The sequence below is a fragment of the Mobula hypostoma genome, chromosome 10 (assembly GCF_963921235.1).
Source record: "Mobula hypostoma chromosome 10, sMobHyp1.1, whole genome shotgun sequence".
NCBI classification, from domain to species: domain Eukaryota; kingdom Metazoa; phylum Chordata; class Chondrichthyes; order Myliobatiformes; family Myliobatidae; genus Mobula; species Mobula hypostoma.
This window is the reverse complement of record NC_086106.1, coordinates 104,140,753-104,429,110: the sequence shown is the minus strand read 5'-3', so window position 1 is coordinate 104,429,110 and position 288,358 is coordinate 104,140,753. Positions and strand designations below refer to the sequence as shown.

Here is a 288,358-nt window from a genome sequence, read left to right as displayed (position 1 = left end):
AATTTGTAGATTATGTAAATATTGGTCATGTGGTTGACAATAAGAAAGAAGGCATTAAGCTGTAAGAAGATACTAACTGGCTGGTCAATCCAGCAGAAAAGTAATCAAAGGAATTTAATTGAGAGAAATGTGATGCAATGCATTTTGGTAGGTCTATCCAGGCAAAAGAATGAATGGAATGATATTGAGTGGTAGGGAGATTCCACAGAATATTTAAAGGTAGCAGGTCAGATAAATAGTAGTTTAAAAGACAAATGAAATATTTTCTATTATTAATCAGTGTTTAGAATATAAAAGCAGAGAGGTTATTGGCATGGGGATGGGAAATAGAGTGATAGGGCTGAGGATGGGGCTATTGATATACAGGTCAATTCATTGTGTCGTGAGACCATCAGGAAGAAAAGCCAGATGATAGACCAAAATTGTAGCTAATGGATGAGTTGAAGTAACACAGTGGGCAAAACTGAAAAGTGTGATGAATAAAGAACAGAAGGTGTTGTTTCTGAATCCGCGCAGTATACAGAATAAGGTAGATAATCTTGTACCGCAGTTCGAGAGTGTTAGGTATGACATGGGCTTCACTGAATCATGGCTGAAAGAAGGTTATAGTCGAGAGCTTGAGGTAAGCGGAGAGAGTGGGGAGGTTTTGTTGGTAAAAAATAATATCAAATCCTTAGAAAGTGGTAACATAGGATTGGAAGATGTAGAATCCTTGTGATCGAGTTAAGAAATTGCAATTGTAAAAAGACTGATCTGAATTATATACAAGTCCTGGATGTGGGATATAAATTACAATGGGAGATAGAGAAGTCATGTAATAAGGGCAATGTTATATAGAAACATAGAAACATAGAAAATAGGTGCAGGAGTAGGCCATTCGGCCCTTCGAGCCTGCACCGCCATTTATTATGATCATGGCTGATCATCCCAACTCAGAACCCCGCCCCAGCCTTCCCTCCATACCCCCTGACCCCTGTAGCCACAAGGGCCATATCTAACTCCCTCTTAAACATAGCCAATGAACTGGCCTCAACAGTTTCCTGTGGCAGAGAATTCCACAGATTCACCACTCTCTGTGTGAAGAAGTTTTTCCTAATCTCGGTCCTAAAAGGTTTCCCCTCTATCCTCAAACTGTGACCCCTCGTTCTAGACTTCCCCAACATCGGGAACAATCTTCCTGCATCTAGCCTGTCCAATCCCTTTAGGATCTTATACGTTTCAATCAGATCCCCCCTCAATCTTCTAAATTCCAACGAGTACAAGCCCAGTTCATCCAGTCTTTCTTCATATGAAAGTCCTGCCATCCCAGGAATCAATCTGGTGAACCTTCTTTGTACTCCCTCTATGGCAAAGATGTCTTTCCTCAGATTAGGGGACCAAAACTGCACACAATACTCCAGGTGTGGTCTCACCAAGGCCTTGTACAAATGCAGTAGTACCTCCCTGCTCCTGTACTCGAATCCTCTCGCTATAAATGCCAGCATACCATTCGCCTTTTTCACCGCCTGCTGTACCTGCATGCCCACTTTCAATGACTGGTGTATAATGACACCCAGGTCTCGTTGCACCTCCCCTTTTCCTAATCGGCCACCATTCAGATAATAATCTGTTTTCCTATTTTTGCCACCAAAGTGGATAACTTCACATTTATCCACATTAAATTGCATCTGCCATGAGTTTGCCCACTCACCCAACCTATCCAAGTCACCCTGCATCCTCTTAGCATCCTCCTCACTGCTAACACTGCCACCCAGCTTCGTGTCATCCGCAGACTTGGAGATGCTGCATTTAATTCCCTCATCCAAGTCATTAATATATATTGTAAACAACTGGGGTCCCAGCACTGAGCCTTGCGGTACCCCACTAGTCACCGCCTGCCATTCTGAAAAGGTCCCGTTTATTCCCACTCTTTGCTTCCTGTTATGATACTCATGGGCTTGCAATATGTCGACGGATTTGGAAAATCAGGTTGGTGCTGGATCCCAAGACAGGGATTTTATAGCATATATATGAGGTGGCTTTGTCAAGCAGCTTGTGCTTGAGCCTACTAGGTGAAAGGCAGTTCAGGATTGTGTGTTGTGTAATGAACCAGATTTGATGAAGGCGCTTAAGGTAAAGGAACCCTTAGGAGGAAGTGATCTAATATGATAGAATTCAGCCTGCAGTTTGAGAGGGAAATGATTAAGTCAAACGTAGTGGAGTAAAGGGAATTGTAGAGGTATGAGAGAGGAACTGGGTGAAGTTGATTGGAAGAGGACGCAAGTAGGCAGAACAGAAATGGCTGGAGCTTAGAGGGTAATTTGGAAGGCACAAGATAGATGTATCTCAAAGATGAAGAAGCATTCTAGTGGGAGGATTAGGCAACCATGAAGACAAAGACTGCATAAAAGCAAGAGAGATGGCATATAATATCATATAGCAAAAATTAGTGGGAATTTAGAGGATTATGAAGCTTTTACAAACCAACAGAAGGCAACTAAAAAATCATAAGGAGAAAGAAGATGAACTATGAAGGTAAGCTAGCCAAAAATATCAAAGGGGATACCAAATTTTTTTTCAGATATATAAAGAGTAAAAGTGAGGCAAGAGTGGATATTGGACGGCTGGACAATGATGCTGGAGAGGTAGTAATGGTAGACAAACTTAACAAGTATTTTGCATCAGTCTTCACTGTGGAAGACCTTAGCAGTATGCCAGAAATTTGAGAGTGTTGGGGTCAGAAGTGAGTATAGTTGCTATTACTAAGGAGAAGGTGCTTGGGAAGCTGAAAGGTCTGGTGGTAGATAAGTCACCTGGACCAGATGGACCATACGGACCATACCCCAGGGTTCTGAATGAGGTAGCTGAAAAGATTGTGGTGGCATTAGTAAGGATCTTTCAAGAATCACTAGAATCTGGAATGGTTCCTGAGAACTGGAAAATTGCATATGTCGCTCCACAATTTAAGAAGGGAGAGAGTCAGAAGAAAGGAAATAATAGGCCAGTTAGCCTGATTTTAATGGTTGGGAATATGTTGGAGTCCATTATTAAGGATGAGTTTTCTGGGTACCTGGTGCATGATAAAGTAGGTCAGGGTTCCCCAGTTAGTTTTCCACAAGGGCCAAATTATGTCAAGCATGGCAAGTCAAGGGCCAAAACGTCCAGGGTTTTTTCTTCATTGCCCCAGTAAGATGGGCAGATGTTGTTGCTGCTATTACTATTATTATTTTTATTATTATTTATTATTATTATTATTAGTAGTAGTGGTAGTAGTAATAATTTAGGCCTCAGATTCTCAAAGCCTGTGCTGTGGGTCACACAAGAAAAAAAAATGCACTCTTGAAACATTATTGTTGTTGTAATATTATTATACCACAATAAGATTGACAAATGGACAAAAATAAATTGATTCACTCACCAATCAGTGAGAGAAGTGACAGCAACGGGATGAGGCCATCCTTCTGATGTCGGGCCTGTATTCTGTTGTGGCAATTCTGAGGCACTGGCCAAGATGTGCATTGGAGAGTCTGTTTCTGTCCTGGTTCTTGATAGAGTTCATTGAAGAAAACGATGACTCACATATGTACGTGCAGGGGAACAGTGTGAGTAGGAGCATTGCAATAGCTCTCGTGTTTTTGAATTGAGCTTGGGGAACCACGTTGATCCAAAAGTCACTCACCCCAAAGTCCTTGTGTTCCCATTTCCAAGACCTCCATCCGAAGAGTTGCCTCATCTATGGAAGGTACCAGCCTTTTGCCCTCTGCAGTCCACTGGCTGTCAGCGGAAACGGGGAGCGGCTGTCTCAGGAAGAGGAGGATGTCACCTGAGAGTTTAGGGGAGTTTTCAAATCGTTCCCTGAAGTTTTCTGCCAGGCTCGTCACAAAATCCTTCATCACTGGATCCCCCCGCATTTCGTTCTTCTCGCAATGCTCCCGCAGATGTGGAAAGTGCAACCTTCTCCTGTGAATGTCTCTCTCCAAAAGGCTCAGCTTTGACGGGAAAGCTTCAATTGCCTCATACATGTCCGCAACAGTGTGGTTGTTGCCTTGTAATTGCAGATTAAGTTGATTTAGATGAGACATGATGTCACACAAAAAAAGAACATGTGCCATCACCTTGTTGTCACTTAAAAAAACTCTTAAATCCTTGAGTTTTCTGGCTCTGCATGCTGGATAAAAATAAAAATAAAAATAAGCTCATCGTGCAGGTCACACACCCTCTCCAACACACGCCCTTTGCTCAGCCAGCGAACATCATTATGCAGCAAAGGATCTTTGTGTTCTGCTGACATTTCTTCCAGCAATGCTCTCAAAAGGCGATAAGGCGATGTTGCAGACTAGAACTCTCACGAACGAAATTTACCAGTCTCGTCACAGTAACCATCGCCTCTTTCATTTCTCCACTTAGTTTAGCGCACAACACTGATTCGTGAATAATGCAATGAAATGCCAAGGGTGCTGGGTTAACAGCGGCAGACCTGCTTACCAAGCCCTTGTGTTGTCCCACCATCGACAGAGCCCCATCAGTGACAACGGACACAATTTTGCTCACATCCAAGCCATTCTTCTCAAAGAACTGTGGCAATTCATTAAAAATTATTTTCCCAGTTGTGCACCCAGGCAGAGGAAGCAAACAAAGTAGCTCTTCCCGAACGGTCTTCCCATCAAAAAATCTTGCGAACACAGATAGCTCTTCCATGTCGGTTCAGTCACAGGATGAGTTTATGGCTAGTGATACGGCTTCTGCTTTCTCCAGATCGGTAAGTAGATTGGAAAAACACTCCTCCACTAAAACTTCTACTCTTCTTGTTGCTGTGTTAGCCGACAATGGCACCGTCTTTAATAGCTCCACAACCGTTTTCTTGGTTTTCTCATCATGACTTAAAACTTCGCCAACCATATCAATTGCACAAGGTTTAATCAACTTGGCATCGCGTGCTCTATGGGGGTGTAGGTCAAGTGTACGGTGTGGGATGAGGTTAAAATAAATTAGAGCAGCGCGCGCTTTATTTACATGTTATGACAGGTGAGTTCACGTAAGTGCCAATGGGTCAGCGTGGTCCAGACATTTGGTTCTCACGGTCTGGACCTGGCCCACGGTCCACCTATTGGGGTTGTCTGAAGTAGGCCATAGTCAGCATGGTTTCCTTAAGGGAAAAAACTTGCCTGACAAATTTGAGAAAATTACAGGCAGGGTATATAAAGGAGAGTCAGTGAACGTTGTTTACTTGCGTTTTCAGAAGGCCACTGAAAAGGTGCCGCAAATGAGGCTACTTAACAAGATAAGAGCCCATGGTATTACAGGAAAGATATTAGCATGGAGAGAGGACTGGCTGATTGCCGGGAAGCAAAGAGTGGGAATAAAGGCAGCCTATTCTGGTTGACTGCCATAACTAGTGGTGTTCCGTAGGGGTCAATACTGAGGCTGTTTCTTTTAACTATATGTCAACGATTTGGGGATGATGGAATCAATGACTTTATTGCCAAGTTTGTAGATTATCCAAAGATAGATAGAGGAGTAGATAGTGTTGAGAAAGTAGGAATTCAGCAGAAGGACTTAGACAGATTAGGAAAATGGACAAAGAAGTGGCAGATGGAATATAATGTCAGAAAATGTACGGTCATGAACTTTGGTAGAAGGAATAAGCTATAGACTATTTTATGGGTGAATCTATGACCAGAGGGCACAGCCTCAGAATAGAGGGATATCCATTTAGAACAGAGATGAGGTGGAATTTCTTAAACCACACTGTGGTGAATCTGTGGAATTCATTGCCACAGTCAGCTGTGGAGGCCAAGTCATTGAGTATATTTAAAGTGGAGTTTAATAGGTTCTTGATTAGTCATGACATCAAAGATTATGGGAAGAAAACAGGAAAAAGTAGTTGAGAGGGATAATAAATCAGCCATTATAGAATGGTGGAGCAGACTCGATGGGCCAAGTAGCCCAATTCTGCTCCTATTGTCTTATGGTCTGATGTTCATGGTAGAACAATACATGACAGTAGTTAAACCATAGTTTGAGCTTGAGTACAATTTTGGTCATCACATTTCAGAAAGGGTGATTTCATTGAACATGATTCAGAGAAAATTAATGAGATCTTTGGCAGGATTGGAAAGTTATAGGAATATGTTAAAGAATTGGATAGGTGTAGTGTTCCCCATGATAGAGGAAACTGAGGGGCGGTAAATAGAACTATGATTTGTACTGAGTAAAGAGAAGGACCCACTTCTCTTAGTAGAGAGGTCTGAAACAGGGATTTTAGATCTAAATTATTTTTTAGAATGATTAATAGGATAATAAGGAAAGATACCTTTGATTGACAGATGTGCATTTGAAGGGCCTGATGTGACAATCTCAGACTTATTGGGCTGAATGGCTTTCTCCTCTGTCATAAATTTTCTTTGATTTTCTAAATTTCTACAGTATATTCTTAATTTTTTAAATTCAGTTCATTTTGTTGGTTATCATTTTTATATGTTAATCCATCTGTTCCCTCTGCAGATGAAGACTCATTTGCAGAGTGCATTCAGATAGACTCAATATGTACTGATAGAGAGTGGAGCATTCGTTCCCCCATGCCAAAGCTGTGACAGTCCTAACATCAGAGGGACTTCCCTAAGGGCCAGCTAGCAACATCTTTATTTCTCACTCCTCCAGTCTCGGGTTCTTCCTGACAAACACTGAGAACTCTGCTGTAATTTCTGGTGAGGTTGACCAATTCAGTTCTGCAGTTACTTTGACTCAGGGAAGGCTTCTGAAGCAATTTACTTCACATCTGCAAGCTAGGTCTTGAAACTTAAGGAAGAATGATTTTGATCTGCAGTTCCAACAAATAGAGTGATACATACTTAGAATTAATAAATGATTGAGCTGTGTCAGAACAGGCTTGCGTTCAAAATCAACCTGCTCTCGAAGCTATTCCAAGTAGGTGGATCTGTGGGTGGTACTTTTGCTACAATATAAATTTTTATGGGACCTTTTCCTCCAATAGCATACATCCAGCTTTTCCTGAAGGCTGCACCATAAACTCAGCTGTGATTCATCGGTGTCTGGTACCTTCCTCAAGCAGCTATTCTTTACTTATAACAACAGAGGTTATTTGAAAGCACCACAGATGAGATGTACCTTGCCTTTAATGCAAGTAGATGTACTTTTGATTAGAAAAAAAAGGATGCATTTGTGTTCCTTCTTGCACCTCATCTGGTAATACAGAGCTTTTGGTGTGGTTTTGCTGTTGTTACATATTAGAATATCAAATAATATATTACTGCTCATTCAGTGACTTTGGAGCTCACTGCACTACTATCATTTGCTTACTGAGCTATCAGCTTAATCCTTGTTCTTTTCACAATTTCATACCTTCAACAAGAAAAACAACAGCAGCATCAAATGCACACTGCAGTGTGAGGCTCCTCGTTCTCTTAGATTTTAGAGACTTACAATAGAGTAAGAGGCCCTTCATATTCAATGAGCCCAAGCTGCCCTAACACAGCCACGTGTCCAATTAACCTACTAACCAGCATGTTCTTGAAATGTGGGAAGAAACTGGAGCACCCAGAGGAAACCCAGGTTGTCATGGGGAAAATGTACGAACTCCTTTGAGGCATCAGTGTGGGTGCTGTACTAACATTACCAAGCCACCTCAATTATTGAAGGGTTCAAAGATTCCAAATACAGTTATTATCAAAGCATGTTTAGGGAATACAGCTCTGAGATTTGTCCTCCCTCCAGCAGCCATGAAACAAAGAAACAGCATGGAACCCTTTCAAAGAAATCATTAAACATCCAATGCGTGAAAAAGAACAAATAGCACAAATGGCAAAAAGCTAGCGAACAACACATAAAATATCAATCATTAAGCCTGGAGGCCAGGAATATTCACTTTAGTTCAGTACAGCTCCACGCCACTAATTGACTGAGGGCTGTAGAACCAGTCTTTGCCAAGGTGCCACAGTCCACACTGATCAAACCACTCAAAAACAGCAAAAAAAGAGTAACCAGAATCCAGAAGCAATTGCAACATGAAACTCACAATCCCCTGAAATGAGTCCACAACTATGAACCTTATCGACCAATCCTTGTAATGTGGAACACAAGACTCCTGCACTTTCCTCCAACAACAGCTAGTGAGAGGGAGAAGAAGGCCATTTACAGCTTTATCAGCTTTTATTTGAGCTATCGAAGAGAAAGCAGAAAAACCCCTCAAGAAATGAAGTGAGATATAGGATGAATTAAAAGCCACAAGTACAATTGACATTTCAAAATCCAGTAACTGGCAAAATTTTAAGTAGCCACAACTTCTTAAAACATTTTGTAGTTAATTAAAGGTCCATAGCCGTTGATTGGCTTCTGATTATGTAGGTGAAGTGTTTCAAACATGGGTTTGGTTTAACTTGGTCAAATTTATTTTAAATTGTTATTCAAATGAAAGGTTCTTAGAGAACACTAATTGGATTTGGACATCCATTTCCTTATTTACAAAGCAGGGAAGATTGGAAATGTTTTGCAGAACAGCACGTATCCAGGATAATTTCTGGCACTGTTTAGAGCTTAAGTTATGGTACCTGTTCATAATCATAAGTTTGTTTATAGTCATAAGATGACCATATAGAATGCAATGATTCTGTGCACGTTGGGACTCAAGTACAGCATGTTATTGTCATTCATAGGGCAATGTTTAATTGTCAAGGATGATGTGCTATGGATGTCTTAAATCAAGACTCCATCTCTGATTACTACAAGTAGTCTCTTTGATTTAATATAAAGAAGAGCACTGTGTTCTTCGAGTGTCTTAAGTAATGTTTCTCTCATAAGCATTATCAAAAGCCAATTTATTGGCAATTCGCCTCATTGATGTTTACGTGCATTGTGGACACATAGTGCCTCATAAATGTCCCTCCATAGCTAGCGCACACTTCAGAATTAATGTACTGTGGAATCAACGAAATAAGTATAATTGGCATTATGGGTGGTGAGGGAGGGGCAAGATTTGCTTAGGTGAATGATAATCAGAATCAGACTCAGAATCAGAATCAGGGTTTATTATCACCGGCACGTGACGTGAAATTTGTTAACTTGGCAGCAGCAGTTCAATGCAATACATAATCTAGCAGCGAGAAAAATAAATAAATAAATAAACATAATAATAATAAATAAACAAGTAAATCAATTACGAAAATTGAATAGGTTAAAAAATGTGCAAGAACAGAAATACTGTATATTAAAAAAAAGTGAGGTAGTGTCGTCCATTTAGGAATCGGATGGCAGAGGGGAAGAAGCTGTTCCTGAATCGCTGAGTGTGTGCCTTGAGGCTTCTATACCTCCTACCTGATGGTAACAGTGAGAAAAGGGCATGCCCTGGGTGCTGGAGGTCCTTAATAATGGATGCTGCCTTTCTGAGACACCGCTCCCTAAAGATATCCTGGGTACTTTGTTGGCGAGTGCCCAAGATGGAGCTGACTAGATTTAGAACCTTCTGCAGCTTCTTTTGGTCCTGTGCAGTAGCACCTCCATACCAGACAGTGATGCAGCCTTTCAGAATGCTCTCCACAGCACAACTATAGAAGTTTTTGACTGGATTTGTTGACATGCGAAATCTCTTCAAACTCCTAATAAAGTATAGCTGCTGTCTTACCTTCTTTATAACTACATCGATACGTTGGGACCAGGTTAGATCCTCAGAGATCTTGACACCCAGGAACCTGAAGCTGCTCACTCTCTCCACTTCTGATCTCTCTATGAGGATTGGTATGTGCTCCTTCGTCTTACCCTTCCTGAAGTCCACAATCAGCTCTTTCGTCTTACTGATATTACGTGCCAGGTTGTTGCTGTGGCACCATTCCACTAGATGGCATATTTCACTCCTGTACGCCCTCTTGTCACCACCTGAGTTTCTACTAACAACGGTTGTATCGTCAGCAAATTTATAGATGGTATTTGAGCTATACCTAGCCACACAGTCATGTGTATATAGACAGAGTAGAGCAGTGGGCTAAGCACACAACCCTGAGGTGCACCAGTGTTGATTGTCAGCGAGGAGGATATGTTATTACCAATCCACACAGACTGTGGTCTTCCTATTAGGAAGTCAAGGATCCAATTGCAGAGGGAGGCACAGAGGCCCAGGTTCTGCAACTTCTCAATCAGGTTGTGGGAATGATGGTATTATGGTATGAGTTCAAAGCTACAGCAGGGCAAATTAATAAATATGATATGCAAGACTAGTGTCAATGACAGTGGCTATGAAACTCCAAAATTCCTGACTATCAGAAAAAAATACCTCCCACTAACGTTCTTCAGAGAAGGATCCCTACTGTTATAATCTGGTTTCAACAATAGTCATCTTGTTTGCAATTCTCTGTGAACTTTGTTGTATTTGTTTAATCTGTGTCATTAAGAACTGTTTCCATTTTACGCAGCAGGAAGCTATTGGTCACCAGTTCATTTTTTAATATATTTAGCTATGATAATTATCTACGTATTTTTGTATTGTTGGTATTTTTCTGTTATCGATCTTAAACATTCGGATTTATTAATGGCAAGGATGACCCCATGTTACATTAACCACTGACCAGATGTTTTATTCGAATAAACATGTCGGACAATGTCCGTGGAAATGAACAGTCAACGTTTCGGGCTGGGACCATTCATCAGTACTGTAGAGGGAAGGGGCACAGGCCCTATAAAGAAGGTGGGGGAAGGGTGGGAAGGAGAAGGCTGGTAGGTTCCAGGTGAAAAACCAGTAAGGGGAAAGATAAAGGGGTGGGGGAGGGAAGCAGGGAAGTGATAGGCAGGAAAGGTGAAGAAAGAATAGGGGAAAGCACAATGGGTAGTAGAAGGAGGCGGAACCATGAAGGAGGTGATAGGCAGCTGGGGGAGGGGGCAGAGTGAAACTGGGATAGGGGAAGGGAGGGGGAGGGAATTACCGAAAGTTGGAGAGTTCAATGTTCATGCCAAGGGGCTGGAGACTACCTAGATGGTTTATGAGGTGTTGCTCCTCCAACCTGAGTTTGGCCTCATCATGGCAGTAGAGGAAGCCATGTATGGACATTTCCGAATGGGAATGTGAAGCAGAGTTGAAGTGGGTGGCAACCGGAGGATCCTGTCTGTTGTGGTGGATGGAGCGGAGGTGCTCGACCTGAGGCCAAACTCAGGTTGGAGGAGCAGCACCTCATATACGGTCTGGGTAGTCTCCAGCCCCTTCTACTACCCATTGTGTTTTCCCCTATTCCTTCTTCACCTTTCCTGCCTATCCCCTCCCTGCTTCCCTCCCCCACCCCTTTATCTTTCCCCTTACTGGTTTTTCACCTGGAACCTACCAGCCTTCTCCTTCCCACCCTCCCCCCACCTTCTTTATAGGGCCCCTGCCCCCTCCCTCTTCAGTCCTGACGAAGGGTCCTGGTCCAAAACATTGTCTGTTCGTTTCCATGGATGCTGCCCGACCTTCTGAGTTCCTCCAGCGTGTTGTGCGTGTTGCTTTGACCCCAACATCTGCAGAGTATTTTGTGTTTACATGTCAGACAATGGCACTTTCTGTCACTGTCATGAAGTCTTTCTGGTGATTGTTTATTACACTGACCTGTACAATGCCAAAGGGAATTGTCTCATTGGCAGCACCGTGTGCAATACAGACATTGCAACCCTTTCAGTTAAGCCTTCAGTAAAGACAGCAGCAAAGGATATGGATGCTGTATTCTGCTGTTGTAAAATTCCCGGTAATCCCATAACACAGATGGTTTTGTCCACCGTTTCACTTATTTTTTATTACTGTTCTTACTGCTCTGGCCATGGGAGCTTGTTTTCCTGCAGGAGATTGTAGCTGGTACTTGGTGGCTTAGTGAGATCTTTAAAAAGTAGTATCAGAAACCACCTTTTCAAATGCCTTGTTTCAAATGCATTTTATTTTCATCCATCCTTCACCTGATAACTCACTGAGAGGCACTTTTCAGGTGTCTAATAATCTAATTTTTTTTTGAGGTTACCTAAGACAAAGTGCACTACAATAAAATTTGCCCCCTAACTCGATGCTCTTGTATTTTATTAGCATCCAAGAAATACTTAAGTCTCTAATTGCACTGATAAGATTCAGCACAACTATTCCAACTACTTCACTTTTAAAAAGCTTGTACCTTTTATGGTGTAGCATATTGTGCAACCCTTCAAGATCGGTGTTGAACATATATTCTCAGTAAAAGTGAGATTTGAAATGTCAATCCAGCATTGTTCTGCATTGGTAAATTGCAATTCTTTTTCATAAGTCAAATGAAGCCCATGTGCATTTAGAAAAGAGTGAAATGTCCATATAAGTATAGATATACATTTGATTTTCTCTCCCAGCCACTAGATGATGCTCATTAACTAGTCACTTACTGGAGTCACTTACTAAAGGAATGAAGACATTTCTCTACAAATGAGAAAAGCCGCATTAGAATTTGCTTTGGCATTTGGCAAATAATACTCCAGGTGTTATACTATTGGGACCTTGAACCCTATATTTTCCAGTTCCAATACCACAATGTCCTTTCTTTTCTACATAAACCCACTATTAACTTTCTATCATTGGGAACTCCACTACACTACTTTTTAATATCTGCAGCCAATTTTCTGGCATGGTCTCATTGCTTGATGTCTACAAAAACACCTGTTTTAAAAACTGGATATCTTAGTAAGGTTATAATCAAATCAACTACTCTTTGGATCTCATAGCCCTGGATGCTTTTGCTTCTGGAACTTCTTGTGAAGTAAATGGCCATTAATGATGAGGTCAAGATTGTCTTCAAAATATAACGCAGCAGATGACCATTCAAAGTTGAATCTATCCCAGCAGGACACTCACACCACTCTCCCTTTCTCTCCCTGTAACCATTTCTCTCTAATATGCCCATCATCTCCCCCAAGCTCTTTTGCCATCAACCTGCCCTCGGGGTATTTTATTATAGACAATAACCTACTACCAGCTTGTATTTGGCATGTGGGAAGAAATAAGAAAACTTGAAGGGAAACCCATGCATTCACAGGGAAAGTGTATACACTTCACGCTGGCAGCACCAGAGATCAGAATTGAACCTTTGTCATCATCTGTGAGGCAGCAGCACTACCCACTGTGCTGCCCATGAGGTTGTCAGTGAGTTACTTTGGAGTTATTGTGTCCTATTGCACTGCTTCCGATGGGATTGGGGATACACTGCCAATTGCACTTAATATACAGAAGTGATTGCAATTCACAAATCATTTGCCATCTGGCTATTGAATAAGTTTCCCAGTAACAAGCATTTTCTGATGAATTGTGATCCTCTGAGCATGATTTCTAATCTGTTAGAATGCTGTGGGTCTTGTTTTCAACTTCAGGCAGAAGACGAGAGGTGGTTGAAAATAGTTTAGGTCTGTGGGCTCTTTCAGCAGGCATTCTTCACTTGAAAAATCGGCTCTGAGGGAAGTATAAGTCAACCAGAAATTCAGCGCTCAGTGACTAAAACCTCACACAGTATCAGCCCATGACAATTATATTGAAATCATTATGTGTATATTAATATCTATATAATGGAATCAATACAAAGATATGGAAAGATCTGAGCTACAAATTGTTGAAGTGGAGGGGGCATGTAGGTTTGCTGAGCTCTTGTAGATACTGTACCAGAATGGAGCTGTACATGTAACGAACTACAAAACCCTTGCATTCAGTTTTCTGCATGTCAGTTAATTTTACCTCCGGTACAAAGGTAGATATCATCTTGGCATTGGTCCAGTGAGGGTGATTGTACAGGGCAGGGAATACTTCATAATAAACTTGTAGGCTTAACAGAGCTGAAAGAGAAGTGCATGGAACTGTCAAGGAGAGTAGTGGTTACAAGTCTCTCACAGCTAGAGGGAGGAAATTGGCAGGTCTGTCAGCTTTGCCCCCTCGCATTCTTCTTTGTATTTGGTTATAAACAAATATGTGGACTGTTATAGATGTTGAGATATTTTGTACATGAATGGAACAGGAAGAAAATCTTAAATGTTAAGAGATGAAGAATTTTGCTGAGCCATACTGATAATTTAAAAATCAGTATTATAATCTGGATCGATTTATAATTTATTTGAAAATGGAATGATATTTTGGGAGAAATATTTTTCATTCCTGTTCTAGCTCAAGATGATGTGTGAAAGGTTCCAGCACTTACTGCTATGTCACAGCAACTTCAGAACTGAAATTTTGAAACTTAATTTTTCCTGATGCACAACATTCTGGTCTGTTGAACGGTATCCAGTCCATTTATTCTCTTTTTTTAGAATGTGGTTGTCACTTGCCCTTAGGAAGATGGTGAGGAGATAACTTCTTAAACAGCTGCAATCCTTCCAAGGAAAATAATCCCACAGTTCTGAGTAGAACATTCCAGAATGATGATCCAAGTGGTTTATGACTTTGAGGGGAACCAGACGGAGATGGAATTCTCATGCTGCTAGGTATTTTAAAGGCAGTAAGCTGTTTAATCAGTCTCAAAGCAGCCACCACTCATTTCTTGAGTACTGTATTAGACAAAAACACCCAGCAGTTTAGGTTAAATTGAAATGGGAAAGGTGGAACTTTGGTAACACATAGAAGATGAAGGTAAATTTCAAGATGTCCAAATGACTAAGAGGGGCAAGAAGAGGCTGGTGAGTCTGACATCAGCAGTGGGAAAGTTATTGGAAGGCATGCTGAGGGACCAGATGTATGAGTAGTTAGATAGACATTGACTGATTAAGGATAGTCAGCATGGCTTTCTGCGTAGTAGGCCATGTCTAACTAATTTTATAAAATTTTTTGAGGAAGCTACCAGGAATGTTGATGAAGGCAAGGCAGTGGATATTGTCGATATGGGTTACAACAATGGACCCAGCACCGATTCCTCTGGCACTCCACTAGTTACAGGCCTCCAGACAGAGAGGAAATCATCTACTACCACTCTCTGGCTTCTCCCACAAGGCCAATGTCTAATCCAATTTACTACCTCATCTTGAATGCCGAGTGACTGAAGCTTCCTGACCAACTTCTCGCTAATAGCTACAATATCATAATTCCAGGTGATGATTCATGTCCTAAGCTCATCTGCCTTTCCTATGGTACTTCTTGCATTGAAATATATGCAGTTCAGGACTCAGTCGCACCATGCTCAACATTTTGATTCCTAACTTTGTCTGAAGATTTAGCAAAATCTCTCTCCACATTCTCTCCACTATCTGTTCTGGCACTCTGGTTCCCATCCCAATGCAATGATCTGGAAAAATAATGGGGGAAACTGGATCAGTAAATATGCAGATGACCTCAAGATTGGGGGTGTAGTGAACAGTGTGGAAGGCTTTCATGGCTTGAAGCGGGATCTGGACCAGCTGGAAAAATGGCAGATAAAACTTAAGGCAGACAAATGTGAGGTGTTGCACTTTGGTAGGACCAGCAAGGGTAGGTGTAACACAGTGAACAGTAGGGCACTGAGGAGTGTGGTAGAACCAAAGGATCTGGGAATATAAGTTCATAATTTGTTGAAAGGGATGTCACAGGTAGATTGTGTCATAAAGAAAGCTTTTGGCATATTGGCTTTCATAAATCAATGTTTTGAGTGCAGAAGATGGGATGTTATGTTGAAGTTGTATAAGATATTGGTGAGGCCTAACTTAGAGTATTGTCCTGACGAAGGGTCTCGGCCCGAAACGTCGACTGTACCTCTTCCTATAGATGCTGCCTGGCCTGCTGCATTCACCAGCATTTTTGTGTGTGTTGTTAGAGTATTGTGTGCAGTTTTGGTCACACAATACCTGTAGGAAAGATGTAAATAAGGTTTGAAGAGTACATAGAACATTTACAAAAATGTAATACGCACAAAATACTGGAGGAATTCAGTAGACAGGCAGCATCTATGTAAAAGAGTAAGCAATCAATGTTTCAGGCCAAGACCCTTCATTAGGATTCATCAGGATGGTTTCCAGCATCTGTAGATTTTTTCTCGGTTGTGATTTACAAGTAGGTTGTTGGGTCTGGAGGACCTGAGTTATAAGGAAAGGTTGAATCGGTTAGGACTCGATTCCTTGGTATGTGAAAGATTGAGAGGAGATTTGATACAAAATTATTATGGGTTAAAGGCATCCATTAGTCTTCCGAGACCATGGATCTGCGCCTGGAAAGTCTTCACTCTCCAGGGTGCAGGCCTGGGCAAGGTTGTATGGAAGACCAGCAGTTGCCCATGCTGCAAGTCTCCCCTCTCCACGACACTGATGTTGTCCAAGGGAAGGGCAAGGGCTGATACAGCTTGGCACCAGTGTCGTCGCAGAGCAATGTGTAGTTAAGTGCCTTGCTCAAGGACACAACACGCTGCCTCGGCTGGGGCTCGAACTCATGACCTTCAGGTTGCTAGTCGAATGCCTTAATCACTTGGCCATGTGCCCACACGGGGTAAATACAGGCTTTTTCCACTGAGGTTGGGTGGAATTACAACCAGAGGTCAATGGTTAAAAAGGTGAGAAGTTTAAGGGGAGCATGAGGGGAAACTTCTTCCCTTTCACTCAGAGGGTGTGAGAGTGTGGAACGAGCTCGCAGCACAAGTAATGCATGCAAGCTCAATTTCAATGTTTCAGAGAAGTTTGGATAGGTACATGGATGGTAGGGGTATGGAGGTCTATGGTCATGGTCCAGATCGATAGTAGGCAGATTAAATGGTTCAGCATGGACAAGATGAGCCAAAGGGCTTGTTTCTGTGCTGTACTTTTCTCTGACTCTATGAGTCTAAGAATGTGAGGGTATAGATTGGTGCATAACATAAAAGGGAATCGACAAGTGAAAAGATAGCTAATGAAAAGTGGAGCAGATTAAAGGACAAAAATAGAGTCGGAGACCAGAGTTCAGATACCTCCTTCAAAGAATAGTTTCCAAGTTGCAAAAAAGGGAAGAAAGAAGTTTATGATAAAATAAAATTAGACAAAACCATGTGTAGAAATTGTTCTTTGATGGCATAGCTCACAAACCAGTCCACTTCAGATTAGTTCTATTAATTTCAGTGGAGCTGGATTACAGTAGTAAAGCTTAGACTGGATTTGCAACAGTATCATGCATTTTCTCTGGGGATGAATATCTAACCATGGAGCTTAAAGATGAGTAGGATTGAAAGCAGATGAGTCAAGTCTTTTTGCTATGATGCTTCCTAGGCTGCTGAAAGAAGTAAAGATGAAAGTTGTTTAGGTTTAAGTTTACAACAGGAATCCTGCAGATGCTGGAAATTCAAGCAACATACATCAAAGTTGCTGGTGAACGCAGCAGGCCAGGCAGCATCTATAGGAAGAGGCGCAGTCGGCGTTTCAGGCCGAGACCCTTCGTCAGGACTAACTGAAGGAAGAGTGAGTAAGGGATTTGAAAGCTGGAGGGGGAGGGGAGATGCAAAATGATAGGAGAAGACAGGAGGGGGAGGGATAGAGCCGAGAGCTGGACAGGTGATAGGCAAAAGGGGATACGAGAGGATCATGGGACAGGAGGCCTAGGGAGAAAGACGGGGGGGGGTGACCCAGAGGATGGGCAAGAGGTATATTCAGAGGGACAGAGGGAGAAAAAGGAGAGTGAGAGAAAGAATGTGTGCATAAAAAGGAGTAACAGCTGGGGTACGAGGGGGAGGTGGGGCCTAGCTGAAGTTAGAGAAGTCAATGTTCATGCCATCAGGTTGGAGGCTACCCAGACGGAATATAAGGTGTTGTTCCTCCAACCTGAGTGTGGCTTCATCTTTACAGTAGAGGAGGCCGTGGATAGACATGTCAGAATGGGAATGGGATGTGGAATTAAAATGTGTGGCCACTGGGAGATCCTGCTTTCTCTGGCGGACAGAGCGTAGATGTTCAGCAAAGCGGTCTCCCAGTCTGCGTCGGGTCTCACCAATATATAAAAGGCCACATCGGGAGCACCGGATGCAGTATATCACCCCAGTCGACTCACAGGTGAAGTGATGCCTCACCTGGAAGGACTGTTTGGGGCCCTGAATAGTGGTAAGGGAGGAAGTGTAAGGGCATGTGTAGCACTTGTTCCGCTTACGCGGATAAGTGCCAGGAGGGAGATCAGTGGGGAGGGATGGGGGGGACGAATGGACAAGGGAGTCGCGTAGGGAGCGATCCCTGCGGAATGCAGAGGGGGGGGGAGGGAAAGATGTGCTTAGTGGTGGGATCCCGTTGGAGGTGGCGGAAGTTACGGAGAATAATATGTTGGACCCGGAGGCTGGTGGGGTGGTAGGTGAGGACCAGGGGAACCCTATTCCTAGTGGGGTGGTAGGAGGATGGAGTGAGAGCAGATGTACGTGAAATGGAGGAGATGCGTTTAAGAGCAGAGATGATAGGTTTAAGTTGTTTAGTTGTGCTTTCTTTGGTGTAGGAAGGGCAACAGAGGGTAAGAAGATTGTAGACATTACAGTATTATTTTGAAAAAGAAGGAAAAAGACTCCTTCTAGTAAGATGACCCTTCCAGTAAAATAGTCCTTCCAGTATGATGGTGGCACTCTTGGTCGCAGGGTCCTCTCTGTGTCCAATCAAAGGTTGAATGTTTGTCTTAAATGATTTTTTTGTGGTTGCAGCTATTGGTAATACTGCGAGTTCAGTTCATTGATTCATTGATAAGACTGATAGTGGGGTGATCTGCATGGCCTTGGTTGTGCTGATCAGGCCCTTATGCCTGTTACTGTCAACCAGTGGAGCAGGCGTTGGAGGCCATGTGGGAGAGAACAGAGGTGGTTGTGCTGGGTTGGGGGAACTGGCCCCTTCCGTCATTTTAGCTCTCCATTGCTTGCTCCCTGGAAGACAAGCTGGATTGCCTTCATTTGGGCCTGCAGTCAATGAGAAACTGCTGCATGCTTGTTTTTACAGAAATATGACTCCAAAACAACATCCCATACACCATCAATCTATAGGCCATTATTATCTATTATTTTGTGACTGTATATGCTATTGTTACTATACAGTATACACCATACAGCTGCGTGTGACTATATGTGTTTTGCACCTTGGCCCAGGAGGAATGTGGTTTCTTTCAGCTATATAGAGGCGTATGGTCAAGTGGCAATTACACTTGAACTTGAACTAAACTACAGGCCAATTACTTTGAAAAACCTCGTCAGGAAAATAATTTGGGACAATGAAGCAGTGAGGTGCAACCCCTATAATGTACTTGGACAGGGCAGCTCATTTTTAATTTCATGATAACTCAATTTTTATTCTATGGAATCAATGCAAAATGTGTAGGTAAGAGGAGAGCACTGACTGAATGAAGTCAAGTTGGATTTTAATGGTAGACATGTACGAGGAAGGACAGGACAATATACCAGTTCCGAGGTGCCACAAGATAATAAATTTAATGAGATTTTGATGACTTCAGTGGTGAGGAAGAGGAACTGTTACTGTACTCCTATTTAACATTTCATGCCCCAGAAAAAAAAAAACAAAAAATGAAAATTGAATGCTGGAAATACTCGATGCAAGACAGCATCTGTAGTTAATGGTCTTAAATCAGGAGTTAGAGATGTAATAGCCTTTCAGAGGGGAAGGAAAAGCAAAAATGAGCATTATGTTATGGTGGAAGGGATCAACAAAGTGAATGTGCAGGAAAAATGGGGAGTGTTAGTGGACAACTAAAAACGCAAAAAGTGGTTCAGAGGTATAAATGGGAACAGCAATAGCATTATCAAAAATCAAAGCACAAGTAAGTCTTCCAGCCCCTCTTGCCTGCTCTACCTTTGGTTAAGAACATGGCTGATCAGTTACCTGAGTCCCACATCCCCTCACTAACTCCATCTCACTCGATTCCCTTTAGTTTCAATTTGCTTCATGAATAAACACAAAGATTGAGCCTTGGTAGTCAATACCAGATTCACTGTCTCAAATGTTCAATTAGATCATCTTACACTCATCTAAAATCTTGACAGCATAGGCCCAGTTTGCCAAATGTCTCCTCACTTGACAAGCCTGCATCTAAAGAAATAATTGGTTGAAACTCTGCTGTACTCTTTGGAGCACAAGTATACACTTGCGTGGGGAGACCAGAACAGTGCACTGTATTTCACGTGTATTCTCACAAGGACTACGTATAATTGGAGCAATATGTCATTATGCCAGTGCTCAAATCCCCTAGCAATAAAAGTCAGTGTTTGCTTGTCTTCCTGATTACTCGATGCACCAGCATGCTAATTTTCCGTGATTCATTCACAAGGGCTCTTTCTGAACACTGACAGGTTTCAATCTTTGAACATTCAAAAAATTCTGCACTTTTATCAAAATAAATGACTTCTCATTTTTCTGCATTACAAAAAGAAGGCGGAGCTTGTGAGGGTTAATGGCGCCTAAAGGCGATTCCTTCGCTTGCATCTCTGGAAACAGCTCTATTTCCATCTTTAGTATCTCTATTTTTCCCTTTCATGGTTCTTTTGAAGACCCTAACCTGGAGTTACACGCTGACTATGGTTCTTTGTGGGAATGGGACCCTTCTCTCGGGGTTTCAGAAATGGCAGTTGTTTGGCACGCCAAGGGCTCGGCCTAAGAGCTTCACTCCCCTTTGGAGGACTGAGTTTTTGTGGCTATGGAAACAGGGGGATCGGAGGTCGGTGTCCAAGCAGGACCGATGTGTCATGGGAGACGGGAAGTCTAAGTCTGTGTGCCCAGAGACCCGAGATCTTTGGGCACAGAGCTTGGAAAAAGCAATGCAACAGACTTTTAATATTGTAAACAAGTGAGTTGTTTGTCATGTCTCCCCTCTCACTGTGAAATGGAGACAGCTCTTTCTCCCTTATTTGGGGGCGGGGGAGAGAGAGAGAGAGGTTGAATGTCAGGTGAAACGTGAAGTCTTTGGGGTAACTACAAGTCTGTGTCTTTACTGTTGCTTTGCTCACGCTTGAGTGCTCGGTGGCGGGTGCCGATGCTTTCTTTTGCTGGTGGTGCGGGGGGGGGGTGGGGATCGTTGTTTGCTGCCACTTATGCGTGGGAGGGAGGGGAGCTGGGGGGGGACTTTGGGGTTCTAACATTTAACTGTCGTTCATTTTTTGGAGGCATTCCTCTGTTTTCATGGATGGTTGCAAAGAAAAAGCATTTCAGGATGTATATTGTGTACATTTCTCTGACATTAAACGTACCTTTGAAACCCCTGAAACATTCTGTCAGCCATGTCTTTGTCTGTTCACTCAGTCTGATCATAACTCTCTGAGCTCTCTCTATATCATTCTCACAGCTCACACTGCCCTTAGTTTTGTATCATCAACACAGTTGGATATATTACACCTGATCCTCATCCAAATTAAGTATATGAATTGGTGTCCCACTATTCATAGCTTTCTGTCTGTTTGCTAATACTCAATGCATTTTAGCATACTAGCCCTGTTACACTGAGGTGTAGAATTATTACTTTTTAAAATAATTTTCCTATGCTTGCTTGTAATTTTATATAATCACCTACATACATGTAATTGTTCAGTGAATTTTCCAGTAATTATGATATAATTGCTTCTGTTTCTTTCAAGATACAATTTTCAGCAGCAGAATCGTGCCACATGAATCTGACTTAGTTTTCAGTAGCAGGTGTCATGCCACATGAATCTGACTATTTGATATTCAATGAAATTTTGTTATCTCTAGTTTGAGTATGAGAAGACCATGGCCACTTTTTGGTCTGGTCAGATCCTAGTTCTCTTGATGCTTCTTCTTCTTGTTCTTCTTTGCATTTGTAACTATTAATAAAATGATAATAAGCAACAAGTTTTATGCCTCCTTCCTGACTTCCGAAGAACCTCTCAATGGCAAAAACATCAGGATCTAACAGCTGCAATGCCTCACACACTAAATTTGCTTGATTCTCTCTTATGTGGCATATTGTTGAAGGCTTTCTGAAACTCCAAATACACCATGTCAACTGGTTTTCACCACTCTGTCCTGCTAGCTACATCCTCAAAAAAGTATGTCAAGTATGTCTATCATTCTATAAATCTCTGTTCACTCGTACAAATCTTTTTTTAGAACTTTGTTACCATTTCATGAATAATATTCTGGCAAATTCCCAACTGCAGATGTCAGATGAACTGGTCTGGAAGTCTCCAATGAGTCTGACAGGCTGTGATCTCTCCAAATCATAGATAGGATGCTGCACTAATCATTGTATCACCTTGCTTACAAATGCGTTATTGCCTTGAAATGCTAACTCTCTCTTTCCCGCTGTTATTTTTTGTTCCCATTGTTTGTTATATTTTGCTTTCAAGTAAGGATTTAAATTGTCAGACAGCCTAAATAACTTAGTTTTCTTTTACTATTTTCAATGCTGCCTGTTCTTATTTCAGTATCCCTCTTTTAACTGCACATCAGTAACATCAGAGAATTGACTTGGCTTCTGAGTTCATCATTGACGTAAGGCTGAAATTTTTTCATGGTACTATTGGGCCACCTCAGTTTCAGAATCATCACTATTGGCCTTAATATTGACTGTAGTTATCAGTAATCTGATTACTGTACAAATATCACACTGTTTGTTTCCTTGTCTTACAATTTATTTCTTTACTGATTTCTCAGCCTCTCTATCAGAAACCAGCTGGTATTTTATTTTGGAAATCTGCAGTTCACCATCAATATCATTTAAATACTTGGTGTTACCAAACTATCCTATCATTAGCAGGTGATGGAATTACAGTGAACTTGTAGACCAGGGATTCCCAACCTTTTTTATGCCCTGGACATCTACCATTAACTGAGGAATCTGTGGACCTTAGGTTGTGAGTCCCTGTTGTAGATGGAGGTAGATGGATTTTAGTTCCTTCTGTTTGCAGGGATGAGGTGTGGCAGAAGTAATTGCCACCTTTGAGCCTTATCATGACCCTATGAAAGATCTGTTTCTAGTATGGTTGTGAGAAATATTGGTCTTTTGGGTGTTTGCTCTCTCATGCTCAGCTGGTGCATGGCTCCAAGGAGAGTAAATGAATAAAAGGAATAGATGACATCTATCTCAATGGTTAAAAATGGCATAGGTTTATAAAGTTTTAAATAGCCAGCTATGTGAATTAACTCTCTGCTGGTTGTTGAACTAAGAATCTTACGGACCAAGACATGGATATGCTTGATGTTTCAAGCACAAGACTCTGCGTAAACAGGTAACTGACAAACTAGGTACTTTCTCAAATCATTTTCCAAAAACTTTTAAAGATAAAAAAAAGATAGATTAGCTTTATTTGTCACATGCACATCAAACCATGGTGAAGTGTAAACACGAGGAATTCTGCAGATGCTGGAAGTTCAAGCAACACACATCAAAGTTGCTGGTGAACGCAGCAGGCCAGGCAGCATCTCTAGGAAGAGGTACATTTGACGTTTTGGGCCGAGACCCTTCGTCAGGACTAACTGAAAGAAGAGCTAGTAAGAGATTTGAAAGTGGGAGGGGGAGGGGGAGATCCAAAATGATAGGAGAAGACAGGAGGGGGAGGGATGGAGCCAAGAGCTGGACAGTTGATTGGCAAAAGGGATATGAGAGGATCATGGGACAGGAGGCCCAAGGAGAAAGAAAAGGGGGAGGGGGGAAACCCAGAGGATGGGCAAGGGGTATAGTGAGAGGGACAGAGGGAGAAAAAGGAGAGAGAGAAAAAGACTGTGCGTATATAAATAACGGATGGGGTACGAGGGGGAGGTGGGGCATTAGCAGAAGTTTGAGAAGTCAATGTTCATGCCACCAGGTTGGAGGCTACTCAGACAGAATATAAGGTGTTGTTCCTCCAACCTGAGTGTGGCTTCATCTTTACAGTAGAGGAGGCCGTGGATAGACATATCAGAATGGGAATGGGACTTGGAATTAAAATGTGTGGCCACTGGGAGGTCTTGCTTTCTCTGGTGGACAGAGCGTAGGTGTTCAGCAAAACGATCTCCCAGTCTGCGTCGGGTCTTGTCAATATATAGAAGGCCACATCAGGAGCACCGGACGCAGTATATCACCCCAGCCAACTCACAGGTGAAGTGTCGCCTCACCTGGAAGGACTGTCTGGGCCCTGATTGGTGGTGAGGGAGGAAGTGTAAGGGCATGTGTAGCACTTGTTCCGTTTACAAGGATAAGTGCCAGGAGGGAGATCGGTAGGGAGGGATGAGGGGGATGAATGGACAAGGGAGTCGCGTAGGGAGCGATCTCTGCGGAATGCAGAGAGAGGGGGAAGGGAAAGATGTGCTTCGTGGTGAGATCCCATTGGAAGTGGCAGAAGTTACGGAGAATAATATGTTGGACCCGGAGGCTGGTAGGGTGGTAGGTGAGGACAGGGGGAACCCTATTCCTAGTGGGGTGGTAGGAGGATGGAGTGAGAGCAGATGTGCGTGAAATGGGGGAGATGCGTTTGAGAGCAGAGTTGCTGGTGGAGGAAGGGAAGCCCCTTTCTTTAAAAAAGGAGGACATCTCCCTCGTCCTGGAATGAAAAGCCTCATCTTGAGAGCAGATGCGGCGGAGACGGAGGAATTGCGAGAAGGGAATGGCATTTCTGCAAGAGACGGGGTGAGAAGAGGAATAGTCCAGATAGCTGTGAGAGTCAGTAGGCTTATAGTAGACATCAGTAGATAAGCCCAGAGATAGAGACAGAAAGACCTAGAAAGGGGAGGGAGGTGTCAGAAATGGACCAGGTAACCTTGAGGGCAGGGTGAAGGTTGGAAGCAAAGTTAATAAAGTCAACGAGCTCAGCATGCGTGCAGGAATCAGCACCAATGCAGTCGTCAGTGTAGCGAAGGAAAAGTGATGGACAGATACCAGAATAGGTTTGGAACATGGATTGTTTCACAAAGTCAACAAAAAGGCAGGCGTAGCTAGGACCCATATGGGTGCCCATAGCTGCACCTTTAGTTTGGAGGAAGTGGGAGGAGCCAAAGGAGAAATTATTAAGAGTATGGACTAATTCTGCTAGGTTGAGCAGAGTGGTGGTAGAGGGGAACTGGTTAGGTCTGGAATCCAAAAAGAAATGGAGAGCTTTGAGACCTTCCTGATGGGGAATGGAAGTATATAGGGACTGGACGCCCATGGTGAAAATAAAGCGGTGGGGGCCAGGGAACTTAAAATCATCGAAAAGTTTAAGAGCCTGAGAAGTGTCAGGAACATAGGTAGGAAGGGATTGAACAAGGGGGGATAAAACCGTGTCGAGGTATGCAGAAATGAATTCAGTGGGGCAGGAGCAAGCTGAGACAATAAGTCTGCCAGAACAGGCAGGTTTGTGGATCTTGGGTAGGAGGTAAAAATGGGAAGTGCGGGGTGTGGGAACTATAAGGTTGGTAGCAGTGGATGGGAGATCCCCTGAGCTGATAAAGTCAGTGATGGTGTGGGAGACAATGGCCTGGTGCTCCTTAGTGGGGTCACGATCGAGGGGTAAATAAGAGGAGGTATCTGCGAGTTGTCGCTGTGCCTCGGCAAGGTAGAGGTCAGTATACCAGACTACAACACCACTCCCCTTATCGGCAGGTTTTATAGTAAGGTTAGCATTAGTGCGGAGGGAGTGGAGAGCAGAGTGTTCCAAAGGAGTGAGGTTGGAATGGGAACAAGATGCGGTGAAGTTGAGACAGTTGATGTCCCGTTGGCAGTTAGCAATAAAGAGATCCAGAGCAGGCAGAAGACCAGAGCGGGGTGTCCATGAAGAGGAGGAGGATTGAAGACCGGAGAAGGGGTCATCGGTGGGGGTGGAAGAGTCCTTGCCGAAGAAGTAGGCTCGGAGACGGAGACGGCGGAAGAAGAGTTCCGCATCGTGGCGAACACGGAACTCACTGAGGTGTGGGCGAAGGGGGATAAAGGAGAGGCCCTTACTGAGGACAGAGCGTTCTGCCTCAAACAGTTGAAGGTCGGAGGGGATGGTAAAGACCTGGCACGGATGAGAGCTGGGATCAGAGGGGAGAGGGGGGAGGCTGGGGCGTGTCAATGGAGAGGGGAGGGTTGGGGTGAGAGGAAGATGGAGCCTCTGAGGGCCCAGGAGCTGACCGTGGGATCTGAGGGAGACGGGGTTGCAGAGTGGTGGTGGGGGAAGGGGAGACAGGAGTCACAATAGCAGCACATAAAGACCCGGCCTGAAGTTCAAGGCTGGAGTCGCAGTTGGTGGTTGCGCAATCGCTTTGAAGGTGTCCACGGTCGTTCCTGGAGTCCGGTTTTCGAGTATGCCCTGGGGTGTTGGAGCCTGCGATATCAATGGCAGGGGCCACAATCTGAAGTTCATGCCTGCTAGCGTCGGGGCCAGCAGGCTCTGGGGTCTGCAGATGTAGGATCTTGCGATCTTTGCCTTACATGACAAAGTCAAAAAAACGGTGATTGTAGGCATGGATCCGATGGAGGATGAAATAACGGGTAGGACTATTGCGGACAGCGAAGAAAGTGTCCTGAAGGTGTGGAAGGGTCTGGGATAGGGACACCAAGTACCTCCTCATGGTGAAGTGTGTTGGTTTGCATCAACAACCAACATAGTACGAGATATGCTGGGGACAGTCCACAAGTGTTGCCACGCTCTGGCGCCAACTTGCTTACACTAGCCCACACACCTTTGGAATGTGGGAGGAAACTGGAGCACTTGGAAGAAACCCACATGGTCACGGGGAGAATGTACAAACTCCTTACAGATAGTGGTGGAATTCAGGGCCGGATTAAGCTAGTGTGGGGCCTGTAGCATATGTTATAAAGGGGCCCTAAATTTAAAAAACGCACATAAGTATTAAAACATAAATTATTTACTTGCACAGTAAAGTAATTCAATTTCTTCATTTGCTACACAGCCAGATAATATGACAAATGTCTGACACTTCAGCAATAGTATTACTTACATGTAGGTATCAATTTCAAATATCAAAAGTAACAAAACTACAATTTAAAAGTTACATTTTCTAGATTTAGCATGAGCAAATTTGTTGATGATACTGGAAATGTCTATTTCACACAGAAGTTCATGTTCAATGCTCATTAGGGTGAGATTGTTCTATCTGTTTTGACCTATGGTGCTCCTTAGTTCATTCTTAATCCTTTTCAGATTTGAAAATGAGCGTTCTCCACAGCAGTTGATAACCATGAGTGACAAATAGATGTGCAAGGCATTTTCTACATTTGGAAAACATGACTTCAAAGAATTGTCAGTTATCAAACGGTACAACTGTAACTCTACAAGGTCTTGTTTGGCGTCAATATGAGAAGCAAGATCAGTTTTCAACAGTAAACTGTAAACAGTAAACAGTAAACAGTAAACTGCACAAATTCTTCATTAAGACTTTCTTCCAGATCTTCCAGGTATGATTTAATAAGATTTGATGACCTCTCTACGATCTCTTCAGGTGTAAACGACTGTAACTGATGAAGGAATCCAAAAACACCATTCACCTTTAGATAAGCTTTCTGCCTTTTTGACAGGGAAGAAAGCAAGCTGTCAATAATAGCAAGAAATGTTCAGATTTTCAACTCCTGAGAAGGCGTTTGAGATTCAACAAGTGGATCAAGAGTACTGGAACCACTGAAATCATCATACGTGCGATTTTGCTTGTATTTTCCTTGAGTTTGTTGTTGACCATCTTCACGCTTAGTCAGATCCTTGGCTTTTTGCTCAATGTCTGAAAAAGTAGACTGCATAGCTTGAATATATCTATGCAAGGATTCATAGAGTGCACAAGCTGTGTTCAAGTCTGTGTAAAAGCTGTGTAAAAGTGCTTTTGTTGCATCTGCACGAGCTGATCACCTGGTAGCTGACATTCTTTTCACAATGGGCAAATGAGCACCACCATCAGATAATGCAGCGGAAGGGAGATCCCACCGATAAGTAGAAGCAGAAAAAAAATGTGTACAGGCTTTCTACAAATTGAAAGAAAATTAATGCTTCTTGACAACATTCAGCAGCACATTTTCCAACCAAATTTAGTGAATGTGCAAAACATGGAATGTAATCTGCAAACTCATTCAGCTCTTTAATTCGTACTTGTAAGCCACTATACTTGCCACTCATGTTGCTGGCATTGTCATAACTTTGACCACGGCAGTCTTCTATATCAATGTAATTTTCCTTTAAAAAGTCAAGTAAACTTTGAGCGAGCTGTTCAGTACTATGACCTTCCATATCCAAAAACTTCACAAATCTTTCAACTGGTCCAGACGGCAAAACATAGCGCACAGTCAAAGTCAGCTGGTCCACATTAGACATACCTGGAGTAGAATCCAATGAAACAGAATAATACTTGTATTTCTTCATTTCACCGATCATGTGATCCAGTATGCTGGCTCCAAACAGACTGATGAATCCCTCACGTGTTGTTTTAGATAGGTATGATTTATGTCCCCTTTCTTGGTTTGCATGAGCATTTATACCATGACACAGCAAGGAGCCAACACACGCCTGCACACACATACTGTATCATGCAGCATGCAGCTCCCCCGACATGAAAACAACAGCGTTGCCAGATCGTCGTCATTGTGGCATAGATGAAATTACAGAGCGTTGTGTTACCGGTAGGTACAAGGCAGTTTCCTTACTGGACAAAACAAGGTTACAGCAGGCAGAGACCCCTGGCAGAACAGGCCTAACCGTCTTGTGATTGAGGCTCGATATTTATTTGCTACACACAAAGGACAGTTCATAGTTACAAGTATAGACAATTTTTTGAAGTTTTCACATCTTTTGATTAAATTCATTCTACTGGCACCAGTATGCCTAGGCTGGCATTCATGGCCTTTAGGAATGCAAGTTAAAATCCATAATACATTATTTGGTATGTTACATGCTAACACAGAGGACAATTCATATTCAAAAAGCATAGATATGGTGTCTTCGCAACTACCTGTAAATTTAGCATTCTTGTCTCAGAGGTGCCGCGCCAAAGATGCATTGTTACAAATGAAACTGGGTTCACGGCTTTTAGGAAATGCATTGTTATGAGCTCAATCCACAGTACTTTGTCAAACTGATGGCTGAAGTAATTCATTTAAGTGTAAATGAATCGCCTACCCAAAACTCACTCTAACAGTCGTGAGAATATGGTGAGATCGGATGCCGATTTCACCGGACTGCAGCTTGCAAGCATTTAGTGCAGGTGGGGCCCTCGAAAATGCAGGGCCCGTAGCATATGCCACTTTTGCTACTAGGTAAATCTGGCCCTGGTGGAATTGAACCCCAATATTGCAGCTGGTGCTCTGAAAAAGGCAACGCTTATGGCTGTGCTATCATGTTGTCTTTTCGTGGAGAGTTGAGGAGTTTTATACAAATGCTTGTTGTATGGTGATGAGTCATAATGCTGAGTGATTATATATATTTTTGACATACTCTATTGAGAGAAACTATATTAAGCATTGTTTAGAAAGGAGTAAAATACTGATACTTAACATTTAATAATTTACTTAAATGATGTATATTAATATGGAAGGCAGTTATAAAAACATTATTCTTGTTGTCAGTTTTGAAATTACCTTGAGTACAAACATAGAAGAGTTAAATGCTCATTGAGCTATCTTGCAATTGATCACAACCAAACTGATATGTAAAAGAAATTAAGAGAATACTGTATATTTCAGTTGTATATTAGTGCTTGTATAAAGAAGATGAGCTCTGTTGTAGAAGTTGAGCTCAAGCTCACCATTAAATCCGTATTCATCTGTAAAGAGAATATTTTTGCTTTTTACTAATAAAATGTATTGTAAATCAGTTGCTATTTGATACAGTTGCTTCTCAAAGACCATCTTTGACAGGTCAGTTTGCATAATTTGTCCAGAACAGATAGCGAGACAACAACTATCAAATAATCAAAGAGTGTTCCTTAATGGTCTGGCAAGGACTCCTCTAAACTTGTTAGAAGGATATCAGAGGAGGAACTTGCCTTGGTTTCTAGCGCTAAACTACTGAAGTATAAGGATTTGGTTGAACTCCTCTCTGATTCGCTGTACTTGACTTAGTGTCGCTCGCATGGGATCACAGAGCACTGGGACTCTGCTGTTTCATAGCTTGGAGTGATGGCAGAAGGGAGAGGGTGGGGATTTTATCCAACAATTTTCTGACTGACATGCAACAAAGAAAGAAGTGGTCAGAGAGAAAGTACAGCAGCCATTTTCCAACATCTTCAATGCCTGTAATGTGACTGTAAAAGCTCACTTTTATTTATGCATCATGTTCTTCAGAGGTTATGGAGCTGTACTAGTCCTGGGACTCTATTTAACAGACCAACATAAGGAAAAACAACATTAAATGGCTTATGACTGAGATTAGATGGATAATGGTTAGTGAGTCCCCCAGAGTAACAGAGTGTAGGTAGGGTTTATGCAGGTTGGGGACTGGGACAAATGTGAGGTGACATCACTTGAAATTTCTATGATTTAGTTTTGGTTTGAAGTCCTGTTTTGAGCAGAATTGTAAATACAAATGTAATCCCTCTAATTTTTGTCATTTATTTTACATTATGCTCTGTGCTTCTCTGGATTGTTCTGCCATTTGAATGTCTCTGGAGCAGTGATCATTTAAGAGAATTGAAAGCATTCAAAGTAGCAGTACAGAAATTCACTATAAATGGAACTCCCTAAACATCTTCCTTATCAGAGCAGAATCGAAGCTGTTAGTTATACTCAATTGTGACATTTTTGCTCACAGTTTACATAAATACAGGATTAGACCTTGTTTAAGGTTCCATTAAGACATAATACGAATGTCTCCAAGCCTCAGTGCACCTTGATTTGTCAAGTTAAGATGCATTCTTGCATCTTTGACACTGCTAGACATTAAGAACTTAAAGTGCTCCAGTTCACCGCATCAGCGAGTTGCTCATGGGTGTTGAAATTGAAGGATTAGATCAGACTACATTAGATTCAACTTTATTGTCATTGTGCTGAGTACAGATACAAAGCCAATGAAATGCAGTTAGCATCTAACCAGAAATGCAAAGAATAGTGTTATTTACAAAATAACTGCGAATAAAAAGTAAGTGCTACAGCACACAAATATAGAAGTACTGAGACAGTACAACATGGGTGCAATACTGCTTAGCGCTGTGATGTGAGGTTCAGCAGGGTCACAGCCTCAGGAAAGAAGTTCTTCCTGTGTTTGTTGGTACGGGAGCGGAGGCTCCTGTAGCGCCTACCGGATGGGAGGAGAGTAAAAAGTCCATGGGTTAGGGACTGGAGTGCTTTGCGATCCGATATGGGACAATTGCCATACCACACTGAGATGCAGTTCGTGAGTATACTCTCAATGGTACAGCGGTAAAAGTCCGTCAGTATCCTGGGACAGGGGTGAGCTTTCTTGATGCTCCGCAGGAAATAAAGGCCCTGTTTATTAATAATAAAGATGGACTTGGTGTCGATCATGCTGCTGCCTGCGTCAGATGCATCGAAGGAGTTGGTGCATGAAGGTGGCGTGCAGCCTAGCAGCGAGAGATGGTCTTAGTTGCTTTTCTTGTGATCTCATGACCCTGTTGGACATTGTTAATGTGGAACGCTGCAAGTCCGATTTACTGAGATACTGGTGGGCGGCGGGGGAGATGGCCAGGTGGGCAAGGCCTCAAGCTGCGACATCGCCTGTCTACAGTTGTCCAGAGTCGGGGAGCTCCACTGGAGTGCTGGGGGCTGTGTGGTGTGGCATCCAAACTGGAGCCAGTGCTGCCTTTTAGTGTTCGCTGGGCAGAAGACAAGCAATATTGAGTTCAATTGCCGACTGCTGCAGCATTCATGGACTCAGGGTCTTGGACTATGCTTTATTTATGTGACTGTATTTTTCTGATATCTTACATGGGCTATATGTGCTTTATGCTGTGTGTGACTGTTGGTGCCCCTTTCACACCTTGGACCCAGGGTAATACTGTTTCATTTAGTTGTATTCATGGGTATTCTTGTATGATTGAATGACAATTAAACTGGAACTTGAAAGATTGCTTCATTAATACCATAGCTTCCAGGCTAGTACTTATATAAAAAATGCTAATAATGTGTTTGAGGAGAATGATACACTTTAGGGAACAAGTGTGTGAAGTAACATCTTATTTACTAAGATGCTGCACATTTACGATTGAACTTCCACTAGGTAATAAAGGGAAATTTTTAGTTACTTATTCTTAAGTTGAAAGCTGAAAATGTTGTTCGTATGAAAATACAAATAGATTGACTTGCGGTTGAAAATTACGAATGCTGACCTTGAAGACTCCTTAACATGCTGTGTAAAAGGACTTCCCCTTATCCTTGCTCTGTCAGTTAAAAGAGACTGTTATTCCACTGCCACCTCGAGATTCAACTCCTGTTGACACTCTTTCTGCTAGCATGCATCTACTATATTCTCTAACCTTAAGTGCATCCTAAACTCTGAGGTGAAATGTAAATCACTCACCAGATTTTATTAGATTACATTTTACCTTTTGATTTGGTGATCTGGTCAGTGATCAACCTTAGGATTTCAATGGGCCACCAATTAATCTGTAGCACAGATTTTGCTTTTAAGTCCCTCGTAAGCCCCATTTCCCCCTACCTTAGTATTGGTCTTTAACCTTAAGGGTCTCCACATTCCACTAATTCTGCCTTCTTGATCATGCTATGGCCATGCTTCCAATTGCTTCAGGCTTGAACTCTGTGGCCCTGTCTTCTTTCCCAGCTTTTAATCTGTTTCTCTTTGATACCCCACTCTTTCACCAGACCTGTCTCTTTGACTAACCTTTAGTTAATAGTCCTGAGCAACACATGCAAAATGCTGGAGGAACTTGGCAGATCAAGCAGCATCTGGCTGTCTAGGAAGCTCACGGCTGTTATCATCACAGCGGTGTACATTCTGCCACAGGCTGGTACTGACCTGGCTCTCGAGGAACTCTACGAGACCATCAGCACATTGTAGACTGCACACTTGGAGGCTGCCTTCATTGCTGCCAGTGACTTTAATTGAGCGTCGCTGAAAAAAGTATCTCTGAAGTTTTGCCAGGACATCTAGCTGAGCACTCGTGGAGATAACACACTTGACCTCTGCTACACTCTCTTCCGCAACGCTTACGAAGCTCTTCTTCACCCAGCTTTTGGAAAATCGGATCAGTCGTGTCAAGAAAACAACCTCTCCCTCAATGTCACAAAAACAAAGGAGCTGGTTGTGGATTCCAGGAGGAATGGAGACGGGCTAACCCTTATTGATATCAATGGATCTGGGGATGAGAGGGTAAACAGCTTCAAGTTCCTTGGCATCCACATCACCGAGGACCTCATGTGGTCTGTACACAGCAACTGTTTGGTGAAAAAGGCATAACAGCGCCTTTTTCACCTCGGATGGTTGAGGAAGTTTGATATGGGCTCCCAAGTGCTAAGAACTTTCTACAGGGGCACAGCTGAGAGCATCCTGACTGGCTGCATCACTGCCTGGTATGGGAACTCTACCTCCCTTAATCGCAGGATTCTGCAGAGGGTGGTGCGGACAGCCCAGTGCATCTGTAGTTGTCAACTGCAGGACATTTACAAAGATAGGTGTGAAAAAAGGGCCCGAAGGATCATTGGGGACCTGAGTCACCCCAACCACAATCTATTCCAGCTGCTATCATCCGGGAAATGGTACCGCAACATAAAAGCCGGGACCAACAGGCTCTGGGACAGCTTCTTCCACCAGGCCATAAGGATGATTAACTCACACTGATTTGAGTGTATTTCTATGTTACGTTGAGTGTTTATATAAATTATTATAAATTACTATGATTGCACATTGCACGTTTAGACAGAGAAGTAACTTAAAGACCTTTACTCCTCATGTATGTGAAGGAAGTAAGAAATAAAGTCAAGTCAATTCAATTCAATTCAATCTATGAAAGGGAATAAACAGACTAAGTTTTGGGCTAAGACCCTTCAACAGGACAGGAAAGGAAGGGCGAAGAACTCAGAATGAGAGGGAAGGAGGAGAAGTTGTACTAGTCGTGGTAGTGATCAATTGAGTTCTCCTCAGGAATTGTCTATTGGTGGGTCTTAATCTGGGATGTTAGGGCGGATTCCCTCAATGGAGGGCACCTCTGCATGACTTTGTTTAACGTGGGGAGGCTGATGCATGGGCAGACATCACATGGTCCTTGACAGATCAGAGTCAGGGTCCTGTGGCATGGAATGCAAGATGACTGGAAATCTTCCACTGATGCAGCCTTCCTCCACCTTCACTGCTACTGTCATCTTCTTCTTCTGTCAGCTCCACCACTGAGGATCTGGTTGGATCGCTCTTTGTCTGGAACGTCCCCCTTGACCTTACCTTTATGGTGACCCTACCAGGAGCTAAGCACCTGAGGGCTGAACTTCCGATGGCTGAACTCCCCTCTCAGGATCTTGGGGACTCACAAGCCTCTCTGCCATGACAAGACGATGATCCTCAGAGAAATAGTACTAGGTGGCAGGTGAAGGTGAAACGAGGTGACGTGGGGGGGGGAGGTTATTGTTTTATATTTCTTTGTATATCTCTGGCAGTGAAATGCTGTGAGACATTTTACTACTTTAAAGCACTATATAAAAACAGGTTGCAAATGTTGATGTCAACCTGCTTATCTTCCTGCAGACTGTGCTCACTCTCACAATCGTGAAAACTTCATTTGTGCCAGCTCATGTTTTCTTGTTGTTCCCTTTCCTGCTCAGTGATAGGCTCTTGAATTTACAAGGTAATTTGAAAGGCAGCAAGGTTATTGCCTGTTACAGGAAAACAATGAAGACATGCCAGGAAGAGGAGAGGCAAGGAACCAGCTTCCCGATTACACACACAATCACTCCTGTTTTGCACTTCATGTGCTACTGAGCTGATAATGACAAAAAAAATCATTTCCTCATATCAATCTGACTGCATGAGAACCGACGTACTCAAATGAGGAACTGTGTGAAATCTTAGCCATTATACAAAGAGATGGCGATATTTCTAGTATCCTAACATTCCCATCTGAATCATGAAGAGTTATTTATACCACTTGTACTACTTTGAAAGAGAATCCTGAATTCTCTTAGTTTCTGTAACTTCTTTCTTTTCCTCAAATTTAAGGGAAGCTACAGCATTTCCTGCATTGTAACAATAGCTAAACACCAAGAGGCACTGATGTAGTGAAAAGTGCTATTTTTGCAAGTCTGTCTTTTTTATTTTAGTTCGCTCTTCATTACATTTCTATAATATTATCTTTGGTGATATAATAAACATTAGTAACATATTTTTAAAAAAAGTGTCACAAAGAAAATGCTGGAGGAGCTGCGTTGGTCAGGTAGTATCTACAGAGGAAAACGATTGTGTGGCTTCCCACTCCTTAAGCACATTTGAGAAAAAATAATTTAGATGGAACGAAACAGTGTACCGTGCAAAGTTCAAAGCTAGGATTGAAACTTTACAGACAATTGAAGCCAATCAGCTATGACCAGTGTTTCAAAATAGATTATGGAAAGAACCTTACTTTTCAATGTTGTTTGTTGAGTAATGAAGTAAATCACCAACAAGGCACAAGTGCACTAACTTCCAACTTCAAATGCAATAAAGCTTGTTCTGTTAGTTATTTCACTGCTTCTTCTGGATGGATTGAGACATTGTTTACAGCCAGCATGTGGAAGTGAATGAAAGAACTACGTAATAAATTAAAAGAGAAAATCGAGAAATTGAGAATTATCTAAATCTCATCCTGTGGAGGACATACTTTATACTGTGATTGAGGGCGTGGAGCCTTGATTTGCTAGGATGTTTTTGAGCTGAATGCAACACAGATTTTACAGTTGTAAATATGGTCCCAAAATTATTGCAGTGGGGAAACACATCTCTGGCTGTGTTATGTGTCTTGTTTCATGGGCTAATCACTTGTCATAATTACAGTGCTCTGGTGTAACATGATTGAAACAAAGGGGGACATCATCCAGTTTTAAATGGATTAAGGCATTCCAGAAATGCCCCTGAATTGAGTGGTCTGTGGTCATAGTGATATATCAAAACATTACGAGGGCTTGAATTCATTACGGTGATCTGTGGCACTGCACAGGGGGATCGAACAGCTGCCCTGGCTCACCCCTGCTATCCCAGTCTGTTTCTATTCTTATGCCTTCTCTCTTTCTGATTTTTGACATCTCTTTCACATCCTTTCTCTTTCTCAATAGCCACTTGTGTACCAGCATTCAAGCATTCTTCCTAACCCCTTGGACACTTTCTGTTGGCCACTATTCCATTTGCTCTTTATCCTCTCTCTACAAATGTCCTTCTGTGAGCCGTTTGGCAAGTAGGTAAAGCAAGATCTCATTACAGGTAGAGCGCTGTCATCAGCAACTTTCGGAGACTCTATGCTGCATCAAGATGCTTTGTGTCTGCAGCCTTGATAGAAGCACAGTATTGCTTTAAAGTAGCCAGCATTTCTGTAACAGCTGTTGGTGTTGGATAATGTGTCCCTTTGCTTCAGGCATCTTGCACAGAGCACTGTAATATTACAGAAAAATTAAAGCAAGTGATCAGCCCATGATATGGCATAAAATACAACTGAAGATGAGTCTATCCAAAGTAGTACATTTAGAATCATACTATTGGCCTCAGGGATATTGATGATAATGTCCAAGTGTACTTTGTAACTACTTTTGCTGATACCCAATAGAATAGATAACCTAGTGAATGAACTAGTGCTATATCTACCTAAATAAATTGCTGCTTAATTCTGCCTGAATGGTGGGAGGAGCTAGGGAAGATGGTTTCAGAGGTTTTTGAAGACCTTGGCGACTTCTTCCACTTCGTCCATGAAACAGCTTATTCTTCATTTCTCATATCTCTCTTTCCTTTTCAAGGTGGCTGGGGTCCTGTTGGAGTCCGTGATCTACGGCTGCAGCTCAAGTTACCATTCTCCACGAGCGTTGGTTTCTTGGACTCATTGTGCAGCCTGGTGTTCTGATATCTCCAGGTGGGGCATGGAGGGTGTGTGCCTTTGGGGTGCAGCCCCACGGACGAGCTGGTACCTCGTCAATGTTGTGGACTGAAGCATTGCGGGAAACTGAAACATCGCGACAGCAACCTGTGTGCCGTCATCAGAAGAAGGTCCCTGTACTTGAGTAATTTCTCACCCGCCTCATTTTTGCTGGTGAGTGAGAGCCTGGCAGTCCTCTAGTTGGGGGACTTGAGAAGTGGCACAGAAGATTGTAACATCGAAACAGCGAGCTGCTGGTCTCCCGCTCTCGTTATTGCAGGAGCGACCTCTCCTTGTGAGCTGACATTCGCCCAGTAGCACTCACATCGACAGTGATGAAATGCTTTGAAAGGTTGGTCATGACTAGACTAAACTCCTGCCTCAGCAAGGACCTGGACTCATTGCAATTTGCCTATCGCCACAATAGGTCAATGGCAGACGCAACCTCAATGGCTCGCCACACGGCTTTAGACCACCTGGTCAACACAAACACATATGTCAGGATGCTGTTCTTCGACTATAGCTCAGCATTTAATACCATCATTCCCACAATCTTGATTGAGAATTTGTAGAACCTGGGCCTCTGTACCTCCCTCTTCAATTGGATCCTTGACTTCCTAACCGGAAGACCACAATCTGAGCTGATTGGTGATAACATATCCTCCTTCCTGACGATCAACACTGGCGCACCTCAGGGGTGTGTGCTTAGCCCACTGCTCTAGTCTCTGTATACACATGACTGCGTGGCTAGGCACAGCCCAAATAGTATGACGAAACAGATGATTGTAGACTTCAGGAAGGGTAAGACGAAGGAACACATACCAATCCTCATAGAGGGATCAGAAGTGGAGAGAGTGAGCAGTTTCAAGTTCCTGGGTGTCAAGGTCTCTGAGAATCCAACCTAGTCCCAATATATTGATGTAGTTATAAAGAAAACAAGACAGTGGCTGTACTTCATTAGGAGTTTGAAGAGATTTGGCATGTCAACAAATACACTCAAAAACTTCTACATATGTACTGTGGAGAGCATTCTGACAGGGTGCATCACTGTCTGGTATGGAGGGGCTACTGCACAGGACCAAAAGAAGCTGCAGAAGGTTGTAAATCTAGTCAGCTCCATCTTGGGTACTAGCCTACAAAGTACACAGGACATCTTCAGGGAGCGGTGTCTCAGAAAGACAACGTCCATTATTAAGAACCACCAGCACCCAGGGCATGCCCTTTTCTCACTGTTACCATCAGGTAGGAGGTACAGAAGCCTGAAGGCACACATTCAGCGATTCAGGAACAGCTTCTTCCCCTCTGTCGTCGGATTCCTAAATGAACATTGAATCCATGGATGCTACCTCACCTCTTTTAAATATACAGTGTTTCTGATTTTGCATGGTTTTTAATCTATTCAGTTTATGTATACTGTAATTGATTGATTGATTTATTATTATTATTATTATTATTTTTCTCTCTTCTAGATTATGTATTGGATTGAACTGCTGCTACTAAGTTAACAAATTTCACGTCACATGCCGGTGATAATAAACCTAATTCTGATTCTTTCGCTCACTGGTGAGAGAGAGCCTGTCTGAGGTACCGAAGTGTTGGGATGGACAGTCGTTTCTGATGGACTTTAGATCAAGTTCTCTCCGGGGGTTTGTGATTGCTTGCACAGTGTGGGGAGGGTGACAGTGCTTCTGCCGTTGCTTATGCGTGGGGGGGAGGAGGGGGGCTTTGGATTTCTGACGTTCCTGTCATTCATTCTTTGAGGTTTTTTCTCTTTCGTGGATGTTAGCAAAGAGTAAGACTTGCAGCTTGTATACTATATACATTCTCTGATATTAAATTGGACTATTGATCCATTGTACCCAGTCTTTAATTCAATATATATAATTCATTGCTTGGCACATTTGGTAATACTTAAAAACTGTGGTTGCCTAGGTTTAATGTGATAGCTCTGCATCAGGAGCCAGGAATTTCTTCAAGTATCTTTGTGAGGAGCTTGCTTTGAAGTCACTGTTTCATTGCTAACTCCAAATTTTGTGCCAAGTTTCAGTAGTTCCTAAAATCTATTTTCTCTACACCCATGGCTGTGTTGCTGGGCATAGCTCAAATGCCATCTATAAATTTGCTGATGACACAGCTATTGTTGGCCGATTTTCAGATGGTGATGAGAAGGTGTACGAGATTAAGATGTATCAGCTAGTTGAGTGGGATTGCAGCAACAATGTTAGTAAGTGCAAAAACTGATTGTGGACTTCAGAAAGGGTAAGATGAGGGAATACTCACCCGTCATCACAGAGGGATCAGAAGTGGAAAAGTGTGAGCAATTTCAAGTTCCTGGGTTCCTTACAATCTATCTTGGGCCCAACATATCGATGCAGTTACAAAGAAAGCACAACAGTACCTATACTTCATTAGGACTTTGTGGAGATTTGGTACTCCACCAAAGACACCTGCAAATTTCTACAGATGGACCGTGGGGAGCATTCTAACTGGTTGAATCACCATCTGGTATGGAGAAGCTATTGCACAGTACTGAAAAGACCTGCAGGAAGTAATGAACCGTGTCAGTTTCATCATGAGTACTAGTTGCTGTAGCATCCAGGACATCTTCAAGGAGTGATGCCTCAAAAAGGTGGCATCCATCATTAAGGACCCCCATCACCCCAGGACTTGCCCTCTTCTCTTTGCTACCATCAGGGAGGAGGTACAGGAGCCTGAAGGCACACCATCATTGATTCAGGAACAGCTTATTCCCCTCTGCCATCAGACTTCTGAATAGATATTGAACCCATGAACACTACCTCACTACTCTTTTACACTACTTATTTAATTTAACTAATTTATATATATAGTGGCGACCATTTGGTCCATAATGACAGACGAGGAAGCTCTTTGAGCTCAACAGCCGTTTTATTGCGATAAACACGAAACAGACCGGGCACCATGACCTGGAGAGTGAACCCCTCCCCAGTCTCATACAGACGGGGGAGGTGACCTTCACACACCCCAGTTACAGTTAGAGTGACCCACAAATACATAAACAAATAACTATATAACCCAGGCTAAAATGTAACAGTAAATGAACTGGAACTTCCCACCATAATCCCACAAAAGCATTTTAACACAAGAACAATATACAGTACTGGTCATTTGAAATGCAGGAGTGGGCTGTCGACCACACTCCTCCCCAGAGCGTTACACTGCCCCCACCTGAGGGGTCAGCCGACCCCAGCAACCCCAGAGTTCATAACAAAGTCCTGGAGTCCTGCTGGGCATTGACACTGCCACCTGTTTGTGTGAGGCAAGAGGGAGGGCACCCGGAGTGTCACTTCCTTCCTTCAGCCTTGCTGGGTTAGCGGTGGCCAAAGGCTGACACGGTGTGAGCCGATGCTGGTGCAGCATGACTGCCTTCTGTTGCTCCGGCAACTGCGCCCGATGTACCACATTGGACATGCAGTTGATCACCTCTCCCGGCCCCTTCCAGTGGCTCCCAAGCCTGGGAGATAGCCCCTTCTTTCGGGACAGGCAGTAGGCCCATAATGGGGCCCCCACCATGTACTGCTGCATTGGCACCCCAGACTGTCGGCCCGGCCCCTTCTGGGACACGCAAACGTTGCAGCAGTGCAGGAACAGCTCCACGTCCTGCCTGTACCCAGGCCAGTAGAAGCGTTCACACAGCCTTCCCACTGTCTTTGCAACTCCTAAGTGGCCAGCCCCCAGCAGCCCGTGCACCGACCGCAGCACCGTGGTGTGGATTCCCCGGGGGACCACCAGTTGCAAGAGATGTCTGCCACTGTTGGACAACTGCCATCGCCAGAACAGCAACCCGTCGGTCCCCACTGTGAGTATAGGGCTTTGGTCTCTGGGTCCAGGGTGGAGACCTCTGCCCACTCCGGCCGTCGTCCCACACTCAACCATTCCCTCACCCGGACCAACACGGGATCGCTCATTTGTTGGCTGTGCAGCTGCTGGTCCATGGTGGGGAGGTCGTCGCTGGCCGTCACCTGAAGGCAGTCACCATTGCCTGCCTGTGGCTCAGCTGTGTTGCGCTGGGCCACTGACGGGTGTGCTGCTCTGCTGCAGGCCGCCGTGAAACCGGTGGAGGTTGCTGCTCCTGGAGCTGCCCTGCTGGAAAGCCACAGTTTCAACACTGAGGTAGAGTGCTGCCCCCGACACATCCTCGCGGGCCCCCCAGTGGGACAGTAGGTCCAGGCCAAGGATGCAGGACTCTTGGATGTCGGCGAGCCACACCTCGTTTTTCCCCACTGCGATGCGCAACCTCCTCTTCCCTCGAATCGCCGCACAGTCACTGGTGAGCGCAGCCAGCTGGACCGGTGTCGTCGTCCACCTAGGCAGGGATGGCTGGTCCGCGTTGGGGAGAGCACTGGGACGGGTAATGGTGATGGCTGACCTCGTGTCCACCAACGCACGGCATCTGATGCCCTCCACCACGCAGCCTACGTATAAGCCTTGCTCTTCACCCAAACGGCCCACCCGGAGGGGTGACAATGGAAGGTTCTGCTGGAGGACTCGAGCGGCACTGCCCGCTTGGCATTTCCCGATGGCTGCGCTGGGCTGTGACATGGTGCTGAAGCGGGGCAGTCCCAGGACAAACGACCTGCCTCACCGCACCGGTAGCAGAGGTCGTTTTGTGACCGGTGGCGGGGCCGGTGTGGTGCTGTTCAGACCTGTCTCACGGGCTCCTCCTCACCCCTGGTTACACAAGCCCGGGCTCGCGGCGTGTTGGGTGATGCTGGAACGCCTTTGGGAGCTAAAATTGCTTCGGCCCTCTCCGCTTTGGCCAGCGCCTCATCCAGCGATGATGGCGATGTCAGGCGAACACGCTGTCGAATGTGCCCCAGTATCAGCAACTTTTCAAAGGCGTGGAGGGCAAGCTCTTCCTGGGCCGCAGGAGTGAACACGGGGTAGCCCACGCCGAGCACAATGGCGGAGATCAGCTGCCAATACCCCCAAGTTTTCTCCCATATGGCGCCATCTGCTGCACAGTTCCTCCCTCATTGCTTCTGCCAATGACCTCTGCTTGAATTGCCACCCCAGTGCCACTACGAGCACCCTGTAGTCACGCTGCTCCGCTGGCGTTAGGTCGAGGAGGGCCGGCGGGGCAGCTCTCTCCAGTGCCAGGGCAAGGTGCACCACTGTCTTGGTGGGGCTCCACCCGTTGTGCCGTGTGGCAAGTTTGACTCGTGTCAGGTAAGGCTCCAGGCGGTTGGTACCATTGCACCTGGGGAGCTTCAGGGTAGACCTTGAGGTGCAAATCGTCGAGGCCCTTTGATCTTCCTCTTGTTCTGGCAGCGTTTGCCATGGTGCCCGTCCTCCCATGGCTACGACATCTCAGGTTCTCTGGTGCGGGTCACTATGGAGGCAAGTGATGTGCTCCGTTCTGTCCCCTGGGTTAGGGAGACTGGGTACACTCGCTCTGTTGGGGCTCCCTGGGAAGGCACGATGCTCGGTTCCCAGGTCCTCCCTTCGGGTCTCGTCTTCATGAACCCTGCCCGTGCTCAGTCCCCCATCTTATTCCCCGGGTCTTAAGGCACTCTATCCGATGCCGTAGCTCTTTAGCCTCATCGTCGATCTTGCATCCCACTCCTGACACCAATGTGGTGATCATTTGGTCCATAATGACAGACGAGGAAGCTCGTTAAACTCAACAACCATTTTATTGTGATAAAAACAAGGCAGACCAGGCACCATGGCCCAGAGAGTGAACCCAACCAGTCTCATACAGATGGGGGAGGTGACCATCACACACTCCCGTTACAGTTAGGCTGACCTACAAATACACAAGCAAATAACTGTACAACCCAAGCTAAAATGTAACAATAAATGGACTGGAACTTCCCACCATGATCCCACAAAAGCATTTTAACAAAAGAACGATAAACAGTACTGGCCGTTGGAGATGCAGCGTGGGCTGTGAACCATGCTGCTCCCCAGAGGTGTCATTACATATATATAGTGTTTTTATCATTACGTATTGTAATGTACAGCTGCTGCAAAAACAACGAATTGCACAACATATGCTGGTGATGACATTGAACCTGATTGTGATTGTAGTTCTAATAATAATTGGAGTAACAGACACAAAATGCTAGAGGAACTCTGCAGGTCGACCGAGTCTCTTTTTGAATGATAACTGTTTCTGAATAATACCTGTTTGAAATGTATATTTTCAAAACCCAGAAAGCATTGGTAATGTTGTGCTTAGGGTTCACTTTTCCAGTTTAAAAACCTGAGTCTAGATCAAGAGACACAATGAACAATGGAAGTCTGGTTCTCTTGGCCCTGTGCATATTTGACATGAATTGTAATAGTCAAAGAACTAGCTAGCGTTTCCTTGATAAGTAAGTCATTAGCATTATCAAACTGCTGTGGACCAAGGTTAACATTTTTCAAGTGAGCTGTGACGGTAACTATCTTATGCTTCAATGCTTGTCATGTCTATTTATTATTTGCTAAGCAGTAAGTCAGTTTTGAAGAATGGTATTTAATTTCTTAAAGAATATCCATGTTAAATGTATTTAAAATGAATTCCTGTCCTAGGGAGTATTGACAATACAATGTAGCACAGGAAACAATACAAGCAAACTATAGTCCAAAGGATGTCACCCTTGGCTTTCTGGATTGCCTTGTTGTGCTGTCTTCTATTTCTGTTTCATGATGTGAAGGACCGGGAAATGTATAATGATGTCCTTGCAGATAGAACTGATGCCTGACTATAATGTAATCTAAGTGTACTGTAAATAACATTTTGCAGCTTTACGTGAGATTGCAGATGATTATATATCTCAGAAAATCCCTATAATATTGCTTACATCACAGACTTTATTTGCTAGATTCACTCATGTACTGTTCCTCATAAATTATGTTGAAAACTCTTCCATGTAGATAGCCCAAGTGAAACTAGAGATTTGGTTCTATACGCCTACTCTAAAAGTTGTGCAAAAGGAACCTGAGTAGTTAATTGCATTGCATCCATTTCTCTTGCGAAAAGAAGAAAGATTATTTTCTAGCATTGCGGGACCTGTTCATGCAGTGCATGAGGATGACTGCTGGTGAGATGGTGTTGGAGTGGGCATTGGGAAAATCCACAAGGAGCGCTGCTACAAGAAAGCAGCTTCCATCATCAAAGACCCCCACCATCCAGACCATGATCTCTTCTCGTTGCCACCATCGGGAAGGAAGTATAGCAGCCCTAGGTCCCACGCCACCAGGTTCAGGAACGGTTATTATCCTTCAACCATCAGGTTCCTGAAACAACGTGGATAACTTCACTCAACACTGAACTGATTCCACAACCTATGGACTCACTTTCAGGGATTCTGCAGTTCATATTCCCAGTATTATTTCATCATCATCATCAGGTGCCATGCCCAGTTTGAGCTTTGACTGCCATGACCCACACACTCCTGTTTCGGGTCAAGTGGATCAATTCATTGGTATTCATTTCCAGTTCTCTGGCTGCTGTCTCCATCATCATTTGTCTTTGCCTTCCTCTTGCTTTCTTCCCTTCAATCTTTCTCATAATTACTGGGCATTCAAACTCCTCTTTCCTAATCACATGTCCAATGAAGTTACGTTGCCTTTTCATGATCTCATACATTATTTCTCTTTTTGTGCTTGCTCTGTTCATGACATCCTCATTAGATATTCGCTTCGTCCATGATATTCTTTGCATCCTCCTCAAAAACCACATCTCTGCTGCTTCAATTCACTTCCTCATGTTGCTAGATATTGTCCAACATTCTGAGCCATATAACATAACTGGATAAATGTAACATTTCAGTACTCTGAGGCAGGTTGTCATGCCTAGTTTAGTATTGGTCAGTATACTCTTCATTCTCGTAAAGGCGTCTTTTGCCATCCCTATTCTTCTTTTGCTGTCCACGTCACACCTGCCATCTGATGGCACCCAGCTTCCTAAGTAGCAAAAGTTCTGTACTTGTTTTATGTCTTCCCCATTTATTCTCAGCCTGCAGACAGGATTCTCCTTCCTTTTGGATATCACCATACACTCTGTCTTTCTGCAATTGATAGATAGACCCATTTTTGCACTTTCTTCAACATCTATATCAAATAAATTTTGTAGTTCTTCCTCCGTACTTACAATTAACACAGTGTCATCCGCATATCTGAAATTATTGATGTTTTCACCGCCACCTTTTATTCCCAAGATGTCTCTTATTTTTTGTAATATTGTTTCACTGTACACATTAAACAAATCGGGGGAGAAAACACATCCTTGTCTAATGCCTCTCTTGATTTTCGTAAACTGACTTACTTCTCCATCTATTCTTACAGCGGCAGTCTGATCCCAGTACAGATTTCTGATTAGGCGGAGGTCTTTCGAATCTAGATCTAGAGTTTCCTGTAATATTTCAAATAACTTATTGTGCTTCATTTTATCAAGTGTAGTCGATAAAACAAACAAATCTTTTTGCACTTGAATAGCTCGTTCTGATAGTATCCTTAACATCAGTATTGCTTTTCTTGTACCTTTGTCTTTCACAAAACCACATTGTTCTTTACCTATTTCAGATTGTATCTTACTTTTAGCTCTTGTCATCAAAATTCTTAGAAGTATCTTGGTGATATGACTCATTAAATTTACGTTTCTATGTAATTCACATTCTATTGCTCCAGGTTTCTTAGGAAGAGAGATAAATACTGATTTTTTTCATCTCTTCTGGTATTATTCCAGTCTCATAGATGTCATTGATTAAATCAGTAAGCTTTTCAATTCCATAATCTTCAAGGGCGATAATTTGTTATATTACTAATTCATCAGGACCCGCTGTCTTTCCTTTCTTCATCTTATTTATTGCATTACGAACTTCAGATTTTAAAATACTTGGACCTTCAACGTTCTTCTTAATTTCTGGTTTTTTGCCTCGATCGTTTTCAAACAATTCCTGAATATACTCAGTCCATCTGTTCATAATCTCATCTTTTTCCATGATAATGGTATCGTCCTTTGCTTTCAAACATCCACCTGAAGAACAGAGGAGCTTTTTACCAGTGATATTCTTGATCTGTTGTTGTAACCTTTTTGGATCAGTAATAGTGATTCTTTCCAGTTGCTCACATTCCGGATTTAACTACTCTTCTTTGGCTTTTTGACATAAGCTTTTAACTATTTTATCTAAGGACTTATATTCTATAGGATTTGCTTTCTTCAGTCTTTGTTCTTCCATTAGATTTTTGATTTCATCTGTCATCCATTTATTCTTTGTGTTTTTTTCTTTTTTAGGAATCACTGACTTTGCTGATTCTACCAAGGCATCCTTTAGAGAGTTAAACTTCATTTCTACATGATTGCTATCAACTTCAACAGATTCTATTTCTAGACTAATCTATTCCTTACTTCAACTGTAATTTTTTGTCTTAAGTTTTCTTCTTTAATTGATTGCGAGTAATCAAGGGATTGTTCAGGTTTTTGAGAGTACTTTCGTTGCAGTTAAACGCCACGTACTCTGTCTTTTTAGGGTTTAGGTGAAATCCAACCTTATTGCACTCAATTTCCACTTTTGTCGGTAGCTGCCATCTGGTCAGAGAGCAGGGCTATGTCATCTGCAAAATCGAGATCTGTGAGCGTAACTGGTCTGACCCTTTTGGTTCCTCCTGGTTTTATGGTAAAACCAAGCTTGTCATGATCTTTGGTAGCTTGACGCAGAGCGTAATCAAGGACGATTATAAAGATGTAGGGTGCCAGAGTGTCTCCTTGCAGCACACCAGCTAGGAGCTCGAACACTGCTGTTTCTCCATCTGGTGATACAACTTTTGGCATGGTTTTGGTATAGCTGGACTCTATTGCTCTCAGTAGATGGTCTGGCACTCTGTAAGATTTCAGGATCTTCAACATTTTACCTCGGCGAATGGAGTCAAAAGCTTTGCGAAAATTGATGAAAGTAAGCACGGCTGGTAGGTTGTTCTTCTTGACTTCCTCGATGATCCTACGGAGAGCAAGTATTTGCATTACTGTTGTGCGCTTCTGCTGAAAACCATTCTGATTGAATCTTAGCTTAGAGTCAATGGCGGTGCAAATCCTGTTCAAGATCATCTGATTGTATAGCTTTGCTAAGATGCAGGTCAAGCTGATACTGTGGTAGTTATCTGTCTTCGTGACGGATCCAAACTTGGGGACTGGGATAATTAATGAGAATGACCACTGTTCTGGTTTGCCACCTTTCACCAGTGCCGTATTACTTATGTCCAGTAAGATGTCGTCCAGGTCACAGTTCTTCAGGACATCTGGTGGTATGCCATCTGGTCCAGCGCTCCTGCCCTGTTTGAGTGCATATTTAGTCTTCTTCAGTTCCTTAATGGTGAATGGGCCATCATCGATGTCGACTTGCGTTAGTATCGTGGGTATGTCCTCTTCTTCTTCCGTGATCATTGGAGGGCTTCCAAGCAGGTTCTTAAAGTGGTAAACAATGTCTGGACACAGTCTTCTGCTGTTTTACCATTTATTTGACCTAATGGGGACTTCTTCCGTCTGCTCATCTCGTTGACTAGGTGCCATGCTTCTCCATGCTGCATGTCTTCATTAGCAGCCTCAACCTCTCTAATCCTCTCAGCTAGTTCCTCTTCCTTCAGTCGGTCGTATGTGGCAAAGAGATTCTTCTTTGCTGTCTTGAACTTGTCTCTTAGCTCTTCTGTTTTGCTCCTTCTAAGTTCGGCATGGCAAGCATTGACCATACTTCTTGCTGCGATGATGTCAGGATGTTTCGAGATCTGGCTCTTCTTTATTCGTTTCGCAGTAGGCAAACTCTTTGTTGCACCTGTGTGTGCGTCTATGTGCCGTAAAGCCGTAACCGTAAAGAATGATACCATTAAGAAAGTCTTTGACTTCAAGTACCTTGGATCAAGAATGATGAGTTCGGAGAAGGATATAAAGATATGGAAGGCATTGGCGTGGAGGACTACGAATGACATGAAGGAAATCTGGAAGTCGAACCTGACCAGAGGGCTTAAAAAGAGGATCTTCATAGCAGTCATAGAGTCCATTCTCACGTACGGATGTGGACATTCTCCAAGATTATGCAAAAATCTCTAGAAGGTTGCTATACACGAATGTTCCGGATGGCTCTTGATGTGAGTTGGCAACAGCACATGACGAACGTCGAGCTCAATGATGATCTACCGATGCCCACCACTAAAATCGAGGTGAGAAGACTGCAGCTAGTGGGGCACTGTCTTCGCCACCCTGAGCTACCTGCCAGCCTAGTCATCATACCGGAGCCCAAGCATGGGAGGATGAACCCTGGGCGCCCTCTCAAGACTATGGTCAACACGCTCCTAGAAGACAGCGGTGCAGCTAATGTAAATGAACTGTACACACTGATGAGGGAGAGGGAGAAGTGGAGAGTCCGTCATCGTGTCCAACGCCGGCCCCGTAGGCCTGAGTCGACGTAGTAGTAGTAGTCAGGTTTTTGCTTCCGTAGTTTTTTAAGTTTTACTTTTACGTGACACATTACTGGGTTATGGTCACTATTACACTCTTCACCTAGATATGTTTTGCATTGAGTCACTGAGTTTCTAAATCTTTGGTTTATAGTAATAAAGTCAATTTGATTTCTGGTATTATATCCTGGACTTTTCCAGATCCACAAGCACCTTGGATGGGCTGGGATTTCAAATGACAATGGCTATAGTACAAGCAGATGAAAATTTGGGAAGAGAAATGGTGATTTCTTCAGTTCGCCCAACGGAAGGCAATAGTAAACCACCGTTGCTAGATACTAGGTTTCCTGGAATCTATTTGCTAAGAAAACCATGGTCAAACTCACAAAATGTATCGCACAACAACAGCATCAAGAGGATCTTCAGGATGTGATAACAGCACATTTGGAAAGCGGAGAAATGATTGGACAAAGTCAGCATGGATTTGTGAAAGGAAAATCATGTCTGACGAATCTCATAGAATTTTTTGAGGATGTAACTAGTAGAGTGGATAGGAGAGAACCAGTGGATGTGGTATATTTGGATTTTCAAAAGGCTTTTGACAAGGTCCCACACAGGAGATTAGTGTGCAAACTTAAAGCACACGGTATTGGGGGTAAGGTATTGGTGTGGGTGGAGAATTGGTTAGCAGACAGGAAGCAAAGAGTGGGAATAAACGGGACCTTTTCAGAATGGCAGGCAGTGACTAGTGGGGTACCGCAAGGCTCAGTGCTGGGACCCCAGTTGTTTACAATATATATTAATGACTTGGATGAGGGAATTAAATGCAGCATCTCCAAGTTTGCGGATGACACGAAGCTGGGCGGCAGTGTTAGCAGTGAGGAGGATGCTAAGAGGATGCAGGGTGACTTGGATAGGTTGGGTGAGTGGGCAAACTCATGGCAGATGCAATTTAATGTGGATAAATGTGAAGTTATCCACTTTGGTGGCAAAAATAGGAAAACAGATTATTATCTGAATGGTGGCCGATTAGGAAAAGGGGAGGTGCAACGAGACCTGGGTGTCATTATACACCAGTCATTGAAAGTGGGCATGCAGGTACAGCAAGCGGTGAAAAAGGCGAATGGTATGCTGGCATTTATAGCGAGAGGATTTGAGTACAGGAGCAGGGAGGTACTACTGCAGTTGTACAAGGCCTTGGTGAGACCACACCTGGAGTATTGTGTGCAGTTTTGGTCCCCTAATCTGAGGAAAGACATCTTTGCCATAGAGGGAGTACAAAGAAGGTTCACCAGATTGATTCCTGGGATGGCAGGACTTTCATATGAAGAAAGACTGATGAACTGGGCTTGTACTCATTGGAATTTAGAAGATTGAGGGGGGATCTGATTGAAACGTATAAGATCCTAAAGGGATTGGACAGGCTAGATGCAGGAAGATTGTTCCCGATGTTGGGGAAGTCCAGAACGGGGGGTCACAGTTTGAGGATAGAGGGGAAGCCTTTTAGGACCGAGATTAGGAAAAACTTCTTCACACAGAGAGTGGTGAATCTGTGGAATTCTCTGCCACAGCAAACTGTTGAGGCCAGTTCATTGGCTATGTTTAAGATGGAGTTAGATATGGCCCTTGTGGCTACAGGGGTCAGGGGGTATGGAGAGAAGGCTGGGGCGGGGTTCTGAGTTGGATGATCAGCCATGATCATAATAAATGGCGGTGTAGGCTCGAAGGGCCGAATTGCCTACTCCTGCACCTATTTTCTATGTTTCTATGTTTCTATAATTCTGAAGATGCTTTGCTCGGTAGGGTTGATCCTGGGCAGCAGGGGATCCCCAACCATCATCAAAATACTGCTCATAAAATTCAAGTAACACAAAAGAAAATTATTGCCACTTGGAATGTAAGAACCCTATATAAAGCAGGAAGTTTGGACAGTGTGATAAACGAAATGGAAAGACTAAAGATCAACATCATGGGAATAAGCGAAGTTTGTTGGACAAGTGCTGGAACATGTCAGAATAGAAATAAAATGCTAATTTATTCTTGTGGAACATCCCATACTAATGGAGTAAGAATTCTTATGGATGAAAACATGGCAAAAAGTGTTTTAGGACATTGAGCAATATCAGAAAGAGTGCTCCTTGTTAGATTCAGAGGAAAACCATTTGATTTAGCAATTATACAGGTATATGCACCAACAACAGATGGAACAAATGAAGATATACACTTCGTAGATAAATTCTATGAAGAGCTTGAACAAGCAAAGAATTGGTGCAAATCTCAAGATATTGTTATTGTTATGAGAGATCTAAATGCTAAAGTAGGACAAGGTGCAGATGGAAATACCATACAAAAAGTTGGACTAGGGGAAAGAAATGAAAGAGGCAAGAAATGGGTAGAATGGTGCAAGATGAATAATCAGTATTTATTTATTTATTATTATCTTTTTAGTATTTGCCCAGTTTGTCTTCTTTTGCACATTCTTGTTTGTGAATCGTCATTCATGTGTAGTTTTTCATTGATTCTACTGTATTTCTTTGTTCTACTGTGAATGCCTGTCAGAAAAATGAATCTCAGGGTAATATATGGTGACATAAGTATACACAGTTAGATAATAAATTTACTTTGAACTTCGATAACTCCAGGAGTTTCTAAAGAATATTGTGTTGCTTCTTTTCATAAATGACAGTGCCGCTGGAAAAGACACCATTCTGATAGGTTAACTGTTGAAATAAAACCAGAAAACGCTGGTGGCGTGCTGCAGGTCAAGTAGCATCCATGGGAAAAGAAGCTTCTTTGACCTGAAACAACATCAAATCTGTTTCCCTATCCAGTAATGCTCCCCGGCTTACTGAGTGCTTCAATCAATTCCTGTTTTTGTTCTGAATTTGTAATATCTTCAGTTTCTTGCTTTGAAACTGTTGACATACGTTGCCCAGCTCCAAGACTGGGTTATGAACTTTTATTGTTTCAGGTGCAGCTGTAAACATAGGGAATAGGAATCCTTAGTTACATTAGTACCTGTGTATGGTGATGTATTGATGCCAATGCAAATACAACATTCCAGGAATCACTGAGGACAGATAAGACTTTTTCTTTCTTCAAGCAAAATGGCAATAATAGTTAGGTTTGTGATTGATGAGGCATGCACCTCATGTATTTTGTTACGTTTTAGAACATGCCACAAGCAAGCTCTTTCTCCAGTCCACATTAAACTTTTTGCATCGTGCTTTGAGGTAACTTGTGGCAGAAAAAGAAGGAATACACTGTTCAAGACTTTCATATTGTGTTAGTCCATTACTGAGTATATTGGAGGGAATCAATCTCCCAGGAAGGGCACCAAAGAAACTTGGAGATCTGTAATGGGGTGCCGTTTCTGCTCTTGATAGATCTGCAAGTGATGCTTGAAAAGCAGGATTGCAAAGAATGGAAATGAATATTAATCTCTGACAACACCCACAAAATGCTAGAGGAGCTCAGCAGGACAGGTGGCAGGAAAAAAGTAAGCAGGTGACCTTTCGAGTCAAGACCCTTCATCAGGGCCGAGGCCCAGTTCTTTTGATGGTTAATGGACCAGAAATCTACTTCTTAAGAGGTCTCTTGAGGTTAAGGATGAGTAACTTCCACTCTCGTTGTGTGGGTTCTGATGAGATATTCCACAGGAGGAGCATGACCAGAAGGTACACCCCATTTGCCATTTATGCTGAGCTTTGACAGAGTCCCTTGTAGTGAAAGATGTGCATTGATTAGCAAGCAGCCAAAAATTCATATTTAAAGAGTAGCTATTCTTTTCATCGCTGTTAATTCTCCACCTTAGAAGACTAGCGACTGTGGTAATCTTTCCAATATTAGTAGAAGATCACTTTTAACTGTTTGTCAGAATTGGCAGAATTTAGGAATGGGTTTAAAAGTACAGAGAAAGGAGGATATGGAGAACAGAAAGGCAGGATAGATTACAAAAGAGATTAAATAGCAAAGTACATGATGTTTTAAATAGAAAATGGTGGTAATGCAGCAGGTAATGAAACAAAAGGTCATCAGGAGCACTAGTGAATGGGAGAAATTAAATCCTTATCTGAAATTACAGGAGGAATATATTGTCACAGACCTTTTCCTTTTGTTAGCTTTCGCTCTTTCTCTTAAAATATGGTTATTTTTCCCCCCATTTCTTTCGATAGTTAATTGACCAGTGATCTTCTTAAGAGGTCTTTTTTTAAACGCAAACACGAGGAATTCTGCAGATGCTGGAATTTCAAGCAACACGCATAGAAGTTGCTGGTGAATGCAGCAGGCCAGGCAGCATCTCTAGGAAGAGGTACAGTCGACGTTTCAGGCCGAGATCCTTCGTCAGGACTAACTGAAAGAAGAGCTAATAAGAGATTTGAGAGGGGGAGGGGGAGATCCAAAATAATAGGAGAAGACAGGAGGGGGAGGGATGGACCCAAGAGCTGGACAGGTGATTGGCAAAAGGGATATGGGAGGATCATGAGACAGGAGGCCTAGGGAGAAAGAAAAGGGCGGGGGAAGCCCAGAGGATGGGCAAGGGGTATAGTGAGAGGCACAGAGGAGAAAAAGGAGAGAGAGAAAATGAATGTGTGTATATAAATAAATAATGGATGGGGTACGAGAGGGAGGGGGAACTGGGGCATTAGCAGAAGTCAATGTTCATGCCATCAGGTTGGAGGCTACCCAGATGGAATATAAGATGTTGTTCCTCCAACCTGAGTGTGGCTTCATCTTTACAGTAGAGGAAGCCGTGGATAGGCATATCAGAATGGGAATTGGACGTGGATTTAAAATGTGTGGCCACTGGGAGATCCTGCTTTCTCTGGCGGACAGAGCGTAGGTGTTCAGCGAAATGATCTCCCAGTCTGCGTCGGGTCTCGCCGATGTATAGAAGGCCACATCGGGAGCACCGGACATAGTATATCACCCCAGCCGACTCACAGGTGAAGTGTCATCTCACCTGGAAGGACTGTCTGGGGCCCTGAATGGTGGTAAGGGAGGAACTGTAAGGGCATGTGTAGCACTTGTTCGGCTTACAAGGATAAGTGCCAGGAGGGAGATCGGTGGGGAGGGATGTGGGGGGACGAATAGACAAGGGAGTCGCGTAGGGAGCGATCCCTGCGGAAAGCAGAGCGGGGGGAGGGAAAGATGTGTTTAGTCGTGGGATCCCGTTGGAGATGGCAGAAGTTGCGGAGAATAATATGTTGGACCCGGAGGCTGGTGGGGTGGTAGGTGAGGACAAGGGGAAACCTATTCCTAGTGGGGTGGCGGGAGGATGGAGTGAGAGCAGATGTACGTGAAATGGGGGCGGGTGCTTTTGAGAACAGAGTTGATGGTGGAGGAAGGGAAGCCCCTTTCTTTAACCATAGGCAGACAATAAGATGCAAGGCTATTATGAGGTAGAATGTGAATTCTTATCATACCAGGGAATTATTCAATAGTCTTATAACAGTGGCATAGAAGCTGTCCTTGGGCTTCGTGGTATGTGTTTTCAGGCTTTTATACATGCTGGCTGATGAGAGGATGGAGAAGCAAATATCCATGGTAGGTAGGGTATTTGATAGTGTTGGCTGTTCTACTGAGGTTGTGAGAAACGTAGATAGTCCATGGAGGGGAGGCTGGTCTCCATGATGTGCTGAGCTGTGTCCATAGCTCTCTGCAGTTCCTTTTTTTCTCAGACCGAGAAGTTAACTTACTGAACCATTATACATCTGTATATGTACGATGGCCTAGTACATATACAGATGTATATGTACTAGGCCATCGTATATAGTATATGCTTTCTATGGTGCATCAGTAAAAAATGGTGATGATCAAAGGAGACAAGATAAATTTCTTTACCATCCTGAGGAAGTAGGGGTGGCAACTTTTGTGCTTTGTATGCTTTCGTGGCTGTGGTGTGATCATACCAGGACAAACCATTGGCGATATTCACTCCTAAGTATTTAAAGTGCTGAAGCTTCTTGGCCTTGGCATCACTGATGCAAACAGGAATGTGTTATCACAACCAGTTACTGCCGTGGGGTCTACGCATTTGCGTAGTCGGGCTGTGGAATAGGTTCGGCAATTGCGCTCATGAATATGTATGTTCCGGCTAATTAGTATCTCATTATGGTGGTATTTAATTACCTTCCTCTCATTTCAGTTTTGTTGAGTCTTTACCAAAAGCACAGCAACAGTTATGCCCCCTGCTCACCTTCGTCCTTGTCCTGGAACGAAGACTACTGTTTCAGTTGATGCTGTAATTAGTTATTGCTTCCAGCCTCAGTGTTAGCATTGACTTCAGTTTGATAGTTTTAGTTAATGGCCCTGTTGGCCTAGCTTTTATTGTTTCTCTTTTCCTTCAAATTCTGCAACAATTCTCATTAAAGTCAGTGAACTGTTAACCAGCTTTAGTGACTCTTTCTCTCTCCACACTTGGGCCATATCTGCACCACTTGATAGCAGCAGAGTGAGAACAGCTGACCTTGGTCCTGACTTTCATTGGCCAGATAGGAGAGGAGTTACAGGCGGTCGACTCTGTGTTGGGAGAAGTGACCCAGGCAATGTGACAGACAATCTCATTTCAACAAACCCAGTCTATGCTGGTGGAAGAGGTTTCGTATCTTGCAGCGACAGTTCAGTGGCTCACCACAGACAATCCAGAATCAGGTGGCAGCAACCTTGGCTCTCACAGCTACAGCCCAGGAGCTTACAAATGGCAGCCAGTGTCAGGTGACAGCCATTGCCGCTCTTGCAAACACAGCCTTTAGCCATGTCAGTCCCACACCCAGCATCTTCCAGATCCTCCTTTTCTACTGCCCCATCAACCTCTGTCACTAATGCTCCAACTCCCAAGTCCGTATGAGAATTGAGTATTACTCCATCAGGGAAACACTCCGGTTATCCCAATGGCTGCCGGACTTTCCAAGCCCAGCCTGGTTGTCTAGACGATGGTGTGTGTAGACTGCCGTACATAGTGAACATCTTCGACGGACCTGTACGCAGCCTGTTCAATGCTCTTCAGGAGCAAGATTCCCCTGCAGCCCAGTCATTTCAAAGATTTGTTGCCAAGTTACACTGAGCTTTTGACTTTTCCAGTATGGGGGTCAGGAGGCTGCCCACCAAATCCGCGCCAAGGAAGAGGGACAGTGAGCGTCTATGCAGTAAAGTTCTGCACGCTTGTGGTGGAGATGGGGTGGAATGAGAGATCCCTCATCCCTGCCTTCCCGTGTGGACGGAGCGGAGCGATCCGGCATGAAGTTGCTGCCGGTAAAGAGCAGAACAGCCTGGATGACCTGATAAATCTGGCCATTCGAGTTGATAACCGGGTAGCTGAGTGGCACAGGGAAAGAATATCTCAAGCTTCCTACTCTTCATATCACCATCTGTCATCGCCCAGTCCCCATTCCATGGAGGAGCCTCAAGATCAGCGTAAGATGGTGGGGCCAAATGGTCCGTCCCGTGCTCTAATGTCCTGTTTTCTGTGATACCATGTGACTGGGCTCTCTATCTCCTTCCGATATGACTCAATATCCAGCCCAGCATGGTGGTGTCATCTGCAAACCTGTATGTGGAGTCAGAGCAGAATCTGTCTGGATTGGGAGTAAAGTGGGTGGTTGAGGATGCGGCTTTGGGGAGCACTAGTGTTGAGGATTATTGTGGCAAAGGTATGATCTCCTGTCATGGCTGAAGTTTCATATAGTGTAGCTGTGAAGAGGGAAATTCTCCACTTAAATAAAGTGAATTTATCCTGAACAATACTCAAAGCTCTTTGACTTCTAGGAAACAAAATCATCCAACTTAAACCTAGATCCATGACCAGCAACTCTGATTTCCATTTTGTTCTGATTTCCATTTTGAAGCACTCCATAAGGAACAATTTAACAGTGTAAAATCTAATTGGAACTGTAGGTAAGATTGCACTGGTTGCTTTTTGTTTTTGACAAGGTGGGTGTAGAGAGAATGTTTCCCTGGATAACAAGTGTAACCCTTGGTTTGACTAGTGGCTTACTCTAGAAGAAGACAGCCCCCAGCCTGGCCAAACTTAAGAAATCTTGTTTGGGTGGATGCTGCATGAATTGTTCCCCTGTTACAAATCAGCACCACGAAATAACAAGCAGTACACAATATGCGAGTAAATGGTTGAGCTTTATAAGTCTTAATTTGACTATATGTTTAGTAAAGAAACAAAAAAGGAAAAGGGTCCATTCTCATGAAATAGTCTGATGCGCAACATTGGAGCTCACGGTTCAAATCCACTCTATCCAGCAGTCTACCAACTCTCTCCATTCATGTCTTGTCACTTCATCTTGCCCCGACAAAAGACCACAAAGTCCCTGCTCCCAGACCCACAAGAAAGAACGACATGCCTCTCATTGGATAGCGCACATTCCAAAGCCCCATTATCTCTAGTCATAACCCAAACATTGCTGCTACAGAGGAACCATTACCTTAGCAGTGAAACATCACAGAGAGGCCATTACATTAGCAGTGAAACCTTACAGCGTGTTACACAAGTCTGGAAGAAAGGGTCATAGATTTCAGATTTATGCTATCCACAGTTTATTCTATTTCCAAATAACCATGATATATCTAAATATTAGATACCTTTAAACCAACAATTCTGTTAAAAATACACCCATGATTATTCTGCTCAGCTGCCATAAGGTTACATAATTTCTATTTTCCAAATAATGCCCAAGTGAAAAAAAATCTGTGGATGGGGGAAGATCTGAATAAAAATGGAGAATTCTGGAAATGCTCAACAGGTCAGGCAGTATCTCTGGGGCAAGAAACAGAACTGAAACCCGGTTTTTAGAATTGCTGGAAGACCAATCATCTGAAATTGTTCTCCATAGATGTTGTCTGACTTGCTGACTATTTCCAGCAACTTTCATTTTTCTTATTATTATACAAACATCCAAACCCAAGAATATGTTGTCAGTTATGTGCGTTTTCTTCTAATGCCACACATGGCTTTGATCAGTGTTCCTGCACACATCATGGATAAGGCTAACATCTTTACATTATGTTATACCACTTTCCCAAAAGAATTATGAAAATGTTAAAAATAGTAAAAGGAAACAGATTAAAATTATTTGCACAAAAATTTATAAAACATAAATACATAAGAGAACTGCATTGTGGCGGTGAGGACACCCTCCCACAAAACATCTGTTGTGGAAAAAAAGTTGCGAGAGGAATTCACTGGGTTAAGTGTCAGAGCATCAGAGGCATTGGCAGCAGCAGAAGGCAGCAGAGCACCTCCAAACATAGTGAGTACTTTCTACTTGCGTGGGGGCTTTTCTTATTTTTTATCTAAAAGAGAGATAGGGTCAAGAGGAGCAGCCATTGTTGAAGCGGCCATCGTCGGAGTGGGAGGTAGAATCGGAGTGGGAATTTCGATCTTTGACTCAAGAGGCTTTGATGAGAAGAGGCTGAGGCCAAAGAAGCATGTAAGAAGGATAGGTTTTTCCTTTTGTTATTGCTGATTTGGTCTTGGTTGCCCACAGTGCAGGCAGGATGGCAGATATGGCAGTGGAATACTCTTCCTGTAGGATGTGAGAATTCATGGAACCTGATGGTCTTCCTGATGACTACACCTGCAGGAAGTGCAACCAACTCCATATCCTGTAAGACCACATTAAGGAGATGGAGTTGGATGAAGTAAGGATCATTGGGAGGCAGAGCAGTTGATAGATAAGACGTTTGAGCAGGTGGTTACACCCAAAGTGCAGAATTCTGGCAGTACAGTGGTGAGCATGAGAGAGGTAAAGGGAGAAAAAAGACATGCAGGGTCCTCTTAGCAACAGGTATAACCCTTTGGATACTGCTGAGGGGGATGACCTATCTGGGCAAGGTAGTGCAGCCAGACGAACAGCACTGTGGTTGGGCCTGAGCCTCTAAGAGTAGGGTGAAGTCAGGTGGAGCAATAGTCATAGGGGTCTCAATAGTTAGGGGGACAGATAGGAGATTCTGTGGCAGCAAAAGAGATGCCAGGATAATGTGTTGCCTCTCAGGTGCTAGGATCCAGAATGCCTATGAGCAGTTGCAGAATATTCTTGAAGGGGAGGGTGAGCAGCCAGAGCTCGTGCTACATATTGGTACCAATGACGTAGGCAAGAGAGGAGTAAAGGTCCTGCACAGTAAGTTTAAGGAGTTAAGAAAAAGGCTGAAGAACAGGACCTGTGAGAAGGTCATCTTTGGATTTCTCCTGGCGTAATGAGCTAGGGAAAGTCAGAACAGGAAGATAGCGCAGACTAATGAGTGGCTGAGAAGATTGTGCGGGGGCAGGTATTCAGTTTCTTGGATCATTGGAACCTTTTCTGGGGAAGGGGTGACGTGTATAAGTAGAATGGGTTGCACCAGAACTGGAGAGGAACCAATATCCTGGGAGAGAGGTTTGTTAATGCTATTGAGGAGGGTTTAAATTAGATTTGCAGTGGGTGGGAACCGAAGTGAAAAGGGAGAGGATGGGGTGGTTGGTGCACAAGTAGAAACAGCTTGTAGGGAGCTTGTGAAGAAGTATAGGCAGAAATAGAGCAAAGAAGCACTCAGCCAGATGGTTTGAGATGTGTCTATTTTAATGCAAGGAGTATCATGAACAAGGCGGATGAATTTAGAGTGTGGATCAATACATGGAACTATGATGCTGTGGCCATTACTGAGTCAGTGTGGGTGGAGGTCAGAAACAGGAAGGGGGCAATAATTCTACTGGGTATTTTTATAGACCTCCAAATAGTAACAGAAACATCAAGGAGCAGATAGGGAGGCAGGTTCTGGGACGGTACAGTAATAACAGGGTGGAGGTGATGGGTGATTTTAACTTCCCTAATATTGACTGGCACCCCCTTAGAGAAAGAGGTTTTGGAGTTGGTTAGGGGTGTTCAGAAATGTTTCCTGATGCAATATGTAGACACGCCAACTAGAGGAGAGGCTGTACTTGATCTGGTATTGGGAAATCATCCTGGTCAGGTGTCAGGTCTCTCAGTGGGAGAGCATTTTGGAGGTAGTGAAGACAACTCTATCTCCTTTACCAAAGGGCTGGAGAGGGATAGGTGCAGATGATTTGGGAATATATTTAATTGGGGTAGGGGGAAATATGATGCTATTAGGCAGGAACTTGGGAACATAAATTGGGAGCAGATGTTCTCAGGGAAATGCACAGCTGAAATGTAGCAAAAGTTCAGGGAACATTTGCATGATGTTCTGCATAGATATGTTCCATTTAGGCAGGGAAAGGATGATAGGGTAAAAGAACCTTGGTGTACAAAGAATGGAGAAAATCTAGTTGAGAAGAAAAGAAAAGCTTACGAAAGGTTCAAGAAACTAGGTACTGTTAGAGCACTAGAAAATTACAAAGTTGCCAGGAAGGAGTTTAAGAATAAAATTAGGAGAGCTAGAAAGTGCCATGAGAAGGCCTAGGTGAGCAAGATTAATGAAAACCCCAAGACAAGTATATGAAGAGCAAGACGATGAGCTGTGTGAGAATAGGCCCAATCAAATGTGATAGTGGAAACGTGTGCAGGAAGTCAGAGGAGGTAGCAGATGTGCTTAATGAATACTTTGCTTCTGTATTCACCAGGGGAAAGGACTTTGGCAATTGAGGGGATGACTTACAGTGGACTGAAATGCTTGAGCATATAGACATGAAGAAAGAGGATGTTTTTGAAAGCATTAAGTTAGATAAGTTGCTGGGACTGGACAAGATATACCCTAGGCTACTGTGGGAAGCGGGGGAAGAGATTGCTGTGCCTCCAGCAATGATCTTTGCATCATCAATAGGGATGGAAGAAGTACTGGAGGATTGGAGGGTTGTAAATGTTGTTCCCTTGTTCAAGGAAGGGTAGAGGTAACTCATGAAATTATAGACAAGTCAGTGTTACTTCAGTGGTGGGCAAGTTGTTGGAGAAAATCCTGACAGGCAGGATTTATGAGCATTTGGAGAGACATAATCTGATTAGGGATGGTCAGCATGGCTTTGTCAAGGGCAGGCCGTGCCTTATGAGCCTGATTGAATTCTTTGAGGAGTTAACAAAATGCATTGATGACGGTAGAGTAGTGGATGTGTTGTATATGGATTTTATTAAGGCATTTGATAAGGTTCCTCATGCAAGGTTCATTCAGAAAGGAAGGAGGCATGGGATCCAAGGAGACTTTACTTTGTGGATCCAGAATTGGCTTGCCCAAAAAGGCAAAGGGTGGTTGTAGATGATTCGTATTCTGCATGGAGGTCGGCGACCAGTGGTATTCTGCAGGGATCTGTTCTGGGACCCGTCCTCTTTGTGATTTTTATAAATGACCTGGATGAGGAAGTAGAAGAGTGGGTTAGAAAGTTTGCTGATGGCACAAAAGCTGGGGGTGTTGTCGATAGTCTGCAGGTTGCCTTTTCTGCTTGGAGTAATGGAGGATGAGAGGTGACTTGGTAGAGGTGTAAAAGATGATGAGAGGCATTGATCATGTGGGTAGCCAGAGGCTTTTCCCAGGGCTGAAATGGCTAGCATGAGAGGGCATAGTTTTAAGGTGCTTGGAGGTAGGTACAGGGGGGATGTCAGAGGTAAGTTAAAGGCAGAAAGTGATGGGTGTGTGGGATGCATAGCTGGCAATGGCGGTAGAGGTGAATATAATAGGGTCTTTTAAGAGATTCTTAGATAGGTATATGGAGCTTAGGAAAAGAGAGGGCTATGTGGTCGGGTAAATCTAGGATGTTCCTGAAGTAGGTTACATGGTTGGCACAACATTGTGGGCCAAAGGGCCTGTAATGTGCTGTAGATTTCTATGCTCTAAGAAGCATTTGTGCAGTGAAAGAGATGGTTAATGTTTCTGATGCAGAGTCTTCACCCAAAATGTTGATAATTCCTTTGCCTCCACAGATGCTGCTTGACCTGTTAAGTTCCTTCCAGCAGTTTATTTTCCAGCATCTCTAGTCTCTTGTGTTTCCAAACATCTGTTGTATATCTGCCATTCATTTCAGTGTGAGTGCCATTTTTGTCTTTCAAAAGAGAAACTTTTTGTTAAACTGGTTTCCTTTTTTATTTCTGCATATTTTTGGTTATGATTTTATATTAAATATGCCCTCCTTAACTCTCCATGTTTTCCCCATTCTTTAATCCCATCTGTAAACAGACAAATTTATCTTGAAGATCAATTAATGAAATCATCTGTAGAAAATCCATAAGATTGGTTTGTTCCCTTGCTTTGTCAACAAGGTTGAGAAGGGATCATGACAGGACAGAGAAATTGCTCCATAGCATGCTATATTCAACACTCTGATGCAAATGGATGCTTGCCATGTGAAGTTGAGAATCTGGAATTTGGAAGTTTTGAAGAATCCTAAGAAGGTCACTGAGAGCAGCAGGGATTGGAAATGAGATTTCAGCCTAGGGTATTGAGTGCAGAGATCAGAATGAGCTGAATGTATGGAGTTGCAAAAAACTGAGAAGGAAAATATTTGAATGATAAAGATGAAGTTCATGCAGGCCACCTTTGTGATGGGAGAAACCTCAACTGAAGGTTAAATAGGATGCTATGGTTTCTAATTATTTTGTTCGACCTGAGCCAGAGGGGAGGGGGATAGAGTTAGTTGCAAGAGTTGTGTGGCGACCAAAATTAAGTTGCTTTAGCAATTGAAGGTCAAAGACTGCTGCTGCTGGATATGTGAAACAAAAACAGAAATTCTTTCACACCAGGCAGCATATCTGGAAAGAGAAACGTAATAATTATCGCAAAGGGACTTCGATGTGAAATGGCAATCTTGTTTTTTTCTTTCCATAGATGCTGCCTGACAAGTTAAGTGTTTCCTGCATTTTCAGTTTCTGTCTCAGTTTGCTTAAGCCTACCTAAAGGCTATCTGCCAGGGCTGACAACATGAAGGTGATGGGACTATGGTTTGGAGGGACTGAGGGGGGCACGGTGGTCTTCATCTTCAGAACTTAGGATTTGGTACATTATGTTGCAGTTATACAAGATGTCTCTGAGGCTGCACCTGGAGTATTGTACACAGCTCTGGTTACCCTGTTATCATGAAAGATGTTATTAAGCAGGAAAGACTGAAATGAAAATTTATAAAAATGCTGCCAGGGAAAGGTTGGGCAGGTTAGGACTTTATTCCTTGGAGCAATGGAAACTCTATAAAATTAGGAGCGACATATGGTGCATGCACACAGAGATTTTCTCAGGAAAGGGTTTAAAAAACCCAGCAGAGCATAGGTTTAGTGCGAGGGGGGAATTATTTAAAATGAAATGAGCTGCTGGTAGATGTGATTGAGGAAATATGGTCCCCTGAAGAATTTTGTCTTAATTTATGTGCAAGTGATGGCATACAGACATTACGAACTACAAATCAGGTCCTTAAGTAAGGCTTACATGGATATTTTCCCTTTGACATGCTTCTGGAGCATGGTTGTGCAATTGCAAATTGGACTCTGGGACTTCACTCAAGTTCTTGCGTGAACCTCAGTGTGTCTTGGTAGCATGAAACTGAATGTGCTTACCTAATGTTTCAAAGAATATGCCTTGTTTCATCTGTCATACTTCAAAGACTATGCCTTGTTTTTATCATTGTTGTGTGTCCTGGTTACTACTTCATTTGATCGCCTGGTTTTTTGGACTGCTACTATAAGATCTGAACATGTCTAATGATGTCCCTTCCCAGGTCAGAGTACTATATTCGCATCAGGAAGAAGGCACCAGAGGCATTTCACCAACTACAGAGGAAAGAATTGAAACTCCCAGATACCATTAAAGAATTGACATCAGTGGAATCAAGTAAATGGTAGCCTGCCCCTCCGAGTTTTCCATTTTGATAAGTGTTTGTGCATTGTAACTGTGTAAAAGTACAAAGCTTGGAGATGTCTGACATTGTGAATAAAACTGCACAAGTTCGAGGTCTTTTTAAAGTTGTTTGTAAAATGTATTATCTTTTTGGTGTTGGCCATGAATTGTCCCTTTTAAGACTATTTTTTAGTCCTTGTATCATATTCCTGAATCACCAGACCTGACACCCAGCTTACTGGCTCAGTACATTTACTTGCTAAGTCACTTAGCAATATTTATTCTGAATTTAAAAGGCAGAAACACTGAACAAATAAATGCTATAAATATATGTAAACTTATATATGTTTTGTTAATGGCTCTAGTAGAGCCTAGGTTATACAGTATATGAAATACAAAGGTTCTCCAGTGCATACAATCTTACACAGATAATACAATGACAATCCTCTTTTTTACCTCCCGCAAGTAAATGACAATTCTTTGCCGATTCTTAAGAAAATAAATCTAAAATGAGGAGTATGGCACTTTAAAACAAGTGGTTCTTCGAGAAAGAAGTTGCCTTGACATGAATAGATATCAATCTTTAATACAAAGGATTAGCCTGTCCTGCAAGCATTTGTAAAGGATTCAGCAGCAAACCCTTTACACTGCATCACATTTCAGTTTAAAAGCAAAGATAAATCAAAGCTTAGAAAAGAACTTTGATTTATGTGTTTGAGAATTAATAATGTATACATCAAGCATTAGAATGGAGGTGATTCTACATGGATGGCTTACACTTCCCTTTTTGAACTGTCAGTAAAGTATGTAGAAAGTGAGCAGTTTTACGTGATGACTACAATCGTCCCCTGAAATCTGTTACACAAAACATTCCCATTTATTATTAGAACATTGGTTTTCTTTGAAAATATAATGTTAGTTCAAAAAAAGTCATTAGATTGCAAGAAATGAAACTAAATAACAGACTGGCATTTCTAACACATTCCATTTTAAAATGAGGTACAATTCAAGGGTGATTCAAATGGTGATTGAAATTCAAGGGTTTGAAATTCACCTTTGGTCAATACTAAAAGATTAACCTTTGTCATCCTACCACTCCTGAGAATTATGGAGGGGATTACAGCTGATATTATAGAAATAGCGACCAAACATTAATTTCTATTCTTTCAGTTCTAACAGCAGCCAAATGGAAACTCCCACAAACCAAGTGACTGTTTAAATGTTTTGCCATATTTAAACTGTCTTGTGAGCAAGATTTGCAAATATACTGAGGCTGACTTATGGTTTGAAAATCATAAGTTAAATGTGAAACCCTCCCTGCAAAATATCTCAGCTGACTCTTGGTAAGCTAAAATGCTCTCAAGTAATCTGATAACTACATTTATTAACTATCATCTTGGAGGTTAGAGGAGAATACTTCCACATCCAGCTTGATGCAACTTAGTAATAAGACAATCTTAAGTCAATTGGAAACAATGGGATAGATATTTTGTCTTTGGTTACCAACAGCAGCAAGAAAACAGGCTATCAACTGAATATCCCTCCAGATGTTCCCTTGGCAGACAACTTGTACCCATTTAAAGTCAGACACTGAAGATGAAGTTCTCTCCCAATAATATAACATTAGTGTATAACTCAGCAGGAATTTTCTAGTTTTGTCCCTGCCGTCTCTTTTTTCATACTTTACAAAACTTGTTTGTTACTTGTCAGCTAGAAGTGGGTGAATGACAAGAAAATGAACATGAAAGTAAGCATTTCACCCACAGCTGTCAAGAGCTGTCCACGAGAATTAGCAACACAGAGCAAAATTAGTGCTGGAGAAATAAACAAGAATAAAATGGTTGAATTCACTTTTAGGATTTTATAGGAATTAGAAATACAACTAATATTATTGAAATTTGCAGTTATCTTCCATTTTCTGTTGGTTTTGAAAACTCTAGTGCCCAGTGATATGCTTGAATATACAATGTGAATGAGGGCTAGGGAAGGGAATTGTCTCATGTACAGATGTGCAGAATTCATCATGAAAACAACTGGGAATATCATATGTATTTGCCTCACTCTAACCAAGACCCTTCATTCTCTATCTGTGTGAGCTTCAGGTCACTGAAAATAATTGACTTCAACATCATAAATCTCCATGCTTGCTAACTAGACTTGTAACATTACCTTCTTCACATTAAAGGTAAAAACACCATTCTATGAAAACTCTTTACGCATATCAAGCAAAGAAATTTACCTCAAAGGTGGTGGCATATATAGCAAGCAATTTTATGATCTGCAAACTTGTTAGTGGTGTTTTGCTGGTTAAAATAACAATAATTAAAATTGCACAGAAGACAAAAAATATCATTTATCATACCTCGAAGCTATATTGACCACTTAAATCTTACTAATTCCTCAAATGTTACCCCATTGTTAGTTACTTTATGCAAAATAAACAACTTTTCAGTTAGTTGTACATAATTACAAACTACTAGTAAGTACAATTGAATGAACGGAATAATAAATGGTCATGAGGATCTAAACTGAGCAGTCCTGGTGATATCATAACTCCAGATAATAACACTCCTATGATAACAAACATCATCATTATTGCACTTTCAAACTACTGCATGAAGCTTGCTCCCTGACATGTTTTACTGTCGTATTGATTTTTAAAACACTGCTTTTTTAGAATAAAAGGTTGGCAGCCAAATAGATCACACTTTGCCCCATCAAGCTCACTCTATTCCACATCCCCAATCTGATTACGTCACATCTATCATACAACTTCTTTTCATAGTAGTCTTTTGACTCCCATTTCTTGGAAGTTACAGTTCAACAGCATGCTGTGTGACGATAGTTTTCTGTTTTAACAGCAGCACCCAACAGCACCACCAATGATTAATCCATTTACTTTAAATGGATCAAAATCTCCATAAAGTAGAAAAGAGAGGGAGTTAAAGTGAATATGTCTGTTTTTGGGGAAGGTTGTGGTGTCTTTTAGAGCCAAATCAGGCAAAGTGAGTGGAAGTGTGGATCTATATCAGCTATTTAAATGAGTGAATAGGCAAAAAGAGGCTGAATGGTCTCCTTCTGTTCTTTTGTTCCATTTACCTTTCTACACAAAATATAGAGCAGTCTAAATTTATAACATCACTAAGCAATACTGAGTATATTTTATTTATGGTATTTGCAGTAGACCTATTGGAACCTGACTTATTTTAACTGGTCATGTGATATTTATGGGATTTCCAGCATCTTGGGAGCTCTGGTGAATTATAATATTGTTTTAGTATTTTCTCCAAACTTGAATGAAAAGTTTCCAATTCCAGGGCTCCTTTAAGAAACAGTATATTCACAGTAAGCATATCTTCCCTGATTTTAAGGCTATAACATCTTTTCTTTCCCTTTTAATTTAGAAAAAATGTCATCCATAGTTACTGGGAATCCCTAATATACTTGGAATGGTTTGGATAGTTACCTGTTATTTACTACAGTAAGTGTCAGTGTAAGGTTTAGAAAAAGGAATACCGCAACCATTGATTACCTGAGACCTCACTTGCTCAATATCAATATCAATATCTTAATATCAATATTAAAGACTCATAGATTTATTACAGCTATAAAAGTTCTGTTTAGACTGAGTACATAATTTAGTGAAAAGATCTAAAAATTGTAGCTGCCAGATTGATAAGTTTGGGATTAAAAATGCTTTAGAATATATGATCTATTTATTAATATTGAATATGCTTCTGTATTAAGAACTAATTTTACAGTTTTTTTTGATATTTTCATTGGATGTTATTGTAAAATTGACAATTAGAATTGTATTAATAATGTTAGGTGTAGTTAAATTAGTAAGATTGCTTTTAAATAAATACTTATACTGGTGGAACATAAGAAAGGAAAAAAATCAATCCATTAGACAAAACATGTCAAATTTAAAAATACTTTGGAAATGGTAAGTTAGATGATTTTAAATTAAGTTGCTGTCTGTTTCTTACTCCCACTAGCATCTGTACTAAGACTCAGGTTAGTTTTATTGCTATGTTAAGTATCACAACTATTTAAAGATGGAGAAATAAGTAATGATGTTTGAGGGGAAGAAAGGTAGAGTTCCATAATTTAATTGTTAATGTCCAATAATAACCCTGTCATAAGTGAGGGCACTATTCAAATTCTTTGACATTTCTTAGAAAATTCAAAATGTAAAATACTCCCTTGTATCATTGCTGATTGAATTAATTCCTTCTGTTCTAAAGTACTCAAGGTTTCATGTATCCCTGCACATGTTACTATTTCTTAAATATGTTGGTTGAATTTTGTAAAAAAATTGACAGTAAAAATATCATTGTTACACTGTGAAATTGACAAGAGCTTTAAGATTTTTGCGCATTAGCAGCCCAATACAGAAATTCTGACATTACTGTTAATAACTGAACATGTCTTCACTAACTGTCCTATTTTGTAATTCCTCTCCATTCGTTACCTGAAATCACTTAAAACGATGGGATTACAGACCGCCTTTGAACTAGTCCCACAATAAAATATCCTGAAAATCTTACTTAGCTGCCCTAGGTTCAAATGATTTTCTAACTGCAAGCCATTAATTACTACTTAATAAAGTATGTAGACCTAAAAAACCTGATATTGTAATTTACTTATATTTAGTACTGCAATATATACGTATGCCTAAATATTCATCCACAGTTAATAGTATAAAATGTGCTGCTCAGTGGCTGCAGCATTTCCATTAGGAGAGACTTTCAGCGGCAGAGACATATTTGAGACATGGTATCTGGTTAACCAGGGATGAATTTCTATGCAAAGGGATTTTAAAATTTAAAAATATATTAATAGATTAATTTATAATTATTCAGGTCCTATTTGTTTTCATACTTATCTAATATTTGGTAAAATGGTTAAAATAGTAACTATAAATTGATTCGTGGTTTCCTGCATGAAAATCAAAGGAGAGTTAATGAGCTTGTAGGGAGAGAAAATTTGCTTGGTTACAGGGAAATAAGGCAAGTAGGTGTGGGACTGATAGGAATGCTCCTCTGGGAGCAGGCATACACCCAATAGGCCAATAGCTTTCTTCTGCGTCACTAGAAATGTATAAAACAAATTGACGCTTAACCATCTTGAAAACTTTATAGTTGCTTCCCTAATGCCCGGAGCGAGCAGAAACGGAAGAAGGGAATGATCTCACTCCAGAGATCCCTTGATCTTTTGAGGAGAGCTAAATTCAAGGACAATTTTTTTGCCTCTGATGCACTTGGCACTCTTGTTCTCACTTTGAGAGCTCAGCGCTTTCTCCAAATACACAACGTAAGTACTTTGCTCAACGTGATTAAACACTATACGCCCACACCAAATGATGGCGGGAACAACTCAATTTATATTAACATGTTTGGGATTAGGGAATGAAGAACTGGAAATATTACACAGGTCATAATCAAGAGATGAGAGCAAATCTTATTGAGGATATGTTGCATTTTGCACAGGCGGTGGGGATGGTGAGGAGGGACAAGCGTTGAAAGGAAATGATACATGGTTAATAATCCAGTGCAAAGGAAGAAACTTTGCTCAATTTTCATGAAGAGCAAGTATAACTGACGGAAAATAAAGTTTGTTGGTTTGTTTGAATTCCATTAGTGATGTGCATTTGAATGTACCCATAATATCATTGTACACTGCACATACTCATATTTATGCCATTTTGTGTATGAATTTGCTGTTCTGGAAGCTTTTAGACATGAAACTACAGGTTAAATGACTGTAGATTTCACATTTTACAAACGGATGTGGAATAATCCAATTTTAATTACTTGCTGCAGCTATGCATTGATCTTTATTGTGAAATATGTCACATTTATCAAGATAGATCAAAATGGAAATTAATCATGCTTGGATTGATATAATTGCATTTCCCAGTCTCTTGCTGAGATTCTGCTGGGTTAATTTAACAGTCTGTAGCTGGCAATATGTTCTTTTTCATCTGTTTTAAATGACCTTTTTTCTTCCATATTTTCTCTTAAATGACCTTCTCTATATTTTTCCTTTATTGTAGTTTGGCTTTCTCTGTTACCTAGCTCTTTTTTTTATTATTATTGACAATACATTTATTGTGCACTATTTGTTGAGGCATAAATCAAACAGAAGAAACCAGGTCTCCCCATTGGAAGTGAGATATACTTCATTTGGAGGGCGAGTTCATTTTCAATTGGTTGAGGGATGTAGGTACTTAGATCTGAACTCACAACCAGTTTTTCAAGCACCTTTTGATCATTGCAACATTGTAGTCCACTGATTTCGCATACCTCTTCTAGTGTTCATTACTTCACTGACAGCTGCTAGTATTTTCATGTGATATAGTAGCCCAATTTGGTCAACTGTTAAGGATGTAAGTAACCATGAGATGGTACTGGATTAGGCCACATCCTGGCAGAGCTCCTGGGTTGCAAGAAGACATTAACATAGTTTGGGTAATAAATTCAGCCGGGAATTGGGAAGTATAGAATAACTCATTTGAAAAAGGAAGCTGAGTCGTCAACAAAAAATTTCCAGATGCTAACAGAAGGTGGGGTTCATAACATGCACCTGTAAAAACCTTTGCTGAGTAGAGACTAACTCATTTTTTAGCTTCTTGTCCTGATTTTCATGCAGGAAGAATCTATTTTTAAGTGATATTCCTGTGACTCATTGAAATCATTGAACATGCTTTCACTATTGCATGTGATTCACTGACTACATCTGCAATCATATGGTAGGGTTGGCTGTGGGCTATCTTGTCTGGGGCTTGTTCGAGTCACTTCATTGTAGTGATCGAATACTGTGATTTTAACATTAGTTGTTGTGATAGTTTTTAAATCCATTGCTTAATCTAGGTTTGTCCAACCAAACATGAATTCAGTTAACAGTTTTTCAGGACATTGTACTGTTGTACAGTCCTTGGGGGCTGCAGTTGCAATGTGGTTGGGGTCATAAATGCCAGTTTATTCAAACTGGTGGAGTGGTATAGCGAATGACAGAGTTGTAATCAGGTGGTGGGCTGTGACATTCCAATGTCTGGTCCATTGGTAACAGAACTGAATCTTCCAGTGCAAAATCCAGGCCTTCATCCTCTGTGTTACACATATCCGGCTGGAATGGGTTGACATGGTTATCTGCCTCAGACAATACAGACTCCTTACTTTTACTGACCGCTCTCTTTCTGTTTGAAGAAAAAAGAAAATGGAAGACAAGCAATTAGCTATGATTGAATATGTTGCAAATGTGTGAAACAAGATCGATTAAATGCTTTTACTGAGTCATGCCAGTAATGGTACCTGCTGGGCAATCTATAGTGCGGGAGCTACAAACCGGCTTACTGAGCTGAAAACATTGCACTCAAAAGCCTACGTCCAAAAGAGAGTCTCTCCCACATATAGGAGGCGCAATTCTTTTCATTGCTTGATCAATCGACCGCATGCGCGCTTGCCAATTTTCACAACCGATCCAATACAGTTCAGATCAAGCGTTGTGTTAGTAAAAAACTCTATAGTGGTATATAAGTTAACTATAGTATTTACTCTACCAGATATGATCTTCAAGTGAGCCTAGTAATTATTTTGAATCCATGGCTTTTTTTCAATATAGTGATTATAAGATTGTAACCAGGAAACTCTGCATAAACATGAAATAGTTGTTTAAAAAATCTAAACTTGACCATGAGATCTGCAACTAGATTCCTGGCATAGGCTGTGCAATATACTGTAACACCCTTATGTGGATCATATGGCAGGATCTAGAGTTGACCAGAGTTTTATTGCAGGATCCAAAGTTGATCCAAAGTTTCAGGTTCTTGATTGGACATGGCATCAAAGGTTATAGGAAGAATGCCGGGAACCAGGGTTGAGGAGGAGATAGAAAAAAAAGAATCAGCCATGCTTGAATGGCGGAGCAGACTCGATGGCCCAGATGGCCTAATTCTGTTCCTATGTCTTATGGTCTTATGGACCAAGCAACACCTGAGAATATTCTGTCTGATATCGTTCATCATAAAGTGTAGCTCAGGAACATCAAAACAAAGAGTAGAAACTTAAGACGTGAAGTGAAATAAAAGGAAATCAAAGAGTGACTTTGAAGAGACTTCAAAAGATGCCATGACAACAACCTTGCACTCAACCTCAGGACGACCAAGGAATTGATTGTGGAATTCAGTGAGGGGAAGTGGGAGAACACGCACCAGTCCCTACTGAGGGTTAAGCAGCTTTAATTGCCTAGGGCCTAACATGTTGTTCCAATCAGAAATACAGTACGTTAGAAGTTCTACTTTAGAAGCTTGATGAAATTTGGTATGACACTGAGAACTCTTGCAAATTTCTGTATATGTATGGTGAAGAGCATTCTGACTGGTTGTATCATAACCTGGTATCGAGGCTCCCATGCATAGGATTGCAAAAGACTGAAGAGGGTTGTAGACTTAGCCAGCTGAATCACAGAGATAACCCTCCCCTCTATCGAGGGGGACTTCACGAGACAGTGCCTCAAGAAGGTAGCACCCAACACCAAGTAACCTCTCCATTCAGAACATGACCTCTGTTTGTTACTCACATCGAGGAAAAGGTAAAGGAGTCAGCAGACCCACACTGAACAATTTAGAAACAGGTTCTTCCCCTCCATCATCAGATTTATGAATGGAACGAGATGCAATGAGTACCTCAGAGACAGAGAATTACATTGCGAGAACTTGCCCTTCGGCTGACAGAGTCAGTGGTAACTCAGAATCACCCATTTACACTAATTCTAACGTGGCTCCCATCTTATATTCTTCCCATCCTCTTATAAACTACCCACTCCCCCGATGCTACCACTCACTACACTCTAAGAGAAAATTATAGTGGCCAATTAATCGACCAACCTACACATCTTTGGGATGTGGAAGGATACCAGAGCATCAGAAAAAAGCCTATGCAGTCTTGGGGAGAATGTGCAAACTCCATACAGATTATACACAGTACAGAATTGAACTCAGAGCTCTAGCATTGTGAGACAGCTGCCCTCCTGCCTACACCACTGTGTCAACCTACTTGTATGAATATACAGACAGCAAATCTCAGAAACAAAGAGGAAGAAAGCCATCCTCTTCCCTAAGGAAAATCCTCATTAGTCTGCATAATGTGCTTAAATGCCCTGCCGGGACTTTCAATTGTCAACCTCTGGACAAGAGATTACGATAATCGAGTTGATCTGCAATAGAAGCAAACTGCACAGTGAAAATGTAGTGGTTAAAGGGTGCCAACTTGCTTTCTTGCTTAAACAGTAAAACAAATAGTTAACTTTGTTGTCCTCTCTGAACAGCAGCTGCTCACACAGCTTTTGGACAAGCCTAGTCATGTAGTCAGGTGGTTAATTGTCATGTAGATAACGACCAGAAGCAGCTTTAACGTGTCAGAATCCACAAACCTGGCCAATACCATTGACAGGGCTAAATGAGGGGCATTCTGTTATAAACCTTGAGAAATAACTAATGAACTGTCTGCATTCAAATTGCCATTGGAACCACTGGCATCCAGCATTTTGACAAAGCTCTATTAAAATACCCACACTGTGGAATAAGTTGAAATGAAGAGAAACAGTGACTATTTTCAAACAAATAGTCATTCATTGAAAAGATGACAATTTCTTTCTTTGGGAAATCGAACTTTATTGAAAGCTTTGTTGACTCTTGACAACTAGCTTTGACTGATTCTCTGTTTTTAATTTGCAGGTAGTAAAGTTGTCAGGAGATACAGGGACAAAACTTGGAAATATCTGTGCTTCTTGGAAAATGTCCAGATGACTGGAGTGTGAGATAAAAGGCATAGTATTAGCGGTAGTTGACCACACAATAAGAGGATTTTTGAGCCTTATAGATTCACTGCCAGTGGTCCCATTATACTTTATCCCAAGGGTAGCTGTCTGGCAAGATTTGCCTATCACTTAAATTATGCTCCTAACCAAAGTTTAACTGTTATTTTTGAAATGTAATCTTTTAATGATATGCTTGCAATCCACAGGATGATTATTGCAGCCAAGATCAACCTCTGAGATTAACTTCGTGTGCATTATGGTAAAGTTACTGAGGTAGAATGGGATTTATTTGTGAATTGGTACTAATTGAGGAAGGTGGCCTGTGAATGCTTGAAAAGGCTATTATGTTCTATCTTGAATCAGAAAGAATTGTAAGTCTGCAGTCAGTCAATCTAAAAATACTATCTCCTTCTCTCAGTTTCTCTGTTTCCACTGCATCTGCTCTCAGGATGAGGCTTTTCATTCCAGAATGAAGGAGATGTGCTCCTTCTTCAAAGAAAGTGGCCTCCCTTCCTCCACCATCAATGTTGCCCTCAACCGCATCTCTTCCATTTTGTGCACGTCTGCCCTCACTCCATCCTCCCGCCACCCCACCAGGGATAGAACATAGAATAGTACAGCACAGTACAGGCCCTTCAGCCCACAATGTTGTGCTGACCCTCAAACCCTGCCTCCCATATAACCCCCCCACCTTAAATTCCTCCATATACCTGTCTAGTATTCTCTTAAATTTCACTAGTGTATCTGCCTACACCACTGACTCTGGCAGTGCATTCTACACACCAACCGCTCTCTGACTAAAAAACCTTCCTCTAATATCCCCCTTGAATTTCCCACCCCTTACCTTAAAGCCATGTCCTCTTGTATTGAGCAGTGGTGCCCTGGGGAAGAGGCACTGGCTATCCACTCTATCTATTCCTTTTAATATCTTGTACACCTCTATCATGTCTCCTCTCATCCTCCTTATCTCCAAAGAGTAAAGCCCTAGCTCCCTTAATCTCTGATCATAATCCATACTCTCCAATCCAGGCAGCATCCTGGTAAATCTCCTTTGTATCCTTTCCAATGCTTCCACATCCTTCTTATAGTGAGGTGACCAGAACTGGACACAGTACTCCAAGTGTGGCCTAACCAGAGTTTTATAGAGCTGCATCATTACCCCGCGACTCTTAAACTCTATCCCTCAACTTATGGAAGCTGACATCCCATAAACTTTCTTAACTACCCTATCTACCTGTGAGGCAACTTTCAGGGATCTGTGGACATGTACCTACCCCCAGATCCCTCTGCTCCTCCACACTACCAAGTATCCTGCCATTTACTTTGTACTCTGCCTTGGAGTTTGTCCTTCCAAAGTGTACCACCTCACACTTCTCCGGGTTGAACTCCATCTGCCACTTCTCAGCCCATTTCTGCATCCTATCAATGTCTCTCTGCAATCTTCAACAATCCTCTACATTATCCACAACACCACCAACCTTGGTGTCATCTGCAAACTTGGCAATCCACCCTTCTACCCCCACATCAGGGTCGTTAATAAAAATCACGAAAAGTAGAGGTCCCAGAACCGATCCTTGTGGGACACCACTAGTCACAACCCTCCAATCCGAATGTACTCCCTTCGCCATGACCCTCTGCCTTCTGCAGGCAAGCCAATTCCGAATCCACCTGACAAACTTCCCTCGATCCCATGCCTTCTGACTTTCTGAATAAGCCTACTGTGTGGAACCTTGTCAAATGCCTTACTAAAATCCATGTAGATCACATCCACTGCACTACCATCATCTATATGCCTGGTCACCTCCTCAAAGAACTCTATCAGGCTTGTTAGACATTATCTGCCCTTCACAAAGCCACGCGGACTGTCCCTGATCAGACCATGATTCTCTAAATGCCCATAGATCCTATCTCTAAGAATCTTTTCCAACAGCTTTCCCACCACAGATGTAAGGCTCACTGGTCTATAATTACCTGGACTATTCCTACTACCTTTTTTGAACAAGGGGACAACATTCGCCTCCCTCCATTCCTCCAGTAACATTCCCGTGGACAACGAGGACATAAAGATCCTAGCCAGAGGCTCGGCAATCTCTTCCCTCGCCTCATGGAGCAGCCTGGGGAATATCCCATCAGGCCCCAGGGACTTAGCCGTCCTAATGTATTTTAACAACTCCAACACCTCCTCTCCTTTAATATCAACATGCTCCAGAACATCAACCTTACTCATATTGTCCTCTCCATCATCAAGTTCCCTCTCATTGGTGAATACCGAAGAGAAGTATTCATTGAGGACCTAGCTCACTTCCACAGCCTCCAGGCACATCTTCCCACCCTTATCTCTAATCGGTCCTACCTTCACTCCTGTCATCCTTTTGTTCTTCACATAATTGAAGAATGCCTTGGGGTTTTCCTTTACCCTACTCACCAAGGCCTTCTCTTGCTCTCCTCAGCCCCTTCTTAAGCTCCTTTCTTGCTACCCTAAATTCCTCAATATACCCATCTGATCCTTGCTTCCTAAACCTCATATATGCTGCCTTCTTCCTCCTGACTAGATTTTCCACTTCACTTGTCACCCATGGTTCCTTCACCCTACCATTCTTTATCTTCCTCACCAGGACAAATTTATCCCTAACATCCCGCAAGAGATCCCTAAACATCGACCACATGTCCATAGTACATTTCCCTGCAAAAACATCATCCCAATTCACACCTGCAAGTTCTAGCCTTATAGCCTCATAATTTGCCCTTCCCCAATTAAAAATTTCCCTGTCCTCTCTGATTCTCTCGTTTTCCATGATAATGCTAAAGGCCAGGAAGCGGTGAGCACTGTCCCCCAGATGCTCACCCACTGAGAGATCTGTGACCTGACCCGACTTGTTACCTAATACTAGATCTAGTATGGCATTCCCCCTCGTCGGCCTGTCAACATACTGTGATAGGAGTCCGTCCTGGACACACTTAACAAACTCTGCCCCATCTAAACCCTTGGAAGTAATCATCTGCCAATCAATATTAGGGAAGTTAAAATCACCCATGATAAGAAACCCTGTTATTTTTACACCTTTCCCAAATCTGCCTCCGAATCCGCTCCTCGGTATCTCTGCTGCTACCAGGGGGGCCTATGGAACACTCCCAATAGGATTCCTCTTGTCCTCACCCAGCCTCCAGGGGGGCCTATGGAACACTCCCAATAGGATTCCTCTTGTCCTCACCCAGCCTCTGTGTCCATACTTTCTCTCCTCACACTTTCTGCTTTCCACAGGGATCACTGCCTATGTGACTCCCTTGTTCATTCATCTCTTCCCATTGACCTCCCTCCTCGCACTTATCCTTCCAAGTGGAACAAGTGTTAGATCTGCCCCTACACTTCCTCCCTCACTACAAATCAGGGCCCCAAACAGTCCTTCCATGGCGAGGTGACTCTTCACCTGTGAGTCCGTTGGGGTCATCTATTGTATCTGGTGCTCCCATTGTGGCCTCTTGTAGATCAGGATACCTAACGTAGATTGGGAGACCGCTTCGCCGAGCATCTACGCTCCGTTCGCCAGAAAAATCAGGACCTCCCAGTGGCCAAACATTTTAATTCCACTTCCCTTTCCCATTCTGACATGTCCATCCACTGTCGTGATAAAGCCACACTCAGACTGGAGGAGCAGCATCTTACATTCCATCTGGGTTGCCTCCAACCTGGTGGTATGAACATTGATTTCTCAAACTTCTGGTAATGGCCCCATCTGCTTTTCCCACTCTCACCTTATCTCTTTGCCTGCCCATCGCCTCCCCCCTGGTGCTCCTCCTCCTTTTCCTTTCTTCCATGGCCTTCTGTCCTCTCCTATTAGATTCCCCCTTCTCTAGCCCAGTATCTCTTTCACTAATCAACTTCACAGCTCTTTACTTCATCTCTCTCCCCCTAACACTTTCACCTATCACCTTGTGTTTCTTCATCCCCACACCCTTCTAACTCGGACTCCTTATCTTTTTTTCTCCAGTCCCGCTGAAGGGTCTCGGTCCGAAATGTCAGCTGTACTCTTTTCCATAGATGCTGCATTGCCTGCTGAGTTCCTCCAGTATTTTGCATGTGTCGCCAGTCTGAATTGGTTCTGATGTTGAAGGACCCTAAAAATTGCTGAGATTCATTACCTGATCACAATGTATCTGAAGTATTTTATCATATTTTATTTCTGTCGTGAAAGTTAAATATTACTAAGTGACTATAATCTGAAAGCACAGACCAACACAAGGATTACCAGTTAATATGGGTGTTTGCATTCAGTGGGCAACGAACATTAAAATCTGGTAGCATTTCAGGATGTACTATTGAGGTCAAATGAGCTGCTTAAAAATTACAGTAGATTTCTAAAAAACATTGACTTAAAAAATCTCTGATTTGTATGTGAGATGATAGATATTTTTGACAAGGTACAATGGTCTGATTTCTTCTGGTAGGTGTCAGATATTGAAATTGGAACTGCTGGTATTTCTCAGTAACAAGGTCCATTTATGTGGAAGAGTCTGCTCCAGAAGCCTGCCCAAGTTAGACTGTTGCAAGAATTGCAAGCTTGCCAGTTATAATGGGAAGCATGTGGCTATGTCTAAGCAAGGGATTTATGTATGTGAACTCTTTTTATTTCAAAGCTAATAATTGAAAATTACAGATATTGTTTTAGTTGGCTATATTTAAAAAAAATAATTTTAATACATTATTAACTCTGGCAGCTTTGGCAGTCAAACCCCAGGTTTGGAATTTGCCTGTCAAAGATATTTAGAGGAGTTTTGTGGGCAAGTCTTGTTCTATTCATTTACAACACCATTAAGTATTTTTGAGGCCACGCCATTTCTCAGAATTTTGTTTCTCAAACCCAGAACATAAGTCCGGACTTGGCTGAGGTAAGTTCATCCCATTATGAAAGAATGCGCTTTCCTCTTTGCCCATGTTCTATTTTCAATATCAGTTATTCACCTTGCCTTGTGGTTATCAAATGAAACACTTTCTTTGAACCAGTAATCATGAAAGCTGTTGTCTCCTGCTACCAAGCTGGGCACCTGATTCCACACTGTTCTTATTCCACACTGTTCAGAGCTGTTTGAGAACATCTGTTGATATATTGCAATACATTTGTGGCTTATAATCTAGAATTTCAGTACCAATTCTCTCTTTAAAGGTCTGAAATGTATTACAGTGGCTGGCCTAAACCATCCCCTTTTCAGATATCCCCTCACCTTCATTTTTAAACTTCAATTGAGGGAGAGAATTCTAAACCGATTACACATAACTTCCTGGTTTTCCGAAGGAATGTCCAAAATGGAAGTTATAATTGATAAATGAGCAATCACAACACCTTTTCCGAAGCAACAGCTTTAGCAGTCTGTAGAGTAGAAGCTCTGAAGCTGCCAACTTTTCCAGAAAATTCTTTGTAATTAAGTCCAAAACACCGGACATACTCACGCTAACGTAATTAGTCCAAAAGAGCAGGGTCTCGTTTCTATGTGCTTCAGACGCTTCAGTTCATCAGAAGCCAGCACCATTCCACTATCAGATTCTCCTTCCTGTGGACCATGACACACCCAATGAGAAAGCAATATGAACACAATGCTTAGAAATGCTCACCTTTCTTATTTGCACCCCCTTCTTCCCATTGATTCATTGTAAAGTTACTTATTGAACTTATTCTGCTGAAAAATCATTTTTCAATCAACAATACTGCAAAAGGATGAGAAGAATGAATATGGAAACATATAAATGAACTATAACTAAGTTATTAGATCACCTGATCTGTAAAAGTATCATGGAAACACAAAATACTTTAATCAAACTTTTCTCTCTTTTATCATGTTGTATATATTAATCTGTTAAAATTAATTAATGAATTTTGAGCATATGAAGAGGGTTTAACAATAAGCACATTTTAATGATAATATGTTTAACTGGAACAACAAATTTGCGGCTGACACCAAGTTGGGGGTGTAGTGAACAGTGAGGAACGCTATCATGGCTTGCAGAGGGATGTGGATCAGCTGGAAAATGGGCTGAAAAATGTCAGATGGAACTTAATGCAGACAAGTGCGAGGTGTTGCACTTCAGTAGGACCAACCAGGGTAGGTCTAACACAGTGAGTGGTAGGGCGGTGAAGAACGTGGTAGAATGAAAGGATCTAAGAATACAGGTCCATAATTTGTTGAAAGTGGTGTTACAGGTAGATGGGTTGTAAAGAAAGCTTTTGGCATATTGGCCTTCATAAATCAAAGCACAGAGTACAGGACATGGGATGTTATGTTGAAGTTGTATAAGACATTGGTGGGGCATAATTTAGAGTATTGTGTGCAGTTTTGGTCTCCTACCTACAGGAAAGGTGTAAATAAAGTTGAAAGAGTACAGAGAATATTTACAGGGATGTTGCCGGGTCTGGAGGACCTGAGTTACAAGGAAAGATTGAATAGATTAGGACTTTATTCCTTAGAACATTGAAGATTGAAGGGGGATATGATAGAGGTATACAAAATTATGTGGGGTATTGATAGTGTCAATGCAAGCAGACTTTTTCTACTAAGCTTGGATGGGACTACAACCAGAAGTCATGGGTTAAAGATGAAAGGTGAAAAGTTGAAGGGGAACATGAGGGGAAATTTCTTAACTCAGAGGGTCGTGAGAGTGTGGAAGGAGCTGACAGGACACATGGTGCATGCGAGCTCGATTTCGCTGTTTAAGTGGATTTTGGATAGGTATATGGATGGTAGGGGTATGGAGGGCTATGGTCCCAGTGCAGATTGATGGGTGTAGGCAGTTTAAATGGTTTTGACATGGACTAGGTGGGCCAAAAGGCCTGTTTCTCTGCTGTACTTTTCTCTGACTCTTTGACTCTATTAGTCATTTCTAGATCTTAAATCTACTGTTCTTGCCACAAATAAACTACATTTTTACTCAGGATTCTGTGCAATATAAGGATTGAATCAACTTGTGGCTTTATTTTGAGAGTATGAACTTTGCTACAGACAGCACTGAAACAAGTCACAAGCTCTGCACTTTAACAGTGCCCAGTTGGGCAAGCATGAAATGATAGTCCGTGTTGGGCCCTGATCATATTACACCAAGTACAAAATAACAAGAATGCTGAATTTATCCATGAAAGAAACACCACCTTCACAGTTCATTGAACAGAATGTATATCAACCAAATGATGTTCATACTAACAAATGCATATTGCTTGGCTGACAGAGATGAAGTCAAGATCATTTCTTACTTTTTATCCTTTGCTACTCAATGTGGAAAGAATTTCCATTTGTGTTACAGTGGATTTGTCCTGCAAGTTGTATCTGCATTCCAAATGGCATATCCAAATTCATTTTGATTAATTGAACAGAAGGCGTAATCATTGTACATAATAGATTAGTATCTGCTCGTTTACTGGTGTGAAGTTCATTTAGATGCCATTTGCTTTGTGAGAATTGATGTTGATGGCTTCCTGAAAAATGCTAATGTTCTTATATTCTAATGTTTATTTTAGCTGGGAGGTTTAACAGCAGCGAAAACGAAATATTTTGTGCAGAGATGTAGTTGCATCTACATTTATAATTGATATTAATTACTGAGTAATTGGGATTAGTTGGGATGATCACAATTTTCTCTAATCTTGCTCAAAGATTATGCACTGACAGGAAGCTCAGGCAATATAGTAATAATACCCTTGACTATTCCCTGCATTGTAGGAACTTTAACTAATTAAAAATGTAATGCATTTGTAATGCATAGTCAATTTATGGAGGAAGAATATTAAATAAATGCGGCAGCAGTTTTAGTTCTGAACTGAAGTTCTACTAGAATTTTGAGGAACTTCCCCATGCTGACACTGTTTTAAATACTATTTTGAGGTGTCTACTTTCCGATTGTCCAGAATGTGTTTTATTTTCACTTTTGGACTCAGCCTGGAGATAATGGACGTGATTAAGGACTGGAAAATCTTTAGAAAACATGTCTGTGACCACCTAGTGTGCGTGGCAATCATACCTGTTGTTTTCCAGCACCTTTACCTCAGAGTACGAAAAAAATGCTCACTAAGAGGCTCATTGCATATTGGAAAAACAAGTACGTTTGTGGTGAAATTCTTTACTCGGTGTCCATGTTGTCTTTAAAAAAAGAGTTAATTATATTTGGGCAATAGGAACATGAAAAGAATAGAGTCATGGAGTCATACAGCCCTTTGGTCTAATACAACCACATTGACTGAGAAATATATCTACACTAAAATGTTTGTTTATTCTTGTTGAATCCATGTTGAGAAGTAGCTTTTCATAACAGGCAAGTGAACTACTTGTTCCCAATGGACATCAGTCAAAAAAAAATTCCATGGGACCACAATAATCTGTCTTTCATTTAATCTGACAACCATGGGTTTTGCTGTAACCCACAGGAATGCACTTTGAAGGCTTAAATTGAGATTCCTTAAGGTTTCTCCCATACAAACAAAGACCAGAAAAAATCCATAGTGGTCGCAATATCATTGGACTAATCTAAACATTTCCTTTTAAATTTCTTTTAGAATTTACACTATCTCACATATTGAATTTTGCTTATGTGACTTTATGGGAGAAAAAATGTGTATATATTGCGACATAGGTGTTCAATTAACTTAAATAAAATTAGTTAGCTCTCGCTTACAGTTGTTAACCTACTTTAAATTAAGCTAATAGACAACCATTAACATAGAGGCAAGCCATTTCACTGGAATACATTAATCATTAATTTCTCGCTGATGAGTCTCCCACTAAAGTCATATCCATTGTTGATTATAAATACAAGAGATTCACCAGATCCTGGAAATCCAGAACAATACACAAAATGCAGGAAGAACTCAGTAGGTCAGGCAGCATCGATGGAAATGAATAAGCAGTTGACGTTTTGGGTCAGAACTCTTCATCAGGACTGGAAAGGAAGAAGCAGAAGAAGAAGGTGGCGGGGGAAGGAAAGGAGTGCAAGCTAGAAGATAATAGGTGAAACTAGGTGGGTGGGGAGGGGGCGATGAAGTAAGAAGCTGTGAGGTGATAGGTGAAGAAGATAAAGGGCTGGAGATGAGTGGACCATGGGAGAAAAGAAAGAAGGAGGGGGACAAGGGGAGATGATGGGCAGGTGATGAGAAGAGGATAGGTGAGAGGGAGGTCAGGGTGGGGAATTGAAGAAGAGGGAAGGGGGAGGGGAGTTAAATGACTGGAAATTAGAGAAGTTGGGCTCGAACTAAAGCACTGATTACTTATTCACTTCCCTAGATGTTGCCTGATCTGCTGAGTTCCTCCAGCATTCTGTGTGTGTCCATAGTTGATTATATTGCACGCTGTACAGATTGGGTTGTTGATGGGGAAGAGGTCATGGTCAATTTCTGGAAGATTTTGACAGAGTTCTATGCTTGCTTGTGCTTTGTATTCCAAAGCTTGCATAATTTTACACGAGGTAGTGTAATACATTTCTAATGTTATTTGGGTTCATTAGTAACTTTGAAAAGGAGCAAAACTATATTTGTCAAAGGGAGAGATTGTGAGTTACAAGAAAATTATTTTCATCTAAATTGGGGTTAAAGAAATAATGAGGGCTGAATAACACCTGATGAAGATCTTTTGTGAGTGAGGCAAAATTATCCCTGATTACACAAAGAACATTTTCCCTCATTAAAAATTTAATTCATCTTAAATCTGGTGTGTAGTCATAAACATTTGTTCAGTTCTAAATCACAATTTGAATACTTGTCAGTTCTGCTCACTGCATTATAGCAAAAGGTATGATTGCACTGGAGAGGTTACAAAGGACAAATACAAGGACTGATAGGATTGGAAAATGTTAGCCAGAAAAAAAATCTGTGAATAAATTAGAAACAACATCTTGCACAGATGTTGGTAATTTGAAATAAATGCAAAGTACCGGAATCACTTAGCAGGTCAAGCAGTATCTGTGGAAAGAGCATGAGTTAATATTGGTTTAGGAAGTTTTGTTTGGAACATAGGAGGCTGAGTGATCTGGGCCAAGTTAAGGCATATAAATATTATGTGGGGCCTAAAGGGAGTTAAGTGGAAGAACCTATATACCTTAGCGGAAGAGTCAAAAATGAGGATGCAAATATTCAATTTAATAGGCAGAAGGATGGGAGGACAGAGAAGGTCGAAAATGTTTTTTGACCAGAAAGTGGTTTAGGTTTCAAACTTATTTACTGTTAGAAGCAGAAATCCCTCTTACATTTCCAAAGTTTTTGGATCTGTATTTAAAGAGATGTGACCTGCAGAGCCATGGACTAAGCGTAGAACAGGAGATTAGGATCTACAGAGCTTTGATGAGCTAAATAATTTCCCGTCATACATCTTCGATGATTCTATGACAGATCCATATTCAACACATACCTTGAGTATTATAGTAGTCTTGTTATCTACAGGAACATCATCGAATGTTTTCACACTCAGTGGCCTCTTCTTTGGATTATTGCAGCTGAGCCTGAGGAAGAGAAGCAGAAAATATCAATTCAGTTGATTCAGGTTCAGCTGTTTAGAACAGGATATGGCACAACAGCAAAAGAACACTGATTTTTTTTCCAGAATTCTTCATACAGGAAAAGAACTTTGTGATCATTTCTACAATTTTTTCTTGATTAATGACAAAGGATGCATTACCCAATGTTTCCTGTGCTACTGCAATTAACTTTTGGGTTTGCTATATCTTCTGTGAGGCTGGGGTCTGTAGTGGAGAGGCTTGAATCTGTTTGCATCGTAATATTCAAAGGGATGTAATCCTTTCCATCCTGCAATGAGGAAAAGAACAAGAGCATGTCAGTGATGAAGAATGTACTTCAAAACAGGACATTGATCAGCGTAAGCTGCAGTGCTTCATTAATCTTTATTGTTGATTTTTTAAAATGTGGTTATTTAAATATACGTCAACCAGCTGCACATTATTTAACTCCATGTATTGTTTGATTGCATTGGGAGTATGTTGATATTTCCTTTTGCGCAGGTCAATCAAAAAGCCAGGGGTGCAGTTGTAGAGAACATAAAAAAATAAGAGCACTAGCCTTACTCCCTCACATGACCATCCAACATCTGCTCATTACCCTGATCTGGTGGGTCAGGGGTTAACCAGGTGCTACATCTTGCTCAAAGGTGACCTGCAGTCCAGCCTTATACCTCCTAGGGTAGAGACATGCCTTCAGCTTGCCACCCACAATGGCAGTATACTTTTTCTTAAAGAAGGGGACCCCTCAAGCCTTACCCACCATAGGGGGGGGGCACGCAGGGGAAGCAGATATTCCAGTGATTCCAGTCAAAGTGAAGGATAATCCAAAGAGCTTTTACAGGTATATTAAGAGCAAAAGGATTGTAAGGGATAAAATTGGTCCTCTTGAAGATCAGTGTGGTCGGCTATGTGCGGAACCAAAGGAAATGGGGGAGATCTTAAATAGGTTTTTTGCATCTGTATTTACTAAGGAAACTGGCGTGAAGTCTATGGAATTGAGGGAATCAAGCAGTGAGATCATGGAAACTGTACAGATTGAAAAGGAGGAGGTGCTTGCTGTCTTGAGGAAAATTAAAGTGGATAAATCCCCAGGACCTGACAGAGTGTTCCCTCGGACCTTGAAGGAGACTAGTGTTGAAATTGCGGGGGCCCTGGCAGAAATATTTAAAATGTCGCTGTCTATGGGCGAGGTGCCGGAGGATTGGAGAGTGGCTCATGTTGTTCTGTTGTTTAAAAAAGGATCGAAAAGTAATCCAGGAAATTATAGGCCGGTGAGTTTAACGTCGGTAGTAGGTAAGTTATTGGAGGAAGTACTAAGAGACAGAATCTACAAGCATTTGGATAGACAGGGACTTATTAGGGAGAGTGAACATGGCTTTGTGTGTGGTAGGTCATGTTTGACCAATCTATTGGAGTTTTTTGAGGAGGTTACCAGGAAAGTGGATGAAGGGAAGGCAGTGGATATTGTCTACATGGATTTCAGTAAGACCTTTGACAAGGTCCCGCATGGGAGGTTAGTTAGGAAAATTCAGTCACTAGGTATACATGGAGAGGTGGTAAATTGGATTAGACATTGGCACAATGGAAGAAGCCAAAGAGTGGTGGTAGAGAATTGCTTTTCTGAGTGGAGGCCCGTGACTAGTGGTGTGCCACAGGGATCAGTGCTGGGTCCATTGTTATTTGTCATCTATATCAATGATCTGGATGATAATGTGGTAAATTTGATCAGCAAATTTGCTGATGATACAAAGATTGGAGGTGCAGTAGACAGTGAGGAAGGTTTTCAGAGTCTGCAGAGGGACTTGGACCAGCTGGAAAAATGGGCTGAAAAATGGCAGATGGAGTTTAATACAGACAAGTGTGAGGTATTGCACGTTGGAAGGACAAACCAAGGTAGAACATACAGGGTTAATGGTAAGGCACTGAGGAGTGCAGTAGAACAGAGTGATCTGGGAATACAGATACAAAATTCCCTAAAAGTGGCATCACAAGTAGATAGGATCGTAAAGAGAGCTTTTGGTACATTGGTCTTTATTAATCAAAGTATTGAGTATAAGAGCTGGAATGTTATGATGAGGTTGTATAAGGCATTGGTGAGGCCGAATCTGGAGTATTGTGTTCAGTTTAGGTCACCAAATTACAGGAAGGATATAAATAAGGTTGAAAGAGTGCAGAGAAGGTTTACAAGGATGTTGTCAGGACTTGAGAAACTCATTTACAGAGAAAGGTTGAATAGTTTAGGACTTTATTCCCTGGAGCGTAGAAGAATGAGGGGAGATTTGATAGAGGTATATAAAATTATGGTGGGTATAGATAGAGTGAATGCAAGCAGGCTTTTTCCACTGAGGCAAGGGGAGGAAAAAACCAGAGGACATGGGTTAAGGGTGAGTGGGGAAAAGGGAACATTGGGGGGGGCTTCTTCACACAGAGAGTGGTGGGAGTATGGAATGAGCTGCCAGATGAGGTGTAAATGCAGGTTCTTTTTTAACATTTAAGAATAAATTGGACAGATACATGGATGGGAGGTGTATGGAGGGATATGGTCCGTGTGCAGGTCAGTGGGACTAGGCAGAAAATTGTTCAGCACAGCCAAGAAGGGCCAAAAGGCCTGTTTCTGTGCTAGTTTCTGTGGTATGGTTTCTATGATTCATTGCCCTCTGAGAAGAAACACTTAAATGCATTTTACTTTTGATTGTGAGAACATTGGATGTTCCCACAAACAATGGACTCACTTTCAAGGACTCTTCATCTTCATGTTCTCGATATTTATTGCTTATTTATTTATTATTATTATTTCTTTCCTTTTATATTTGCACAGTTTGTTGTCTTTTGTGCTCTGGTTGAACACCCAGGTTGGGCAGTCTTTCATTGGTTCTGTTATGCTTATTATTCTATAGACTTATTGAGTATGCCCACAAGAAAATAAATCTCAGGTTTCTATATGGCGAAGTCTATATACTTTGATAATAAATTTACTTTGAACTTTGAAATAACTGGCCCCTTAATCTGTTTGTGTTTTACCACTAGTAAAAGCATCTTAAAATTTACCCTGTCAAACTCTCTTTAGATCTTCTAAACTCAAGGAAATGCAGACCTCTCTATCAAATCTATTGAAAAGACAATCCTCTCTCATTCCGGGAATGGGCTTGTTGAATATCCTTGGACTGCCGCCAATCCTACTCTGTACTTTGTTAGATTAGGGATCTAAAACTATGCAGGTGTGAGCTCACCAGCACCCTAGAACTGGTGAGGTCACACCTGCATAGTTTACCTAGAGTAAGATGTCCTTGTTTGTAAAATGTAAGCTCCAATCCCTTCACAATAAAAGCCAATATGTTCTTTGCTTTCTGACCAACCTCCAAAGTTTTTGTGATTCATGAATTAGAATACTACATTTCTCTGAATTCTTACACATCAGTCTATTTAGGTTACAATCTGTTTTTAAAAAATTTTTTCTTACTGAAGCGGACTTAAGCAACCTGCCAAAGTGGGCATTAGACTAATAAATCTATAGAGCAGCGGTCCCCAACCATCGGGCCGCGGACCGGTACCGGGCAGCAAAGTATGTGCTACCAGGCCGCGAGGAAACGATATGATTTGACGATATGAGTCAGTTGCACCTTTCCTCATTCCCTGCCACGCCCACTGTTGAGCTTGAACGCACGTGAGGTCATTACCCATGTGTCATCCATGTCAGCACGGGAAGATGATCAACTCCTCGAGCTTGCAAATGACGGTGGGCTGAAAAGTATGTTTGACTTAACATCTCTGCCGGTATTCTGGATCAAAGTCAAGGCTAAATATCCTGAGATAGCCATGAAAGCACTGAAAACGTTGCTTCCATTTCCAACATATCTCTGCAATGAATGCAATGAAAACTAAATTGCGGAATACACTGGACATAAGGAACTCCCTTCGAGTATCGCTGTCTCCCATCACCCCTCGATAGGACCATCTTGTTGCAGGGAAACAAGCCCAGGGCTCCCACTGATTCAGTGATATTGGTGTGTTGCAATGATTTTATATGTTCATACGGGGAATATATGTGCTGTGTGTTTAATATCCAAACGTTACTTAAAATGTTATGATGCTATTGACCTATAAGTGACTTATAATTGACATCACTATATTCATGCGAAGAAAATATGTGCTGTGCGTTTAATATTAAATTCGTTAGATAAACTCTTTTAGAAACGAAATTGAATGTATTAGCCACTTATCACCTATATTCTGGCCATGATTAACACCCCCCCCCGAACAGAATCGCCAACAACGATTTGTAGAAAAAAAATCGGCACGTGCATGCATGCGCACACAGGTGCCCGTGCAAGGCTTCATGGTCATGGTAGTCTTTCTCGGGGTAAACTCAACGTATTTGACAGCTACTCTTGTCTGTTGGCAACCCTACCCCCCCCCCCACCCCCGGGTCGGCCGGTCAGCAAGAATATTGTCAATATTAAACCAGTCCGCTTTGCAAAAAAGCTTGGGGACTCCTGCTATAGAGTGCTACCTTCTGCCTTCCTCGGTTTTTGAAGAAAGGGGTCATACTGACTGTTTTCCAGCCTTGGCACCTCTTGGAAATTAGTGAATTAAAAAAAATTCAAACCAATGGATCCATCATCTCTGAAGTCCTTGCCTATAAGCGCCAATGGGTGAAGACCATCAAGTCTGAATTATTTTTCTTCATTTTACTCTCTTAGTTTCTCTAATATTTTATCCAATGCAGTTGAGATTTTTACAAGTTAAATTTTATAAAACACCGTTATTTGAAATTAACCAATTGCTACCTTGGGGATCATCTGTGATGTCCTCCAGAGTGAAGACTGATACAAACGTTGATTTAACATATCTGCTGTTTCTTATCAACCTCATTTTCTGGAGGCCCCACACTTAACCTCAGCTGTCTTCTTCCTATCATGGGCACTCGTAATTTTTGTTTTGATATTACCTGCCACTTTTCTCTTACCATCAATTTTCTTACCCCTTATGAGATATGTAATCTTTCATTGCTGGATCCTAAAAACTTACCTACTCCTCTGGCCCATAACTGCCCTTGTTACATTATATTTCCTATTTTTAAAATTTTACAATATGGAGAGAAATGGACAGTTGATGTTTTAGGACCATACTGTTGACTATCCATTTCCCTCTATAGACGCTGCTGGGCCCACTGAGTTCTCCATTGTTTTGTGTGTTGCCTGAAAGCACACACTCAGCGATTCAGGAACAGCTTCTTCCCCTCTGCCATCGATTTCTAAATGAACTTTGAACCCATGAACACTTTCTCACTACTTTTTTTTATTGCTTCTTTTTGGACTTCTTATTTTAACTTAATTATTATGTGTGTGTGTGTGTGTGTGTGTGTGTGTGTGTGTGTGTGTGTGTGTGTGCATGTATGTACTGGAATTCCATTTTTCTCTATATTTATTTATAATGTATTTCATTGTATTACTGCTATAAAGTTAAGAATTTCACGACTTATGCTGGTGATATTAAACCTGATTCTGATTCCAGTTCTGATTCTTCATCTTTCAAGCTGACCCTGCCATTCAGTATGACTGTGGCTGATCTGCCCAGGCTTCAGCTCCTCTGCTCTTCCACTGCCACCTAATCATAACTCAATTCTCTGATCTTTCAAAAAATCATCTATTTCTTCCTTAAGTACTTCCAGTGATTTTAACCTCCACAACTGTCTGGGGTAGAGAATTGCAGAGCTTCGATGTCCTCTGTGAAAAGAAATTCTTAAGCTCTTCTGGGTTAAACACTGACCCCTGAAACTGTAACTATGTCCCCTCATTCAAAATTCTTCCAGTTGTGGAAAGATCTTGAAATCAGATTCAGAATTAGGTTTATTAACACTGGCATATGTCATGATGTTTGTTGCTTAGTGGGAGCAGTACAGTGCAGTACTTAAAAAGCACTATAAGAAATATATGCTATTAAAAAGGTAGTGCAATGAGAGCAAAAAATAATGAGGTAGTTTTCATGGGTTGGTTCATTGTCCAGAAATCTGTTGGTGGAGGGGAAGAAGCTGTTCCATAAGTGCTGTGTGTGTGCCTTCAGGCTCCTGTACCTCCTTCTCTGATGGTAGTAATGAAAAGAGAGCATGTCTTGGGTGATGGAGGGTCCTTAATGATGGATGCTGACCTTCTGAGGCATCACCTTTTGAAGATATTCCCCCCAGGCTAGTGCTAGCTGGCTAAGTTTACAACTTTCTGAGCTTTTTCCAATCCTGTGCAATGGCATCCCCCTGCTCATACCAAACAATGATGTAACCAGTTATAATGCTGTCAATGATACATCTGCCAGATCTACCTAATAGCTACCTGTTAAGCCTTTTTAAGATCTTGTATGTTTCAATAAGGCCACCCCTAGCTCTTCAAAATTCTAAAGAATGCAGAAGTAACTCTTTTTTAACCATTCACGATAGGATAACCTTCCATCCTGGGAATTAGTCTGGTCTCTTTGGGACTGTTTCCAATGCCAGTATCATCATCATCATCATTATGTACCATATTGTATGATGTAAGTGATCATGGTCACATGACCATGATTGTTCTTGGCAAATTTTTCTGCTGAAGTGGTTTGTCATTGCCTTCTGCAGGGTAGTACCTCTACAAGACGAGTGACCCTAGCCATTATTAATGTTCTACACAGATTGTCCACCTAGCATTAGTGATCATGTAAATAGGACTTATGATATACCACCTGTTTTTGTAAATGTGGAATTCTCTGCCACAGGAAACAGCTAAGGCCAGTTCACTGGCTAGATTTAAGAGGGAGTTAGATATGGCCCTTGTGGCTAAAGGGATCAGGGGGTATGGAGAGAAGGCAGGTACAGGGTTCTGAGTTGATGATCAGCCATGATCATACTGAATGGTGGTGCAGGCTCGAAGGGCTGAATGGCCTACTCCTGCACCTATTTTCTATGTTTCTGTGTTTCTATGTTCCCATGGCTTTCTGTGACCCTGACTGGGGAGGCTAAACAGGTCTACCAAGAGGGACCTGCAGGCTAGTGGAAGGAAGGAGTGCCTTACACCTCCTTTAGTAGAGAGACATCTCCACCTCGCTACCCATAATGCCAGTATACTTTTTCTTAAACAAGGCGACCAAAACTGTTCAAGAGTTCAAGAGAACCCTTGCAAATACTCTGTACAATTGTAACAATACATCTATTTTTTAAATTCATTCCCTCCAGCAATAAAATTGAATATGCTATTGCCACCTACTCTCACATTGTGTTTCATACACAAGAATACCTAGCACTGACTTTACCCACTGGAAAGTCATGCTGACAGCTGCCAACAACTTAATTACTTATCATGTGAAAGGAACAACACTTCAACTACAATCAAGGAGTGTGTTACAAAAATGTTTGATGTCACTGTTTCCAGGAAAGATTCCAGAGTGAATCCTGATCCAAGCATTTTTAGTGGAGGTGGTGTGTTTTTTTCACAAAAGTGAACATAAATGTGCTAGCATTATAAAACAACATTTGAAGGAGACACACACAAACTGCTGGAGGAACTCAGCAGGCCAGGTAGCGTCTATAGGAATGAGTAAACAGTTGATGTTTCAGGCTGAGTCCTGATGAACAGTATCAGCCCAAAACTTCAGCTGTTCACCTTTTCCATAGATGCTGCCTGGCCTGCTGATTTCCTCCAGCATCTTGTGTGTGTTGCCAGTCTGTGCAAGGTTTGAGCTGGTGATTCTTGCGTCAGTTTGAATTACCTCCTACTAAATGACATCTTTTGGAGTGTTTTTGCATGAATTAAATGGTAACATTGTGTGAAATGTGTTTCTGTAATTCTAAACTTTTGCTTAATGAACAGTATTTGGTTACTTATATTTGCTGTCATCCTTAACTCCTTCTGCAGCTTGAGACTCTAGCATGTATTTATTCTTCTCCCTGTGACTAATATTGAAGGCACAATCCAATCGCTTTTCTGTTGCTGTCAACACTCTTGTACAACACTGAGCTCTGCACTCAGTCTTCTCTAGGTCCTGAGCTGGTTTTGTTCTCCGTTGCCCATTCTCCAGTTTCCTATTTGTTTTTGTCCTCCGGGCTTCTCCCATACCTCACCCAGCTCGATAAGCCAAAAACATTCTATACAGGTGGATTTATTGATTTTAGCACTCATGGGTAAACCACCTTTGCAATTTCACTGCAGAGAGTTATGGACACAGCTCAGCACATCTTGGAAACCATTCTCTACTCCTGCACTTTTCACTGCCTTGGTAAAGCAGACAATATAATCAGAGTCCTCACTTACCCTAGACTTTCTCTCTTTTCCTCTATTTGTTGGATGGAATGTACAGAAGCCTGAAAGCATGTACCAGCAGACTTAAGATTATCCCCTTTCCCACTGGTATATAGGACTATTGAATGGTCTCCTAGTATGGTAAGATGGACTGCTGACCTCACAATCTACTTTGTTATGATCTTGCATCTTATGTCCTCATTCACTTTCTCCAAATCCACTTTATTCTGCATTCTGTTATTGTTTAATCTTGTACTGTTTCAATGCCCTGTGTGAATGGATTACAAGTTTTTCACTGTACCTCAGTATGTGATAATAACTGACCAATTTATCTAGTAATGCCACTTCCTGATGTTATACTGAGTGAACAGTTTGATATTGGTTAACTATTAATGAAAACGCAATACTCCTTCTGACATTTCTGCTTTCGAGAATCTCCCCTAACTTCATGATAATATCTAAACTGTTGAAGTTTTTCCAACCTGCTGGACATTGGCCTGCAGAAGATTTCCCAGTTGTTCCACCAGCTCACTGAAGGTGGGCCTTTCTCCAGGCTCTTCATGCCAGCAGTCTAACATTGTCTGATAGCTGGAACAGAAACATAGTGAGCGTATTAGTTCAAAATCGATAAACTGCAAATGCTGGAAATCTGAAATAAAAACAGAAAAAGCTGTAAACACCTTGCCAATCAGTCAGTACCTGTGAACCGGAATTAAGGTTGTGCAACAAATGCTTTGGTTTCAATTTCTGGAATCTAGGCATTGGTAGGAAAATCACATTTTATTAACCATCCTTATTTGACCTTGAACAGAGTGTTTTGCAAAGACTGTTTCAGAGGGACTTCAAAGGATAAACCACTTTGGTAGATTTGGTGTGTCCAGAGTCAGAGGCCAGGCCAGGATAGCAAATTTCCCTTCCAAAGCGACATTGATGAATGAAGATGATTTGTTAACAATCTATTGGTTATTGTCTGGAACACAGTACAAGCCCTCTTTCTCCCCCATTGAATTCCAGATTATTAATCTGAAGTTAAATTCTACAGTTGCCATGGTAGGATTATCAGTCCAGGCCTTTCGATTATTTATCAATATTTTAATCATTGGACTTCACTGAAAACAGTAGAAACCCAGAGAGAACTCCAAAGTCTTGCAGAAATTTGGGATAGTTCTCAAACAGAACTGAACCTAAATTCAATGGTAATTGCATTTAATTTGTACAAGCCAGTTTCAGTTCTGTAAAGCTTTTGAGGGCATGTACTTGTGTTGAATTGTTTCTTTCTAGATATTTCTATTAGTGTTTAACTGGCCCAATACCTAAAAATATAATCATTTACCATTTCAATTCTACTCCCCATTCCTATTCCGACATGTCAGTCCATGGCCTCTTCCATTGCCACGATGAAGCCACACTCAGGTTGGAGGAGCAATACCTTATGTTCCATTTTGGTAGCCTCCAACCTGATGGCATGAACACGATTTCTCGAACTTCTGGTAATAGCCCCCCCTCCTCTACTTCATCATTCCCCATTCCTGTTTTCTTCTCACACCTTCCTTTTTTATCTGCCCCATCACCTCCTTCTGGTGTTCCTCCCCCTTCCCTTTGTTCCATGATCTTCTGTCCTCTCCTATCAGATTCACCTCTCCAACCCTTTATCTCTTTCACCTATCAACTTTTCAGCTCTTCACTTCAGCTCCTATCCTCTCCTGGTTTCACCTATCACCTGCCACATTGTACTTCTTCCTTCCCTCCCCATGCCTTCTTATTCTGACTTTTCCCCTTCCTTTCCAGTCCTGGTCTCGGCCTGAAATGTCAACTGTTTACCCTTTTCCAAAGATGCTGCCTGCTCTGCCGATTTCCTCAAGCATTTTGTGTGTGTTGCTTTGGATTTCCAACATCTGCAGATTTTATCGTGTTCATAATCATTTACTATTTCACTTTTTTTTGTTGGTTGCGTGATTTGTTTTTTTTGCGTGTGTGGGGTGGGTTTGATATTTTTCTTTGAACAAGTTCCTTGGTTTTCATTGCTTCGTGGCTCTCTGCGGGGAAGATGAATGTCAGGGTTGTATACTGGATACATACTTTGATAATGAATGTACTTTGAATCATGTCTAAATTAGCAATGGGACTGCATAATTGAGCCATCATGATGTATATAGGCAAACTAATTCATCTGCACGTACTGTACATCTATTGGGCCTGCATAACGGAATTTCTGGCGATGAACTGACACCATGATCCACTGTCTACAAGGTCAATGCAAAGTCTAGTTCAGAGATCAGAGAAAACATCTTGCATATTGGAATTGGTAAGACAGAAATTTCACCCATTTCACAATTTTTTATTGACTCTGGGATAATTCCTCATGCATGTGGAGGTGCATGGAGAGCATATGTCCTGGAACCAGCAGAATGCAGAAGCACCATGATGGTCTGAGAAGTTGGGAATATATAGGATAAAGCCAAAACAAAGAAAATTAAAACATGAAATCAAAGAACTAAATAGTCCCTTCAAGAATGGCAACCGACCCCTTTCCAAACAATTTCAGACTCAAAATCACAAGGATCTCACCAGTAATCATTGGTTTCAGTGAGGTTTCCAAGAGCACTTTGGTCTATGTTCTAGGGAGAGGGGAAAGGTAAGTTCAGAATGTCTCAGACTTCTCTTTGAACTGTTAGATTAGGAGTGGCTATAGTGCAATTTTAGTTTTTATCTATGAGGCACAAACTTAGTAGAGTTGGGATCACTTACAATTTACTTGAATTATATTCTAGTAAAAGAAAATTTTAAAAAATGCAGATGTTGAAAATCTGAGATGAAACCAGAAAATGATGGAAATGCTCAGCAGTTCAGGCAGCACCTGTGGATAAAAAGATGGAGATACGATTTCAGGTTGAGAGCGCATTTTTCAAATTACTGCATTTTTCCCATGAATGCTGCCTGACCTAGTGAGTATTTTGAGCATTTTCTGAAATTATGTTATAGTTATGCACTCCTGGTTTCTAGGCCCAGAATTTATTTAAATATTTTCAGTACTGGAACACCTATATGGTTCTTCAAAAGCAAGACTAGATTTTTTTCCATTTTATTTGTTATTATTTATGTTTGGAATAGAAGCCAAGGAGAACAGTTCACTTTATTTAAAAAAAAGCATTAGTTTAGTAGCGAAATCTTACACTTCTGGTGTGGAATATTCAGGAGGTTTCATCCTTGTCCCTTCTTTTAATCTGTGGCAGAATTCTTCATCTATCTGGACCCCTGGATATGGAGAGGCACCTGTAGCAGAGAGAACAATATAGTGACTTTCCCACCAATGTTCTCATGTTCATTAACTCTAAAAGTACTGGTTGTCCTCCGATACTTGTCTAAATTGAGACTCAATGCTGACCATTAGCAGTGTGCTTGAACGCCAGGATATAAAGTGAAACTCAGTATAACTTTTTGTCTTGCTTCTTTCAGTACCAATTATATCTATCCTTTCTATTATCCCTAAGCAAATCTATGGACATAATACAGGTCAGAGATTGAATTTAAAACTTCATCCTGATCTGTTAGAGTACACCATCGTTGTGCCGTAGAGCATGAAAATTGGCCTTTCAGCCGTTAGTCCAGGCTGACCAAGATTCCCATCTTACCTGATCACATTTGCCACCATATTGCCCATACCTAAACCTTTTCCTATCTAAGCAACACACATCAAAGTTGCTGGTGAACGCAGCAGGCCAAGCAGCATCTCTAGGAAGAGGTGCAGTCGACGTTTCAGGCCGAGACCCTTCGTCAGGACTAACTGAAGGAAGAGTGAGTAAGGGATTTGAAAGCTGGAGGGGGAGGGGGAGATGCAAAATGATAGGAGAAGACAGGAGGGGGAGGGATAGAGCCGAGAGCTGGACAGGTGATAGGCAAAAGGGGATACGAGAGGATCATGGGACAGGAGGTCCGGGAAGAAAGATGGGGGGGGGTGACCCAGAGGATGGGCAAGAGGTATATTCAGAGGGACAGAGGGAGAAAAAGGAGAGTGAGAGAAAGAATGTGTGCATAAAAATGAGTAACAGATGGGGTACGAGGGGGAGGTGGGGCCTAGCGGAAGTTAGAGAAGTCGATGTTCATGCCATCAGGTTGGAGGCTTTTCATTCTAGGACGAGGGAGATGTCTTCATTTTTTAAAGAAAGGGGCTTCCCTTCCTCCACTATCAACTCTGCTCTTAAAGGCATCTCCCCCATTTCACGTACATCTGCTCTCACTCCATCCTCCCACCACCCCACTAGGAATAGGGTTCCCCTGGTCCTCACCTACCACCCCACCAGCCTCCGGGTCCAACATATTATTCTCCGTAACTTCCGCCACCTCCAACGGGATCCCACCACTAAGCACATCTTTCCCTCCCCCCCTCTCTCTGCATTCCGCAGGGATCGCTCCCTACACAACTCCCTTGTCCATTCGTCCCCCCATCCCTCCCCACTGATCTCCCTCCTGGCACTTATCCGTGTAAGCAGAACAAGTGCTACACATGCCCTTACACTTCCTCCCTTACCACCATTCAGGGCCCCAAACAGTCCTTCCAGGTGAGGCATCACTTCACCTGTGAGTCGACTGGGGTGATATACTGCGTCCGGTGCTCCCGATGTGGCCTTTTATATATTGGTGAGACCCAACGCAGACTGGGAGACCACTTTGCTGAACATCTACGCTCTGTCCGCCAGAGAAAGCAGGATCTCCCAGTGGCCACACATTTTAATTCCACATCCCATTCCCATTCTGACATGTCTATCCACGGCCTCCTCTACTGTAAAGATGAAGCCACACTCAGGTTGGAGGAACAACACCTTATATTCCGTCTGGGTAGCCTCCAACCTGATGGCATGAACATTGACTTCTCTAACTTCCGCTAGGCCCCACCTCCCCCTCGTACCCCATCTGTTACTCATTTTTATGCACACATTCTTTCTCTCACTCTCCTTTTTCTCCCTCTGTCCCTCTGAATATACCTCTTGCCCATCCTCTGGGTCACCCCCCCCCTGTCTTTCTTCCCGGACCTCCTGTCCCATGATCCTCTCGTATCCCCTTTTGCCTATCACCTGTCCAGCTCTCGGCTCTATCCCTCCCCCTCCTGTCTTCTCCTATCATTTTGCATCTCCCCCTCCCCCTCCAGCTTTCAAATCCCTTACTCACTCTTCCTTCAGTTAGTCCTGACGAAGGGTCTCGGCCTGAAACGTCGACTGCACCTCTTCCTAGAGATGCTGCTTGGCCTGCTGCGTTCATCAGCAACTTTGATGTGTGTTGCTTGAATTTCCAGCATCTGCAGAATTCCTGTTGTTTGCCTTTTCCTATCTATGTACCTTTCCTAATATCTTTCAAATGGTGTTAATGTATCTGTTTCAACCACTTCCTCTGTCAGTTTATTCCATACGCCTACCACTCTATGGGTGAGAGGGGGTAGATTTAGTAAGAACCCCTCAGATTCCTACTATATCTCTTCCCTCTCACCTTAAACCTATGCCCTCAAGTTCTTGGTACCCCAACACTGTGAAAAGACTATATGCATGAAAATCTATCAACTCCTATTGATTTTTCCATGGGATATTATTTTCAGAACTTCTTTGGCAACCTGTAAGAACAGCATCCTTAAACAATTCAATGAAAGTTGTATGGAACTGAAAGAGAAATGGCAGCAGAGTCTCTCTCATCATCACATTTCCACCAGGAATAAAATTGAGGAATTTCCAACAAAATATTCATTTTAATTCTAAAATTGAAATGACATTTTGAGAGTGCTTGGAGAGAATTGAGAAGATTCTGTGATGATTTTTCTTCTTAATCATCTATAACATTTAAGAAGACTTGCAGGAGGTTGTTAGGCATAAGTAATTAATAAATCTATGAAGCTGTGACTAACTGCCACGAGTTAATGATTGATTTTACATGGGTGGTTCTTTCCTCCTCCAACATAAAATAATGTACTCATGAAATTATCATTTAAATTATCCAGATAATAGACATTAACCTGCTCTTTAATACATTGCTATTAGTTAAAAAAAGGCAGTGGAATGATACTGTAGAAACAAGTATAACTTTTCATTGTTGCAGAGTCAATGTTTTTAGCAACATTACATGTCAACTGAGAGAGAGGCAGCTTTCTGCATTTCCAATCTGAATCACAAAATAAAACAAATACTTCTGAACTAGATAACACAGACATAAGAGATCGCTGCAGGTTCTGGAATCTGCTGGAGGAACTCAATGGGTTGAGTGGCGTCTGTAAGGCTGAATCAGAATGAAAAGTGGAGAGGAAGAGAGGCAGTATAGAGAGGAGTGGGACAGCGGCAAGACAGGGACCAGCAGGTCGTCAGTGGTGAGGGATAATGGGCAGATCAAACCAAATTGGGGAAGGAGACGGACAGAGGCAAGTGGATGATAGATAACGGGAGATTAAAAAAGGGGCAGATGGAACCAAGTGAATACTGACAATGAGGCTCACTGAACATGAGAAAAATGTATCAAGGACAGGTACCTATGATGTTGAACTGTGAAAATTTACCTGTTGCAGAGGATTTATGGGCTATGAACTCCAGCCTCACTTTACCTAAGCAGAGATGTTGGTGGTACAGCATTTAAACTATTATTCCATAGGCCTCTGGAATTAATTAAATTTAGTTAAATATTTTGTAATTAATAAGCCAGTGAGTCATCAGTAATGTTAGCTGTAAAACTATGGGAATTTTTGTAAGCCAATCTAGAAAACTAGTTTTCATTAGGGAAGGAAATCAAGCAACCTTTGTTGGCGTGGCCTATGTTTGATTCTGGAGACATCAGTATAGTTGACCCTGAAACAGTCTAGCAAGCCACTTGCTACAACAAGTACTGGTCTTGACAAGAGAAAATTTGCAGATGCTGGAAATCCAAGCAACACATACAAAATGCTGGAGGAACTCAGCAGGCCAGGCAGCACCTATGGAAAAAGAGTAAACAGTTGACGTTTTGGGCTGAGACCCTTCATCAGAACTGGGGAAAAAGGACGAGAAGTCAGAGTAAGAAGGTGGGGGGAGGGGCAGAAGAAACACAAAGTGATAGGTGAAACCGGGAAGGGGGGATTGGTGAAGTAAAGAGCTGGGAAGTTGATTGGTGAAAGAGATAAAGGGCTGGAGAAGGGGGAATATGATAGAAGAAGACAGAAGGCGATGGAAGAAAGGGAAGGGTGAAGAGCACCAGAGGGAGGTGATGGGCAGGTAAGGAGATAAGGTGAGAGAGGGAAATCGGAATGGGGAATGGTGGGAGGGGGTGGCATTACTGGAAGTTCAAGAAATAAGTGTTCATGCCATCAGGTTGGAGGCTACTCTGACGGAATATAAAGTGTTGCTCCTCCAACCTGAGTGTGGCCTCATTGCGGCAGTATAGGAGGCCGTGGACAGATATGTTAGAATGGGAATCTCCCAGTGGCCACCCATTTTAATTCCACTTCTCATTCCCAAAATATTATATTATTTCCATTGAAATTGGACTAGTGGATTATGATCTCTTGCATACTTCACATATTTAAATTAATTTCCTTCACCCTTTATTTTCAGAGGTTTTAATGCTTGTTAAACTAGTAAAGAAATAAATCAAATATAAAATATTAAGTATTACAGCATTACTATTTAAGGATCAACATTAGAACACATTTTGCTTTATTTTACATTTTAGAATTTTTCCACCAGCCTGTTTCTAAACCTGGACACAATCATAATTGTCTCACTGTTCTTCCACGTACTGTTTCTACAACAACAAACACACTCCCACTTCACTTCCTGAGATTAAGTTTCCATCATTTGTAATTGCAACAGCCAAAGAGAGAAAAGGGAGTGATTAATCGGTGATAAGAGGCCAACTGAATATATGATTAAAATAATACGCAAGTTTCCTTTTTGAAACCTAAATCAACAAGATAAGGAAATTGAATTATTATGCTTTGAAAACTAATCTTATATTTATCTAGGATCTATTGTGCAAAGAGCCCATCCCCTGGCAGAGAGATGGACTGATCCGTAATAGCTTTCTCTCCATTTGTAAGGCATAGGTCAGTTATTTGACTATGTTCTCAGGTGGCTGGATCGTGCTGCTCCTGTATCTCTAGAGAAATGCAAGCATCACATCTGGATTTTACCTTATCCAGCATGCTAAACATTTACATCTTCCACCATAATAATTTCAGTGTGCACTAGCTACTCATAAATGATTCTTTGAAAGTATTTCTAAAGCCACCATCTCTCCCAGCCCGAAGACCAGGAGCAGGCACAAGCCAATATAGCCACTTTTCAGATTCCCTCCAAATTTCAACTCAAAAACATATTAGTGCTCTTCTAACGGCAAAACTTTGGCTTTACCATTATCACAAGGTCCATAGGTGTTCAAGAGGGCAATTCACACCAGTTCATCAAGGGCAGTTTGGGATGGACCTTAAGTTGTAGCCTGGAGAGTGGCACCCATATCCCCTGTCCCATGAGTGGCATCCATATCCCATGAAAGAGTAACATGGATTTGAATGATAGGATTATGCTTAGAGTGCACTGACTGCTTTGTTGTGCAGCCTCACATGTATGCTTGTAATTGTACTTGTGTCTCATGATATTGTTGTCCTAACCTATTTAAAGTGGAAGATGGACAATTATATCAGAAAATAGTAAAGTATTTGCATGCATGTTAACCAGCTATTTTCAAATCAATTAACAGCTTCTGTAGCTTTTACAATGGTTGGTGTCCGTCTCAATACCATGTGATAACTGAAACATCAATATGGTAAAGATACAGGTTTGACTCTTCTCCCTACAGATTTCATTAACACATATCAATCTGTAGTGAAATTCCATCTCTTGTTAATGGAATTAAAGTTTGATCAAAAATGCTTAAAGCTGAGTTTGGAATTGATTAATAAAAGTGTCATTAATTGGTTAAACTTCACAGTTTCATAATTGGTTGGAACGACTTACCTTGTCATTAAAATTGAAATAAAAGATAGCATGGGTGTACCATATTAAGGATAACTGGATGGAGAGGAATGCCCATAACGGAACCTGCCTGATTTTCCATCCATTAGAGATGTGGATGGAATTGTCCTTGACTGAGTTTCCTATATGTACTATCCAGGTAAAAACTTCTGCCAAGTGTATCAAAAGAAAAATCTGGCCTTAACTCTCTTTTCCTAGCAATGAATAGCCTGTTGGAGGAAATCGGTGGGAGATACAGTATGCAGCAGCTAGAAATAAATTGTCAAGGTTTCAGATCAAAATCCTGCAAACAGGGAGGATTTCATCCTGCAGATTGTGGCATGTACAGTTTCTCGTGTCGTCACTATCCTTGCATTTTTTTTTCAAAGCAAACTGTGTTATTTTATAAATTTGTTCTGTACAGAATTTTCTGGTCATGTTTATCTCAAGAAAATGATGACCAAAATGCAGTTTGACTTGAACATACAGTACATAGCAAATATTTAAATCTTATTGCTGTTTGAGAGAAGTGGTACAGAATAATATATGAGGCAATGGCCTTCATGCACAAGAAACCATTCATTCTATAACTTTCAGCACAATGCAACTATTTCTAAAGCTTCCATTCTTTATAAGATGAAGGAGTAAACTGTGGGATATACTTTGGTTAAATTAAGACAACCTATTCTATTGGTATGCTGTGATAAGGAAATGCTGTTTGCATATTGCATGAAAATTAATTAGATTTGGAAAGTACTTGTGACCAGGAGCCAATTTGGTGGTTTTCATTCCTCAATCTGTTTTTGGCTATTTACATACCTTGCCTAGACGTCATTGTTCATTATATTTAAATATTATCCTTCTCAAATAATAATAACACTTAATGTGAAGCTAGTTTTTAAAATTGTGACTATATTGTGAGTTCAAACATTTCACAACAAAAGTAATGAAGGAATGAAAATCTTTGTGGTGTCTACAACACCTTTTTAAAAAATTCTTCAATGGTATTTGGAATTCACAGCTAATATGAGCATTCATTACCTTCAGCTTCAAATGTATTTAATTAATGTAATAATTAACTTTAATTTTAGTATCTTGGTAGTATTTAGATTTCAATATCTGAATTACTTCTCCAATCACATAATCAATGTGAAACTGTATAATTTTTAACAGAAAAATGTTAGCTTTAACCTGAATTCTAAGGGATTTTTCCTTCAATCTTTGTCGAGAGAAGATGGCATCAGTATTCATACAACACTGACACTGGTCACTGAAGAAGATCTATTTACTGTTAAGGTTGGTAATGATCATGGATGAAAACAATTTGAAACATTATAGCGATTATTATATAGCAACTGTTGGACATTGTAATGCAAATGGAGTGAATGAGTTAGTCAAAATATCAGCTAGAATTAACTCAATGTATCTGAAGGCAGAAAAGTAACTGAATTAACAGTTCCAAGGAAAGGTCATTGACCTGAAATGATAACTCCACTTTTCTCTTTTTGCTTGACCAACTGCATTTTATCAGACATCCCACCTCTCCCAGAAGTTCCGGGACTCTCCCGCATATTAATAGTGGCTCCCTGATGCCCGCAAATTATATACAATATCACGGAAATCAATTATTTTGAGAGCGAGCGAGCGAGAGAAAGCAAGAGAGAGCGCGAGAGCGACCACGAGATAGTGTGCGCAAGAGAGAAAGCAAGCGAGAGCGTGTGAGTGAGAGAGAAAAAGCAAGCGAGAGAGAGAGAGAGCGCGAGAGCAAGCCGGCGAGCGCGCGCCATGGCAGAGTGTTTCAAAAAAATATAAAACGTACGTCACCCCAGACTACACTAAAGTGTACCCCTGCCTAATAGGGGTCAAAAATAATGACAGTGTTGCTCACTGCACTGTTTGCAACAGTGACTTTCTATTGTCCATGGTGGGTTAAGACTGTAAAAGACATGTTGAGGTGAGTTTATCAGGTGTCATTCGTTCATTTGCATAGTTAATGTTATTTAAACCAGCTGGCTAGCTGCTAAGGAGCTACTCTATTGCAGACATCCCACCTCTCCTGGAAGTCTCCCGCAAATTAATGATGCTACCTCCCTGAAATGAGTTTTTGCAGGGTGGGATGTCTGTTTTATGATTTATTTTTTAAGTAGCCTGAGTGCCTTCAGTAAACTAGGAAAGGTAAGGACTGTTTGGAGAATTGCAGAAGTCAAAAAGTAACAGAGAAAAAAATTAAACTGAATTCATGGGGAGTAGCAGAATCTCAACAGACACAGAATAGCCTCAGTTTGTGACTTTCAAGTTGAGTTCCAGGCCAACAAGCAAAATGTGATTTACTGGGCTTTGGAAAGAAAGACAGAAGCAATGAACATGATGTTTTGATTAATCCTCAGAACCAGTAACTTAAACTGCCCATAATCAAAGCCAGAAATCAATATCTCAAAGTATATCTCATAAACATATCATCAATTTATATAGAAAAACAATCATATCAGGAGCATTTCCCCCACATTTCAGAGCTTTATCTGTCTTAAAATTAAAAAAACTGCACACAATTGAAAGGAAGAACATTTGTGATTGCCCTGGCACTGGACTGGTAGTATTCAGTGCTTAACTTCTGGTTCCATTGATATTAATGGAGTGGAATACGCAGAGGTAAATGCAAACAATGGCTAATATTTCTGAACATGCTTGGTAATACTGATCAATATTTAATATTACAAGTAAAATTATAAAGATTCTCAAGATGCCTTTTTCAGTATGCACATAAACAAAGGAAGATCTCTACCCTTTTAACACTACGGCTGTGTATTTTATTAATATTTTGAAAAATCTTTCATCTGAAATAGAACAGTACAGCACATTACAGGCCCTTCGGCCCATGATGGTGTGCTGACATTTTAACCTACTCCAAGATCAACCTAATGATACCCTCCCACATAGCCCTCCATTTTTCTATGTCATCTATGTGCCTATGTGAGAGACTCTTGAATGTCCCTAATGTATCGACCCTTACCACTTCACCTGGCTGTGTGTTCCGCAAACCCACTACTCACTGTGTTAAAAAAACCTGCCTCTGACATCTTCCCTATACTTTCTCCAATCAGTTTAAAATTATGCCCTCTTGTGTTAGCCATTTCCACCCTAGGAAAAAGAGACTTGTTGTCCACTCTGTCTCTGTCTTTTTCCATTTTATACCACGCAACAGTTCTCAATTGGGATTTAGCAATTAATCTCAAAGTCACAGATACTGAATTCTACAAAAGGATAAATGAATGAAATCACATCTTTGAAAAAACAATAAGAGCAAATTTCCCAAAGCTATGGAGAACAAAATTTAACACACTCACATTAATCTTTGTTAATCTCATAACCTAATTTTCCAGGAATGATACTTTACATAATTAATGGAATAGTTTTTGAGTCCATGCATTATTATTGCTAGTGCCTAAGCTGATTCTTTAAAAATATTGCAATCTGCATAAATAGAATATATACACAATATCAAGTGAATCTCAGTAAATCCTTGGAGGATTTAGCTATGCTTCATGATTTTTGGCATACACCCTTAGACAACTTCAACATTATTTACTGGTTTTAATCATGTCTTGTTTCTTTAAGCTTACCCAAGGAAAATATTTCCCACAACAGCACTCCAAAAGACCAGACATCACTCTGAGTTGTGTAGATTTTATCAAATATAGATTCTGGGGCCATCCATTTGAGTGGGAGCCGGGCCTGCAGAGAATCAGAATTAAGTTTAATATCACAAACAAGAGAGAATCTGCAAATGCTGAATATCCAAGCAACACACATGTTTGGGGGGGAGGGGGGAGGGGGGAGGGGAGAGGGAGAGGAGAGATGGGGAGGGGGAGAAAGGGGGAGGGGAAGGAAGGAAGGGAGGGGAGAGGGGGAGGGGGGAAAGGAGTCATTGGCGGAAGTCTAGAAATCGATATCCATGCCATTGAGTTGGAGGCTACCCAGATGGAATATAAGGTGTTGTTCCTCCGACCTGAATGTGGCCTCATCGTGACAGTAGAGGAGGCCATAGATTGACATTTCAGAATGTGAACAGGAAGTGGAATTAAAACGAGTGACACCTGGGAGACCAAGTATAGGTGCTCAGTGAAACGGTCTCCCAATCTACGTCGGATCTCACTGATGAAGTTCAGTATCACGGTATGTGTCATGAAATTTGTTAACTTTACAGCAGCTGTACAATGAAATACATGATAAATAAATTTAGAGAAAAATATCTAAATTACATTAAGTAAATATATGTCTTTTAAATAGTTAAGTTAAAAAAACAAATAAAAAAGTAGTGAGGTAGGGTTCATGCCTTCACAAAACCAAAAATTAATAACTGAGAAGCAGAAAGAAATGTTATTTTCTGTGATAGAAAGTTGGCATCCTATAAACTTACATCTCCCTTTCGCAGATAATCTGGATCTTTGTAAATATCACGAGCCAGGCCAAAATCACAGATCTTTACAACGTTGCTTCCGGACAAGAGGATATTTCGTGCTGCCAGGTCCCGGTGGATGCACTGAATTAAAACAAAATATTCACAAGCTTTGAAACAAATCAACTTTTTTTGTATTTGCAATATTTTAATTATCACTGACAGTTTTTTCTGTTTTCTTCTGCTCCCTCTTACAGTGTGGCCAAAACTTACCACAGTGCTAGTCTCTGTTAATATCATCATACATTTGGTGTTCAATTAGTGCATTGTATTAACATAGCTTCTGTCATAAAAAGATTTCCTTTTCTTTGGGCTCAGCTTGGAATTTTGCTTCTGGGTGACCATTTTGAAATGGAGATCTCTAGGCCGCTGCAGACCTATTAGAGGTTTTGCAAGGATCACTTTTAACAACACAAGAACTAACATCAAATACCAGCTTGATTCTTGTGGGATTTGGTTCATTTGCCAGAAGAACAGGCAATCGTTAACTGCATGAAAGTGGCATGAAATTACACAGAATATTGAGAATTTTATTTGACGAAAATTCTTACGTGTGACGTAGAAGCGGGCCATTTGGCTGCTGTTCATGCTCCACCTGAGTTAGCCTCTGTTTCATTGGACATAAAACAGTACAATATAGGAACAGGTCCTTCAGCCCACAGTGTCTGTTGTGAACATGATGCCCAATTAAACTGAATCTCATCAGTCTGTACATAATCCATATTCCTCCATCCCTGCATATCTATGTATTTAATAGCCTCTTAATCACAACTGTTGTATCTGCTTCCACCAGTATCCCTAGTAACCAGGTGCCTACCATTCTCTGTGTAAAAAAAAACTTACACAAGTCCTTTAACCTTCCCCCTTTCACCTTAAATGCATATGCTCTACTATTTGGCATTTCCTAGGAATATAATTCTGACTGTCTACCCTACCGAATCCTCTGTCAGGACTCTCCTCAACCTATCACACTCCACAGATTTTTCCAACCTCCCCTTACAGCTCATGCCTTCTTATCCAGGTAACACCCTGGTAAATCTCTTCTGCACCCTTTCCAAAGCTTCCACATCTACCCCGTAATGCAGTGATTGGAACTGCTCTCAATACTCCAAGTGCAGTCTAACCAATGTTTTATATGGTCATCCATCGCATCTCAACTTTTCAGCAATTCTTTCTGTTCTCTTATCTCGCAAGCAGTCAAGCAGGTCGGCATGGTAGCACGGTAGTTAACTTAGCACTATTACAATGTCAGTGACCTGGGTTCATCTCCCACCACTGTCTACAAGGAGTTACTATGTTCTCTCTGTGACTGTGTAGGGTTCGTCCCACCTTCCAAAGACATACGGGTTATTAGGTTACCTGATCAAATGGATGCAACTGGGTGGCACAGAATATAGGGCCTGAAGGGCCTGTTACCCATGGTGTATCTCTAAATGATAAATAAATCTTGATTTGAACCTAGCAATTCTCATGATAGTAAATTCCACAGTCCATTGAGGCAAGGCTTCATTGCTGTACGGATGGATCATTTGCTGTATAGATATGTGTATAGCAGCTCATTTCTGCCCTTCCCCTACCCTTCTTCATCTGGTTAAAAGTTGGCGCTTTTACCTGGTGAGTCAGGAGCACAGATCATTCGAAACATTTAAACTTCAGCATTCTCACTGCCTCATGAAGTCCCATGTTAGTTGTGAAGGCACAAGGTACCAATGAGAGTAAAGCAAATGAACAAAGAACAAAATGCCGGAAGAACTCAGCTGTTCAAGCAGCATCTGTGGACGCAGAAGGTGCAAACTGATATTTTGGGTTGAGACCCTGCATTAGGGCAGAGTAAAGTGAAAACTGGGATTTAGCTTACTTTCCTTGAAGCCAAAAACTCCATGCCTTTTGCCACTTGGAAACTGTAACAAATCAGGTCTTCCATGGCCAAGGGCCGTTTGTAGAGGTCTTCACCATCTGGAAAACAGATTAAAGATCAGCATTATCTTCAGCCTGGAGTGATGCAATCATGTCGTAATTAAATGCTGTACATCATATCGATATTCCATTTGGCAGATCCTGCTGTAGATATGTATTTCAGGATCCAAATTCAGAAAAGTGGTACCAAACTGAAGTGGATTGTCCCTGACCTATTTGTAATGCGGATACAGACTGAGTGGAACAGAAGACACGGATTTCGAATAGGCACATTAACTATTTATTTAAAAATGAACAGTGAAACACTAAACCGGCCATCTAGCGAAACAAGTGTTTGTCTAAACAACAGAAGGCACAATACTAGACATTTAGTCGGCCTTAAATTTAACAGGTACTCCGCTAAATCTTCCCAAATTATAGGACTGAAGAAATATGCATTCTACAAAAGAATTCTTAACTAAATAAATGCAAGGAGCCTGTCTATGTCTGCAACTCCCTTTCTCAGTGGTCCTTCAGCGCTGGTCACGATTTCAGCCTGAAGTGAGCCCTGGGGACGAAAGAAAGAGGCTGGGACTCCTGCACGTGCTACTCTTATACCCAGAACCAGAAACCAGTTCCGTGGTGTGCAAGGCAACCAATGGGAAAGAGCGGCTACATCCTTTAAGCGGGCCAATCAATGATTGACACAGTGGAAGCGGATTTCGATCGACAAATATGATAACTCCTCACAGGACAACTTTGTTCAAAAGTTGTTCCACAATAATATAAATGCAGTCTGTTGATTGGGCCCCTCAGGGACTGGAATGCTTTGTAGAAAATAGCAATCATATTTTAATTTGAAATACAGATGGAGAGACTCAGGTTCTTGAGAACCAATTCAATTATAAAATTTTCAGCTATCTGGGATCCATTTCTTGCCTACCTAGACAAGGCCGGGGGGCAGATGAAGAATTTCCCCCCAGCTAATCTCTCACGGCCCTCATATGAGACTTAATGTTCGGCACTTTTGAGTACTCTGTACAACAGGCATCCCTCTATGTTATGTCCCTTTTTTTTTGCTTATTTTATTTTTACACACGTCTGAGTTTACATGTTCTTGTTGATTTTATTGTTTTTTGAAAATTTTGAAAATAAAGTATTTAAAAAAAAGAAATTGTAAATAGTTTTGTGAACCCTTGATATTGTATATATTTTTGTTAGTGAATAAACTTTTGCATATTTGTAAAATAAAGTCTTGTTTTGTTTATTAAAGCCCAACAGGATGTTTTGATTTTTAAGCAGGTCTATTTAAAACCAATCAGGGATTCACTGTCGAAGAGGAAATGCCCCATTTGTATAATAAACTATTCTCGTGATAGATTTTTAAAAGTTGCAACAGATTAATGAGAGCCATAATGGCAATTGAATTATTCCCAAAGTAGCACACAAGGAAGGAAAATGGATTTACCTTCCTCTTCCTCTTCAGTGTCACTGTAACTCTTATCTTCTACAAATCCGGAACTCGTGGAGCTTCCTGTACTTGCCACACTCTCCAGTCTACGCTTTGTGCTTTCCATGATATCGGGGCTGGTCTCATCGCTGAGTGTCTCAGGCTGGCTGACATTCTTCTGACACTGAAAATAGACGACAGATTCCAGATTTAGAGACTCCAGCAATACAGGTGTATAAAATAGACTGAACTTTGTGTGATCATTGCCTATGATGTGCTTCAATGTCATTATGAGCAGAAATCATCCAGAGGTGTACCAGCTGAAAGTTCCTCACATGAAGCAATGCCACTTGATTTAAGATCCAAGGCAAAACCTATAATTTAGATGCCTGAGGTGTTTCTTATTATAATTTTTCTATTATTCCATACTCGTCCAGGTGGACTGTTTCTGTTCTGATTATGCGATTTCTTGTACTTGCAAAAAAACATATAACTTGAAGTAGATGTCATATAGCACACTCATAACATCATCAGTTACATTCCATTAGTAGTTACAATAATGCAACTAATATTAATCGATTTTATTGCAAGTATCTGCTTTATGTGAAGATTGAATACCATTGAATTAACCAGTGTAGTGCTGGACATAACTTTTGCGATATTATAACAAAATATTTATTAATTGCAAGTTTTGGGTTTTTAACTAGACCATCATCTCTCAGATTATATTGAATATTGGGTCTTGCTCTCACTTTCTCTTGCAGTACCTTGATTAAAATGAAATCATTCCTTTTGTTCCTGAGATAGTTGGACAGATTTCCATACTTGCAATATTCTACAATTACCATCAGAGGCCCTGGTGGGAAAAGAAAACATAACTATCAAAAACTCATTTTTGAGAACAGTCAGCAATGATCCATCTTTTCAGAATTTTTAATGTCTCTGTGTTTATATAAGCATACCAAAAATGAGGATTGGATTAAAACTGTCATCTTGATTATGAAAAGTTAATTTGGGCTTGGAAACATGTCTTTCTTCTGGATTGATAGATATGCTTGAAGAAACATTCATATCATATTCGAATAGTCGAATGTTGAAAGGGTCGGACAGGGTAGATGTGGAAAGGCTGTTTCCCTTGGTGGGTGAGTCCAGGACAAGAGGCCACAGTCTTACAATTAGAGGGTACCTACTTAAAACAGAGATGAGGGGAAATTTTTTTAGCCAGAGTGTCGTGGATTTATGGAATTCGTTGCCACATACAGCTGCGGAGGCCCGATCATTGAGGGTGTTTAAGGAGGAGATTGATAGGTATCGAATTAGACAGGGTATCAAGGGATATGGGGAAAAAGCTGGAAATTGGAACTAGATGGGAGAATAGTTTAGCTCTTGGTGGAGTGGTGGAGAAGACTCGATGGGCTGAATGGCCTACTTCTGCTCCTTTGTCTTGTGATCTTGTGATCTTGTGATCAGATAGCATGCAATGTGCAGGGAGATACCACTCAGTGTTCTACAGTCAATAGAACACTCATTAAAGTTAAACAAAAAAACAACTGCAGATGATAAATAAAGTTTGCAAAAGTTCTGGAAACACTCAGCAGTTGGGCAGTGTACATTGAGAGAGTGGCAGAATCAACACGTCAGACCATAAAAGCCGGTCAAAACTGTGCAAATACATTTGCAATTCTAATGAAGGTTCATTGACCAGAAACATTAACTCTGACAACATGCACAAAAAGCTGGAGGAACCCAGTAAGCCAGGTAGTATCTCTGGAAAAGAATAAACAGTCTACGTTTTGGGTAGAGGCCCTTCATCAGAACTAGAAAGGAAGGGGGAAGATGGGGGAAATTCTTCCCTCTTTCTTTCCAGTCCTGATGAAGGATCTCAGCCTGAAACATTCACTGTTTACTCTTTTCCATAGATGCTGCCTGGCCTGCTGGGTTCCTCCAGCATTTCCAGCTTCTGCACATTTTCTCATGTTTGTCATTTCCTTTCAGTTTTTGACTCCAGAGATGCTATTAGTTTAGACAACACCCAGTTGGTTGCAGTGAGCTGTTAGATATTCAGGACTTAGTGTTTCGCAAAACATTCACTTCTCCGTCATATTTTAAGCAATTGGATTCAATTATTATACCCTTCATTTGGAATTATAAAGCCATTAGAATTACTAAAAAAACACTTGTCAAAGCCTAAGGAAGCAAGGTGGTTTTGCTCTACCGAATGTTAAAATGTATTACTGGGCTGCCCACCTATCTATTCTTGCACGGTGGAAAAAAGGCCCACCCTCTACATCAGACTCGTGGCCATCATGGCTTCTCATAGAGCGAATGCTTTGTAAGAAGACTTCCTTACCAGGTCTCCTTAATAGACCCACTGCAGTTAATAAGTCGCATTTTAGTAACAGCTTCGTGGTTGGCAGCGCTATAAGAATTTGAAAGCAGATTCAACTACACATTAAGGCCCCAAAAACTTATATTGGCACTCCGATTTGTGACAATCATTCCTTTCTGCCTGGCCTGAATGATACTGTTTTTCCTACCTGGAAACAGAGAGGCAGCTGTAGTGTAGGTGACCAATATATTAATGGAAACTTTGCCTCATTTGCGCAGTTACAAGCAGTTTACAATATCCCTGCATCTAGTTTTTTTAGATCTTTACAAATTGGAGATTATGTTAGGAAATATATACCTAGTTTCAAAGTTTTAGACAAACATGAGTCCCTGAAGGCAATAAATAAATTTGATCCTGTTACTCGTAGTGCGGTATCCTATTTTTATCAGATCCTACATAATGGAGCTTGGGTGAATACTGCAGGTTTAAAACAGGCATGGGTGGATGAATTGGTCATAGAACTGACAGAGGAGGTCTGGGATGAGTGTTTAAAGGGTATACATGATTGTTCGGTCAATGTCAGACACAGACTTATACAGTTTAAAACAATACATAGACTCCATTATTCCATAGAAAAGTTGCACAGTTTCTACCCTGATGTTTCACCAGTTTGTAATAGCTGTAAATCTCTGAACAGTAACTTGTCACATTCATTCTGGTCATGTTGTAAGCTTTATGCATACTGGAAAAGTATTTTTCACTATTTCTCTGAGGCTTTTGGGAGGCGGTGGAACCAGACCTGCTCATAGCCATCCTTGGAGCAACAAGCTCCCTATCTTCAGCCAATATGTATGAAAAAATGGCTGTATTGTTTGGAATGGTGGTCGCTAAGAAGTTAATCATGCAAATGTGGAAAATGGACTCTGTGCCTACATATGATCTGTGGCTGAGAGAACTGGCAAATACTTTACATTTGGAGAGAATGAGACTATGTAATGAGGACAGAGGGGACATCTTTGAAAGGATTTTTGGTGCGGTGAACCTCTGCTGTGTATGTTTACTTTTGCCTTTATATTTTTCTCCCTTTTGCTGCTCAATATTTAATTTGATTTTGTTATGGTTGTGGTTTTTGTGGATGTCCTTTTTTTTGTTTGTTTGTAATAAATAAAAAAATACTCCAAAAAAAATTCACTTCATCCACCAATCATCAGATCTGAATATGGACTGTAGATTACATTTAAAATGTAGCTCTGAACAATGGGTTCCTAAGAGCATAAACTACCCTTAATTGGAAGACTAGACAAAGGTGATTTAAAATTAATTTGGGTGTCCGTAGTGTGTGTGTGCAAAGAAGGAGGTGTGAAAGTTAAGCAACACACAAAAAAGTTGCTGGTATATGTAATTCAAAGAAAGCATTGTTGAAACATTGTAAATATAGAATTGTTCTTTGATCTCTAGCATATAAAATATCACGTATTGTTGGGCCGAGTAGGCCTGTTCCTCTGAAAGAGGAACAGAGGAATATGACGTCTGCTATGTCTCATTTAGTTGAATAAAAGACGACTTCATGCCTACCAGCTACTTCTCTCCAGTGACTTTAATCATGTGACATGAGTCATGACACCACTTAAGTAATAATAGTCTAATTCTTTGGGTAGCTATCGTAGTGGAAGAGGTGCAAGAAAAGCTAATCATCCCAATACGATGAGCATCCTTTAGTTTTGGTTTGTGTTGTGGATGTTTAACCTTACTTGCAGATGGCAGAAGGAAACCAACAATGACTCAGAACTGGCAGAGAGCAGAGGCCTGCTATGTTAACTCTATGAAGAAAAGAGTACAATTGCCTCATGCAGCTGCCCCAATGGGAGTCTGCAGAGAGGAGACAGTCCATTTGTCATGTCAAAATTAAATGTGTTAACATAACCTTCTGTATTGGAGCTTCTATCAGATGGGATGGCCACCCATACAGCAGCTCAAACATTTGATAGGTAGCTAGGCTATACTTCCAATTTAGCTGACTGTCAAAGTTGTCAAGTATTTTAAAGTCTTAGAAACTTGATAATATTCAAAGTTCATTAAAATGATTAAAGTAATAAAAACAAATAAAAATGATTTAAAGTTAATAAAGTTGAAACAAAATAATCTACAAAAACCTAGCATGTCAATTGATTGCAGCAGAATCTCTCCACTAAAATTGGACAGAATCTGAGCCTTCGGAGCTCTGGCTTGTACATGGGTTGCACTAGCTGACACCCAGCAATGATGAGCTTGGGATACAGTTGTGAGAAATTCTACACGCTAATCACCTACAACTTTGACACATCCATATTGTTGTGCAAAGCTTAAAATTGATGTCATTTTTGCAGGGAAGTGTCAGTCGCCAAATGATTAATGACAACATTTCCCAGCAACAGTGGATCACGGAGTGGCAACTCAGCAGTAAAATGCCATGTTAGCAGATGAATTGATCCTCCAGCTTGCTGGAAGTCAAAGGGGAAAATTAAAGTATTTCCTCTTTGCTGAAAATTTACTCCTTCCAATAATATCCTTAAATTATCCTAGTTACGATCTGCAGGCATTAGTCATTCTCTGTCTCCTCCTATTACAGTAAATGGCTACAGTTTATGCGTGTGCCTAGACAGTGAACAGCATTAAGATTTTGGACCATGAAAGCATTGCATCCAATTCCACACTTAAGCATATTCTAAAAGGGATCAATGAATAACAATAAGAATGCCTAATTTTCAGCTTTAATGTTAGCCCTTTGCTACTGGTTGTGTTCTGTTGGTATACTAGGATTAACCAACAGGAATAGTCCTTTTTCATAGCAGGCGCTAAGGCACCACTGTTAACTTGAAAATAAAAATTCATGATCTTAATGGCAAATAAAACATGTTTATTACAAAAAAACGGATGAAGTTATATAATGAATTGTAAAGTTTAAGAGAATAATGTAATTATCTGAAAGGACAGCATTTATCTTTTGGGAGAGGGCAGAGGTTGAGTTTATCTTGCATGGAATTGAAATAGACTGATGGGCTGAATGGCCTCAGTTGTGCTGTATCATTCCATGTGATAAATAAATTGTAATATTACAATAAAAATAATATTCATTCTAAAGAATGCATGAAGCAAATTTATTTTGATTTTCATATAAAAAATACTTAATACTGGTAAATTCAAGTTCCAGATAAAAGGATAGGACGAAGGATAAGCCTAGTCCTGACAAAGGGTCTTGGCCCAAAACGTCGACTGTACCTCTTCCTAGAGATGCTGCCTGGCCTGCTGCATTCACCAGCAACTTTGATGTGTGTTGGTTAAAAGGATAGGAATTAGATTCCGGTTTGTTTCAGATGTAGGGCTGAAGGGACTTGGGACAGTGGAAGAAGCAGGGATGTTTGTGATCCTGTGGAGCAGGGAAATGCCTTTATGCTTCTCCTGGAATTGCCTGAAGGTTAAACTGCAAAAGGAATGTGAGGAACTTACCTGCGTTAAACAGCTGCAGGGGGTTTCTACAAGCCTGAGTGACATGGGCCCACTGCCTAGCATTGCACACAGGGTGACGTGATTATTAAAGGCACACCTTCAAATTGGGTCCAAGAACTAGAAGAACTGTTCCACAATTTAGCTGATGCGCTTCACAAGTCTTACGGCAACTCTTCCTCCACTATTTCTGCTACTCCAAGTGATCAGAGTGATAGGAGGTGCCCTACTTAATGCAGACTCTCTCTCTAAAAGATATTCTTAACAAATCAAAAAATAAATTTTGGAGCTGGAAATTCAGGAAGCAATGTTCTTAATTTAAATTTGTACTTTAAACTGAGATCGAGTCTTTGACACTTGGTTTAATTTTGTAAACAAAATACTTTGGCATTGAGTGTGTCAGGAGCATCCATTATTTAGAGCTCCCATAAAGCAAACAGGGAGCTTATTGCTTATGTTACCATGAAGAAAATAGAATTTTGGATTTATTTAGTGGGGTAGACCATTGAAATTCTCAGTACTGATTGATTCAGAAGAATATTAGAACTATTTCTGCAGAGAGAGGGAGGAATGTTGTAAGAAGGGGGGAGCTCTCAAAATTCACTAGTGGTTTAGCAGATGTCGCAACATTCAGTCCTTACCTCCAGGCTTGGTACAGGCTCCAAGTATATTCACCACGTTTAGATGGTGGCCGATGTGGATAAGGATTTTCAGCTCCGACATAAGTGCTTTACACTCGTTGGCAGTAGCCCCCTCTGTTGAAGAATGAGATTATAGTAAACAAACACAATAAACACAGTGATCTCATCACTTCCAATAACAAACACTCAAAGTTAAACAGAATACCAGGTACATAAAATTTCAAAGAATGCATCAACAGTGTATGAGGATGCTAACAAATAAACGCTAGAAAGTTGTTACTCATTTTGGTGGTTTTTGATCTCTGTACATGTGAACCCTGAGGTTAGCATGGCCAGGATAGTGAAGGGCTAAACCTTAGCCCAGTGTCAGACCATGCCTGTTTTAGCTGCTCATACTCAGTGATGTGCTTTTTTTATTTTCCCATTCTTGGTGGAAAGGGATTGGAGGGGCCTCACCACATGATATTGAGGAAGTGGCCGCAGTGCCGGGGCTGGGGTTGTATCATGTCATTGGAGCTGGGTAATTCAATCATCTTGTCGCAGAAAGTGCATTATAACAATACAGAAAGTAGTCGATAGTCAGAATTTATCTACAATCTACTTCCGCCAACAACCTATCCCACAACTACTGCCACTACTTTCCTACTGAAGAACTTCAGCTGTTAGAGAAATCTACAAATGACATTAAGGACATTCCTTGGTTAATTTAGGTCTAATTTTGTCTCCCTGGAGACACACCATGCCAAATTGGCAAACAAACTGTATCTCTTCCAAAGAAACCTGGTAATGATTGACACTGAAATCCAAGTTTGGATCTTGTGACGCCCCATTGAAAGTTATACCTATAATCTTGTACAACTCACAAGCCTCCAAATGAATACACACTATTGTGCGAATTTCTGATGAAAAATACCATCAACTAAAATAAACCTCAACACAATAGCTCTTATTTTATGAACTGTGAAATACCGGAATCTGAGATAAATAAGACTTATAACATCTGAAACCACAATACTTAATACTGACTTTTAAAATGAAAGCAGTATATCTAATCCCCTCTGGCTGGAATTTGTTTGGTACTTGTTAAGGTACAGTAGATTAAATAGACAATTTTTAAGGGGCCAACAAGTATCTCGTTTGAGAATCTATTCCTGGTAAATTCAGCAGTGCATGAACCCATCATCTTGTCTCATTACCACATGGCGTTATACAAAATGAAGACCTTTCCTCCACATGCATCACCATAGCAAAACAGGCAAAGAAAATTAGGTGAGCCTGGGCCTAGGTGTTGGTCCATGGGTTGGCAGGGAACAGAGGCCCGTGGATGACAGGGCAGGGCGGTGATCAGCAAAGGAGTGTTGAGGAGGGTTGACTGCGTGGGTTAATTAGGTTGGGGGGGTGGAATGGTGAAGGGTAAGTTTCGGTATTGTCATTGGATGTTAGTGCAAGATAAAGTAATCAATGACTTCAATAGCTGGGGGTGGTGGGTTTCTGGTCAATTAAAGGATTGATTGTCAAGAGAGCAGATTTTGCAGTGTAGAAGTGCTGGGTAATGACCTGCTGAACAAGTAACCCTCAAATACCATTACCAAAATTATGAGAAGGATGTGATTGCATTAGAAGGAGTGTAGAGGAGATTTGCCAGGAAGTTGCCTAGCTTGAAAGACTTTGGTTTGGGGAGAAATTGGACAGGCCTGCCTTGTTTTCCCTGGAGCAAAGGAGGCTGAAGGGTGACCTTATAGAAGTATATATGATTATGAGAGGCATGGATAAAGTCGATAGATAAAACATTAAAGGGGACCTGAGGTCTATGTATTTTCTAAACACAGAAGGTACCCAATAGCTTCAAACTTGCTGACAGAGATATAGGGCAATCAAATACAGTTAATATATTCAAGATGTATTTAGATAAACACTTATATAGGCAAGGCATAGAAGAACATTGTTCTACTTAGAAGGTTGCAAAGATTCGGCATGCCTTCTAAAACTTTGACAAGTTTTGACATCTATAGATGCATGGTGTACTGAATGTATGCCTTGTGGCCTGGTATGGAAATACGAATGCCCTTGAATGGAAAAGCCTACAGAAAGTAATGGATACAGATCGGTCCATCACAGGTAAATTCCCTCTCCCCTTACCACCACTGAGCACATTACAAAGAGCGCTGTCACAGGAAAGCAGCATTCATCATCAAGGACTTCAATCTTCCAGGCCATGCTTCCTTCTTGTTCTTGCCATCGGGAAAGAGGCACAGGAGCCTTAGGTCCCACACCACCAGGTTCAGGAACAGTTATTTTCACTCGCCCGTCAAGCTCCTGAACCGGAGTGGATAACTTCGCACACCCCAGTACTGAACTGTTCCCACAACCTACTCACTCGACAACTCATGTTCTCGGTACTTATTTATTTATTTAGTAATTATTTTATTTCCTCCCTTTTTTTGTATTTGCACAATTTGTTGTCTTTTGCACATTGGTTGTTTGTCCATCTTTGTGTGCAGTTTTTCATTAATTTTATCGTGTTTCTTTGAATTTACTGTGAATGCCTTCAAGAAAACGAATCTCAGGGTGATATATGGTGACGTATATGCACTTTGATAATAAACTTACTTCGAAGCTTGAAATTTCAAAATGCAGGAAAATGGGAATTGTGTAGATGGGTATGTGTGTGATGGACTGGAAGGCCTCTTCTTGTGGAGTATGATTCTAAAATGGACTGATAATTCACTTCATCATAGATTGTGGGATCATACTTGGTTGGAAAAATGAAACGGCAACTCTGCTTCAAAAGTATTTTTGGGCCACAGATCTCCTGGCTATGCTGAGGATGTGAAAGGTGCAATACAAAATCAGATTACTTCTAATTTTAGCCATACAGATAAGTGAGCTTGAAATTTTATACCCGTATGGTGACATGTTAGGTGATCTGGTTTGGAGCAGAGACAACTAGGGCTTTAATCCTCCAGTGTATGCAATGGACAACACAGATAAAGTTTATGTTCCTAACTCTGAAAGCAACATCAATCACTGCTGGGGGCAGGAAATAATTTTGGCACAAGGACGTGTGTCTTGGGGTAATCAATAGATCCTTGTTACTGAGATAAAACAGACTACTCATCTGCTTTTTTAGCCAGAGTGGCCAACTTCCAGTACATTTTATATTGAAGAATTACTTGTTTCAACTTTCTACCATTTCTTTTGCAAAGTCAGGATTGCTAGGCATTATAGTTAATATTTAAGTAGTTATAAAACTAAGAAATTGTGTATGAGGGATGGTGTGGCAGCTCCATTGCCAAGTAAATTTGGAGCTGAAATCAATATTAGGAGAATCAAAGATTAGTCAGTATTGACAGGAAAGTGACTTTAGGATAAAAGTGATGTAGGAGAAGGCATAGCAATGGAATAGCCAACACTCCTTTCTAGTTCTTATAGAATGTTAGGGAAGATTTCTGGTCAATACTTCATTCATACACTGAACAAAAATCTCGGTTAATAGTAGGGATCCATGACATAAAAAAGGTTGGGAACCCCTGCTGTCGAAGAATGTATGTAATGGGAGTATAACTGGATAGGTGCAGAGTTATTTCTTTGGTTGTCCATTGGGAGCAGAAATAAAATGCGGCAAAAAAAAAATTTCACTTCTTTGCATTCCCTGCTGAAGTTTAATTTCATTTAATTCCAAGTCTCTAGAGTAAAAAATAAATGAATTGTTTAGTTCTATCTATAAAGAAGCTCTGAATGACGAAAATATTTTAAAAAAGCATGCCACCCAGTTTTAAGTCCCACTGTAGATTTCGACAAGGTGCAAACAGCATTCCTTAACATTTGGGGCTGCAGGTTATGTCTGATTTGTAGCTTAACATTCTAGAATGACTCTAAACTCTTACAACAGATTTTGTCTCTGTATTTAATGCAGAGTGAAAATTAATTGACATTGTGTGTGTATAAATATATGTATATAGTGGCTACTTGGCAAATTAGTTGAGAAGAGTGCATTGTTCGGCTGGAAGCTACAATAATACGACCATTTAAATACCTAGAAAATATTAGAACTGCCTATAATTAGCAGCTAATTTTAATAACTGCTGTGCCTCCACAAAATAACAATTTGCTGAGGTGCAGGAACATACCTTTCAGCATTTTTACAGCCACAGTTTTACAAGTTGATGACTTATCGATCCCAAAAGCAGATGCCTCCACCACTTTGCCAAATGCCCCAAGTCCCAGTGTTTTGCCTGCATAGAAATAGAGTCAGTTAACAAGAGTCTTTTTGGATTTGCCTGAACAAAATGGCAGAATTCAGCACAAACTGTCAGATAATAATTAAAATGAATTAAACTCTGCACAATGGTGGCCTGATTCCAAAACAAAATAGACAATATTAGTTCTTTTACAGGTTTAGCTGAATAACACAGTCCACACGTTGTCATCTTCTGAAGAGGAGGCCAAGGAATGAGGGTGAAGTATTATGGATTTTACCCAGAACAGACACTGGATACTTGCTCAGGGTTTGGGGCTGAGCTTCACAAACATCAGGATAGAATTCAGCCTCCTGGAAAAGCAATTGCCAGGGGGCCATTAGACTTTATGATAAGACCATAAGATATAGAAGGAGAATTAGACCATTCACCCTATTGAGCCTATGCAGCAATTCTACCATGACTGAATTATTATTTCTCTCAACCCCATTCTCCCTGTAATCTTTGATGCCCTTAGAGAATCCTGCATGAGGACTCCCAATCCCCTTTGCACCACTGAGTTCTAAATTTGCTGCATTTAAAAAAGTAGCCTATGCCTTTATTTCATTTACCAAAGTGCATTCCATACACTTCCCGACACTATATTCCATCTACCACTTCTTTGCCCATTCTCTTAATCTGTCCAAGTCTTTCTGCAGACTCTATGCTTCCTCAACACTAACTGCCCCTCCACCTATTTTTGCATTGCTCACAAATTCAGCCACAAAACCATCAATTCCATCATCCAAATCAGTGTCATATAATACGCCCATGTGAAACACAGCTAGTCACTCGTTGTTAAGCAAGGGGGAATCTCAAAGAGAGATGGTGAGAAAGAGCAAAGACCATATCCAAATAATAGGAAGGAGCAGCTGTAGAACAATGGTTAAATTACTGAATGAGCAATCCTGAGACGTGGACTAACATTCCAGAGAAACTCCCACAAAATGCTGGAGGGACTCAGATAGTCAGACAATATCTATGGAGGGAAATGAAAAGTCAACGTTTCGGGCTGAGACCCTTCATCAGGACTGGTGATTGTTGGAAAAACTCGTTTCATTCTCCAATTGTCCCAGGTAGGAACTTTACCAGGTTCGTTCTGGTCAATGTGATTCCAGACCCACAACATTATGGTCAACTGTTATATGCCCTCTGAAATGATCTAGTAATTTATATCATAATTCTACTTTGCTGCTGCACATTTCAAAAAGTCAGTTTGCTACTACTCAGGGATAGACAAATCAGCCCAGGCCTTGTTAGCCTTAAACTAAAAGGGCAGATGAGTTCCAGCAAGTAATGGATGGGTGATAGATTATAGGTAGAAGGAAGCAAACAATATGGTAACATTTCAGAACTTGGGAAAGGCTGTGTTAATGGAGAAAGCTTTAGATCTAACCGATGAATGTTTTGAAGGAGAGAGTATAAAACTAAAGACATCATAAGAAACAACGAAGAATACACTTTAATTTAATTCATATTTTTACCGTCCCTTCTAGAGTGCGCTCTCTTTAAATGTGTTACACTTACCAAGCTTGAGCCTGTCTCTGGGAAACTCCCACTTTGTGCTATCATACTGGAAGTGCTCACACTGCTCATCTAGTGGTACCTCATCTGGATCCATTATAATTGACAGATACCCAGTTTTAACATCCGTGCTGCGTGGCTGCAAGAAATAATGGGCTGTTGTCAGTTCACATCACCAAAGTGTTGCCTGCATAGCTCTTGTGATTTAATGGCTAAAAGAATCAACTAGCTTATTAAGCGGGTAAAACAGAGCAGGGAAGTGTTACCTCTACCCTGTACTAAGATAGCTAATTTACACCAGGCTAATAGAGGGGTGACTAAACCCTCCCATGACGGTTCTGACTGGCTAAGGTATTTTAAAAAAGCCCCAGTTTTTGACACACATAAACCAGTGAGTACAAGATTGTCACAACTATTTCTCTTCAATGTTTCAGCTGTCTTTCAGACAAAGTTATAGTGGAATTAAAACATGTAGGGTTAGGAACAGTCTAAGAAATGCCCCTTTGACTTTGTGCTGTAAAGAGTGGAAAACATGTTTTTGATACCACGTTGATAAGTTGACACCTTACACTGACATGCAAGGAGCAGGAATATATTTCATGATGCCTGCCAAAGTAATGCCACATGTCAGGGACTCGTCAATGGAGGGATGTCCTCAGAAGACGTGGATATGAGAGCAAGAATCTTTTCATGAGAGGTATGAGAATTTTTTCATATTACTTTCATTTCACAAGTGCTGCTAAAATGCAATGCTGTGCACATTTATTAATGCCAATTTCTTGCCTCCTCATTCTTGTTAGAGGTTGTCAGGTCTGCCAGGAATATTGTGCTTCATGGTTTGAAAATTCATGAGCATGGTACACCCCTGGGGTGACTGATTAATCAGATAGGCTTAAAAGGCAAACTTCATTGACTACGCAGACCTCTCATGTAAGTATTACATTTATGGAATGTTTGTTTCGATTTTATTGGCAGAAGTAGTTTCAGTTCCACTTTTCCTGAGGGTAGAACACTGGTCAGAGCTTGCACATTATAAACAAACCTGCGATGAATGTAATGGTGACATTTCAGACACAGTGAAGTAAAATTTCTGAGGGGAGGTTGATACTTGATCAGTAACAATGATTCCACAGTCACATGAATTTTTCAATTTTCCCATGTGTGACATTTCGATCTTTTAACATAAATTTAACATGCAGAAAAGTTGCTCACAAGCTCACCTTCTTGAGTTTCCGAATAAAAAGTGTGAGTGAAAGCCAGAAGAGTGTGGCTGCTACGCCAGTGCACACCAAGATTATCAGCTCCAAGTTGGACTTTTCTTCAGACCCTAAAATGGAAATAAAAAGAAGTTTCAGAAAAAGTTGTCATTTTTCATGGAAAAGGTTTTAATATTCCTGTGGTGTCAGAGGTTGGGTGTTATCTATAGATTCCTCTGTTGTGATGAGCGCCAAGGAGATTAAAGAAACAGCAAAGTTGGAAAGACTCATCTGGCCAGAGAGCAGCTGCAGTTAGAGAAACCAAGCCAAGGTTTCAGGTCCATGATCTTTCCTTGATATCCAATGACCTAAAACATTGCCTCTATTTCTGTCACCCCAGATGCAACCAGATGAGCTGCAAAAACAAAAAAGGGAGGTAAAACCACAAAAAACCAGAATATTTATAAAATACATGAAATTGATATAGAATTTTAGGTACAATATTCAGCAGATAAACAAATAGCCCATATTAGCACACATAGCACTGAAGTCAGATCTGCACCCACCCTACTTCCTGTAATTACAGAATTGTTCCTATTAAATATCACATCTAACATAGTTTGGTCAGAAACTAAGCAGACTTGGACTCCACACATCCATGGCTGTTTACTTCAAGGAACTCCCCAGTATGGCTCAGTGATTCTCTACTGACAACTGCTACAAACCCAGAGGAGTCACTTACATGACTTGTACTTAACAATGTAGTAAGCTTGAATCAACAGACAGTTCTTTACATCCTTTACCAAGTACATTACAGTTTGGTGGTGATTCTTGGAAATCTCACCTAGAACAGATATGTGTGCTGAGATTTCCACTGTTCCCTTTTCATTTGTCGCCTTGCATTTGTATTCTCCTTCGTCATCATGTTCAACTCTGTCGATGATCAAGGTTTTGTTTCCTGATTCCAAAGTTATGCCTGGGTTTAGAAAGGAGGCAACATTTCTGTGTTAATCTTCTTTATTTCGCAACTGAAGTTTTGCTAAAGTGGTAATTACATAGTCAAAAATGAACACTTTATTCTTGGCTAAAGTTTTGTTACCTTGGCAAAGTATAGTATAAATAAAAGTTGAGAGTGAATTAGAGTTACAGTATTTCCACTTAAGGAAATAAAATAATTACTCAATTATTTGGATAATTGGGCAAATAAGAAAATTTCCCAAGTTCTACCACAGTCCTGAAGAATCAGTGTTGAGGAAAGCGAGTTTAAAAGAACTGAAGAGGGGTATTCGGCACATTTTCCGTGCCACTGTTCCCAGGAAGACATTAGATTGCAGAGAATTAGACACTTGGCAAGAACAAATATAAAAAATGTTGGGTTTAAGTAGAGTGGTCATTGTGTGAGTGGGCCAATTTTGGAGTGGGAAGTTGAGGCTTTGTCTCATCAAGGCTTTGGTGAAGAGAGGTGCAGGCCATGGGTGGATTTTTTTCATTATTTATTCTTTCCTTCTTTCTTATTGTAAATTTAGAGCAGTGGATTTACCAGACAGGATATTGGAATGCTCCCCTAGCAGGATGTGGGAAGACAGGGAGACCTCGAGTCTCTCTGATGACTATTCCTGCAAGAAGTGTATCCAGCTGCAGCTTCTAACAGATAGTGTTAAGGAGTTGGAGTTGGAACTGGATGAACTATGGATCATTTGGGAGGCTCAGAGTTTGATTGACTGGACATACAGGGAGGAGGTTACACCCGACGTGCAGGACACAGGTAACTAGGTGACGATCAGGAGGGGTGAAGGCGATAGGCAGCCAGTACGGAGTATCCTTGTAGCTGTTCCCCTCAAGAAAAGGTATACTGCTTTGGATACTTTTGGTGGGGTGATGGGGGAGGAAATGACCTAACAGAAGAAAAAACCACAGAGGTTATGTCTCTGGCACTCTTGGTTCTCTTGGTTCAGAAGGGGAGGGGGGAGAAGATGAGATCTGTAGTGATAGGGGGTTTGTTGATTAGTGGAACAGAAAGAAGGTTCTGTGGGCGAGAATGAGATTCCCAGATGGTTTGTTGCCTCCCAGTTGTCAAGGTCAGGGACATTTAGGATTGAGTCCACAGCATTATAGAGTGGGAGGGTGAGCCAGAGATCGTGGTCCACACCAACACCAATGACACGAGTAGGGTGGGTTCAGGGAGTTAGGTGCTGAGGTAAATGACAGGACTCCCAGGTTTGCTACCCATGTCATGTGCTGGTGAGGCCAGAAAAAGGAAGATCATAAGGTTTAACACATGGCTCAGGAGTTGGTGCAGGAGGGAGGGCTTCAGATTTTTGGATCATTGGGCTCTCTTCCAGGGATGGTGGGATCTGCACAGAAGAGACAGTTTGCACCTGAACCGGAGGGCGCTAATATCCTAGCAGGAAGATTTTCTAGTGCTGCATGGGGGCTGGTTTGAAATGGAGTTGCAGAGGGGTGGTAACCTGAGCACTCAGAACGGATAGTGGAACGGTTACAGAGAAAGTTGTTGTTAAGTCTACATACAACGTCAGCAATGAAAAATGGGACTAATGTTCTGAGCTCCATACAGCATTGTGCAAATGTCTTAGGCATGCATACTAGGATGCCTAAGACTTTTGCATGGTACCACATTTGGCAATGTGGAGTGGAGGGTGAGTTTGTAAATCCGGAAGGAACAAAGGATGTTGGGAATGGTGAGAGTGCTCCACCGCGGGAGAAGCGTGGGACAGGTGGCTGAGAAGGAGAGCACTTTGCAAACACAACCGGCATTGAGATAAATGATAATGAGTCTTTTGACTCCAAACAATGGTTTCTTGATCATTAACGAATGTCTGTTTGGTGCTACCTACTCCCTTCCCCTTTTCCCAATCATAATTCCCCTCTCCCTGAGCCCTTCCCATACTCAGTCCACAATAGAGACCCACATCAAAATCATGTCTATCCATCACTCACGTTTGTCATGAAATTTGTACTATTTTTTGCAGCAGCAGTACAGTGCAATACATAAAATTACTATAGTACTGTGCAAAAGTCTTAGGTACCCTAGCTACGGTATATATACAGTATGTGCTAAGACTTTTGCGCGGTAACGGATTCTTCAAAGCAAAGAATATTGTAGGAAAGGTGGATGACCCTAGGACATGGATCAACACATGGAATTATGACATTGTAGCCACTAGTGAGACTTGGTTGCAAGAAGGGCAGGACTGGCAGCTCATTGTCCAGGGGTTCAGGTGTTTTAGATGTGATAGAGCTGGAGGGATTAAGGGAGAGGAGAAGCATTACCAGTCAAGGAAAATGTCATGGCAGTACTCAGGCAGGACAGACTGAAGAGCTTGTCTAGTGAGGCATTATGGGTAGAATTGAGGAATAAGAAAGGTATGACCATGTTAATGGGGCCATATTATGGACCACTCAAAGAATCCTTGGGATTTAGAGCAACAAATTTGTAGAGGGATTGGAGACTGGCAAGAAACTTAAGGTTATAATAGTAGGTGATTTTTAACTTTCTACACATTGACTGGGACTTCCAAACTGTAAAAGGGCTAGATGGAAAAGAGTTCCACAAATGTGTTCAGAAAATTTTCCTTAATCAATACATAGAAGTCCCAATGAGAGAAGGTGGGATATTGGATTTCCTATTAAGGAATGAGACAGGGCAGGTGACAGAAGTTTGTGTAGGAGAACACTTTGCATCTAGTGATCATAATGTCATTAGTTTCAGGGTAATTATGGAAAAGGATCGGTCTGATCCTTGAGTTGAGATTCTAAATTGAAGAAGGGCCAACTTTGATGGCATCAGAAAAGGTCTAGCAAGTGTGGTTTGGGATAGATTATTTTCTGGCAAAGTTGTACTTAGTAAGTGGGAGGCCTTCAAAAGAGAAATTTTGTTTGTATGTTCCTGTCAGAATAAAAGGCAAGGATAACAGGTTTATGGAACCTTGGTTTTTGAGACATGTTGAGGCCCTGGTCAGAAAAAAAAGGAGGTGCATAGCAAGTATATGCAGGCAAGAATAAATGAAAGACTTGAGGAGTATGGGAAATGCAAGAGAACACTTAAGAAGGAAATCAGGAGGGCAAAAAGAAGGCATGTAGTTGCTCTAGCAGACAAGGTGAAGACCTAACCTTTTCAACCTTTCTCTATAACTCAGGTCCTCAAGTCCAGGCAGCATCCTTGTAAATTTTCTCTGCACTCTTTCAATCTCATTTACATTTTCCTGAACATAGGTGACCAAAACTGTAGGCAATACTCCAAGTTAGGCCTCACCAACGTTTTAAACAACTTCCATCAAACATCCCAACTCCTTTACTCAAATAAACTGGCTTAGTATTGCAGAGTTCTCCTTTTCATTAACCCTGTCCATCACCTCGCTTTCTTTCTTTTATCTCTTGAGGGCATAATTTGAAATAAAGCAATAGTTAGAAATAAGAATATCTAATGAGAGCACTGCATTTGGATACTAGCACTAACAATCAAGATATTGAGCCTATAACTTGTAATGCTTCAGCAACCCAGCTCTTGCAATACAAGAATGATGTAGATCTGTTTATTTTTTAAGTCTGTAGCTTTCAAGCTTTACGGATATCTGCTTCTTCTCTTTTGAGATAATGGTAGCTGCTTGTGCAGGAAGACATTCTGTTGCTTTATTCAAGTGCCGGTGTTTGTACTTGGACCTTGACAGTGAATAATAAATTAGGTGGTGCTGGATGGATCCAGTGTAGCCAGCTCTGATCCTGTTCTCAACTGGTGCCTGCATTTCCTCAACATGCAATTGGCAAAAGGGAGAAGTGGGTAATAAGGTAAGTTAGAAAAAGTCCCAGGTTATAACTTAATTTCTCATTTGGAACAAGTCATCTCAAAGAGAGGGAAAGGCAATTTCTAGAGAGCAATCAACACTGGAAAGGAGAAGCCCTTCACATCACATAAACTCTCACTTTCTAGGTTCAGAAATGAGCAGCGGTGATGTGAAAGGAAGCAAGTGTGCCTACCGAACTGTACCTCTACAACATTTGCTTCATCCCAGTAATCTGAGAAGGGAGGATTTCTCTCTTCATTTTAGTATTTGCTAATATTTTGGACAAACAATTGTCTGTCTACACAGTATCCATGGCATTCACTACCCAACCCTGCTGGATTCTCACACTGCTTCAAAAGCCTCACTCCTTCCGAAAATCTCACATATGTGAAGGTCTCCCGCCACTCTGGTGTGCTGTTATATTGAAAAATTTTGGAAGAGCAGGGTGTCAAAGACTACGGAGAGAAGGCAGGAGAAAGGAGTTGAAAGGAATAATAAATTAGCCGTGATAGAATTGGAGAGAATACTCGAAGGGCTGAATGGCCTAATTCTCCTCCTATTGTCTATGGTCTCACTATTCCAATTCCACAAGAAGAGTTTAAACCTAATTTGCAAAACAATTGCACAAACTGATGAGAATTATCAGTGTAAAACACGTGGCCATGCTCCTCTGACCTCTTTCATTAACAAGGTGTTTTCATCCACTGAACTGCTGCCGATTGGATTTTTTTTTTGTACCGTTCTTCTTAAATTCTGGAGACTGTTATGCATGAACATCTCAGGAGATCAGCAAGCAGTTTCTGAGATACTCATACAACAACTGGCACCAACAATCATTCCATGGTCAAAGTCACTTAGATCACATTTCTTCCCCTTTCCGATGTTTGGTCTGAACAACAACTGAACCTCTTCACCATGTCTGCATGCTTTTATGCATTGAGTTGTTGCCACATGATTGGCTGATTAAAAATTTGCATTAACAAACATACAGATGTACCTGCTAAAGTGACTGCTTAGTGTATATCTACCTACATAAACACCTTATATACATTATAAATAGTCCATTTGCAGCCCTGAAATCCCCAGTCAGAGGAATTTAATTTTATGTAGAAATAATTTAACAACACTAAACATATCATAGCCGCACCACATGGTAGTGTACAGCAGTGTGGCTTGTAGAATCGCTCTCTGACAGCTCCCAATGACATGGGTTTAATCTTGTTTTGCAGTGCTGTCTGTATTGAGTTTTCATGTTCTCCTTGTGGCATAGATTTCCACTGGGTCCTTTGATTTCCTCCTACATCCCAAAAATGCGTGGGCCCGTTGATAAATTTTAATTTGCAACCAGTATGGAGATGAGTGGCACTATGGAGGGTGGGGGGAGTTGATGGGGAGAATATTAAGAGATTAGTGAGGGTAGTTGTTTGATGGTCACATAGATGTGGTGGGAAGGATCTTTTTCCATGCTACCTGTTTTATAAGGGACAATAACTTGCTCATATATATATATTTTATACCTAATATGATCCTTGCACTGTATGCCGCAAGAAAAATCTTAAATCACAAGGTGCACATATTAGCAAATATAAATAGAAATTCATGTGCAGTGTGTTTGCAGTATCTGTTCTTCATGGCCTATGAGCAGGATTCTGTACCATAAAAGGGATTATGAAGGAAAATATTAAAATTAAAGGCAACTTTCCTGTTATCCATCCAAACTGATTAAGGAATTCCATTCCTTTCTGTGTGTCATTCAGCCACTGGATTCTGTCCTTTAACAGTCCATGTGGCAAAGTTGTTTCCCATGATGGGGGAGTCTAGTACGAGAGGTCATGACTTAAGGATTGAAGGGTGCCCATTCAGAACAGAGATGCGAAGAAATTTTTTTAGTCAGAGGGTGGTAAATCTATGGAATTTGTTGCCACGGGCGGCAGTGGAGGCCAAGTCATTGGGTGTATTTAAGGCAGAGATTGATAGGTATCTGAGTAGCCAGGGTATCAAAGGTTATGGTGAGAAGGCGGGGGAGTGGGACTAAATGGGAGAATGGATCAGCTCATGATAAAATGGCGGAGCAGACTCGATGGGTTGAATGGCTGACTTCTGCTCCTTTGTCTTATGGTCTCTTATAGTCCAGGAGCAGGTGTAGGTTATCGGGCCCGTCGATCCTGCTCCACCATTCAATAAGATCATGGCTGGTCTGGCCATGGACTCATCTCCACCTACCTGTCTTTTCCCCATAATCCCATAATCCCCATAATCGTTGTCCTTGCCAGAGCGAGGAACTGGCAAATGAGCAAGGCACTAGTGAAGGGATAGTCCAATATCACCAATTTAGCATATGGCAACCAACTCTGCAGGTGTGGCCACAGTAACTTCTGTTCTTTTCTCAGACCTCCAGCATCTACTGGTATTTTAATTTTCATTGGTCATTTCAACGTTCCACCCCTCAGTGTTGTCTGTGATCCAAATGTCTCTTCACTGTTGATGGTACTAGACACAGAGAATATTTTATTGCCTTCAAATAAAAATCTTTTTATAGTTGTTCTGGATGAAGTTGGAAATGTAGCAGATTTTGATCAAGGCCTGGCATTGAGCACTTTACTTCCTCGTCCCTTCACATCACCCAGTTTTATTCCTTGACTCCTCAGTAACTTATCCCGGTTTAACTGCCCATGGATTCAGGTTTTTTTTTAATGTACAGCCTTGTACTCGAGTGTTAGTAAAATAAATTCCTTGAGTGCTCAGCCCATTCTAGTGCTCCCTCTGGCTCCAAACATCCTGACTCTCTGCACCGCGGAGTCCGAAAGCACAGGAATGCAGAGAGATCTTTTGTTTCTTTAACCCTAGGCTGCTGAAACAAGTTATTTCATCCTGAATGGAATCAATTAACCTACTGCAGACCGGGAAATGAATTTGAAACCTTGATGATTCAGAACTCAGATGACTCAGTACACAGTGACAAAACTTTTATTTACATGCCATCAAATCCACGCCAGTTCTCAAAGCTAATTCTTTGTCCTATTTATTTCCCTGTAATGTATTCTCTCTTAAATGATTGTTAACTCCAATTTGACTTCCTATGTCCACCCTACACTAGGCACCTAGAGAAGCTAATTAACTATTCAGCTAGTTGGAAGAAATCATGTGGGAGAAACTCGTGCAATTACTGGAAAAATATCCAGTAATTGTGTCAGCTTGTTCTTGCAGAAATGTGCCTCCAGTATAACATCCCATGTACCGTCAACCTTCAGGCCAGGTCACTCAAGGACTTGTGCTGATATTATTTTGCAACTGTGTGTGCTCTCTTAACTATGTGTGATGTGTGCTGTGTACTGTGTGTGACCGTATGTACAGTGTTTTGCACCTTGGCCCCAGAGAAATGATGTTTTGTTTCACTGTATACATGTGTATAGTTGAATGAATATTAAACTTGAGTTTGAACTCCACACAGACGGCACCAAAGGTCATTATCGCAGCTGGATTGCCATGTATCAGCAGCAAACAAGAGAAAATCTGCAGATGCTGGAAATCCAAGCAACACGCACAAAATGCTGGAGGAACCTAGCAGGCCAGGCAGCATCTATGGAAAAGAGTACGGTCGATGTTTCGGGCCAAAGCCCTTTGGCAGGACAGCACTGAATCGGTAACACTGCTTTTTCTCAGGCATTATGCTGCTCTAATTGAATTTCTTTTAAGGCATTTGCATCATTTGTAATCACTATATTTATAAAAAGAATTATTTCTAAGCCACATATTAAATAAAAAGACTAAAAAATCTGCACAATGTGCTCTTTATGTCCTTCATACAATTTATTTGGAAAGCAAATGGTGTCTTTTTTTTTGAGCAAACGAGAGAAAACCTGCAGATGTTGGAAATCCAAGCAACACACACAAAGTGCTGGATGAACTCAGCAGGCCAGACAGCATCTATGGAAAAGAGTACAGTCGATGTTTCAGACTGAGACCCTTCATTAGAACTGGAGAAAAAAGATGAGGAGTCAGAGGTAGAAGGTGGGGGAGGGGAGCGAGCAACACAAGGTGATGGGTGAAACTCGGGGGGGGGGGAGCACAGGGGTGTTGGGAAGTTGACTGGTGAAAGAGATAAAGGGTTAGAGAAAGGGGAGTCTAATGAGAATGACAGAAGGCCATAGAAGAAAGAAAAGGGGAGGAGCACCAGAGAGAGGCAATGGGCAGGCAAGGCTATAAGGAAAGTGAGGGAAAAGGGGATGGGGAATGGTGAAGTGGGGTTGGTGGGGGCCATTACTGGAAGTTTGAGAAATTGATGTTCATGCCATCAGGTTGGAGGCTACCCAGACAGAATACAAGGTGTTGCTCCTCCAACCTGAGTGTGGCCTCATCACAACAGTAGAGGAGGCCATGGATTGACATGTAGGAATTGGAATGGGAAATGGAATTAAAATGGGTGGCCACAGTGAAATCCTTCGTTTTCTGGTGGATGGAGCATAGGTACTCAGCAAAGAGATTTTCCAATCTATGTCAGGTCTCACCGATTTATAGGAGGCCACACTGAGAGTGCCAAACAGACTCACAGGTGAAGTTTTGCCTCACCTGGAAGCGACTGTTTGGGTTCCTGAACAGTAGTGAGGGAGGAGGTGGAGCCGCAGGAGTAGCACTTATTCTTCTTGCAAAGGTAAGTGCCAGGAGGGAGATTAATGGGAAGGGATGAACGGACAAGGAGGCTTCATGGGGAGCAATCTCTGCAGAAAGCAGAAAGTGTTGGGAAGGGAAAGATGTGCTTGGTGGTCGGATCCCGTTGGAGAAAGTGAAAGTTATGGAGAACTATGTGCTGGACATTGGGGCTGGTGGGGTGGTAGGTGAGGACAAGAGGAACCCTATCCTGGGCTGGTGGTAGTGGTAGGAGAATGTGGTGAGGGCTGACATGCACAAAATGGAAGAGATGCAGTTGAGGGCAGCTTTGATGGTGGAAGAAAGGAAGCCCCTTTCTTTGAAGGAGGACATCTTCATACTGGAATGAAAAGCCTCATCCTGAGAGCAGATGCGGTACAGACTGAAGAATTAAGAGAAGGGATGGCATTTTTACAAGTAACAGGGTGGGAAGAGGTAGCCGTGAGAGTCAATGGTTTTATAATAGACACCTGCAGATAAGCTGTCTCCAGAGACAGAGACAGAGAGATTGAAAAAGGGGAGGGAGGTGTCAGAAATGGACCAGGTAAATTTACGGGCAGGGTGGGAGTTGGAGACAAAGTTGATGAAGTCGATGATCTCAGCATGGGTGCAGGAATCAGCACCAATACAGCGTCAATGTAGGGTGGGAAAAGTGGGGGTGACAGCAGTGTAGGCGTGAAACATAGACTGTTCCATGTAGCTGTTCCATGGCTACACGTTTTGTTTGAAGGAAGTGGGAGGAGCTAAAGGAGAAATGATTAAGAGCGAGGACAAGTTCCGCCAGACGGGGTAGAGTGGTGGTGCAGGGGAACTGGTTGGGTCTAGTGTCCAGAAGGAGACAGAGAACTTTGAGTTCTTCCTGGTGGGAGGTGGAGTTGTACAGGGACTGGACATGTATAGTGAAAATAAGATGCTCAGGATATTTGAAATCACTGAAAAGATCCAGAGTGTCAGAAGTTTTTTGAGCATTGATCTGCAAACATAATTGCAATGTGGGTATTTACATTAAAACTCTTCAATTCTCTATCTGAATCTTACTGCTTATATGAACCAAAGGCTGAAACTGAGACAAAGTTACATAAAAATATCTACTGTGAAGCTTAATTTATATCGATAAGAAATAAATTAAATGGATTCACAAAAAGATAGAACAATTTCACAGACTTTTTATGATACTTCAGGTTCAAAGAGAAATAAAAATTAAGTAAAAATTATTTTTACTAATAGTTGCTATCTATAATAGTAATTGCAGGAGGACTTAGACAAATTAGAAGAATGGGCAAAAAGTGTTGATAAAATTCAGCGTTGGGAAGTGTATAATAATGCATTTTGGAAAAAGGTAAAAGTGCAGACTATTATCTAATCGGGGAGAAAATTCAAACATCAAAGATGCAAGTGGACTTAAGAGACCTCGAGCAAGCCTTCCAGAAGGTTAATTTGCAGGATGAGTCTGTTTTAAAGAAGGCAAGTACAATGTTGGCATTTATTTCAAGGGGAATAGAATATAAAAACAAAGGGAGAATGCTGAGGCTTTATAAGACACTAGTCAGGCTGCACTTGGAGTACTGTCAACAGTTTTGGGCCCCATATCTCAGAAAGGATGTATTGTCAGAAAGGAGAATGTCCAGAGAAGGTTCATGAGGATGATCTGGAAATGAAGGGGTTAACATTTGAGGAGTGTTTGGCAGCTTTGGACCTGTACTCACAGGAATTTAGAAGAATCCGGTGGAGGTGGGGCGTGGGATCTCATTGAAACCTACTGAATGTTGAAAGGACTAGGTAAGGTGGACATGGAGAGGATGTTTCCTATGGTGGGGTTATCCAGAACTAGAGGGCACAGCCTCAAAACTGAAGGGCAACCTTTTATAATAGAGGTAAGGAGGAATTTTTTTAGCCAGAGATTAGTAAATCTTTGGAATGCTCTGCCACAGACTGTGGTGGAGACCAAGTCTGCGTGTATATTTGAAGTGGAAGTTTATGGTTTCCTGATTGGTCAAGGCATACAAAGGATATGGCGAGAAGGTAGGTGTATGGGGTTCAGTGGGACCCAGGATCAGTCATGATGGAATGGCGGAGCAGACTTGATGGGCTGAATGGCCTAATTCTGCTCCTATGTCTTATAGTCTTATAGTTATATTTGCATGTTTTCCCTATTAAAACTTTTCAATACTTTTTAAGTTCTGTTAAGTGCAATGACTATCATTATGTAACACTTTGAGAATGCTGGTCAAAGTTCATGGAGAATATGACTTTGGAATATAAACCATCACCAGTAAGGCAACTTTTTGAACTGTGATGCCTTAAAAGAGTTTCTGAGAAAGGCTGTCTACATATTCCACATGTGAAAGGGCAGTTAATCCCGTGACAGCTGTCCTACATGCTTTAAATACCACTAACAGATGTTTAAAAGCTGGAGATGATAAAAGATTGTGAACTGCTAACATTTTTTTTAGCAATGTAATGAAGTGTACAAATCAATAGAGCTTTGAATTCTCATTTTGATACTTTGGGTCTTAATTTTCTTCCAAATTAAAAATACCAGATGAAGAATAAAAGACTACCAGATGATATTCAACTATTTTTCAAAGGATTATGAGCGAATATTGCTTGTCAGAACAAGTAACAAATTATTCTTTTACTACTTAGAACACAAACATAGAAAGTAAATAAATTTCACCTAACGTACCTGAAGCTGGAAGAACCTGCCTCTCATTTTTGTACCAGGTGATGACGGGAAAGGGTCGCCCTGTGACATCGCAGTTTAGGATCACAGTACTGCTGCTGTTGACCTCCATGTTTGTCAAGTTTTTCTGCACAATTGGGGCAGTCTTAGCTGGAATGCAACAGAGAAAGGGTAAAGACATTCTTCGTACCTTATCTATAGAATGGAAGGATACAAAACCAGACATCTCACCCTGCAAAAACTCATTTCAGGGAGGTAGCACCATCAATTTGCGGGAGACTCACGGAACTTCTGGGAGAGGTGGGATGTCTGCAATAGAGTAGCTCTCTCTCTCTCGCCCATGCTCACGTTTGCTTTCTCTCTCGCTCGTGCTTTCTCTCTCACTTGCGCTCTCTCTCGCTCGTGCGCTCGCTCTCAAAAAATTGATTTCCGTGATATTGTATATAAATTGCGGGCATCAGGGAGCCACTATTAATATGCTGGAGACTCCTGGAACTTCCGGGAGAGGTGGGATGACAGCAAAACACATGCAGGCTGAGTGATTAGTTTAAGTTGATGTCATGGTTGGGACAGAGACTGTGGGCCAAAGGGTTTGTTCTATATTCTATTTCTCTTCTTCTTTTTCTCATCCAATGACATTGACTACCATGTGATTGCTTTTATTGGTTTTTGATTGCCTGAGGCAATGGTAGAGAACTCTAACTCCTCAGTGGTTCTTTTACTTGTTCCCCCTCCCCACCTCACCGTTGTTTTTTTTTAACCTTCTCCCAGGTAGATGGATGTATGGAGTAGGTAGAAAGAGTGAGGAGTGGGTAGTAAGAGTGAGGAGTGATGAGTGGCAATGATCCTCCAGGCATCTTGATCAAGGGGCAGGTTTAATGTCTGGCTGCACATTTTGCCATAGTCTTGCTGAGTATGCTTTCACTGTTACAGTACCACATCCAGCTTTAGTGAGCACGCTTCCTCAAAATACTGGACATCAAAGCCCTGAAGCAAGTCCCTTTCCTCAGCAAGAGAATTTGATATTCCACCTCCCTTGCTTGGAGATAAAGGAGAGTGTCAATTCTTGTGTGGCTATCGCTTTGTATTTACAGTCTGGCTATTGGGAAGTCACTTTAAAATGATTTGTTACAATTGCATGCTAATTTTCTGGCCACAGTTATCTATGTAACAATCCCGCACTGTACTCAGATCTGAAATATTAGGAGAATTGGTGTGCTCTGGAAAAAGAAACAAGACAAATGGAAAATTTAATATTAGTTATTGGATGATACAATACCTTTTTGGAGTTCTAACCACACACTGAGGTTAGCAGTTAGAAATAACTTAATTTATAAATAACACTCTATCCTAGGATGAAATGGAAATTCCTCCTCTTAAAATATGTAGATTTTCAGTGTGCTACTTAATAATTATCATAAATGTTTGCTGATTCAATGGTTCAGTTATGAGAAGTGTGGTAATAATTAGCTGAAAGGACCAAGAGAAAACATTGTTGGCTTAAGAATGTCAGAACCAGATGACATCATCATTTTATAAACCAGTAAATCATCTTTTCTGAAGATCCATCAGCCTTACATTATCATTCAGAGATTTTAAAAATTGACTTATGTTCAAAGGTCTACTTCACAACCCTTCAAAAAAAGATTCCCACAGTATGGGAGCTCAACTATTTTGTGATATGACTAACAGAAATTACTCAGTACTGAACGCTTACTCTCTTCAAATGTTGGTATCTGTGTAAGCTAACGTTTTGGTTTAAAATTAATGTGGATGGAATTTCAGCATACAAATCTACCCAGAGCAGGTTGAACCCTTGAAAAAATATGCTTCTAAACAAGTGTGGTCATCTTATGAAAGCATATTCAGAGAAACTGACTATATTTCACTTTATTTATTCTTGGGGTTTGGGTGTTTCTGACAATTATTTCCCGTCTAGCCTCCTGGAGCCTGACACAGTGGAATGATGTCAGTGAGCAAGAGCCAACCATACTGGTGTGGCCTTGGAAGCACACAAAGGCCAGGGTGTGTAAGGAAGTCATGTTTACTTCCTAAATCAGGTTATCACCTGCACTGGGCATTGGGGTTAAATTGATGTAATCATTGTAGAATTGGTCAGTTTCAAATCTGCTACTGAATAAAGAACTTAATCTAGAGAAATCATTTCTAAAGACAGCTGACTGCGCATGTGTGTGGTGGTGGGGTGGGGGTTGTGTTGAATATTAATACGTCTTGGAAACTTGCAGAATTAACTTATTGTTTCCAATACTTAATTTAAACGACTGATATTTCAGTGTTTTCAGAGCGAGCCTGTGTGAGTATAGGCTGACATGTCTTAGTCCCAGGTCTACACATAATCTACTGATATATGTTGGGATGAGATCATCAGCGTGTGACTTGAGTTGTCTGAGGCCCAGTTAAGCGGCAAGTTCCCAAGTTATAAAAGGACCAGAAGCAAGGTGAGGAAAAGCACCAAGTATTTAGGAGCCAGAAAGCTTTTGCCTCATGCAGTGATGAGCAGATACACTGTAAAAATGAAGCTGTAGAAACCTGTAGCAGCAATATGGAGAAAGCATAGAGTGGTATTTGTACAGAGAGTGCCCCTGGAAAGTAGTGGTGCAGAATTAATAGGCTGAAGGTTCTCCTCTGTTGTAGAGAACATTAGTGAGCCAGCTGCCCATTAACAACATTAATTTCAGACCATTTTTAGACCTTTGGAGAATCTAAGCCACAGCAAAGCATATATCAGGCTGCTGTTTATCAATTACTGCTTGGTGTTCAACACAAACATCCCCTCACTACTACTCAAAAAGCTTCAAATCCTGGGCCTCTGTACATCACCCTGCTACTGGATCCTTGACTTCCTTATCATAAGACCACAATGTAGATTGATAATAACAACTCATCCTCACTGACAATCAACACTGGGGCAGCTCAAAGATGTGTGCTTAGGCCACTGCTCTAACCTCTCTATGCTCATGACTGTATGACTAAGCACAGCTGAAATGCCGTACACCAGTCCTTACTGAGCAGTTCAGCAGTGGAAAGGGTGAGCAGCTTCAAGTTCCTGGGAGGATCTGTCCTGGGCCCAACACATTGATGCAATCATGATGAAGGCATGTACCTTGTCAGGAATTTGAGATTTGGTACGTCACCAAAGATTCTTGCCAGTTTCTATGGATATATGGTGAAGAGTAATCAGATTGGTTGCTTCACTGCCTGGCATGGAGGCTCCAAAGCACAAGGTCACAAGAGGTGGCTGAGGGTTGTCGACTCTGCTCGGACCATCATGGGCACAACCCTCTCCACCATCAAGGACACCTTCAAGATGCAGTGCCTCAAGAAGGCAAAAGTACCATGTAAAGACATAAAAATTACAATAAATTATGAAATAAATAAGTAGTGCAAAAGAGAAGATAACAAGTAGTGTTCATGGGTTCATGACCACTTGGAGATCTGATGACGGTGGAGAAGAAGCTGTTCTTAAGTTATCGGGTTTGGGACTTCAGCTCTAGTACCTCCTCCCTGGTGGTAGTAACAAGAAGAGGACATGACCACAAAATAGCAATTTTCATGGCCTATATCATTGACAATAAATCTGATTCTGATTCTGAAATGTGTTCATCCCACCACAGAATCAGCCTGATCTATAAATGGTGTTTTCGATGAACCCACAGACAGATTTGATGTCTTTTGGATGGTTCACTCTGTTGAAACCTGTAAAAGCAGACGATCGGCAGAGAGTTAGTGATCAAATGGGTGAGGAAGACGTGTGCCTTTTCATAAGGGGATTTGTATCATAAAGTCAAGATGGAAGGGTGAGCATTCAGAGCAAATGATCTAAATCTGGATTTCATAGACAGTATTTGAGACTGCAAGTGTGCGTAACTGTGTGCTGTTGGGGACATATAGCGTGTGTGTGTGTGTGTGTGTGTGTGTGTGTGTGTGTGAGTGAGAGAGAGAGTGAGTGTGAGATTCAGTGTGTGAGAGAGAGCGAGAGAGTGTGTGTGTGAGAGAGAGAGAGAGAGAGTGTGTGACAGAGAGAGAGAGCATGCACACCCTGAGGACAATAGATTGTGCTCAGCAGGTTTCTGCTATTTGGGGGAAACAAGGAAGGTGTCAGACATATTGCCATATTGCACAGGTGTTTACTGATATGCTCTCTTGGACTGTAAGTAGCATGGTAAAGCATTTAATTCACAGCTCAACCCTCATCACCTTCTGTTAGCTGATGGGATTCTTAAGGCCTACTACGCCTAGGCTTAAAATTAGATTGCAAAAGTTAAGGCAGGTGATTTTATTATAATATTTGAAATGACCACCTTGACTCCCCTTACTTCAGTCACCGTGCTTTTCTCATCTCACCTTCATTAAGGCCAAAAGTATGTAAGTTTCAGGTGGATTAGGCTCTTTTGTCAGATATTTTGGATTTTACTTTTTGACACAGTCCCAACCACCTGAATTTGGAAGGTAAGGTTCAGACCTGATCAATTATAAACTATTCAAAGCTCAGTTCATCCACATCTGACCATCATACTTAGACTTCCAACAGGACTTTCTGAATTGTGTGTAGGAAACAGTGGCCTTTATTTTTTACCCTTGACCACAGATGCTCACAGAAACAATGCAATTTCCACTTGTTACTAAGCTGATGGCAACTAACGTAAGACCCACAAATGTTCAAACTGGACACCTTCAGTGTTGGTATGACAAAGCCTCCAAAAGTGGTAATTGGTGGATTGTTGAAAGGGTTGAAGTTTAAAATAAATTCGACGCATATGCAATTCTGCAAGTTCTATTGTGAGTAACTTACGTTCTACGTAAACATTGGTACGCCTCTCGCACTTGTTCCCACAAGCTCTATCTATCGCTTTGCACTTGTAAATTCCAGTGTTGCTTGTTGTCACATTTCTGATATTGAGAACCAGTGAAACGGAATAGTTTCCTTCAAACCTTTGGGTAAAGCGATTCAGTCGAACCTCTGAGGAATCCTGAAATGACTGGTAATACCATGAAGCGTCCTTTTCGTAGTACTTTCTGACTTCACAGGTGAGGGTTAAATTGTCTCCTTGTATCCATGATGTATTGACATTTGCTTCAAGATGCAAGATATCTGACTGATCTAATCCGAAACAAAGACAATAAACCGAGGTGACATATAGGATTTAACAGATTTTTCTTTAAAATGACCTCAAAACTTTTTAATAATTGATAAAATTTTCAATACAACATCAACAAAAAAATAAATAACACAAATAAAACATAATTTCAATGAAGTGGCATAAATTGGACTTGGCAAATATACGTGTGCCTTTTTAAGTATGAGTAGGTCTCAGGTTGATAATCCTACTATATCCCAAATGTCAGGTGCTTTGCATAAATATTTTTATGCAAAATATGTTGCTGGAACATCTCTGGTTGCTTTTTGCTGCACAATTATGGTGAATAATTATTAAAGTGAGCATCCTTTTCACATTCACTTCCCTAAATTATAAAATATATTTTCTCAGAACTCCATTCAGACTTACTGACTTGAAGATTCATGAGATTTGATTTAAAGTAGCAGATAACCCAAAATAATTCTTCACATATGAATTTTAATTCAGTTGTCTAATAGTCCCAAGTTTAGAAATTTTACCACAATCACTAAAATGATAAGATTATGATTAAATATCTGTATGAACAACAATAATGGTTTTATGCTCTTCTGTTCTGCAGCTTCACTCTGTTGGAGTGAAGATTCATTGCAGTTTCCTGTTCTAATTCTTTCCATTCCAGGATCATGAATCTACAACACTCCAAGCTTCCATCCATCTTCTTAGAATAATTGGAATTATTTTAAAACCCATTTTGAAATTGTCTGAACACTAACTTCATAATTTATCTTCTCAATTTATCTTGGTCTTATTCCTTGAGATTATATTATATAGCAATTAATACATCTTGAAAAGAAACTTGCATCAATTTAGAATTTTTTCTGACCTTAAAGCATTCCACAATGCTTCTCAACTAAGCACAATGTGAGAGAATTGACAAGTTTATCTTTATTAAAAAATATTTATTATCTTCTTGAGGTGTCAATTGACCCTCTATTCATCACTTCATCCAAATATCCGCACTTCAGTGAATGTAGCACATACCAACAACAGTTATTAAATGTCAACCGAGGCCCATACTCAAAACCTTGTAATCCATCCTGGAATTATGAGTTTGAATTAGAAGTGAATACTTAACTAGTGCAAAAATGCAGTCAACTTCAGTGTTTTTAAATTAATGAAACTATAATTTACTGGTGAGATATCTGAGGTAATTAAACTCTCCTCTCTTCTATGCACATAGTGTCCTTTCTGTAGCATTATTTCTTCATTATCTAAAGAGCCGATTTAAAAAAATGTATTAAATACTAGTAAACTAGTGGATAATCCTAATTTCATGATATATGTCAGTGATAATAAGCCTGATTCTGATTTAATCATGATCATTTTAGCAAATAACCCACAGTTTTCAAAGCAAAGAAGACATTGCAAAGAGGTTGATGTAAGTGAGTCATTTAGAATTCTTCCTGGGATAAAGGGTCTGAGTAATAAACCAATACGTTTATTTTCAGCTATGGATGCAAAAGGTGAAATTATCCTCCACAGTTGGAAGGTTGTCCTTGATACTTTAGAAAGCTAATGTACTTATTCCAGAAAGGTCAGGCAAACAGTTCAACTACAAGCATATGAACTTTATTCAACATTTTGGCACTTAAATGTTATTAACATACAGCGTTACATTGGAATTACCTAAGGAATCTAACCCTAAATAATCACATTATTGCATCTATGGTAAACTTGTTTATAGTTAATGATAGCTTACCTTGACAAATCTAAACTGATTAGCACTATATCCTCTAATAATAATATATTGAAGATTATCCAATCAAAAAATCACTCTAGACTGTTTAAATTTAAATGCATCTAATGCTGATTCTAAGGTTGGTAATCATGACTATTGTCTAATTTCCTCTTTGATAACTGGAAAAAAATACTTAATGTACTAGATCATGCAAACCCTGATGAGAGGCTATTAATATTTTCTGAAGAGTTTGACCAATCCCAGACTGGACATCATTAACCACTTGCTATAACAGGTTGAAATTTCAGATCATTAACCTGGAGTCAAGGGAATGGTTGAAGATCAGACTGGCACTTTGATAAATTCTCTTGTCAAGATATAAACTCATCTGCAGATTTTCTTTTGCATATAACCTTAGTATTTAGGATCTTGACACATGAGTAATAAAAATGCAAATATGAGACTGAAGCAAAATTAAAAACAAACATTAAACTTAATGAGCCCCTGTAAGCATATGGATTGTAATTGAAAGGTTGTTGTATTGATGTATACAAATGCTTTGACCTTATGCCCTTTACATTTTAAATAAGCAGCATAGTTTTAGATCTATTAACTGTCTACTCTTCGGTACTGGATGTGTCAATACTGTGATGAATCCATCCATTAACAGCAATTAAATACAAAAAAAAGAAAAATTATTTCTTATGTTCTTAGTTTTCAGATGCATCCATGAGCTTTGATTAGAATCAAGGCAAAGCTTAAATCAAGAAAAGGTCTCCTTTATCCTCACTCTTTGCCTTCTGCCAGTCAGTCAATCTTCTGTTTATGCTAGTATCTTTGCTGATGTACCATGGGCTCCTATCTTGATTAGCAGCCACGTGAGCGGCACTATATCAAAGGCCTTCTGAACGTCCAAGTAAACAGTATCCGCTGACTCTCCTTTGTCTATCCTGTCTATTATTTCATCAGAGAAGTCCGACAGATTTGTCAGGCAAGATTTCCTGTTAAGGAAACCATGCTGACTTCAGCCTATTTCATCATGTGCCAGCAAGTACCCCAAACCCTTAAAAATGATCTCGAACATCTTTTCAACTAGCCTATAATTTCCTGTATTTTGTCCTTCTCACTTCTTAAACAGTGGAGTGACATTTGCAATTTTCCAGTACTCTTGAAAGTTCATTACTAATGCCTGCACAATCTCTTCAGCTACCTCTTTTAAAATCACAGGGTGTAGTCTATCTGTTTCAGGTGACTTACCATATCTATCTTCACACTTCTCAGCTTCTCAAGCACTTTCTCCTTAGTAATAGTAACTACTCTCACTTCTTCCCCCTGACACTCTCCAATTGTTGACATGCTGCTGGTATCTTCCACAGTGAAGACGGACATAAAATACATATTTACTCATTTCTGGTAAATATCAATCTACCAATTTTTGTTCCCCATTACTACCTCTGAGGTTTAATTTTCCATTGATCCAACGTCTACTCTTGTCTCCGGAGGTACAAAAGTCATTCTTGAACAATTTATCATCAATCAGTGAAAAGAAAAACAGAGTTACCAAAGGATCTTGGACCTGGAACATTAGCTTTGCTTATCTCTTGATAAATGATGCCTGACCTACTGAATGCTTCCAGCATTTTCTGTTTTTACTTCTGACCTCCAACATCTGCAGGTCTCTTTGATTTTCAGTTACCTTTCAACTCCCTGGTGAAGCTTCTGCTTACTGGTTTATGCAAAGAGAACTGCAAAACTTAAAACCAGCAGAATAGACAATGAGATCTTGATTGTTGTGTGCTTTGATTTTTTTTTAGCAACTAGCAATTGTCTTTGCACATAACTTTGATTAAATTATTTCCCATGAGTTAGAAAATCTATGACGATCCCCAAATCTGAACCCACATGATATCCATCTTCCAACAGGCAGGTCTATGGATTTCTTTTCCAGCCTCTCTATTCCTGAAATGGAAACACCAAGCAGCTTGCAACCATTAGCATTATTAGAGGCTACACATAACAAAAATAGAGACTTTGGCCCATCAAGTCCATGCTGACCATCAAACACCTATTCACATTTACCAGTTTAACAATAAATCCAGTTTTACCTCCCTCACATTCCCATCTACTCCAACCAGCTTCTGCAACTCACCCACCAGAGACAATATGCAGTGGGCAATTACCTTTCCAGGTTGTACGGCTTTGGGATGTGGAAGAAAACCAGAACAGGCAGAGGAAACTCATGTGGCCACAGTGAGAAAATGTGAAGTCCACACAGACAGCGCTGGATTGGTTGCTAGCCGTGTGTGTAACAGCAGCTCACTTACTACCACTGCGCCGACAATCCTGTTGAAGGGCCTCGGCCTGAAACATTGACTCTTAAGTCCTCTCCATAGACGCCGCCTGACCTGCTCAGTTCCTCCAGCATTTGGTGTAAGTCATCCCAATTACAGATAAAAAAAATTGAATAGCTTAATGTTGAAGATGAGGGGGTCCTTGAAGTGACATGTAGTGTATGAGAACTTTGATGCAAATTCATTGAATGTTCTTTTTCGGATATGTCCAGATAATGAAGTTGATGATAGCTAAAAACCTCTTTGCCGGAAAATGCTGCCACTCCTTATATAAAACAAAATAAATCTCAGAACTAGCAACTTCAAATAGCAATTCTGGTGCCATCAATTATTGTTCATCAAATGATACCTTTGGATGGGCTCCAGCAGGGTAACAATGGGCCAAATCAGTTGAGAAGTCATTCAACTACAGACTTAAAGGGCTATGTTTGAGAAATGCGTAACAGGAAATCCCAGAAACCCTGAAGACAATTTTGCTTCAAGTGAACATGTCATTTTTTTTGCATATTTTAAAACTAGGAACAATACAGAATCGCTTTTTTTGGTGGCTGGAATTGGCATGCACAGGTTGTTTGCGTATGGGCAAATTGACAGGGCGTAAATCGAAAAAAAACCTGATCTCTGGTGACAAGAACAACAGGAGTCATGCCTTGTTTGAAAGAATAGAAATTACTGGGAGATAGTCAAGCTTTCATCTAGTTGCAGAGTAATAAATGTCATAAGAAAAGGTAAATGTCTAGGAAAATCATTCTGAGGAAAAATCATAAATTGTTTGTTTTCCAAAATTAGAACACATGCCTGGTTAAACCTGCAACCTCGAGGACAGTGAGAAAATGGTCGGAGGAGGCTTATGAGGCGCTCCAGGGTTGTTTTGAGGTGACAGACTGGCAGGCACTCTGTGAGCCACATAGAGAGGATATTGATGGGCTCACAGAGTGCATCACTGATTACATCAACTTCTGTGTGGACTGTAATGTTCCGACAAGAACTGTCCTTTGTTATTCAATTAACAAGCCATGGGTGACAAAGGACATAAAGGACATCCTGAACGCTAAAAAGAGGGCGTTTAGAGATGGAAATAGGAATGAGCTGAGGGCAATACAGAGGGACCTGAAAGCCAGGATCAGGGAGGCTAAAGACAGGTACAGGAGGAAGCTTGAGTGGAAACTCCAGCAGAAAAACATGAGAGAGGTCTGGAGGGGGATGAGGACCATCACTGGGTTCCGGCAACCTAGCAACAGAGGAGCTGAAGGCAGTGTGGACAGGGCCAATGAACTTAACCTGTTCTTTAACAGATTTGACATTGTGGTCCCTGCCCATCCCCCACATGAGTCATCTGTTGTCGGCCCCCAACCAAGACATATTCCACTCTCCCCTCCTACCCCTCCTCACAGTCCCCCAGCCTGCTCTCATGACTATACCCCTTCCCCACACAAAACGACCACGGTGGGCTTCACAGCTGAACAGGTGAGAAGACAGCTGAGACGTCTCAACGCGAGAAGCGCTGCAGGACCGGATGGTGTCAGTACCAGGGTGCTCAAAGCCTGTGCCCCTCAGCTATGTGGAGTACTTCACCATGTATTCAACCTGAGCCTGAGGCTCCGGAGGTTTCCTGTACTGTGGAAGACGTCCTGCCTCGTCCCTGTGCTGACGATGCCGCGCCCCAGCGGCCTCAATGACTACAGACCGGTGGCATTGACCTCCCACATCATGAAGACCCTGGAGAGACTTGTTCTGGAGCTGCTCCGGCCTATGGTCAGGCCACACATAGATCCCCTCCAGTTCGCCTACCAGCCCCGACTAGGAGTTGAGGATGCCATCGTCTACCTGCTGAACCGTGTCTACGCCCACATGGACAAGCCAGCAAGCACTGTGAGGGTCATGTTTTTTGACTTCTCCAGTGCGTTCAACATCATCCACCCTGCTCTACTGGGGGAGAAGCTGACAGCGATGCAGGTGGATGCTTCCCTGGTGTCATGGATTCTTGATTACCTGACTGGCAGACCACAGTACGTGTGCTTGCAACACTTGTGTGTCCGACAGAGTGATCAGCAGCACTGGGGCTCCACAGGGGACCGTCTTGTCTCCCTTTCTCTTCACCATTGACACCTCGGACTTCAACTACTGCATAGAGTCTTGTCATCTTCAGAAGTTTTCGGATGACTCTGCCATAGTTGGATGCATCAGCAAGGGAGGTGAGGCTGAGTACAGGGCTACGGTAGGAAACTTTGTCACATGGTGTGAGCAGAATTATCTGCAGCTTAATGTGAAAAAGACTAAGGAGCTGGTGGTAGACCTGAGGAGAGCTAAGGTACGGGTGACCCCTGTTTCCATCCAGAGGGTCAGTGTGGACATGGTGGAGGATTACAGATGCCTGGGGATATGAATTGACAATAAACTGGACTGGTCAAAGAACACTGAGGCAGTCTACAAGAAGGGTCAGAGCCGTCTCTATTTCCTGGGGAGACTGAGGTCGTTTAACATCTGCCGGACGATGCAGAGGATGTTCTACGAGTCTGTGGTGACCAGTGCTATCATGTTTGCTGTTGTGTGCTGGGGCAGCAGGCTGAGGGTAGCAGACACCAACAGAATCAACAAACTCATTCGGAAGGCCAGTGATGTTGTGGGGATGGAACTGGACTCTCTGAGGGTGGTGTCTGAAAAGAGGATGCTGTCTAAGTTGCATGCCATCTTAGTCAATGTCTCCCATCCACTACATAATGTGCTGGGTGGGCACAGGAGTACATTCAGCCTGAGACTGATTCCTCCGAGATGCAGCACAGAGCATCATAGAAAGTCATTCTTGCCTGTGGCCATCAAACTTTACAACTCCTCCCTTGGAGGGTTAGACACCCTGTGCCGATAGGCTGGTCCTGGATTTATTTCATAATTTACTGGCATAATTTACATATTACTATTTAACTATTTATGGTTCTATTATTATTTATTATTTATGGTGCCACTGTAACGAAAACCAATTTCCCCCTGGGATCAATAAAGTATGACTATGACTAATAAGCAAATATGCAATTTTTAATAGAAAAGGACAACTAATTCTCCTCTTGTCAATTCATAAAGAGAGGGAAAAAACTTTAAATTTAAAATGAAGGGGAAAAAACCCCACTGCACTAAAAAAAGAAAAAAAAAGGAAAAAAGGACTGGGCAGTCCATTCGGAGAATACAATCAAGAAAAAACAGAAAGACTTTCTGATCAAATTTAAAACTTCGAAAAAAAATAAAGTAATTGGAAGAGTAATAAATCAAATCAAATGAAAATATAAAATAAAAGGTCGCCATATTTGCTCAAATTTAAAGGATGTATCAAATGTCCAACTTCCTATTTTCTCTAAACTTAAACAGGACATAATGGAGAAAAGCCAATAAAAAAAGTAGGTGGATTAGAATCCTTCCACTTTAGTAAAATGGCTCTCCTAGCCAATAAAGTCATAGAGACTGCCATACATTGAGCGGAAACAGGAATATTTCCTGCTTCTGATGGGATAATCCCAAAAATTGTTGTAAGTAAATTAGGTTGTAAATCCAAATCCAAGATTTTTGATGGAATTTTAAAAACATCTCTTCAAAAATTATCTAGCTTTATACAAGACCAAAACATATGAGTTAAAGTGGCCACCTCGGTATTACTTCTGTCACAAATAGGATCAATATTGGAAAAAATAAGCACTAGTTTATCCTTTGACATATGGGCCCAATGCACTACCTCGAACTGTATCAAGGAATGATGAGCCCAAATAGATGAGTTGTTAACCAAATGTAAAACATTACTCCATCTGAAAATGACTCTTGAAATTCCGATTCCCAAGCATATTTAATTTTATTCATTAGATATCATTCGTGAATTCAGTAACCATTTATAAATTATAGCTATCAACCCTTTTTGAAATGGTTTAAACTGAAAGAGAGCATCTGTCAAATTAGGTGGATAAACAGAAGGTTAATTTGGCAACAAACCACATAAAAAATTCCTAATTTGTAAATATCTAAAAAAGTGTACATTAGATAAATCATATTTATCCACTAACTGAGAAAAAGACATTAAACAATCCCCTAAAAACAAATCTGAAAAAGTTATTATTCCCTTGGTTTCCCAAACTAAAAAGGCCTTATCCAAAATTGATGGTTTAAAAAAAAATTAAGATGGATATTACTAAAGGGAATAAAATTATTTAACTCAAAAAATCTGTGAAACTGAAACCAAATTCTTAATGTATGTTTAATAATGGGATTAAAATCTTGTCTATGAATCTTAGAAAACAAAAAGGGAGAGGATCTCCCAGTAAAGAGGCCAAAGAGAACCCCTTCTCTGAGTTTTCCGCCAAATCCAACCATGAAGGACATTCATGTATATCTGAATAGTGAATCCAAAAAATAATATATCGAATATTAATTGCCCAGTAATACATTCTAAAATTTGGCAAAGCCATACCACCATCCTTTTTTAATTTCTACAATAAGGGTTTACTCAATCTAGGATTTTTATTGTTCCAAATATAAGATTATAGAACCTATTCTGTCAAAGAACATTTTAGGAACAAAGGAAGGAACTGCCTGAGATATATATAAGAATTTCAGTAAAACTATCATTTTAATAGCATTAATTCGACCTATTAATGATAATGTCATAGGCGACCATTTAGAAAGCGTTTGTTTGGTGTATTCAATTAATGCAAAAAAATATATATTTATAGAGGTTTTAAAATTTTTTAGTAATTTTAATACTGAGGTAGGTAAAGTAATTTTTAGCAATACTAAAAGGTACTTGATGATTTGGATCCGAGTAATTACTAATAGGAAATAACTCGCTTTTATGTAAATTTAATTTATACCCAGAAAAACTACTGAATTCAGAAAATATAGTTAACATAGAAGGAATAGATTTCCTAGGATCTGAAATATAAACTAACAGGTCATCTGCATATAACGAAACCTTGTGTATTTTATCCCCTTTCTTAATACCCTGGACAGCATTAGAATCGATAAGAGAAATAGCAAGGGGTTCTAAAGCCAAATTAAATAATAAAGGGCTAAGAGGACATCCCTGCCGAGTACCCTTATATAATCTAAAATAGGGAAATTTTTGATTATTAGTTATAACCACAGCCATAGGGGCATGATAGATCAATTTGATCCAGGAAATAAAATTATATCTTTCCAAAACCTCAAATAAGTAAGACCACTTCACCCTCTCAAAGGCTTTCTCTGCATCAAGAGAAACAACACATTCAGATTCTCTAGATGGAGAAGAAAGGATTTTCTTTTACCAGAAGGAGAAAATGATGTTCATGCCATCAGGTTGGAGGCTACCTAGATGAAGTATAAGATGTGGCGCCTCTACCCTGAGAGTGGCCTCATCTTGGCAAATGAGGAGGCCACGGACTGACATGTTGGAACAGGAAAGGGAATAAGAATTGAAATGTTTAGCTACTGGAAAATTCCAGTTTTGGTGGATGGAGTGGATATTCTCAAAGCAGTCCTTCAATTTATGTTGGGATTCACAAATGTAGAAGAGGTCACATCGGGAGCACTGGATGCAATAGTTGTCCCCCAGCTGATTTGCAGGTGAAGTGTTGCCTCTCCTGGAAGGACTATTTGGGGCCCTGAATGGAGGTGAGGGAGGAGCTGAATGGACAGGTGTAGCATTTTGGCCACTTGCAGGTATAAGTGCTAGGAGAGAGATTATCAGGAAGGGATGAATGGACAACAGAGTCATGGAGGGATTGATCCCTGTGGAAGCAGAGAGGGGGTGGGGGAGGTAAAAATCTGTTTGGTGGTAGGATCCCATTGAGGTTGCAGAGAATGATGCATTGGATGCGAGGCTCATGGAGCGGTATGTGAAGGTGAGAGGAAGTCTATCTCTGTTAAGGCAGCAGGAAGATGGTGTGAGCGCCAATATCCAGGAAAGGGAGAAGATGAGGATGAGGGCAGCAGTAATGCTGGAGGAAGGGAAACTCTATTGTTTGAAGAAGGAGGACATCTCTGATGTCGTAGAAATGAAAGACTTATCCTGGGAACTGCTGCTGTGGAGACGAAGGAACTGAGAAAAGGGAATAGCATTTTTACAGGAGACAGGGTGGGAAGAGGTATAGCCAATATAACCAATGGAATCCGTAACCTCTCTTATGTTGCTTCTGTTCTCTTCTGACTGCCAGGATCAATGTTTATCCTCTTTATGCATCACCAAACTCCAAATCCCATCTTTCTTAGCAATCAGCCACAGTCTTTCCCATGTTCCCTCATTCATGTTTGAAACCAGCCATCCCACAATACCCTCTCTGAAAGCAAAAGATCTTTCTGGAAGATCAGAATGAGCCTGATCTTTCTGTCCCATGGCCAGTATCTTCACCACATATATTCCTGATCTAAAGCCCTGATTGTTCTCTTTGTCTTCCCTGATTTCAGGGCTTTGACTTCACAACATCCTCCAATCTTCCCCGGTGCTGGAAAATACCTCATATCACTTGCAAGATGTAAATCAAAAGCACATTGAGGTACTGTTACTAAATTCAGCAAGTCTTCCATGTCTCTATAAATTGTGTGCTTCATTGTACCATTCTTCTCCGACTCTCTGGAAATATTGCATTTAACATAACAAAATTATTACTGCTGTATTAAAGTTTCTTATGATTAAAAACTAAAATAAATGCTGCTTAAGGACTGCTAAATGACGTGAAGCTCAGATTTGGGCCAGGTAATGTTGATAAAGTGAATGGAGCAGTATTCTTTTGGCTAAGAACTTCAAATAATATTCAACAAAGTGAGCTACATTAATGATAAGAAGTAATCACCTTGAAAATTAAAGATGGGGTTTTGAACTGTGGGACTACAAGAAATTGGGCTGAAGTTTCCCAAGTTCCAACTATAAACGATATTTAGAAAATAAGCTTTGTCCATCAGTTGATCATCAAAGAGAAGGAGTAATGCCTTCATTGCTGGACTACTTATAGCTGAAGCTCATTTGATGCCAAATAAATGTTTTGTTTGGTGACGTACCACTGGATCCAGAGTGTTGCCTATTGGCAATCTTGTCCTGCATTTTCAAATTCCTTGTCTTCACGCGCTTGGCAAAACAATCAGTTAGAAGTAAGCCTTCTGAGGGCCACGTGGCGAAAGTTAGTAGTGGTGGGTCAGGTATTGTGGGGTGATAGACAGAGGACTGAGAATATTGAGATGGTGCGGATAAGATTGCATTAGTTAGGAGGTGGAGTTGGTGCTGATGAGAATATAAATAATTAAGAGGAACCAGAAATGAGGATGACTAGTATGTGGATATGATGCCAGAGTGGGTTTTCAGTCTATGGTATAAGGTAGCACTGGAGGCTGGGATTGGAGGAAGATTAATGTAGGAGAGGGATGGTAGTTGGGTGAACATTTGGAAATATGGAGTCTTAGTAACAGGGTGCTCTATTTGAGGTGCATTTTAGGGACAAGGGACTGTTGGTGGGTTAGGTTTAGGATGTTATACGTGATCAGTGTTTTGGTCTGGTCACGTCAGGTCAGGTTATCTATACAAAATAGTACATATAGTGGCTTGCTTATTATCTGTGCCTCAACTTTCCAACTTAAAATTTGCGTGATATTTCAGTGCAAGAGAGCCATGTAAAGCAGCTTAAATCTAAAGATCATGCTCTACATCTGTTTGATTTATTTTTTGGGTTCTGTTTGGGACATAAGACATTTAAGTTACACTCCAACGTAAAATACTAGGCTGGAAACTGTGTTACAACTAATAACTAGTCAGCTTTGAATCATTTCAGAATCAAGGCCAATGAATAGCAGATAATTGCTTACTTGTAATATAGAAGTTAATTTTTTTTCTGTCCATGCCAAACTTGTTCGAAGCCACACAGTAATAAATTCCTGAGACTTTGCTTTCATTCACTATCAGCGTGCTCACAATCTAAGAAACAAAAAAGATGAATCTACATTAACTTGATACAGTAAAAGCTCTCAGCTTTATAAAATTCGGATTAAAGGGGGAAAGCTGAGGTTGCCGTGACATCTGGGCATCAGCGACATAAACACGAGATGACTGTAAATGACATTCAGTTAACTTGCTTCAAAGTTGCTGGTGAATGCAGCAGGCCAGGCAGCATCTCTAGGAAGAGGTACAGTCGACGTTTCAGGCCAATCACCTGTCCAGCTCTTGGCTCCATCCCTCCCCCTCCTGTCTTCTCCTATCATTTTGGATCTCCCCCTCCCCCTCCCACTTTCAAATCTCTTACTAACTCTTCCTTCAGTTAGTCCTGACTGTACCTCTTCCTAGAGATGCTGCCTGGCCTGCTGTGTTCACCAGCAACTTTGATGTGTGTTGCTTGAATTTCCAGCATCTGCAGAATTCCTGTTGTTTGCAGTTAACTTGCTTGCTTGCAAGTAGAATGGAATGAATTATGGGTCAGCACATTCCAAAAAAAGGAGAAAACCTGAGATCAAGAAGATGATCAACTTTCAATATGAATATTTAAATAGAATAATAATTAATTTGACCATGAACAAATGCAGTTGCAATTTGGTTGCCCTGCCATTGACTTCAAAGGGATACAGATATTTTGGATAAATTTTCAATATGGTGTGCCTCACTGAAACAGTCTGAATCATATACAGTACCAAGGATCAACAGATATAAGAGAAATTACATATCATCCACATTTACAAGATTTTATTGTGTGATATCATTATTTAGATGAATTGAAGAATTAAACAACAGCTTTTATTCAAGTGAAATATTGAATAACATAACATAGAAACAGTGTCAGATAAAATTTATCAGCAACATGTGACCAAAACTGTGAGGTATGTTTTAGGGAAGGTCCTATACGAGTCATATAAAGCAGGGTGAAAGTTACAGGAAGGACATTCCAGGTCTTATAGATATAGTTCTGAAGGCTTAATTGCAAATGAATGATGGGAGAAATGGGAGGGTGTAAGGTAAATGGGGGCAAATGTTGACATTTCCCAAAAAGGTCATGTCAAAACAAAATGAGTATCCATTTTCTGGTAGCTAATGTTCTACTGAATCAGTTTCATAAAATGAATTTTTAATCAGTTGACTTAAAATGAGATGCAAATTACATTTCCTTCTCTGCCTTTCCTGCATTATTAGACAGCAGTGACTGATGTTCATATGAAGTAGAAGTGGCTGTAAGCAGTACAGACAGTTCCGATGTCAGATCCAAATTAAAGTGCATAGTTAGAATGCCAAAGATCAATTTAATTTCGATTGAGTTCCAATAGCAAGAGGCAACATCCTATTTCTTTGCTGGATAGCACAGTCTGCATTTTTAGCCCCTCATTAAATGATTCTCTTCAATCAGTACAAACCCATGAACAGTAATGATTTGACAAAAATAATTGATTTTCATCCATTTTCACCTCCCAAGTCTTTATCGATGTGATCAAGCCCCTGCTCCCTCAACTTGTTCCTGGATTATAAATGGTTCCATATTGTTACCTCCCTTTGAGGAAATAAACACCAAACAACCATTTCATCCTTTCAGCTGAAATAGTGTGAAAAAAATATAGAAATCACACAAATTAAATAGTGATGTATATGCCTCCATTAAAATGCTTGTGACTTCTTGTGTTCGATGGCTGGTTTTGGTAGAACAAAGAATGAAAAATTAATGAAATCTTGAAGTGAACAGCCATAGTCCATGGCATGCTCAAGGAGTAAAGTAATATGAAGAAAGAGGGAGTAAAAATAAAGAACAATGCTAAACAATTTCTGCCAAATTAATAAACTAACAGAAGCTGATTAAACATGTCACAAACTCCCATGTACTCAGATATTGGATTATGTTTTTTGCCTCAGTACTGAGGGGCACAAACTACAAATACAACCACATTGTGTCAACTGCATTGGGCAAAATTGTGGTAAAATTACATTGCTTCTACTTTTACTTCTTATGGAGAAATTGTTGGTTATTAACTCTCCATTGTAAAATCTGATTATTAAATGCTTTTAAACTTGAATTATATTTTTGACTCAGTCATATTTTTTCTGCAACCTGTTTAGTGAAATCAGTCAACACACACAAAATGCTGGTGGAACGCAGCAGGCCAGGCAGCATCTATAGGAAGGAGTACAGTTGACGTTTCTGGCCAAAACCCTTCGTCAGGGCTAACTGAAAGAAGAGATAGTAAGAGATCTGAAAGTGGGAGGGGCAGGGGGAGATCCAAAATGATAGGAGAAGACAGGAGGGGGAGGGATGAAGCTAAGAGCTGGAAAGTTGATTGGCAAAAGGGATGCAGAACTGGAGAAGGGGGAGGATCATGGGATGGGAGGCCTAGGGAGGAAGAAAGGGGGGAGGGGAGCCCAGAGGAAGATGGATGGCAGGCAAGGAGTGATTGTGAGAGGGACCGAGAGACAGAGAGAGAAAAAAGAGAGGAAAAAAGGGGGGAATAATAAATAAATAAGGGATGGGGTAAGAAGGGGAGTAGGGGCATTAATGGAATTTAGAGAAATCAATGTTCATGCCATCAGGTTGGAGGCTGCCCAGACAGAATATAAGGTGTTATTCCTCCATCCTGAGTGTGGCTTTATCTTGACAGCAGAGGAGGTTGTGGATAGACATATCAGAATGGGAAAGGGATGTGGAATTATAATGTGCGGCCCCTTCTCCAGTTCTGTATCCCTTTTGCCAATCAGCTTTCCAGCTCTTAGCTTCATCCCTCCCCCTTCTGTCTTCTCCTATCATTTTGGATCTCTCCCTCCCACTTTCAAATCTCTTACTATCTCTTCTTTCAGTTAGTCTTGACGAAAGGTCTCGGCCCAAAACGTTGACTGTACTCCTTCCTATAGATGGTGCCTGGCCTGCTGCCTTCCACCAGCATCTTGTGTATGTTGCTTGAATTTATAGCACCTGCAGATCTCTTCATGTTAGTGAAATCAGTTTTGCCTCTGTAACTTATATCACCGTGCACCAGCTCTGTGCATGTTTTCTGTGTCTGTTCAATTAATATAAACATCTTCTGAGTTTATATTGGAACTTCGTCCCACCTTAAATCCTCACCTTATTGAACTCTTTCCCTCCATCTCACAATTCAAGTCGTATTTTATTCCCCTCCCAGATCTTTCATCTCCTTTCAGCTGATCAGTGCAGCTGAATGATAAATTGTTGATAAATGGGAGTGAACAGTCATGGTAAATGGCACAGGATATAATCAAAGTTGAAAACTAACATGAAGAACGAAAGTTAGGATTAGGAATCTGCTGTTATATCAGTTTCTGACTGCTTCTATTGGAGGGCATAGGTTTATGATTGTTAAGGTTTAAAGGGGATCCGAGGAGTTGGTTTTTTGTGTAGAATGTGGTGTGAAAATGGAATGAGCTGCCAGAGGATGTGATGGGGAAGTACAATTACAACATCTAAAGGACATTTAGATAGAGACATGGATAGGATAGCTTAGGAGGCTATTGGCCAAACACAGAAAATGGGAATAGTGTAGATGGGTATCTTGGTTGGCATGGATGAGTTAAGGCAAAGGGCCTGCCTCCATACTGTGCAACTCTATGAATCTAATCTATGAACATGATTGTGTTTGAGCACCTCTTGGCTTCCTCTTCTGCACCAATTCCACATAGCCCTCAATTCCTGGATCATTTAAAAATTTATTGCCCTCCTCTTTAAATACCTGTTCTGATCTGGCCTTCAGAATCCTCATATTTAAAAGAGTCATTATCTTCTGTGAGAAGAAATTCCAAAGTTGCAGTTTTAAATGACTGCCCCCCATCTTGAAAATTTGAGACCCTTCTACTGATGAAGAACATTTCCACAGTCATGCCCCTTTAGGATTTTACATGTTTCAATGAGACCATCTGTCATTCTTTTAAACTCAGTTTCAAAGAATATAGATCTAACTTTTGATGATAGAACAGTTATTACATCCCAGGAATTGGCTCAATGAATCTGTCTGCACTTTCCACTTCATTAAACAAAGGGACCAAAGCTGTATACTGTACAATATATCAAATGTTGCTTCAACCAATACAATTGTAATACTATTTAAAATCAAGGAGCAACTTTAGTTGTCATATATATGTACATATACTAGGAATTTGCAGTGGTGTGTTAGTCAAGTCAAGTCAAGTGACTTTTTATTGTCATTTTGACCATAACTGCTGGTACAGTACACAGTAAAAACAAGACAACGTTTTTCAGGACCATGGTGCTACATGAAACAATACAAAAACTACACTGAACTACGTAAAACAACACAAAACTACACTAGACTACAGACCTACCCAGGACTGCATAAAGTGCACAAAACAGTGCAGGCATTACAATAAATGATAAACAAGACAATAGGCACAGTAGAGGGCAGCAGGTTGGTGTCAGTCCAGGCTCTGGGTATTGAGGAGTCTGATGGCTTGGGGGAAGAAACTGTTACATAGTCTGGTCGTGAGAGCCCGAATGCTTCGGTGCCTTTTGCCAGATGGCAGGAGGGAGAAGAGTTTGTATGAGGGGTGTGTGGGGTCCTTCATAATGCTGTTTGCTTTACAGATGCAGTGTGTGGTGTAAATGTCTGTAATGGCGGGAAGAGAGACCCCGATGAGACATGCAAGAAAAATCCAACAATTTTCAACAATTATAAAGAATAAATGATTATATAAAAATAATGAATTATATATAAATAAAAAAGAGATAAAAGGACAAATATGGAAGAAAATCTGCATAAATAAATAAACACCAGCATGCATTTACAATGTAAATAGTATTATAAAAAGTGGTTCAAAATGACTACAGTGCAGTGACAGGTAAAGGATGGTGGAGGGCACTAGAATGGTTGATCAGGTTAATGGTCTGGGGGAAGAAACTTTCAATATGGCATAGTTTTTATTTTAATCATCTTATCACTCTTTTCAGAAGAATACCTCACCATTGGCAGGGGTTTAGGAACCGGAATGAAGGGACACAGGACAGGACAGAGGGTAAATTAGCAAAGATAGCGTGCAGTCAGACTGTCAGGAAGGGCAGGCAGAAGATAGAACACAACTGCAGTCAGCAGGGTGAGTGTCAGTGCATTAGGGATGCAGAATCAAAAAGGGTAGCAAATACTCAAAGTGTTGTATCTCAATGCACGGAGTATAAGGAATAAGGTGGATGATCTTGTTGCACTTTTACAGATTGTCAGGTATGATGTTGTGGCCATCACTGAATTGTGGCTGAAGGGTGGTTGTAGTTGGGAGCTGAATGTCCAAGGTTACACGTTGTACTGGAGGGATAGGAAGATAGGTAGAGGGGGTGGTGCATCTCTGCTGGTAAAGAATGGCATCAAATCAGCGGGAAAATGTGACATAAGATTGGAAGTTGATGAAACTTGTGGGTTAAGGTAAGAGGTAAAAGGACCCTGATGGCAGTTATACACAGGCCTCCCAACAGTGGCTAGGATATGAACCACAGATTACAATGGGAAATAGAAAAGGCGTGTCAATATGGCAATGTTATGATAGCCATGAGAGATTTCAACATGCAGGTCAATTGGAAAAATCAGGTTGGTCAGGTTAGAAATGGAACTCAAGAGAGTGAGTTTGTTGAATGCCTACGAGATGGCTTTTTAGAGCAGTTTGTCATTGAGCCTGCTCAGGGATCAGCTATACTGGATTGGGCATGATGTAATGAGCCAGAGGTGATTAGCGAGCTTAAGGTAAAAGAACATTAGGGAGCATAAGGCAGTGATCACAATATGATTGAGTTCAGCTTGAAATTTGATAGGGAGAAAGTAAAGTCTGATGCAGCAGCATTTCAGTGAAGAAAAGGAAATTACAGTTGTATGAGAGACGAGTTGGCCAAAGTAAATTTGAAGGAGATGTTGGAAGGAATGACAGCAGAGCAGCAATGGCATGCGTTTCTGGGAAAAATGAGGAAGCTGCAGGATACTGTAGATGAATTCCAAAAATGAAGAAATACTCAAATGGCAAAATAGTACAACCGTGGCTGACAAAGGAAGTCAAAGCTATTGTAAATGCAAAAGAAAGGGCATACAATGAAGCAAAAGTTAGTGGGAACACAGAGGATTGGGAAGCTTTTAAAACTCTACAGAGAGCAACTAAAATAATCATTAGGAAGGAAAGGATGAAATAAGAAACTGAGCAAGTAAACAATATCAAAGTGGATAGTAAAAGCTTTTTCAAGTATGTGAAAATAAAAGAGAGATGTGAGTAGATATAAGACCATCAGAAAATGAGGCTGGAGAAATAATAATGGGGACCAAGGAGATAGCAAAGGAACTAAATGAGTATTTTGCATCAGTCTTCACTGTGGAAGACACCAGCAGTGTGTCAGGTGTTGAAGGGTGCGAGGGAAGAGAAATTAATGCAGTTACTATTGGAAAGGAGAAGGTGCTCAAAAAGGTGAAAGACCTAAGGGTACATAAGTCACCCAGACTAGATGAACTGCACCCTAGGGTACTGAAGGAGGTACCAGTAGAGATTGTTGAAGCATGAGAAATGATCTTTCAAAATCATTGGACTCTGGCATGGTGCCAGAGGACTGCAAAATTGCAAATGTCACTCCACTCTTTAAGAAAGAGAAAGTCAGCAGAAAGGAAAGTATAGGCCATTTAGCACAACTGCAGTGGTTGGGGAGATGTTGGAGTCACTTGTTAAGAAAGAGGTTATGGAGTACTTGGTGACAGGACAAGATAGGACAAAGTCAGCATGGTTTCCTTAAAGGAAAATCTGTCCTGACAAACCTGTTGGAGCTTTCTGAAGAGATTGCATGTAGGATAGATAAAGGTGGTGTGGTGGATAGTGTATATTTCAACTTTCAGAAGGCCATTGACAAGGTGCCACACATAAGGTTGCTTATCAAATTAAGAGCCCATGGTATTACAGGAAAGTTACTGGCATGGTTAAAGCATTGGCTGATTGGTAGGAGGCAGCGATGGGAATAAAAGGATCCTTTTCTGGTTGGCTGCCAGTGACTAGCGGTGTTCTGCAGGGGTTGGTGTTGGGACTGGCCCTTTTTATGCTGTACATTGATGATTTAGATGATGGAATAGACAGCTTTGTTGACAGTTTTGCAGATGATACAAAGATTGGTGGAGGGGCAGGTAGTGTTGAAGAAACAGGTAGGCTGAGAAGGACTTAGAGAGTTTAGAAGAATGGGCAAGAAAGTGCGAAATGAAATACAATGTTGGAAAATACATGGTCATGGACTTTGGTAGCAGAAATAAATGTGCAGACTATTTTCTAAATGGGGAGAAAATCCAAAAATTTGAGATGCAAAGGGACTTGGGAGTCCTTGTGCAGAACACCCTAAAGGTTAACTTGCAGGTAAAGTCAGTGTGAGGAAGGCAAATGCAATGATAGCATTCATTTCAAGAAGTCTAGAATACAAGAGCAGGAGTGTGATGCTGAGGCTTTATAAGGCATTGGCGAGGCCTCAACTTGAGTATTGTAAACAGTTTTGGGCTCTTCATCTCAGAAAAGATGTGCTGGCATTGGAGAGGGTTCAGAGGAGGTTCACAAGGATGATTCTGGGAATGAAATGGTTATCATATGTTTGATAGCTTTGTGATCCCCTCCAGTTCACCTACCAGCCCCGTCTAGGAGTTGAGGATGTCATCGTCTACCTGCTGAACCGTGTCTACGCCCACCTGGACAAGTCAGCGAGCACTGTGAGGGTCATGTTTTTTGACTTCTCCAGTGCGTTCAACACCATCCGCCCTGCTCTGCTGGGGGAGAAGCTGACAGCGATGCATGTGGATGCTTTCCTGGTGTCATGGAATTTTGATTACCTGACTGGCAGACCACAGTACGTGTGCTTGCAACACTGTGTGTCCGACAGAGTGATCAGCAGCACTGGGGCTCCACAGGGTCTTGTCTCCCTTTCTCTTCACCATTGACACCTCGCACTTCAACTACTGCACAGAGTCTTGTCATCCTCAGAAGTTTTCGGATGACTCTGCCATAGTTGGATGTATCAGCAGGGGAGATGAGGCTGAGTACAGGGCTACCGTAGGAAACTTTGTCACATGGTGTGAGCAGAATTATCTGCAGCTTAATGTGAAAAAGACTAAGGAGCTGGTGGTAGACCTGAGGAGAGCTAAGGTACAGGTGACCCCTGTTTCCATCCAGGGGGTCAGTGTGGACATGGTGGAGGATTACAAATACCTGGGGGTACGAATTGACAATAAACTGGACTGGTCAAAGAACACTGAGGCAGTCTACAAGAAGGGTTAGAGCCATCTCTATTTCCTGAGGAGACTGAGGTCCTTTAACATCTGCCGGACGATGCAGAGGATGTTCTATGAGTCTGTGGTGGCCAGTGCGATCATGTTTGCTGTTGTGTGCTGGGGCTGCAGGCTGAGGGTAGCAGACACCAACAGAATCAACAAACTCATTCGGAAGGCCAGTGATGTTGTGGGGATGGAACTGGACTCTCTGATGGTGGTGTCTGAAAAGAGGATGCTGTCCAAGTTGCATGCCATCTTGGACAATGTCTCCTATCCAGTACATAATGTACTGGTTGGGCACAGGAGTACATTCAGCCAGAGACTCATTCCACCGAGATGCAGCACAGAGCGTCATAGGAGGTCATTCCTGCCTGTGGCCATCAAACTTTACAACTCCTCCCTTGGAGGGTCAGACACCCTGAGCCAAAAGGCTGGTCCTGGACTTATTTCCGGACATAATTTACATATTACTATTTAACTATTTATTGTTTTATTACTATTTAATTATTTATGGTGCAACTGTAACGAAAACCAATTTCCCCCGGGATCAATAAAGTATGACTATGACTATGACTATGACTATGTCAGTACACGCTGGAATTTAGAAGGATGAGGGAAATCTTATTGCAATCTTTTGAAAGGCCTAGACAGAGTAGGTGTAGAACGAATGTTTCCCATGGTGGGGGAGTCTAGGACAAGAGGGCATAGCCTCAGGATAGAGGGGCGTCCATTTAAAACAGATGCGGAGAAATTTCTTTAGCCAAAGGGTGGTGAGTTTGTGGAATTTATTACCATAAGCAGCTGTGGAGGCCAGGTCGTTGGGTGTATTTAAGGCAGAGCTGGATAGGTTCTTGATTGGACACAGCATCAAAGCTTACAGGGAGAAGGCCGGGGAGTGGAGCTGAAGAGGGGGAAAAGGATCAGCCATGATTGAATGGTGGAGCAGACTCGATGAACCAAATGGCCTAATCCTGCTCCTATGTCTTATTATGATCTTATTTCTAATTTCCAACCCTCTTGCAGTAAAAGCGAATATGCCATTCCAGATGCCTTCTAGCTACTCATTGCACTTGCATGATAACTTTATGTTTTGTGTACAAGAATAGCTAGAATGCCCCTGTGGTCTATTCCTTTGCAATTTCTCATCATTTAGATAGTAGTCTGCCTTCTGATTCCTCTTCCTGAATTCATACTTTCCTACAATAAATTCCACTTGACAAACTTGCACTCACTTACTCAACTTATCTATAACTTGTTGCATAGTCCAAAGGTCTTCACTGTGGCATGCCCTCCCACATATTTTCAAATCATTAGCTTCAATGGAAAACCAAAAATAGAACGTGCCTCTCCCACAGTACTGTGTCGTTTCATTTCCTTGTCCTCAACAGAATTTTTTCTCGAATTGTAATAACAGAGTATGTAATATTATCAGTATTTATATATGTTGGTGTTGCAGCAATTGACACGTGAAGATATGAACAAATTATAGTTATAACCTTACCTACCTTGCACAGATAAAAAAGGAAAAATAAAGTTATATATTGGGAATGTAAAGTAAAATTCAGGAAATGTACATTTTAACGTCTCAAAGCAATGAAAATTCCAGACAAGATGTCAGAATTTGTGTAATATTTCACTCAAACATTAATCCATCTTTACCTTTCAGGTGCTGTCCAGCCTGCTATGCATTTCATGCAATATGTGCTTTTGATTTACTTACTATCTCAAATGGCTCAAGAAGCTGTATAAATGTCACACACCTACTATATAATGCCACGTGTTTCCCACATGGATTCCTGTGCATTACCTTTCACTTGCTGTGTAACTAATCGTTCACAAATGTTCCTGGGTTTGTGATGTGACATTTTGGGGCTGTTAATATAATGGCCAGAATGCCTGTGGTATTCAGTCAAATCAGGAACAGAGGCTTAATACACATTCTTAATCTTTTTCAAGATCTTAATCTTTGTCTTCATTGAAAGGATTTGGGATTGACAAATGTCTAAATGTCTAAACGGTTTAAAATAAAATGAGAGAAGGTGGGTCTTAAAGCATATTAGCTGTCGATATTGAAGATGAACATTGTAGGCAGAAGGTCTTTTTCTGCGTAGTATTATTAATGACAATGAATTTCAAATTAATACAGCGACAGTTAATTACCTCATTTGCAACCCAGTAGCTAAATTGGCCCTCTTTCATTTGCAGAATATTAGAAATAGCTTTTAAACCGGAAATAGCAGGCAAAGTTGACAAGCCTATGACTTAACCACTGGAGTAGAAAGAAAGTTAGGAGATGGTCTTCTTCATAGACCACAGAACAATACAGCACAGCACAGCACAGCACAGAAACAGATCCTTTAGCCCACGATGTCTTGCTGATCATGATGCCAGGTTAAACTAATCTCATCTGTATGCACATGGTCTACAACCCTCTATTCTCTGACTGTTCATGTGCCTGTCCCAGTGCCCCTTAAACATTATTATTGTGCAATATCTGCTTCCACCAATTCCCCTGGCGGCATGTTCCAAACACCTATCACTCTCTGTGTTAAAAACAACTTGTCTCATAAATTTTCTTTAAACTTTCTCAATCTCATTTTGAACCTATGCCATTAAGTATTAGGCGGTTCCACCTTCGGAAAAAGACTTTGATCATCTAGGGTCTCTGTGCCTCTCATAACTCTATCACGTCACTCCACAGTCTCCGATGCTCAAAGTTTGTCCAACTTCTCCTTATAAGTAATGCTCTCTAATTAAGGAATATCCTGATGAATCTCTTCTGTAGCCTCTCCAAAGCCTCCACGTTCTTTCTATAGTGTGGCAACCAGAACTGCAGCAAAGACTCCAAATGCAACCTGACCAAATATTTATACAGCTGCAATAGGACTTCCTGGCCTTAATGCTCAACACCCAGACCCGTAAAGGCAAGTATGCCATATACCTTCTTTACCACCCTATCTACTTGAGTTTCCGCTTTCTGGCAGCTGTGGATTTGTAACCCAGGATCTGTCTGTACATCAATGCTCCTAAGAATTCTGCCAATTACTGTATACCTTCCTCTGACATGTGATCTCAAATGACCCAAAGTGGAACAATTCAGATTAATCTACATCTTCCTTTTCTCTCCCTACAATTCCAACAGGTCTATATCCTGTTGATTCCTAGAAAGGTAGAAACATAGAAACCTACAGCACAATACAGGCCCTTTGGCCCAGAAACCTGTGCTGAACATGTCCTTACCTTAGAACTACCTAGGCTTACCCATAACCTCTATTTTTCTAAGCTCCATGTATCTATCCAGGAATCTCTTAAAAGACCCTATTGTTTCAGCCTCCACCACCGTCGCCGGTAGCCCATTCCACACACTCACCACTCTCTGTGTAAAAAACTTATCTCCGACATCTCCTCTGTCCCTACTTCCAAGCACCTTAAAACTATGCCCCCTCGTGCTAACCACTTCAGCCCTGGGAAAAAGCCTCTGACTATCCACATAATCAATGCCTCTCATTATCTCGTACACCTCTATCAGTTCGCCTTTCATCCTCCGTCGCTCCAAGGAGGAAAGGCCAAGTTCAATCTATTCTCATAAGGCATGCTCCCCAATCCAGGCAATATTCTTGTAAACCTCCTCTGCAAATCCTTCCACGACCTTTCTCACTATCTATAACTCTGACAATTTTTATATCATCTGCAAACTTACTAAGCAGTCCACCTACATTTTTGTCCAGATAATTTACATATAGAGCACAAACAATAGAGGACCGAGCACTGATACCTTTACAACACCACAGCTCACAGATTTTCAAGCAGAATAACACTCCTTCACCACTACCCTTTACCTTCTATGGCTGGCCAATTTTGAATCCACCCTACCTAGTCTCCATAGATCCCACATCCCTTACTTTCCTGAAACAGCCTACCATGAAGGACCTTGTTAAAGGGTTTACTAAAGTACACATATACAACGTCTACTGCCCTACCCTCATCACTCAGCTTTGTCATCTCCTTACAAAACACAAACAGTTTCTAAGACATGATATCTCCTGCATAAGGCCATGCTGACTACCCTAATGAGTCCTGAGGAAGGGTCTTGGCTTGAAACGTCAACTCTTTATTCCATTCCATAGATACTGCCTGACTGGCTGAGATCCTCCAGTTCCTTGTGTTTGTATTCCTGATAAGTCTATGATTTTCTAGATCTTATTCCTAAGAATCATCTCCAATAATTTTCCCACCACTTATGTAAGGCTCACTGACCTATAATTTTCAGGTCTTATATAGAGGAACAACACTGGCTGTACCTTAGCTTTCTGGGACCATATATTTGGCTGGCAAAGATACAAAGATCGCTGCCAAGTAGAGGGTACAAAAGCTTGAAAGCACCTACCACCAGTTTCAAATACAGCTTCTATCCCACTGACACTTGAGTTGTCCCCTAGTATGATAAAACGGACTCCTGACATTGCAATCTATCACATTATGGCCTTGCACCTTCCTGTCTATCTACACTGCACGTTCTCTAAACTGTAACACTATATTCTGCATATTCTTTTTTGATTTTCCCTTGTACTACCTTAATGCACTGATGTGATAAAATGATCTGTATCTTTGGCATGCAAAACATAGCTTTTCATGGTAACTTGGTATACGTGACATTAATAAACCAACTCAACAACATTTTGCACTTTCCTCTCTTACCTCATTCAAAACCTGGGATATATCCAATCAGATCTTGAGGACTTACAGTATCGGATTTTAAGTTCTTCTGGAGCCCATTTATCTCATCTTACTTGATATCAATGTGCCCTAGAACATATACCTTCCTGATCTTGCAATCCTTCTTGTCCTTCTCCATGGTGAAAACTGATGTGAAGTAATTGTTTAGTAGCTTGCAAACTTCTTTGAATCTCAGCATAAATTCCCTCCTCTGTCATTCAGTGGGTTTACCTACCCTAATTATCCTCTTGTTTTTATTACGTATAAAATGTTTAGGATTCTCTTTGATCTTACTTATGATGGACCCCTTTAGTTCTCTTGATTCCCTGTTTAAGTTTTCTCTTGCATCATGTTTCTCAAAGTACCTGTCTGATTTCAGCTTCATAAATTATACATGTTTCATTTATCTCATAGACTAAATTTACAGCATCTCTTGTCATTCAAGGTTCTCAAATCTCACCATCCTTATAGGTATATTCCGGTCCTAAATTCTAACCAGCCAGTCTTTAAACAACTCTCCGATGTCAGATATGCACTTTCTCAATGACAGCTGATTCCAATATACTCTACTCGATTCCTGTCTATAACTATTGTAAAGTTAGCCTTTTTCCAATTTAGCACTTTTCCACAAGGTCCAGTCTTATTGTTGTCCATAACTAGCTGGAAACTTCCAAAGTTATAATTACTGCTCTCTCCCTGAAATTCCAATTACCAAGCCCGGCAGATTCCTCAAATCAGGATGGCCCCCTCACTGACTAGATCATCTACACACTGTTTAGAAACCCTCATAGACGCATCTAACAAATTCTGCCCCATCTAAGTCTCTGGAATTAAGGAAGTCCCAGTCCATAATCTGCTGACATATTTATTCCTCAATTTCCTGCTGTCATTTGGGATTGATCCTTATTATTCCTGAGCTCTACCCATTTTGCCTCAATGGATGAGCCCTCCAGGATGTTCCTGCAAAGTGCTACTATGATATTCTCCCACATCTCACTCACCTCTTTAACATCTCTCTCTATCAACGAAAGTTCTGAATCCTAAAACATTGAACTTCCAGACCTATCCTTCCTTTTTCCAAGTGTCTGTAATGGTTACGACTCCAAAACATCAACTATCCATTTATCGCCATAGATGCTGCCTGACCTATAGAGTTCATCCAGCATCTCCTGCCGTTGCTTCAGACCCTAAATTACTGGTTAACCTGTAAATCTATTTGCATTGAAATAAGCAAACTTTAGTCCCACTGTGTTTAATAAGCTGGCCCTGTCTGTCCTTCTTTTCACATTTACTCTACTTTTCCTACAACACCTCCACTCACTGACTCACTGCTCAGGCACCCAACACCTCACCACACTATATTGCCTACATGACTAGAAAAAATGTGTAAAGACAAAGAACACATGGCTTCAGAAGTTTTACATAGTCCATGAGACATAAACCCAAAACAAAGGATCTTTTTGAGGTTCATATCTTATGTTTTCCCTGCCTTGTAAGATATGATAGCCCCAGAGCTAGGAGGAACTGTGTAGTAATTGTGCCCATTTCATTGCTGTCCTCTGAGAGGGAGGCAACAGAGGTGAATCAAGAGAGAGAGAAAGGAAACTAGGTAACATAAACTAAAATATTCATGCTAAAATTTATGAAATAATGATGTGTTGAAATTATAGATTGGGCCTAAAATGAACCAAGTTACAAGCTATCTGGAAACGTCACTAAAACTTCAGTACAACAAAGGTGGTTGCTTTCCTGGATAAATTAACCACAAATTAGTTGACCAGACATAAGAATTGATTACTGTCAAGAATGGTGCCAGCTTCTATTTTCCAGATAGTTTGAATTCTGACTGTTTTGTAGTGTTTGAGATCAAAGAACTTTGTAGCACTAGCACTCGAGGTCTGCTTTGGATTAGTTCAAAGCTTTATTGTAAGAGACAGATCGAAGATTTATCTCCTTTCTCTGGGATGTTGTGGTCTACAATGTTGCTGCTTTGAGGTCCTGAAATGCACAGAGGTCTAAGCTCCCTCTTAAACCTTGCAGCAAAGTGAAAGCAGAGACAGATTAAGCTTTCAGTGCTCTGAACTGAAAGGTTTGCCGCTTAACTTTCTTAAAAATTTAATTCCAAAAAATACTTCACCTCCATAAACAAAGTTACAGGGTAAGTTGTATCCTCACCATACTGTGGCTGCATACAGTGCCTATAAAAACTATTCACTCACCCCCCCCCACAGAAAATTTCATGTTTTATTGTTTTACAACATTGGATCACAGGGCATTTAATTTGGCTTTTTTGACACTGATCAATAGAAAAAGACTCTTTCGGGTCAAAGTGAAATCAGATCTTAGACCATAAAACAAGACCATAAGATAAAGGACCAGAAGTCGCCCATTTGGCCCATCAAGTCTGCTTTGCCATTTTATCATGAGCTGATCCATTCTCCAATTTAGTCCCACTCCCCCGTCTTCTCACCATAACCTTTGATGCCCTGGCTACTCGGAAACCTATCAATCTGTCTTAAATACACCCAGTGACTTGGCCTCCACTGCCACCTGTGGCAACAAATTCCACAGATTCACCACACTCTGGCTAAAAAAAATTCTTCGCATCTCTGTTCTGAATGGGCGCCCTTCAATCCTTAAGTCATGCCCTCTCGTACTAGACTCCCCCATCATGGGAATCAATTTTGCCACATCCACTCTGTCCATGCTTTTCAACATTCAAAATGTTCCTATGAGGTCCCCCCTCATTCTTCTAAACTCCAAGGAATATAGTCCAAGAGTGGACAAACGTTCCTCATATGTTAACTCTCTCATTTCCGGAATCATTCTAGTGAATCTTCTCTGAACCTTCTCCAATGTCAGTACATAGAACATAGAATAGTACAGCACAGTACAGGCCCTTTGGCCCACAATGTTGTGCCGACCCTCAAACCCTGCCTCCCATGTAAGCCCCCACCTTAAGTTCCTCCATCCTTTCTTAAATAAGGAGACCAAAATTGTCCACAGTACTCCAAGTGAGGTCTCACCAGTGCCTTATAGAGCCTCAATGTCACATCCATGCTCCTATACTCTATTCCTCTAGAAATGAATGCCAACATTGCATTCGCCTTCTTCACCACTGACTCAACCTGGAGGTTAACCTTAAGGGTATCCTGCACGAGGACTCTCAAGTCCCATTGCATCTCAGAACTTTGAATTCTCTCCCCATTTAAATAATAGTCTGCCCGTTTATTTCTTCTGCCAAAGTGCATAACCATACACTTTCCAACACCGTATTTCATTTGTCACTTCTTTTCCCATTCTCCCAATCTATCCACGACTCTCTGCAGAGTCTCTGTTTCCTCAGCACTACCGGCCCCTCCACCTACCTTTGTATCATCAGCAAACTTAGCCACAAAGCCACCTATTCCATAATCCAAATCGTTGATGTACAATGTCAGAAGAAGTGGCCCCAACAAGGACCCCTGTGGAACACCACTATTAAATGGCAGCCATAGGATCCCTTTATTCCCACTCTCTGTTTCCCGCCAATCAGCCAACGCTCTATCCACGTATGTAACTTTCCCGTAATTCCATGGGCTCTTATCTTGTTAAGCAGCCTCATGTGTGGCACCTTGACAAAGGCCTTCTGAAAACCCAAATATACAACATCCACTGCATCTCCCTTGTCTAGCCTACTTGTAATTTCCTCAAAAAATTGCAATAGGTTTGTCAGGCAGGATTTCCCTGACAAAGTTATCTTTACAAAGTTATATAAATTAATTACAAATATAAATATAATATGACACACAAAATCATCACTGGTGCAGCCAGTTGATTTTAGAAGTCACATAATTAGTCAAATGGAGATCTGATTTTGGAGACGTGTGTGCAAACAAGGTGTTTCAATTGATTGCAGTAAAAATACACCTGCATCTGGAAGGTCCAACTGCGGGTGAGTCCGTATCCTGGCAAAAACTACACCATGAAAACAAAATAACACTCCAAGCAACTCTGCAAAAAGGTTATTGAAAAGCACAAGTCAGGAGATGGATACCAGAAAATTTGCTAGTCACCGAATATCCCTTGGAGTTCAGTTAAGTCAATCATCAAGAAATGGAAAGAATATGGCACAACTGTAAATCTGCCTAGAGCAGGTCACTCTCAAAAACTGAGTGACTGTGCAAGTAGGGGCTAGTGAGGGAGGCCACCAAGAGTCTTATGACAACTCGTGAGGGGTTACAAGCTGCAGAGGCTGAGGTGGGAGGGACTGTGCATACAACAACCGTTGCCTGGGTGCTTCACCAGTCGCAGCTTTATGGGAAAGTGGCAAAGAGAAAAAAAACTCACTAGAAATCTTGACTAGAGTTTTCTAGAAGGTATGCGAGAGACCCTGAGATCAGCTAGAAGAAGGTTCTATGAACTAATGAAACCAAAATTGAGCTTTTTGTCCATCAGACTAAATGCTATGTTTGGCTATGTTTTGTCATAATCAAAAACACACCATGTGAAGCATGGTGGTGACTGCATCATGCTGTGGGGATACTTCACTGCAGCAGGCCCTGGAAGGCTTGTGAAACATAGAAACATAGAAAACCTACAGCACAATACATACCCCTCAGCCCACAATGCCGTGCCGAACATGCACTTACTTTAGAAATTACCTAGGGTTACCCATAGCCAGGTAGAAGGTAAAATAAATGCACAAAGTGCAGGGAATTCCTGGAGGAAAAGCTGATGCAGTCTGTGAGAGAACTGCAACTGTGTTTCAATGTTACAAAACATGAAAATTTCCAAGGGAGAAAGACCTTCAAATCTTATGCTTATATTGTTATTGATTCTGTTTTTAAATAAATAAATAAATAAATAAATAAATCCCAATTTCTCTCCCTCTCTCCCCCTCTCCCCCCTCCCTCTCTCTCTCTCCCTCTCTCTCAACAGATAGTTGAAATTTCTTCCAACTTAAATCATTGTCATTAATATATAATTTTTTTTTGTTAACTTTGTGACTTTGCTCAATCCAGCCCTTTCTCAGGTCTGTGCCACCTTTAGCAAGATGATGCTGGTGATATACGGCAATATTTTGTAGGCATCTCACAAAACAACAAGATACATTTCTGAAATACTATTGCTACAATTTCCAGCCTATAACTTTCCTTTAAGCTTCTTTTACACACTAGTTAGTTGTCAGTCTTTTTCAATGAATCTAATGTATTTCTTTGCTCTACTGTAAATGCATGCATTCAAAATTACTTCTTGCCAGCTTCCCCCTCATTATACTCTACATAGACTTCAACTTCATATGAAACTCAAGCCTTCATATCCTCCTGATTCTTACCAAATCTTTTTCACTTTCAACACCATTGCTCTCCCACATGTTCTCTGTCTTACAGTAATATTTTGAATTTACAGTTCTCACCCATGTTTTGTTATTGCCCTTTTCTCCACAACTCTCCCAGCCTTACCTCTGTCAGATCTTTTATCTCCTTTTTTTGACTCTCAATCTTCTCCAAATTAAATAATTTCATGGCCCCAGCAATGGCACTCATTCTATAAGCCTCTCAATCTCTTCTTCCTCTCTAAAAAGTATTCCTTAAAACCTGTTTCTTTGTCTAAACTTGATTATTTTCCTTAATATCACTTCTGCAGTCTGATATTGAATGTTATTTAATAATGTTCTAATGGGGTGCTTTATGGTGTCCTGTGATGCTAATGGAGCTACTTAAGTTGTTTTTGTCATGGATCCTTTTTTGTAGTTTTGTGAGTCTGCTTCTATATAAGCTCCCGGCTTTGATTATCACAAATTACTCGACTTTATCTACTAGAACAAGAAGTTTCTGGATAAAGCTAAAAAAAATTCTAGACATAGAGTCATAAACTCCATGAAATAGAGCACTGGCTGCACTTACTGTCCAAATGTAGTTCTCACTCGGCAGTTAGAAACGTGTGGCTTGTTAGAGGATAATATGAGTCAGCTTTGAGCAAGACCAAGTTGTGGTGAGAAGTGCACCTTTCTCATGGTCATAGTCATTGTCATAGTCATAGTCATACTTTATTGATCCTGGGGGAAATTGTTTTTTGTTACAGTTGCACCATAAATAATTAAATAGTAATGAAACCATAAATAGTTAAATAGTAATACGTAGATTATGCCAGGAAATAAGTCCAGGACCAGCCTATTGACTCAGGGTGTCTGACCCTCCAAGGGAGGAGTTGTAAAGTTTGATGGCCACAGACAGGAATGACTTCATATGACGCTCAGTGTTGCATCTCGGTGGAATGAGTCTCTGGCTGAATCTACTCCCGTGCCCAACCAGTACATTATGTAGTGGATGGGATACATTGTCCAAGATGGCATGCAACTTGGACAGCATCCTCTTTTCAGACACCACCATCAGAGAGTCCAGTTCCATCCCCACAACATCACTGGCCTTCCGAATGAGTTTGTTGATTCTGTTGGTGTCTGCTACCCTCAGCCTGCTTCCCCAGCACACAACAGCAAACATGATCGTACTGGCCACCACAGACTCGTAGAACATCCTCAGCATCGTCCGGCAGATGTTAAAGGATCTCAGTCTCCTCAGGAAATAGAGACATCGCTGACCTTCTTGTAGACAGCCTCAGTGTTCTCTGACCAGTCCAGTTTATTGTCAATTCGTATCCCCAGGTATTTGTAATCCTCCACCATGTCCACACTGACCCCCTCCCCCCCGGATGGAAACAGGGGTCACCGGTGCCTTAGCTCTCCTCAGGTCTACCACCAGCTCCTTAGCCTTTTTCACATTAAGCTGCAGATAATTCTGCTCACACCATGTGACAAAGTTTCCTACCGTAGCCCTGTACTCAGCCTCATCCCCCTTGCTGATGCATCCAACTATGGCAGAGTCATCCGAAAACTTCTGAAGATGGATAAAAGTGAAGCTGTGGAGTACTTACCGTAAATTTCAGACTTACTCTTTTTGACACATGTACACATTCAATTTGATGGTGGAACTTAAACATTGGAGTCTTTTTCACATTGATATAGATAGTTAATAGCAATGAACACCTTCTGCCCACCAGCGGTTTTTCCTTTTCACTGTCTCCAAACGGAAAAGGAACATTGAGCAGCTGAATAATGCACAGTGTAATTCTTGGAATTCCTGCTGCCTCCACCTAAAAGTATTGACTGCAGTGGTATCTTCACTGTGCTGCACTATAGCTTGCTCAAATTAAGTGTAAATTTTGGTAACTATTGAAGTTTTATTGTATGACTGTATCTAACACATATACTGTTGGTTTCTTACCTTAGTTTCATTCTGCAACACAATGCTCTCCTGAGGCAAAACTTTAACTCTGTTGCCCCAACTTGTCACAGTATGTGAGATGTTAAGTTTTTCATCACTTCTTGGCTTACATCTGCTAAGGACAATAAAAGACAATTACAAATAAGGGCAGGAGTCTTCAAAAGGAAGAAAGTACTGCAATTGATTTGTACGGTTTTGCGAGAACATTAATTGTTAAATTTTACTCAAAGAAGCATGTGTTGATGGATGTTAAAAGGGAAAAAAGTGTTTGCTGTGCTTGATTACAGAGTGTGGGAGTTGATACCGGAGGCAGGCAATACAAGCTCGAAACCAAGAGGAAATCAGCCACGCTACAGTCAGGGAGAAAGGAACAATTGTGTTACAGGGAATGGATTTCCATGAGAGAGGAAGCTAGACAACAACAGGAAAGCAAAATCATGAGTCACGTTCATACAGGAAAGTACCTTCGGCTGCTGTTAGGCCAAGATAAGGATGCTCTCAAGGCTCATGTAGGTGAAGACCACCACTATCTCATTTTTCCCTTTAATACCACCCTAAGAATAGGACCATCTCTTGCCTTTTAATATGCCTCCCATGCAAACAAAATAGTGTCAATTGACATTAATAAGAAAGGTGACAATGCTGAAAGATTTGAAATTAAAAGAGCGATGTATACTCTACGAATTATTGATGCGAAAATAAGAACCTTGACCTCTGAGTCTGTATAAGAATAACCTCTTGGGCAGGAACAAAAAGATCAGAAATACAATGGTATTTATAAAATTCTCATGAAGAATAAACAGAACTATGCTTGCTAGTTCCTGGTGTGACTGTCAGTTTAATTCCAATCTACTTGCTCATCCTATCCTCTTTTATTGCATCCTGAGTGTTATTCACTGCCAAACGTTTGCAAAGGGAAAAGAATGAGTAAATTGCCTTACGTGGATGATCCAGTGTTACAAGGCTGCCACTGCCAGTAGAAGTGCAGAATCGGAGTTCCAGCGGCAGTACAGGTCAGTCTGTATGTTTTCCCTAGATGATAAAATTTTTGCTCTGAGGAAGCCACATTTTTATCAGTGATCTGTGGTATTTCTGAAAGCAAGAACAGTGGAAAGATTGTAAAATTCTAGAAGAAAGACAAATAACATGTTGAAATAATGTCATTCTGATTTCTATTTTCCAAAAATATACTTTGTGCATAACATTTCCAGAACTATAATACAGGACACACATACATTACCAATTATAACATGATATTTCCCATTTGTTTGTAAAAAATACACCATAAAAATTTATCTAGGCCAGGATAGAACGGCCATGGAAAGGACAGGGGGCATGGCAAGGGGTAAGTTTTTTAAAACACAAAGAATGATGAGTGTATGGAACTTACTGCTAAGGGTGATGGTAGATACACATGCATCGGGGACATTTAAGTAACTCTTAGATAGGCTCATGGATGATAGAAAAATTGAGGGCTATGCGGTCTCTTGGCAAAGAAATGCCCGCAAAGATTTTTTTTGAGCATCTCTTCCCCAGCACAACTGCTCAAAAGCAACATGTGTTATACCCATTTTTCCAATTTTGTGGATCAGCATGTTCTCTACAGGGAAGGTATGACCAATACAAAAGGAATAGGTTGCCCTTGAACTTGAGAGGGAGCAATGTCCTTGCTGGCACGTTTGCTAGAGCTGTTGGTGAGGGTTTAACTTAGATTGGCGGAAGGATGGAAACCGAGGTATTAGGTCAGATGATAGAGCTGTGGGATTAAGGGAAGAGGCAATTTACAGAGAGACTGTGAGGAAAGGTTCAGAGTCTTTTTACAGAGAGAGTAGTAGGCAGCTAAAACACACTGCCTACATGAACTTGAAGACAATATATGGATATAGATCAGGACCAGGCAGAGGGCGAGTTTCATATGGCATCATGGTCTGCACAGACATTGTGGGCTGAAAGGCTTGCCTCGTGCTGTATTGTTTAAATGATAAGGAAGCTACTACATTGCAAATACCCCGAACAGTGAAAGTGATTAATATTTGCCTGATTGCTGTGATGAAGGAACACATCACAGTCATACCATCTGCACAAAGTTCTAAGTAAATTTATTATCAAAGAACATATATGTCACCATATGTTACCCTAAGATTCACTTTTGTGCAGGCATTCACAGAAAATAGAAAGAAACACAATAGGATCAATGAAAAAAATTGCACACAAGATGGACAAAGAAGCTATATGCAAAAAACCGTGCAAATACAAAAAGAAAAAAAAACATAAAAATAATAATCAATTAAGCTAGAATGGTGTGGGCACGTTGCCAAGTGGTTAAGGCATTGGACTAGCGACCTGAAGATCGTGAGTTCGAGCCCCAGCCGAGGCAACGTGTTGTGTCCTTGAGCAAGGCACTTAATCATACATTGCTCTGCGATGACACTGGTGCCAAGCTGTATGGGTCCTAATGCCCTTCCCTTGGACAACATCGGTGTCGTGGAGAGGGGAGACTTGCAGCATGGGCAACTGCTGGTCTTCCATACAACCTTGCCCAGGCCTGCGCCCTGGAGAGTGAAGACTTTCCAGGTGCAAATCCATGGTCTCGCAAGATGCCTTTATTTATTTATTTAAGCTATAAGATGAAATGAAAAGTCCTTGAAATTGAGTCCATAGGTTATAGGAACAGTCCAGTATTGGGTTGATGAAGTTGGGCGAAGTTATCCCTACTGGTTCAAGAGCCTGATCGTTGAGTGGTAATAACTGTTCCTGAACCTGGTGATTTGGGTCCAGAGGCTTCAGTACCTCCTTCCTGATGGCAGCAGCAAGAAGAGAGCATGGTCTGGATGCAGGAGGGGTCACTGATGATGGAAGCTGCTTTCCTATGACAGTGCTCCTTGTACTTGAGCTCAGCTGTGGGAAGGACTTTGCCCGTGACAGACTGGACCATAACCACTACGTTTTGTAGGCTTTTCTGTTCAAGAGCATTGGTTTTTCCGTATCATGCTGTGATGCAACCAGTCATTAGACTCTCCACTGTATATTTATAGAAGTTTGTCATTGCTTTAGATGGCATGCCAAATCTTTGCATACTTCTAAGAAAGTAGACGTGCTACTGTAATTTTTTTTTTGTGATAGCACTTACGTGCTGGACCCGTGACAGATCCTTTGAAATGATAACTCCGAAAAATGTAAAGTTGCTGACCCTCTCCACCTGTGAGTCCCTGATGACGACTGGCTCATGGACCTCCAGTTTCCTCCTCCTGTAGTTAATAATTTTGCTGACACTGAGTCACAGGTTGTTATTGTGGCACCACTCAGCTAGATTTTCAGTCTCCTTCCTATATGCTGATTCATCAGCACCTTTGATTGGCCAACGACAACAAACTTAAATACAACATTGCTTAGCCTCGCAGTGGTAAGTGTAAAATCAATAGAGCAGGGAGGCTTGCAGTGCACCTGTGCTGATGGTGATTGTGCAGGAGACGTTACTGTCAATCTGAACTGACTGAGGTCTGCAAGAACGTAAATTGAGGATCCAGTTGCACAAGGAGGTATTGAAACAAGGTCTTAGAGATTATTGATTAGTTTTGAGAGTATAATAATATTGAATGTTGAGCTGCAGTCAATAAAAAGCATCCTGATGCATACAATTTTGCAGTTCATATGTTCCAGGGTTGAATGATGAGTTAATGAAATGGCATGCACTGTTGAGCTGTTGTGACAGTAGGCAACTGGAGTTCCTCAGATAGGAACTGATATGTTTCTTCACCGACCAGTTGATTCTAACTGTATTGGTGATTATATTTTTATCTTCAGAATGGCCCATCTCTCGAATGGCTAGCACCAATTAAAGTTAACCTGCACTACTTATAGCCACCTTGCCCCTCAGTAAGTGTAAGTTGCAGAAGTCATTTTGGAAGCACTTGCTCCTTTTCAAAAGACTTTTGGCACAACACAGGAGATTGAAGGCACAATGGATATCAAACCTGCACCAGGAGGTGGAAAGGACAGATGCTTTGTATCAGGAGGGGGGCAGGAGGACTTCTGAGATGATAGTCAGAATATAGAGTGTGAGCAGAATTATCAGCAGCTTAATGTGAAAAAGACTAAGGAGCTGGTGGTAGACCTGAGGAGAGCTAAGTTACTGGTGACCCCTGTTTCCATCCGGGGAACGGTGGATGATTACAAATACCTGGGGATACAAATTGACAATAAACTGGACTGGTCAAAGAACACTGAGGCTGTCTACAAGAAGGGACAGAGCCGACTCTATTTCCTGAGGAGACTGAGGTCCTTTAACATCTGTCGGAAGATGCTGAGGATGTTCTACGAGTCTATGGTGGCTAGTGCTATCATGTTTGCTGTTGTGCGCTGGGGCGGCAGGCTGAGGGTAGCAGACACCAACAGAATCAACAAACTCATTCGGAAGGCCAGTGATGTTGTGGGGATGGAACTGGACTCTCTCACGGTGGTGTCTGAAAAGAGGATGCTGTCCAAGTTGCATGCCATCTTGGTCAATGTCTCCCATCCACTACATAATGTACTGGGTGGGCACAGGACTACATTCAGCCAGAGACTCATTCCACCGAGTTGCAGCACTGAGCGTCATAGGAAGTCATTCCTGCCCGTGGCCATCAAACTTTACAACTCCTCCCTTGGAGGGTCAGACATCCTGAGCCGATAGGCTGGTCCTGGATTTATTTCATAATTTACTGGCATAATTTACATACTACTATTTAACTATTTATGGTTCTATTACTATTTATTATTTATGGTGCAACTGTAACGAAAACCAATTTCCCCCGGGATCAATAAAGTATGACTATGACTAAACAGTTGTGGATGGCATTGTCAGAAGATGATTCGTTCTTATCCCAAGGAAACGTGTTCATTCCATAACGCTAGGTTCTGCCTTCCACCGTTATAAAAGTCCATGCCTCTTCCGCTCACCGGCAGGTTCATATTTAGTTCCTCCAGTACAATACGATAGTCTCTAGCCCTCTCTCTACCTCATTATGGTCGTGCACATTATTCTTTATTTGTACTACACTTTCTCCATAGCTGTTACACTTTATTTTGCATTGTTATTGTTCTCCCTTGTTCTACCTCAAGGTACTGCATAATGACTTGATCTGCATGAACAGTTTGCAGATAAGCTTTTCACTGTATCTTGGCACATATGACAATAATAAACCAATACCAATACCTAGTGCTCCAAATGGAAGCCATGGTCATCGCTTCACTGCAGATTTTAGGATAGCACTTCTGGGTTTTCACTCCTAATGGTCTTCCCTGCCACCTGTCAATTCCTTCAGGACTGAAACCAGCCAGAAGAGGGATCAACGACCAACATGTTGGTAAGGGAATACAATTACCACAGAGATTCTTTAAATATCTTGGACCATCCTGTTTCTCCAAGTTTTCTGTGACTTTTCTGTAATAGCTCTAACAGCTGACCAGGAGAAACTCCATGGGGGTTCACTTTGTACCTTATGATTCAACCAAACATTGATAGTTTGCGCTTGGAGTACAGTGTACAGTTCTGGTCAGCACAGTACAAGAAAGATGTGGTGGTCTCAACATCCTTCCTATAATGGCTTGACCAGAACTGTATACAATACTACAGATGTGGGCTAATTAGAGTTCTGTATGACTTCCTGACTTTTGAACTCAGCTCCTCGTCTAACAAAAGGCAAACATGCTACATGCCTGTTAACCACTCTTTAAACCTGTGTAGTGCTTTCACGGAGCTATGAACTCAAACCTGAAGATCCCCCTGCTCATGTATTAAATGCTTCCAATTGTGTGCGATTCAAATAGCCTCTGACAGCCAAGTCCAGCTCCTCATCTTCACGTGTGGCTTAGCTATCAAGCCCAGCGGAACCATTTCTACTGACAGGGAAGGGGCAAAGGAAGTTTATTGGCACCCTAAGACCAGTTGCTTAAGGCAAATGGGGCTCGTGAGCTATGGTCGGCAGCTCATCTGGGAGGAAAACTCCAATCTCAAACTTCTGCTGCCTCGCACTTATACCTGCTCATGGGGGAGGCTTCAGGCATAAACCCAGAGGGAAAAATCCGGAGTTGGAGTCCCTAGGGTTGTCCTAGGGTTGTTCATTGCTGACTGGCAACTCCTGTGACACTACTGGTGCCAAACTGCTGGTCTCTGCTGTTCCTTTGGGCTCACCAGATATGTTCATCAGATATCAGAGCAGGACTACAGCTTGCTCTCCGTATCGTACTGCCCTAGCTAGGGTGCAACAGCCATAGTCAGCCCTGACCAATTGAAGCCTCCATTCTTTGCCAGTCTTCTATACTATCCACAACACCATCAAACTTCATATCATCTGCAAACTTACTAACCCACCCATCTACATTTTCATTCAAGTCATTTATATACATCACAAACACCGGAGGTCCCAGTACAGTTTCTTGCAAAACATGACTAATCACAGACCTCCAGCTAGAATCAGCCAGTTTGACCACTGTCCTCTGTCTTCTATAGGCAAGCCAGTTCTGAATCCAAATGGCCAATTCACAATGATCCCATGCATCTTAATCTTCTGAATGTGCCTCCCATGAGGGATCTTGTCAAATGTCTTACTAAAATCCATAGCTCTACCTTCAATCACTCTTGTAACCTCATCATAAAACTCAATCAAATTAATAATTGACAATATGCTAACAACTGATTAAAGTCATGGGAATGTTATTTCACAGGATTATACAAAGATGTAAAAATCTGCAGATGTTGAAAATCCAAGCCTAATGAAGTGTCTTGGCCCAAAATGTCAACTGTTTACTCTTTCCTATATATGAGGCCTGGCCTGCTGAGATCCTCCATCATTTTGTGTGTGTCACAGGATAGTACTAAGTTTCCATGTCCTAATATTGCATAGCACATTTTCGATAGAAAAATTCTCTGGCATAACTTTGCAAGAAAATTGTTCTCATCTCATCTGTTTTATAAATTAATGATATTAAAAATCTAAGGGGTTTCTTCTTTTACGTTACTGTTGAGGCTAATCAAAATGGTTTCTTTGTTATGTTAGAATAAAATGGCTTCTTCGTTATGTTAACTGCTGAGACAGTTCTCTCTCTAGCAGCTTGTTTGGGTTATATTACTGATAATGAGAACTGTATTCATTTGCTAACCAGTTGGGATAGATGTTATTCTTTCCTGCATGTCTGCAAGCTATTGTTTTCGTGTGCTTTGGAGCAGAAGGCATGATGGGGATCGAATGGTGGAAAGAGGACTCTGTTAATTGAGCTCCAATTGTTGTGCACAAAGTGGTTGAACTTTGATGTTTGGCACCTTTTACGTTCCTTTTATATTTTATCTCTATTAATTACATAGTTCCAGTAAGATCTATCAAATGTAATCATTTAATCGCATATGGTGCTTTGTCTGTTATTTGGCGGGGTGGGGTACATCACACAGCATCCACACAAACTTGATTACCCAGTTTGGCGGGGCCGAAGGCTGCTCGCCCTAGACGAAAGCGAGCTGAGCCAGCCTGAGACTGACCAGGGGCTACATCTGGGGGCTTCGTCTATGGATTTGATTCAGTAGGAAGCTGTGTGATTACCCTCTTTAAATTATGCCTGCTGCGGGGACGGAAAGCTGATGTGCCTCTGTGGGATTGCTGGTTATTACTGCATGCGTGTTGGGTGGGGTGGCTGTTGGTACCCCGGAGGTCTTTGTCTGAGTTCAGATTAGCGCTGACGAGTTGGTGGTGAGACTGCCAGTGTCTATTGGTGCCCCGGGTGAGGCGGGGCCATGGGCTGTCCATACTGTTCAGAGAGAGAGGAAAGAGTGGTCTGATTCAGAGGTAGTGTCTGCGAATAAATGTTCCAGCTCTGGCAAGCTCCGCCTGGTTTTTGGGATAATGTCCACCCCTAAAGGGGAGGAGGCATGGGCGGAGCGGATCTCTCAGTTGTTAGATGAGTGGCAGTGCTCGGTTGAGGGAGAGCGACAGGGATTGGTTGGAGGTTTGAGGGCTGTTGACGGTGTTAGAACTGTCAGGGTCAATTACCCCGTAGTGACAGCTGCCAGTTATCTGAAAGCTGGGGAAAATGCGTTTGGTTCGACTGGAAGTAAAATGCAACGCCTGGGGGGCTTTCCATACCTTTGTCAGGGGATTGAGGAAAAGCTTTCAGTGTATCTTCTCTGGCTGGGGGGGCAGCTAAATTGCTTGCAGTGCCAGGGGGATCATTTAAGGGGATCAGCCCCTCCCTCAGTTGTTCAGCTGATCAGAGAGGTGTCGGGAAACTTAGTGGATGCCCAGTGAAGGAACGGCTTGGGGTCTCTGGGGGAGCACGTTCCCAGCAATGTACCAGGGAACTTCCAAAAGGAACAGACCCTATTCCTGAAGGCTTAGAGGGACCACACCCCTGTGTGTCGTTACGGATAGATGGAAGCTATGCTAAAGCCATCCTCGACACTGGGGCGCATGTCAAGTTGTTGTACAGTTTGTTTTACAACTGGTTTCTGAAGCATTTACCCTTTGACAACATTAAGGGCACTGGAGATTTGGGGTACCAGTGTCAGTGATTATCCAGAAGACGATTATTGGTGAACTTTCCTTTTGTAATTTATCTCTATTAATTACATAGTTCCAGTAATCGCATATGATGTATTGTCTGTTATTTGGCGGGGTGGGGTACATCACACAGCATCCACACAAACTTGATTACCCAGTTTGGCGGGTCCAAAGGCTGCTCCCCCTAGAGGAAAGCCAGCTGAGCGAGCCTGAGGCTTACCAGGAGGCTACAAAAACATTTGGTCCTGAAAATATTTTGAGCGGAACTTATATGGAATTATTTAATAAATGTGAATATTACCCCTTTGCTTATTTGACAGGTTATATTGACCTGATAGAAGATGAATTTCAATCAAAAGCAAAATGTTAACACCTAACGGTGTAATGTCAGAACCTTTGCAAAAACTTTTCTTTGAGTTGCCCCTCCTTCATCTTTTCTTTAAACTCAGTCTTGTTCCTCAGCCCACCTGAAACAATTCCATGGAGTTTGTGGAACAATTCTTCCTTCATCAGAGAGCAGGGAAAGGAGCATGTGAAAGGTTTAAATGTGAGATACAAGTTGCAGTTTTCACATGGCAATTGTCATGCAAACTATCAGTTGAGCAGCTACTTGTTTGCAGCTCCATACTGTGGAATTTGCCCTCTGGCATAAACAAAATGGATTCCACAACTCAGCTACTAAGAGGGATTAGATGCAGCTTTATTTAAAATGCTTCTCAACAAAGCAAAAGCTCCAGTCTTAAACCCAAGAAATGCATTGGAATTCTGCACCAACTCTCATTTTAAACAGGCATTGAAAGTGATTTTCTTTTAGCATTGATTTTCTGACAGTTTGCAGGGTTTTAGTTGTTTTAATATGGAGGATTTCAAAAGAAAATTGTTATGCTTCGCTGTTGGTCAAGCTAATTGTATGTATGCATATAAGATATAAAAGGTAATTCAATGTATAGATGAATGGTCAGAAAGGAAAAGTAAATCCTGTGGTTGTTGAACATTTGAAATAACTCTTCATTCTCCTGGTCTTTACCATTCTACAGGGCCCTCCATAATTTGTATCCCTTGCTCTTCACTTCAACATATTGATTTCTAAACATTCCTCTTGTATTTCATCTGATTATTCTTTCTTTCGCAATAGATATTGCTTGGCCAGCCGAGCATTTTCAGCATTTTCCATTGTCCTTGTAGACTGAATGGATTTTATTTTTAACAAGAATTACTTTACAGGAATAACTTATTACTGCATTTAGAGTATTGCAGCACAGAAACCGTCTCTTCAGCCCATTGGCCCATACTGTCATGATGCCCAAGTAAGCTAGTTTCATTTGTCCATGTTTTTTTCCCTTTCCTGTCTATGTCCAAATATCTTTTTAATGTTGTTATTGTATCTGGCTCAACCACTTCCTTTGGTAGATTGTTCTGTATACGCACAACCCTCTGAGAGAAATAGTTGCCCTTTAGGTCCCTATTAAAGCATTCCTTTCTCACTTTAAACCTATGTCCTCTAGTTTTTTTATTCCCTTTCCCTGGAAAAATGACTACCAGATCACTGACATTCACAATTTTATACACCTCTGGAAGGCCATGCCACAATCTCCAATGCTCCAGCAAATAAAGTGCTGTCCTGCCCAAGCCCACCCTACAACTTAGACCCTCAAGTCTTGGCAATATTCTCTTAATTCTTTGTTGTATTCTTTGATGTATTTCTTATAAAAGGGTAACTAAAACTGAACCCAGAACTCCAGGTGCAGCCTTATACTTACAGTCTTGTACACTTGCAATACAATGTCCTAACTCCTATACACAGTGCACTGACTGATGAAAGCCGGTGTGCCAAGTGCCTTTTTCACCACTCTAAGTGTGATGCCACTTGTACTCCTAGGTCCCTCTATCCTGTAACACTCTCCAGAGACCTACCAGTTACTGTATATGTGCACCATGATTTGACTTTGCAAACTATACCTTGCGCTTGTCTAGATTGATTGCTATTCCCACTCACTATACCCCTTGCACATCCTCTGGGCTTCCCCCCGCCCTTTTCTTTCTCCCTAGGCCTCCTGTCCCATGATTCTCTCATATCCCTTTTGCCAATCAACTTTCCAGCTCTTGGCTCCATCCCTCCCCCTCCTGTCTTCTCCTATCATTTTGGATCTCCCCCTCCCACTTTCAGATCTCTTACCAGCTCTTCTTTCAGTTAGTCCTGACGAAGGGTCTCGGCCCGAAACATCGACTGTACCTCTTCCTAGAGATGCTGCCTGGCCTGCTGCGTTCACCAGCAACTTCTATGTGCGTTGCTTGAAATTCCAGCAACTGCAGAATTCCTCGTGTTTGCTTTTTGCTAATCCTTGCTTCACTTATTTTAGTTGATCAAAACTTCTGATAACCTTCTTCACTACAATATCACCTATTTTTTTTGTCATCCACAAGTGGTTGGAGGCAGCTGATGATTTAGGTTTCACATCAGAAACATAAAAGTCTGGGTTTCCTGTATATTACACAGAATTAAAGAGCAGAATGTACAAGTATTCCATTTTTCCCCATTGTCTTCTTACTAGCATTCAGCCTTATTTCCTTGCCAGTTTGTGACACCAAGCCATGACCAGATGGCAATAAGGAAGAAGAGAGAAATTATGAAGGAGTGAATATGTGGAAGTGGGAGATAGGAACTGGATGGTCATCACTGAACATTGAGGGAAGATCTTGGATTTCAGTTCCATGTTTTGATCCCTTTGAACACATACTAATTTTTTTTTTATCAGTGATGATATTTCAAATTGCGTTCACTAGTCTGTTGTATGTAAATTTGCATACTGCAAAGTTCAGCTCAGTGTCAAAGCTGGTGGAGCAGCTGCCTTGGAATTCCGGCAATCTGGGTTTAACCCCGACCTTGGGAGATGTTTGTGTGGAGTTTGCATGTCCTTCTTATGACAAGTGCGTCCTCTCCTCTGGGGAACATCATCGTGATGATTAGGAGGGTGTGGGGAGAAATTGGGCACTTTAATCACTGGAGAAGAATATCATGGAAGGGTTCAAGAAGATGACAGAAAGAGAATGGAGAGATTGATCAGGATCTGAAAAATGGGTGTGATGTGATTATTCAGTAACAATTAAATCTTAATGAGAAACTTAGCTGAAGGAAGGTGCTCGCTCTGAATTCCATGTCAGCAGCCAAGGTAAGATCCAGTTATTCAAGTAACACTAAACCAAGTCTGAGCCCTCTAGCTAAGTGCAACTTTGGTATGTGAAGTCTATGTCCTCTGGGCTCTGTAAGTGCTTTGGGACATTGTGCAATCGATGTCAAAACAAATACTCTTTATTATTTGATGTCACTGCACATGCCCAGCCCATTCCAAACAAAATGAGAGAGGTCGAGAGTGGGCGTGTGGGGGGTAAGGGGAGGGCAAGGGTAAGGGGGAGGGAAAGAGAGAGGGAGAGGGATTCCATAACTTAGTTCCATGGGAAATACTGGATGCTGAACAGCAATTAAAATGCAGGTAAAGGAGGGCAGGAATGCAAGAGAAAGTAAAAGGTGGTCTGTGAGAAGTCGGAAATCAGGAGACAAAATTACAGGTGACATAAATGACACAACAGATGACAGCATCCCAAATTAAGAATTGGAAGATGAGTCGAAAAGGTGGAAAAGGTAACAGCAAATCACCTGAAATAGGGAAGAAGTGAAATTGTTGGACTCTCTATTTGACAATATGTTTGTCTCATATTTGGTCTTGAATACATAATTTCCTGACATGTGGGAGGGGAAGGGGTGAGATCTGCTCCTCAATCTGACTCCTAGCTGAAGGAAAAATAATCTAAAGAGAGCAGGATAGTTAAGAGTTTTAAATACATTACAAAGAATGAACTAGCATCTTGTCTGATATAAGTAAGAAGGATATTTACTGTTTATTGTAATGCTTTTTTCAATTTGGATGAGGCTATTTTCTTTTATGCTTATTTTTATGAGTGACAGTGTGGGCAAAGTGATCCTTGGCATCATTGTCCTATTAATGAAATGTCTACATACTGCCTAACACAATGGTTTCTATAATGACCAGGTGACTTGATCTGCCGGGCTTCCAGCTCGGAAATACATTTGTTCTAGTAACTCGTCCTTTAACAATCTTAACAATGACAAGGTGCGCAGTGGCTTTTGAAATTCCCCGTCATATTGTGTTGCCTTGGACAAATATCCTTCTATGATATGAACAACAAGAGGTTAACTTCACTCAACTTCACTCACTCTAACACTGAACTGTTGCTGCAACCCTTGGATTCACTTTCAAGTATTCTTCATCTCGTTTTCTCAATATTTATTGTTTATTTATGTATTGTTATTCGTTTGTTTGTTTTCTTTTTGTATTTGCACAGTTTGTTGTCTTTTGCACATTGGTTGTTTGTCCATCTTGTTCTGTGCAATTTTTCCACTGACTCTATTATGTTTCTTTGTATTTACTGTGAATGCCCACAGACATAAATCTCAGGGTTGTATCTGGTGTTGTAAGTGTACTTTCATAATAAGTTTACCTTGAACTTTGAAATTTGAACTATAGCTCTTAGTGAGGGAATATTCACATTTCCAGTTAGAAAACATTGGCCTTAATTTCAAGTTTCTAAAAGTCAGTAGCAAAATTCAGGGCCCTAGCTTTTAAAATATATTTAAACTTCTCAGGGCTCCAGATTATCTATTTTTCCTTGACTTCTGCTGCTCTTCCCTACCAAACCAAAGTTAAATTATCAACTTGCATTTGTAATTTACAGACACAACTTCAATGATCTAAGCCAAATCTTAGCAAAACCATGAAACTTTGGAATAGTTATATCTACCTATCCCAACTTCGTCATATTCCCAGTTCTAAAGAAAGAAAATATAATCACGAATAGGAGAGAATAGCAGATGCTGGAAATCCAAGGCAGAACACACTAAATGCTGAACAAGAATAAACAGTCGATGTTTCGGGTTGAGACCCTTCATCAGGACTGAGAGATCAGGATCAAGAGCGCTGTATAAGTAATCACCTCACTTTTTTTTAAACCTCCACCCTCTCCCAGCCACCCAAACCTTGCTAGTAAATTGTTCTTGTTGTCAATGTGCTTCTGTAAGTTTACTTCAGATTTCTAGTTAAAGCACTGTTTGTAATTATCACCAATAGCAAAGCAGTTTTTTCCCCCACTATGTCTGGTATGGGTTTTTGTCCTTCAGGAAAATTACTTTGACAAGAATGCCAAGAAAACTAACCATATGAAATGTGCGAGCAATAAATCATCTACAAACTGCAACTGTACGAAAGAACTGCACTGAATGCTCTGAATATCTTGGCAAAATGCATCTGACCTCCAAAGGAATGATTGCTACTTCTATATATATTCTTTTTATTTTTTTATTACAAACAACAAACAAACAAAAAAAAACCCCAAAAAATACAGCACATCCACAAAAACCACGGCCTTAACAAAATCAAATTAAATATTGAGCAGCAAAAGGGAGAAAAATATAAAGACAAGAGTAAACATGCACAGCAGAGGTGCACTGCACCAAAAAACCTCAGTCCTCACCCTGTAAGAAAGTCCAATACAGGGCCCCATATCCTTTCAAAGATGTCCCCTCTGTCCTCATTACATAGTCTCAGTCTCTTCAAATGTAAAGTATTTGCCAGTTCTCTCAGCCACAGATCGTACGTAGGCATAGAGTCCATTTTCCACATTTGCAGGATTAACTTCTTAGCAATCACCATTCCAAATAATACAGCCAGTTTTTCATACTTATTGGCTGAAGAGCTTGTTGCTCCAAGGATGGCTATGAGCGGGTCTGGTTCCCACCACTTCTCAAAAGCCTCAGAGAAACAGTGAAAAATACTTTTCCAGTATGCATAAAGCTTACAACCTGACCAGGATGAATGTGACAAGTTACTGTTCACAGATTTACATCTATTACAAACTGGTGAAACATCAGAGTAGAAACTGTACAACTTTTCTTTGGAATAATGGAGTCTATGTATTGTTTTAAACTGTGTAAGTCTGTGTCTGACGTTGATCAAACAATCATGTATAAACACTCATCCCAGACCTCATCTGTCAGTTCTATACCCAATTCATCCACCCATGCCTGTTTTAATCCTGCAGTATTCACCCGAGCTCCATTATGTAGGATCTGATAAAAAATAGGATACCGCACTACGAGTAACAGGATCAAACTTATTTATTGCCTCCAGGGACTCATGTCCAAAACTTTGAAATTAGGTATATATTTCCTAACATAATCTCAAATTTGTAAAGATCTAAAAAAACCAGATGCAGGGATATTGTAAACCGCTTGTAACTGCACAAATGAGGCAAAGTTTCCATTAATATATTGGTCACCTACACTACAGCTGCCTCTCTGTTTCCAGGTAGTAAAAACAGTATCATTCAGGCCAGGCAAAAAGGAATGATTGTCACAAATTGGAGTGTCAATATAAGTTTTTGGGGCCTTAATGTGTAGTTGAATCTGCTTCCAAATTCTTATAGTGCTGCCAACCACGAAGCTGTTACTAAAATGTGACTTATTAACTGCAGTGGGGCTATTAAGGAGAGCTGGTAAGGAAGTCTCCTTACAAAGCATTTGCTCTATGAGAAGCCATGATGGCCACGAGTCTGATGTAGAGGGTGGGCCTTTTTTCCACCATGCAAGAATGGATAGGTGGGCAGCCCAGTAATACATTTTAATGTCCAGCAGGGCAAAACCATCTGCTTCCTTGGGCTTTGACAGGTGTTTTTCAGTAATTCTAATGGGTTTATAATTCCAAATGAGGGGTATTTGAATTGAATCCAATTGCTTAAAATATGACAGAGGAATAAAACATGGAATTGACGGGAAAAGATGAAGAAATCGTGGCAGTACAATCATCTTGATTGCGTTAACCCTCCCCGCCAAGGAAATTGGAGGGGTTTTCCAAAAGTCAATATTGTGTTTAACCTGCTCAACTTTGTTTCACCAATTCACTTGCAAAAGGTCATCTGGGTTTTTTGTAATAGTCACACCAAGACAGGAAAAATGATCATAAGTTATTTTGAAGGGAATGGACTGTAAATACGCTGCATTAACCACTGCAGTGACTGGCATTAGTTCATTCTTATCCCAATTAACAGGGAAACCTGAGAAACTACCAAAATTATTAATTAGAGTCAGAAGGGCAGGTATTGATGTTTGTGGGCTGGAGATATATGAAAGGACATCCTCAGCGTATAATGAAAGGTGAGGTTTGTGTCCATGCATATCAATGAGAGATACCAAAGGGTCCTGTCTGATGCTAACAGCCAGTGGCTCAATGATAACTGCAAACAAAAATGGAGAAAGGGGCAGCCTTGACAAGTCCCGCGATGAATTGCAAAAGGGGAGGAAATATTGTGATTAGTGATAATAGAAGCAGATGGGTGTGAATAAATTATCTCAATCCGTTTAATGAAAGATGGTCCAAATCCAAATTTCTTAAGTGAAAACATCATATAAGGCCATTCCACTTGGTCAAACGCACGTTGTGCATCTAATGAAATGATTACAGCTTCTTCTGCATGTTTTGTATATAAAATATTGAAAAGACGACGCAAATTAAAATACGTATGTCTACCTGGCATAAAGCCAGTTTGATCTGGATGAATAACAGAACAAATGCATTCTTTTAACCTATTGGCCAGGATTTTCCCAAGAATTTTGGTTTCAATGGGCAGCAGCGAAATGGAGCGATATGATGAAACCACCTCGGCATCAGGGCCTGGTTTTGGAATCAGAGAAACATTGGCTTTACGTAAAGTGGGTGGCAACCTGGAAGCTGTTCTGGAGTGATTCAACATTTGTAAGAGCAGAGGTGACAATTTTGGACCAAATACTTTGAAGAATTCCATGCTAAAACCATCCGGACCCGCTGCCTTATTATTGGGGAGGGAAGAGATGACCTTCTTGATGTCATCTAGGCTTATATCAGCATCAAGTTTATTTACTGAATCTGTTGACAGCTTGGGCAGATTCAGATTATCAAAAATGCTTCCATAGCTTCAACATCTGGACCGCCTTGTAATTGGTAAACATTAGCATAGAATTCCGCAAAACACTTACTAATTTTTTCCGGGTCCGTCAATAAAAAGCCATCTTTCGCTTTTATATGATGTATGGCCCTGAAGGCCTGCATCTGTCTTAACTGATGGGCTAGTAACTTATGGAGCTTTTCATCAAGCTCAAAATACCTCTGTCTGACTTGTGTCAGTAGTTTTGAAACACTCTTGGACATTGTAGAATTATACTCATACCGTAAGGCAGTAACCTTATTAAGTAATTTTGCTTTCTGCTTTATTTTGTAAGAAGCTTCCAGATTTGCCAACTGATCATCTATTTCAGTTAACCTTTCCTTGAATCTTCTTTTTTCTGCTGTTTTATATGCTATTATGCAACCTCTATAACAGCCTTCATGGCCTCCCAAAGAGTGGAAACATCAACACCGCCCACATCATTGGTGCTTAAGTATAGATCTATCTTATCTGAAAGAGAAGAGCAAAAATCCTTTTCCTTTAGCAAAACATTATTTAAACGCCAACTATATTCACCTCTTTTGTGGTTCAATTTGACTATAAGGGAGACAGGAGCATGAACTGATATGAGTATATTATAGTAAGTGCAACTGACTACTGACCAGACTAATTTTGAATCTAACAGAGAATAATCAATCCTAGAGTAGGATTTATATACTGTGGAGAAATATGAAAAATCCTTCTTTGTGGGATTAAGAAGCCTCCAAATATCCACTATGTTATACGATTGCATGAGATTATTAAGTGTTACACTATTTTTAAGTTAACAAACTTGGGGACGTTGTCTATCTAGGAGGGAGTTTAAGATGCAATTAAAGCCTCCACCTACAATTATGTTATAGTCAGACAGATTAGGCGTGGCCTTAAAGAGGTTCTGAAAAAAAATTGGATCATCAAAGTTGGGCCCGTACACATTCACTAGTGTCAATGGTATAGAATTTAATATTCCACTTACTATTACATATCTGCGCCTCTAGTCAGCGATAGTTTGTGTGTGAATAAACGGTATGGTTTTTTAAAATTAGGATTGCAACACCTCTAGCTTTAGTACTAAAATTTGACTGGTAGACCTGAGATGCCCAGGAGGGACAAAGCACTTTCGCTGCTGTTTTCTTAATGTGCATTTCTTGGAGAAAACAAATATCAGCTTTGAGTGTATGAAGATGTACATACACCTTCCCTCTCTTCAGTGGACTATTCATCCCTGTACATTCCAGCTGATAAGTTTAGTCTCTCCAATGCTGTGCACATGCGAATTAGATGTCACATCCGCTGCTTAACAAAAAAAATATGCTGTATGGTCGTGGCATAACACAAACTGTAACTGGAACAAATAGATGTGCTGTAACAACCCTTTGAGAAACACAAAAAACCCTCCCAAAAATAAAAACACACCAGGAGTAGTACTTCCATACCCCTAACCTAGAGTCACAGCTATATCCAAGAGCCAACACATGGCCCAGAATAGCAAGATAACTACCCATTACCCACTAAACTTGGGAGAAACACCTCTTCACAAATACACTATGAAATATAAAAATAAACAATAACAATCAGTCCTCACCCACATCTGAGTGTGAGCTTATTTTTCAGTTCCTCATGCGCTGAACATAACAAACAGTCTCCAGATGAAGCTGCTATCAATCAACGATGAATCCAGTAACCCAGCGTTAATCCGTTTTTAGGTTGATACGGTGTCCGAATGCCAATCTTTAACTTTTCGGCTCAGATACTCCTCCGCTACGGCTGCAGTGCTGAATGTACGGGTGCTATTGTTAACTGTAACCACAAACCTCGCCAGATACCGGAATCCACACCTAATTTTCCTGGCTTTGCATTTCTCCTTAATGTGCTGAAAATCCTGACGTTTCCTCATGGTAGCCGGGGTTAAATCCGGGTAAATGAACACCAGACGCCCCGTATAGAGCAGCGAAGCTCTCTCCCTGGACAGCCATAGCACCAGCTCTTTAACCTGGTGGTGGTGTAGCCTCGCAGTAATAGCTCTTGACCTACCATTTTTAGCAGGTGCTGGGCTCCGGTTGTCACGGTCCACTTCAATCGGCTGGTGGAAATGTTCTTCCCCCAGCAACTTTGGAAGCAACGTGACTACAAACTCCGTCGGCTTATCGTTTTCGGCTTTCTCCTGAACCCCGATAATGCGAATGTTTTGACGGCGAGACCGAGCTTCAAGGTCATCCACCTTACCCTGTAGCTGCGTGTTTTGGGATTTTAGGCTTTCAAGCCGCTTCTCTAACTCTTTGATTCGTCTCTCATAGGATTCGGCGGCATCCTCCGTTAAAGAAACATGCTTACTGACTTCGGTTAGAGCCGCTGTTAGGTTCACGATTGACTTATTATGCTCTGCATGTCTCCCGTCTACCAAACTGTACAGCTTGTTTACCGCCACAAGGACTTCCTCAATGGTAGTTGGGACCGGAGCCCTAGCAGCGTTGGCTTTAGCTTCTCCTGGGCCCGCTAGCTTCGCGGAGCCCTGGCCAGAATCTTCTTCTCCTGTGCCCTTTTCTTGTTTCTTCCCTTTACCTGGCTTCGTCATTTCGTTCAGCCCGTAACAGCTCACTTCAGTCACTTAAAAAATAAGAATTAACTGCTATTCGGGTGAGGCAAAAGGTGAAGGTAGGTGCAGCTCCCGGGACACACGTCTACTCCATACCAAGACCCCACGTGACCCATGATTGCTACTTCTAATAAAATCAAAATAGCTTGTATGTTTTTTTTGGACAACACACATTCCCCTTGAGGCTCCTTCAGCTGACCCAGATCATTATGTATGTTGAAATCAGAACAGAAATGCTGTGAGTACACAACAGATCCATCAGCACCTGATAACTAAATAATAGGTCGGGCTAACGTTTGGGTGCAGTTAGATGAAAAGTGCTGATGCAAGCTCTGTACTCAGAACATGAACCTGTTTTCAATGACCAGCATGTTTTTACAACCACTTTCTGTTTCAGAAATACAACATGTCTTCGTTGATGTTCTACAAGGCATGAATGGGATAGCGATAGACTTACCATAGACTTTTAGTGTGATGGTGAAGTTCTTATGCAGGTTATGTCGGTTGTTGTTCAATGAAATAGTATATTCCCCTTTATCCTTTCCTGATACAGACAATATTTTTAATGTATAGCGGTCTTGGACATAACAGGACTGATTCTGTGCAATGAGTTTTCCATCTTTGTACCTGTTTCAAAAAAATATGTTAGATGGACGAAAAAAACCTCAACAATCTTGATGTATCTTATTGTAGTTACAATCATCTATAAGAGGTAAGCAATTAAATTGGCTCAGATCCTTCAGAATCAAAATATCTTAATCCTATTCTAATCTGATGGTTCAATGCCTTACTGAGGAAATAAAACAGAAAATGCTAGAAACACTCAGCAGGTCAGGCTGCATTTGTGGGAAGAGAAACTAGCTAATATTTCAGCTCAAAGATCCTTCATCAGAACTGGCAACGAGACTAAAGAAACTCATTAAGCTGCAGGGAGTGTGGGAGAGGTGGGCATCCACTAGATGCCAAATAGGTCAAACTGGGCACATCTGCGATGGGAAAGAAAGAGAAAAAGAAAATGAACAAGCTGAGTTAATTCACAAATGGACAACTGATAAAGACATAAATCAAATTACCTAAAGCTGTAAGATTCAGTTTTAAGTCCTGAAGGCTGCAACATATTCAAATGGAAAGCTTGCATGAGGTCTCACTGAGACAGTACAGGAGGCCCAAGACAGGTCAGAATAGGAGCAACATGAGAAGTTAAAGCGTCAGGCAACAGGATGCTCAGGGTCACTACTGCAGACTAAACGCAGATTTCCTGCCATGCAGTTGTTCAATCTATGGTTGGCTTCTTCACGGCACTAGAGACCGCATTGTAAACACTGAATACGCTAGAATCGTAGTCATGAAGTCATAGTGAACTACAGCACAGAAACAGGCCCTTTGACTCATCTCGTCTGTGCTGAAATATTATCCTTCCTAGTCCAATCGACCTGCACCAGGATTACAGCCACCCATTCACCTCTCATCCATGTACCTATCTAAAATACTTTTAAAAGTTGCAACTGAATCTACATCAACCACTTCCACAGGCAACTCACTCCACACTCACCATCAAGTCAAGTCAAGTCACTTTTTATTGTCATTTTGACCATAACTGCTGGTACAGTACACAGTAAAAACGAGACAACGTTTTTCACGACCATGGTGCTACATGAACAATACAAAAACTACACTGAACTATGTAAAAGAACACAAAACTACACTAGACTACAGACCTACCCAGGACTGCATAAAGTGCACAAAACAGTACAGGCATTACAATAAATGATAAACAAGACAATAGGCACAGTAGAGGGCAGTAGGTTGGTGTCAGTCCAGGCTCTGGGTATTGAGGAGTCTGATGGCTTGGGGGAAGAAACTGTTACATAGTCCGGTCGTGAGAGCCCGAATACTTAGGTGCTTTTTGCCAGATGGCAGAAGGGGGAAGAGTTTGTATGAGGGGTGCATGGAGTCCTTCATAATGCTGTTTGCTTTATGGATGCAGCATGTGGTGTAAATGTCTGTAATGGCGGGAAGAGAGACCTCGATGATCTTCTCAGCTGACCTCACTATCTGCTGCAGGGTCTTGCGATCCGAGACGGTGCAATTTCTGAACCAGGCCGTGATGCAGCTGCTCAGGATGCTCTCAATACAACCTCTGTAGAATGTGGTGAGGATGGGGGGTGGGGGGTCGGGGGTGGACTTTTCTCAGCCTTCGCAGAAAGTAGAGATGCTGCTGGGCTTTCTTAGCTATGGAGCTGGCGTTGAGGGACCAGGTGAGAATCTCCGCCAGGTGAACACTAAGAAATTTGGTGCTCTGAACGATCTCTACGGAGGATGTTCAGCGGAGAGTGGTCGCTCTGTGTCCTAAACAACATAATTCCCCTCTTAAATAATTCACTTTCATCCCTAGTTCCAGTCTGACTCAACATGAGGGGATAATACCTGCATGCATTCACCCTACCTATACCTCTCATAATTTAATATACCTCTATAAGATCCCTCCATTCTCCTGCACTCCTATTCAATTGGTTCCTATAACTCAGGTCTTTTAGACCCAATAACATCTGTGTAAATTTTCTTCATGCTCTTTCAAGGTTATTGATGTCTTTCAGTAGGTAGGCGACCAGAACACACACAGTACTCCAAATGTGGCCTGACCAACGTCTTATACAACTTCAGTATAACATCTCTACTCCTGTACTCAGTGCCCTGATCTATGATGGCCCATATGCCAAAGACCCTGTTTATGACCCTATCTAACTGTGATCTACCTTCAAGGAATTGTGGATCTAGATTGGAAGAAGTGCAAGGTAATTGCTGCTTCACCTGGAACAACTGTCCAAGTTCCTGGATGGTAGAAGGGGAAGATTGGAAGGACAAGCTACGACACAACTTACTGCAGTTTCTTGCAGTCACGGGTAGAGCAGACGCTATCACGAACTGTGATTTATCTGGATGCTTTCTGTTTTGCATTGATAAAAGTCAAAGGAAACATGCTAAATTTCTTTCGCCTCCTGCAGAAGTAGAGGTACTGGTGAGCTTTCTTGGTCATGGCATTTACATGACTGGAGCAGGACAGGATATTGGTGATGTTCACTCTTAGGAAGCTGAAGCTCTCAACCCTTTTGAGCTCAGCACCATCGCTCTGAACAGGAGTATATATACCAACACACTTCCTGAAGTCAACAACTGGCTCTTTTGTTTGTCGATATTGAGGGAAATATTTTTGTCATGACACCATGTCACCAGCCTCCTTATGTCCTTCCTGTACTCTGACTCATCATTATTTGATTTGATGCTGCCATATCATCTGCAAACTTGCAGATGGAGTCAGAGCAGAACTGGGCCACGTCGTCATGAAGCAGAGTAGGGGGCCGAGGACACAGCCGGAGGTGTTGCTGCCTATCTTTACTGAACATGGTCGGTTAGCAACTGGATGTGTGACTTACTGAATAAGGGAGATGCTGAGTCGCAGCTCTAGGGATATTTAAAACTAGTCGGTTTAGATCTGAAATGTCAACAATTTCTTTACTCTCACAGATGTTGTTTGATCTGCTGAGTTCCTCCAGTAGATTGATTGTATTGACTGAATGGGACCCTTTCTCTTCATAATTTTAATAAATGACCTGGATGAGGAAGTGGAGGGATGGGTTAGTAAATTTACTGATGACACAAAGGTTGGAAGTGTTGTGGATAGTGTGGAGGGCTGTCGGAGGTTACAGCGGGACATCAATAGGATGCAAAATAGGATTGTATTAAATAAATACCTATGGTCACCCTTTATTGTATTAAAAGCACCCTCTCCCCTGCCGCTTATCAAGTTTCTTTCATCCCCTTCCTAGGTAACATAGAAAACCTACAGCACAATACAGGCCCTTTGGTCCACAAAGCTGTGCCGAACATGTACTTATTTAGAAATTACCTAGGATTACCCATAGCCCTCTATTTTTCTGAGCTCCATGTACCTATCCAAGAGACTCTTAAAAGACCCTATTGTATCCGCCTCCACCACCGTCACTGGCAGCCCATTCCATGCACTCACCACTCTCTGCATAAAAAACTTACCCCTGACATCTCCTCTGTACCTACTTCCAAGCACCTGAAAACTGTGCCCTCTCGTTTTAGCCATTTCAGCCCTGGGAAAAAGCCTCTGAACTATCCACATGATCAATGCCTCTCATCATCTTATACACCTCTATCAGGTCACCTCTCATCCTCTGTCGCTCCAAGGAGAAAAGACCAAGTTCACTCAACCTATTCTCATAAGGCATGCTCTCCAGTCCAGGCAACATCCTTGTAAATCTCCTCTGCACCCTTTCTATAGTTTTCACATCCTTCCTGTAGTGAGGTGACCAGAAATGAGCACAGTACTCCAAGTGGGGTCTGACCAGGGTCCTATATAGTTGTAACATTACTTATCGGCTCTAAAACTCAATCCCACGGTTGATGAAGGTCTATGCACCATATGCCATCTTAACCACAGAGTCAACCTGCGCAGCAGCTTTGAGTGTCCTATGGACTTGGACCCCAAGATCCCTCTGATCCTCCACACTGCCAAGAGTCTTACCATTAATACTATATTCTTCCATCGTATTTGACCTACCAAAATGAACCATCTCACACTTATCTGCGTTGAACTCCATCTGCCACTTCTCAGCCCAGTTTTGCATCCTATTGATGTCCCGCTGTAACCTCCGACAGCCCTCCACACTATCCACAACACTTCCAACCTTTGTGTCATCAGTAAATTTACTAACCCATCCCTCCACTTCCTCATCCAGGTCATTTATTAAAATTATGAAGAGAAAGGGTCCCAGAACAGAGCACCGAGGCATACCACTGGTCACCAACCTCCATGCAGAATGTGACCCCTTTACAACCACTCTTTGCCTTCTGTGGGCAAGCCAATTCTGGATCCACAAAGCAATGTTCCCTTGGATCCCATGCTTCCTTACTTTCTCAATAAGCCTTGCAGGGGGTACCTTATCAAATGCCTTGCTGAAACCCATATACATTAATCTACTGCTCTACCTTCATCAACGTGTTTAGTCACATCCTCAAAAAGTTCAATCAGGCTTGTAAGGCATGACTTACCTTTTGCAAAGCCATGCTGACTATTCCTAATCATATTGTGCCTCTCCAAATGTTCATAAATCCTGCCTCTCAGGATCTTTTCCATCAACTTACCAATGACTGAAGTAAGATTCATTGGTCTATAATCTCCTGGGCTATCCCTACTCCCTTTCTTGAATAAGGGAGCAACACCTGCAATCCTCCACTCCTCTGGAACTTCTCCAGTCCCCAATGATGATGCAAAGATCATTGCCAGAGGCTCAGCAATTTCCTCCCTCACCTGTAACAGTAGCCTGGGGTACATCTCGTCCGGTTCTGGTGATGTTCTGATATTCTGATGGGGATATCTTACATCGTAAATATTGACTCTGTTCGTCATCCCACAGATGCAGCGTTAAAGACATGAATTTGTCACATGAATATTGAAACATTGAAGCATACAGTGAAATTGATTGCTTGAGTCAGCAACCAACACAATCCAAGGATGTGTTGAGAGCAGCATGCAAGTGTCGCCAAGCATCTGGTACCAACGTGGTGTGCCCAGGATTTACTAACCCTAACCATAGTCTTTGGAATTAGGGAACAAACTAGAGCACCCAGAGGAAATGCATGGTAAGTATGTGCAGTACGCATTCCTTATAGACAGCGGTTTGGAATTTAACCTAGGGCACCGTAACAGCATTATGCTAACCACTATCCTGCTGTGCCACAGCATTTCCAGAAATTTCTGGTTTTATTTCAGAATTCCAGCATTTTGTTTTGATTTGTACACTACAGGAATGCTGCACTTAGAGTCATTTGAGATGATTTACTCATGGTTTTCCTGAAAGTTAATGATCTATCAGCAATATGGCATATTTAGTAGTACTAACAATGTTGAAGTTGTAGGCCATACAATCTCCTTTCAACACATCCCAAAGTGCTTTACAGCAACTAACAACTCTTTTAAAGCATAGTCACCATTAAATTCCAGAGGAACTCAGCAGCAACATGACCAGGACAAGTTCCTACAAATGAACAAGTGATGACGTTCAAATGGGATGTTTTAGTCATTCTGAGTGAGTCCTATGGATTGGCCAATCTACATTAAACTGACATATAATTTCAAGAAATATTTAATACTGGGACCTTTTGACCCAAAACATTGACGCATTCTTTCCTCTCACAGATGTGGCTCAACTTATTGAGTTCCACCAGCAGGTTGTTTGTGGGTAAATAGTTGGCAAGTTGACACATTATTGTCAGATGTAGCTATACACTCAGTAGCCACTTTAGTAGGTAGAGGATTGGATCCCAGTGTGGTCTTCTGCTGCTGTAGTCCACCCACTTCAAGGATCACAACGTTGTGCACTCAGAGATGCTCCTCTGCACACCACTGTTATAATTTATGATTATTTGATTTATTGTCACCTTCCTGTCAGCTTGAACCAGTCTACCTATTCTCCTCTGACCTATCTCATTAGCCAAGAGAACTGCTGCTCAATGGATTTTTTTTTGTATATCGTACCATTCCCAGTAAGCTCTAGAGACTGTTGTGCATGATAATCCCAGCAGATCAGCAGTTTCTGAGATACTCAAATACCCTATCTGGAAATAACAATCATTCCAAGGTCAAAGTCACTTAGATCACATTTTTTCCCCATTCTGATGTTTGGTCTGAACAACTGAACCTCTTGACCAAGCCTGCATGCTTTTATGAACTGAGTTTTTGCCACATGATTTGTTGATTAGATATTTGCATTAGTTCAAGTTTATAGTCATCTGACTACATATATATAACAAAATGAAACTTCCATTTCTCCAGACTATGGTGCACCCACGCATCATATATCACACACAGCACATAAACCAAAATATTATACTATTAATTAATTAAAAAAACAGACTTCGAAATACATGTCGTAAAACACAGCAAAGATAAATAGTGTGGTAATCAGCACGCTGTCTAAGTGACGAGACCTCAGTGGTGGCCGGGTATTCATTAGTCTCAGCCTGAGGGAAGAAGTTGTTACCCAGACTGGCAGCACTGGTTTTAGTGCTTCTGTACCTCCTTTCTGATGGTAGTGGGTCAAAAAATTGTGGGATCGTTGGTAGGGATCCTCAACAATGCTTTGGACTCCTTGTTCTTTAAAAAATTGTAAGGGAATTACAATTTGAATATAGCTTCTTAACTCCAAGCAGATTTCTGGAATTAAAATAGCGTAATAAAGCAGTACCAGTTAAGTCATAACCGTTAAGAGAACACATGTCACAAATAGGGGGGTGGGTGGAACTCAACGATCCTCTTTGTCAGTTTTTACTGTCTTCTATAGGGTCTTGCAGTCCGATGCCTTGCAGTTTCTGTACCACACAATGATACACCCAGACAAGACACACTCTATGGAGCTCTTGTAGAACATTGTTAGAATGGGGACAGGAAGCTTTACTTGCCTCAGTATCCTTAGAAAACATAGACACTGCTGTGCCTTTCTGGCTAGTACAGAGGTGTTGTGGGTCCAGGTTAGATTGTCTGTTATGTGCAAACAAAGAGACTTTGAGATCTTCACTATTTCCATGGCAGAGCCATTGATGTGCAGTGGAGAGTGTTGGTATGTGCATTCGTGAAGTCCACAATCATCTCTTTTGCCTTGTCTGTTTTGAAACTTGAGCTGTTGTTCTTGCACCATTTGACAAGTCTGTTTACCTCCTCTCTGTATGGCAACTCATCATTGCTGCTGATGAGGCCAGTCAGTGAACTTGATGATGCTGTTTGACCTGCATCTGGAACATAGTCACAAGTCGGCAGTGGGAACAGCAGCAGACTGAGCAGAGCAAGGGCGGCGGGGGGAGGTGGCAATGCACTAGTGCTCAATGCAGTGCAGCTTGAGTTGTTGCTGCCAGCCAACTTGGACTGACTGGGGTCTTTCTGTCAGGAAGTCATTAACAAGCAAGTGTACAAGTGTACCTAATAAAGTGGCCACCGAATGTACAATACTGCTATTTAACTGTTGAAAATAAATTAAGTATTTTTAAAATCTTCTTGGAATTGATCATTCTTTATTTCAAAATTGACAACATGATTGACTGGATTGAGTAAAGATAACTGTAAATAGTGACTAATTCTTTAAAAGAAATTCTCAGAAATTCAGGCTCTGCTGTTCACTCTTAACAGTTATAATTAACTGGTACTGCTTTATTAAGCTATTTTGTTTAATTCCAGGAATCTGCTTGGAGTTAAAAAGCTATACTTAAATTGTAATTTCCTTACATTTTTAGAGTATTACTTATCACTGAAACATAAAATCCTGCTTTGCAGAAATCCATTTTAAGAGGATTGCACCTTTTAGGGGGAAAATGATACCTTTTGCTCTTGTTTTCCAGGACTACTTTCTTTATTGTCAGAAGGAATGGAAAATTAGCAGGGACTCCATTCATAGTTTTTTTATGATGGAAAGCCCACTAGTGTGAGTGTCGTGGAAGATATGCCTGCTCTCAACCACAGTGTTTCCCTGTCAAATAGCCTGTTAACAATCACCATTGGGGCTCAGTTTAAACAAAAATACTCGTGAAGTGAAGAGACAGAAGTTTCTTCATGCCAGAGAAAAAGATCCAGTCAAAAACCAACACTTCTAAGAGGAAATTGTCTTGGTTATTAGTTTAAGGATGTCTACGGATGACAGAAATGTCATCAAATGTCTTGGTGGCTTTATTCACATGGTTGCTCGAATTTCACTCTGGTGTACAGATCTGCACCTTCAGGGAACTTCAGCTGAGTGAGCGTCAAGAGCTCTTAGGCTTAGAAGCTGTACAGAGAGCTTCTTGGTAATACTTCACTCTACGTAAGAATATACTAACTGCTAAATTACATACAACAACCACCAAACAGCGAAGCACTCTTATACTATGACTGTATGCTTTCTTTCTTAAGCAAAATGATCCATAATGAGCAATTCTGGCTCTGAGCGGTAATATGATTAAAAGTCACACCTAGGAGTTCATTTGTGTTTCTAAAGCTATGCTAATCAGTTGTATGAAAATGACTTCTTTGGCCTTAGAAAGGCAGCAAAAGTCCTGTGCAATAGTTTAACTGGAATGATGAGAGGTCTGAAAGATTTTTATTCACATGCATGGGAATAGTACCCTTCCTGTTTCAAATTGGAGAGCCCATTAATGTTTTTTGAGCTGTGGTCAGGTCACTAAAAAGTCTAGTTTTAAATCAACGGTGTTTCTTCAGAATCTAGTTTATTATTACTGATTTATGTGTTGTGACATTTGTTGTTGTGCAGCAGCAGTACAATGCAAAGACAAAAAATTACTATAAGTTACAAAATAACTAAATAGTGCAAAAAATGCCTGATGCTCCAAAGCAGAGTGGAGAACCATGTAGACTTGTGGCAGTGGGCAAATTGTAGAGGGCCCATGTCCTTACTCAATCTGAAGTTAATTCTGGTCATTACCAACCTCTTGAAGCACTTCATTATGGTAGATCTGTGTGCAAATGTGTGAATTATTAAGGCAGCCCATTCTGCCCTTGGGCACCGAAATGAAGCATGTGGGAATCTCAGGCTACGTCCACACCAGACTGGATAATTTTGAAAATGCCCGTTTCGCGTAAAAACAACAGGCATCCACACTAGGTGATTTTGAATATACTTCCGTCCACATTAAAATGGGTATTTGGGCGAATCTCCTCCTACTGGGCATGCGCAGGACGCACAGAAAACAAGCGACGAGGGAACGGTATACTGTACTTGGTGCGCGTTTGTCCAGTTACAGGCTAGAAAAACTTAAAAGGAAATTGCCAAACGAAAGACTTGGTGTGAGTTTGTCCAGAAACATTTCCTACAGCCATAGTCACTTCATCGATGAAAAGGACGACGGTTACAACCAAATGCAATAAGGCTTGTTACTGGGCAAAAGTGACAATTGCATCTATTGAATGTTTGCACAAGCAATACATTAATAAAGCACCTTGTTAAATGTATAAAACATGTCTGCATCAGTGTTATCTTGTATTTCCATACAATGTTACATTAGACTGTTACACATCTATTGTCAGATATTGTTGTGGTGTTGGAGGTTGCATTCAAGAAAACAATGAAATGCCGTGCTGCTGCCACCATTTGTTCCGGCACGTCATGACAGTGTTTTTAAAGATAGCCAGTTACCCTGTACACACTATGCCGGATATTAGGCGTTTTCAGATTTATTCACTCTGGAGAACGTTTCTGAAAATCTCAGTTTCAGGGGAGGAAAACGCCGTTTCAGTGTGGACGGAGGGTCGAAACGCAGAGAAAAAGCTTCGGTTACGGATTTATCCGGTCTAGTGTGGACGTAGCCTCAGCCTGCAGCAGTGAGAAGTTGAAAATGTTCTTGAACATTCCAGCCAATTGGTCAGCACAGGTTTTCTGTCCATGGCCAGCTTCACATTGGGAGCTGATGCCTTGCAAGGATTCTCCCTCTTGAGGGATATTCTGACAAAAGCCTCTGAGAAAGGAATCACAGAATTGCTGGATGATGTTCGGATTTGCACAGGTGTTGTGTTATTCCCCTTTTCAAAGTGTGTATTAAAAAGCATTGAGCTCATTGGGGAGGGAAGCAATGCCAGCTGCTTATAGGAAGTAATGGCATACAAACCCTACCAGATCTGCTGTGCTTCCGTTTGTGTCTCTAATTTCACATGGAATTGCCTTTTTGCTTCTTTGTAGGACATGGAGCTGTTATTGATGAACTTTGAGCATGAACATAGCAAGTCTCAGAATGCAAGTCATGGAACAAGATTGCAAATGGAAAATGGTAATATCGTTATTAACCTAATGTACTAACTTTGTTTCTCTCTCTGCCACAGCTACATGACCTGAAAAATATTCTAGAATTTTCTGTTGCCATTACCTTAGCGGAATAGGAAGGTGAGAATAGTGTAAATACTGTAGATATTAAACAGAAACACAATAAATATGCCAGAAGTCATGGGGAACAGAGCATCAGTCAGACAATTATGATGGCTTATTTTTAGTAATGCATAACCTTTGTATCCTATGACATGTTTGTTAGGCCATGTTACGGGGTTACAAAAGGTAATGCATTAGTGGTGACCTTTTAAAATTCTCCAGATTCTCTATTTGTTCCAACGTATTGAAAGTTAGCAAAAATGACACACTTGATAAAGAACGAAAATAAGTGATAATATCTAGTTAATTGTCATCAGCTTTCTCAAAATGCTGTGTTTCATTATAATGTAAAAATTATCATGTCACCAAGAATAATATTAGGCATATTCAACAAAATTTTTATGGAAACAAATGTCTGACAAATCCAATTAAATGAAAACATCTGGTGCCTGCAGGTCTCCAAAAGAATGTCTTTTGATGTAGCCTCAGATTAGATAAAGGGGAACCAGGGGATGGAATATCATCATTATCATGTGCCATGCCCAGTTTGAGCTTTGACTGCCATGGCCCACACACTCCTGTTTCGGGTCAAGTGGATCAGTTCATTAGTATTCATTTCCAGTTCTCTGGCTGCTGTCTCCATCATCATTTGTCTTCTTGCTTTCTTTCCTTCAATCTTTCCCATAATTACTGTGCATTCTAACTCCTTTTTCCTAATCACATGACCAATGAAGTTACATTGCCTTTTCATGATCTCATATATTATTTCTCTCTGTGTTTGCTCTGTTCATGACATCGTCGTTAGATATTCGTTTTGTCCATGATATTCTTTGCATCCTCCTCAAAAACCACATCTCTGCTGCTACAATTCGTTTCCTCATGTTACTAGATATTGTCCAACATTCTAAGCCATATAACATAACTGGATAAATGTAACATTTCAGTACTCTGAGGCGGGTTGTCATGCCTAGTTTAGTATTGGTCAGTATACTCTTCATTCTTGTAAAGGTGTCTTTTGTCATCCCTATTCTTCTTTTGATTTCCAGGTCGAACCTGCCATCTGATGTCACCCAGCTTCCTAAGTAGCAAAAGTTCTGTACTTGTTTCATGTCTTCCCTGTTTATTCTCAGCCTGCAGATAGGATTCTCCTTCTTTTTGGATATCACCATACATTCTGTCTTTTTGCAATTGATAGATAGACCCATTTTTGCACTTTCTTCAACAATTATATCAATTAAGTTTTGTAGTTCTTCCTCTGTACTTGCAATTAACACAGTGTCATCTGCATATCTGAAATTTTGATTCCCAAGATGTCTCTTATTTTTGTAATATTGTTTCACTGTACACATTAAATAAATCAGGGGAGAAAACACACCCTTGTCTAATGCCTCTCTTGATTTTCATAAACTGATTCACTTCTCCATCTATTCTTACAGTGGCAGTTTGTTCCTAGTACAGATTTCTGATTAGGCAGCGGTCTTTCAAATCTAGATCTAGAGTTTTCTGTAATATTTCAAATAACTTACTGTGTTTCACTTTATCAAATGCTTTTGTGTAGTCGATAAAACAAACAAACAAATCTTTTTGCACTTGAATAGCTCATTCTGATAATATCCTTAATATCAATATTGCGTTTCTTGTACCTTTGTCTTTCACAAAGCCACATTGTTCTTTGCCTATTTCAGCTTGTATCTTACTTGTAGCTCTTGTCATCAAAATTCTTAGAAGTATCTTGGTGATATGACTCATTAAACTTATGGATGGAATATATCAAGGATTTTAAAAAGAATTTGATAATATTTCACATAGAGGATTGCATTATGAAATTAAGACTCCAGAATTTGGGAAATTTGGAAAATAGATTTGTTTTTCAGAAGGAGTTGTATTAATCTTCATCTGAAAAAAATATATCTGCAGTTGATAAACACATCTTGTTCACATTGCTTCAAGAATTTTTCTAGTCTTTTTCTATTTAAGTCCACAATTAGTTTTAGCATAGGATCGTTTGGGAGAAGTGGCACTTAATGGAGTGATGAGTGTGTAGAAATTCTGGGTTGTACTAAAGGATTAAACTGGATGCTTTCAGTGAACTCATTCATTTAAAATTAACCTTGCAATTTTTATAAATCACTCTTCAGTTCAGTCACAAAAAAAGGGTAAGCAATTTACAGATGAAATAGTGATTAGTGGGACCGACCTAACATGAGAAACCCCCAGGGAATACATTAAGAAAAAAACATTTGGGAAAAATTATCATGGGATAATTGATGACCAGTATATCTTCTTCTTCAGAAAACTTGAAAGAAAATCAGTTAAGTTAACCAAAGGCAAATACTTAAATTATAATTTATCAAAAATCAGGATCTGTGAAAAAAATAGAATAATGAACTTTACCAGGATACTTCTGGAAGCGGGAATGCATTGACTTTCACAGGTAGTTTTAAGGGTCCGTGATCACCTCTTACATGCAAAGGATTCCTTTTTTTGAACTCTACTGTAATGTAAGGGCTCTCTGCAAATACAAAAATGAGAGGAAGCTGTAAGGAGACCAGTGAAGCCAATAACATGTTGAATAGTTGAGGCATAGTGCCAAATAAAAACAGTTACACTCTGGAATAGAATTAACATCCACACTCCAGAGTATTCATTCAAACAGGTTTTCCTGGAAAATTGGACTACTTTCATAGAAAGTCTAGCTTTTCATCAATTTGGAAACATTCTACATTTTATTGTTTTCACAATTTTTAAGAAGTTTACATATTTCATTGAAAACAGCATAAGGATTGAAATGTTGACCAAATCATTCCTGACTTTTTTCTAATGTCATTATGCACGGTGATGTACACAGGATAAACCAACTTTAAATTCTGTATTACTGCTGTTTTCTACACATTGCCTCTTGCCGGACGAGCAACCTACAACTCATGGTTCATATTCCCAATTCAACATGTGATAAGCCCCATGCTAGAATTACAATGAAGAATTGAAATCTTGATGAAGCGTCTCAGCCAGAAACGGCGACTGTTTATTCCTCTCTTTAGGTGCTGGGGTCTGACCTGAGGAGTGTTGTATGTGTTCCTCTGGATTTCCAGCATCTGTAGAATCTCTTGTGTTTATGAAGTTTATTAAGTGCAGGTTGAGTAATATCCTGCAGGAAGCAAAGCAGCAAAGAATCGCTATTTTCTGATAGGTATTTCTTATTTCTTTTCCCAAGTAATCAGTCCATGAATTCTGGTTCTGCCAATATCCCAAAGGTTGGTTCTGATCTAAGGAGGCACGCTGAACATTTTAATGGTTCAAATATTCAAAAGTGCTATGTCGCAGCAGATTCTTAGGATGTGTTATGAACAGAACAATGTCCAACGCACACAAAGTTAAGGATTTAAAACGCTGGAGAATTGAATACTTTATGATTCAAGCAGCCAGTAATATTCAAGAACTGCATGTTTGCCAAATATTCATTTTCTCATCTCTGTTCTGCAAAGAATAGGGAAGAGGAATGAGAATCAAGGGAGTAGTATGGCAGAGGCAATCGAAATTGAATGACACATAAGGTGACAGTGCCACCACAGAGACATGAGACACATTCTTTACCTAGACTCATGGCACAGGCTCAGATAAAATTGTATACAACTGAGTCAATATACAGTACGTGTTGCATATTTTTCCCTCTTCTGCATCCCACTTCTGTGTGTATATGCGTCGTATACATGAAGAATTCATATCTAATTAAAGGAGTTAGGCACAACAGGAATTTTGACAAAATTCAACAACATCACAGACAAAAGCTCTGTGCAAGAAGTTGCGATCTCCAAGCTGTTGCCTTTCTGATCTATGACATTAAATCGGTCTGTAGTTCCCTGCTCTACCCTTTCCCTGCCGACTGCACGAGGCTGAACCAAACTGTTTGCAACAAAACATCCCATTCAGTAATGTGATGAGTTTTCAACTATGTAGTCCTCTGACATATAAAGCACTTATTTCCAATTGTGTAATTCTGTTGTCTGTGATACAGCTCACAAAATGTCCTAATCAACTCTGGTCTACAGTCTTATATTGGTTCTCAGCTGGCATCACAATGATTTCAAAGTTCACTTCCTTCTTTTCAAGATCTTCCCTGGCTTCACTCCTCTGTCCAGAACGGTGACCCCTCTTCGCCTTATATTAGGCTTCTTGCTCATTCCTGAACTTTTCTGCCATTGGCAGCATGTCCTTAGTTGTTTTGGCCCTTAACTTTCATTCCATGACCATCTTTTCCTTTCCACAAGAATCTCTTCAGAACCCTTTGACCGGGTTTTCAAAATCAGAGTCAGTTTTATTATCACCAGCATGCATTGTGGAATTGTTAACTTAACAGCAGCAGTACAATGTAATACATGATAATACAGAAAGAAAAGAAAGTCAATTACATTAAGTGTATATATATATATATATATATATGTATTATTAAATAGTTAGTTTAAAAATAGCGCAAAACAGAAATAATATTTAGAAAAAAAAGTGAGATAGTGTTCTTGGGTTCAATATTTTTTTTAGGAACTGTATGGCAGGGGGGAGAAACTATTCCTGAATTGCTGAGCGTGTGCTACCTTCTTCCTGATGGTAACAATGAGAAGAGGGCACGTCCTGGGTGAAAGGGGTCCTTAATAATGGACTCCACCTTACTGAGGCATTGCTCCTTGAAGATATATTGGATACTATGGAGGCTAGTACCCAAGATGGAACAGACTAATTTTACAGCTTTCTGTAGCTTCTTTTGGTCCTGTGCAGTAGCACCCCCCCGCCACCTAATATCTACCTTCCCAAATATCTCCATAAGTGACTCAGTGCCAAATATTTGCCTGTTGAGCCTAGGTGAAAGACACCGGCAAGTATATTGCCACGTGAAAGATGCTGAATAATGGCAAATTGTTGCAACATAATAACATTTTCTATTCTTGATGATCTAATCAAAATGAATTGAAAACCATCCAAACTGATGAAAGACAAAGTTTACCAGAGAGCTCTTAGAAGCTGAAAGCTATTGGACATTTTAAAAGCAGAGTCAGAGCATAAAATGGTTTATGCTCCTTGTTGTTTTCTTGTACAATCACCAAGCCAGGTCACAGAGTACATATCTATGATCTGTGTTATTCACTGCAACCCTATTATTCAAATTTTTTTCCAAGGCATACAACTTAAATGTAGTTGTAGGATTTACAATTACTTACCAATGACAATTACTCTTGTCTTGCTTTCTGATGTATTTTTATTATGGACTTTGCACACATAGCTTCCTTTGTCTCTGAGCTGAATATTCTTCAGTGTTAGGATGCTTTCATACGTGTTTTCATTCTTTAGCCTTATATTATTAATTGAAACAGATCGATTTGTCTGCAAATGAACAGAGTTGTGCCTTGTCAGTCATTGCACAAAGAACATTGCTATTAAAAGATGCAGATAGCAGATGCATCTATTCCTGATAGGCCTTGTGGAAGTAAATAATGCACAGTTCTTGTTGAAGCAATTTCCTAAATTCACTCCTACAACACACTCCGCAGTGTTAAGTCACAAATATCTACAAAGTACAAAGTAGTTATTCTCTACTCTACTCCTGTATCACCTTACAAACCCTAATGCATGGCCTATGTCCTCCAGAAAGAATTTGAAATGGGTTTAATATCACTGGCATTTGTCATGAAATTTGTTAACTTAATGCAGCAGTACAATGCAATACATGATAATATAGAAAGAAGATTAAGTAAATCGATTACACTAAGTATGCATATGTATATTAAATAGTTAGATTAAAAATGGTGCAAAAACAGAAGTAATTACAGAAAGACAAGGGCTGAAGTGCTTCATTTTTACTGGGTTTAAATCTTCACCAAATAGCACTGTGGAAATTGCATCGTGAGAAAGAGTTCTTGAAGGTGATTCTCAAGTGCAATTAGTCATAGACAATTAATGCTGGCATTGCTAGCTTTCCTCATACTGTGAAAATGAATAAGTAGGGGAAAGAATCTGTGCTTGAACTGAAGAGGAAGGTAACCCTGGAATAGGTTTCACTCTCTCTTGCACAAAGTCAAATTAAGTTTATTATCAAAGTTCATGCATGTCACCAAACGCTCCCTTGAGATTCATTTTCATGAGGCATTTAGAGCAAAATAAAGAAAGAAAATTGAATCTATGAAAACTATACATAAACAAAGACTAACAAATAACTATGACAAGTTGTGCAAATTTAAAAAAATAGTGCGAATATGAGTGTAGACTCCTTCAAAGCGAGTCTGTAGATTGTGGAATCAGTTCAGAATTGAGGCGTGTGAAGTTATTCATACTCATTCAGGACCCTGATGGTTTTAGGGTAATTACTGTTCTTGAACCTGATAATGTGGGTCTTAAGGTTCCTGTTCCTCTTGCTGGATGGTATAGTGCATAGCTTGGATGATGGGGGTCTTCGATGAGGGAGAAAGTAATTGCTGGTCAGCAAGTTCTCTATGAAAAATCTAAACAGAGTTTTGCTCTGGTGGAAAGTTGAAGTCTGGAAATGACTGATGGTCTTACTGGTGAAAGAATGTTACACCTGTTTGTAAGGCATTCCTCTGCTAACTTAATGTGGCTGTGAACAAGTTTACGCAAAGCTAGATTATACCTCGAGTAGCGGGCAGTGGAGCATCAGGTGAAACTGTTTAAGGAAGTCATCTACAAATAGTACTAGCAGTAACGTTGAAGCATTTGTATCAATAAAAGGCATCGTTTAGTTGCGAGAAGTGCTTAAAGATACAAACCCAAACTCACCATTTTGGCGGGGTAATCCCATTGAAATTCAGGTCTGGAGTTCCATCTCATCTTTGCCAGACATTTGATGTGCAGCTCGTCACCCACCAGCACCTTCATTCGTGCACTCGTATTAAGCTGAACAGAATCCGCTCCTTCAACTGATGACCGAATAAAAACCGAATAAAACACATCAGTAAAGCAAAGCTCAGAAGCAGAATTATCTAGCATTTATGATTGTTTCAACCTTCTTCTGAAATTAGAATCTCAATGCCAGTAAAGGAATGTGACATTTTCCATTGGTGTTATGTTGTCAATTGACTTTTTTAAGTTGCATTTGAAATACTGTTTGAACTGAATTGAACAAACAGATGTGGATGGAGACAGTGGACTTAATTCTGCTAAGGAAGGGCATGAGAGGAATGGGATTCGATTCCTCATGTTCCAGATAATGTCAAATTAAAGCAGATCCAACTGGAGCATACTAATATACTGTGTAAAATATGATTCCATCCATGCTGCCTCAACATTACGGTTTTACCCCACTCCTCAAAGATCATTCCCTACTGCAAATTCTTTTCTTCACGTACGGACACTTTTCAGAGAGCTTCCCCTCAGGCCACAATTTGCAGCTACTTTGGTGAAAACTTGAAAACAAGTAAAACTTCAGCTACAGGAACAGGTATGATGGAAGAACTCAGCTGTCAGGCAGCATCTGTGGAATGTAGGGGAGTTGGGGCGGGGATGTCTTGGAGGGGCAAAGCCGGAATGACCATGGGGTAAGCTGTGAACAATGCTATCTAGTCAGTGAGTGAATGGGAGCAGTTAGAGACTGAGAACATAAAACATAGAACAGCACATTCCACCCATGATGTTGTACTGATCTCGATGCTAATTTATTTCTCAATGCCCTTTTCCTGAGTCTCATCCACATTTCTCCATTCCATTCATATTCATGCATCTATTTAAAATCCAGGCAGCATCCTGGTAAGCCTCTTCCACACAGTCTCCACATCCTTCTGACCAGAAATGCACACAATCTCCAAGTAAAGTCTAAATAAAGCTTCATATAGTTGCAGCATGATTTCCCCTCTCTTATACTCAACACCCTTAACAATGAAGGGAAGTATGCTATATATGCAGACCGAATGCAGATTTTCTCTAATTCAAATGATTAATCTTCATTTTGTTTTTCCAATGTGTATGAGACCATATCATGAACACTGAATATAGTGTGCTAGTCTGGGAGAGGTGCAAGCAAATTTATCATGGGCATAATGAAGGTTCTCCAATAGCTATGCTTTATTAGTAAATTGAGAAGAATTGGTATATAACCAAAGACTCTAGTCAAGTCAAGTGAAGTCAAGTCACTTTTTATTGTCCTTTCAACCATAACTGCTGGTATAGTACACAGTAAAAACGAGACAATGTTTTTCAGGACCATGGTGCTACATGAAACAATACAAAAACTACACTGAATTATGTAAAACAACACAAAAACTACACTAGAGTACAGACCTACACAGGACCGCATAAAGTGCAGGCATTACAATAAATAATAAACAAGAGAATATGCACAGTAGAGGCAGTAGGTTGGTGTCAGTCCAGGCTCTGGGTATTGAGGAGTCTGGGGGATGGTTTGGGGGAAGAAACTGTTACATAGTCTGGTTGTGAGAGCCCAAATGCTTTGGTGCCTTTTGCCAGATGACAGGAGGGAGAAGAGTTTGTATGAGGGGTGCGTAGGGTCCTTCATAATGCTGTTTGCTTTATGGATGCAGCGTGTGGTGTAAGTGTCTGTAATGGCGGGAAGAGAGACCCCAATGATCTTCTCAGCTGACCTCACTATCTGCTGCAGGGTCTTGCGAACTGACAGTGCAATTTCTGAACCAGGCCGTGATGAGGCTGCTCAGGATGCTGTTCTCTAGCAATTGTAGCAATTTTCTACAGCCGTACAGTGCACAGCATTCTGACTTGTTGCATCACCATCTAGCATGGAGGTGCCATTGCACAGGACTGTAAAAGGCCTCAAAGTGTTGCAGACTCAGTAAGCTGCATCATGGGCAGGTGTTCCCTCCATCAAGGTCATCTTCCAAAGGCCATGCCTCATGAAGGTGGCATCCATCACCGTCCAGGACATGCCCTCTTCCCATTACAACTATCATGGAGGAGGTACATGGAAGTCTTAAGCTCAACCTTTTAGGAACAGCTTCTTCTCCTCCTCCATCAGACATCTGCAAGGCCCATGACTCCTAGAACACTACCTCACTATTCCTCTTTTTCACCATTTACTTCTTTTCATTGGCACTTACAGTAATCTGTTATGCTTGCTCTGCACTATTGCAACAAAACAGTACATTTCATGACTTTTGTCAGAGACTATAAACCCAAAGATGAATTACTGCTTCATCTGGAGGGACTGGTTGAGTCCCCAGATGGTTTAACAGGAAGAGTAAAAGGACAAGTGTAGTACTGCCCAACAGTTTAATGGAAAACATTTGAGAAGTGAGCCATGAACACAAAATACTCTGCAGATGCTGAAAAACGTTGACTGATCATTTCCACGGATGCTGCCCGACCTGCTGAGTTCCTCCAGCGTGTTTAGAGAAGTGAGGGTGGTTGCTGAGAATGGAAAAGTGGATGAGGGAGTCATGAAGAGAATGATCCTTGCAAAACGATGAAAGGAGAAGAGGTGGAATCTCTTTGAAGGTGACAGAAATTGTGGAAAATGGTCTGTTGAATGCGGAGTCTGGTGGGGTGGAAGGCAAGGTCCAGTGAAATTCTAACCTTGTTCTATCCCAGAGCAGAGGGGGTGAGAACAAAGGTGCAAAGTGCCTTAAATACAGTGTTAATGTTGTGAATTCTGGGTGGAGTTATATCATCCGGTTAACTGGCAAGTAAAATATTGAAAAAAAAGTGGAGAGGTAAGGAAAGGTACAAACAGAAAGAAAGAGCAAGTTATCTGAAGTTAGAAAAGAAATTGGTTGATCAGCCCGAGTTTTGAGAAGACTGGAAGATGAAATAAATAGTTAAAGGGAAGTGTATATCTCAGAGGATACAAGGAAGAAAGAAGCAGATAAGGTTTTGCCCTTTCAAATAGTGAAAAATACAGCAAGTTTGATTTCAAAGACTGGACTTTGTGTAAGTAGTTTGAAATAAGAAAACCTAATATAAAAAACGATTGAAATCTTCCTTACGTGACTGCTGCAAAAAAGCAGACAAGACTTCCAATTTGTTGTTACAAATACTCCTTTGAAATCCACCTACTTTAATAATGGGCCCAGAGGAACACTACCTAGTCTCCCTAATGTACTCTGGATGCCTTGGGGTGTATGGGCTGTCCAGGGAGGGGTAGTATCTCTGGCGAAGGGGCTTGTTGAGTCTATTCTGGGGCAGCCCCCTCACCTTTGGTACCCACTGGATGTGATCTACAGTGAGATCCAATGGCCAGGAAGGCAGTACTGCTACTCTCCGTGGAAAGCAAAGGACGTGACAAGGCACAAAAGGCATCATAGTCATCTGCTGCAGTCAAGAAAGACCCCAGTTTGTACCACTGGATCCAGACTTCTGAGGTCAGGAGGGTGGAACTGACTCAGTGAAACAGCTTTTCCACTTTAAAACACAGGTTTCCTGTCATCTTTGGACATGATGGACAACCACCACTTTGGATGCCAATGGGATTTGAATTTCATCCTACAAATGCCAAACCAGGGGATAGGAAAGTACCTACAATTCACTGGAAAGACTTGTGAGCCAACATCCCATCACTGAACCCCTAATTGCAATCAGTTCACAATGCCAGACAGGTCCCATTGTTTAGATATCTGATACTGGACTCCTGAAGCACTCCATTCTGAACTCTGTCATTCTAAACAGTGTCATGGAAAGAGATTAGCAGCCAGACAGAGAAAAAGATTCAAGTATGTGCTCAGAGCATCCTTGCAGAAAAGAAGCTTCTCCCTGACACCTAGTAATCTCTAGCCCTTGACTATTCAAAGAAGAGAATGAGCATTGTGATTGATACTGAAAAACCATGCGGTTGTGCTTCTGAGTAGTCAGAGGCTATTTGCAAAGTTTAACAGTCCACCAAATGCCCTCACCTCATGAAAAACCTCCTGCCCATTTGTTGAAGTGTCTGTGGTTTCCATGCTGACCTCAATTACTAGTTCAAGGCCCACAAATCAGAATGGAATAAAGTCATTCTTGAACCTGAGGAAATGCCTAAAATGAAGAAGAATTTGCTCCTGAATTGTGACTGATCTACTTGATAAAGTTGTTGGCAAGCCAGTGGGATCCTCAAATGCACACCTGATTAAATTTTGTTCAAATGAGTTGGAAGAAACTAAGAAAATTTTAGAAAAAGTCAGAAATAATGGAAATGCTCAGCTGGTGAGGCAGCATCCATAGAGAGAGAATCACTGTTAACATTTCATGACTTTGATCAGGGAGGTCATTGATCGTGATCAGAACCTTATTTGCTCTCTCTCTCTCCGGACATCAAATCAAATCAAGTTTAGTTATCATTCAGCCAGACCTAGATATAGCTGAACAAGACAGCGTTCCTCTGGGTCCAAGATGCAAAACCCTCAAAATAGCTAGTAACATTCAAAATAATGAGCAAAATAATTCAAAACAGTGAGCAAAGAAGCATATTCACTTAAAAAAAACACATATATGTTGTCTAAGATTCTGAGCGACAATATCCGGCCATTGATGGTACGGTCTCCCAGTAGTGAGCAGATGCATGCAATCCAACCTGTCATTCCACTGCTCAAACATGTGAGGGCAGCACTGACAGGAGACACCAGCCCGCACACTGTAAAGCTTCCACGTCTTCTCACCTGGTCTGCAGCAGCAGGCAAGCCCGAGGCTTGAGGCCTAGTCCTCGCTTCAACCGAGGCAACACAACTCCCATGTCATCTGTCCTGCCACCAGACAAGGGCAGCAGGCCTGCGGCAACAGAGTCTTGTCCTTCATATTGCTGGAGACATATTGTCTTTCCAGTATTTCTTGTTTTTGCCTCAGATTTTTAGCATCATCAATATTTTGCATTTGTTCTGTCTGGACTGTATGACCCTTACAGTTCATCTCCTGCCAATCTGGCAATAATAGTACTGTCATCTCTTGAGTTTTGATTAGGTCCTCTCCCAACTGACCTGCTGTCTCTTTTTGCCCAATCAATCAAGTACCTGACCCAATGTAATGCAACTGAGTGTAGGCGTAATAAAATCAACTGGGTCTGTAACAAAATGTCCGTCATGCCATCTGCTCTCAGTGAAATCCAACAAGGAGTCAAAATAGCATTATTGATTTCAATAGACTAATAGTTCTCACCTTCTATGAGTATCATATAGTAGGACAAGAAGGTCTGATTATCAACTATGGTCTTGCAATGTAACATGCCATGTTGAGCACGCTTAGGATTTCGAATGATAAAACCTTGTTTAGGATCCCATACGGTATTTTCTTCATCGGTTCTAAATTCAGTGTCTTCCTCCTGTATGAGGCAAAAAAATTATCATTGTTTATAATACACAATGGAGTTAAGGGCTTTCTTCTTCTTCATAATACACAATAATTTCAATAGTCACATTAAGACATCCAGTTTTGCACTAGGTATGTAATACTTGTATATTCTTAGATCACTGTTTGTTGTGATGAGTGTGTTTTTGCATTTTGTACCAGATACTTATTGAACAGCAGGATATTCAATTTTAGTGCACGTTACTTGGAAGATATTCAGTAGCATCTGCTATGGAAGTGGTTTGAGTAAAATATTTTTATCATCTGCCTCTGTCCTGAAACTAAAGATGGAAAACCACTCAAGATCAATTGTTTCTCGAATTCTATCTTTAAACTATTTTTTCACAATCACAATTAACTGTAAGAGTTCTAAAGGGTGTTCGTTTTGTTCATATTGATCAGATTACCTTCCTTTTGTTTCTGACAAATACGACGGTTGTTAAGAATTAATTATAAAAAGATGTCTTTTCCACATATGCAATGTTCTTAACCACACCCTCATTTCATATCTTTTAGTTTTCCATTTAACCACACCATTTGTGCTTTTGCACCTTGTGTTAAGCAGTTTGCTTACATTAATGCTTCTTTTGATTTGTATCATATTTTTCATGAGAAAAAGATCTCTATTTCTGTCACTGATTTCTGTTACTTAAAAGTTAATGACCTTAACTTTACAGTCACCAACCATACCCACATAATGGATATCAACCTCTTGGTTTCTGTGGAAAAGTTGTACTCCTCTTTTGTGTACTTAGACTTTGATGATTCTTTTACATTTCTTTTTGAGGTTAGCTACAAATGCAAAATACTCACCACTGAGTGCAAATATTGCTTCCATACTTGTGGGCTAGTGTAGACAATATAAGATCAGAATTGGCCAATTTGAATATAAAGTCTGTTCTCTCATTCAATCATAGTGGATGTTGTGTTCAACCCTATTCTCCTGCCTTCTCCCCATAACTGTTAACCCCTTACCAAGGATCTATCGATCTCTGCCGTAAGTACACACAATCACTTGGCCTCCTTAGCCTTCTGTGGCAACAAATTCCCACGGATTCACCACCTTTTGGCTGAAGAAATTTCTCCTCATGTCAGTTTTAAAAGGACATTCCTTAGATCCCAGACTCTCCTACTAATTGAAACACCTTCTCCATGACCACTCTCTCCAAGCATATCACTGTCCAGTAGGTTAAATAAGGTACCTCCTTCATCCTTTTGAATAGTGGGCAAAAACATGCCTTTGCTAACTAAAGCAAGCAAGGTAAACTAAAGGTATAGAAGCTCATCCATTGAAAGTCAGAAGCTATTATCTATAAACAAAGGCAAAGAGATGAGCAACTTTAGATCTATTATGTTTGACTCGTTATTTTTGGTATAATGGTGCAAAAGACAATTTCTTATACAGTGTATAAGAGAGAGAGAGAGAAATAAAATGAATTATTAATGGTTGTTTTCTTTACAGCAACAATAACTATGTCACATTAAAATGCTGAAGTTAGTGTGTCTGACATTTTGTTATTTTATTTTGCCAAAAGTGACACATTTTGTAGCCTACTATGATTTTAAACCTTTTGCATGTCAGAACCTTCTTTTTAAAGTGATATAACATCAGCCAAAGAAAGTTGACAGAATAATAACACACACTCCCTACTAGTCCCAAGTGAGATGAGTTTTTAAAAAAATGTCCTTTCAGCATATACGAATTGTTAGCCAGGGGACTCATCAAATTCACAGTGAGTATTTAAATCAAAGCTTCAATGCCTTTGATATATCTTGCTTGCTTTACTTAGCAAAAGGAACACTTTTGTCCACTGTTAGCTCAGAAGAAACAGGGAACAATACTTGCAGTTAGTGGTAAATCACTCCCATTTGTTTCAGACTCAGAAAGAAATGAAGAGAAGCATTACAGAGAGTAGCCATGAAATGGACATAATAAAATTACACAAAAACACAGAAGAACGAATTCATGTCAGCTCCAAAAAAGGAAATCTATACCTTTCAAACAAATTTTTCAAATGTTTGAGTGTTATTATAGCCCGAAAGAACCTTGGATTGTCTCAGCTATGGATTATGTAGTGATAGGCTGAGAACACATGGTTGGTGTTGCTTAGAAAGGATCTGGTCAGCAGGTCTTGTTGGAGAACTGTGTCTGCATGTGCTTTACTTATGGGTCATGTGAACTTTAGCAATGTGAGTTTGATAAACTTCAACAATGTGAGTTTTGATGAAGTGGGCTTTAAGTGTGATTTGTACATCATTGTTCACAGCTGCACATCTGGACACTCGAATCTGTAAACCACATACGTGCAAAGAATCTGGAAATAATTTGACAATCTTTGCAAGCCTGACAGAATGATTCCATTCAAATGGCAATTTTGTTTTCATACAGTTCTTGTGCGTAGCCCATGAAGGTTCTGTGCTATTCTAAAAAGCCTTGTAGGCTTGGGAATCATGCATTAAATATGCCCTCTTTGCTGCCTGGAAGGCTGCACAAAGTTTCTCAGTGTTATTTGTCAACATTGCTTTGAGAAAAACCCACAAAAGGAAAAGTCCAAGTAGATTACAAGTACATTTTCCTGGAATAGAGGGTGTGTATAAAGTTCGCAAAACCTTATGCTTGGTGGAGGATGTTTGTGAATGGCACTATCACTTTACTCCTGTAGCTTCCTTTAACGTAGAAGGATGCAGACAGCTTGTCTCCATGTTACATTCAGACACAGGGACATGGGAACTAGCCTAAGTGCCTCTATCACTCATAAACATGCAAACACTGAAGAGGGATAAACTGAATTACAGAGTTTTACATATACATGATTTCTTTTAATGTAAAGGCACCTCTATAAATTCCATTACTTCCTTCATCAGTGAGACATTCCAGCCCACAGACGTTTATGTCATCAGTACAGTTCTTTGGCTAAAATTATACAAAGATTCTAAATGATTATCTCTCAAAATTAATAACTGGAACTCTGTACGGAAGTACGAAACATCCATGAATTGTTATACTACTGGAGCTGTCTTTGGATGCAATAAACAAGTTATATTTAAATATGAGTTTTTAAATAAAAATAACATATTTCCAGAATGATATAAGGGAATGTTAAAATCGATAAAAATTATAAATAAATGTCTGATGAACTGCACAGAGTACTAAAAAAAGGACAAATCATTAATGGATTATAATGGAGTTGCTAATAAGAACTTCACATGAGAGTTGAGCAATGATTGGAAATGGAATGATGCCTGACTGTTGGAGGAAGATACTGAAACAATATATGAAAAAGGCATGAAGGCAGCCATGGGATTATATAGAGGCACATTTAGTAATGGGCATCTCAATAGAGAAAAGTTAAATAATGAGCAGAATCAATGTGGTTTCTGTCTGGGAAACCTGATATTGATATTGTTAATAGAGAGCCATGTCTGACAACAGTGGAGGTGAGTGAATTATGGAAACTTTGTGTTATCATGTTTTGATTTAACAGATCTTTAGCATTTCCAAATAGGACATTGATCAAAAGAAGTAAAAGTGAATAGGGGATCTTCTGAGGAGGCTGCACTCGAGAAACTTGGTATGATTGTGCATGAGGCATGCTAGGAAGGAGAAAAGATATTTTAGGGACCGTTCATTGGGCTCTTATTGTACACATCGATGGAGTATGAGACTTATTGACAAGTAGGAAATGCTGTTGAACATAGATCGATGCAAAATGATGTGTGTGTAGAAGTTAGGTAATATGCAGCACATAAGGTAAACTATGCTGGATACGATAAACTATCCTCTGGTTCATGAAACAATGGGAAGATTTCCTTTTAGTACCTTATCTAATCTTTCATGATCTTGTGATGTCTTTGAGGAGAAGAACATCACCAGGCTTAGCTTATGCCTAATCTTCTTTCTTCGAATCATTTCTGTAAGTATCTTCTGGATCCTTTGCAAGATCTTCAAATTGATCCTGAATTTGGGGACCAGCAATGGATACAATACTCCATTCATTACCTAGCCCGTGATTTTATAAAGAATCAATGTTATCTCCCCGGTTGGTCCACCACAAACTAACTGCGTATGACAATTTCACTACCGGTTTTCAATCACTTTAATTTTATAGGCAGAAGAGATTTACTGGAATGACTCAAAGAAAGAGGGATATTAGGCATACTGTAAGCTAAACCTGGAGATGTTCTCCACACCAAGATAATAGTTCATGACATTTTTCAATGTTCATTAAGCAGGGAATATTTACCTGAATATGAGATGAAGAGTCCATTTTTTTTCCATGAACTGATGTTATATTGTGTATAAAAGGTGAAGAGGGTTTCATGTAAATCTATCAGCCAAAAGGTGGCCCCCTGATTATTGTATGAGACACTAAGCTAGTCTTGTGTGAGGTCACTGATTCCTGTGGAATATTCTTGTCATTGGAGAGGGCATATTCAAAAGGAACTGAATACATATTTTGAATAAGATTTTGAAGGCAGTTAAGAGAGGTTATATTTGAGAGAAGGTAACTCAAGGCAGACCTTGTGAATATAACAAATATTCTAAAGGTAGAGGGACTTTAACACGAGCAATGTGTTTTCTATCATCAAAACGTAACAGACTGAGGCTTCAACTCAAGTTCAAAGGAGGGAAAGTGAAGCATATTAAAGCTGCTATACTCAGAGGATGACAAATACTGTATATGGAACAGTGTACATGTCTCAGGTGACACTAGAGGTGAAGAATGTTGAAAAAGTCAGGAATAAACTAACTGTTTATGTGAGAGACTGAGGAACTGAGCAATACAACAGATAAAATGATGCATGTTGTTTTATGAATACACGGAATGGGTGTGGGAATTCTGACACTGTCTTGCCTTCCAATCTTCAAAGATTCTATATCTCATGTAACTCTAAATTAATATTTATGGGATCATTTAATGAATGTTTGTTCTTTTATTCGGTTAAACAATGTACTATTTTATAATGCATGCCTTGCATTACAAAGTCCAGTTCTCTCTGTCATCTGCACTTCCAAAAACCGAAGACTAAAGTCAATTGAGAAACAACACTTCATTTTCCATCTGGCTATTTTGAGCTTCAACATCCAGTTCAGCTACTTCATGTTACTAACTTTCTCCATTTGTGTCAGAACAGTACACTTCTGCTGTGCTCTCGGATGCTCGTGTGCACAGGCCATCTGCACACTCTGACCACCCCAGGCCCCAGTGGACATCCATAAATGGCTGTGGTGCAGGAGGGCGGAGAGATAGGCTCAGTAGGAAGTCCAAGGTGACCATACAGAGTCCAGTCCAGAAAGTTGCTTGTTGTGCAGGAATTCACCTTTGCACGTAGAGCCCTCATGGTGTGGAGGAGAACAGATAGCGTGAGTCGGCAATGGTGCTGGAACGAGAGGCTGGCAGGAGATTTCCTAGAGATGCTGTTTTCCAAGATGCAGTGAGCTTTTGATGTGTGGGTAATCAGCTACTCCACAGTAAGCACACATGTTGTTTCTCCACTGACACTCATGCTCTTGGGGGTTGGTGGGGGGAGGGTTAAAGGAGCTCTCCCTACCTGCACGATGATGTGTTCTGCAGCCTGCAGTGTTTCTAGGAACAGAACAGAGGCTCTGGCTGATGATCTGGAGGGTTGTTTCATAAGACACTGGTCAATTCAAAGGGTCATTTATGGACATCCGTTGGGGGCTGGGATAGTCAGAGTGCACGTGTGGCCTTTGCATATGAGCATCAGATTGCACTACGAATCTATCCAATTCCTCCCTATCGACTCAATCAACAGTCCTGTCATCTTGAGTTACCTCTAGCTCACCACTCATGGCCCTCACTTTGCCGAGGCATCCATTTCACTGCTGAATTGGACGCCCACCTGCCTGCAACTTCAGCTGACTTGATGCCATAATTCTGTGGAGATGGAAGAAACTTTCAACCTCACCAAGCTCCCACATGACTTAGCCATCGCCTGGTTTCCATAGCAAGAAGACCAGCATTCTGCCACCTCACAGATCACACCACTGTGCAATTGATCCCCTCCTGAGTATTATCCTTCCCCGAGGCCATCTGATCTCTCCCTCCTTGCCTGAGACCTAATCCATGAATGAGAACATCATGGAAGCACTACATCACAGCTTCATTTGCCCATCCCAGTCCCCAGCTTGTGCAGGAATGTTCTTTATCAAAAAGAAAGTTGGGGGAGGGGATTGTACCTGGATTGACTACTGTAGGCTCAACAAAATTACTATTAACACTACTTGAAACACTTCCCAGGGCCCAGATCTTCACCAAACCGGATCAATAGAGAGCGTACAACCTGATCCGCAGCCACCAGGGGAATGAGTGGGAAACTGCGTTCCTAACACCCACTTGTCACTACAAAGACTTGGTGATGCCTTTTGGACTTTACACCAGCCGTTTTCCGAGCCTTCATCAGTGAGATCCTCCAAGACACGCTTCAAAGGTATGAAGGTATTTGTTCATCTACCCCATCTTCTCCAAGGACACCCACGAACACATGTGTCACGTCCCTTCAGTCCTTTAGTGTATCCTCGAAAACCAGCTGTACCACAAGTTAGAGAAATGGCAGTTCCACACTCCAGTCATTTACTTCCTGGGTTATGTCCTTTCACCCCATGGCGTAACCATGGACCCAGAGAAAGTGGTGTCATTGTTTAATGACCCTGATTACACTCCATCAAACAACTACTGCACTTATTGAGCTTCTCCAATTTCACCAGGAGTTACAGACAAATCGCTGCTCCTCTCACTTCCCGCACCAAATCAGCTGACCTCACGCTTAACCTGGTCAGCTGCCGCAGACCGTGCTCTCATGGAGCTCAAGAGACACTCCACCACTGCTCCCACTCTGGCCATCTGAATGCCTCTGGACCTTTGGTGGACACACTTGGGTGCTGGGACCATCCTTCCTAGCGAGGACCAGGTGGGAAGACACACCCATGTGCCTTCTTCTCATGCAAATTCAACTCTATACAGTGGCGTTATGGAGTAGGAGACAGGGAGGTACTCTCCATAGGCCTTGGAGGAATGGAGAGACTGAGTGATGGGAAGCACCAAGCCCTTTCTGATCTGGACTGACCACCTGAACCTCATAGCCATATAACAGACTCACCAGTTCAGCCCACTGCTCGCTCTTCTTCAAGCAATTCCATTTCCCCATCTCTGACCAACCGGACTCCAAGAACACTAAGGCGGACACCCTGTCCCTACAGTTCAACCCAGCTGACGGTGGCCATGCGCTCAGAGGCGCGCCAGTCATCCCTCTCTAGCCATCCAGGTGAATGATGGACTCTGGAAATTTCTGTGACGCCAGTTCTGGTGGCCCATCGTAATCATAGATGTGCGTACATCAGTTGATTGCTGCCTGCCCTCAATGAGCCCAGTCCAATTTCTCAAACCAGTGGCCCCCTGGGCTCCTGCGTACCCTACCGGTCCCACATCGCCATGTATTTCACCACAGGTTTGCCACCATTTAGATTGGGCCCTAGTGATCATGGCATTGGTGGACCAGTTCTCTATTGCCCTCACCAAACATTTGTCAGCTGCTGAGACAGGGGACCTTGTTCTCCAGCATATAGTTCACCTCCATAGGTTCTCTCAGGGCACTTTATAGACCAGGGCCCACTGTGTGTCTCCTGCTCTGGCAAACCTTCTGCTCCCACCTTTGAAAGTGAGCTTGTCCACTGGCTATCATATGCAGACCAACAGTCAATCCCAAAAGAGCAAACACCAAGTGGAGAGTTTTCTGTGATACTTCACTGCCTCTGACCCTTCTGCGCGGTATCTGTTCTGAGCTGAACTGCCCTGCAATCTACGCACCTCCTCTGCTGCAGGTATGTCACCCTTTGAAGTGCATCATGGCTACCAATCCCTCTGTTGTTCCCTGTGGAGGAGCTAACAGTGGAGATCTCGTCCACCAGGACCCTGGTTCACCAATGCCAGAATGCTTGCAAGAGGGCACGGAGGGCCGTCTTAGCTGCCAATTGCACCTACTGCCACCAAACTAACCACCATTGGTGCCCAGCCAGATGAGTCTCACCTGGGGACCACGTCTGGTTGTTCACCTGAGAACTGCCCCTGTGCACTGACTCTGGCAAACTCTTGCCCCAGTTCATTGGTCCCTTCAAGATTACTCATCACAATAATCCAATCACTACTGTCTCCAGCTGCCACCGACCCTCAGGATCACATGTCCTGCCTCAAGTCTGTTGTCTGTGGACCACTCAACCCAACAGAGCCCGCACACCCAGACCCAAGGATAGTGGTAGGTGGTCCAATGTATATGGTTCACCATTTGATGGATTCACATCTTCGTGAAGGGATATGCAGTTCATGGTTGACTGGGAACAGTACAGTCGAAAGGAGAGGTCTTAGGTGCCGTCTAGTTTCATCTTGGATCCAAGATCATTGAGGAGTTCTACCGGACCAACCTGGATCATCCTGGGCCATCGGGTGCCAGCCAAAGGGACGGCAGTCTTGTCAGGCCTGTACAGTCTTCACCCAACTAACAAGAGTCACCTCGTTTTCAACTCATCACCTGCAGCCTACTTAAACCCAGCTCTCATCCACGAGTCCTTCGTTCACCTGTTAGACAAGCCAGCCTTAAACAATTGTTCCTAGCCTTCAGTTATCTTGTTTTCTTGTTGCATTAAATAACTGTTCTGTCTTGTTTTGTGGTCCCTTGTGGGTTATTTTACAGTTTTTTAGCAAATATCATTACTGATAAATTGTCTCTGTTGTTCTGCTCTTGTGTTAAGCCTCCACTACATTTCCTGACAGCTGGATTGCTGTGAAAATCTGCGTGGTTGACTTGCATATTCAGGGAATGAATCAGACTGTCCTCATCTAGGAGAGTTTGTATTTCACCTACCTGGCTGAATCTTAACTGCCCTCCGTGATGGTCTACTATAGCAGTTCAATAACTTGGTTTAACATTGATTCAGGATAGCCTGATGTTATGAGGACACTCAGTCCTCGTTTATTGTCATTTAGAAATGTATGCATTATAAAATGATACAATGTTATGTAGGACTAAAAAAAATCAAGGGGCCCAGTGAAACAGCAAATTTGGAAACAGCTTTCAAGTATGTAGAAGGCATTTACAGCAATAGAAACCCCTAGTTTAACTGCGCCTGCATATTCATAGCTCCCGGAAAGTGATAACACCAGATGGCTAAGACATTGGAAACAGCATTTGTGACTCAAGCCTTCATTGGCTGAAATATTGAGTATAGGCATAAGAACATCATGTTGCCTTTGTACAAAACTTTTGTTAGACTGCACCTAATGTAGATTCTGGATGGCCATTGATGCTGGGAGAATTGTCAATTTTAAGATGAGATTTATTTCCAAATGCACTAGGAGACAAGTGAAAGCTGGATGGAGTTTGCAGTCTAGTGGAATAAAGAACAGACTTAGGTAGCTAATGGGCCTACTCCTGTCACCATGTTCCTGTATTCTTTTAGGTTTTGTATGCTTCATCTCTTCATAACTCAGCTGGCCAAATGAGCATTTTCCTTTCCTAAAGAACAAACTCAAATAAGATACAGATTTGGAAGCAGATGGTTGCCATTTCTATTGAAACCTTAAGACTCTTGCTGGTGCTGTGAATGGTGGTTCATGCTTCTTTACCAGCTTCTTGCTTTCTCACATTTTTCAGCTAGACAAAGCATGAGGGATCTTGGGCAAAATTAATGCATGCATGAAATTATAACCTTCCGCCCAAGACACTTGCCAAAACTAGGAGAACACCCTGTCATTGCCAAGCATGAGATTCATTTAGTTAATATAGTTTCATATCTCTGGAATGTTTACGTGGAAAAAAGACTGTTACTCCTCATAGTTTGTTAGATATAAGTGGCTTGAACTTAGAGAGTAACTACATGTTAAGGGCAGGACCACTTAAGTTTGATGGAGTAATGTGAGGCATTTCTTAGAGATAATAAAAATTCTAATACTGTGAATGTGGAGTTAAACTAGAAAGTGCCAAAGCTAAACAACAAGTCAAACTGAATCTGGAAAGAGAACAGAATGGTTTGCGTAATGTGCAAAATGTTATTAATTTTTACTCTCCTTATGTTTCTGGCCCCCATTCCTTTTCTGCTCAATTTAACAACTCACAATTTTCATTACATAACATCTTTCTTTTAATGATGTGCAGCAGTTTCAAGGGTCTCTCACCATCAGCAGGGTGACCTCTAAGTCTGGTGCTGTGACTCGGCAGGGGATCACCACAGTCTCACTGCTTTGATTCACCTTTATGAATTTGGGAACTTGAAGATAAGGCTGCAAAAATGGACTTTGAGGATCTGTTTTTCGAAAAAAAGAACAGAGAGCTCACATTAGTTTTACATTAGGCAATAACTTATTACTCTTTAAAGGCCCAGATGTTTTCTAAAAGATTCCAGCACAACTATGGTCAACATTATCATTCTTTACGGTTGTAAAAATTAACCCTTTAAATGCTGAAGTGTGTAATGATTTTAAAACTCTAATTTGCTTTTTGTCTTATCGTCCAACAGCAAATGGTAGAAACTATGTGTTTTAAACTCCTAAATTGGGTTCAATAACCTCCGAAAACCCTTCCATTCTGGATGTTGTGATCTGATTGCTTTGCTGTTATGATTTAAAGCTTCCAGTTCTTTTCCTTTTCTTTCTCAAACAGTGTATTTACAGATGAAACCATTGTTTCATACTTAAAAAACAGAAGTAAGACCACAGGCTTTGGCATGATATGTACAATTCAGCAAAATGAGTGTGTAACATTACACCACAAAGAGAAAATCAAAAGAGTGAAATCAGGATTTGGACTTATAGTGTTATTAATATTTGTAATATTGTACATTTCCAACAATGAGAAGTTTTTGTATGGAACATAAATGAGAGAAATTTTGTTAAACTTTTTTTAGCGCAATCTCCCTCTTGGACCTCCTTTGAATTCAGCTTCCCTGCAAGGTGCCTGGACTCAACAAGAACTATTTGAATTTGCACTGAAAAGCAGGTTCTATGCAGGTCTGAATTTTGCGGAACAAATTGATTTTTGCTGTGAAGCAATCTCAGGAGGCGAAGTGAGCTATGAACAAAGAATCATTTAAAAAATTTTCCATCATGCAAAGCAATTCAGGAACATTTTTTTGTGGAAATCAAGCCAATAAAGATTTTAAATTAAATTCTTCTTCACAAGTACAAAAGGGAAGATGCAGTTTTTCTCGTGAATGGAGAATGTTTGCAGAAGGTGTTCTTAAGGGACTGAGGTGAAAAATGTGACCAAGTTGGACTGTCAAGATGGATACCTAGCAGGAACAGCTTCAAGAGAAGAATTATATGAAACCAAATATGCAGGATATAATTGAAAGAGAGATAATGCTTTATAAGACTAATTAGATCTGTAAGTGTGAAGGAAATGAGCTAAGGTAGCGCTATAATGCTCACCAGTTTGGATCTGTATACATAACACATAAACAGTTCTGGAGACCTGTGATGCTTGACCTTTCAAAATTGTTATTCAGGCTCAAATTATTCAAATAGTCATAGCACTAATAAACTGGAATTAATTTCATCCCAATAATGGAAATCTCTCACACCTTTTGGCTCTACACTAGTTGGATATTCAAGGTCAGAACCGTTCAGTAGGACATAAATGTTGGAACGTTTGGAAGTGTTACTATACTGAAATATCAATGGTAGAATACCATATCTGTAGCACACTATTTCACAATGCTTAGCTTTTTCGGCATGGCAATATTAATAAGAACAAAACATGTGAATTGAGAGCTCTGGTAGTTGACGTAATCCCTTGACACCTCTGTCACCTTGACAAAACTGATCTTCTAGCACTTTAACACCAAGGCAAAGGCACCTAAACTCACATTACCCTGGTTTAACGCATATGCAACAGGTGGATTTCAGGACTTCAGACAAAGGACAAAATATCAAAAACAACTTGCAAATGATAAATATAAAACATATGGATAAGAACGGAGAACCAGGGTCACTGGAACGAGCTTCAAGTGGGTTGAGAAAATCCTTTCAATAGTGTGTATTATTTCTTAAAATAAATGCTCATCTTTGACATTGAAGTCACATTCCGAGTGATTTTGGCACATTTGTAGTATTTCTGGGCAAAATTTCAGACGTACGTATTCATTTCAGGGACCTCTTTCACCCAACCATATTTGTAAGACAACAGCATTTCAGAGTCAAAAAATTGATCTTTTGTCAGTCAATAAAGAGGACTTTTCAATCTGTGTGGTCTTGGTTATTGCATACTGGAACAATGTTGTTTGTGTTTTATACTGGAGTTATTGCAGCATTACTTCATCAATGAATCATTTGTGTTGCAAAGCAGATAAATCAACTGTGATGCATTGGAAGATAATTTTAGATGGAATTTATATTATTGTAAATTTTTTTTTAGGATGATCAAAATACAGTATGACCACTGGCTTACTGCAGGTACCAACATTAAATCATTCAATCATTTGGATCAATGAAAACTGCCTTATTTTGGATCTCTTCACTTGGTGCAGTTTCCATGCTGATCTGTTAACCTGGATTAACCTGGCATGTGGAGAAAGATGGCTAAAATAAATGAGTGGTACAGCTTACATTCAACGTGGGAACTTCAGATGAGATGCAGGTCCGGGGGATGGGATGAATGCCTTTTCTGACTGCTTGTTTTAAATAAATTGATACGTCCCAAACCTGGTCTTAGTAGATTTAATGAGAATCCTTCCTCATGGCCAGCAGGTAATGGGTTCAATTCCTATTTGAGGGACTTGAGCAAAAAAAATCTTGGAAGACACATTGAGGAGGTGCTGTATATCAAGTTAATCTGAGGCCCCATCTCAAGGTAAATGATCCCAGGACATTGTTTTATATGGAAGAGCAGGGGAAATCCTGATCTCCAGGTTGTTCTGTATGGATCCTACATGTTCTCCTTGTGATTGCCAGGGTATCCTCCGGGTGCTCCACTTTCCTCCCAAGTCCATGCAGTCACTCATTGATATTAGTAATTTTTTCCCTCAATTATCAATTCTTAGCTTAGAACTTTGTATTAGAAGATATCAGAACTCTTTGGGTCTGCTATATACAGAACATTTAAAATTGGGAAATAAGAGATTGAATGAAGAAGTGGGTGAGTGTGAAAGACTATGGTAACTAAGAATGTACAAATGCAGGAAAAGATCTATCACTTATGTGTAGCATCTACCATGAAACCAAGGGACGGAAGATTTATACCCAGACCCTATATACAGTTAGTAGAAAAAAAGCTGAAGGACCCAGGAGGAACATATGTAACCTCTGCACGCATAGCTTCCATTTAAATAGCATCAAGATGATTCATCTCCATCATCTCAGAAGGCTATCTACATCCTCTCAGTTCACTCTTACTATCTCAAAGACAAGACTGTGCAAGCTCTGGAAATATTGTTAACTACATCTGAAGGGCCTGTACTGTGCTGTACTGTTCTATGTATATTGATATCCTCTCTAATATTAATGTTCACTTGATTTAGGATTTAATTCCAAATTATATTTATTAATTCATGTTAATCATATTTCTTTTTGTCAAACGTTAAATGTCACTCCACTCCTTAAGAAAAGAAGAAGGCAGCAGAAAGGAAATTATAGACCAGTTAGCCCAACCACAGTGGTTGGGAAGATGTTGGAGTCAATTGTTAAGGATCAGGTGATGGAGTACTTGGTGACACAGGAAAAGATATTACAAAGTTAGCATGGTTTCCTCCAGGGAAAATCCTGCCTGACAAACCTGTTGGAATTCTTTGAGGAGATTACATGTAGGGTAGGTAAAGGGGATGTAGTGGATGTTGTATATTTGGATTTCAGAAGGCCTTTGACAAGGTGCCACACGAGGCTGCTTATCAAGTTAAGATCCCATGGAATTACAGGAAAGTTACTAACATGGTTAGAGCATTGGCTGATTGGTAGGAGGCAGTGAGTGGGAATAAAAGGATCCTTTTCTGGTTGGCTGCCAGTGACTAGTGGTGTTCCACAGAGGTCGGTGTTGGGACCACTTCTTTTTATGCTGTATATAAATGATTTAGATGATGGAATAGATGGCTTTGTTGCCATTATCGCAGATGATACAAAGATTGGTGGAGGGGCAAGTAGTGTTGAGGAAACAGATAGGATACAGAAGGACTTAGATAGATTAGGAGAATGGGCAAGAAAGTGGCAAATGTAATACAATGTTGAAAAATGCATGGTTTATGCACTTTGGTAGTAGAAATAAATATGTGGACTATTTTCTAAATGGGGAGAACATCCAGGAATCTGAGATGCAGAGGGACGTGGGAGTTCTTGCGCAGAACACTCGAAAGTTTAACTTGCAGGTAGAATCTGTGTTGGGGAAGGTAAATGCAACGTTAGCATTCATTTCAAGAGGTCTAGAATACAAAAGCAGGGATGTAATGCTTAATATATATTTATAACGCACTGGTGAGGTCTCACCTTGAGTATTGTAAACAGTTTTGGGTTCCTCATCTTAGAAAGGATGTGCTGGCATTGGAGAGGGTGCAGAGGAGGTTCACAAGGATGCTTCTGGGAATGAAAGGGTTATCATACGAGGAATGTTTGATAGTTCTGGGTCTGTGCTCGCTGGAATTTAGAAGGATAAGGGGGGATCTCATTGAAACTTTTGAATATTGAAAGGCCTATACAGAATAGATGTGGAAAGGATGTTTCCTATAGTGGGGGAGTCTAGGAGAAGAGGGCACAGCCTCAGGATAGAGGAGCATCCATTTCAAACAGAGATGCAGAGAAATTTCTTTAGCCAGACCAGAAGGTGGTGAATTTTTGGAATTTATTACCACAGGCAGCTGTGGAGACCAGGTTGTTGGGTGTATTTAAGGCAAAGATTGATAATTTCTTGATTGGACACAGCATGAAAGATTTGGAGAGAAGTCCGGGAAGTGGGCTTGAGCAGCGGAAAAAGGGATCAGCCCTGATTGAATGGCGAAGCAGACTCGATGGCTCAAATGGCCTAATTCTGCTCCTATGTCTTATGGTCTAAATCATTATCAGCAAAGAGTTAAATATTTAACTTGCGTGACTTAAACCTCTTGATTATTTGATTTCAATTATTGCTAATGAATTATTGTTGTAGTAAACTATTGTTGGCTTATGACTGTGATTTGAATTTTTTGATAAATGGCAAGAAAAGATAAATTTAGTTATTCAGTAATTTACATGGATTACGATGAGAAAGTAGTGGTATAAATACTAATGTAATTAGAATATATTGACAGTACATTAGCACAGCGGTTTGCGTAATGCTATTATAGAGGTAGCTGTAAGATTGGGTTTTGATTCCCGCCACTGTCTGTAAGGAGTTTGCACTTTCTTCTCATGCCTGCATGGGTTTTCTTTGGGTGCTCCAGTTTCTTCCCACATTCCAAAGATGTACTGTTAGGGTTAGTAAAGTTGTGGGCACGCTTTTTTTGGCCCTGGAATCGTGGCAACATTTGTGGGCTGCGCAGCACAATACTCGCTGAAGCAACATATGCAAAATGCTCAGCCAAGACGTCGACTGTACTCCTTTCCATGGATGCTGCCTGGCCTGCTGAGTTCCTCCAGCATTTTGTGTGTGTTGCTTTGGATTTCCAACATCTGCGGATTTTCTTGTGTTTGTGACAATTCTCGCTGATTTGATTTGATACATACAATGCATTTTGCTACATGTGTGATGTACATGTGACAAAACAAAGTTAATCTTTAATATAGATATGGAATGGTCTATACCATTCTGAGGGAGTTATTAATGCACTTTCCAATGCAATAGGCAGTAGACAAGGTATAATGAAACTACGGTTTCTAGGTCACTGCATAAATGGGAGTTATTGAAGACGTGGATAGAACAATGCCCTCCAGAAACCAGGCATGATTATTATCCTTCATTAAGAGTTGCCAACACATGAGCTGGTGTAAATGGCGTGTGCAATTGATCGAATACACCCAAAAGAATTCTTTCATCTTTAGAAAAATATTTATTTTGTGAAATTGCTTTTATTATCACAAAGTGGCCTATGAATTTGCTTACAAATTCTCTACTGGCTTCAGCTAGAGTAAATCAAAGAGTGAGAACGCTTAACACAGTAAATCATGTTTAATTAAACCAATTTTCCAGGAAAATCTCAACAAAGTCAATTTTCGAAGTCTGTGGTGCTAATGATTATTATGGGGGTATGTTTCTTTTTAGAAAGTAGGAGTAACTGGAAATAATGGAGGACGGTGAGCATTCAGACCCCATTTCCTAAACAGGAACTCAAACCATTCCCGATTCCTAATCTGTATTCAGAGTAACTCAGCATTGATTGTCCTACATTTCAGTCCCCCTTTTGTAATTGACTGAATATTTCCCTACACTTCTCTTACGTCCAATGAAAAATAACAACATTGAATCCAGACTTTATGAACCTACATATCCTTTATGTCAAAACTGGGTTAAGAGATTAATTTAAAATTACTTTTCATATTCCTGCTGTAAAAGATTGCTAAATATTGAGAAATTAGTTTAGATTAATCTTGAAGTGAAGTAACTGATAATTTGGAAGTTGGTTCAGAGGAAATTTCAATTACTCACACATGTACTTGTTACTTTTTAGTTGGGTTTGAATCTACACACCAGAAAGAAGGAATTAAAAATTTTCATTTTCTCCTGATGGTGACAAATATAAGGAGAGATTTAGCGCTATATCAAACGCACAGACCTAAATATTGAAGAATTTGGTGGTAAAGGTTATAAAGCATTTAACAAGCAAGGAATACTTTGAGCTGTATCACCAAATCTATGCTTTCTTTTTCCATGAAATAACTCATGACCCAACTTTCATCTTCTGCTAGAAATAAACAAGGGAGTATTTTCCTGCAGATCTGCAGGGCTGGTTTATAGCAAAGGCTTGTGCATTATTGAAACTGGTTCAGCTAACAATCTTAGTATATCAGCAATTGATACATGCCTTCCTGTAGTCTTCTGATTGTAATAAGATCGGTACATTGCTAGAGAGGAGTGGAGGAACCTGAAATGTGAGCGATATGCTGGAATACTTACAAAAAGGTGAGTTGAAAAGATTGAGTTGCATTATGATGTACGGTATGTGAAAGTTCTACAATTTTCCACACTGAATTGGAGGTGTGAAATTGCAGGCTGCACCTTCCCCTGAGCTACAGAACCTGTTCTCTCTCTCCACAGGGCAGTACCTTCATTGCTACGAAGATGGATTGCAACGAGGTTGGCTGAAAGTTTCAGGGGGGAGGCAGACAAGTTCAGAGTTTGGGTGAGGATGCGGGAGATGGAATATAATGTGGAAAAACATGAAGTCGTCCACTACGGTGAAGTAATAGAAAAGTGGAGTATTTGTTAAATGATGGGAGGTTGAATGGTTTTGGTGTTTAGAGGCTCCTTGTACATGGATCAATGAAGGTAAATAGGCAGGTTCTGCAAGGAATTAGGAAGGCAACTGTTATGTTTTACTTTTATTACTAGAGAGCTTAAGTACAAATCACTTCTTACAATTATATAGCGTGCCGGTGAGACTACACTGGGAAAGTATGGTCTTATTCCCCTAAATAAGAAAGGATATATATGCCATAGAGAGAGTGCAACAAATGTTCACTGGGATGAGGAATATGTTTTAACATGAGGTTAACTAGACTAGACAAAACTTCCTTGAATTTAGCAGAATGGAAGGTGAACTAGTTGAAGAATATGTCATTCTTATGGGACTTGGCAGATACAGGGATAATATTTTTCCTTGTTGGAATGACAACCGGTTGGATATTCAATATTGAGAGGAGAAGAATGGCCTGCATGCAGAGGCTAGTGAATCTGTGAAATGCTCTGTACAAGAAATATATCAAAGCTTAGATATGAAATTTATTCATGATGGATTTTGGTAGATTTTTATGTATTAAGAAAACATATCATGGGGTTAATGTAGTAACATGACACCAAGGTAAAAGTGAGCTATCATCACATTGAACAGCAGAAAAGGCATGAGGGACTGGGTGACTTATTCCTGCTTCTATTATGTAAAAATTTATGACCAACTTTTACTTTAACTTTTGCATTCATAATAGTATTGAATAGACCATAAGCCACAAGCTGCCTGGTCCTGCAGCCTTGCGACTGTTCACTCGTTGGAAATACCTGTGTACTTCAACCTTAGAGATGACCAAGGTCATCCAAGAACTTTCTACAGGGGCACAATTGAGAGCATCCTGGCTGGCTGCATCACTGCCTGGTATAGGAACTGTACTTCCCTCAATCGAAGGACTCTGCAGAGAGTGGTGCGGATAGCCCCGTGCATCTGTAGATGTGAACTTCCCACTATTCAGGACATTTACAAAGACAGGTGTGTAAAAAGGGTCCAAAGGATCACTGGGGACCTGAGTCACCCCAATCACAAACTGTTCCAGCTGCTATCGTCCAGGAAATGGTACCTCAGCATAAAAGCCAGGACCAACAGGCTCCAGAACAGCTTCTTCCTCCAGACTGATTAATTTACATTGATGCAATTGTATTTCCATGTTATATTGACTGTCCTGTTGTACATACTATTTATTAAAAATTGTTATAAATTGCACATTGCGCATTTAGACAGATACATAACGTAAAGATTTTTGCTTCTCGTGTGTGAAGGATGTAAATACTAAAGTCAATTCAATTCAATTTATTATCTCAATCAAGCTCTGATTCAGTAGGTATATGATTCAACTTCTATAAACTTGGAAACGACAGTTTTATTTAATCACTATAACTTGAAATGTATGGTCAAGTAGATATCGTCCTCTCCTACCTAACTAATTTGTTCTTGAAGAATTACCACATGGCTTGGAATACATAAAACAGAAGGCCCACAGTTATTTTCATGTAATACTTTAAATGTGTGTCCTTACCTCTCACAAATAAATAGATCTGGCTTTCACTGGCTGCAGAATTGGCATATTTACAAGTGTAGTATCCAGTATCGTTGCGAGCAGCGTTCTTTAAAATCAGGTTACTGCAAAAGTACTCCCTGTTGTCATCGCACATGTCATTGGTTACTTTCAGTCTGTTTTTCATAGCATTAGGATAATTGGGTCCAGACCAGATCAAGGATGCCTGCCCCCTGTTAATCAATAATACATTACATTAATCACAAGCAAAAGGCTACTTCATTTCTATGCTATTTCTCAATTGGGTTTTCATTTTCATTTCACAAATGTTTCAACCTCATTTTAAATCTTTTATATGGTAAAGCTCTTCAGTTTCCCAGCTAGATGCATGTTAAGGTGCATCTTAGCGCAGGGTGATACTGTGATACTGTGCTCCTTTTTGACTAAATATTTCTATCAGTAAATATGAACATAAGAGTAATAACATAATGGTAAAGGACATCTGGTCCATTTAGTCTGACCCATGCAATGGTATTAACATAATATACACTCTTAATCTCACCCAAATTGTGTGATCTCCGGGTAGAAGCAAAAAGGACAAGTTAGTAAATCTAGGAAATTACTCTTTGGTTTATCTGCGTGATTGAAACTAGTCCAGGGATCTGTTTGCATTCCCTGATGTTTCTATGAAACACTTTTGTATGAAGTGATTTCTGCTCCATCCAGGAACAGATGTAAACCACTCCCAAAGGAATATAATGAGTTAATGCTGACAGTACAAGACAGTAGCCTATTCTTCATTCTCTGAAAAACAAAATATTTCCTGTTATTGAACTCAGATGTGGTCTGATACAAATTCCTGCTCCTCCCCTACAGGAGCAATTGCTGACGAGAACATAATCTATTTTATCACCAGTCTCAATCCTATCAGCATGATAGCGTTCCAACTTTTTTAGTCTTCATGATTATCAGTTCAGTGGAACTCCTCTGCAGTCCTTCTGGGGCCCCAATAACATCCAGTGTGAGAAAAGATCAAAACTATATTCTAATTTCAGACTGGCCAAGACCTAGCAAAGTAGAAATAAATATTATGCTGTCTTATACTGAACAGTCTTGTGAATTGATCTTAACAGTTTGTATGCTTTATATATCATTAGAGGTGGATGTGTTCCAATAACTTGACTGCTTTCTTCTTCCACCTAAGTAAGTCCTCTTCCTGAAGGATTGAGAATTTATTCATTCTATCGAAATACATTGCTAATCAGGAACCCAATGCCCATCTCATGAGATCCATCTGAAGCAGGTGAGTATACAGTCCCACCACATGTACATGTGGTGTGTTATTATCAGCAAACAATAGGTGAGTGGTGTTGATGGGTGTCCCAGAGGCTTCTGCCCATGTTTCCAGAAAGGGAGGGAACACATGCTTGGGAAATTGTCCATAATTAAGTACTTATTGAATACAGTAGTCATAAATGGAAGGGATTCAGTTTGAGTAGCACCACACATGCTTCAATGAGGTGAATCTTTAGCCAATCTGTAGTACTTGAGAAAGAATGTAGCTACAATATTCTAGTGTTCTTCAGTAGACTTACAGCTTTTAAAAAATCCATTTGAACTACAAATAACACCTTAGCTTAATTTCCTTTTGGAGAGAGGCACCTCCAACAATGCGTGCTGTACAAGTTATGAAATGAGAACCAAACAAATCCAAGGTAAAAAAAAAATAGGAGTATTTGGCCCTTGAATAAGCTGGCATTACAGAAGTCAGACAACATATTCCTTAAAATGTCACATCTAAAAATGTAACAGTAAAGAAAAGTAATTGAGTATATTATGTGTTACTCTTTGTTTGAGCCCAGACTAGAAAGAAATCCTGGAGAAACTTATCAATCGTGATTTTGGCTGTGAGGAGATTTCTGGGTCAGAATTCTAATTCCTCAAACTCATCAGTTAGCCCATTGCCCAAAGCTACTGTACAGGAGAGTGCCAACACTAGATCCAGTTGGTGCAATGTGACCCTTTTATATCTACTCTCCCATTCAGTGCACTTTACAGATTGATGCACAGCTACCTTAACATCAAAGGCTTCCTGACTCAGTAAGTCAGAATAAAAATATCTAACATGATGTGAGGAGACTGCAAAGCAATGCCTAGCAATGTTGGAAGTCTGGTACAATGTGACATAGTAAGTAAATTTATCTCAGGAGAATGGTTGGAATGAATTGTTCGATAAGAACAAAGAAACAAACAACTAATTTTTCATTATTCTCATATTGTATGCTGATAGAACTACATTGAACACATTTCTCTTTTAAAATTGAACCTGAATGATTTAACTACTCTGCAAAGTGTATCAAGGAACCATCAAATGAACTTCCATATTTACGGTCAAAGTGCATTTTCAGATAATGCAGACTGGATATCTTTTCCAAAAGGTGTAAGTCATGAGCTAATAATATTGAATGCATTAAATTAATGAGATGGTTCATGACCAGTGTAACTATATTTTTAGAAGAGCAACAATTAAAGTTGGAAAGACTAACAAAGACAACGAAATTTGAAGAGTAATAAATGGATGATTCAAATGCAAGAGTGGAAGACTTTGTGATGATTTCCTGGTTGCAGCAATTATTCAAATTCTGCATCCATCCTGGAATTGGATGTCCAAGATGCCACACAATGATCTAAGTACAAATTAACTCAAAGATGAAGTTGTTTTGGGCCTCATGATGACTTGGTAATTTGCATTTTGTTTGAAAATTGTCTTCATGCTTTTTTAAAAATAAAATAACAAAGAAAACTGCCTACCCTTTTCGTAGGGTCTTGTCTAAGCCTATTAAAATGTTATAACATGCATTGCGCTTAAAAGTAATTTACTATACAAATATTAGATTGTTTAAATGCAATATAACAATGGCATTTATCATTCTTATTACACAAATGGTCTGTAGTCATGGGTCATGGTGAGAAAGAGAGAAACCGAGAATTGAGAGCGACCACAAGTTGCTAAATGGATTGCCCCCGGAGTTCCATAAGGATTTGTGATTGAAACCTAACTACTCGCAACAGGATAGCTTGTGCGTTATTTGCCAGTGTAGTAGCTTTCCAGAGAATTGATTTATGTTCTCACTCAATCTCTGACATCTAATCCTTAGAAAGATGTGACATGTAGAATCCTTGTGGGTAGAGTTAAGAAACTGCAATGGTATAAAAGACCCTGATAAGAGTTATATACAGGCCTCCAAACAGTAGCCAGGATGTGCGCTGCAAATTACAACAGGAGGTAGATAAGGCATATAAAAGGGCACTGATGCCCTGACCTTCCAACTCTGACTTTTCATCTTGTTTTCTCCAGTCCTGCTGAAGGGTCTTGGCCCAAAACGTTGACTGTGCTCTTTTCCATAGATGCTGCCTGGTCTGCTGTAGCATTTTGTGTGTGTTGCTTGGATTTCCAGCATCTGCAGATTTTCTCTTGTTAATGTTATGATGGTCATGGGGATTTCAATATGCAGGTAGATTGGAAAAAATCACGCAGGTGATGAATCCCGAGAGAACAAGTCATTGGATATATTTAAAGCTCAGTTAGATAAGTTCTTGATTAGTAAGGGCGTCAAAGGTTACGGAGAATGGTCAGGAGAATGGGGATAAGAGGGAAAATAAATCTGCAATGAGCAAATGGCAGAGCAGATTCAATGGGCTGAATGGCCTTGTTATGCTCAAGAAAAGTAACAATTTAAATACTATTATCTCATTCCTAATTGCAGCAAAATTCTTTCAAAATTTATGCAATTCCACATTTCATACGGTTGCATTACTTTTGTAAAGCATTTGTCTTCTCATCTTTTAACTCAATCTATCTTTCCTTTACTTGCATTTTCTTTCTGCACCTAAATTATTCATTCTGTTTGCTGCTTCTTTCGCAATCTATATTTTTCACCCTGTCAGATGCTCCAGTGCTCTCACTGTCCCACTACTGGCTCAGATTTACTGGACAGACCATTATGAGATGAAGGATATGGAAAACAAAAAATACACCAAGCTGTAAGTAAAGTGACATACAGTGACATCCCTCATTCCAGGAAGGTCAGGGTCTTTACATAACTATATTTTTAGCACTAAATTAGCAAATTATGTTACGATTATTTACAAATTAGTCAGGTCAGATTTAGTTACAAAGTAATCAAAAAGGTGAAAAAAAGGTGCAAAGCAAAGACCGCTTGATAGCGCCACAATTAATTTACTTTTACATAAAGACTATGAGTTTTTTTATAACACAAAGTAAGGAAAGTTATTTCTCTTCACAGACAAGGGAAATTTAGCTGTTTGTGACTCAATAAGCAAATGGAAAGTAGGCCTACTTTGACTAATAGCAGCTCTGGTACGTGGGGACTCTCTCCTCAGCAGTGTGAAGTGAATCGCATTCCTTGGAGAATGGGAATATATATAAAGAACTATGAGGATAATGATAAAAAAAATCGATAAGCATGTTTTTATAATGATGTCAACTCCCTGAGCTAAATTGTACATCTCAGCATTTTCTATTTATATCTTCTATTTATAATAGTTTGCCTGGCCTTCAGATATCCATTTAATTCCTAAAAGACTATGTTATGCTTTATATACAAGATGATAATATAATTTTTAAAGGTAAGAATCACATTTCTGTGTTACAGTAGTTTATTCTTAGGTTGCTATTTGTATTTGGAGAAATGTTAGAAGACAAAGTGTCAAACTAGAATTTGCTTGAAATGAATCTTGCAGAGAATTACATCTGTTAAAAACTGAACAAGAAGAAAGAATGACAGATGTAATTTATCACCGTAATGAGAATTAGATTATTCTAACACACACACACACACACACACGCTGCTGGAGTTATTCAGCAGGTCAGGCAGCATCTATGTAGAGGAATAGTAGCTTCCAACCTGACAGCATGAGTGCTGATTTCTTTAACTTCTGGTAATTTTTCCCCACTCCATCTCCTCTCTTTTACCATTGCCCATTCTGGCTCTCCTTAGCCCTTCTCTTCTCAACTGCCTATCATCTCCATCTGGGGTGCCTCCTCTTTCCCTTCCTCCCATGGTTCACTCTCCTCTCTTATCAGATTCCTTCATCTTTAGCTCTTTACCATTTCCACCTATCACCTCCCACCTTCCCACTTCATCACCCCCTGCCCCACCCACTACCTTCTCCCTCACTTGACTTCACTTATCACTTTCTAGTTTGTACTCACTCTTCTCCACCCCACCTTTTTATTCTGGCTTCTTCCCCCTTCCTTTTCAGTCCTGATGAAGGATCTCAGCCCAAAATATCAACTGTTTATTCCTCTCCATGGATGCTGACTGACCTGCTGAGTCCCTCCAGCATTTTATGTGTGATATTCTGGTTTTCAAGTTTCTGGAGAACTTCTTGTGTTTAGGGTACTCTAAGCTGATTTAAAATTTTACAAGACCAGCACAGACAAGGTAGATATAATTTTTAAAAACATGCCCTTGTTCTGTCATTTGGGAACACCAATTCATCTTCCACTTGGGTGAAGATTTGTTTTGATTGCTAGTGGTAGCAAATTGTTAATGAAGATTTTGATAAGCATGTAAAGTATTTTTTCTTTTTATTTTCCAGTAATCTATTAATAAACAGCCTCAAATCTCATTTTTAGTGGACATGTAACTAGGCATAAAACAAATCCGAAAATAAATTTCCCAAATAGTTGAATAGCATAACATAAGCTAGGAAAAAGTTTCATATATTGAGCTGATGGCTGAGATACATTGCAATACGTTCTTCATGCCATGTGATAGAATTGTAAAACTAATCATTATGCTATTTAATGATTCAACACTGAGTACAGACAAATATTGAATATCCTTAATACATTAGCATTTGAACTAATATTACATGGACCATGCCACCTGAATTAGAGTCACACATTCGGCAATTATAATGTATAAAATAGATTTTTTGTGTGTATTCCATACAAAGTAATTTTACTACTTGATAAGTTGAATTGATGAATATAATAGTAAAGGGTAATCATTTTCGTATGTAGTTTCATTAATCTTCATAACAAATCTCTGAAAAATAGCTGCATAAACCTGTTCTTTCCCTCTGTTTTAATTAATTTTGCTTTCTCATATGGTGTCACTAATTCCTAAGCAAAAAATTTATTTTTTCTCGGCTATTTTAGTTAAATGATCTTGCTGCTGACTTAACATCCAATACAAAGAATTTCTGTATGCAGACTGTCAAAATCCTTCATGATTTAAAAGAAAGCAACCAGATACCCTGTTAACCATCTCTGTTCTCATGAGAAAACTCCTTCTTTTACTCTCTTAATTAAAACTTAACTGAATTTGCTATGTCTTTACCATAGCCTTAAAATACCTTTTGGGAAGAGAGCATAGAATTAAATGCAGTATTTGACTTAATGCCTACACAATGATTTATGTAGAAGGTCATTATCTTCTTGTTTTGTGCTTGCTAGTAAAACCTGAGAGCCTGATAGCATTTGCTGCTTTATTAACTCCACCTTAACTTTGTGAACTTTGCTCAATTTATTGGACTAAAATGCCTTCGATATATCTTTACCCAGAAAATCATGAATGAAGTAAAATAATGGAATTACTTCCCTTTGGGATCAAATTTGTTACTTCTGTTATGCCTTGGCATTGTTTATGGGTATCAGTGGACCTCTCACCAACTCCTGGCTAAGATGAGCTCGTTTATGTCTTTTAAATGAACAGAATCTGTGGTATGTCTGAGCGTGAGCAGGCAGAAGGTTCACTCCTGTATAAATCAGAAAATATCCAGATTCCTTTTAAGAGTTCTGACACTACTAATTCCAGTCCATTTCATCAATGGTCTGGCCCTGTGGCTACCCTGATAACTTCAACTCAAGGATAAATCCAAATGGGAGCATTTTCTAATCATAACGCCATACTTGACAAATGATGTACTATAAATAACATAAAATACTGTAGGAAGTATTTCAGAGTACAATGCATTCTCTGGGTTTGGATGGTGCCCATTAGTCACTGGATCTCATTTTTGTATCACTGAGCCTTCCTTACATAACCGATTGTTGACAATAATATATTTTGTACATTTCCCACCTGAATTTTAGTTCACCATAGATTGATATGTTTCCTTCCACGAAACTAATTTAGGAAGCACTGCAAATATTTCTAATAGAAATATATTCAGGTCATGCAAATGTGTAATTAACAAAAAAAAAACAATTACAGGCTACACATATGACAGAGTGTTTTTCTCTTTCATTTGAGAAGCAATGCAAAATAAGACACAGCTAAATAATGTATAGTCAGTCCTATTGTTTTAACATAAGTGAACTGGAAAATTCCTGAGATTCTGATTAACAGTCAGCGGGATACTGATAAATATTTACACTGTCAGTCTGGAAAAGATATTGCAGTTTTAAATCAAGGCAGGTTACATATGTGTGGGCAGTTAATCATTTATTTTCAGGATATCTCAACTCTCCCATCCGGTTCCCTGCTGTGCTACAATCTTTCCACCTTGTCTGGGTCCCGAAAACTGTTTACATAACCTTATTTCTTCTCTTGAACTTTCTTTTTAGGCTAGGTTTAAATTTTATTTTGGTTTGTTGAGGAGGTCATGGACCAGACTGACAAACAATTGTCTTGACCTTTCAATTCACTGTTGAAAACTGCTTCTTCCTTCTCATTGAAAGATGGAATTATGTAAGGCATTACTTATCTGACAGATCTTCCAGAATAATGAACTATCCGGTCCAGTTTGATTAGTACTGAGCATTATAAGCTCAGTATAAAATAGAAACCTTGCCTTCATGCAGAATAAAAGAATACTGAGGTTAATTAAAACAGTTGAAGAGGCATTATTTTATTTGCAATACTTTGATCTGTAGAGATAAAGGACTAATCGTTTTAATACACCACAACAGTTTGGTACACGATATGAAGGGATTAAATCAAAGGCATCAAACACTTACTGTACAGAGCCATTAGGATGCCAAATTAATGCATGGATTGCTCTGCATTCTACATTTACCCAGTGAAATGAATGGACAGACATGGTGTATTTAATGGTATTCAACTCACATTTGAATCTTGCTTGTGCAAAATCCACAAGTCACACAGAATCAAGTCTTAAAAGGACTTCAGCCTCACCAGGTGCATGGCGGTGGACTCTGGAACAGGAATCCTACCTTAGGTAAACCCCATTTAGGAATGGAATCTATCCTCATTTCCCACTCTTGACCTCGCTCTGAATATCTTTTGAGCTTCCCTTCAACGGATGTCAGCCATGTCACATTTCCAATGTCCTTCCATGTCATCATGCTGCATCGCCTGCTCTCAGCAGTGCTACTAATTCATCAAGGTCCTGCCTCCCAACTGACTGAAGACCCTGGCAACACTTTCAGTATGCTGGATGAACTCAGCAGGTCAGGCAGCATCAGTTAGAAATGATGAGTCGACGGTTCGGGCCAGAACCCTTCGTCAGGACTGAAAGACAAAGGGGTGGGGGAGGGGAAGCCTCAGGGCTATGACGTCAATGCTTCCCCTCCCCCACCCCTTTGTCTTTCAGATTACTGGTCTTTCAACTGAAGCTACAAGCATTCTTCAAATCCTTCCCCATCTTTCATTCTTCAGCCCTGACGAAGGGTTCGGGCCCGAAACATCGACTCATCGTTTCTAACTGATGCTGCCCGATCTGCTGAGTTCATCCAGTGTACTGAAAGTGTTGCTTTGATCACAGCATCTGCAGATTATTTTGTGTTTATGACTGAAGACCCTATTTTTCCCCACCCAGATTACTCACCCCAATAGCTTCTGCAGATATCTGTTAGCTATTGAACACATCCACAACCTGCCATCTGTGTCCCATACTATTTCCTTTGTTAATTCCATAAAGGAGGAGGAAAGAGCTGCATACACAAAATATCAACTGGCAATGCAATTCATTGAAATCTGAAACAATTGCTAATTTATTAAGCCTCATAACTGGTATAAGAGTGAAGAAACAATAAAAGAGCTTGCGAAAATTTCTAGACTTTGAAATGAATGAGGTAAGAAATTTGGCAAGTGTCACAGAAATTTATTCTCTGTCAGGATCTCTTAATGCATTACATGGTGATGTCAGCACATTGTACTTAACTTTGAAATTCATTCCAGAATTTAAAGAGGAAGAAAATAATGCAGTTTATAGTATGTTTGGCAAGCCAGGTGGATTACTGTTCATTGAACATCTAACAGTACACCACTGGAAAGGTCACTTTGCCCAAGGCACTGAGCTAATATAAATTGGCATCAATACCAAATGTCCTCCTCTATATCCTTCCATGTTATGCATAGTCATGTGTCTATGTAGAAGCCTATTAAGCTCCATCAAACTACCTGTTTCCACTACTAGCCCTTATAATCTATTCCAGGCACCTTCTATTCTGTGTAAAACTTGCCCTTGTGTCGCCTTTAATCTTTCCCCTTCTGACCTTAAAAGTACATCTTCTGGTGTTTGACATCTCTATTATGGGGAAAAAATTCTGACTGTTTAGTCCATCTAAGTATCTCTGAATTTAAAAACATCTATCAGGTCTTCCGTCAGCCACCAACACCACAGTGAAAACAAACCAAATCTGTCCAATATTTCCTCATTCCTCTAAACTAGGCAGCATTCTGATAAACATCTGCTGCATCCTCTCCATGGTGTCTACATCCTTCCTACAATGGGGCTAACAGAACTGCAGGTAATTCTCCAAGTGTGGTCTGTCTAAAGTTTTATATAGCTGCAGCATAACTTCCTTACTCTTATACTCAACACCCCTACTGTCACGGTGGATCGACCCGATGCAAGAGCGCAGATAACCACAAACACAATAATACAAGCAATACTTTCTCAAACTCTACTCTTTATTCATCGCATGCTATGGGGGAAGTTACAGACTGATCTCCCAAAGAGCCAGTCTGGACACTACCTTTCCCCAGATCACAATTCTTCACAATTTATAACATTAATCATCATGTACACAGGAAATCTTACAATTACGTGAGTTAAGACAGTTTTAGAATAGTTTCGATCACATGTTAATATACTATTAGATGTAAGATCATCATTGGTTAGTTATAATAATTATTTTCTGCCAAAGCGAGACTGGGAACAGCATTAGTTCCTTATATTGACACCTTTCCCTTTCTCTTGAACATTCTATCCCCTACACTATCCTTCCCATATTTAGTTATATCTTGAGATGTCCCTTCTGTATGGTCAAATAGAGGGGAGAGGACAAAGTCTAATACGTCACCTGTTGCTGGGTAGGGTTTCTTTAAGTCTTGCCCAACAACAGTAAGCTAAGGTGCTCATAAGGTGATTGATCTTTAGTTAATCATTGTTCTTAGTATTTACCTATCCCTCTACTCTATCACTACCATTGAAGGCAAGCATTCCACACTCCCTCACTATGTTATCCACTATGCGACCACTTTTATTGAACAATGGACCTGGACCTCAAGATCTCTCTGTATCTTAGTCCTAGTAAAAGATCTACTATATACTTTCTCCTTTTATCCTATGGATTTCCAAATACCATCGGAACCAACCCATTCTCAGTACCCCTTCCAGACCCCTCCATGTTCCATATAGATTTCACTGCCAGGGCAAAATTCAGCTCGAATACTCAATTCAAAAATGTTACCTGACTTGAAAATTATTTGGATTTCTGTTTTGTTTCAGATTTCCAGCAATGGACATATTTTGCTTTTACTTTAGCATTCGTAATAAGTCAACATGAATTAATATTCCCATATCGATTGAATCTGCATCATACATAATTATAACTAGTATAAAGTAACTGGCTATAAGAGATGGAAATAGGTTTTTGCAGTAACTGACTCTAGTTACATTATGATGTACTGTTGGCTTTAATCAGTGCAAGCCTAGAGGACCACTAGGGTAGAATTCAAGCTTTGATGCCTATTTTGATGCATTTGCAAAGAGTTTGCATTGCTGTACTGTTCTTCACAACCTCAAACATATCAAAGCCATTGACGATGAAGTAATTTTTGAAATATGGTCAATGTTGTAATGTAGGATTGGAGAGAAGCACTGACGGAATCTCTTGAATTCAAATTAAGAGGGTTACATTCTGTAGGAAAAGTATCTCAAGGGAGGTGGTAAACTGAAAGAGGCACCCATAGTTACCTACATAACCTTACCTGCATATAACATTGAATGTTCCATTTACTTCAATGACTATCTGCTTCTTAGATACTGTCAGTTGTGGTGCAGTTAGCTTGACTTGAGGTGAACCTGTAAGTAGAAAAGCTGGTATTATTCAGCTGGTATTTACCAGTGACTATCCATACTAAAAACCAAACATTAACTGCATGACTGCTTTCTGGTAGACCAAAACCTCAAAACCTTCATAAGTACTTTGCAGTGGCAAAGTGCCATTGACTGGGTCAAACACAGGGAGTTGTAAACAAATTGTTTTGATGTTGTGAACAGAGGATTAGCCTTCTCTCCTCATTGTTTCACAGGCATTACCTTCTTCCATTGAAAGTATAAGGTTAGGTTCTGAATTCACCTGAAAATAAAAAAAAATCTGCAGATATTTAATCTGAAATAAAAACCCAGAATTCTGGAAACACTCAGGAGGCCAGTCAGCATCTATGGAAAGAAAAACAATTAGTATTTCATGTCTAGGATCCTTTAGCTACTCTCAGGATTGCTTCTCTGGCCCATTTTCTTCATTTCTGACTTGAACAAAGTCATCTGTGTAAATACTTTCAGCAATAAGAAACTAACAATTCAAGATGGAGACACAAGAGCCAGCAGGTGTTGCAAGTTGGAGGAATACACAAGATGGTGGAGGAACTCAGTAGTTCAAGCAGCATTTACAGAGGAAAATTATGATATTTTGGGGAAGACTTCATCTGGCCCAGAAGATCTTGACCCAAAATGTCAACTGACCATTTCCTTTCATTGATGCTGCCTGACCCTCTGAATTCATCCAGTATCTTGTAGGTTGCTGCCCAAATCAAGTTAAAAACAAGTTTACATTGAAAAATGTTGCCGACGGCAATTTGATTTTCTGCTCAGATGCCAAGAACGATGAACCAAGTTTCCTTACATCCTAAAATAGGATTACATATTTAGTATTTATTGTAAACCTTTTGGCTTTACTCCCAGTTTCAGTTTTGACACACAAGAGCAAATCAATTTAATTAAGTATATATGGAACATCAGACATCAGTTAACATGCACTCTCTACTTACAGCCAAAAGGCAGAAATTAGTAATGGTGATATTGGCAAATAATGCACTGGTGTGATATCCTTCTATCTGGTACTTCACTGATGGTCATAATCCAATAATTTTACTGGAGTTAATTGTTTTTGGTTGGTAGCACTTAATCTGCAATTCAGTAGTAGCTGTTCGTGATGCTGTTTCCATTGAGATTCTGGTCCGTTAACTTTAATAGAATCAAACATGAAAACAAGGTACAATGTACAGCCACTAACAACTTGTGCATTTAGTCACAAACAAGGGAAAATCTGCTGATGTTGGAAATCCAAGCAACACACACAAAATCAGAATCAGAATCAGGTTTATTATCACTGGGATATGTCGTGAAGTTTGTCAACTGAGCAGCAGCAGTTCAGTGCAATACGTAATATATATAATAAAAAATAAAATAATAATAATAAATTAATTAATTACAGTATACAGTATGTATATTGAATAGATGAAATACCATGTAAGAAACAGAAATAATATATATTTAAAAAGTGAGGTAGTGTTCGAAGGTTCAATGTCCATTTAGGAATTGGATGGCAGAGGGAAGAAGCTGTTCTTGAATCGCTGAGTGTGTGCCTTCAGGCTTCTATGCCTTCTACCTGATGGGAACAGTGAGAAAAGGGCATGCTCTGGATGCTGGAGATCGTTAATAATGGGTACTGCCTTTCTGAGACACTGCTCCTTGAAGATGTCCTGGGCTAGTACCCAAGAGCCAACTAAATTTGCTCTGCAGCTTCTTTCGGTCCTGTGCAGTAGCACCCCCCCCCTCCCCCCCCCCACCATATCAAACAGTGATGCAACCTGTCAGAATACTCTCCATGGTACATCTATAGAAGTTTTTGAGTGTATTTGTTGGAGGAATTCAACAGGCCAGGTAGCATCTATGGAAAAGAGTACAGGCAACATGTTGGGTTGCGACCCTTCAGCAGGGCTGGAGAAAAAAATGATAAGCAGGGGTGCAGTGCTAGCTGGAGTGCATCTGGCACATCTTTAAGAAAAAGGCTAAAATAAACAAGTTAATTAATTAGGTGCCACCTGGCACGTAAATGTCGGCCCAGATCAGAGGTGATTTCCGATTTCACTTGCTCTACGCAATGTTCACTCCTCTTTCCAGGGCACTGGAGCCTTTAACTGTTCCGTTGTTTGGTCAATTTAAACGCCAGCCCAAACAGGCTGAAAAGACAGGGCTATCAGGATTGAGGTGACATGTTGAATCTACACAAACTTCTAATAAAGTATAGGCGCTGCCATGCTTTCTTTGTAATGACAGTTACATGCTGGTCCCAGGACAGATCCTCTGACACTTTTCAGAGAGAGAAACGTCGATCCTTAATGCCGAAGAATTTAAGGTTATTGACTCTCTCCACCTCAGTTCCTCTAATGAAGACTGGCTTCTGGGCGGTACCTAATTAATTAGCTTGTTTATTTCGGCTTTTTTCTTAAAGATGTTCTGGACGCGTTCTAGCTAGCACTGCACCCCTGATAATGAGGAGTAGATTTTTAAGGTGGGGGGAAGGGGAGGGAGAAACACAAGGTGATATCTGGAACTGGAAGGGGAGGGGTGAAGTAAAGAGCTGGGAAGTTGATTGATGAAAGAGATACAGGGCCGGCAAAGGGGAAATCTAATAGGAGAAGATAGAAGACATAGAAGAAAGAAAAGGGGGAGGTGCAGCAGAGTGAGGTGATGGACAGGCAAAGAGATAAGGTGAGAGAGGGAAAAGGGGATGGGAATAGTGGAGGAGATGTGGGGGGGGGGAGAATCATTACCAGAAGTTCGAGAAATGAATGTTCAAAACATTATATCCCGGTCTGGATAGCCTCCAAACTGATGGCATGAAGATCGATTTCTTGAACTCCTCACCATTCCCATTTCTTGGCTGTTGAAGGTCATTATTACCGAGTTTGAATACATTTCAGTCCAGGCTTAACATTCTCCTGCTTCGACAATCTGTTTTACATTTCCTTTTAACTTAAGAGAAGGCTCAACTTCATGTCCTTTGTCCATAGAGAGGCATGCAGCGTCTATAACATATCTTGTATATGACTCACCACTTCTGATTCGCAGGCCTTACTACCTACCAGCATCCAATAATCTCACACTCTTCAGGACTGAGAAGTCTTTACATAGAAGCTTTTCTTAGAAAAGATACATCTGTAAATTCTGTCTGCATAAATAATATTGAGGTTCCAAGTTTGACCTGTGTGAACTTCAAATGTTGTCTGTCCCTTTAATCATTTTGTGCCCTGTTTAGACAGAAATGACATAAATTACAGAAAATTGCAGCACTTCACCCCTTTTCCTTGTTTCCTTTCTGTGTCCTTTCATTATTGTTTAAAGTACTTGGAATGCACTTTCACAAACAATATTTCAAATGAACGTTGAGCTTTGATGAAACAATCGCTGCGTAGATAAGCACAGAACCAATAATCATGGTCTTAGCTCTGAAACGCCTCTTAAGTGGAGGGTGGAGAATTAAATTTTTCAAAGTAGAAGCAGAAATTAATGTTTTCTTTGCTTCAATTCCAAATTTTTAAAAATTAGGCAAAATTCCAGAATGCAAATTATGGTACTTGGGTCAAGGTCTGGATTTAAGTTGTTAATATAATATGTTTTTTTTGCTTTTAGCCATTGCAAATCACTTCAAAACGTGTCAATAATTTAAAAAGATCGGAATGAAAGCAGTGAACAGAAATGGAATTTTGCAGAAGGTTTTTGGAACATGTAGTATACTTTACAACAAGGAATTGTTGAAGCAGCTCGGGGCATAAAAGCACATGTTGAAGAATGATGAGGAGCTCTGATAACCTATGGCATATGAAATTGAGGAACATATGGCAGAACAAGCTTTACGTGTAAATACGTACAAGCTTCGCTCTTCCACAATCTTCTGTCAGAGAACCATAGCCGTAGGTCAGCAGCTGAAGCAAGGATGCCAAGTAAGTCTCAAGACCAGGGAGGGTCAGATGAATGAATCTGGCAAGACCCATAATCTGAGGTGTATTTATTTCAATGCAAGGAGTATAATGGCGGAAGGCAGATGAGCTCGGAAGCTGTATTATAATGTCGTAGCCATTATAGAAACTCATTTGAGAGAAGAGCTGGACTCACAGCTCAACACTTCAGGGTTTAGATGTTTTGAATGTGTCAGAAATTAAAAAAAGAATAATGGTTAAAGATTAGCTTTGTTTGTCACATTTACATTGAAACATACAGTGAAATGCATCGTTTGGCTGCCCGCAAGTGTTTCCATGTTTCCAAAGCCGACACAGCATGTCTGCAAAATACGAACCCTGTATGTCTGGGAGGAAACTTTGGCACTCCGAAGAAATCCATGCGTCCACCATGAATATTTATGAACTCCTTACAGAGGACTTGAATCCGATCATACAGCAGGCACTGTAATATGTGAGGCTGGCCTCTATCCTACTGTGCTGCTGATGGTGGCGTTGCATGGCTCATTAGGGAGAACACTTGGAGGGCTCAACCAGCAAGGCCATATGGGTATAGCTCAGGAATAAGAAAGATGCAATCACTATGATCACCATAAGATCATAAGGCATAAGAGCAGAATTAGGCCATTTGGCCCATCGTGTCTGTTCCACCATTCAATCATGGCTGTTCCTTTTTCTCCCCTCCCTCAACCTCCCAATAGCCAACAGGAGAAACAAGGAAGAGATATGCAGGAAGATGATGGAAAAGGCATAAAAAATAAGAGGACTGTGGTAGGTCAGGAGTTTCCATCCTTTTTTATGCCATGAACCAGTACCATTAAGCAAGGTGTCCATGGACCCCAGGATGGGAACTCCCGCTGTAGTGAGTGATTTTAACTTCTCCAGTATTAAATGGAACTCCTCTAGTACCAGGGACTTTGTTTGATGCATCCAGGCAGGTTTCCCAAAACAATATGTAGATGGTCATGGGGAAGGAGAAGCACTGGACATTATATTAAAATGAAACTGGCTAGGTGATTGAAGTTTCAGAGGGGGCATAGTTTTGGGAATTGATAATAATTCTGTCAGTTTTAAGATAGTTATGGATAAGGAAAAGACTGGTCTTCAGGTGAAGATGCTGAACTGGGGTAAGGTTACTTACAACCTTCTTAGGCAGGAATTGGGGAAAGTAGACTGGGTGTAACTGTTTGACAGCAAATTTACATCTGATACAAGGGAATCTTTTAAAGGCCAGCTGGTTATGATTCAGGATCAACTGTTCTGGTGAGGGTGAAATGATGGCAAGTTTCAGAAAAATGTCAAAATATACTGAATGTTTTGTCAGAAAGGAAAAGAAAATAAAATGCCCATGCAATGTTTAGGATGTGGATACTGGAGGGGTATAAACAAAGCAGGAAAGCACTTAAACAAGTAATTACGAGAGCTAAAAAGGGCCATGAAATGACCTTTGCAAGTAGGATTAAGAAGAATCCTATTTCCAAGGGAGTAGAAGCAGATGCAAAAGCAATACTTTAGATCAGGGGTTCCCATCCTGGGGTGCATAATCTCCTTGCTTAGTGGTATTGGTCCATGGCATAAAAAAAGGGTGGGAACCCCTGTTTGAGCAACATTTAGACACGTCACTGAAATCCCTGAGAAACTTCTATAGATGAGTGGTGGAACGTATGCTGAATATCTGTATTATGGCCACGTATGGGAACACCAATGCCTTTGAGTAGAAAGTCCTACAAAAGGCAGTGGATTCGGCCTAGTATATTGTGGGTAAAACCCTTCCAATCACTGAGCACATCTACATGAAACTTTGTTGTAGAAAAGCAGCATCCCTCATCAAAGACCCTCACTACCCAGGCCACACTCATTTCTCGCTGCTGCCATCAGGTAGAAGGTACAGGTGCCTCAGGACTTGCACCACCAGGTTCAAGAACAGTTACTACCCCTCAACCATCAGGCTCTTGAACAAAAGGGGATAGCTGCACTCATTTAGGGACTAATTTAAGGGCTCTGTTATATCGTTTTTTCATGCTCATTATTTAGGGCAATTTATTTATATCTGCATTTGCATAGTTTGGTTACAGTTAACAGTTCCTGATGTTTACAGTTTACAGTTACCGTCCTGTAGATTTGCTAAGTATGCCTGTAGAAAAGTAATCGCAGGGTTGTATGTGGTGATGTGTATGTACCCTGATAATAAATTGTACTTCGTACTTTGACAGACACATAAATAGGCAGGGAATAAAGGAATACAGACTACGTGTAGCCAGGTGGGATGAGTTTAGATATACATCATTACTCGTGCAGTCATAGTGAGCCAAAAGGCCAGTTCCTGTGCTGCACTTTCCTAAAGTCTATTCACTTATTTATTTATTAATTACTTTATTGAGATACTGTGCAGAATATGCCCTTTTGCACCTTTGAGCCTCGCTGCCTAGCAATCCTCCAATTTAACCCTAACCTAATCAAGGGACAATTTACAATGGCCAATTAACCTACCAACTGGTACATCTTTGGACTGTGGGAGGAAACTGGAGCACTGAGAGGAAAGACAAGTGGCCTCAGGGAGGACTTATAAGCTCCTTACAAGCAGCGGCGGGAATTGAACCGGGGTCACTGGTACTGTAAATCGTATGCTAACCACTATGCTACTGTGTTGCCCCCAATTTTGTAATTTGTTATAACGTTAATTTACTTTGAATGGCAGAGGGAGAAGATGGCGACGTGACGACAGTGCGCGCGGCCTCTCCAGTGATGAATATCTGTTATCTGTCAAGTAGGGGACTGTGCACATCTGGAAAACTTCTGAAATATCTGCTTTGCTACTGCTGCTACTGTGTGGTAACCGGAATCTCTTGAGCCGAAGGCCTCGAAATCCTCGGCTTTGAGTATTTCAGTGGCCGCGGAGAGGTTGAAGGTGCTCGGCAGAGGATGGCGCTCGGGAGGCTGTATCGAAGAGGCTGCTCGGAAGCTCGGAGTTTTCGGACGGATGGACTCAGTGTCGGCTGTGGTCGGCTGCTTCCAAGGTATCGGCAAGTTGACGGTGCCTGGAGGTTTATGGCAGGGAGTTTCTCCCTTTTGCCGCCGCTATCGGGGACTCGGGGACTTTGAGACTATTTTTTTTACTGTGCCTATGGACTGTTCTTCATCAAATTATGGTATTGCTTTGCACTGCTGTAACTATATGGTATAATTATGCGGTTTTGTCAGTGTTAGTCTTTGGTCTGTCTTGTTTTCTGTGATATCATGCCGGAGAAACATTGTATAATTTCTTAATGCATGTATGCATTTCTAAATGACAATAAAAGAGGACTGAGTGTTCTCATAATCTAATCACAGTGACAGTGGATTATTGGTGGGGAGGTGATATTTGAGATGTGTAGATGGAGGAGTCAGTTTGAAATTGCAGAGATGGACAAAGATCAGGGAGGATCCCCGGCTAGTTTGGAGAAAGCTAAACTGGGCATGAGGTATTGCTTTGGAGATGATGCAATAGCGTCTTTGAAGAGAGTCCTGGATAGGTACATGGAGCTCAGAAAAATAGGGGGCTATGGGTAACCCTAGGCAATTTCTAAAGTAAGTACATGTTCAGCACAGCATTGTGAGCCGAAGGGCCTGTACTGTGCTGTTTCTATGATATTAAGGATAGTGATTAGTTTGGAACATTGGAGGAGAAGTAGATGGGAAGCAGGTAATGGGGATGATGGGATTGCCTGGAAATTTGTGTGCCTATGGAGGTGAATCCAGTGGGTGTGTCCAAGGAGATGACTGGGGAAGCCAGAGAGCATCAGTATGTTGAGGAAAGAGAGAGGTAGACATTTACAATAGAAAGTTAAAGATGTTATGTTTTGAGTTACTAGCTGCTACGATCCCTTGTAGTGTTGTAAGCTGGCTAAATAGAGTGATATTGGTTTGGTTCAGTGTTTACAAGAATGCATCGGGATTGAGTGATGTATATGTAATCCAGCATCTTGCCAGCAATGTCAAAGCAAAGATTGCCCACCATTTGAAAGCACAACGAATGCGTTTTTTTTGTGTATGTGCTTATATTTCATGTCTATTTCAATTTCAAATGAATAAACGTATCTGAAAAGGATTACCAATTAGTACTACTCACCTATTGCATATTTTTTTAATAATCTGTTCAATATATGTAATTGATTCACTTGTTTATTTAATATTATGTTTTATTTTATTTATTATTATTATTTTTCTCTCTCTCTCTCTGCTAGATTATGTATTGCATTGAACTGCTACTGCTAACTTAAATTTTACGTCACGCACCGGTGATAATAAACCTGATTCTGATTCTGATTGTGTTCTAGCCAACGATGAAAGAAGCATTGGCCAATTATTTCCATTCTGCCTGTAATTATTGATCTGAGCAGCAATTACATTCAAGTATGCTTCAATAATTCAAAAAAAAAGTTTGATCAAATTTCTACTTGAATTATATACATGCAAGATTCTCCTGAAAAAAAAAGTGTGTAAATGTGTAGTACTTAAGAAAGCAGGATCAGAGATTCTGGTGCATCTACATGACTGTGCTAGATGATCATTGACGTGATGTGTCAAAATCATTTTGGTCCTGAGTCAGCTAATGCAAATTAGAGATGGAAGAAGTGGTCTATGATTTGAGCTGAGATTGGAGATGGGGGAGGATGCTTACTTTTAATTGACACTTGGCTAGGGTGTAAATTTGCTACATTGGACTGTAGCTGATTTTCTGACAGAAGCCTTTCAAAATAGTTCCAGGATCAGGAATACTCTATTTGTGCTAGAAGTAATTTCTTCTTGAAATTTTATGAACTTAACTGCTGGCAATCTTGGGTGAATTCCAGTGAACATACCAGCATGATATGATGAAAATTTTTATCAACTGCCATAGAAAAAATCTTAAATTAATGAACCTTCAAGTTCTTTGGTCAATTCATTTCAATGGAGCCAAAGTTTAGAAGTGGATGGAATGCACAGCTATAACACACTGAAGTTGGGCTTCTAGATATTAGTGTCACCGAGGGTTTCAGTTGACAATCAAACACTAATCCTAGTTTTCCTCATGCTGCCCCCACAACCTCCCACTTCCTGCCACTCACCTGCACGAGGTAAAAGCTTGTTGTTCATTAATTTACCACCAGGCACCTCTTTGGGATGGGGGAAGAAAATGTAATCCCCAGGAGAATCCCAGGCTATCACAAGATCCTGTCTGATTTACGTGGCTTTCAAAGAGGCCCTTAAATGTTCCTAATGTGTCTGCTTAATCATCACCTCTGGCAGTGCATTCCAGGCACTTACCCACTCTAAAAAGCCTATGAGCTCTCTTCGAAACTTCCCTCCACTTACCTTAAAAGGAAGTCCTCCAACCATCTTGTATTTTGGTATTTTTCCTTTCTATTCTCAGTCTTCCCCTATCTCCTTTGTAGTAAAACAACAGGGCAGCATCATGGTGCAGGAAGAAGAGTGGCTCCCCGATAATGCCAGAAGCCTGGTTCAATCCTTATCTTGGATGCTGTCTGTGTAGAATATACACATTTTTCCTGACCATGTTAGATTCCATTATGTGTTTGCTTCCTCCCACATCCCAAAAATTAGTATTTTGGCACATTAATTGGCCACTGTAAATTGTTTCTAGGATAGAATCTAAGTTAGATGATGAAAATCAAAAACTAAAACAGTCAATGCGGGATTGATAAAAATGATTGATTGATGTTCAGCATGATTCAATAGGCTGTATCTCTATGAATCTCAGAAAAGCCACAGCTCCATGAGACATCATATAACATACATTTGGTCCTGCTTGTTATATTTCTAACACATTTCGTATGGAACCCATTAAGCAATAGAAAGGAGAAAATTTTGTTCCAATATTCTAGGCTAGATTCTAGGTTTCCTTCAAAGAAGTTTTGCTCATTGCCTCATACAACTCTTCAGTCCAATATTTAACACAAAAGGACTAAATGATGTGAGACATTTTGATGAGCTAATTTTAATGAAGTAAAGGAAGGAACCTCTCTTATGGCCAGATGAAGTTTGGACGTCAAAATTTAGAAGTTTCTGGAGAAAGAAGAAAGCACCAGAAAAATTCACAAAGGTTCTTCTGTTTGGCTGCCATAATTCGGCAAAAGCCGAGTTAGATGAAAGAAAGGAGATCCTTTTCAACACATTCAGATAAACTCTGACGAAGTTCCCAGTGATTACATCTGTGACAAGTTATTCCTCCTCTTTTGGGAGATGGCGTGTTTTTAATTAGTAGAGTAGACTACTTGAAAAATGTCATTGTGATATCACATTCTACAAGAATCACACACCAGCTAAGTACACAGGCTTCATATCCCTGCTTACACAGAGGTCTTTCAAAGATTGTTCCTTCTGAAAAATTGCCTCTATTGTAATTTCTAACGGCACCACACACAAAGAGGGTAGATTGGAGTGACCTCCATCTGTAACAACATACTTCATTTACTTTTTGGCAGCTGAGCGCCTTCCATATGGAATTGTCAGTGCAAACAATATGATCTCTGTTTACATTTCTCTTCTAATTTATATGTTATGAAAGGGAAATGGCCAAACAAAATAGCACACAATACTCTTAACCTTGAAGAGACTGGACTCATTATAACAACATTTCCCCTTCACAGGGTCACTGGGCAGACATACCAATTACAAGACTTCTGCTTTCTTCATTCAGAAGAGACAAAGGTTGGAAAAGGCCATCTTTACATTACAATTGAAGACAAAGATCTGAAGTGTAGCCTTTGCTTATAGGTAAAGGAAAAGTTGAGCAAGATGGGGATTTTCTCTTTGGAGTGAAGAAGTATGAGAGTTGACTTGATAGAGGTGTATAAGATAATGAGAAGCGTAGACAGTGTAGACACCCAGTGCCCTTTTTACAGGGAGGCAATGACTAATACCAGAGGACATCAAGAAGATAGAAGATGAAGATTGGCGTTAATTAATTAATTAAATTTATTTAGAGATAGAGAGTGGAACAGATGCATCAAAACATGCACTGAAATGTGTTATTTGCACCAATGACCATTGCAGTCCAATAATGTTCTGGTCGCACCCCGTTACCATACTTCTGACACCAGCATAGCATGCCCACAACTTACCAACCCTAACTTATATGTCTTTGGAATGGGGGAGGAAACTGGAGTTCCGGATGGAAACACATGTGATCACAGGGAGAATGTAAAAACTTCCTACAGGTAGTGAGGGGATTGAACTGGGGTCACAGACCCTATATTGCTGGCGCTGTAAAAAATTACACCAACCACTACACTATTAAGGTGAATGGCGGAAAGTTTAGGGGAAATATCAGAAGTAAGTTTTTTTTTTAAGGTAAACAGAGGACGGCAAGAACTCACTGCCAGGGGTTGTGGCAGAGGAAGGGTTCCCAACCTGGTGTCTACAAATCTCTCGGTTAATGGCAAAGATCATTGACATCAACAAGGTTGGGAACCCCTGTGGTAGAATCTGATACATTAGAGACTTCGAAGAGACTTTTAGATAGGATGATATATGAAAGATGAAAGAAACATGGTGGGTTATGGGCTATGTAGGAGAAAGGATTAGATTGATCATGGAGTAAGTTAAAAACTCAGCACAGCACTGTGGGCTGAAGGGCCTACTGTGCTGTAATGTTCTTTGTAAAAAGTTTTAATGAACCTACATTCTTTGAAGGTGACTTGGCATTTGGGCTGGATGATAATTGAATATGTTGTCAGAGTATACAGAGTGTTAACAAGTCAAAGTGCTTCGTTAGAAATGCACTTAAATTTAATAGGAATAGTGGATCAGGAAATGATGGTTATGGGCAAAACATGTGCTCCAAGCTGACACTGTATTTACCAATGCTGTCTGACCAGCTGGGTTCCTTCACCACTGAGTTGCTCCACTGATGTTTGGAGCAGGGAGCTGGGGGGCAAGTTATGTCTTGGAGAGCCAATATTTGGAAGCGTAACGATACTTGCCAGCTGCCCCTGGCACAGTCCTCGGACTGTGTTAGTTGTTGCCACAAAATAACACATTTCACCATGTTTCGAGGCACATGTGACAAACACAGCTAATTTTTAATCTTGAGCATGGATAATATACAGTAAATACTGCAATCCCAACGATGGAGGAAATACAGTCATAAATGAAGTGATTGTAAAGCGTTATGCAAATCCTAGTTAGCACAAATTGTTCCAGTTTTCCAAATGACATCTGCTTTCCTCCTTAAAACCCTGGCTCAACCCATGATAAGCAATTGAGCTCTGGGACAAGTAATAGCAGGGACTTTGCTTGTTTTCTATAAAATACTATATTCAAGATATTATCAGGAATTTCTTCCATGCACTTAAGATGTGTTTGTTTCTGACAGGAATTTTTTTTGGTAGTTATGAGTAGTTGTTAGGCTGACTTAGATGGGAACAGTTAATAATACTACAGCTCATATTATGACCAGGCTACGAATATAAATGGACTCTGAATGTCTGAATTTGAATGTTGAATTAAAGCAGCAGTCACAAATGCATGACAAGAAGGAGGCAGGCAGCAGGAGGGTTATAACCGAGGCTAGATTGACACACAATGAAGAGGAAGTCCCACTTTGGAACTGCATTTAGGAAGTCTCCATTTTTTAAAATTCAGTTACAGAATGTGGGTGTTGCCAGCTACACCAGCATTTATTGCCCATCCCTAGTTGCCCTTGAGAAGGTGGTGATGAGCTGCCTTCGTGAACTGCGGCAGTCCCTGAGGTGTAGATACAGCCACAGTGTGTTAGGGAGGGAATTCCATGATTTTGACTCAGCAACAATGAAGGAATGGCGATATGTTTCCAAGTCAGGATGGTGAGTGACTCTGAGGGGGTTTTCTACCTGGTGGTGTTCCCAGATATCTGCTGTTCTCGTCCTTCTGGATGGTAGTGGTCGTGGGTCTGGCAGGTGCTTTCTTAGGAGCTATGGTGTGTTGTTGCAGTGCATCTTGTAGATAGTACACACTGCTGCAACTGTCCGTCGATGGTGGAGGGATTGGATGCTTGTGGAATGGGATACCAATCAAGTGGGCTGCCTTGTACTGGATGGTGTCGAGCTTCTTGAGTGTTGATGGAGCTGCACTCATCCAGGCGAGTGGTGAGTGTTCCATTACCCTCCTGACCTGAGCCTTGTAGATGGTGGACAGGTTTTGGGGAGTCAGAAGGTGAGTTACATGCCGCAAGATTTCTAGCCTTTGACCTGCTCTGGTAGCCATGGTGTTTATATGTCTTAGACCAGTTCAGTTTTCTTTCTATGGTAACCCCCAGGATGTTGATAGTAGGGGATTCAGTGATGGTGATGCCACTGAACATCAAGGGATGATGGTTAGATCCTCTCTTGTTGGAGATGGTCATTGCCTGGCATTTGCGTGGCTTGAATGTTACTTGCCACTTGTCGGCCCAAGCCTGGATATTGTCCAGGTCCAGCTGCATTTCGGTATGAATTGCTTCTCTATCTGAGGAGGCACGAATGGTGCAGAACATTGTGCAGTCATCTGCGAACATCCCCACTTCTGACGTCATGGACGGAAGGAAGGTCATTGATGAAGCAGCTGAAGATGGTTGGTCCTAGGACACTTCCCTGAGGAACTCCTGAGTGACAACTTGAGAATGAGATGATTGACCTCCAACCACCACAACCATCTTTGTGTCAAGTATGATTCCAGCCAGTGGAGGGATTTTCCCCCTAATTCTCACTGACTCCATTTTAGCTAGGGCACCTTGATGCCATACTCGGTCAAATGCTGCCTTGATGTCGAGGGCTGTCACTCTTTCCTCAGCTCTGGTATTTAGCTCTTTGGTCTATGTTTGAACCAAGGAGGTGATGAGGTCAGGGGCTGAGTGGCCTTGATGGAAACCAAACTGGACACCCGCAAGTAGGTTATTGCCGAGTAGGTGCTGTATGATAGCACTGTTGAGGACTGCTTCCATTACTTTGCTGATGATTAAGAGTAGGCTGATAGGGCAGTAACTGGTTGGGTTGGACTTGTCCTGTTTTAGTGTACAGGACATACCTGGGCAATTTGCCACATTGACAGGTAGATGTTGAACATCATTTACAAAAATCTTTATAAAGGAGACCATTCAGCCCATTATGATTGTGCTGGTACAATGCAATCCAATTCTCTCACTAATTTTCCCTGTAACCTTTTCTCTTCAGGTTTTGAATAATTTTACCATCCATCCATGGTCCATGTATAGCCTATTTGCAGTGACCTCGTAACCTACCAATCTTCAGGCCTTTGGGATGTGGGAGGAAATTGGTGCACTGGAGTAAAGTCACATAATCATAGGAAAAATAAGTACAATAGGTGTGGGTTTATCCTCCTGAAGGCTGTTAGGCTGTGGTGAGAGCAATAGAATGGATTCCAGTTAATTAGGCCATCAGTTTTCAGGGCAGCAGCTTATTTGGGACAACTCTTAAAGAACAAAACTAATCGCGAAAATGGCCATGATTCCCTTTGTTTATTTAGGACACTCTGCTGCTTAATTGGTATCGGGTACTGTTGCCAAACAGTTTCTAACTAATGTCAGTCACATGCACTTGCATGCCATTAGACAGCACCATGCTGTGAGTGAACAGTTTTTTAAATAGCGTCAGTTACGTGTGTTTGTGTTCAAAAAGCAGCGATTTGTGTCACTGTTATTTGGTGAGAAATAAGCCTCAGGATATCTCAGAACTCTTTTGCTCACTACAAGTTTCAAACATTCAGGCCTGGAGATGCCAGAAATGGCTGGGAGTGAAAAAAAAAATAATTTCACTACGTCAACAAGTGAGAAGCTACAAAGGATTTGAAGATATTGACAATTATCTTGAACGTTACAATGAAAGTGAAGATTTAGATTATTCAATCATCGACTGCAGTATATGAAGGCGGTCTATTATCTGCACTAGTGTCTGCACTGATGTTGTTCATTTATAGTCAAAAGAGTACACTGTGAATAAAATCCTGTGTCAATAAATATTAGGAACTAATACAAAGTTTTATATTACTGCAGTAGTATTGGTAGCATTCTAATTTGTTCTGTACTTCATTTATATACACAATTTGTTTCTCAATTTGACTCTTTTTTATTCCTTGTAACACTTCTCATGAAACTTCGGCTAATTGGACCAAAATACATTTGTTCCACTGTGTCCCAATTAACCAGAATCCACTGCAGTTACAACCATATTTTATCTGAAGTTCATGCTGTGATTAACAGACGTATAGACTCATTGTTCTACTGCCTTACAATGTAGTACAACTTCTGAACCACTTCCATGACTGCTGATGAATATTTTTGGTAAATCTCAAACTAGGTAGTTTGTGAAACAAGCAGGATCAGAAAATTCCTTGATATTTTCCTGAGATGATGAAATCTATCAATCAATAAAGCATAATGCCTTAGGTGAAGAATTAAAGTTAATAACAGATGTGCTGAGTGGTGTAGAAAATACCAATTTATAAATACATCCTTAGAGTCCAAAAGCACTATAAACCCAATTAATTACCTCTGAAATCTAGCCACTATTATGTGAGCAAATGCAACAGCTAATTTGCTACCACTATGGTCGCCACAACATACATTTACACAGTACCTCTTATTGCAAAATGTTACAAGGAACTTCACAGGAACACAAGTAAATGAAGTTTGACATCAAGGCACATGGGAGAAATGAGGGCAGATCATAAAACAGATAAATTCTAACCTTTCATGCCCCTTTCAGAACATCCTTTTACAACCCATCAAGAAATTTGGAAATAGTGCTGCTGCAATACAGGAAATATAACAACCAATTTGTGTGTAGCATAGCAAGCCACCAGCCCGCTAAAAAGAAACATTGAGTTAATGGCTGTGAAATCTCTTTTAGAAAGGTTGAACAAGGAAGTAAAATTGATTAGAACACAAAGAATGTCCCGTACACTTATTTTTTTTAACTAGTAAAATTTTAAACCTACTGGAAATGAGCATGCTGGCCTTGGTTTAGAACAGATCCCAGTGTTCCTTTAGCAGAGCAGGATTCTGTGGGTTACCTGTCTGGACATGCCCCTCTGCTGACAGCTCCTGTGGCTCTCCCCACAGATCCCTGAATAAAGGCCATTGTGTCATTTGCTCCTCCCTCAGTCCAGGACAGATACTCAGCATGGATGTTGGTCCATTTACTGTTCATAAAAGCCTTTCAGTATTTTACTCTACCTCCAGTCTTTTGGAGTAATTGATATTGCATCAGATACCTGTGGGACATCAGGCAAGAGTTTTGCTCAAGTTTTGGGGCTAGGAACTGACAACAGGCTCATTAGGGATGGGCTTTGAAACATTTTAAAAGGGAATAAAGTAGAGATGCCAAGACATTTGGGAGATCATTCCAGAGTTCAGAGTCGTAAAGTAATGAAGTACAGATACAGGGCCTTTGTCCCCCTTCCACATGTCTATTGATACCAATCATATTTACCAGCACTTGGTAGATAGCCTACTATGCATTGGCTCGTCTAGATAAATTCTTAAGTATTGCAACACTATTTCCCTCCATCACCCACTTATTCAGTTTTCCAGATTCCAGCTAATCTTTTGGTGATATTGTGCTTCCTCAGATGCTCTCTGAACCTTTTCCCTAAACATTTGTTCTAGCTTGACATTACATCTGCTCTGGGGAAAACTTTCAGACAAATTACCCTATATGCCTAGTTTAATCCAAGTAGCAATCATACGTGGCCAAGTGGTTAAGGCATTGCACTAGCTACCTGAAGGTTGTGAGTTCGAGCCCCAGCCGAGGGAATGTGTTGTGTCCTTGAGCAAGGCACATAATCACATATTGCTCTGTGACGACACTGGTACCAAACTGTATGGGTCCTAATGCCCTTCCCTTGGACAACATTGGTGTCTTGCAGCATGGGCCACTGCTGGTCTTCCATACAACCTTGCCCAGGCCTGTGCCCTGGAGAGTGAAGACTTTCCAGGTACAGATCTATGGTCTCGCAAGCAATCATAGAGACAGCCTCTAGTGGTGCTTAAAAGGATGAGGAGGAAACAGGAATTGGGTAAATGCGAGGTCTTGGATGACTGTAAAATGGTACAAGCTTACATAGATAGGGAAAATGAAGGCATGAAATTTAGGCTCAAACATGAGAATTTTAAGATCTAGACATTGTTTAGTCAGGACTAGTACAGCAGAACTCCACAGTCAAATCCATGGGTACTTCAGTAAACAATATAATTTTAAGACATTTAAAAATCTATTGGTACTCAAAAATTGATGGAGCCCAGACTGCAGACTCAGGTCGTGAGTACAGTTGCCCTTTAAGAAAACATTCCACCTCAGGCAAATGTCAAGCAGGCACTGGAGGAGCGGAGCTCTGTAATCAGCAGACAGAAAACAGTGAAACCTGATGCCTTCCCTTTTATTGTGGGGGGATTTCAACCTGGCCAGCTTGAAGAAGTCTCTGAACAACTACCACCAATATATCACTTGTGGAATCAGATGAGCCAGCATACTTGACCACAGTTATACCACCATCACGAACACTTACCGTGCCATCCCTCACCCACACTTTGGAAAGCCCGATCACCTGACTGTACTTCTACTCCCAACGTATAGGCAGAGACTAAAGACCACAGCATCAGCGGTGAGGACTAAGAAAGGTATGATCAAGAGAGGTGGAGAAGTGCTTACAGGACTGCTTTGAGTCAGCGGACTGGACAATATTTAGTCCTAATCTTTGAATCTGAGTGAACATGTCACAGTTGTCACTGACCTCATCAAGAACTGTGTGGGTGAGTGTGTGCCTTTAAGAATATACCAGATATACCCAACCAAAAGCTGTGAATAAACCAGGTGATTCATAGTCTGCTGAGGGCTAGATCTGTGGCATTCAAGACCGATGATCCAGAACTATACAAGAAGTCCGGGTATGACTTCTTGGAAGGCTATTTTAAGTGCGAATAAACAATTCCAATTAAGGTTAGAGATGGAATTGGATGCACGTCAGCTCTGGCAGGGTTTGCAGGCCATTATGTCCTACAAAGTGAAATCTAACATCATGACTGGCTGTGATGCTTCACTCCCAGATGAGCTCAATGCCTTTCATGCATGCTTTGAAAGTGAGAACAAAACTGCACCTTTGTGAATCCCTGCCTGCAGCACCTGCTGAACCTGTGACCTCTGTCTTGAACGTCACCATCAGGACATGTTTCAAAACGGTGAGCACTCACAAGGCATCAGGCCCTGATGGTGTACATGGTATCTCTCTGAAAACCAGTGCCAACCAATTGGTGGGAGTGTTCAAGGACATCTTCAATATCTCACTGCTGCAGTCGGAGGTTCCCACCTGCCTCAGTCATACAACAATCATACCAGTGCTCAAGAAGAGCAGGGTGAGCTGTCTCAATGTCTATCACCTAGTGGCGCTCACATTGACTGTGATGGAGTGGTTTGAGAGATTGGTCACGGCTAGAATCAACACTAGCCAAAGCAGTGACCAGGACCTGTTGCAATTTGCCTATCGCCACAATAGGTCTGCAGAGGAGTCAGTCTCACTGGCTCTCCACTCAACTGTGGATCACCTGGACAAGAGTAACACCTATGTTAGGATGCTGTTTATTGAGTACAGCTCATCATTTAATACAATCATACCCTCAGTTCTAATCAACAAGCTCCAAAACCTGGCCTCTGTACCTCCCTCTGCAAATGGCTCAGTGACTTCCTTCACTGGGAGACCACAGTCAGTGTGGATCAGAAATAACATCTCCTCCGCACTGACAATCAACACTTGTGCACCTCAATGATGCATACTTAGCCCGCTGATCTATTTTCTCTGCACCCACGACTCTGTGGCTAGACACGGCTCAAGTACCATCTATAAATTTGCCAACAACACAACTATTGTTGGTAGAACTTCAGGTGGTGACAAGGAGTCATACAGAAATGAGATAGATCAGCTGGATGGGTGGCATCGTAACAACAACAGCCTTACACTCAACATCAGTAAGACCAAGGAATTGATAGTAGACTTCAGGACGGGGAAGTTGAGGGAACACACACCAGTCCTCACCAAGGATCAATAGGTGAAGGAGTGATCAAGCTTCGAATTCCTGGTTGTCAGCATCTCTGAAGATCTATCCTGGGCCCAACATATTGATGCCAGTACCAAGAAGGCACCGCAACAGCTAGACTTCATTACAAATTTGAGGAGTCTTGGTATGTTACCTATGACATTCACAAATTTCTACAGGTGCGCCATGGAGAACTTTCTAGAAGGTTGCATCACTGCCTGGTATGGAGGGGCCATTACACAGGATCAGAAAAAGCTGCTCCATTATGGGCACTAGACTCCCCAGCATCCAGGATATCAAAAAGGGGTATCCATTATTAAGGATTCCTCATCACCCAGGACATGCCCTCTTCTCATTTCTACCATCAAGGAGGTGACAAAGAAGCCTGAGGGAACACACTCAGCATTTCAGGAATAGCTTCTTCCTCTCTCCCATCAGATTTGAGAATAAAGTGAACCCATGAACATTACGCCACCAGTTTTTCCTCTCCCACACACACACTTATTGTATAGTATCATGATTTGCAGTGTACTGCTGCTGCAAAACAACAAATTTCATGACAAATGCCAATGATATTAAACTTCTGATCTCACAACTCAACTTCAAACATTGACTGTCTTCTTTGTACTTTCAAGAAATATGCAGAAAATCACCTAAAACTAGATTTGTTCATTTAAATCAGGAAGATAATAATTATGCCAGAGTTGTGTTCCATAAAGATGCCTGACCTGAATTCCTTACTTCCCTGATGTAGTGGAATATTACTGATATTTAGTACTAACTATTTACCATCGGAGTTTCAACAAGTAATATTTGTCATAGCACTGCTTGCGTGAAATATTTCTCAGTTCCTACCGCATTTCACATTAAGTAAACTTCCAATTAAAAGGTTAAGCAAATAGTATACAAATACTATTACAAATCTTCTAAACCATTGAGCTTTGACCCAGTAATCTATTCAACACTTAAGGAGGAAATCCTTTGTCTTGACTTCAGAGAAGTAGGAATAATCGGCGGAATTGCTTTATCTAGTGTGCAGACTGGCTATAAACGATTTCCTGTCTCTGCTGCAGGTTCATTTCATGCCACAGCAAACTGATTGAAAAGTATATTATTACATAGGGATTAACAATAAAATATTTTGGCCCAAAATATCAACCATACTCTTTTCCTAGATGCTACCTGGCCTGCTGAGTTCCTCCAGCATTTTGCGTGTGTTACTCCAAATACTTTGTTCCTTTCATATTGTCTTGATTATTTGTTGGCTTCTTCTATTTTAACTTCTCTATAAATTCAATTTTAACTGCATATTTTAGCCCTTTTCCAGTGTTCCTGTAGTTCCTTACAACATGCAATAAATACACAATGAACTTAGTCTCCAAAGTACTGTCAGTCAAATAAAGAGGTCATTTTTAAATGGCTAATAACTAGTTAAAAATTCAAAAGTTAGATCCACCCACATAATTCAGTTCTTTTTCATAGGTAACTTTCATTAGGGGTTAGGTTAGTTGACCAGTGTGATGGTCTTAATGAATTCTGTAATATCCCATAAATTAAACGCAGATCAACACAATTGTATTCAATGAAGGTCTCAATAATTCATTTGTGCATCAGCTACCTGGTACAGATCTAATTTATATCCTTCCACTCTTTTCAAGGGAAGTCAAGAACCAAGAAGCATTACTGTTGTAGGGTCAGAATTATTGGATTAGTGTTTTCATTCAAGCTGTTGCAATGTGCCCACAAAACGTTTGCATGCCTGCTTGCAAGTGCTTCCAGTAGATCAAATGGGGACTCAAGAGGAAATTTAAATTTTGACAGCTAGGGACCAAATTCAACTATGTAGATCATCTCAGTACTGAATCACAATGTCCCTTTTAGTTGATGAGAACTGCAGGGTTATTCAACTCAATCCTCCGTGGGTATAGTAGTCATCTGCACATTAAATTTATTGCAATCATCTCAGTAGAAACCACTTTTCTGATTGGTATACTCAGTGGCTTTGCTCATTTTTGTCTTTATACAATTACTAATTTTTCTAATTCTCTTTGAGTTTTAACTCTAAATTATGGGGTATGAACAGTGTCTTAGCTTGCATGAAAATTGAACTCTACATAATCATCTAATCTGCCAGTATTATTGGCAAGTAACCGTCATTCAATCCAGCAAATTTGTGCTAGAATCTTTCTCCTAAAGTCTCCAAAATCAACACTTCTAACTCTCATTTAATGTTACATACTAGGGATGAACCTATGGCAATTTTGTTCCCACTATAGCTGTATAAATGCATTCTCAAAGTACGTAAAAGCTATTTATAAACATAATTAAAGAAAATAGGGATAACAGATTTCTCTTAGTAGAAAGATATCAATGACTAGCAAGTGGTCACTTTGCACTCAAGCATGTTCTAAGTAAACATTATGAGAGTCATAAGAAATGATCAATGTTTAAAATGAAAATTTCCCGCCAGCACAGTATCCATTAACAGCTGTGTACTTGGTAAAGTGCTTAAAACAATAGTCATTTATTTGGGTTAAGATTTCAAATGCTAGCAAAATTTAGTATAATGACCCCGTCAGCTTTAAGTTTTCCTTTTCTTTTTAAATTAGATTTTTGGAATTCATCATCACAGCATCATAAAAGGTCATGTAGTAATTGTTTATTTTGGAATTTCTACATACCGAGGCAGCTGTACACTGGTTATATGATTCTGAACATAAATCTCTAAAGTTTATTTGAAAACTTAACTTCCATCAATAGAAAATGATCACCCTTTTTGACCAAAGAAGTATCAGGTACTGTTAGCATGACCTTTAAAATTTCTTCTGCAGAGTAGACGGTAGAAATTACTGTTCACTATTCACTGCTCATTTATCTTACTGACTTTACTCATCTAATAAATTAGAAGTGTTCTGTCACATTTGTTAACAGCTAGTAATTCCAGTTAAAATATAGTTATGTTCTTTTTTTTAAACTAGTTTGTATATTTCATGTACATTATAAAAATTTATCCCTGAAAGCATGTAAAAAAGTCTTTTCAAAGTTGAAGTTTGAAGTGGACAGCCATAAATTAATCTATTAAAATAGACACAAAAAAAGCATATAGGACAAGTTGAAAGCCTTCTTGTGATGTAAATGGGTTTCATCAGGGGAGGAGTAGTTCTTTGCTTTCAAGGGCTACTTCCAAGAAACTTTTTTCAGAAAACACAAGTACTATGTACTCCTGATGTCTCACCCACAACAACATCAATATTTTATGCTCTTCTATAAGAAAGAGGAAACTGATTAAAACATACACAAACGGGAGAAAATCTGCAGGTGCTGGAAATCCGAGCAACACACACAAAATACTGGAGGAACTCAGCAGACCAGGTAGCATCTAAGGAAAACAGTACAGTCAATGTTTCGGGCTGAAACCCTTTGGCAGGATAGTATCTGGAGAGAGATCAGTGAAGAGGGATGAGCGGACAAGGAAGTTGTGTAAGGGGCAATCCCTGTGGAAAGCGGAAGGTGGTGGGAAGGGAAAGATGTGCTAACTGAGATTTATTCACTTTTGATGAACATTTCCAGTTTATGAAAAGACTGCCTAAGAAATTTTTAAAACTCATGTCTTTTCATCTCACAGCTCCCCGTTTTGATAACTTCAATTCTCTTCCAGATATTCATGTTCACAGGATTGCTGTCTGCCTCATCGCGAATGAACAACTCCTGATGCCTCACCAATAAAAACGCTTATCATTGATTTATGGGGTAAGTAAATGTCAAATTGCAGTGCAAGGTCCAAGCCTACACCAGCATCGTTCCCCAACTCTTCCTACGCTGTATCAAGAACTGCACTGGTGGTGCTTCCTGCACCTACGCTGAGCTTGTCAACTTCATCAACTTTGCCTCCAACCCTGCCCTCAAATTTACTTGGTCCATTTCTGACACCTCCCTTCCCCTTCTTGATCTCTCTGTCGCCATCTCTGAAGACAGTTTATCTACTTATATTTTCTATAAACCTATTCTCACAGCTGATTCTCACAGCTAACTGGACTATATCTTTTCCCACCTTGTCACTTCCACACCTAAAAATGTCAACCTTTCTCTCAGTTCCTCTGTCTTCGCTGCATCTGCTCTCAGGATGAGACTTTTCATTCTATAAATATTGAGATGTCCTCCTTCTTCAAAGAAAAGGGCTACCTTTCCTCCACCATCAATGCTGGCCTCGATCTGCAACACTTCCATTTTTGTATACTTCTGCCCTCACCCCATCCTCCCGCTGCCACACCAGGAATAGGTTTCCTCTTGTCCTCACTTACCGCTCCACTGTCCAGCATGTAATTCTCCATATCTTCTGCCATCTCCAATAGGATCCCATCACAAAGCACACCTTTCTTTCCCTTCCTACCCTCCCCCCAACTTCTTACTCTGACTTTTCCTCTTGCTTTCCAGTCCTGATGAAGGGTCTCGGTCCAGAATGTCAACTGTTCTCTTTTCCATTGATACTGCCTGGCCTGCTGAATTCCTCAACCATTATGTGTGTGTTGCTTGAACTCCCAGCATCCGCAGATTTTCTCTTGTTTAAGAAACGTGATAAGTGGCTTTGACCGTTGGTGATAGACAGGGTGGTTTGTGTATATCAGTAACTGCTAATCTCCTGGGATTTTCCCACATGACAGTCTCTAGAGTTTACAGAGAACGGCGTGAAAAGCAACGAAAAAACATCCAACCGGCGGCAGTTCTGTGGGAATAAATGTTACTGAGAGAGGTCAGAGGAGAATGGCCAGACTGTTTCAAGTAGACAAGAAAGCAACAATAACTCAGATAACCATGTGTTACAACAGTGGTGTTCAGAAGAGCATCTCTGAGCACATAGCATGTTGAACCTTGAAGTGAATGGGCTACAGCAGCAGAAGACCACAAACATACCCTCAGTGACTACTTCATTAGGTACCTCCTTTACCTAATACAGTGGCCACTGAGTGTATTTTTAAAAATATATATATTGGAAGGAATACACACTGACTTTAAATCAAAGACATTAAATCTTTCAAAATGTTTCTTTCAGACTTACTTCATCTTTAACCTACAGTAAATATAGTTCATTATTTTCAATGCTATTGAATTATAAGTCTTCAGTACTATTTTCTCTTGAGACTTCCATCAGAACAGTTTTACTTTCAATTCTGTACATCCCCATTATGTGCAAAATTAATACCACACATTCTAATCTATCAGTAGTTCGTTCAGTCAATTTTCTGGTATCTGTCAATTTAATTTTTCACTCGTGACTACTGTGGCTTAATTTTGGGGCAGAGGTGGATTGTGAAGTGTCAATATGTTGGTTGTATTCCTCCCTAAACATCTGTTAATTACACCCCTACCTGACCCCCGAACATCCTACTCCCAGTTCACCCACAGTATGTGAACCTGTAGGGTCAAATACACTGTTCATGGTCATTGTTACTGGCATATTTGAGATTGCACATTCGGGTAAGGTATTGCAGAAATGTTTGCAGAGATATAGGTTGGAATAGAGTGGGTTGTCAGGATGAAAGGACGGGTGAATAATGTGGAGAGGGAATCCGTTACTTTTATTCCTTCAGAACTAACACTGTTAGCAAGGCTATGTTATGGATCAATACAATTTGTATAAATTAATTCCAGAAATGCATCTGGCAGTAAGAAAAAAGTATTTTGTTTACATTGGCTGTTCTTACTTCATGGCACCCCAGATTATTATTGAAGGATTTTTAAAAATCATAATTCGTAAATGCTTTAAATGATGGTTTAAATAAGGTCTAGAGTATAAAAGCAAGGGTGTAATGCTAAGGTTTTATAAGGAATTGTGGTCAGACCACAACTGGTGTATTATGAGCAGTTTTGGGCTCTGTATCTAGGAAAGAATGTATTGGCATTGGAGAGGGTCCAGAGAAGTTCATGACGATGTTCTTGAGATTGAAAAGGTTCACATACGAGGAGTGTTTGATGGTTCTGAGGCTGTACTCACTGGAGATTAGAAGGATGGTGATGAATGAGGTTCTCATTGAAACCTACAGAATATTAAAAGGCCTAGAGTGGATGCGGAGAGGATCTTTGCCAGAGTGGAGGGGTTTAGGACAAGAAGATACATCCTCAGAATAGAGGGGCATCCTTTTGGAATGGAGATGAGGAGGAACTTATTGGTGAATCTGTGGAATTCATTGCCTCAGATGGCTGTGGAGGTTAAGTTATTGTGTGTAGTTAAAGCTTGGTTGATAAATTCTTAATTACTAAGGTAATCAAAGATTACAGACTAGGAGAATGCAGAAGAATGGGATTGAAAGGGAAGATAAATTAGCCACGATCGAATGGCATAGTTGAATAGCCTAATTCTGCTCCTATGTCTTAAGACCTTTATATTGTGTTGGGGAACAATAATACATTATATTGCAAACAGTCATGGGTCAGCACAGAACCTAGGCAGTACAGGCCCTTCAGCCTATGATGTTGTGACTTTTCAACCTACTCCAAGATCAATCTAACACTCCCCTCTCACATAGCCCTCTAGGAGTCTTTTAAATATTTGTATACTTTTATATCGGTGCACTTGTAATGCTACTGTGACACTGTAATTTCTTTTGGGATCAATAATTGTTGCTCATGTATCTGCCTCTACCACCACCGTCAGCGCCTATAGAATATCCCAAAGAGCAATTACTCCCTTCCTGTTTCTGACTTCCACTCACACTGACTCAGCAGATAATCACATGATGTCCTCTCTTGCTGCAGCTGTGACACTATCCCTGCTTAGCAATCACACTTTCCCAACTCTTTCATCTCCCTGACTGTCACTTTTGAAACACCTAAGCCCTGGATCATCAAACAGCTATTCCTGCCCTTGTGATAGCCAAGTCTCTGTAATGGCCACCACATCATAGTTCCAAGTACAGCAGCCTCTTTCATGGCCACATAATCTCCTGTCTGTTCCTCTAACAGATGGGAGAAAATCTGAATTTGTGTGCTAAAAATGAAACTGAAGATAAAATGAGGAAATTGGAGAATGTCGAAGAGCTGAAAACATTTAAGATAGTGGTCTTCAACAGAGTGCAGCAAAAGAATTGTTGCACTGGAAGGAAAGAACAAGTAAAACAAGTAAGTGAAGATTCATGGATGAATAAAACCAAGGAAACTGAAGGCTAGGGAAAAGGATACACATTCAAGTACAAAGACTGGAGAGGAGTAAATGATGTGAGTTAGAACATTAAGGAATTAGAACGGAATTCAGAAGACAAAGGGGAACTACAAAGTTAATATATCAAAGAACACAAAAATACATTAAAATATTTTGCAAACAAACTAATAGGGTTGGGTTGGGAATAAGGCTATTAAAGTAATTCCAGAGTGTTGGTAGAAATACTTAACCATTACTTTGCTTTGTTATTCACCAAAGAGATAGAACAAGTGGATATGATATTGGATTATTGAGCCCTATCATATCTAATTTTTTTCCAACCCTCGGTTATAGATCAAGCCTTTTTGATATGGAAAGTGAAGGGTATAACATGTTTCCGTGATTTATTTCTGAATAACTGTTTCATGTCTTTTGAACAGTTATCTAATAAATATAATTTGCCCAGATCCCATTTTTTTTTAGGTACTTACAAATAAGAAACTTTTTAAATACCGTGCTGCCTACGTTTCCAATTTCACACTCTACTGTTAACATAGACAAAATTTTAGGTTTAAATATTTATCAGAAGGGATTAATAGAATCATTTATGATACCATTATGAAAATACAGCCAGGTATATCTGATAAAATTAAAAATGAATGGGAAAGGGAACTTCAACTTCGCCTAGCTATAGAGAAATGGGAAAAAATCTTTCAGTTAGTTAGCTCTTCCTCTATACAGATTTCCCCTGCCATCCGAAGGTAGAGCGTTCCTATGAAACAGTTCGTAAGCCGGAATGTCGTAAAGCGAAGAAGTAATTACCATTTATTTATATGGGAAAATTTTGTGAGCGTTCGCAGACCCAAAAATAACCTACCAAATCATGCCAAATAACACATAAAACCTAAAATAACAGTAACGTGTAGTAAAGCAGGAATGATATGATAAATACACAGCTTATATAAAGTAGAAATACTTTTCCACAATCATTGCCTGAACTGTTCTCCATAGCAAAAATCACATGCAAGCGCTGTCGGCAAAAACACAGCGCAAGCGCTCTCCAGTAACCTTTAAGCTATGAAGCTGCCAAATTATACCAAATAACACGTAAAAGTACACAGCTGATATAAAGTAGAAATAATGTATGTACAGTGTAGTATCACTTACTGGAATTGGGACAGTGCGGAGCACACTGATGATGGAGTGTTAGACTGAGTCGTCAGAGTTTGGGTGGTGCAGTGGTCCCCACCCTCCGGGCAGCGATCCAATACTGATCTGTGAAGCATGCAGCGGTAGCCGGGAGGCACACAGCACATCTTTAAGAAAAAAGCCGAAATAAACGTGCTAATTAATTAGGTGCCGCCTGGCATGTAATTGTCGGCCCAGATCAGTGCCGATTGCATCGCCTCTGATCTGGGCTGACAATTACGTGCCGCGTGGTACCTAATTAATTAGCATGTTTATTTTGGCTTTTTTTCTTAAAGATGTGCTATGTGTCTCCCGGCTACTGCTGCATTCTCCGCAAATCGGTACCTGTCTGCGGCCTGGGTGTTGGGGTGGTGGGACACTGGGGTATCATCTCATCGTCTGTTTCCATTAGAGCAGGCAGCTCATCTTCTCCTATGACTGCCCACCTCGATGTCGAAGGTCGAGGTTCGTCGTCTGCTGTGGCTGATGTGGAAGGTTTGCTTGACTGCTGAGCCTCGCGCATTTTTCTATCATACAGTTTTTTGTAAGCACTCAAACCATCCTGCAAATATCCCCTAAACCGACGTACCCTTTCAAAATTATTCATACTTTATCATTACTCATTCGGTTTCGATTGTTATCCTTTCCTCTTGCAATTGCATTAGCTCTTCATCTATCAGTTCTTGGTCATGGGATGCCAAAACCTCTTCAACATCATCTTTGTCAGCTTCCACAACCAAACTCACTTGGTCCTTACTTCGTTCATCACGATCAAAATGCTTAATTATGTCTAGTTTTATGCTAAGTGTAACACCCTTACGAGCTCATTCAGGTTTTTCTGATACCATAGAACTCATCTTGCGAACGGCAATGCTGGCGAGAATGCAGTTCCAAATCCGGGGGAGAGCGGTTGCTCAGGGCGCACGCTGCTTTTTTCGTAACAGTGAAAACACCTTCTGTTAGCGAAAACAGGGTACTAATGTAGGTCATTTGTAACAGTGAGGTTTCGTAAAGTGAACGTTTGAAAAGCAGGGGACACCTGTATGTGCTAAACGTACGCTGATACAATTTAAGGTAGTACATAGGGTTCACATGTCTAACGATAAACTAGCTTGTTTTTTTTCCCCATATAAATCCTATTTGTGACAAAAGTCACTCTGGGGTGGCTTCTCTGTCTCATATGTTCTGGTCCTGCCCTCTCTTGGAAAAATTTTGGAAAGATATTTTTGATATTATTTCAACATTTTTGCGTTTTGATTTACAACCTCATCCTATTCCAGCAATTTTTGTTTTGCCAGTGATGGAACATAGATCTCTATCCTCTTCAGCCTGACGGATGATCACATTTGTTACACCAATGGCCAGAATATCCATTTTATTGAATTGGAAAGAGACCAACCCCTCTACTTCATTTCAATAAGTTTCCCAAACTACATCATGTTTAAATTTAGAAAAAATCAGAAGTGTCATTTTTGATTCTTCGGTTAAATTTGAAGAGACTTGGAAGCCATTTATTCAACATTTTCGTATGATGTAGTTTGACTTTTTCTGAATCCTTTTTATTAACTTAGAATATATGAATAGAGGAGCGGAGTTGACGACAGTAATGAATGTATTTGATCTAATATATTGGTTCAGCCTTGTTTTGTTCTGTTTGCCTTTTTTTGGGTTTAGTCATTATTTTTTGGGTTTAGTCATTAGTTTTAGTCATTATTTTTTGGGTTATTCATTAGTTTTAGTCATTATTTGTATTTTTTTCTGATTTTTTGGGGGTTTTTCTTTGCAATATCCTTTTCTTTTTATTTTTTTTCCGATGATTAACTATATCAAGAGTTTGGAAATCTATTACACTTGTACTATTTGTAGTCTTTTGTTGTATATGTTTAATAACAATAAGGTAATTTCCATCTCTTTGTATCACTATTGTTATTATGTTTACGAACTTGAAAATTAATAGAAAGATTAAAAAAAAAGAAAGAAAGATATTGGATTATGAGATAACTATTGTGACAAGTGCATTCAATAAATAAATTCTTCTTGGGCTTCCAGCCAGGTACAGGTATACAGGTATTAATTATAACTTATGCTTCGAGGACTAACTCTGTCATCTTCTTCAGGGATGTTGCCTGGGTATGTCTAGTCCAGCGCTATTTAAACCCCCCATATACCGTCCATCCTGATTGATTAGTCCTTATCCAACCAGGTTTCTGTTCTCACTTCTTGCTTACAGTCAAATTCCAGTTCTTTCTCAGAGCGAGACCTTCGACTTCGTTAAAAAAATTTTTTCCTCTAGTTTTATTTCAAAGGCTTCCTTTACTAGGCGATCCCAAAAACCATTGACACAACACAGTAGTTTTGTGCCGTCGAAGTCAATCATATGGCCATTACAAGTGCATTCAAAATAAAGACGAGAGATATATCAAAATAAAATAATCAAAAGCAAATAGGATAAAACCTGAAGACATGGTTAAGCTGAAGAGAGTGCAGAAAAGATTTATGATGATGTTTACCAGGGCTAGAGGATATGAATTTAAGGAGAGGTCAGTGAATCTTAATTCCTTTGAGTGTAGGAGAATGAGGGATGATCTTATTTAACATTATGCAAGACAATGATAAGATGGATGGTAGCATTTTCCCCTAGGGTAGCAGAGGCTAAAACTGAGGGGGACATAGACAGAGAGTGAGAGGGGAAAGAATTTAAATAAGTTGCCTGAAGGACAATTTATTTACGCAATAGGTGGTGAGTACTGTTTATGGAATGTGGCCAGAGGAACTGGTTAAAGCAGGTTACATTGTATCACTTAGCAAGCACTTGGATAGGTACATGGACGGGCAGGCTTGGCAGGATATAGGCAGATGCAGGAAATTGAGACCAGTTGGGTAGGCACAATGGTTGGCATGGCCTGGTTGGACAGAAAGTCCTATACCAATGCTGTGTTGTTCAGTGACCTGTGTAAAGTCCAAAGAGTTAATGCAACCTCCATACTTAAGAAATTATAAACTGGTTAGCTTAACATTAGTGGTGTTAGAGCAATTTTTGAGTTTAGCACATTTGCATTTAGCAAATGGCTACTCAGTCACCAGTCTTCACATCTGAATGTAAATTGTAGATTTAATTTAAATGAAGAATAGATTCCTAACAGCCATGAATCACAGACCAGACAAAGCTGATTAAAATTTATTTAGATATCTATGGTGTGGGTGCGAATCAGGAGATATGAGGTTTGTGTGCAGTTTCAAAGAAATCATTGTAAATATGGAATTGTCCTTCGATAGCACATTAAATTTTGAGTCGCATGTTGGGCCAGCTAGATGGTTCAGCTGAAAGCCTCTCCATATGATGCCTGCTGTACCTTTCTTGTCGAGTAAGGACGCTTCTTCATATCTACCAGTACTTTTCTCCAGTGACTTCATTCACACAACAACTTTTGGTGTCAGATGTGGGATACCTTCATGACCCATCATGTGGCCAGCGATTTTAGCAATCTAAGTGGCTGAGTATTTTTAAAATTAGCACTCATTTGGATCTGCTTGGGTCGATGGCACACAGGTACATGAGGCATTGTGAACACAGAGAGCTGAACTAGTAGATACAAAAGTAGTGTGTGCACGTGCATGTGTGTTTATGTAAGAGACAGAACTTTATGTGTTAATTTGGGACTACCAGTTGCGAGGGGTTGTTATTGAAGGTGCAGGATGCCAGTGGGGGGGGGGTGTGGGCTGGGTGCATGTATACTCATTTGGGGAGATGCATTTTAGCTTAAGTATTTTGTGGGCATGTGTGTGCCTGGTGTAACAGTTAGATTTAAGGGAATACAGCAGGCATCATGAGCTCAGGTGCTGAAAAGTGGAAGATTGAGGAGTACATACTCCACAGTTTTAAGCACATCCTGTTCAACTGGTACCCATCATTTACATTTTGTAGTACGGGAATTAGTATAGAGAGGTATTTCAGGGTGAAGTTTTACCCAGATCCTGTAGAGCTGTCAGGATGCCATCTATTGGGATCGAGAACCCTGATGATCCGAGCCAGCCCTTGACTCTGATTATGACCATTCGTAAGCCCTTCACTCCCAGGGAGAAACAGAGTATTTTGTCAGAGTTGTCCTCACTTAAAGTTGTATGTTGGAATTCAGAATTCTGGCACAAGCTCGAGGAAGTGGTTGAAATTCACCAGATGCACCCTAAAGCTAGACACGGGGTGGTAAAGCAAAGTGCCTGAGGAATATGGGAGATAGTATGGCCCAGGGGGTGAGGGGTGGTACATGGGTAAGTACTATGAAGGCCAGGAATGAAGGGGAGGTGAGAGTAACTGGGGAATGATAACTGCAATGAATCAAAGAGCTGATGAGACAGCCACAGGTTATGCAGAACATAAATATCGAGTGTCTGAGGAGTATTCAGGGTTGGATGATCCAGGCAGGGATGACCCAGCATTCCTGAAAATGCTGAAGGAAGGCCTGAGCTCAGCCCAACAGGAATTATTATATTTAGTGACAGTGTTGGGGTCTACCTACTCTAAGGTCATTTCGTGGGCCATTGAGATAGACCAAAGAAAGTGGAAGAGAAATTGTAAAGTGGCTATAGTGGATGCAGCTGCTGTGACATCACAGAGGGTTTGTTTTGTGTGCCAGCAGCTGGGGCACGTGGCAAGGAACTGCTGGAATAGACATGGGAGGACAAAGGAATTAGGACATGGTTATAGGCAATGTCCCAAAAGAGGAAAGAAAAACAGGTGAAAGGCACAGGAGATGCACGATCTCTCAGTCCATCAGTCTCCAGTCTGACCAGTCTGACTGTTGATCAGATTATAGAGCTGGTGAAGACAGCTTCCAGGTCAGAAAAAAATGTGACGGCGGCTCCCACTACCAGCTCTGGTGATCCGTGGATGCACACAACAGCATTGTTAAGGTGATGGCAATGCGATTTGTTAGTGGATACAGGAGCGTCAGTATCAATAACTGACATACCCTTGCCAACAACTGAGTTATAGTTACTTGAAATCGGCAGGGTGCAACTTCCAGTGTATTTCTGGATCTGACTAAATACTGAGGGTACTATCATTGCACTATTCGAAGGGACGCAGGGGCCATTGTAGATTCAGGAAAGAGAGAAATAATATGGGCAAGCCAGGAGCAGTGAGCACAACATAGAACACAACATAGCCAGTGTAGCCACACTGACAGTTCTTCAGGGTAAAGTGAAGGAACTAAAACACTAGGGGATACTCAGAGAGATTGTGCCAACTACTAGCTCGCCTATATGGTCAGTAAAGAAATCTGATGGATCGTGTCGTGAACAATAGACTATTCTGCCCTTAATATGACCATGCCAAGATTGTATTCCATAGTAACAAGCCTTACAATAATCCTGAATAGCCTGTCTCCAGAACAGAGATTTTTCCAGTCCTGGATTTCGCTAAGGGGTTTTGGGGGCTCCCCTTAGCACTCGAGTCCCAATACCAATTTGCCCTCATTCTGGGTGGGCATCAGTATACACAGGCCACATTCACCCAGGGATTCCACAATAGTCCAGCCATTTTTCATAAGGTCATGGTGATGACTTTGGAAAAGCTCAGTCTAACTCTCTACCAGTTGACTATCTTACAATACGTAGAGGATCTACTAATCGCTTCAGAAGATGAAGTAGGTCATTTAGGGGTGATAGCCAGTGTTTTAGACATACTGCAATTAGTCCACACAAGACTCAGATAGAAAAGCAAACTGGACAGTACCTAGGCTACACCATTTCCCAGGGGAGGAAGGACATGTCAGATGATGGACATTTGGCAATCAGTTCATGCCCCGCCCAATAAACATAAAGGGAGTGAGGAAGGTAATGGGTCTATTCAATTACTGCTGTAATTTCATACCAGGGTTCTCAGCACTAGTGGTCCCAATGCAAGGTATTATGATGCAGCGGTGGTGCAGGACCATGGGCACACAAGAAGGCTGAGAGCAGTCATTGACAGCAGCAGGGCACCTTGGGAGGCAGTTCACATCCCCAAAGATAAGTCAGTGACAATAGTTAGACATGTTGGAGTGAATCCCGCAAGCTCCCTCTTAACAGAGGGGGAGGCACATGAGTGCTCAATGGAAATAGAGCAGGAGAATGATACCAGTATGTAGGAAACCCCTCTGGAAGGGGAAGCGGAGGAAATTTTTATAGATGGGTCTCGAAGTTACATAAACAGGAAGCCACAGACTGAGCGACCCATGGTGAAGGAAACAGGTGAAGAATTAGCTTCGGGAGCACTGTCGTATGTTACTCAGCTCAGCTGGCAGAACTGGTGGTCCTGATAGACGCACTGCGCTACAGTGAAGGCAGACAAGCAAATATATATACAGACAGAGGGTATGCCTCTGGGATGGTACATGATTATCTGATGGCATGGGTATGATGAGGATTTGTAACCTCAACAGGGGCAGGTATGCAGCTCGGGCACCTAAGACAACAAATGGAAGCAGTGAGTCTGCCAGCAGAGGTGACAGTAATTAAAGTAAAAGCTCACCAGAAAGGAGAGAGTAAGGATCAGAAAGGAAATGAGTGGGTAGACATCACTGTGAAGAAGGCAGCAGAGGAACGAGATGCAATTGAGATTGCAAGTGTTCAGGAAAAATGACAGAAACCAGTTTAGTGAAATTATATGAAGAGATGGAGGCAGAAGAGGAGAAATGGAGGAGAAAAGGAGCAAACGAGGGACCAGATGGGAGCTGGACACATGAGGAGGCACCACCATGCATTAGGCAGAAACTACTGGAGTTACGTCATGCGGTGATGCATCAGGGGAGGCAGAGCATGATCACAACCCTCTGGCAGGACTAGTGGTGGCCAGGGATGGGCAGGGATGTTGAGAAATTCTACCGCTGCTCTATCACTTGTGCCCAGGATAACCCTGTTAAGGGTATAAAGCTACCGCTGGCAAACCAGCAATAGCCGAGGGGGCGCTTGGAAAACACCCAGATGGACTTCACGGGGCCCTGGCCAAAAAGCAGGGGGAAAAGACACTGTCTAGTAATTATGGATCTCTTCACCCAGTGGGTAGAGACTTGCACCGCCAGCACCACTGCACAGATTCTAGTTCAGGAAATCCTCCCAAAGTGGACTGGGGATTCAGATCAGAAAGCACATTTCACAGGGAAAGTGATGAAAGAAATGTGCCGACTGTTAGGGGTTTGACAGCAGTTCCATGTACCCTACCACCCTCAGAGTTCAGGAACAGTAGAGAGGATGAATTGAACAATTAAGAACACCTTAGCTAAAGCAGAGATGGGAAAGATGGATTGATGTCTTATCAGGAATCTTGAAAATGATTGTCAGCAACCCCAAACCACTTGCTGGGTCTCAGCCCCTATAAATTATTGATGAGGTGAGCAATGCAGCTCCTTTAGGGGTAACTATAAGTTGCAGAGAGTTGCTCACAGGGATAGGATGACATAGTATGTGAAAGACCTTTGCAATCGGCAAGAATGGAAAGAGCCAACAGGTATATGAATGACAAACAAAAGAAAAATCTGCAGTGGTACATGGGAATATCAGGTAACACAAATACAGGGAACTGAACTCGTAGATATAAATGTAGTGTGTGTGCGTGCCTGTGTGTTTATGTAAGAGACAAAGCTTTGTGTGTTTAACTTGGAGAGATGGAGCTACCAGTTACGAAGGGTTTTTATTGAAGTTTTGGGACACCAGTGATGCCTGCTGTGTCTAGTTTTGTCGAATAAAGACACTGCTTCATATCTGCCAGTACTTTTCTTTGGTGATTTCATTCACACAAGTAGTAGGGAAACGAGTAATCTCCATTAAGGAGAGAGCAGAAGAACATTTAGAAACAGTAATTATAAAACTGTCAGCAAGGATTTCAAAATGGCCGGCATTGCCTGAACAAGCTTGTTTTTATTTTAAATCACTGGAGAGAATACCAAATATTAATGAAATAAGTATTATAAATCAAAAATGCCTACGGGCTTTTGATAATAAAAATAATATTGTGAATATTAATATAAATTTATTTTTCTTTTTGTATTTGCGCAATTCATTGTCTTTTGCATATTGGTTGTCACTGTCTATGTGCGGTTTTTCATAGATTCTGTTGTGTTTCTTTGTATCTAATCCGAATGCCCACAAAAAAATCTCAGGGTAGCATATGCTGCCCATAAAAAGTATTCACCCCCATTGGAAGTTTTCATGTTTTATTGTTTTGCATCATTGAATCACAATGGATTCAATTTGGCTTTTTTGACACTGATCAACAGAAAAAGACTCTTTTGGGTCTAGGTGAAAACAAATCTCTACAAAGTGATCTAAATTAATTGCAAATATAAAACACAAAATAATTGGTTGCATAAATATTCACCCCCTGTAATTTGACACATCGAATCATCACTGGTGCAGCCAAATGGTTTTAGAAGTCATATAATTAGTCAAATGGAGATCTGATTTTGGAGACCTGTGTGCAGTCAAGGAGTTTCAATTGATTGTAGTAAAAATACACCTGTATCTAGAAGGTCCAGCTGCTGGTGAGTCAATATCCTGTCAAAAACTACACCATGAAGACAAAAGAACACTTTAAGCAACTCCGCAAAAAGGTTATTGAAAAGCACAAGTCAGGAGATGGATACAAGAACATTTCCAAGTCACTGAATATCCCTTGGAGTACAGTTAATTTAATCATCAAGAAATGGAAAGAACAGGGCACAGCTATAATTGACCCTAGAGCAGGCTGCCATCAAAAACTGAGTGACTGTGCAAGAAGGGGACTAGTGAGAGAGGCCACTAAGAGACCTATGACAACTCGGGAGGAGGTTCAAGCTGCAGTGGTTGAAATGGGAGAGACTGTTGCCCGGGTGTTTCGCCAGTCGCAGCTTAATGGGAGAGTGGCAAAGTGAAAACCACTCTTGAAAAAAAACCTCACATGAAATCTCAGCTAGAATTTTCCAGAAAGCATGTGAAGTCAGCTGGAAGAGTTTCTATGGTCTGATTAAACCAAAATCGAGCTTTTTGGCCATCAGACTAAACGCTATGTTTGGCATTAGTCAGACAGCGCACATCATCCAAAACACACCATCCTATCATGAAGCATGGTGGTAGCTGCATTATGCTGTGGGGATGCTTCACTGCAGCAGGCCCTGGAAGGCTTGTGAAAGTAGAGGGTAAAATGAATGGAGCAAAATACTGTGAAATCCTGGAGGAAAACCTGATGCAATCTGCAAGAGAACTGCGACTTGGGGAAAAATATGTTTTCCAGCAAGACAATGACCCTAAGCCTAAAGCCAATGCTACACAGGAATGGCTTAAAAACAGCAAAGTTAATGTCCAGGAGTAGCCAGAGTCTGGACCTCAATCTAATTGATACTTTGTGGCTGTTCACTCATGATCCCCATGCAATCTGACAGAGCTTGAGCAGTTTTGTAAAGAAGAATGGGGAAAAATTGCAGTTTCCAGATGTGCAAAGTGATGGAGACATACCACACAGACTCAAGGCTGCAATTGCTGACAAAGGTGCATCTACTAAATACTGACTTGAAAAGGGTGAGTAATTATGCAATCAATTATTTTGTGTTAATAATTGTAATAAATTTGAAACAATTTGCTTTCACTTTGATACGAAAGAGTCTTTTCTGTTGATCAGTGTCAAAAAAGCCAAGTTAAATCCATTGTGATTTGATGCTGTAAAACAATAAAACATGAAAACTTCCAGTGGGGGATGGGAACTGTATATACTTTGATAATAGGTTTACTTTGAACTTTGATGCAGTACCCTATAATAGACTAATGAATGAAGTCAGGGGATATAAAGTCAGTGAAAAGTTGCAGAATAGATTGATAGTGGTTTCTGGAGAGATAGCTGGAGTAAAGGATAGCTATTTACAGTGAAAGAATTTCGGCAGCGACGTTCTAGAAAGTTTCATTCTGAGATCACTGTTGTTCACAGATTATATTGATGATCAAGACTTCAGAATAAAGAAAAAAAACATTCTGAATTTACAGATGATACCAAAGTAGAGAAGGGAAGGTCAATCAATTGTGAAGAAGATTGGCACAAATTACTGGTGGGCATTAATAAATATGCAGAATGGGCAAATATTTGGCAGTTGAAGGACACTGTAGTACATTTTTGTAGGAAAAGACCTGTCACTTACAATTTGGAAGCTGTCAGGCTAAGTTGAATAGAGGATGAAGGAGAAATAGAATGATGTTGTGCCATAGTTTAATGCAGCTATAGAAGCAGAAAGACAAGCACTAGGGTTTATTTCTAGATGACAACATTGAAAAGTAGGAAACTTACACTAAACTTGTGTTGAACCCTTGTTACACCTCACTTGGAGAACTTTACTGCACACAGTTCTGGTCACTATACAAGAAGGATTATAGAGTCAATTGAGGAGTTGTAGAGAAGATTTAAGGATTTTATCAGAAGTGTGATGATATACACGTCAGGCAGGATGAGAAAAGAAAGCAGAGAATGACCTTGCAGAGATATTTAAAATGATGAAAGATTTAGATAAACTGAATGAAGATAAAATGTTTCCACTGGGGAAGAGCATAACTAGAGACCAGCAACAATCACAAAGTAATTCAATAAGGAAATCCAATGGGGAATCACCAAAGGATAGATTTAAGTGGTAGATGCGGTGGAATTTGCAACCATAGTAAGTGGTTGAGGTGAATAATGTATTTGCTTGGAGGCTGGCCAAGGAGGAAAGATGGTTTTGCAACCATAGGAAGTGGTTGAAGAGAATAATGCATTTACTTGGAGGCTGGCCAAGAAGGAAAGATGGTTAAGTTAACAAAATTATTAAAATTATTATTCATTTTGTTCTTCCTTCTTTTTGTATTTGCACAGTTTGTTGCCTTTTGCACATTGGTTGTCTGTCCTGTTGGTGCAGATTTTCATCGATTCTATTATGTTATGAGTATGCCTGCAAGAAACTGAATCTCAAGGTTGTATATAGTGACATATATGTACTTCCATAATAAATTTACTTTCAACTTTGAACTTTAAAAATAACTGAGGAAAGCAAAGTGCAACAAAAATTTTGGCTGGGCTAACGGAGTTTTGTGTTGTTTTGAGTTTTATCCAACATACTTTCCTAGTGAATATTACTCAAAGACATGAAACATTAGTGCTTTACTGTTCTGGACATTTTACTGTGTGAAATGACTTCAGTACTTAACCACAGAATAATAGACAGTGAACTCAAAAGACAGCAAATCGTTTGAAGCCCTTTCTGATGTTCCAACGTGATACAGAGTTAGTGGAAGTATTAGCAATGTTAACAGTAAAAGTAAGATAAATTTATCACTGGTCTAACATTAGTGGAAGACAATTGAATGTCACAGCTGAATTAAAATTTAATACATTTATAGCAATCTATACATTTGTTTAAGATTGGGTATAAATTGTGCAAGGAATATAGGAGTAATTAAATAACAATATTAATCCCAAAAAATATGTGATTAAAATACATCAAGTTGTCTTTATTCATTTTTTTTCAATCTTTAATGTCCAACTTGTATTCTCTAAATTTAAGCAAAGTGAATTGTGTAAAAAAAAGTTTAAAGTCCACTTTTAAGCACAGCCAGTGTCCTTCCCAAGTAAGTAGCGTGGATACGAAATTATAGGCTTACTGTCTCTATTGATACTGAGATGAAACTCCTCACTGTTAAAACTTGTGTGGCCTCAATTTTAGCTCAGCAATGGGTCAAGGTAATCAGGCAGCTTAGATTTATGTGATCATGTAGACCTTTGTTTCCCAATTCAGATTTGCTTATAGGACAACAGTTTTACTGACACCTGAACCAGTGAAACAAAAAATCTTCAAAATCTCATTTGGCAATGCGTGGACATGACAATCATAACATTTGCTCTGCAAATCACATTCATAGCTGTATTTATGTAATAGGTTAAGGGTTAACACATACCAACTACAATGACAAATAGCTAAACAGGGCTGATAGTTGGCAATATAATAAAAGGCAGAAAGTGAACAGGAACTTCAAGTTGAGCCATTATTTGTTTAATCAAATATTTGTTTTATGACATTAATAGTGTACTATTTCCCAAATGTTCCTGTCATTGAAAGAACTCCAGGTTGAGCTTGTCTATAAAAGCATTCAACACTTCTGGCTAGAGGCAGGGAAGTGTTGACATACTATTGAAAACTTACTGTTCTGCACAAAAGCGACAAGATTAAGAAAAGAAGATAAGAGCAGGGGACTCCACGTTATTATCTGGGAAGTAATCAGAGCTGTAGTATCCCAGTATCATCTTACCTTCGATCAAAATGAATCCCCACTGAATATAGAAGACCACTGCTGAGAACAATCTGAGGTACATCTTTACTCCAGCCGAAGATATTCCTGAATCGCTCTTCTTCATAGTGCCAGTTACACTGCTGTAACAATTCAAAGCAATCCAAATTATGCACTCAAAAAGTTCCAAAAGAGACAGGTGCTGCGTCTTTTCCTTACTCAGGTCTTGAGTTTCTCACTTGGTGAAACTTTCAATTTCCCACAGACTCTCAAATGTTTCATCATAACTCCACCACAAAGCAAATCCCAGTGAGGGAGAGGAACATTGTTTAAAGTTGCTTGGTTGCTTCCTATCTGACTGCACAGTGCAATGAAATGTGAGCTGAGTTTAGGTGGTGCTAGCCTGTTTCTCAGCCTGCAAATCCTTTATAGTGTAAAGCAACGGGAAGAAGCTACGTCAGCTTCTGCCAGAGGGAGCCCCTTACCGTCAGAACTCAAACAGCAGCAACACAAACTACTAGTTTTAAATGCACTGCAGTAACATTTAGATGCTTTCATAGTATGACTCAAAGGTTTTCAATGTATGTGGTCAAGCCTATTTGTGTGATTTCTCAGGCTTTTTTTCCCTCTGTCCCTTCACAGACTTCTTTTAAAGAGACTAATACAGACTCTTAAATTTCAAGGTACAGTTGAAGTAGCTGAAAATAGAAACACAGTATACCTTCTTTCCCCGCTGTTATTCCCTTGTTTCCCCCCACTCGCCCCAGTCTTTTCTCAATCATTCCTCTCCATTTACGGTCCAGTTCGACACACTTGTTTGTCGTCTTTCACTTTTTGTTCAGTCATTTGAAAATTTTCTCTGTGCATGCCAATTCCTCAAATGCAAGTACAAGCTTCCTCCACCCATTAAATCAAAACCTTACAACAGTGTAGAATTTTGTCACTTAATGCTTACAAAGTAACAGAAAGAATGGAATATTTGCGTTCAGAACACATCTTTTCACACTGTGGAAATATCTCATACCCTCATTTCATCTGAATGTTGTGTAAGTGTGGGATTTTAAATATACCAGTAATAATGGGTAAACAGCAATATTAAAATAAAACCTTGATTAATCTGACTTTAAAGTGATAATAATGGCTGGATACTGAGCGGACCCTGTTTTCTTTCAATAATGCCTGGAGAGAAAAGACAGATCCCTGCTTAATGTCACATTCAAAGGCCAAGGTTCAGAACTGATATGGAGTCAAATCTACAGCCATATGAACCTGGAATGATATAACTCTTAGTTGCGCCAAACTAAATACACTAGCATATTGTGACACAGATATAATTATCTCCACACAACAGCACCAATTTAAAAAACAAGCCATACATTTGAATTCTGAACTCTTTTTCTCTTCATAGATACTGCTTGACCTGCTGAGCATTTCCAGTACTCTCTTTTATTTTAAATTTCCAGTACGTGTAGTTTTTACTTTTTGCTAGTAAGTGGTTTTTTTTGTAATTTTCCACTGGAGGTTGGAGGCCTGGAGGCAACCTGTCCTGGGGTTGTGGGACCATTTTTGCATGTGAGTAGTGGGTGGGTGGGTGGGAGGAAGGAAAGAGGCTCCTTCTGCTGTTGCTGATTTGTTGTTGTTGCTTGTGTTGCACTGCTGAACCTCGTGGGCATGCTATACTGGCAGTGGAATGTGTGCCAACACATCCTTAGGTTGTTAACACAAACAATGCAGTTCACTGTATTTTTTGATGTAGATATAATAAAAAAGCGTATCTAAATATGAATTAGGAAAATACCAAATTGAGTAGATAACTTTTGCTTTATTTAAATGTCCAATCCACACTTCCTTTTATGGATTATAACCAGCATGTTAAACTCTTCTTCCACATTTCTATTATTTATATGTAGTGTGCTAGATGTTCAGCATTCCTTCTTTGACTTGGAAAACTATTTTCGACCAATGGACTTTGAGGCTCATTTCGTACGTTCTCAGCAGCTTGCAATTCCATCATCTGCCAGACTTTCTAACTGATGACTAGCATTCACTACAAAACTGGAAGCTTTCTCCCTTCAGGTTCTTTTCTCTTAACTTCCTTTCCCTCATTCCTTCTCTCATTTCATCCTTGCACTGATTCATGGCCACGCTTGGGAGAGTGTCAGTTTCTCAAAAGCTCAAGAACATGTTGTGTTCGCAGTCTGTGGTTACGATCTTGTTCACGACTGGTTTGTGTTAAATTGGCCCTTGGCAATTCATGCCAATGGTTTGCGAATTAGGTACTATTGAAGGCGGAGAGGTGAGACAGTTGGCTTTTGGATTTCTTCCTTTTGCGAGTAGGGTTATTAAAGTACAACTAAGTAATGGTCAGTTGGGTCATCGTTGTGTCAGTGTATGGCTCAGAAACTGAGTGCATAAAATCACTATGAAACCAGCAATCTGTATAATTTTTAAACCAATTAAGAGGAAACACACATTTATATTATTCCACAGGAGTTACAATGGCAAAGTAAGAGATTAAAGGAAGATTGTAATTTGTCCTGTACACATAGGTCCAAGCTAATTCCTATTGTGATATTAAACTTTTGATCTTAATATTATACAACACTGAGTTTATTTTGCAATTCATATCCAAATGGCAATTTCGGAAAGAGGGATCTGGATTTGGTTAGATTGTGAGAAATATTTGGCATTGCATTGTAGAGCAAGCAGCTGGAAAACACAAAACGAGTGTTCTGCGCCACCACTGGAGAGAGATAAAATTACACTGACCAGATTACAATAGCATTCTAATTATAAACGTGAGTATAGTAATTTATAATGGGAATTTTTGATAGAAGATTATGAGTTAAGCAGAACAGGAAATAAGCTTTTAAATAGGAAATACATGCAAGGATAAGATTAAAATATAACAGAAGCTAGACAAAGTATACAAGCTGCCGGAAGTTATACCATTTATGGAGTAAGTGCTTTTTGGGAGTAGGAAGTTGGATAAGCCCCAGACTGAACAGTCTCCCTACAATTTACAGTACTTAAAGTTCCAAAATTGTTCCTACCCATGATTATTTATGCTGTGCTTTGTAAATTGGCTTTAACACTCCATAGATAATTTAGATATTTATTTACAAATGCTGTAAGATATCGATTAATGCTGTTTTCAGCTGCGTAAATTGATACAATCACACATACAATTCTGTTCATCTTTGAGCCCATCCAAAAGAAAACGCATCCTTATTTGGGCAAGTTTTTATGCAAACTGACCTAAACAGTAGTAAAAACACCAGATTTTTTTCTTGGCAAAGTTTTCCATCATATAGAACTGAAAAGTTGCTTTTCTTTCTCAGAAAAAAATTAAGATGAACGATAATTTAAAAAGGAACAATTACAAATACACCTACAGTCAAACCACTCTATGTGGTTGAAGCCTACTCTGCACAGTTCTCAGGAGGAATAATATATACTATTCATTATATTATAATAATTTATTCATTACGCACCACAGCAGCGTAGTGGTTGTGTGACGCTATCTCAGCTTGGGATGTTGGAATTCAATTTAGACGCCGGCTGTACTCCAGGTGCTTCGGTACTCTCCCACAGTCCAAAAACTGTGGGTAGTAGGTTAATGGCTCATTGTGTTGTAACTGTGACCAAAGTAACTGAAGCTGGTACCATAGAAGTCGTTTTTCAGCACCTCAAGCAGACATCATTCTGGATACACTCTTGGTAGAGGCCCACAAAACCAAATATACATCACATTTTTATACCCTTAAGATCAATGGTCTAAGTGGGTGGTTCAATACAGTTTCAATAGTTACAATGACATTGTTTACATCGATACTTTGGGTTGACAATACTTTCTTTGAATCACTTATCTACAGTGGGAGACACCTCTGGATGTTCAAATACCTTGGCTGGGACGCTTCTCTGAACTTACCCAATGCTGTAAATCGCAAACATGAGGAATTCTGCAGATGCTGGAAATTCAAGCAACACACATCAAAATTGCTGGTGAGCGCAGCAGGCCAGGCAGCATCTCTAGGAAGAGGTACAGTTGACGTTTTGGGCCGAGACCCTTCGTCAGGACTAACTGAAGAAAGAGCTAGTAAGAGATTTAAAAGTGGGAGGGGGAGATGCTGTAAATGTAGTTGATGCAGGGCACATAGGACAACTCCATTGGCTTAGTATATGCATATATAACTTCATAGTCTGGAGAGAAGCTTGTAACTTCGTTACTTAAAAACTCATTATGAATTTGGGGAGGTTTGTAATGTCACCAAAGACACTTGCAAATGTCTACAGATGTACTGTGGAGAGTATATTGCCTAGCTACATCAACGTCTGGTATGGGCATGGGGTGTGCCCTGCACAGGATTGAAAGAAGCTGTGAACTCAGTCAGCTCTATCATGGGCATCAGCCTCTGTAGCATCTACAACATCTTCAAGGAGTGATGTCTCAGAAAGACTGCATCCATTATTAAGGACACTTATCAACCAAGACATGCTCTCTTCTCATTACTACCGTCAGGGAGGAGGTACAGGAGCCTGAATGCCCAGACTCAATGATTCAGAAACAGCACGTTTTCCCCCTCTGCCAACAGGTTTCTGAATGGACATTGAACACCATGAACGCTAACTCACTACTGTTTTTTTACAGTTTTTATTATTATGCACTTCAATATACAGCTGCTGCATAACAGCAAATTTCACAACATATGCCAATGATGTTGAACCTGACTCTGATTCTGCTTGCAATTTACAAAAAAAAAATTTAAAGACTAATTGCAAGCTTCCTGAACTTATTTACAGGTACATTTACAATAAGAACTGAAGCCTGGTTCTTGTTTGAATTAATATCTGCTATATTCATTTACTCCAGAATTCTCCATAACAATTGTAAATTGTCCTGTGATTAGGTTGGGGTTAAATAGGTCAGTTGCCGTGCAGTTCAGCTTGTTGGGCCAGAAGGACCTGTCCTGTGCTGTATCTAAAAATAAAATATTGTGTCCTTTCATCTTCACTTTACTGTA

At 40.7% G+C, this 288,358-nt stretch overlaps 1 protein-coding gene and 1 long non-coding RNA gene across 3 annotated transcripts; one reads left to right on the top strand and one right to left on the bottom strand.

Annotated features, from left to right (window-relative positions):
* Nucleotides 1-63,205: 63,205 nt before the first annotated feature.
* kdrl (kinase insert domain receptor like) lies at nt 63,206-283,826 on the bottom strand. 2 transcript variants are annotated; one of them, XM_063060960.1, is made up of 30 exons: nt 283,356-283,826; nt 243,679-243,772; nt 232,487-232,698; nt 223,748-223,875; nt 213,369-213,531; nt 208,059-208,198; nt 206,489-206,651; nt 203,673-203,790; nt 190,808-190,977; nt 172,137-172,287; nt 171,196-171,310; nt 150,827-150,935; nt 138,643-138,951; nt 133,833-133,979; nt 122,542-122,673; nt 121,722-121,828; nt 120,505-120,640; nt 118,870-118,974; nt 114,740-114,853; nt 109,054-109,142; nt 108,305-108,470; nt 106,799-106,896; nt 104,902-105,024; nt 104,105-104,216; nt 94,701-94,800; nt 92,010-92,115; nt 83,428-83,555; nt 83,161-83,251; nt 78,230-78,330; nt 63,206-70,162 (listed from the first exon to the last, which is right to left on the bottom strand). In XM_063060960.1, exons 1-30 carry the CDS (start codon nt 283,459-283,461, stop codon nt 69,949-69,951), a joined length of 4,047 nt encoding a protein of 1,348 aa, XP_062917030.1. In that variant the 5' UTR covers nt 283,462-283,826; the 3' UTR covers nt 63,206-69,948. The 2 variants fall into 2 exon arrangements, with proteins under 2 accessions (XP_062917030.1, XP_062917031.1); XM_063060961.1 differs by having other exon boundaries at nt 171,196-171,307.
* LOC134353080 (uncharacterized) lies at nt 121,033-202,581 on the top strand. Its single transcript, XR_010019541.1, has 4 exons — nt 121,033-121,198; nt 129,951-130,142; nt 201,096-201,183; nt 202,325-202,581. It is a non-coding gene; the product is annotated as an uncharacterized LOC134353080 (long non-coding RNA).
* Nucleotides 283,827-288,358: the final 4,532 nt, after the last annotated feature.

Excerpts from the sequence above, each read along its gene's own strand:
- kdrl (XM_063060960.1), bottom strand. The coding sequence starts at position 283,461 with ATGAAGAAGAGCGATTCAGGAATATCTTCGGCTGGAGTAAAGATGTAC. Across the intron at positions 190,978-203,672 it reads CCGCTTCCAGAAGTATCCTG|GTACAAAGATGGAAAACTCA; the intron begins GTAAAGTTCATT and ends TTTTTGAAACAG. Across the intron at positions 114,854-118,869 it reads GGCTGTAAAAATGCTGAAAG|AGGGGGCTACTGCCAACGAG; the intron begins GTATGTTCCTGC and ends ATTCTTCAACAG.